Below are 250,123 nucleotides of genomic sequence, written 5' to 3'. Positions count from 1 at the left end.
GCATCTGGGCAGCTGAGCAAGCCAGACCCGTCTTCAGAACCTGCCGGGCGGGGGCCAGCCAGCCAGAACCACAGCCTCGGAGGCCCTAAGTTGCCTGCCAGGGTTTCTAAGGAGTCCAGCCTCCTTTCCCCCTCCAACTTCGGAAATGATTAAAAAACAAAGGAGGCCAAGTAACAAAATGGTAAAGCTGGCTCCAACCAGAGGCCAAATGGGACCAAGCCATCTAATCTCAGGCCCAGCCGCCTGAGTCAGAGAGAGGGACCGCCCCCCGCCACCAGGAGTCAGACAGAGGGACCGGGTGGCCCCTCGGAGCAGGGCAATACTGACACGCTGCGACAGGCCCCCGCGGGTCACAGGGGACGCCCGCTGTAACCCAGCAGGTTCACCCCTGCAGGTGGGCACGGGCTGGATGTCAACTCTATGCTCTTGGGAGGCATGACAAGGGGAGGACTGCTGTCCTCCTCCACTTCTACCCGAGCTACCGTCCAGGGGACATGTGCATTCAATTCCACATCCCCCTTTCTTTCGGGACCCAGACCTCGAGTTTTCCTCCTGAGAGTCAGGGGCTCTGCTGCTCCTCCTGGAGCCTGGAGGCACCAAACTCTGAACATCCAGAAGGTCTTTCCTGGTCCCGGCAAAGGGAGGCCGAGTGAGGCACGTCCCCGCTCTGGTGGCTGCAGGAACCATTCCCCGCATGTCTGAACTTTCTCCCCTGGCTTTTTAACCCTCTTTCCTACCACCCGGGATGGGTCTGTGGGGAAAGTGATGTCCCAGATGCGCTGAGCCACCAGGTCCCAGGGCCCGGCGAGCTCAGCTCCACAGCCCCACCCGCTGACCCCCTGCTCCAGCCCGAGCCGTTGCCACCCAGCACCAGCCCCGCGTGCCAGAGGGACTCTGCCTCCTGTTTGTTCTCGGCCCTCAGGAAACTCTGGCTCAGCACAAGCTTTGCAGCCGTTCTGGGGGGGATCCCGTGGCAGTCTGAATTTAGGGGCAGGGTACGGCCTCCAACGTGGGGTTCACGTGGTCCCGAATTTCTGTCAAATAAAAAACTCGGTCTCCCTAGTTTGCAGAGTTAGATCCACAAGAACTGACACAGAACCGGATGTTCTCATTCCCTAACCAAAATGCCCCCCCCCCCAGGCCCCGCTCCGGCCCGGGAGCCCCCATCCTGGCCTTCACTTACGCTACTCAGACTAGGCGAACGGCATGACCAGCAACGCCCAGTCCTAGAGTGGCTTAATGCAACGGAAGTTTACTTCTCACTCATGTAAAGTCCAATCGACTGGGTGCGGGGCGGGGGGGTGGGGGGGGCCGGTGGCAGGGGGTCCTGTGCTCCACAGCCTCATTCAGAGATACAGGCCCGAGCCGTGGGAGCTCATTCATCTTCAATATCGGCTGCCAAGGTTGCCCTGGCATTGACATCCAGGGGGCCGAGGGGGAAGACAGAGGGCAGGCAATTGATCATGAGAGTAGGGGAGTCTTGTGGGGAGTTTTAAGTGACTTTCCCTCCTGCTCATATGCCGTTGGCCAGAATCCAATAACACGGTCACATCTCTAAGAGCCGGGGAAGATACGAAATGTGGCCTGGCCCAGGAGGAAAGGAAAACAGTTTAGGGAACAGCTGGCCAGTCTCAGTTCCCTGGTCTATGTCTTTCAGCACCGTCCTCTTTTCCCTCCCCCATCACCCACCAATGTTCTTGGGAGTGCCTACGTGAAGCCAGGACTCTGTCTGGGACTGCATCTACCTGTGTGGCCTGAGCCCTCCTTCAGCTCCGGCGGGATGCCTGGCCTCTTCTCTGCTCTGGATGCGCCATCCGCAAAACACGTCTACGCTCCCTTCTCTGTGGCCTTGGAAGAATGGGCTTGCGCTTGTGCCTTGACCCCGACAAGAACCAGAATCCCCGGACATCGTGACCAGCAGGAGTGGTAGGTGCCGTAAGAATCATCCCATTTGACGGACTCATCCTCGAAGAGGGATAAGCCAAAAGAGGGAGGAAGGGATTAAGGAAGAATAAAAAGAAGGAAGGAAATATTTTTTGAGGATGTTCACAGCAATCATGAAAGGGAGATGCCACTACCCCAGGGGCGATTTTGTTCTCCAAGGGCCACTTGCCAAGGTCTAGAGACATTTTTGGTTGTCACACTCGGAAGGGGGTTGCTCTTGGCATCTAGCGGGTGGAGGCTAGGGATGCTGCCGAACATACTCCACCCGCCAAGAACGATCTGGCCCCAAATGTCACCAATGCCGAGGCTGAAAAACCGTGCATTGGCCTGATTTTACGGTGAGGGAGACGAAGGCACAGTGAGGTCACTGGTGCGGGGTCACACCCGGGCTTCTGATACTTGTACCTAGGCTGTGGACACGTTAGGAACACCCAATTGTTTATTTCCAGGATTGCCTGTCCCTGCAACTCTTTCTGATTTTTGCCTTTTTCCTCTTGGCTTTTGAGCCAACAGTTTTGGAAACAGAAATTTTGGAACAGAAATTTGGAAACAGAAATTCCTCACTGCAAGAGGAAACGGGCAAATGGCCACCTGGCCTGGGTGGGGGCAGGGGTGCCTGGGTTTGGGGGCAAAAGGCTGACTGAGTTCAACCAAATGGGTAACCGGAGATCAAGCCCAGAAACCTGGCCCGGCTTGAGGCCGGGACTCCATACCTGGGGCGTCCTCCTCTGCCCACGCCCCTGTCGGCAGCTGCAGGGACACGGCCCGGAGCCAGAAACACCGATTCATGAGCCAGCAGCACTGGGCAAGCCCCCCAACCTCTCGGAGCCCCCGTTCCCTCCTCAGTCAGATGAGGAGGTAGCACTTCCCCAACCCCCAGGGCTGTTGGGAGAATGAATGAAACTTGAACTTGAAGGAAAGGTTCGTAAATACCTGAGCTCAGCAACGAGCATGAAGAGTGAACTTTCGGGAGTGTTCGCTGACCAGCAACACGTAAGGAGTTTCCAGATGGATGGTTCTAGAACAGCCTTGGGAGGTGGCACGCTGAGGGTGTGGTTTGGGAGAAACCTGTCATCCCGCGGATCCAACACGGGGCAGTGCTCCCCAGGGAGGGCTCCTGCCCCAGCTGCTTCTCTGGCTGAAGCCCATTCGTTTCCACCCTCTGGTCTCCAGGACACCGGGTGGCAGTGGTCACGGCTGCCCCTGTGGCTCCTGCCTTCTTAGCAGGTCCTGCAGTCCCACGAACCTTATTCAGGCTGGAAAGGCTGCAAGAGCCCAGTCCTGACCACTTTCAGGTGCCCTGGGAGCTGGGCTGCACGGGAAGGTCTGGGTCTCTAGCGTGGGGCTGGCACAGAGGAGAGGCCTGGGGGGCGGGGAAGGGAGGGAGCTCCCTGCAGGGAGCTCAGAGGCAGCACGTGACTTCAGCTCCCTGCACTGGTTCCTAATATAGCACCCGTGGCCGCCCAGCCCTAGACCTGAGGGGTGGGGCGAGGGACGGAGGGTAGGAGAGGCGCTCAGGGAGCTCAGAATCCGAAAGGGGAGATGATGCAGGTACACCCGACCCAGGTATTTTTAAACTTGCAGCCCCCAACAAAATTGCCAGTGCAACCTCAACCTCGGGAAAAGACGTCTGTGATGACAGAGGGTTACAGGTGCTTTTTTTTTTTTTCCCCCTTGTGCTCACGACTGCAGGAAAGGGTCCCTGGAAGGACCTATTTCCTGACCTTTGTCCCCTGATAAGTTTTCTGAGACACACTAACCCCCGAGGGGGTCTCCAAAATCCACCAATTAAATTGCAAATAGCCAGGTCCTTTTTAAAACAAATACTACTACATTTTCCTCATTCTAAGAGTATTCCATTTTGCCTTTTTTTAAAAAAAAAAAATCTAAAAATACAGAGAAATGAAAGAAGAAAACACGATCAGCCAAAAGTCCTACCGCCCAAGACATAAACCCAGGTATAACATTTCAGGGTACCCCAGTGTAGGTTAATCCCCTGCCTCTGGTCACCACTTTTCATCATGGCAATCTTCCCATGTCTTTACGTATTTCTCAAAGGCACAATCTGTAATGGCTGCATAAAACAGAGATGTGGCCATTTATCTAACCAATGTCCCCTGGCTGCACAGAGCCTGTTCGCTCCCTAGATCTTCAATGGTGTCTGAATGGGGCCAAAGGGCTGGGAATCTCAGGATGCGTTTGGTTAAGATCCAGTGACTTCTCACCGTGAACTTCTGGCTCAGCTCTATCCCAGAGGCCGATGAAAAGAGAAGTTCCTTGTCCACCCTGAAACGCACTCAGGATCTTGTCTACACGCACACCTGGGTGTCTGGGCTGGGGCGATAACAGCTCCCCTCCCCAGGAGCTAGTAAGCAGCTCCGTGCCAAGTTCCTCTTGAAAGGCTGGGGCTGCTTCATCCCACCAGGCTTCACGTCTAGCCGCCCTCCGCCAAGCTAAATGGAATCCCTTCCACTTTCTGAGCGTATCAGCTAGGAGGGCTGTGTAACAAATTACACCAGAACTTAGTGGCATTAAACAACTGTCAGACACGATCGTGGATCCTTACCTCTGCTTGACAGAGACAGGATCGGGATGGCTTATCTCGGCTCCACAGCGTCTGTCCGGGGCCTTGGCTGGAAGACCCGAGGGGTGGGGGCTGGAATCATCTGGAGGCTAATCTGCTCATGTCTGGCAGTTGATGTGGGCTACTGGCAAAGACTGTAGCTGCAGTTTGCAGCCTGAATGTCTACACACGGCTTCTCTGGGTGGCCTGAGGTTCCTCACAGCATGGTGGCTAGGTCCAAGGGCCAGTGTCCCCAGAGCAAGAGGGAAAGGTAGAAGCCTCAGAAGTCACATGGCATTACTTCAGCTGCACTTTGAGGGTGAAGACAGTCGAAACCTGCTTGGGTTCAAGGAGAGAGGAAAGAGATTGCACTTGTTGATGGGGAGTGACAAGGTTCTAGAAGTATATGGGGACACAGAAATGCTTCTGTGGCCACTTTTGGAAGATGCAATCTCCCCTCCCCCACTTCCAGCCCCTCCCCACCCCACCCAGTCTCTCCAATACCTTGTGGGGCTCTCAGCTTCTTCTCCACCCAACCAATCCCCTCTTCCGTCCTCTGTATCCACTGTGCCTTCTGGAACTCCCCGAATCTCCACCTCCTGGGACACGTGAAACCATCCTCTCTCCTAAGGACACACCTTTCCCTGGTCCTCCTGGTGAAAGCTGTCCCTTCTTCCACTGGGGCTCCCTGCCCAGGTTCCCAACAAAACATTCCTGGCTGTTCAGCCCCATGACCCGTCCTGAGAGGTGTGGGGCTGCAGAGAAAAGGGATCCAAGACACCTCAGGGTCCAGAGGAGGGTTGGGGCAGGTACACTGGATACTTTCAGCTTCCAACAAAACTGCCAGTACAACCTCAGGAACAGAAGTCTGTGATCAGAGAAGATTATGAACGCATGTCCTTGGACTTGTCATAGCAAGGCGGGGGGCAGGGGGAGGCGGTGCTGACACCTGCAAACTATTATTCCTCCAGTCTCCTGGGGAGGAGCCTTCTCTGAGGGCCAGGGGTCAACCACCCCAACTCCCTGGCCTCACAGCTCTCCTGCCTTCTTGCCTCCGTTGACCTTTGTCTCCAACCTGGATATTGGCATCACCCTGGTCTGCCCCCCACTGTCATCTTCAGGGACAGCGTCCTCCTCTCTGACCACAGCTGCCAGTGCTCCAGCCCCTTCGCTGCCTTACCACCACTCCACCTGTTCTCAAACCTCATCAAGTCCCCCAGGGCCTTGACCTCTCCAAATTCTCCCAATACATCGACCTTCCCGGTTGTAGGACCCTCGAGAGTCATCATTTAAGCTCATCCTTGCCAATGTCTCCATTGCCTTGGTCCCTCTGCTTTCTAGCTTTTCCCTCCTGGGAGAACCCAACCCTCCTAATCTCACCTTCCATCTTCTCCTGAACCCGAGCTGCAGGATGATGCCAGAGAAAACCAAATTGTAAATCAACGCATATGTAGGCAGATAGTGGCCTCCAAGGATGCCCAAGTCCTAATCCCTGGAGCCTGTGAGTATGTCACTTTACGTGGCAAAAGGGACTTTGCAGCTGTAATTAAAGTAAGGATCTTGAGATGGGGAGCTTTTCCTGCATTATCTGGGTGGGCCCAGAGTCATCACAAGTGTCCATAAAAAGGAAAGAGGGAGGTAGGAGAGTCAGAGAAGGAGACATGATGACAGAAGCAGAGGTCAGAATGGAGCGATCGTAGGCCTTGAAGGCAGCAGAGTTCTGGGTCCCCTGGGCTCGCAGGATGGAATTGGGAGCAGCAAGCCTGATGCAACAAAGGGTCTGAGTTGAATGGCACAGGGAGGCAGATGAAGTGGGTGTAAAGAGGTTGGACCCACTGGGTGGCACCGTGCTTTTTTTTATAGTATCTTAAGATGAAACGCCCAAGGCCATTTCGAGCCTAATTAAGGCTGAGCTCAAAATTAGATCAGCATGTTGCCAAAGAGGACTTATTCGGCCCCTCCCAGGCGTGCCCTGGCCCCAGCTCCGAATGAGGTCCACCTCTGGGGGATGTTTCCCTTCCCCTAGTCATGTCTGGCCCTTCTTGGGAAAACAGCAGTCACTTGGGACAAATGAAAACTGGTTCATCTGGACGAGTAAAAATATAGACAAAACTCCCAATTAGCTGAGTGCAGCATATCTAAGGAGTGTGGAAAATGTTGGCTTCAGGATGCTGCTTCCCTTTGAACTTGACTGCAGAGGTAGTGATGATGCCCTCCTGGGGTGTCCCTCAGCAGCTTGAGGTAAATTAGCCATTGCTCTCAGCTGTCCTGGGTCTGCCCCAGGTGCCATTTCTAATGTCCCTGTGGCCTCGAGCCACGCAGAAAAGTCCTTTGGATCATCTGGTGGGGCAAGTTATTTGAGCTTCTGTCCCTTTCTTCTTTCAGTAAATCTGTCCAGCCAGCCAGCCATCAGTCATTCAACAAACATCTATGAAGATCCCACTCTGGGCTCAGGTCTAGGGGTGTCCTCTGAGGGCACCCAGGACGAGTACATAATAGTCTCACTGTCTCCACCCTCCAGAAGTTTATAGCCCATAAGAGAAAGCTGGTCCATCTGTGCTCTGTAAATAATCATGATAGCACTAGCTGCCCAAATCCATTGCCTACTGTTAGCTCAGGCCACCATAACAAAATCCCATAGACTGACTTAAACAACAGAAATTTATTTTTGCAGGGTGCCTGGGTGCCAATTTGTTGGGCGTCTGACTTCGGCTCAGGTCACGATCTCGCTGTTTGTGGGTTCGAGCCCTGAGTCGGGCATTGTGCCGACAGCTTGGAGCCTGCTTTGGATTCTGTGTCTCCTTCTCTCTCTGCCCCTCCCCTGCTTCTGTGTGCGCCGTCTCTCTTTCTCTCTCAAAAATAAATGAACATGAAAAAAACAAAAACAAAAAAGGAAATTTATTTTCACCTGGTTCTGGAGGCTGAAAGACTTAGAACAGGGGACTGCACGGTTGGCTTCTGGTAACAGCCCTCTTCCCGGGTCTTACCTTCTCACTGGGTCCTCACGTGGCAAAGAAAAAGAACAAGCCTTCTGGTATCCCTTCTTTGGAGGATGCTAATCCCATCAATCCCATCACGGGGGCCCCCTTCTCATGACCTCATCTAACCTAATCACTGCCCAAAGGTCCCACCTCCAAATACCATCACATTGGGTGATGCATCGACATGTGAATTTAGGGGGGACATAATCCTGTCCACAGCACCTAACACGGGCTAAGCTGGTAAAGAGCATTATCTCTGACGCCTGCCAGCTCCCCAGCCAGCCGGCGTTGCCCTCATTGATAGATGCAGCGGGGCGGCTTAGAGAGGCTGATGACTCCCGGGAAGCCGGGCTCAGCAGAGCAGGCTCTGAGCCTGGGCTGGCCGCTCCATCCCTGGCAGGCTGGTGCCCGCTCCCAGGAGACCCTCCTTCCCTACGCCCTGGGGAGGGGAGGGCCCGCGAAGAGGGTGCAGGTGTCTCCCAGCCCTGGCTCCCCAGCAGACACCGGCATCCACGGAGCCCCTTCCCTGGCACCGTGAGGGTTCCCGAGAGCCACACAGGCAGCGTGACTGTGGCCCCAATGAGCAGAAAACGTCTGAAGGAGCTTGGAGGCAAGGCGACGGGACCGGGAGACTCGCCCGCAAACCCCTGGAGTCGCCCACATCGTGGCAGATTTACACAAAGAGGACTTCAAAAGGAAGAGGCCATCCATCTTTCATGCGCTGAGGCCGGTGGAGGAGTCAGGGCCCCCCGCCCCCCGGCTGCCCAACCCCCTCCTGTCTCCCCCGCTTCCGCCGAGGGAAGGTGCAGCCCGGCCTCCGTGATGGGTCTGCTGTGTGGTCCGCGGTTGCCGGTGATGCTGAGCGTACCCCACGGGCCAGGCCCCACTCAGCACCCTTCCCAAGACCTTCGGCGGCTCCCGCACCGGAGAGCTCAGGATGCCCACCCCCACCGCACCCGGAGATTCAAAGTACCTCTCTATTTCTTCAAATGACTTCCTATCTACCTGTAGTGCTGAAATTAAGTAGTAATATAGTGCTTCTTTCTAGATATTCTGTCCTAAACCACCAGAACCTTCTTCTCGCCCCCTGACTGCCGCTTTGCGGGTGTGCCTGGCACACGGTGGGTCTGCCTCGGGCTACCCCACGTCCCTCCGAGGACCCCAGGCACCTGGCACTTGAAGCTGGGCCCACGGGCCGTGCGAGGGGCTGGGGTCCTGGGCCAGGCCTCTGCTCCGGGGAGCTCCCCCTGGAGAGGGCCCGCCTGCCCGGACACAGAAAGGCACTCTCAGGGGGCCAGTCCCCTGCAGGAACACAAGCAGGGGGCGGGGAGAGACAGGGAGCACAGATGAGGGGGGATCTCTCGGGAGGTTATAACCTGAAGGGGAGGCTGGTTTGCAACACAGAGGTGAGCTCTAACTGCCCAGGCGCCCCTGTATGTGTTTCTCTTGTCACGGGAGCCCGAGCCAAGGACTTGGAAGGGTAGAGGAAAAGGAAACTTGTGCTCACCAGTAGTCACAACAGATCTTGGCCATTCCTCCTGGCTCTGACCATGGCTTCAGAGGTTGGGCTCTGGGTTCTGAGAGCTGGCTTCACCGTTTACCAGCTGTGTGACCTTGGGCAAGTTGCTTCTGTATCCGTACCTGTAAAATGGATGTGATAGTTGCACTCACCTTATGGAGTGGTGTGAAACTTAAAGACAGCGATGTGGAAAAGCTCAGCACGGCACAGGATATATAGTAAACACTCGCCGGATGAGCCGTTCCTACGATCCTCATTACCCTTAATGGTCTGTGACGCCTGAGTGTTTCTCGCACACAGGCAGAGAATTTCCGTTAAGCTACGTCAACCTGAGGCCGGGATTTTGAAGCTCAAAAGCCCGCTCGGCTCAGGGGGTCTATTCCTGGCCACACATCAGGCTCTTGGATCGGCCCCAAAAGGGGCAACTGGTAAACCCGGAAAGGAAGAGAGGTGCAGAATGCAGGAGGGGTGTGGGGGCTCGCGGGCAGGCAGGACTCTCCGAAGGCCGGCCCGCTTTCCTCTGTCCCCTGCTGTATCCACGCACCCATCAGCCTCTTCGTAGTCACCTGTGGAACAACCTACTTCTGTCCTTTTTTACTGAAATACATTTATCTCGTCAATGAAAACGTACGTGGCAAATCTTTAACAGAAGTAAAATGAAAACCGTAAGATAAAAGCATTACTACAGTCAGGTCCCGCCGGATTCTTTGCCCTCTCTGGGCTTTTCTTTGGTTTGTAAGCATCAGAAAGGTGTTCGAGACTTACCAACCCCAAACAGAGCTTTTCTTCTGGACCCAGTTGGGGGGATGGGAGGAGAACCGAAAGGGAAATAGTGTTTTCACCCCGGGAACGGTGCTGGGCAATGCCAGGCCCAGGAAACACCTGAAATCTTCCTGCAGTTTGGGGATGGGCTAGGGCTTGAGGCTAATGCCTGGGAGGGCGGATCCCCAAGATGTCCCTGGGCAGGATCCTGGGTCGCCCAGACTCCCAGGACAAGGACCCATTCATCCCTTCCACTGGTGACTGGTCTGCACAGTGTGAGAGCACAAGGGTCCCCTGTGTCCCCAGGGTCCCCTGCCCTTACCCAGCAGTGTCCCCTTATCCTGCAGCCCAGAGCAAGCAGGTGCCCCCTGCGGCCTGCCCCTCACTACCTCCAACTCAGGTATTCTGAGCTGCCAATCGTGGCGATCTCTAGTCACCATCTAGAGCCTTCTTTCCTCGCCTCTCCCAAAGGTATTTCTGGTCCCGAGAGGGAAAGAAAGCCCTGAAACCTGAGGAGAAGTTACCCTTAGTGACACGCCTGAGCAGTGCATTAATAGAAGCCTCCCTCAGGCCCCTGACACGTCTGGGCAGCTGCTCAGTCCCGTCTGGTGTCCCTCAGCCCCAAGGCCAGCCCCCTCTGGCTCAGCCGGACACACTAAACTTAGCTTCCACCCCCAGCTCATAACCGCTGCCGCCTCCCAGCCTGGCTGCCACCTGCCCGGGAGCCACCGCCACCAGACCGCGCCGAAGGCGCCCACTCCTCCGCCACCACCATGTCCCAGACCAAAGCGCCCAAGGTCCGCGCGACCCTCTTCTGCATCCTGGTGGGCGTCGTGCTGGCCATGGTGGCCGTGGTGACCGACCACTGGGCGGTGCTGAGCCCCGAGGTGGAGCACCACAATGCCACCTGCGAGGCGGCCCACTTCGGCCTCTGGCGGATTTGCATCAAGCGCATTGTCACGAGTGACGGCAAGGACAAGACCTGCGGACCCATCTCCCTGCCTGGGGGTAACGTACCCACTCTCTGATCCCGGGCCCGCCTCCTGCCCTCCCTCATCCCCCTGGAAAAGGTGCCTGTGGGAAAGACCAGGAATAGCGCCCAGCCCCCTGTGCCCAGGGAGGAGGATCTGGATTGCATGTGTCATCCCGGAGGCCAGAGCTGCCGGCTTGTAAAATGAGGGCGTCTGTCTCTAGCTATTTCTGTCTTGCTGGGGCCTCAGGGCCGTGCGCCCAGAGCAGAGGGCTGCGCAGGTGGGACCAGAGGCTCACGAAGAAATCCGTGGACCCACCAGACTAGAGGCTCCCAGCCCAGCAGCGGCCACTCTTCTGGGTGTGCCCGGCCCCACTCTCTCCCCCGCACAGACAGGCTAAGCGGCCCTACGTCCTCGGGCCGAAGGGACACGTGCGGCCGGCACGGTCGCTCCCCAGCCTCCAGGTTGGGTGTGCGACGGGATCGGCCGCGACACGTATGGGGCGTAGCGCAGAAGGAGAACGCGGGGCTCCTCGTCATTGTCTTTAAGAATTTCAAGACGGGGACAGCGAGGCGTGGAGCCAAGCGGGGGTCCCTTCTGTGTGCAGGGGCCTTGGCCGACTGCGTCGGCCACACGTCCGTAAAGCGGGACCTGGGTGTAGGTGAACCACCCACTTTGTACATCCCCTCTGAGCTCAGACCCCTTCAGAGCCGGGAAGCGGCACCTCCTGCTGCGACTTAAGCCCACTCCTCAATCTCCCACCATGTGACTGAGCCGCACATCAAAGGCGAGCTCCTTGTGAGGATACCTGGTAGCAGGGTGACCGGTCTATTCTGCAAACGTGGAGCCTTCCACGCCCGTGGCAAACAGCACACGCCGAGGAAAGAGCCCTGTGTGCAGAATCGAAGGTCTGGGCTGCAGTCACGCGTTGCCCACGACGCCCCAGTGACTTTGGGGGCGACAAAGGATATTGTGACCTCTGCTTGGCGCTCGGGCTCAGCAACGTGAGTCCCTCCCGGGGCTCACGAACAGCACTCTGAGGTGGCAGTGGACGGGGCCGAGGGCGGTCTCCCAACTGGTTTTCGGAGGCCTTCCCTCTGCTATCAGACTGGGGGTTCCCTGCACCCTGCCCTTCAGAGAAGTCAGTGCCAAGTCCCTGGAGACCTTGCAGTCTGTGTGTGGGACAGAGGAGCCCAAAGCCCATTGCCCCCACTTCTCTTTTTCCTCCTCCTTCCCCTCCCGCTGGCGCTAGGAAGCCCCTGCCTTGCTCACACCCCCCTTGAAATGCGGAAGACTTGTCGATACCCAGCTGTCCTGGAAACGCCGAGTCCTGGGGCTTTAACAGACGTGGACATGTGCTTGAAGGGTATCACATGCCCACGTTCCTCAGCCACGGCCGAGCACACCCGTAAACAGACGCTTCATGCAGCCAGTTCCCCCCGGCAGGGCAGGGCAGGGCAGGGCAGGGCGAGGCCGATTCTCTACGGACCATGCATGGGAATGCACGTTACGGTCCCGTCCATCTGTCCTCAGAGGCCCTACCTTTTAAAGTCTGGGGAGTTTACAGAGCAGATGAGCGGGGAGGCGAGGCAAGTCCATACAAGGAAGAGACAAACTAGCAGAGGACCAGCAGGCATGGATTGGCCTTGAGCCCGACAAGACAGTCCATCTGTAGGCCTCCTTGCTCTGGCCCAGAGGGAATCCTGCCTCCCACCCTTGCGAGCCGGGCCCTACCCCAACAAGCTTCTAAAGTATGTTCCCGCCTCCTCCCCTCTCCTTTCTCTGCAGATGCATGCACCTTTTGCCTTTCCCACCCACCTTTCCTGTGCTCTGTGGGATTACTCTTTTCTAGAGGGAGGAACAGAGCTCATCTATGTTCTCTCATTTATTATGAATGGCAATAATAACCACCACAAACACAAACATAGTACCATCTGCCAAGTATTGTTTCAAGTCCCTTCCCTATTTTAACTTTGTAAAAAAAAAAAAAAAATGTTATGTTTATTTTTGAGAGAGAGAGAGAGGCAAATGCGAGCGGGGGAGGGGCAGAGAGCGAGAGGGAGACACCGAACCTGAAAACAGGCTCCAGGCTCTGAGCTGTCAGCACAGAGCCTGACGTGGGGCTCGAACCCACAAGATGTGAGACCATGACCTGAGCTGAAGTCGGACGCTTAACCGACTGAGCCACCCAGGCGCCGCACCGCCCCCCACCCCCCCGCCCATAGTTTAATTTTGAATGACATCAGAAGAAATTACAGACCAAGAATCTCCAAAAATCCTCTTCTCCTTAAATACAATGAGAACTCGAGGACGGTGAGCTTTGTGGTACTTAAACTTGCTCTACTCCTCTTCCCCACTCCCCAACCCTGTCATAGCCTTGAAAACCAACAGCCTGCAAATAGTGAAAAATTTAGCAGCCTGGACAGGCTGGGCTGGGTCTCTTTCACAGCCTCATTCCCAGAGAACTGTCATTATTTGATCCGTCTGGTGGTTCCCTGGAAGTCCCCACTTGCAAGGCTGTCTTTACGCGACCCGACGCTGAGCTCATCCGGCGGAAACGGTCTTTTTCCAAGGGGACATGTGCCAAAAACAATTAGAAACAATTGTTTAATAGCGCAACTTCCCGAGGCGGTAGACCACGGCGAGGCAGACAATAGGCAAACCAAAGAGCTGGAGAATGAGATATCCATAGGGGGCTTGGAAAAGCTCCATCATAATCCTGAGAATTTAGAAGGCCACGTGCATGCGTAGCGCCGTAGAGTACAGAGGAAATCCCTGAAGAGGTCCTAAGCTCTCACCTCGGGCTGCTCTTGAGGCTGTGGGCAAGCAGAAAGTGAAGGCTGAGGCAGAAATGTAGGCTGCTTCGTGGAGCACTTAGCTCTCTGCTCAGCCCCTCAGTAAAGGCTGGGAGGTGTAGGAGTTCCCAGCATTTTGCCAAATGTGAGCGGACGGCCGAGCTGCCTGAGCGGAGATTTCAGTGTCCACACGTGACAAAGAGTGCAGCCTTTCCACAGTTAATTAAGAGAAGTCACTAAACCAACAACAACAAGCAGCGACAGGAGCAAACCCTGGGGAAACGGGAGGACTCTGATTTCCAGAGGCGTTCATTGTATGATGCACATTTTCCAGCTTTAAATTTAAATTTAAAAAAAAAATTTAATGTTTATTTCTGAGACAGAGAGGAACAGAGCACGAGTGGGGGAGGGGCAGAGAGAGAGGGAGACACAGAATCCGAAGCAGGCTCCAGGCTCCGAGCTGTCGGCACAGAGCCTGACGCGGGGCTCGAACTCACAGACCCTGACGCGGGGCTCGAACTCACAGACCGCGAGATCATGACCCGAGCCGAAGTCGGACGCTCAACCGACTGAGCCATCCAGGCGCCCCTTATTTTATTTTTTTGATGCTTATTTATTTATTTATTTTGGGAAAGAGAGAGAGAGAGAGGGAGAGGGAGAGCACAAGCAGGAACAGGGGACAGACAGAGGGAGAGGGGGAGAGAGAGAGAGAGAGAGACAGCATCCCAAGCAGACTCCTGCACTGTCAGCGCAGAGCCCAACGTGGGGCTGGCACTCACAAATCAAAGAGTTGTTGAGCTGGGATCAAGAGTTGGTCGCTTAACTGACTGAACCACCCCGGTGCCCCTAAATTTAAATTCTAAATTAAAAAAAAAAAAATCACAAGACATGCAAAGAAATAAAAAAGTATGGTCCATACATAAGGGAGATAAAACCAGTCAAGAGATCCTTAAGAAAGCCAGATATTGGACTTAAAGACTTTAAATCAGCTATTTTAGATACAAAGAACAACAAACAACAAAGCCTAAAGGACTAAAGGTGAAAACGATGTCTCATGAAATAGAGAATATCGATAATGAGATAGAAATTATTTTAAAAGGACCCAGTAGAAATTCTGGAGTTGAGAACTACAATAATTGAAATGGAAAACTCAATAGCAGATCTGAGAAGGGACAAAAAGGAATAAGTGAACTTGAAGATAGATGAATTGAGATTAGCTAATGTGAGGAATAGACAGGGGGAAAAAAAGAATGACAAAAAATGAACAGAGCCTCAGAGACATGTGGGATAGTAGCAAATGAAGCAATATACACATAATGCTGGTGTATATTAAGAAGGAGAGGAGACAGAAAGAGAGAGAAAGGAGCAGAAAGGATGGGTGAAAAATAATGGCTGAAAAGTTTCCAAATTTGATGAAAAACATCAATCTACAAATCCATGAAGCTTCAGGAATTCCAGTAGGATAAATCCACCCCGAGACACATCATAATCAGAACTGCTGAAAGATAAAGACACAGAACCTTGGAAGCAGCAAGAAATGACTCATCACATACAAGAGAGCCTTAATAAGATTGACAGCCGATATTTCTCCAGAAACCATGGAGGCCAGAAGGCAGTGGGACAACAAATACAAATATATATACAGTCATCTAATTCTCACAAAATCCTCTATAAGGTCCATACCATTGTCATCTTGGCTTGCAGATAAAGAAAATGAGGCACAGAGAGGTTAAGTAACTTGACCAAGGTCACACAATTACCATGGGAGAGCAGTCAGAGGTCATACCCCTAAAAGTCACCTTCTTGGTCACTACATTATACTACTTTATACCTGTCATTCTTCAGGTGAATCGCATCCTACACGTGGGAAAACTGAGGCTCAGAGTGGCCTTCCCGACGCTAACCATCTCACAAGGAGAGCTTCAACACCCAAGCCTCAAATCCAGACCCCCCTTCCTCTCCAGTCCACTCCCATAGGATGCCCCCACCGTGCGTACAAACACAGCCCCTAAAAGCTGCTGATTCAGGCAAACACAGAAGAGGCCAACTTTTGACATGGCATGGCTTAGTAGAAGCTGGACCAGGAGCTGGTTCAAGAGAGACTTTTCAAGGTCCCACGCAGCCATATAGATTGCTGATGGCTCTAAAGATCGTAAATTGTCTAACTTGGTTTTTCTACTGACCCAAAGAGTTCTAGAAGGACTGTCATGCACAAGATTGACATCTGAGGTCAATTCCAATGCCTTTAGAATGAGAGTAAGGTCTTCCTCCTTTGTGAGGAGAGGCCGACTGCCTGAAATCCTAAGTGAGTCATCCCGGAGGGGTCATCCCCTGCCCCTGGGCTAGGGAGAATGTAATTTCTCTCGGGCTCTGTCTCTTTAGGCTAAAGTAACAGACTGCCCCAGGACCCCACTGCCCTTATGGCCCATCTTCTCTTCCAGTGCTCGGTGCAGGGACTGGAACCACATGAAAGAATATGACGGTACAGACCCCAGGAATTTCAGGGGCTTTCTTTCTCCTCCACATGAGCCCATGCTGGAGACCCAGGCTACAACTAGCCTTCCCCCCACTCCCCACCATAGAACAGCAATGCTCTGACACTCTGGGGTTGGGTCTTGAGGATTTCTCCAACCCAACTGTCAAAAGTCTTCCATCAGAGGGGCGGGTACTCCATCAGAGCACAGAGAAACCACTGCCAGGAGCATCAAGAACTTCTTTTACAAAAAGGGTCAAGACAACCCTGGCATTGATGCAAGTAACAAGTGAGTGAAATGTTTTTTCCGACCCCTAAATCGCTAGTTCCCTTGGTATTGTATCAATTAACAAGGTATTTTTTAAAATATATTAAAGTCTACATCAACCAGTAATGGGTACACTGAGACATTCTGGGTGACAACCCAGAAGCATCCCCTAATCGTGTAAGTTAGAGAATCAGAGAGCTAAATATCTGCATTAACTCAAGTTCAGGTTGGAGTTAAATGTGCCTTCTGTTCTAGTTCTTTGAAATCGGCACAATTAGATATGGTTCTGTGTAGTCACTCGTTTAACCAGAGCGTTTGGTGAGCCAGAATATTCCAACCCCGGTCAAGTTCAATAGCTGAGTTCACCATATTTTTTAAGGAACAGCCCACTCAACTTTTTAGGCCCACTGAGTCTTATGACTGTTCATGACAGACATTTCTGAAGTACAGAAAAACAGAAATACAATATTTTTCAGTTTATTTTTGAGAGAGAGAGAGACAGAGTAAGAGAGACCATGCGTGGGAGAGGGGCAGAGAGACAGGGAGAGAGAGAATCCCAAGCAGGTTCCGTGCTGTCAGCGCAGAGCCCGGTGTGGGGCTCGAACCCACGAACCGAGAGATCATGACCTGGCCGAAATCAAGAGTCACTCTCTTAACTGAGCCACCCAGGCACCCCCAGAAATACAAATACTAACATCACCACGAGCTATTTGCAGAGACAAAGGAGGCTGGAGGACCTCGGAGTTCTTAATTATCGGTCCCGGCTCATCACCCTGACGCTGGATCCAAAGCACTTGCTTCTTCTGCCCCGTGAAGGGCCGTAGTCCATCAAGACGAAGCTATAAGCCCTGAGCTTTGTGTCGTTGGGATGGGAGCCGGGGAAAAGGCAGGCAGATGCCCGGCTTGGTTTTTCCTGAACAAGCGTCTTGTTGGTGCTGGACGTGTCCAGAGTGACGCTTGGGTCTCATGGCGCCCCCACCCCTGCCGGAGTCATCAGGGACCACAAGGGGGCTCGTTGTCCTCCATAGACAGCCATGGGGTCCCGGAGCGGACGTTACTCCCGGGTTCAGGGCAGAAGACGTTGGCCTTCCTCGTGTGCTACGCTCAAGAGAGGGGACGAGGCCGGCCCATCCGTTCTCAAGCCCTCGGCTCCACGATATGAGAGAGAAGTTGAGACTTCCAGAGGCCCTGAGTGGGAACCCCACTCCCTGGGGAACCTCCATCCCCCACACGTGACATCATTTAATGGAGAAGGAGAGGGAAGAGGGCAGGGTACCTGGGCCACTAAACGGGAAAATCTCCCCCAGAAAATCCACAGGCTGGCTTCCCCAGACAGACAGCATCCCACTATGGGGCTGAGCTAAGACGGGTTTTACGCAGGCAGCGGTCTGTCCGGAACGGAGCCCGTTGTTGACCTGGCGGAGGCTGACACACAAACACTACCTGCGTGTAAGAGCGGCCTCAGCAGCCCAAAACGGCCAAAGAGCTACGCTTTGGCCGGGCTCTGTTCATCTCACGGCCCTCTACTCCGAAGGCTTTTAACTCACAGATTGCGAGCAGTCAGGGAAGCAGCTGAAATACACTTGAATTCAGTCGATTCTTTTCAGGGGGTTTTCAATGACAACCGAAATTGGCCCTTAAGGAATGAAACAGAAATGTTCCTTTGTCCAGAGGGAGACACACGGAGCCTTACGACACAGCCCGAGCCATTCTGAAGCGGTGATTCAAGAGAATCTATAGCTAATAATCTAAGAAATCGAAGAGGGTTGCATTGTGCTTTAAAATAGCACCGGAAGCCGTGAGAGAGAAGAGAGCGGCATTACTTCTGACATCACCTCCAGCAGTCAGACACCCCAGGTAACTCCGCTCGAAAGGAAAGTGATTTAAATATAGAAGCTCAAAGAGGAGGCTGTTTACCTCTCAGAACATTTACTGCTGCTAAACCAGGCGCATCTCCAGGGGTCATTTCCTTTCTCTGCCAGGGAGCAGCAGTAACACTGACAATGGGGGAGGGGAAAAGAGTGCGAGGCCATGGGCTTAAGTGGCAATAAGATGATTTAGGTCAGATAGAAGAAAGCCTGAATCCCAATGAAAGCTATGACTTTGGAAACACCTCAGGTCCACTTCCACAAGAAACCAGACGCCAATAATCATCTTCTCATAATTTACAGGTAGCCCCAAAGTGAAAAATTGAATGCACACCAGTAGACGCCATCTAAGCTAGGAGTGGAGGGGTCATGGACCCACAGGAAAAAGAAATCATTGAAGGGCACCCCACAAATAAAAAGCAACCTAATTTGACTTTTTTTTAAGAAACAAACGATTTTTTAAAAAAAAACCATTCACCTACTTCCTAAAGAAGGAGTAAAGAATATTAAACTGTATTCAATAAGCAATAAGAACTCGTTTGGTTTTAAAGAATGTCAAGTTACAAGAGAAACTGAAGGAGAACAACGGAAGAGGAATTATGCCTGAAATTATATTTAAAACCAGCACGAATTTCTTTGTTCTGAATCCTTCCACTGCCCCGCCATCAAATCCAGATTTTTGGTCCCGCTGTCCACAAATCTTCCGTGGCTTTTCTAATGCTTATGATGTAGAACACACAGCTCACCACGGAGGTTTTTCTGGGCTGCCTCTTTGGTCACAGGTGCCAAGGGTCCGATGAAATGACATGATAGTCACATTTGGCCCTTGAATGGAGGTGCTCTACCCTGCACCCAAGTCCTTCCAGATGACCTTCTCAGAAGAGCTCTTTGTGGGGCATTTTAAGGGAGCAGGGCTTCCCAAAATGGCTGAGCATCAGAGTGTTCTGGAAAGCTTTTGAAAAACATCCTTCTCCATCAGTCCCAGTGCATCAGGATGGACCTAGATATTGATAGAAAACACAGCCCTAGATTTTGGTGTGACCAGGCTTTCTCTACCTCAGCCCTACTGATACATTGGGGCGGGTCAATTCTGTGTTGTGCAAGGCTGTCCATAGCTGTAGGATGTTTAGCGGTATTCCCGGCCTCTCTCTACCCACTAAATGCCAATAACACGCCTGCCAGTTGTAACACCAAAAACGTCTCCAGATTCTGCCCAACGTCTCCTGGGGGGGGGGGGGGGGGCAGAATGAGCCCCAGGTGAGAACGACCATTTGGCCCTTTGTTGATGGTGTTCCCTGCACCCCCGGACAAACCGGGTGCTCAGCCTCAGTTATCCCATCTGCCTAATGGGCTCAGTACCCACGGTACTATGGTGCCCGCTTGACAAGATCAGCCTTTGCTTCCTGAAGAACTCTTGGCTTCTTTAAAAAAAAAAAATGTAAGTTTATTTATTTATTTTAAGAGAGAGAGAGAGAGAGAGAGAGACCACACGAGCAGGGAAGGAGCAGAGAGAAAGGGAGAGAGAGAATCCCAAGCAGGCTCTGTGCTGTCTGCGGGGCTTGAATTCACCAACCGTGACATCATGACCTGAGCAGAAACCCAGAGTTGGACGCTTAACCAACTGTGCCACCCAGGGGCCCCAAGATGGCTTCTTAACCCCCTTATCCCTACATTTTGGTCTAAGGGTCCGAGAAAGACGTTTGTTTCAGCCCCGATTCAGGGTTTAGGGAGATGAGGGCCGGCCAGACCAGCGGGGTCACACCCACCCTCTTTTCCTGGAGCCTCTGGCCCCGCTGCAGGCCCCATCTCTCAACTCACAGGCCGCCTCCCTCCTTTGCAGAGAAAAACTGTTCCTACTTCAGGCATTTTAACCCAGGCGAGACCTCCGAGATCTTCGAAGTCACTACTCAGAAAGGTGAGCCCCTGGTGGAAAGCAGGGAGGGTTGGGGAGAGCGGCCTCTGTCACAGGCTGCTGAGCCAGAAAACCATCTGGCACGAACGACGCCCCTGCTTGTGCTGGAAGGGAGCTCGTCCTGGTCCTGATGCGTCCGAGCCGCGGCCCCCTCACCCTCCGAGAGCGCAGCACCCGGGCGGCCACCGTGAGCTTCCATCATCAGGGCTGGGGAGCGCTTGCAAAGAAGCGGTCCCCAGTAGGCGCCACACCTGCGGAAGGAATGCGTCTTCCCACGAGGCCGAGGGTGACCGAGGGCGGCCGCAGCGACGGGAAACAGAACAAGTCCTCAGAACCCCTGCGCTGGTTTTCAGGGCTGGTGGGTCAGCCGATTCCCTCCGTGGCCCCGCTGTCACCCCCAGGGAATCAGGAGAGCAGGGACGCGGGGGGGGGGGGGGGGGGGGGGGGGGGGGGGGGGGGGGGGGGAAGGGGGCGCAGGAGCACGTGCGCCGCGTGGGGCCTTCCCGGAAGCACATAGGCACGTGTGCGAAGGACCCCAGTACGGGGTGTGAGCTCGCACACTCGCTCTGAGAGATCCTCACGTGCCACACACGCACCCACACGCACACGATCACGCGCGCGGCCCTGCAACAAGCCACACTCCCAGTGCCGCTTGGCGTCCCCGGACAGACCGCCCTCCGCCCTCTGGCTCGTGGCTCGCAGGAAGCTTTCCGTTCCAGAAAGTTCTCCGGCCACACGGCTCTGGCGGGCTTCGCAGGCCTCTGCCCCCCCCCCCCCCACCCCGGGGTTAGGGCCCCACGCGGGGCGTGGGAAGGGCAGGTCTGTTGCCATCCCGGCCCCACCCCTGACTCCGGGAGAGGGGCTTCAGCTCGGACCCTCAGTGTGCTCCGCAGTGAAATGGGCGCAAGGACACGCGCCCCCCGCTCCCCCTCGCCCCGGCCACCGCTGAGCCGCACCTGCCCTCCTGTCCCGCAGAGTACAGCATCTCGGCCGCGGCCATCGCCATCTTCAGCCTCGGCTTCATCATCATGGGGACCATCTGCGCGCTTCTGTCCTTCAGGAAGAAGCGGGATTACCTGCTGAGGCCGGCGTCCATGTTCTATGCGTTCGCAGGTAGCGGGAGGCGGGGGGCGGCTGGGGCTGGGGGCCCGGCCCGCGTGTCTGGCACAGGGGTGGGGGCACCGGCGACCACGCCCTTTACTAACACAGCGAGCGAGGGAAGAGGCGCGGCCGGCGGGGGCGGGCCCGGGAAGGGGGCGGTCTGGGCAGAGGGCCCTGACGGCCCCGCGCTCGGCCCGCAGGTCTGTGCCTCTTCGTGTCGGTGGAGGTCACGCGGCAGTCGGTGAAGCGCATGATCGACAGCGAGCACACCGTCTGGATCGACTACTACTACTCCTGGTCCTTCGCCTGCGCCTGCGCCGCCTTCGTCCTCCTCTTCCTCGGCGGCCTCGCCCTCCTGCTCTTCTCCCTGCCTCGAATGCCCCAGAACCCCTGGGAGTCCTGCATGGACGCCGAGCCCGAGCACTAGCCCTCCGGGGCCCCCGGCCACCCTCAGGAAGCCGAGCCTGGCCCAGAACGTTCTAGAGAGGAGGCGGGAGCTTTACCTCTCCCCGGTGCCACCTACCCCACGACAGCCGCTGCTGCTTCCCTCTCTGAGCCCTTCTTTGGGCTGTGACAGGCTCCCCCTGGGAATCCAGCAAGTGGACCTGATCCAGACTTGCCCAGGTGGGAGGGGGGCAGGCAAGGCGAGCAGGTGCACAGGTGTTTGGTGAGGGAGACCTTCCCCTGGAGGTCAGAGTTGTCCCCGCTGAGCCAGTTGTCTTTGATAAACTGGGTCCAGTTGTCCTCTGTTAGCCCTGCAGGGACGCCCTGTGCTCATATACCAATTCTGGGCGTCTGCCAGAGCCAGTAGCCAACCACTCCCACCTTCTCCTGGACAAGATACACCCTTTCCAGTGAACTGAACGTTCCCTCCTTGGTTTCCAAGATGCCCGAGGAGCATTTTTTTTTAACTGGGTAGAACCTGACTGTGGTTTGAAATAAAAGCTCTTTGAAAACTTCTTTTTTCCTTGCACCTTGCACAGAAATTGCTTGGATTCCTGGCCACGCCCCAGGGGCCCCATGACCCTGAAGAAGAAAGGAAAGAATGTCCTTCCCATCACCCCCCTCCAAGGGGGTGGGGGGAATGTTTAGGACTTTTGTAGAGAGCTGTAGGGAAGAGGGAGTGATGAGGTCCTGTTTACCAATAAAACTTACCAATAAAGGCTGAATTCCAGCTTGGATCTCTGAGCCCTGGGATCTTCTTTGGGAGAAAGCAGAGACCATCTGACTAGGCAAGGTGTTCAAAATAAGGAGTTATTTCCAGAGCCCCAGCTAACACAGCACTCGAGCTCCACAGCCACACGTGTCTGGTTTCAGATGCTGGATTTTTGTTACAAGGAACATCAGGAAGCAGGGCTTAGCAGTTAGACACTTAGGGCCACGCGGAATGTCATAATTTACACTCTTCTGCCTTCCAGAATCCCACCACGTCTACCCAGCCCTCAGAAACGTTAAGTCAGACACAGTCGGCAGAGAGGATCTGCGCGCTCCGTGCCCCAAACACACACCAGAAGGGCCGTGTAGCGTTAATTCTTCTGTAGCAGGGCTTGCAAACTACAGCCTGCGGGCCAGACCCCGCCCACCGCCCGTTGCACAGTCCGCAGGCTAAGAATGGCTTTTTAACAATTTGAAATGGCTTTTAAAAATCAAAAGAAGACGAATATTTTATGACATTTGAAAAGTATCCCAATTTCAGTGTCCATAAATAAAGGCTTACGGGAACCGGCAAAGAAAAGCAAAGTGACTCAAGTGGCCGGGGCAGATTTTAATCAGTAATCTACTTTTACAATAGGGGAGAGTCCAGTAGGAACTGTGACAGACTGGCTCGCACTACCTGGCCCTTTGTGGCAAAAGTTGGCGGAGCCCTGTTCCGGAGGAATTGTACGCTCATCAGGCCGCCTGTTAACCCCACGCTGTTCCCACCTGTAATGTGAGAGAAGAGAGACTCGTTCGTTCTGTTTAGAACAACGTAAAAGGAAGACGTGTGAGTCCGGGGGCATCTGGGTGGTGGCTGTAAGTGGGGCTTGTCAAGATTCTTCTCAGGGGCACCTGGGTGGCTCCGTCGGCGGATCGACCGACTTCAGCTCAGGTCACGGTCTCACAGTTTCTGGGTTCGAGCCCCGGATTAGGCTCTGTGCTGACAGCTCAGAGCCTGCAGGCTGCTTCAGATTCTGCGTCTCCCTCTCTCTCTGCCCCTCCCCCACTTGTACTCTGTCTTTCTCTCTCTCTCAAAAATAAATAAAACAGGGGCGCCTGGGTGGCTCAGTCGGTTAAGCGGCCGACTTCGGCTCAGGTCATGATCTCGCGGTCCGTGAGTTCGAGCCCTGCATCAGGCTCTGGGCTGACGGCTCGGAGCCTGGAGCCTGCTTCCGATTCTGTGTCTCCCTCTCTCTGACCCTCCCCCGTTCATGCTCTGTCTCTCTCTGTCTCAAAAATAAATAAACGTTAAAAAAAAAATTTTTTTTTTAAATAAATAAAACATTTTTTAAAATTAAAAAAAAAAAAGGTTCTTCTCTGGCATCTCAGGGGTTTGGGCTGGACTTGCAGGCGTGGCTGAGGAACCCGGGGGACAGAGAGCACAGCCCAGCCTGCTTTCCAGCCAGGAACAGTGCAAATGTCTGGCATGTGGTTGTGAAAGCACAAGGGTCAAAGAGAGCTGGTGACATAAATGTCATGAAGCCAAAGTCTGGGAGCTGCAGAGAAGGGAGGCTGGCAGGTGACCTCATCCCCCAAACTCCATGTTGGAAGTCAGTGCTATTGTTTATTATTATTATTATTATTATTATTATTACTTTGACCAGAATTAGGCTGGTATGCATTGTATATTCCCACATGGGTGCCTGTGTTTGCTGCACCAAAGACCTCTTCTGAGTGCAGCAGAATCCATTTGGTTTCCCGGAGTTTGAACCCTTTCGAGAGAGGTGGGCCCGAAACTGTTTTGAAGACCAAAGGGTCGGAGGGAAGCTGCCGGAGGACCCGCTCATGATCTGCGCCCGCTTCTGCTGTGGAGAAAAACACATGCCATAAAGCAAAACAGAGCTTAATGCCAAAAGAGAAACACGTCAACCAAACCAGTGAAGGAAAATACCTTTTTTTCCTCAGCCCACTGGCCTCCGCTTGCCAGGAAGGCGGTCCGGAATGGGCACTTAGTCAGTCTTGCTCTGCTTGGGTGGTAGGCATTCGAGGCGTCCACCGGACCTCGGCGCCGGGCTCAGCCAGGCCACCCTCCGAGGGCCCGAAAATGAAACAACCACGCAGGGCTCCTGACTCCTTGCCTGGGTGGGTGTGAACTTAACGGCCATCGGACCAAGATTTCCCAACACCTTCACTGTCGCAGCTTTTTAGAGATCGCTGGATTCCACGAGGAGTCAGGGCTAGCAATTCCGTCATCCAGATAGATATTCGAGTGTGAGATTTTTTTTTTTTTAATTGTGGTGAAATAGACACAGCATGAAATTTACCATCTTAACCATTGTTAAGGTCGATAACGTTGAGTACGTTCATGGTGTTATGCAGCCCATCTCCGGAACTCTCTTCATTGTCCCAAACTGAAACCCTGTCCCCGCTAAGCAACTCCCCTTTCCCCCTCCCCCGAGCCCCTGGCAACTGCCATTCTCCTTTCTGTCTCTATGGATTTGGCTACTCTAGGGACCTCGTGTAAGTGGAATCTTACAGTACCTGTCCTTTTTTTTTTTTAATTTTTTTTTGTAACGTTTATTTATTTTTGAGACAGAGAGAGGCAGAGCATGAACAGGGGAGGGACAGAGAGAGAGGGAGACGCAGAATCTGAAACAGGCTCCAGGCTCCGCGCTGTCAGCACAGAGCCCGACGCGGGGCTCGAACTCACGAACCACGAGATCGTGACCTGAGCCAGAATGAAGAGTCGGATGCTTAACCAACTGAGCCACCCAGGCGCCCCGAGTGTGACATTTTCTAAATCAAAATTATTGCGAAATATCCTCAATGAGCACAGTACCAAAATTTTACATGAAGACAGGATCTGTATTATTGATTTTTCCTATTGTGTCATGCTCCCGTGGCTTGGCATGGTGGTAGGAAGTAACCACGACCATCCCCAGGGTACAAAGAAACCTGAAGGGCAGGGAAGGGCTTGCTTCCTGCGACCTTGTTCCCTGGCACCAGAGCAGGACTGAGAACCAAGACTGTCTAACCAGGGGGGCCTTTACCAGTCAGTCCCCCCACTTGACCTCTGCCCAGTGACTACGGGGGCAGGGGGGCAAAGAGACATCTCACCCTGTCTTTGGCTAACGCACAGTGAGTAGGTCCTAGCCAATGGTTTGGTTCTTACTGGCCCCTCCTTGAGACCAAAACTTTCAAGGATCTCTGTGTAACTCCATTTTTCCCGGCTGCCTCAATAAAGACAGGTTTTCGTCACATGCCTACGGCAATATTTCCCCCACCAGTGTGACTCGTCCCATTTTGATCAAATATTTTATTTACAAATTCATTTCTAATGTATTCCCTGCCCACTTTCAGAAAAGAGCTGGAGCAGAGACAAGGTATTCATAAACCCGTGACGTGGGACATATCTATCACACCAGTGACCGGTGATCGGGATGCAGCTGCCCACGGTCCCCTCTAGCCCACATTTCGTGGTGTCACTCCTTTGCAGCCGCCGAGGCCATAAATTAATCCCCCCAACGAGGCACGATTCCTGCATGGTGAGGAAGGTTGAGATCATTGCCATCACAAGGGCTGATACTCTCTCCTTTGGCCTGAACAGGAAAGACCCGACGACCTCTTGGAGATGTTTGTTGATTTGGGTTTAGGCTCGCCCACCAGTGGTGTCACCAGTGGCCCTGGTAACTCCACGAAGGAATGGAGGGTGGGGGATTTGCAACCATTTGCAGCTGAGAGTTCTGGGCTCTGAGCCTAGGGAGCTCAAAACCAAATTCCCAAGTCACTGCTTAAACAGCGGACACCCTTCCCACCCCACTGCCCCGGGATGCTATGGCTACAAGCAAATGCAGGCTGTATTTCGGAGGGTCTCAAGGCCACCAAGCTCTACGTGTTTCAGAGCCCTAATGAAACTGATGAAGTCAAGGATGCAGTTGACCTGAAGTGTTCGAGAGGCAGGGAGGCGCCGGTGTATATATAATCCCCTTGGTCTAATGGGGAGGAAACTGGAGACCGGCTCCAGGAACACCAGAGAACCACAGCTGTGTGGGTTTCACAGAAGTGAAATTTACCTCTGCGGGCAGACGCGGGAAAGAACACGGTTGAAAGAAGCTTCTCCTTCTCACCTTCTTCAGATAGAGGACACCTCGAGACCAGAAAGACCTGGTTCCATCCCTTCGCCCAAGGAGCCCCCGTGGCCTCGATGGCAAAGGCTCTGTTGACACACGTCACTCTTTGTCATTTCCCCGTTCAAGATCTGCTTCCAACACAGGCTGAAAGCTTGCGAAGAGCAGAGCTGGCCAGTGTATCCATTGCTGCACCGGAGGCCCAGTGCACAGTAGGCTCCTTAAAGGAGGCAGCAAGGAGGGAAGGAGGGACAATAAATTGCTTTGACAGAAGCAATGCAGGTTTGTGAGTGGGGTAAAGAACACGGGGGGTTGCCATTTGAGTCAATTCCATTTGAATCAATGAGGGCGCTGAGCCAGTTTCCCACGCCGAGGTATACCCTCAATTACCTTCATCTTTGAGGCCTTACTGTGTGCCAGACCTGGGGTGTGAGGGTGAGTTCTAGACCAGGGCAGCTGTGAACTTTCTCAGGGCCTCAGTTTCCTCACCAGCAAACAGACTAGCTCATGTTGGACCAGAGTCCCCTCCAGTTCTACTGTTCCCTGGGGCTACACATTATATGGTCCCTCACCTCAGGAAACATGACTTACACATTTAAAAATTCACTGTAGGGGCGCCTGGGTGGCTCAGTCGGTTAAGCCTCCATGTTCGGCTCAGGTCATGATCTCTCAGTTCGTGAGTTCGAGCCCCACATCAGGCCCTGTGCCGACAGCTCAGAGCCCAGAGCCTGCTTCCGATTCTGTGTCTCCCTCTCTCTCTCTGTTCCTCCCGTGCTCGTGCTCTCTCTCTCTAAAAAATAAATACACATTAAAAAAATAAAAAATAAAAATAACAATTCACTTGAAATAGTGATAATAAGGGCATTTATTATCCTGACGTGTGTTTTCTCCCTTAAGGCTCACAACAACCCTGCATGGTAGCCACTGTTATCCCCATTTAACAGATGAGGAAACTGAGAGTGCCGACACTCTCAGGGAGCGTTTTTGAGGAAGGACGGGCTAACGAAGGCAAACCCCTAGGGGCCCCGAGGAGAGACGTCTGAAGGGCAGGGATTGCAGGCGGGGAGAGAGACAGCGTTAGGACAGCAAGCGTCCCTCCTGCCGGAATCTTCCACACCACCTTCCATCTGTCAGCTCACACGTGTCCTGAAACAATTCTTCATGCGTCACTTCTCCAGCCATGGCGTCCGTCTTGCATCCTGGAGGCCACCCGTGACCTCCCCACCGCCAACCACATCCTTCTAGACCCTTTCCGTAGCATTTTGTACTTCGGGTCTCTGTTCCCTCGTAAAATTCCCCATATTTTCCCTTCGTTCTCTTTCTTTTTACAACGTTCCTGTTTTTACCTGCCCCTTAAGCTTGGGTGTCTCCACGTTCCCCCACCTTTGGTTCCTCTGTCTCACATCACAGTTTCTAAGACATATCACTCCGGGGGCGCCTGGGTGGCTCATGCGGTTAAGCGTCCGACTCCTGGGTTGGGCTCAGGTCGTGATCTCACGTTTCATGAGTTCCAGCCCCACGTTGGCTCTGTGCTGACCGTGCGGAGCCTGCTTGGGATTCTCTCTCTCTCTCTCTCTCTCTCTCCCTCTCTCTCTCTGCACCTCCCCTGCCCGCTTTCTCTCTCTCTTTCTCAAATAATAAATAAATAAATAAATAAACATAAACAATAGTTGAAAAAAAGAGAGAGAGAGAGAAGAAAAGAAGTGTCCCTCTTTTCCAGGGCTTCGGCTCCCGGTGACTCCCATCCCAGCCCGTGTCTCCAGCCCGTCTCCCCTTGCAGGTGTCAGTTCCCACAGGCACCTGCACCCGGGGTGTCCCAGGGCACCCCAGACACCTAAGTCCAGACCCGACCGACCTCTGGCTGCTTACCCACACCTGTTCTGCACTTTTAGTTCCCTCCTTTCGATGGCACCTTATCTGTCCATTCGCTCAAGCCGTTAAGTTGCTGTAGGTTGGTTGACGGACCCCTCGCTTGCTCACCGAGCCCAACCTCACGGATTCTGCCTCTGAAATGACTCCCAAACCCGTGCCCTTGTCTTGCTCCCCTGCCGCCCCCCCCCGCGCCACCCGAGGCCAGCCTCTCTGCCACTTGTGTCCTGCTCACCGGCCACCGAGAGAAAAGGTTTTCCAAACACAGCTAGCCGGTTCACATCTTTCCCACGAGGGGTGTCCTTCGCCTCAGCAGATACGTGCTTTTGATTACATTTATTTCCTTTGGACGTAACAAATCACACAGACTTAGTGGCTAAAAATAACACAGATTTATTCCCTTACAGATCTGGAGGTCAGAGGTTTGAAATGATTCTTATAAGGCTAAGATCAAGGCACCAGAAGAGATGGCTCCTCCTGGCGGCTCCAGATGCGAATTTCCCAGCTCCTAGAGACCGCCTACCTTCCCGGTTCGTGCGTCCTCTGACCTCTCCTTCCGTCATCACATCTATTTCTCTGACCCTCCCGCCTGCCTCTTATTAGGACCTTTGTGATGACATTGGGCTCATCCAGATAATCCGAGATAATCTCCTCATCTCAAGACCCTTAACTTAATCACATCTGCAAAGTCCCCCTTTCCACAAAAAGTATCAGGTCCCGGGGATTCGGATGTGGGCATATTTCACAGGCTCTGAGAATGTGGACACCTTTGGGGGACCATTATTCCTTCTGCCTCACTGAGGATCAGCACTGCATCCCGGACACCGTGCTAAACCAGGGCATGACGAGGCCCTGTCCCTCAGGGACTTGCAGTTCTATGGCGGATGATTTACAACTGAAGTGCTGTGTTGGGAGCCTGGGTGGCTCAGTCGGTTAACTGTCCGACTTCGGCTCAGGTCACGCACTCGCCTTTTGTGAGTTCGAGCCCCGCGTCGGGCTCCGGGCAGACAGCTCGGAACGTGGAGCCTGCTTCCGGTTCTGCGTCTCCCTCTCTGTCTGCCCCTCTCCTGCTCGCACTCTGTCTCTCTCTCTCAAAAATAAATAAAGATTAAAAAAACAAAAAACAAAAAACTGAAGTGCTGTGGGGTCTGGGTGATCTTGGCATCACGGAGGGGCATGTGGCCTGCCCCCTTGCCCGAACCTGCTGAAGTCCGACTTATTCCCAGTGGAATAAGTGGGGCCCAGCTCAGACATCACAAGGCGACATGTTCTCCAACCCCTCATGCAAAATTCATGCTTCCCTCCTTCCTGTGCCCTTGACGCTAGGCTCACGTTCCCGCTACTTACCCCACTGGGAGCAATTCATCATGTCTTCGTGCCTTGCTGGATTATAAACTCTTGGAAGGGAAGGGCTGCATTTTCTTCAGAGTTATCCCAGCACCTAGAACCTTCCCCACACCAGCCTCCTTTTTCCAAACTCTCCGCACAGCAGCCCGCACACAGTGCCCTGGGGACCCGCTGGCGCGTTGAGCAGGTGCACGAGCTAGAAGGCGGTGGAGGCAGGAGATGGGCGGGGAACGACCGGGGAGAGCAGTAAGGCCTCTAGAAGTGAGAGAGGGCGAGCCGGCGCCCTGGCCTTGGGTGTCCGCAGCCAGAGGAGCTCGTCCCTGCGCTCGGCCTGATTCGTGAGACCCAGCGAGCTGGGCTCGCTCTAACAGAGCACGTGGTGGCAGGTCTTCCGGGTGGGGTGACTTTCGGGGCTGGAGCACACCAGCTGACGGGCCGTAAGAACAGATTTCCAGGAGTGTTTTGCTGGAAGACTCAAAACCACTCTCAAGTGTGCTAGATCACGATGTTCCCCCCCTCCCCAAATAGTTTTACCTTCCCCCCTGTTACGGAACCAACCCGGGAGGAATCACGTGGTCCTCAGAGGCCCAAGGAGTCGTCGTGAGGAGGGTTGATCCATCAGATCTAGCCTGTTTGCTTACCCACCTTCCAACGATCCCCCCCGTTCTGTCTCGGGGTTACGTAACCAGCTTGAAGTCTGGTCACGCAGCTCAAAGGATTGCATCCTCAAAACTTTCTCTTAGAGCAAGAGCCTCAGCCTAGAGCAGCCGTTTGGCTTCGTGAAAACCCGGACCCGTCTAGCTTCCAAACGGATGAAAGACCTGACTGGCGGGTAGGTGAGAAGAGCAGGCACAGAGACAAAGCACCCACTCGGCGACTTCAGCCCCTTCCCTTGCGGCTCCCTTGCGCTTCTGTGCATCAAGGGGACAAAACGCTAAACGCTAATTAGAACATTTCCGAGCTTCCCTCGCAAGGTCTCCAAACTTCCAGGCAGTCGGCCCACACCCAGAAGGCTGGTCATCAGACGCCTCCGATTACGTTTCTGTTCAATTAGTGAGCAAACAGCACCACACCACTGGTTTCTTCTGCAGGGGAGCCTGGAGCGTGCACCCTGCCCCCCGCCAGCCACACCCACCTTCCAGAGTCCTTTGCTGGCTCCTCTGAGCACCTCATCAGAGCCACTTTCTTCTGGGGGATTAGCAGCGGTTTCCTGAAACAGTGCTTCCAATCAATTTGCAGAGCACCCGTTTTAATGAGCTAAGGAGTGAGATAATACCACGGATTTTGCAGGCTACAGCTTCTGTTCAATTTAATTACCTCCCTCTGTGGATTTCCAATCAACCAGAGCTGGCTTCAGACAAAGGGGCATTTCATCACTTTCCCGAAACGCTGCGTGGTAGGTATGTGCCTACAGACCGGGACGTGCTGAAGTAGGCAGCATCCATCAAAATTGACATAACCATGGTGAAGCTGTCAAACTACGGGCTCTAGCAGTAACACCTGGCGAGACACAAAATACCAGTAAATGCTAATGCTCTGTCACAGCTCAGGGAGCTGTGTGGAGCGGGTGGGGGCGGCACCGCACAGGAGAACTTGCTCCTCCTGCGACGCAAGGCCATCACACCCGCCCAGTTGCCGTCCGGCCACACTGCACTGGCAAAGGACGTCAGTGGGAGGAGAAGGTGAAGTTTGAAGTTCCTCTCTCAATCCAAGCTTGAGAACCGGCCAGTTCAGCAAGCGTCCGGTGGCCTGCTATGCAAAAGGCATAGGGCCAGTAGGTTTAGAGGTCATAGGACATGATGTCTGCCACCCAGAAACTCACAAACTCCTACCTGTAATACACACTATGCTGAGGGCATACTCCAAAAAAGTCAAGGACTCATCCAGGGAAGGAAGGGCGAGCGGCCTGATTTAGTCTGCTGTGTGCAGTACTTGGGGATAAGACTTGCAGGGGGTAAGAGGGGTGCCTCCAAAGTCCAGCTAAGAAATTCAGGATGTGATGGGAAAGCACTGGGGGTGTCTCAGGAAAAAAAAAAAAAAAAAAGTGACATGACTAGATCTGTTTCAGAAAAGGAACTCTGGCTGCAGTTGGTAGGATGGACTGAGAGGCAATGCAATCAAGATGGGGTTCCTCGGGGCGCCTGGGTGGCTCAGTCGGTTAAGCGCCCGACTTCGGCTCAGGTCATGATCTCCCGGTTTGTGAGTTCGAGCCCCGCGTCGAGCTCTGTGCTGCTGACAGCTCAGAGCCTGGAGCCTGTCTCGGATTCCGCGTCTCCCTCTCTCTCCACCCCTCCCCCGCTCGCACGCGCGGGCGCACGCGCTCTCTCCCTCAAAAATAAACATTAAAAAAATTAAAAAATAAAACGATGGGGTTCCTCAAACCTGAAGAAAGGGATTTCCATCCACCAGGGAAGTGCTTTGTTTGGACAACACTGTGTAAGTCAAGCGGCAGAGTCCATCTCAGAAGGAGGGACCTGCAGCTTTGCTTAAAACCAACCACCGGGGTATTTGGATGCTGAAGTGTAACCAGCCCATTCCAGCTCTCCCTCCACCAAGCCAACTTTCCATCTTTGTGCCTGACCTGCACCCCACACACAACGGCCCCACCTTGCAGTTTGGATGAAATCACATTTTCTCGCCAACTTTCGCACTCCTAGCATTCTCAGAAAAACGCTTTGGGGAGCACCGACGTGGCGCAGGGATTCACACCTGAGAGTCGTTTCCATTTCCCCAGTGAAGATGGAGCCTGGGTTACTTCATCTAGAGCAGACAGCAGCTCAGGGAGTCCTCCTAATCCATTTGATTTATATGTAAAGAAGCGTTTCTCTTTCCAAAACCCAGAGATGAGGTATGTCGTATCGTATCCATCCAACTCAAAGAAACACGATCCCTAGCTTAAAAACTGACTCGCTGCTGTGAGGAAGGATTATGCATTGTCCTTAGGAAAGGATGATGGCCCTATCCACTTACATTTACAAACTTCAGGCACAGTATATTCAAGTTAGATTTATGGTGCCACATTAACAGGATGTTAAAAATAAAATAGCCGGGGCACACAAAACATTCTGTGACCTGCTAATGCTTCTCAAAATCACATCATGGCAAATGCCAAGAATTATTTCCCCAACAAAACTAAGACCCTGACTCAGGGCAATTTTCTGCACAGCCAGCATTTTGGGGTTGGGGGTGGGTTGAATTAATGCCTGTCACACCACTGTGCGGTGTGTTATTATACCCACACAGTGGACTGACATAAATTAGGTTTACGAGTTCCGAAATAAATTCTGGGCTGCACAAACCCAGCATTAACAAGTGACTTTGGTGATTTTTTTCCCGATTACTTAGGTCCGTGTTGACCTGCAACTCGAGAAGGGCACGTTTTCTCGCCGATCCCTCGATCCCTCGCAGGTAACACCTTAAGCCTTTAGGCCTTTGCTACTGCTGGGGTTCAGAGATTTACGTGAAGTTGCAAATTTCCAGAAACTAGTTTGAATTTTACAAATTAACACTGAGTTGTTACTCTGGGCTAGTTTCACTGATTAGTATCGTAGATAAAGGCAGAGTGCTGCGCCTAACTGCAGTCAGACCTTTGATCATAAAAGTAAAAGGAGGCAGAGAAGTGCAATTCACACGTAATAAACAAATCTCCAAATTATTAAAAAGGCATTTTATTATAAATACATTTTAGTTGTAGCAGTAAAATACATTTTGTTACCATGAATCTTTTAAGACAAAAGAACTTCACTGAGACAATGATCACAATTTAAGAACTGTAGCCCCGCCCCCCGCCCCGCCCCCAAATGGAAAACTTGTTCTAAGGAACCAAAGTAGCTAAAGTAATTCCAAAACCTGGTTAGAAAAGAAAACGATTGGGAAAAAAAAAAAAAAAAGAAAGAAGAAAGTAAAGACCCTAGAGAGTGGGTTTGGGGTTATTTTATGGTACAAAGTCATTTTTACTTTTAAGGATAAACTCTTTAGGTATTAGAACCTCTCAGATGTGAGGTATCGTTAACTGCGAAGAAAAAAAAATAATTGTTATAATTTTTCCAGAAATTATGATTATTCGACGGTTGCACAACTGGTCCTTGGAAGAGGTGGAAACAGACCATCTCATATCTAGCCTCCCTTCTGGAAGACCTGACAAATTAAGACCCGGTATGAATTTGCTAAGTAATTGATTGTATGAAGTCAGCTGAACAAGGACTGTATTTTTGAAGTATTAAAAGAAAAAAAAAAAAAAACACCTGTCACTAATAACAGGACCCATTTAATAAAATGCAAAACCCATTACCTTTATAATTTAGAGGAGAGGTATTTTAATCACCATCTTTACCTAGGATACAACTACTACATATAACCAGTACCTTCATGGGTTCCAAAGAATCAGGTCAGATGACTGGCACAGAAAGCGAATACAGTACAATGTCATATACATGGATTGACAGGAAGCAGGCATGGTCTGGATATATGGAGATCCAAGACCTTCCTCCATATGGTGGCGGGGGCGGTGGGGGGGGGGGACTGAGAAACATGTTCAGGTGGAGCCCACACGTTGGGACTTCAACCTGGACACAAGAGCCCTCTGACCTACTGAAAGACAGAAAGAGGTCTTTGTAGACAAGGCATCGTGCAAAGCAAAATGTAAATAAACCGAAGCTCCCTGTGAGTTGGAAATGGACAGAGTGACCTGTGCTGAACGTAGAAACAATCCCCACTGAAGGTAATCGAGCCTTTCAAGGAGGAAGTGCTGTGTTTGAAGAATTGCAAAGCTGTGCGCTCTGGGAGGCTTATCATGTGCGCTTCTACGTCTAAGCCATTCTATAATCTATTACCTTAAAATGTCTTTTCTCTTTCTAGTATCTCAGTTAATTCAAAGCCAAACTAAAAACCCGAGGCAGAGCCCGATACCCCTGAAGCTGCAGTCCAGGGGGAACATAAACAACAATGACAGTAATATATGAATTTTAAAAAGACTTGTCAGATTTATTGTATCATAGACAGTTTCTTTCTCAAAAATAACTTGTTCATACATGTGCACCTATGGTTTATGAATAACTCATGCTGTGTAGCTGGTAGATTCCCCTAGACTGTTTTTGCAAACATATATGGATTTTTTTTTTTTTTTTTTAAGTAGCAAAGTAATCAGAAACAATCATCAATTTTCTGCCATATACAACACTTCAGGCTCCCCGAACACCTGCCGGCATGGCAGAGAGTCCAAAATAACTTTGTTAACCTGAGAAACACATGATTTGAAACGCAAACCCTTCACCTTCATCCCCCCACCCCCAACCAAAAAAAGCCATAAAAACTACGGACACATTATTTGGGGATTATCTGTTGCTTCCCATGCTCCACGTCACTGCCATCCTAAGACAGGGCCTCCTGTACTCGGTGCCTCTTGTGACGTTCTGATGGCTTCCTTTTACAGTTCTCATCTCCACATGTACGATCAAGAACAAGTCTAAGCACACCAAACAAATGCACAGCTTCTAGAACAAAGCCCAGGCTGCAGGGTGCACAAGACCAAACTCGCCCCAGAAATGAATGAGGGCCTGCACCCTGACGTGGACAAGTATGCACAGACCTTTAGCGGGGTCGGCAGTGGTTGGGGCAGGGGGGGGGGGGGGGGGGGGTGGCGACAGCCACTCCAGAGGCTCTCCTCTCTCCTTAGAAATCTTTCTCCATGAATGTTCCACTCGCGGCATCAGAATTATTAAAATGTCTCAAGTGATCGGTTGTTTACATCGAGGAAAGAAATGCATGGTTGGAAAGACCTTCGGGCTTTCTCTAGACCGGCGACTCTCAAAGTGTGGTTCTTGGACCAGCAGCATCGCCTGAAGATTTGTTGAAAATGCAAATGATCAGGCTTCAGCCTGGGATCAGAAGCTCTGGGGTGGGGTCCAGCGGTCTGGATTCCACCAAGACCTCCAGGTAATTCTGATGCCGGCTAAAGTTTGAGAATCACTGCTCTCCCCTGCTCAAACTTCTAAAATCTTAAAATAGGATAGATATTTAAACAGATGCTATTGGGTGACTTCTGTGTTGAAACTATGTAACTTGCTACCCCCTTTTACTTCTCAGACATCAAAAAAAGTAGTAATGAAAACATTCATTTCAAAAACCCCATTTTTTTAAAAAGTAATATTGATTTTCCCTCCTAGACATAGTTCTAAGGCAGGCAGTCACATGCTAGTATGCAAAATAAAATACAGAAGAGGCCTCCTATATGAGGTGTAGAAATAGCTAAAAAGACACCCCAAGAACATAATGAAAATTCCATAATATTGTTTAATGAACTCATAGAATTATATAAAACTTACTATGCTTTATGCTTAATATTTGTATCAAAATAAAATCTCTCTGTTGAACAAATTGCAAATAAAGTCTGGTCTAATACTCTGATTACTGAAACTATACGTATATGAATGTCTCTGGGTTTTCTTCACGCTTCAGTTTTAGAAGCTTTAGACTACTGTATAACTGGGTTTGGGATTTAACCACAGCTCACATTACTAAGTCTAGATTCTTCTATCACGTACCTCCCTTCAAAAAAATTTAAGAAACTCCTGTGACTGTTTCCTTAAAGTTTATTCCAAAGTAGATATTTCCCATCATTTCTAAAATTTTAAATGTTACACTAAAAATGTCTCCTTTTTAATGTCTGGTTATTCTAGTTTAAAGTAATAACATTTTCTGAATGTGTCTTAGAAGAGTGTTAAACGTTAGTAAGATTCACTCCTTTTAACAATGGTCTTGAAATTGCTAATTAAGCAGATGTATGAAAGTAGTAAGTGTGAAGTTAGCAGCTTTACAATAAAATCTCAGCAAATAAACATCCAACTTCAAGTAGAAGGGAAATTCGAGACGCCTAATACAATGAGCACTTTGAAGACTAGCATGTCACTTACTCTTTCATGGCGGTCCGTATCTTTATAAAAAGACGACATCACTATGTGATATTCTGAACAAGAAATCGTAGAACATTATCCATTATTTCTAACGATTGTGGCAAAGAAGGGAGAGAAAAATCAGATCTATTAACACATTTACTTTGAGATTTAGGAAGACACATATGGCGGTGGTAGAAATTAAGGGTTTTCGTATGTTAGGGGGATGGCTCACAAGAAATAATTATAAATCACGGTAAACCATAAGGGACAAATTACTACCTTTGTGGGGCTAGAAGAAAACAAGAAGTGGATGGTAGCCTAAACAACACTTTAAGGCAGCAATCTGTATCTATCAATATATTTAAGGTTTCAATCATGTATTCTTAAACTTTTTCTGGGATTACCTTGTTAAGGACAACTCCAATATGAAACGTTATCCAAGTATAACAGGTGTCTTTTTAAACAACTCTTTCAGTAAATCTAATTTTCTTTTTATCTTGAAATTGTTTGTTCACACCCTGGATCTCAGGCATGGGTGGCTCTCTCTAGCCAAAGTAGCTAGAGATACATTCTTAGATGCTTATAGTTTTGTTGCTCTCGAGATGTATATACATGAAAAATATTAAACATGTAAAGTAACTACACTAGAACAGGATACTACTATATGTTACCTATCTCAAAGCGAGGAAATTCAGTTAGCTTTTTTAGCAATTTCAATGCCTCCATAAACAAGGAAACTATTTTTACAAATAGGTCTTGGAGATTGCTATGTTGAATTAGATAATGCTTATTCAGTGGGAATTCTGTGTATTTTACTTATTCGGCAATTCTTTGAACTGAAAAGACCAACTGACGTTTACACTCAACCTGAACTTATTCTAGGATCTCTCATGAAAAAAACCACACAAAGCAGTTTGTTATTTCGCATATACAAAGTGACCTGGATAGAAAGCCTATCTGTCTGAGGAAAGGAACATTAAGGTCATGTTAGTTTAAATGGTCAATAATTAACTACTGATGAATCAGAAACAAAGCTCTGCTATAACAGTTTGGCAAAGCATGTGCCAAAATGGCAACCAAAGCTCCTTTTAAAAGCAACACCAGAAAATATCCACATTACACTGAATCATGAGGTTTTTCAAATCTTAAATAAAATCAGGAAAGGAAAAAAAAAAAAAACTTCAGCACAGACACTCTACAAATTCTATCAGCCAAAAGAATTTCTTTAAGGTAAAAAAAAAAAAAAAAAAGAAAATCTCAAGCAGCACTGAAATTAAAAAGCGAGATGAATTTAAAAAAAAAAAAAAAGTTCTGGCAAGAAAAAGGAAACACCTCAGAGTGATACAAAGAACAAAGAAGTAGAAAGACAGCATGTGAACAATTAACTTCACTTAAAAGAAATCAGTACTAGAAGAAAAGGAAGCCGGTAATACTTGGTATCATCCAAGAGCTAACATCAAGGTTTCTTCAAAAAAAACAAAAAAAGTTCCGTCTGAACACTAAGGATGAAACTAACACACAAGCTGTTTTCTCAGTCTGCTTTGTGTGCATTTGCTAACTACTACCCAAGGAATACCCAGACAGCATGAGCCACGCCTCGTTTCCATAGAAACTTACAATGATTCCCCCGGTAAGACTCAATCAGGATCATTGCAACACGTTACACGCGCGCAAATGACAGATTCAAAGCTCAGCTGGAAAGATGGCAGCACGTAACACTGAGGAAGAGTAAATGTGTCAGAAGACACATTCAAAACTGAATCTACAAGGGCAGGAGATGGAAACAATATCCAAATACTTGACCGGTTGTTAAGAACTATCAGGAAAGGAGGAACACTGGGACACAGCAGAGCAAGGAACTAATAAGTAGCTATTGTTTTTAGTTTTTTGGAAATAACTTCTTAGAACAGGGGTGTCACCACAACTCAGCAGCTTCCTTATCCCAAGCTTCCAACATCAGTATATTTATATAAAGTGGTAGGGTGTGCACCTGACCTCTTTAAATATAAATACAAATAAGTTAAAATTGATATTTTTTAAAGGTTCAAGTATGGAAAACAGAAAATCAGGCAAGGACTCCATGACAAGGGATTAACTCAAAGCCCTGACATGCCAGTTCTGTCTTCGTAATTATCAAAATGCTCTGAAACATTTATCTGACTTGCATTGTGGGGGAGGATCGCGGATGAAAAAATTATTGTTCAGAGACATCCTCCCGTCAGGAAGATCTGATTTTAATTTGGGCTCTATCTTGCGTTTCGTCACTGAGTCGAAATACAAAAACTTCTTGTGACTAAAGTTACGTTGAGCAAAATGTGACACGGTTAAAGGTGGCGGTCTGACATCAGACAGAGAAAATGTGGTGCCGTAAGTTGCTGGCTCTGTTTTCCAACTGTGATTTATACTAACCATTAACACGTCTACAGTCCACAGGTCTCCATCCACTGCCTCACACGGAGACTCACAGCCCATAAACGGAAGCCGCAGGCAAATGATGTGCACCCACTCTGAGCAGAAAGAGCTGAAGAAAGCAGGTGTTCTCCTTTTCCTGCAGGCTCACTAACCCTTAACTAAAGGCGTCCTCTTCTCCTAAATTGTCTAAGGATTACAGGGAGTTGGAGGTGGCCAACAGCAATAAAACTCCAGTCATGGAGGAGATGCGAGGAGTTTTCTTTAACCCTGCCACCACTTTTCAACCCCATTTCAAAAATTGTACTGTGAATACAGGATGGCCTATTCAAAAGTAGTCCTCCAAAAAAACTATTTTTGAATGGATCATCAGGATTCACTGGTTCATCAGCAATGTTTCCGAACCTTACGTGATTTAAAAAACAGAAACAAAACAAAACAAAACAAAAAGAACAACAACAAAAAAGTTATGTTGTAGTTTCAAGATTTCTCTGAAGTAGAAAAAGTAGGACTACCCAATCAGGAAAACAAGAAGGACGTGCATTGTTTCAAGGGTGTTAGAAGACCACAAGTTTTAAGAGGGTAAATGTTTTGCTTTGGATTTTACCAAAGTTCACTGAAAACAATTTTTAGACTGTAGAATATTTAAGATGGCTATTTAAATTTTATATTTTTATACAAGTTCAGTGGGATTATAAGAATCGAAAGACATGAAAAACAAGGGTAGTTTTTTGCCCCAGATTTCGATGAATTTTGATACATGTTGGACAAATATCAGATTTCTTTTTAATGATGTTCCTCAAACAAAACAGTTTGCAAAATATTTGAATTGCCATGAATAATGTCACATTTTAATGTAAACATCAAATAAGGTACCAAAATTTTTACTGGAGGGGGAAAAAAAAAAAAACAAACCTTAAAGCGGCACAATTCTTTATACCACTGGGGGGGAGGGGGGGAGAAAGCCAGATTACAAACATTTACACATGCATAGTGAGAAAAAAAGGATTTTACTAAATTCACGCATTTTTAAAATAGTTATCAAGTCTACTAAGCACCAACAATCCTAAAAATTTTTCAGCTTCATGATTTGTTTAAAAAAAAAAAAAACACACACACACACACACACTATCAAATTAACGTTAAAAACAAGCTTGAAGTACAGCTTGTCCAAAAAATAACTAACTATGCCAATGTTTTTTCATGTTACAAAAAACAGTGGCATACAAGATAACATCTGCAAAGAATGCCTTTAACTCTATCCTACAGTGGATGGAGATTACAACAGCACATCATACAGAGTCTAAAACTATAAAAGTTTTAGAATGCAGCATCTTGTCACAAAAAAAAAAAAAAAAAAACTGATAAAACTTAAAGTATTTAGAAGATGCTGCCCCTTTATTTTAAAAAATTTTAAATGAATTTAAGCAAAAATAACATACATTTGTACATCAACTGGCCATTTCTGGTACAGAAACCCAGCATATGGTAATATTATTGAATAAATGTAAATGCTACTTACAATTTTTTTTCTTTTTAAATACATTTTAGACAAAGTTTTTTTTTCTTTTTTTTTTTTATAGTTGCACAATTAACTCTTAGCTGCTAGCTTGATGCAAACATATGTAACAATACACAAATTTAAAAATATTTTTTATTCTACATAAAAGCTGTCAAAAGACACGTCGAAAATGCAAAATAATGGAATATACTTTTAAAAAATTAGTTGCAAGTCTAGCAGCAAAGCAATTAAGTGAGAACATATTTAATATTAAAACAAAGGGAACTGTGCATCTATAGAGGAAGTCCAACTATCTTAATTCTATTGATATAAACAGAAATCAAAACATTCGCCCCGGAGGGGGAAAAAAAAGTGATTATTTAAAATAGGAGTAAAAGCCATTGCTGCCTGATGAGCTCCCCAGGCTGAGTTCCTGGAACAGAGACAGAGGGTCGCTACTCTTCTTGGCCTGCTCGGGCTGGGGCCTGGGCTTGGGAGGGGCCCGCAAAGCGCTGGCGTAGGACATGGCGGGCTTGCTGCCCCCCGAGTTCTGCTGGCTACTGCTGCTGGCCGACTCCGCGATCTGCTTGTTGGGCATGAGTGGGGGGAACTGGCCGAGATGCTGCAGCACATTATAGTTGAAGGAACTGGACACCTCGAGGCTCTCGGACTTCAGCTGATCCTCAGGGGGTTTGACGGTCTTGGGTGGCGGAACTAGAAGCGGAGAAGAGCGACACGGCTTTAAGGGCACGCCTGGCAATGCTGCCGCATCTCGTTAGCTCGGCGTGTCACAACGGGCTCTCGTCCCCGGGAACTCCGTGACGGTACAGCCCTGGGGACGGTCAACTTCTGCCACAGAACGTTGAAGTCACAACACATCGAATCAAACTTCTGAATCTTATCAATGCTTGCAAAAGAACTGACTACGTAAACTGGAATAGCTAACGTATAAAAACGAAAGGTCAGGGGCGCCTGGGTGGCTCAGTCGGTTGAGCGTCCGACTTCGGCTCAGGTCAGGATCTCACGGTCTGTGAGTTCGAGCTCCGCGTCGGGCTCTGTGCTGACAGCTCAGAGCCTGGAGCCTGTTTCGGATTCTGTGTCTCCCTCTCTCTCCGCCCCTCCCCTGTTCATGCTCTGTCTCTCTCTGTCTCAAAAATAAATAAACGTTACCCAAAAAAAAGAAAAAAAAAAAACGAAAGGTCAAACCTGAAGGTTTGCTTCGCAAAACTAATTTTATAATGGTACACCTTGATATTTAATATGTTAACTGCTCAACTTTGAATATGGGAACTTACACGTTCTTTCTTAAATAAAAAGGAGCTGTATATGCTGACTCCTGGTCAAAATACCTTTTATTTTTAACCTAGGTAATAGTTAACACTCGATTCCATTTCTTAAAAATGCTCTCGGGGCGCCTGGGTGGCTCAGTGGGTTGAGCGTCCGACTTCAGCTCGGGTCACGATCTCACGGTTCGTGAGTTTGAGCCCCGCATCAGGCTCTGGGCTGATGGCTCAGAGCCTGGAGCCTGCTTCTGATTCTGTGTCTCCCTCTCTCTCTGCCCTTCCCCCATTCATGCTGTGTCTCTGTCTCAAAAAATAAAATAAACATTAAAAAAAATGCTCTCTTTTCTTGTAATATATAAATGAACACAGGGTAAGGTAGGGGAGAAACAACTATAAATTTTACTTCACATTTCCTATATGTAATCTAATTTTTAACATCCTTTAATACTTGACCCCACTCAAACAGAACTACCCTGCAACCCAGCAACTAAGACTACTAGGTATTTATCCAAGGGATACAAGAATGCTTTTTCAAAGGGGGGACATGTACTCCAATGTTTATAGCAGCCCTATCGGCAATAGCCAAATTATGGAAAGAGCCCAAATGTCCACTGACTGATGAATGGATAAAGAAGATGTGGTATTTCTACAATGGAGTATTACTTGGCAATCAAAAAGAATGGAATCTTGCCATCTGCAACAACGTGGATGGAACTGGAGTATATTATGCTAAGTGAAATAAGTCAGTCAGAGAAAGAGAAGTATCATATGACTTCACTCATATGTGGAATTTAAGATACAAAACAGATGAACATAAAGGAAGGGAAACAAAAATAATATAAAAACAGGGAGGGAGATAAACCATAAGAGACTCTTAAATACAGAGAACAAACTGAGAGTTGCTAGAGGGGTTGTGGGTGGGGGGATGGGCCAAATGGGCAAGGGGCATTAAGGAGGACACTTGTTGGGATGAGCATTAGGTGTTATATGTGAGTGATGAATCACTAAATTCTATTCCTGAAATCATTATTACACTTTACGTTAACTAACTTGGATGTAAATAAAAAAAAAACAATAATGGCGCCTGGGTGGCTTAGTCGGTTGAGTGTCTGACTTCGGCTCAGGTCAGGATCTCGCGGCCCGTGGGTTCGAGCCCCACGTCGGGCTCTGTGCTGACAGCTCAGAGCCTGGAACCTGCTTCGGATTCTGTGTCTCCCTCTCTCTCTGCCCCTGCCCTGCTTGTGCTCAGTCTCTCAAAAAGTAAATAAACATGAAATAAAATAAAATTTGACCCCACTCTTCCTAATTTTATTGTCCACTAAACCATGACTTACTCTCAAAGACTGCTTTTTCCAATCCTTTAAATGTTTAAATAATTTTCCCTCTACTCTTCTAGGTTCTTGTCTGAGACAGTCCCTACAGTAAGACAGCTGAACAGGAGAAAAACAAACAAATGTTTAATAAACATGTATACCTTCTGTATACATGAGGGAGATCCAGGAAACCCAAATAATTCCCTGAAATGGCCCAAACCAGCAACTAAAATGACATGTCCAGCTAAAGACAAAAGATCTTGGGTGTGTGAGGCAGTTATGTGAGGATACCAGGAAAAGCACAGTGAACAAGGTTGTTATGCAGGGTAAGTTGACCTAAGGGTAACTTGTTTTCTCCATTAATAGTTTCTAGAAATTTAGAACGATCCTCTTCCTGGTGCAGAGAGGGAGACATTCTTACAAACAGAGACCTCCCTTGTAAATGTAAAATGTCTCTTACCAAAGGGTAACTTTCACCCAGTATTCAGAGCTTCTGTGTCTGTAGTTTCTTAATTATAATCATCCTGAAATAATCTTTATGCCAAAGAGCATGCTTGGGGACGGTAAATTCTGTTCTCCCTCACTGACATTGTACTGGATTGTAATCATAATACACATTCACTGAGGATAATTTGAAAGTTACAGAAAAGGCCAAAGAGGAAAAGAAGTCAGTTATACCAGAGATAAGCCTTAAGTTGGTGTTTTTTCCTAACCACATCATGTAACAGATACTTCATAACTTATTTAAGTAACCTCTCATTTTTATTTTTTATTTTTAAATCTGTATTTATTTATTTTGAGAGAGGGAGAGAGTGAGTGAGTGAGAGAGACCAAGCAAGCATGTGTGAGCAGGGGGAGAGACAGAGAGAGAGAGGGAGAGACAGAATCCCAAGCAGGTTTCATGCTGTCAGCACAGAGCCTGACATGGGGCTGGAACCCACAAAACTGTGAGATCGTGACCTGAGCTGAAATCAAGAGTCAGATGCTTAACCAACTAAGCCACCCAAGTGCCCCAAAGTAACCACTGTGGAGCCTGCTTGGGATTCTGTCTCCTCTCTCTCTGCTCCTCCCCTGCTCGTGCTGTCTCTGTCTCTCTCAAAATCAATAACTAAACTGAAAACACAACAAAAAAACAAAACAAAAAAACCTTTAAAAATTCATAAAATTCTTCAAAATTAGTTTAAACTACCTAACATCTTTCTAGAACATTTACCACTTCTCCATCTAAATGTCATTGATTTTTGTGGGGGAAAAAATGCTTCTAAAAGCACTAGTTTAACAAACATACCATGATGAATCATTAAATTCTACTCCTGAAATGTACATTACACTGTATGTTAACTACCTAGAATTTAAATAAAAACTTAAAACATAAAAAAAACCTCACCAAATATTTCAATATAACAGCAGACTGTACTGTCTAACACAACACATAAAATAAACATCTTATTGATTGTTCAAGAACTTACTATTTTTACTTACTTTACTAAGATTTATTATTTAACCATGTTCTCATTTTCATGAGAACGATTAAATATTTTCAACTAAATAATCCATACAAAACAGTTCTTATTTAACCCTGAGTTCAAGATTTTTATTAATATGACTTACCACATATATTCCAGATAAGAGAAACTATTCTTTAAAACTATTACTAATCTGACAAGCAATGATGTTATTCAATGTTGTCTATCTCATCTTAAATTTTCATCTGTACGTTAATAGGGAATGTCTGACAGAGTACTACGTAAGGTCCCTGAGATAAGTGAAAAGAACTCAAACACATCCGTATGTTGGGAGAAGTGAAGCCTATCCGGTGGCCCGGTTGACGTCACCAGGTGTAAAGGCTGAGCCGTGTGACTGGACCACCCACAACCTCATGGGCACAAGACCTATTTGCATTATCTCCTTGGTCAGCAGGCATTCACCGAGAACTTGGAAGTTCGATCAGTGGCAAAATGGGAAAGCCAACGTTCAAGAAGGTCAAAGACATGGTTCTTTGCTCTCGGGATGGAAATTGAGAAAATATGGCCATATCGGACACAATGACCACTTTTAAATTCCTAATCAAAATGACATAAACAGTTTTCTTCAAGAAGTCTCAAGTCTCAAACTTCAGAAAAAAATTTCCCATGTGGTAATTATTCCCCTTCTGGCCCACGACAGGCAATGGCTGCACTCCTCTAAAAATGAATCAATAAATGAATACTGATAGTTGTGCTTCAGAAGACTTGTGGTCTTGAGCTCATTTTTTAATACTTTAACTGTTACTCTCAACAAAAGAATACTACAATTTGTCTACCAGTAATGACAAAATAGTAATTGTATATTTGTGGAAAAGATACCATAAAACGACATGCACTTTGGACAGTTATTTAGGAACTTTCTACCTTATCAGCTCAAGTCAGGTTTTCATTGATTTTGGCCAAAAGTTATCCTAAAATTTAGGTGGAAAAAAAAAAGAGAGAGAGAGAGAGAGAGAGAGAAAGGATGTTGTCTTTAAAGTAAGTTATAATAGGGGCGCCTAGGTGGCTCAGTTGGTTGAGCACCCGACTCAGCTCAGGTCATGATCTCAGGGTTCATGGGTCTGAGCCCCACGTCGGGTTCTGTGCTGACAGCTCGGAGCCTGGAGCCTGCTTCCGATTCTGTGTCTCCCTCTCTCTCAGCCCCTCCTCTGCTCACGCTCTGTCAGTCTCTCTCTCTCAAAAGTAAGTAAACATTCAAAACAACTTTTTGAATAAATAAATACAACGAAGTTATAACAAAACAACCAAAAAGTAACAAGGGCCACCTGGGTGGCTCAGTCAGTTAAATGTCAGACTTCATCTTAGCTCAGGTCAGGATCTTGTGGTTCGTGGGATCCAGCATGGAGCCTACTTGGGACTCTCTTCCTCTCTCTGGCTCTCCTCTCCCCTACTTGTGCACACGCGTACACACTTTCACTCTCAAAATAAATAAATAAAACTTCAAAAAAATTCCTTATTACTGATTTTGTAAATGAGATGTTTCTCAATTAATACACGGCAGGTATTAATGAATGTCTTAACAATTAAAATCACAATGTGTCTTGCCAGGAAACAAAACCAAAATCTTTTTAATGCTTTTGTCCTACCAAGTCTATTGTTCTAAAAATATGTTTGTATGGTACATACTCAAAAATGGGCCAGTTGCAGAAACAATTGATTCACATGCTAAGAATGAACAAAATTAAATCCCAATACAAAGATTAAGGCTACCAGGGCAGAAATTCACCCAACAAAGATCACAGGCTTATTCACAAAGATCAATGTCTACAGCCTACAAAGAGAAGGCTACAGGTTAGAGAACTCAAACGGTATCATTTGTTTCCGTACATTTAATCTCGTTTAAAAAAGAGGGAACAGAGAAAGGATAAAAGTGCATTTATCTGCATTCAAGGCTAAAGACTTTAGACTTCCTACCCAACAACATAAGAGCCTTGTCCATTCCAATGCCTTTCTATGCCTTTTATTTTTTTTTTTCCTCTTGAAGCTTTAGATTTCTCAGTTCATTAGAATATAAGGAATTAACACAGGATTTCTAAATCTCAACATGCTGGACTTTATTGGTTTCTCTCGTGGCCAAACTCTGTTGTATAGCAAACTGTCAATGACTTTACTGACAATAAATCCTTGAAAACTGATGTTGACCCAACCAACTCCCGCCCCTAATCCTGGGGAGCAAACAAGCAAACAAACAAAAAACAAAATCCAGAAAACAAACTTTTCCCAAGCAAAGGTGATTCTATTTAGAAATGCACTTTAAATTCCATTACTTCTTTCATTCATGCGCACAGGTAAAAATGATCCACTCGATGAGCTCCCCAGAGACAGATCTACTTCCCTTTCAGACCATAAATATGGACAACACTGTATGGCCTGAGACACACCTATGAACTTTGAGCATTAAATATGATTCAAAGATAATAATATAAATGGGGGGGGGGGGGCGCGGGAAGAAGAAGAAAAACTCCATAAATCTCCAGGGGCCAAGTAGTCAAAAACTGCAGTTTTAACAACGCACCAATTCTGTCTTACCTATCAACTCTCTGGGTTGAGCTGTCCTGCTGGGTCCATTACACGGAATGTTCTGATAGGGGGTAGATGAGGTGGTGTTTACCCAGGACTCCGGGGATGAAAAGTTGAAAGAAGATTGGCTACTATGGTCCTGAAGCTCTTTATACTGAGCAAGACTGTCTTGAGGAGTGCTTACTTCTTCAGAACAAGGCTGGACTGAGCTAGATGAGATTCTTCTTTGGTACAAGGGCCGACCAGGTCCTCTGGGTTCATACTACACAAAGAAAACGGAGAGTTCATGAATTAGCGGAACTTACACCGCCTCCCCCTTCAGAACACAGCAATCCCACTGTATGAAACAGCAGTTCTCAAAAGTACTCTCTTCCGTGACGATCACCCCCCTCCCCACCACCCTGCCCCAAAAAGCAGCCTGCACTCTGGACACAGTGTTCAGGAGACCTGGGTTTAAAACTCAGTTCGGGCCCTTAGCAGGTAGTCCTATGATAACACACATCTAATTTCTGGTTCTGGGGGCACCTGGGTGACTCAGTCAGGTAAGCATCTGACTTTGGCTCCAGTCATGATCTCACGGTCCGTGGGTTCGAGCCCCACATCAGGCTCGGCGCTAACAGCTCAGAGCCTGGAGCCTGCTTCCGATTCTGTCTCTGTGTCTCTCTGCCTCTCCCCTGCCCCAAATAAATACGTATTTTAAAAAATTAAAATAATAATAATTTCTGGTCTGTAAAATACGGAGCTGAACTACCTGTCCTCAGTTCTAAAACTCTATTACCGTCTTAGGGAACATTAGATTAAGAATGAAGAAACGTATCTGCTCAATATTAAATGGGGGAAATTACAGTCACAGTCAATTAAACCACGGCCACCTTGAATGGCAACCCATTCTAGATTTCTCTCTTGTGCCAAATCTTCACAGCCTCCCGATTTATTATTCCTCAGACTTAATGGCAAGACAGGACTCCTCAAGCCCAACGTGAAGTACTCCTGATCTGGCTCACTGCGTGTGTGTCCTTTCAACACAGTCTTCAATGGACACAGAACATTACTTTCTTCAAAGCAATCCTTTATAGGTTTGAAACCCAATTAACTTACTGCTGGTATTTTCTCCTCCCTGAACCGCACAACCCAGATCCCTTTAACCCTCTCAACAAGACCCACTGCCAGCCATTTCAAGACTGTTGACTGTTCCCCACGCCCTCCGACCGCTGTGACCGATATTCAATCTCCATTCTGGTGGCAAGGCTGTATGAGTGGCAGTTTTAGGTATGCAGCCTCAGCCTAGAGCCAGACTATCTGGGTTAGACCTCAGGCTGCATTTACCAGGCAGGCGTCGCCTGGGCAATTGACCTTAACTCTTGGGAGCTTTGTCTGTAAACATGGCTTCGTTACCCACAGGACCTGCCTCTCAGGATTGTGGTTAAGAATTAAATGAATTAAAAGAATTAAAAGAATTCAGCATGTACAGTATTGAGAACTGTTCCTGGCACACAGGAAGGGCTTGCTGTCATACAAGTGCTTTAATGTAACATATAAACATAAACATATAAACATATAACATAAAAAAATATAATGTAACATATAAAACGTAGATCTTAAATGACAGAATGAGATGGACTTTTTATTGCCCCCTCCCCCTCCTTCTCAATAGTAATAATTTATTATTAAGTTTGTGATCATTATGCTTCTGAGGAATCTTTTTTTTTTTTTAATTTTTTTTTATGTTTGTTTATTTTTGACAGAGAGAGAGACAGAGCATGAACAGGGGAGGGGCAGAAAGAGAGGGAGACACAGAATCCGAAGCAGACTCCAGGCTCCGAGCTGTCAGCACAGAGCCCGATGCAGGGCTCGAACTCACAGACCGTGAGATCCTGACCTGAGCTGAATGAAGTCGGACGCTCAACCGACTGAGCCACCCAGGCGCCCCTGAATCTTTCTTTTACCATTACTGTTAGCAATAACTGGAAATCAGGAACTGAAAATTAGATTACAAAGAAGAGAAAGAGATGAATTAGCACAGTAATAGCAGTTTGTTTGTTGGGAATATAAGCACAGATATTGTCGGGCCAGTTAAACGCAGGAAAGTGTGGGTATAAGCACTGTGAGGAGAAAGTCTTCCTAGATGAACCACTAGAATATAAAGCAAGGGAGGCAAGGGGTCTGGACTGGCTGCCATTATTCAGAAGGGTAGGAAAGGATGGGAGGAGAGCAATTTTCTCACTATTAAACAATGAGCACCCAAGTCATTTCTTCATTTCCAAAGTTTTAGCTACTGAATAGAAAGGAAAGAGATCCATCTAGTTAATTCTTTTCATATATTTTTATTGTTCTTCTGTCTGTAAGTATAATATTGAAATTCACCTTCAATTTTGCTCTGCCTTAAAAGCAATTTTTTCAGGGGCACCTGGGTGGCTTAGTTAAGTGTCCAACTCTTGATTTTGGCTCAGGTCATGGTCTCATGCCCCAGCTGACAGCATGGAGTCGGCCTGGGATTCTCTGTCTCCCTCTCTTTCTGCTCCTCCTGTGTGCTCTTTCTTTCTCTCTCAAAATTAAACAAATATTTATGAATGAATGAATGAATGAATGAATGCAACTTGTGTCAATGATCATTCTGAATTTGATTCTGGTTCTCTAGAATATTAGCCATCCTGTCAACTGTGAGTTTAATCAGCACATTTGAAATTTCTTTGTCTAGGTCATTAAATTACGATGCTGAGTAGAATAACTAACCTTTCTAAACTGCTTTATGTTCTCTAAGGCTAGGCAATGAATGATTGATCATTCATTGATCATGATTGATCACAACAGCGTGTGCAGTATGTCTTTTTTATCAAGGTTTGTTACGAAGATCATCAGCTCCTAGAAGCAAAATGAAGTGTTTCTTTGTATTACCATGCCTTGAGTGGTTAGTAAACACAGCCACAATGTGTGGGAAATCACATTCTAAAGTATTTACGTGTGAATATGAGAGTAAAAAAAACTAACATCTGTTACGGGCTCAGAAAGAACAGGTTATAATAAATTCCCTGGGGATACAGAACATTAAGGATATTCATATGAACTTCAGGCATTAACTCTATAAGCCTTTTTTCATTAAATAATAAACATACGCGCACTGGTAGTATAAACAATACCTTTTTACAATGAATAGACACATAGAGCACAAGGAGTGCCTAGGTGGCTCGGTCGGTTAAGCGTCTGACTCTTGATTTCAGCTCAGGTCTGGAGCTTGCGGTTCTTGAGTTCGAACCCCGTATCGGGCTCCCCGCTGACAGCGTGAAGCCTGCTTGGGATTCTCTCTCTCTGCCCCTCCCCCACTGTGCTGGCTCTCTTTCTCTCAAAATAAATAAACTTGAAAAATCTTAAAATAAAATGAGGAGAACTAAAAATCACAAACCAACAGAAAGGGTGATATGAAAGGAGGCGATATTCAATTAAGGTTTGTAAAAGATGTGTATCATTTGTGTCTTTCGACTGAAATTCAAAAAACAATCACACAGTTGACATGCAGAGCGGGAGTTGTGCCAAGTACTGGGTAACATATTTATAAGGGTTCCTAAGCGGCTATTGACAAAGATGAATGTGCAGATGGAATATGAAATTCAATTTCAGGTCATATCGTGAATATGACTGATCCTTGATGTCAGAAAAAGAACAAAAACTTACAATTATTTTTAAAAAGCCTACTGGTACATCTATTTCATACAACATGGATGAAGGTAATGTATGAAAATATGATTTGCTTCTTTGGATCTGTCCTGAAAGGAATGTGAGTAAAGGCAGAGAAATCTTGACGACAACTGAAAATAAATGGTTTATATACCAAACAAATTACATTTTAGTGGTTCTGCAGTTTTCAGCATACGAATCCTACACAGGTTTTGTTAGCTTTAAACCTATTTCATTTTTCTTTGGGCTATTTGTAAATGGTATTGGCTTGTACATTTTGGTTCCCAATTATACATTGCTAATATACAGAAATGACATCGATTTGTGGGTGTTGGCTGTATATCCTGTAACCTTGCTATATTCATGTTAGTCACAGGATTTTTGTTGGTTTGTTTTCTGGATAGATTCCTTGGGTTTTCCTACATTGACAATCATGTCATCTTTAAATAGGGACAGTTTTATTTCTTCCTTTCTAATCCCTTTGTCTTTTATTTCTTTTTCTTGCCTTACTGCTTTGGTTAAGATTTCCAGTACAATGTTAAATAGGAGTGTTGAGAGCAAACATTTTACCTTGTTCCTAGTTTTTTTTTTTTAATTAATTAATTAATTAATTTATTAATTTATTTATTTTTATTTATTTAGATGTTTATTTATTTTTGAAAGAGAGACACAGCGTGACCAGGGGAGGGGCAAAGAGAGAGGACACAGGGACACAGGATCCGAAGCAGGCTCCAGGCTCTGAGCTGTCAGCACAGAGCCCGACGGGGGGCCCAAACTCACCAACCATGAGATCATGACCTGAGCCGAAGTCAGATGCTTAACCAACTGAGATACCCAGGCGCCCCTCTTGCTCCTAGTTTTAAAGAGAAAGCATTCATCTCTGCCAGTAAATATGATGATAGCTGTGGGATTTTTACAGGTGCTCTTTAACAGGTTGAGGAATTTCCCTTCAATTTCCAGTTTGCTAAGAGCGTTTATGCATCAAATGTATGTGGCTTTCGGTTTTTTTTCCGGGGGGGGGGGGGGGGGGGGGGGGGGGGGGGGGGATCTCTTGATATAATCATGTGATTTTTCGCTTTAGACAGTATGGTGGATTATACTTATTTATTTGCAAATACTGAACCAGTTTTGCATTCTGGGAATAAGCCCTGAAATGGTCATACTGTATTATTCTTTTTTATTTTATTTTTATTATTTTATTAAAAAAATTTTTTTTAATGTTTATTTTTGAGAAAGAGAGAGATACAGAGTGCGAGCAGGGGAGGGTCAGAGAGGGAGACACAGAATCTGAAGCAGGCTCCAGGCTCTGTGCTGTCAGCACAGAGCCCAACGCGGGGCTTAAACTCACAGACCACTATATCATGACCTAAGCCGAAGTCAGATGTTTAACGGACTGGGCCACCCAGGCTCCCCTGTATTATTCTTTTTTATATACTGAATTCAATACACTTAAGTTTCGTTGAGGATATCTGCATCAGTGTTCACAAATATAAGTCTAAAGTGATGCCTGGGTGGCTCAGTCTGTTGAGTGTCTGACTTTGGTGACTTCAGCCCAGGTCAAGATCTTGTGGGTCATGGGTTCAAGCCCCACATCGGGCTCTGTGCTGACAGCTCAGAGTCTGGAGCCTGCTTTGGATTCTGTGTCTCCCTCTCTCTCTGCTCCTCTCCTGCTTGTGCTCGGTCTGTCTGTCTGTCTCAAAAATAAAAAAAATTTAAGTTACATATATATATTTATATTTGTATATTTGTATATATGTATATATCTGTAGTTCTTCCCTATATGTACTGGATTTGTCTAGTTCTGGTATCAAAGTAATGCTGGCCATATATAAGTATTTCCTTCTCTTCCGTTCTCTGGAGAAGACTGTGTAGATTGGTGGTATTTCTTCTTTAACATGTTTGGAGGAATTCAAATAGTAAGCTATTTGGGCCTGAAGAATTCTTCTTTGGTAGGTTTTGAAACTACAAATTCAGGGTCTTTGATAGTCAATAAATATTTAACAAAAGAATTAAAATGTTGAAAGTTGAATACCGTATTTTCTATTTAATTTTCTCAAGATTTGAGGAAGAAATTCTGGACTTCGCACTCTTACTTAGGCACTACTTACTTCAAATTAGCTCCTCATAAGGTTATCATCTTTTGTTTAAAGCAATGTGCTATTAGTTTCATAGAGAGGTACAGAGTAACCCAGAAAGAAAGAAACTAGAAAAGAGGAAGGAGAGGAGTATCCCTGTTTCAGTATTCCTGAAAACAATCAATATTGGGACGCCTGGGTGGCTCAGTCGGTTCAGCATGGGACTCTTGGTTTCGGCTCAGGTCATGATCTCACAGCTCGTGAGTTTGGGCTCTGTGCTGGCGGTGCGGAGCCTGCTTGGGATTCTCTCTCATATTCTCTCTCTCCCCTCCCCCCCTTACTTGGGTACACATGCTCTCTCAAAATAAATAAATAAACATTTAAAGGAAGAAAACAATCAATATTAGCAAGCCAGGAAAAATGTGAGGGATACGCTGTAGTTTGCAACAATGTCTATGGGTTCATGTGATGTAAGCTATAGAAAAGTACTTGATAACTTACAAAACAGTATTTTTTTAAAAGGCATGATGTCCAGTTAGTGGTGGAAACTGGCCCGAGACCCCTCAGAAATAATAATAATAAATGAATATAAAAGATCTACAACAATCAAGACTGATGACTGGTCATCAATAAAGGACACATTTCTGGAATATATGGAGAGACTCAATGGAGGAATGGTGTCTGTGGAAGAAGGACGGAGTTGCAGGACCAACTAAGATGGGAACCAATCAGCCCTGCTGACTGAGCCCTGAGGCTCAAGCCTCAGCAACACCAGCCACAATGGCAAGTGAAGCGATAAAATTGGGGGGTTAAATGAAAGTCTATGCAGGGAACAGCTGGTCTCTCCCTGTATTCCCCCCAACAACCAGAGGAATTCAAGCATTAAAAGGTCCCCAGGGAAAAAGCCTGCCAGGCAGTAAGTCCTGGGATACATACAAAACTCCCCAGTTGCTTTTTAGTGATACACTTAACTGAAGGTTACTAGGCATATATTTTATTTATTTATTTATTTTTTTAATTTTTTTTTTTAACATTTTATTTATTTTTGAGACAGAGAGAGACAGAGCATGAACAGGGGAGGGGCAGAGAGAGGGGGAGACAGAGAATCGGAAGCAGGCTCCAGGCTCTGAGCCATCAGCCCAGAGCCCGACGCGGGGCTCGAACTCACGGACCGCGAGATTGTGACCTGAGCTGAAGTCGGCCGCTTCGACTGAGCCACCCAGGTGTCCCAGGTTACTAGGCATTTAAAAAGAATCTCCACCATAAAAGTTGGTCACAGGTAAACAAACAGGAAGGGGGGGTAACAATGATGTTTTAAAAATATTTTTAAAAATTTAAAACATTGTTTTAGTTCCTACAGAAATACTAAACCTATTAGATAACAACAACAAACCCTCAACTGGTTTCCTTGGGGGGGGGGGGAGAGGGTGTGTTACATTTATAAAAATAAAAATCAGTTATGAAAAAGGAAAAATTTGAGAATAAAAGAACTCTTGGAAATTAAGTATTTGTGGCCTCAAATCTAAAATGCAACAGAAGGGTTTGTAGGCAAAATAAAAAAAAAAATCTTTCAGAAAGTAGGAAAATACACAAAGGTATCAAAATCTGACAGGACCAAAAAAGATTTGGAGAATCCAGGAGGTCTAAGAACTTATCAACAAAAGCTTTAGGAAGAGAGAAACACAGAAGATAGATGGTAGAACAGAATCAAAGAAATAATGTAAGACGATTTCAAAGAGCTAAAGGGTAGGAGTCTTTCTCTAGAGAAATGCTACCTCAAAGATCTTTCTGTGATGATGGAGATGTTCTGTACCTTCGCTGTCCAAATGAAATGTGGCTAGTGGAAATAAGAAACAATATTTTATCTCATTTCAATTATTTTTAAAATAAAATGCACGATCTTGGGCAGAACTTTAAAGATAACTTTAACGTCACATTCGGTTCAAAAGATTCGATCATAATGATAGGTAAATAAGAATTGGCCTTAATTTCCAAAACCGTGGTACATTTATTTCTGGGTTTTGTTATTGTTTTTCTTAAAAGAAGGGTATACTGAAATGAATGTGACTTTGTAGCACAGTGTATTAAAATCAATTTAGTTCTAAATAAAGAAAAATACCATTTGAAGCAGCTCACAGGCAGGGGCGCTTGCAATGTGCAAATAGTGTTTTTCCCACCGAGCAATATTATTTTCCTACAACCAAACACAAGGTAATAGAGGAGATACTAGAATGAATGCAGTATTATATCTAAGAGAGAAATGTCAGATTCACTGCTGTGACATGTTGAGCTACCCTGAATCTATCTGGCTCTCGTTTACTCTTCTTGAATGTGAAACAGTCCAGCTCCATTAGAGACCACAAAGCCTCTTACAATGAGAAAATGTCAGTTTGGGTAGGAAAGAAATATTACACGGGAGTTTGCCCTCAGCTCCTAACTATTTGCATTCTCTCTGAAGAATCATAATTATCATAATTAAATAAATTTCCCAGCTTTAAAACACAGGTAGTGCCAGAGAATCTTTGTTTTATTTTTAAAGAACATTGAGAAATGAAGTACGTTCCTTATAGTTAATTTTCTGGTATCTGAGATCTCTACATTAATCATTTGAACAGTCGAACATTTAGCAGCTGGAACCAGACAGCTTCTAAGAATGAAGAATTCTAAAATGAACCATCAACCCCCCAGCCTCCCCGCCAAAAAGGAAAACTTTATATATCTGAAGACCTCTTTGGTCCCAGGAATATAATTTGGTTTCCCCCAATCTCCACCCCCATATCTACTTCCTGTCAACTGCCATCACTTCTTGGTTTGCAGGAAGAAACCTTACTTGAGGCATAAAGAGCTGAGCAGTGTGAAACAGCATAGGGCTGGGAGTCCGGAGTCTCAGCTCCACTTTGATTAGTAAAACTGTGTTAAGCTGCAAGTCTCTCAACATCTTGGTGCCTCAGGCTCCTTTAAAAAGGAGGAGTGAGAATAAATGATCTTCAAGGCCTCGACTACCTCCAAAGTTCTCAGTTTTTTAAAAGAGGCTTCAATAAATCAAAGTCTTTGTTAATGAGAATATATTTAAACTCTTTTTTATTAAAATATCCAAATATAATCCATTAACAACTTTAACAATCATCAACAATTTGCTGTATCTGCTAAAATAATTCAAATATGATACAAACCTGTTTAAGTTATCTAAATTCAAAACCTATACAGCATGCTAACTGACTACAATAAAACGCGTTTCGGACAATGAGTTTAAAATTTCAGATTTTTCTTCCCACAGAGGGAAATTTCTATGAAATTTACAGTGAAAGACAAGGGCCTGCAACTATAAATTTCAGAAGATAATAAATTTCAGAAGAAGATCCCTCTATGCAAAAGAAAGCTATTTCCAACAGAGAATGCCCTTTGTATTTCTACCTATACTTCAGCACTACGGACCCCTAAGCTGTTTAAAAGTATCAACTATGCTTTTCTTCCCTTGTTTCCTGACCATGTTTTGTTTCCTGTTATTTTACACAGTTCTCACTTTCTTTCATGAAGAGACTATTCCTTCCACATCTGTCTCCTGCCAATCAGATTGTTCCTTTACTTTTAGACAGCAGCCCATCAGTGTTTGACTCTCCAGTTTCATTTTGGAGTCCCCGGGTCTAAAATCATTTCATTATTTATTGCTTAACAGCTCATTTTACTCTGTGAGAGATTCTTACTTCTAGGTTCAGTATCGACTCCACGTATGTTTGTGTGTTTATAAATATTCATTATGTTGCTAAACATACGCTCATTTTCCAAGAAATCAAGGGCTGTCTTTCTAAATATCAAAATAGAATACTAAAACTTCAAAAGCCATTTCAGGAAAAACTAATTGACTAAGTTCATACATAAATTTGTATTTGTTAAAGATGGGTTGTCAGTGTAAGTAAAAAATTCATCATCTGCTTACCATTACCATTGTCTTATAAAGTATACCTCTGATGTATGAGGTTACCAAGCCATTTTACATGTATACGTATAAATAAGTAACTGGGGGAAAGGTCAGAAACTAAGTTAATTAGGGCTCTATTTATAATTATACTATCAAATCTAATCACTAAGGAAGAGCTAAATGCTCTACTAGAAATTCCAAGTCTCATTAACTATGGTGCCAGAAATTTTCATTAAAATAGAACACCTCATTTAAATGATTAGCTTTGACACTTTGAGCACGAACGGAGGTGCAATTTATTAATCTGTTGATCACGATCTCCGTTATTTGCATCAGATGGTTTATTAGATACCATACATCAACCATCCCTCTGCGAAGACCACCTGGCTGTACAACGTAAGTCACAAGCTATCCTCACCCTCTTCTAAAGTAGGACAGGCAGAACATGTCAAGCAGCCAAGAAAATACTCTTCAAGTTACACTCGTACAATACTTTGCATCCAAGAAGGGAACTTGGGGGCGTGGGGTAATTAGACAAGACTAAAATCAAAACTACCAACTAACTTCAAAACTAGAGTTCTCTGAAGGGAAAAATGAAAACTAACAGATGAGTCCAAAGTGTCTTTGTTCAAAAACCAACACGTAAGACCTATTTCAAAGCAGATTTCACCACAGAGGCATCTCTAAGATGCCGTCAGCAAGTGCTGCTTTGCTGAAAGCCCCTCAAGATGAGTGACTCACGGGCACCCACTCCCCCTGGGAGGCCATCGCCACGACACCACCGCTGCGACACAAGAACGTGCGGCTTCAAATTCTGAGGCTTTTCCAGTGGAGCTTTTAAAAAAGAATTTGCCGTGTGTTACTCATAAGCACTTTTAATCAAACTGTTTTACGGTGAAATACATCTTAAATGGCAAAGGCTTTGTTCTGCACTAACCAGTGTCAGAATTGCTGGTTCTATGGTCACGTTTTTAACGTGGTAAAACTATGCCCACTTCAGAAGAATGAGGATTTGTCTCTCAAGATAAAATAACTGGAAAACATAATGGGAAAAGAAGGCCCCATTCATAACAGAAAAAAACAAGGGAAAAATCAACGTAAGAGGAAATTTAACCAGTAATAAAGCTGCTACAGAATTTTACAGAGGAACATTCAGACAATAAAAAAGGAAGGGAGGGAGAGAGGCGGGGGTGGGGGGGAAGAATTAAAATATTTACATCCATAAAAGATCGTACCAGTTCCTAAATGAGAGGTTTAATATATTGGTAAAGACAAAGTTTCTCCCAATTTAAGGTATATGTTTGATGTAACTAAAAAAACACAAACAAGAAAGGCTTTTCTTTGGGAGTGGAGGACAGTGCGGGAGTGGGAAGAGTTCACAAAGGTATTCTCAACTTACAGTAGAAAAACCCAATGACTTTTTCCCTCGACCTCTACAAGGAGAAAAAAAGCAGGAAGGAAGACTTCATACTATCAAATTAGAATACTACAAAGGCCTCAAAAATTAAAACAGTGCAATTCTGGTACAGGAACTATACAGACAGAGGAGGAGAAAAATAGAAAGTCTGGAAACAGATCCAAGTTTACACCAAAGAACAGCATCTCACTCAGAAGTTAAATTATAAAGTTGTCATACAAAGTGGAAAATCTCATACAGAAAAAATTACCCGTGAAAAATTGCGAATCATGCCAAAATGACCAGAAACGGAGCCCTCGGAAGCTCTGAGGCCAAGAATTAACTTCTACTGTTTCTCTTCACGCTTCCTCGCTCCCCACTCCCGCAGCAGTCGTTGGAATGAAAGCATGAGACAGTGCTGCTGTAAAGAATTTAGCATTTTCGGAAGAAAGCTACTATTCTGTATGGTGATAATGCAATCACTTCGTGAGTATGAAGACAACTAGCTAAATATTTAGAGAAAAATTACATCATAATCCCAAGCTTACCCTGAGATTTAAAATCCAATTGGAGCAGCTGGTCGATCTATTTCCAATCAGGAACGGTCCGTAATGTGGCCCAGGGCAAGGATGTCACCTGTGCCATCAGCTCCCCTCCTTGCCCCGTCATCAAAAAGAACTAGAAGTGGAAGGAGGGTGCTGGCACCACGGCCAGACCACAGTGCCCCGGCCTCATCCCAGCAGCTGAGGGCCAGGGCTTCTGCTACATTTAAGGTAGGGTAAGGAAAACCCATGGACTTACGCCTTAAACAGCTAAATGAGAATACTCTGAACATGTTAAGTAGCAAAAATGTTACAGAATAGGATCAAGATCCCATTTAGGCGCCGTGACTGGTGGAAAGAAAGGTTTGATGGGGTGATATAACTGAGCACAGCAATTCGGGGGGGGGGGGGGGCTGGGGGTGGGGACGGGGGGACGGTTTCAAGTTTTCCCAACAAGTAATCAACCAAATGTTCCTATTTAAGAATGCTATAAAACCACATGTTCATCTCTATGAACCCTATGAAGAGCCAAGTGTTGCAGTAGCTATCTTTGTATCGTGAAACTAGAAATAATTTCTCTAACTGCTACATTTTCCATGCTGAGGGTGTACTTCATTTGTCAAAAGGAAACCAAAATTATAAAAAAGAAAATACTAATGCAACAATATGAAAAACCATCTCTGTTCAAGTTAACTGTTAAGCTAACACCTAGATGTTTTCACCTCACATAAGATTAATCTACCCAGGTTTCTCACAATAAAAGAATTCATAGTACGGAAGGAAACAAGACATTTTTCTGTATTGTTACTGTTAAAGAAACTATTTTAAAAGGCTGGAAAGAAACGGCAAACACAAACTATTCATTCTATGAGATGATTCATATAAAAATCATTTTGTACCACACAATGCGCAAACACTATTATCCCAATGCACTGAAAATGTCAAATCTGCAATGCGGTAAAAACAAGATTTTCCTTGTGGAGGTATTTTTTCCATGTCACAAGACAGTCATCATTAGTGAATCTCGTGCATCGAGATAAAGGTGACTAAAAGTTTCTGCAAGAGTAATTTCATTCTAAGGACCCACTGACAATCGAGGGCACTTACAAACAGCTTAACAGTACTGTCAAACACGAAGGGCTTGAAGGTGCAAACAATTTAAATTCCAAGACCTAGGGATATTTAAAGTACCTGAATCGCTATTTGGAACTATTTAGTAAAGTATAACTCTTCACAGAAGCTGGTAAAACCTCCGGCACACTGGTCTCTCCACATGTTATGAACTCATGTGGCAGGTTAAATCAAAAACATCACAAGAGGTATCAGTAAAGACGGTGGAGTCCACCGCTCCATAAACGCAATGAAAATACTGCCAAAAACTGTCACCATCAACTTTCTCGAAATTCGGGGGACTGACGCCTACAGCAACCAGGGGAGCATTTCATCAAGAAAAGGAGGGAAAATTCAGCAAGAATAGTGAGCTCTGCAGTACTTTAACTTACTCTATCTAGTCCCAACAGCCTCCTCTCTCGGGCTGGGTGGCTCAGCGAAGACAGGATCCTGCATTTCCAGCGCCAGCGCCAGCACCAGAGGGAGCAGAACAGGCCCCGTTCTCAAAGAACTGTAAGTATTTGTTGTGACCTGTCTGGTAGTCCCAGGAAGAGTGGCTCAGAAACAAACAAACAAAAACACCTGCCTTATCTTGTCTAATTCAGAACTTAACCAGTAATAATAAGGCCGTATCGAAACCATCCGAAGGCGAATGTCTTTTAGTCACTGCTACCTGAACCAAACAGCAGACTAACCAAAAGCTTTGGAGGCAAGGCTGAGACGTGAGATGCTTTGCGAAATAAGGGCTTTGAGAAGCCACTGCGGGCTGATCCGGAAGCTGTGCGGCAGCAGGAGGTGAGGGCTAAGGCAGAGATGTCAACCGCCTGGCTGAGCACGGAAGGGGTGCCCAAAAGCACAAAAACTGAGCCTCTGAAAAAACTGGGCCGTGGTTTTAGTCCCAGGCGTTTAAGGAAATCTCCATGCAATGATCAGCTGACCATTAAGCTAACAACATAAAGACTTCAGAGGTGACACATCACAACCACAGACTTTAAAAAATTAATTCAGCATTTTACAATTAGTTCAAAATTATTTTTTAGCTGATCAGAAAAGTCACTAAACAAATGACAACAAAATAAAAAAGCAAAAGGACGAGAAAAGAGATTCCATGCAAACCGTAGTGAAGAGAGAGCTGTGGTGGCTGCACAAAGATCAGGGAAAAGAAAAAAAATACTTGAAGACAACAACTGTTATGAGAGGAAAAGAACATTATATAATGGTGAAAAGGTCAATCTGTCAAGAAGATATAACAATTATAAATATACATAAACCTAACAGCAAAGCCCCAAAGTGCATGAAGCATAAACTGAAGAGTCAGAAGATTCAACATTAATAGTTGAGAGATTTCATTCACTACCCTACCTTCACTAAGGGATATAAAACCTAGACAGAGATCTAAAGGAAACCAAAAATGTGAACAACATATAAACCAAATAGACCTAACACTCCACCCAACAAGAACAAAGTATTCATTCTTCTCCAGTGCACTTGAAACATTTCTCCAGAAAAGACCAATGTTAGGTGGCAAAACAAATCTGAGTAAATTTTAACAGGTTAAAATCATACAAAGTATATTCTCTAACCACAATAGAATGGAATTAGAAATCAAAAACAAGGAAATTTTAAAAACTCACCCTAGATACACTTGCTTTTCTCTAATTTGCCAAATATTCACCTTAAACGTCATACTAGGGGTTCTGGCCAGGGCAATTAGGCAAGAAAAAGAAATAAAAGGTATCCAGGGGCACCCGGGTGGCTCTGTCGGTTGAGAGACTCTTGGTTTCAGCTTGGGTCACGATCTCGCAGTTTGTGAGTTCAAGCCCAACACTGGGCTCTGCACTGACAGTGCAGAGCCTGCTTGGGATTTCTACCCACCCCCCCACCCCCTCCCCTGCCGCCTCTCCCCAGCTTCTTCCCTCCTTTTCTCCCCCCACCCCCGCCCTCTCTCTCAAAACACACACACACACACACACACAAAGATTTTAAAAGGCATCCAGATTGGAAAGGAGGAACAAAAATATATTTGTAGATGGCATTTTCTTCTATATAAAAAAACCGCAAGGTATCCACAAAAAATCTATTAGAGCCAATTAAGAGTTCAGTAAACTTGCAGATATATAATCACTATATTACTAACTGTATTTCTACACACTATTAATAAACAATCCAAAAATGAATTAAGAAAACAATTCCATTTACAACAGCAGGAAAAAGAATAAAATACCTTTAGGACAAATTCAACAAAAGAAGTGTGAGATTTATACCTGGAAAACTACAAAATGCTGTTGAAGAAAAATTTCAAAGGACCTACACAAAAAAGAAAGATATCTCATGTTCAGGGCCAGAGGGCTTAATACTGTTAAGGTAACAATACTTAACAATACCCAAATTAATCTGATTTAAAGCAATCCCTTTTAAAATCCCAGCTGACTTTTTTTTTTTTTTTTTTTTGCAGAAATTGACAAACTGATCCTAAATTTCATATGGAAATTCAGAGACCTAGAAGAGCCAAAACAATCTTGAAAAAGAAAAAGTACAAAACTCACTACAAAGATACAGTGTATACAAGACAGTGTGGTAGAGACATAGACCGTAATGAATAGAATTGAAAGCCTACAAGTAATCCCATACATCTATGGTCAATTGATCTTTGACAAGGTTGCCAAGACCATTCAATGGAGAAAGAAGTCTTTTCAACAAATGGTACTGAGAACACTGGATAACCACGTGCAAAATAATGAATTTGACATCGCTGCATGTAATACACAAAAATTAACTCAAAATGGATCAAAGAACTCAATGTAAAAACTAAACCTCTTAAACTAGGATAAGTAGATATAAATCTCCATGACTTTGGATTAGACAACAGTTTCTTAGGTAGGACATCAAAAGCACGGTAACAGGAACAACAACAACAAAGAACAGAAAAATCGGACTTTTTCCAAATTAAATAGAAATTCCAATTTCATGCATCAAAGATACTATTAAAGTAAAAAGACACAGAAGGAGAAAATATGGTAAATCATATATGTGATAGGAATCTAGTATCCAGAATATATGTAAACACTTTTTTAAAGTTTATTTATTTTGAGAGAGAGAGACAGAGAGGGCACAAGTGGGGGAGGGGCAGAGAGAGAGGGAAAGAGAGAATCCCAAGCAGGCCCTACCCTGTCAGAGTAGAGCCTGACCCAGGGCTCAATCCCATGAACTGTGAGATCATGACCTGAGCTGAAATGAAGAGCTGGACGCTAAACTGACTGAGCCACCCAAGGACCCCCAGAATATGTTTAAAAACTCTTACAGCTCCACAACAAAAGGGTAACCAACCATGTTTCAAACTAGGCAAAGGATGTGAATGGACATTTCTCCAAAGAAGATACACAAATGGCCAATAACCACATGAAGCGATGCTCAACATCGTTAGTCATTAGAGAAATGCATGGCAAAACTACAAAGAGATGCCACTACATACCCACTAAATGGCTATATATATATATATATATATATATATATATATATATATATATATATTTATTTATTTATTTTTTAAACAAAGGAGATATTGGAACCCTCATACAACAGTACTGGGAATGTAAAATAGTACAAGGCACTGGGGTAAACAGTTTAGCAGCTCCTCAAAAAAGTCAAACCTAGAGTTACTAGAATGACCCAGGAATGTCAGGTACATAACTAACCAAGAGAACAAAAAATATGCTTTCACGCGAAAACTTGTTTGGCAGAATTATGCATAATAGCAAAATAAAAGGACACAACTCAAATGTCCACCAGCTGAGGAAGAAATCAACAAATTGTGGCATAGCCATACGATGGAATATTACTCAGCCACAAAAAGGAATGAAATACTGACACATGCTACAAAGTGCATGCACTTCGAAAACATTACACTAACAGAAAGAAGCCAGGCCACATTCAGTATGATTCCATTCATATGAAATGTCTCCACGGAGACAGAAAGTAGATTAGTAGCTACTAGAGACTGGAGGCATGAGGGGAGTAGGGAGCAACTACTTAATGGTTGGGGGGGGGGGGGGGGGTCTCTTAGGGTGACAACAATGTGCTGGAACCAGAGAGTGGGGGTGGCTACATGATATTGTACATATGTTAGAATCTACTAAATTGTAGTTTAAAATGATTAAAAGAGAATTTTTTGTTATATGAATTTTATCAGAAATAAATACAGGGGTGCCTGGGTGGCTCAGTCAGTTAAGCATCCGACTTCAGCTCAGGTCGTATCTCAAGGTTCGTTGAGTTTGAGCCCCACATCCAGCTCTGTGCTGACAGCACGGAGCCTGCTTGGGATTCTCTCCCTCCCTCTCTTTCTGACCCTTCTCCACTCTCTCTCTCTTCCAAAATAAACTTAAAAAAAAAAAAAGAAATACATACGTAAGTACATAAAACATCACGTAACTGAAAATGACATTACTGCACAGTTGTTAAGCCTTTCCATTACATTTTGAAATAATGTCAGATATGTGTCAATTCTTTAAAGGTATGGTTCCAAATTTCTAGATCCTCACAATACATATATACAGATACCAATTCGTCTTATGCTTATAATTTATATTAGGAACCTGAGATAGCAATTAAGTTGTTTTCATCACAATAATTATATGAGACAAGCCAATCAATGTATACTGGAACGATCTGAACAAATTACGTCCAAAACTCTACAAATAGGATATAGAACCATGCCTATGAAACTGGACTTTATAATCAGCATATACAGCAGAAAATTTGCAAAACATCTGAATTAATTTCAAAGCCCTTAGAAGTCACCAAGGATGGGGTGCCTGGGTGGCTCAGTCGGTTGAGCGTCTGACTTCGGCTCAGGTCATGATCTCGCGGTTCCTGAGTCTGAGCCCCGCGTCAGGCTCTGTGCTGACAGCTCGGAGCCTGGAGCCTGCTTCCCATTCTGTGTCTCCCTCTCTCTCTGCCCCTCCCCTGCTCCCGCTCTGTCTCTGTCTCTGTCTCTCTCTCAAAAATAAACATTAAAAAAAATTGAAAGAAAATCACTGAGGAACTGCCAAAATGAAGCTATTGTCAAAAAAAATACGTTTTCAGATATTAAAATAGGAAACGTTTATCCTGTTTTAATAAAAAGACATCTGTGATTGATAATGACCACAACCAGCTTTATAAATTCTTACCTTTAATCCCCACAAGCTTAAAGAGAACAGCTAGACAACGTTTTTATAGTCTACACCAATGGTACCATTTTGTAAGTTTCATAACCCGGAATTACTAAGATTTTCGTATCAGTGAAGGTCCGCAGAGATTCTTTTTGGAGACACCCAAGTATCTTAAGATAAAAACCCAGTTTGCCATAAAATGTTCAGCACTGCAGAGTCAATCCTGTACTACACGCACAGCCCAGCGACACCTGGGAACGAGCACTGCCACGGGTCAACCGCCCCCACCCACGAAAGCACCAGGAAGGGTGACAAGAGACAGCACAGCGCTAGGAATTCACCGCTGGCTGCAAAAGCCATCATCTATGGAAAGCTTAATTAACAAATTCATAACTGACACACGTAACGTAAGTGAAAAGATGAATCACTGGAAACCATTGCCCCAGATTAGACAGAACAAAGCTGCTTAAAGGAAGGGCCTCCTCAGGTCAGTCAGCTGTGAAATGTTCCAAAACAGCAGTAACAGACTCTAAGGGCATGTTTCAACAATAACGGACATTCTACAAAGCCTGAAATAGCACATAAGAGGGGAAATTAAAAATACATTCCAGGAAAAGATTATCTTTAATGACTACTAAATTCACTAAGATCTGTCCACCGCTCGCATCAAATCAATCAATATTAGCATTTTCCACAAAACTTGAATCCCAAAAGCAAAAAAAGGAAAAGAAAGACATTTACCTCTTCTAAGCTAGGGAGCGAAGAAGAAGATACTGTTCGAGATGACAGTGGGTGAAATGGCTCTTGACCAATAGCGTGTTGATGATTCTGTATTTGTACAAAAGGGTTTTGCGGTGGTCTGTGAGGCAAGGGAGGTAGGCCGTAGGGAAAACCCGGCCCCATTAGGTGACTCTGTTGTAAGTTAGCAAAAGTCCACGCTCCGTCAGGCGCCAGGTATTTCAAGGGAGGAGGGGCAAGGTGTTCGGATGGCAATGAGAACGGTGAGCTGAAGAGCTGGGGCGGCAGGCGCTGCGGAAATGCTGGGTTGTTGGCTACTTCGATGTCTCTGCTACTGTCATTAAAGTTAGAAAAGTGGCCACTGTGGTCCGTGCTGGACGGGGGAGGCGGGGCTGCTGGCGGGCTCCTGCTCTGAACTTGTCTATATTGCAAAAGTCTTGATTGAGGTGGTGGCATTTCAGCCAGCTCCCGTGTTTCACTTTGATCACGATTAGACAGTTCTCTGATTAAGTCTTGAAACCTACATAAAGACGATGAAATACGAGGACAAGGAAACAAAGGAAAAGCTCCATCACATCGAGGAGAGCTTAGTCAACTACATGGGTTAATTTTTACAGACAAAAATGAGAATACTTCATTAGAACTCACGTTAATTAATCTCAAAGGTGAGCATTAACACTCAACAGATGTGGAATCGAAGACACTAAATATGCCCCAAGTATCTGATTTCTTTCTTTTCCCTTGGCATTAAAACCAACTGTCCTGTCTCTACGTGTCTTCGATAACTGGCAGTTATAAAAGGTCACACCCCTCCCCCCCCGGGCGGGGCCTGGTGGCTCAGTCGGTTAAGCGTCCGACTTCAGCTCAGGTCGTGATCTCACGGTTCGTGGGTTCGAGCCCCACGTCAGGCTCCATGCTGACAGCTCGGAGCCTGGAGCCTGCTTCAGATTCTGTGTCTTCCTCTCTCTCTCTGCCCCTCCCCTGCTCACACTCGGTCAATCTCTCTCTCAAAAAGTAGATAAACGTTTAAAAAAAAAAAAAAAATTTTTTTTTTTTTTTAAAAGGTCACCATAATGGTGGACCTTTTATTCAGAGGGATTAGGAAACACTTCGTTGCATCCACATGACACTGGCCATAAAAACAAGTTTAGAAGGAGGACTGAACCTGCATCGAGGTCCGTAGTTCAAAGCAGATAGAATTCTGTGCGGCTAGGAAAATAAACTGATGATAAATTTATAAACTTTAACCTTCCACCTAATTTACTTCTGTATCCATTCATTTCTTGCATTACTACTGAGTACGAAAAGGTGCTCACCGTGATGGTACATTTCTTTTTCAGGAGAGCCACAGAGCATGGGGCCACATTAATTTTCAATCCCCAACACAGTCCCCACCCAGATGTGCACTTCTAAATGGATTCTCTCTAGCATCTTCTAAAGTTACTTCTAAATGGATCCTCTAGACTGTAGAGTCAATCGTAGCACCGTGTAGCATGTGCCTACAAGGCCAGCATCCAATTTCTTTGGGACAATACCGCAACTTGAGGCTAAAAGGGCGGTATCCGAGAGAGAAGGCTGCGTGGGGGAAGGGGAGCGGTCCCGGTGCAGAGGCTATTTGTATTCGGCAGAAATACCTGGAGTCTGCGGTTTCTGCTTCGTCCTCCGCGCTGCAGGGGAGCTTCCAGTCTGCTCTCACTGGCGGCTGAGGAAGATGCTGGAGGTGAGGATGAGGGTGGTGGTGAGGGTACGGAATAGTGCCCTGACTGAGATAGGCGTGATGCTCATTCCACTGCTGGAGCCGCACCTGCTGCTGCCTCAGTGTTTCCAGAGCTACACTCCCATGCATACGATCTGCAAAATATTTGGGAGAAGATTCAGTTTTCACGCATCTGGGGTTTCAAGTTAACTCTTTCAAGAGTCTCTGCAACCAGATTTTCTTCACAAAAACAAAGAGATGCCTACGCTTTGGGTTTTGGAGAAGGCAAATGTCTTCTAAATTTGCCAGTAACTAAAGTTACGGTAACGGTGGTGACGACTGTTCCTACGTCATCATGTAAAGTGGCACCAACGGGATGCTTAACATTACAGAGCATTTGGAACAAGATTCTGACTGTTCCACTAAGTGACTGATGTCTGCTGCCATCACTTGAAGAAATGAATCGATCCTGACCCAAAAGAACACTGCACAGTACATGTCGATTTAAGGAAATAATCTCTGAATTTGTCACACCCAGCAGTGACAGGAGAACTTACCTAAAGCCTCCCCGATGGGCAATCCCGGGGGAGTCTCATCAGTGAAGTTATTCAGATGGGAAGGAAGGAGGGGGCTGGGCTGTGCGATGGCCCGAAGAGGGCTGTGGCCTTCCTGCAGCATGGGAGGGGGCTGCTGCTCAGGAATCACAGCCTCTGCAGGAGGGGACTGGGGCCGGTGAGAGACCGCACTGTTAAAGAAAGCGCTGTTGGGCCCTGCCTGATAGGCAGGGGAAAGTTGAGGAGGTGGCTGCTGAGTCAGCTGATTCAACGGATTCTGTGGCGGGACTACCTGATTTGGTTGGGGCGGCAACTGATTTGGTTGTTCAGGCAAATTATTCTGCTGCTGATTTAACAAGGCGTGCTGCTGCGGAATTGGAAATGGTGGTCTTGGTAGCTGGGGAAGGGGATGAAAATGACGACTGGGGATTGCATACTGTGCGTGGGGAGCAGGGAGAGGAAGATTTATATGTCTCGGGTTGAGATTATCTTTGCGATGAAATTTGGTATTGGGATAAACAACACCAGGACGCGACTCAGGACTTCTGTTCTGTGGATTTGATTCCAAATCAATCTAGAAAAAAATAAGAAGTCTTTCTTAACTGCGGACGATCTGGGTCCTGTGGCTCTCCACCTTTTCCCACCCCTAGCACATCTGAAGGATATGATACATTCTTATCAGTAATAGCCAATGCTATGTGCCCAATCACTTTCTGACAATCAAATGAGGGAATAAACATTTTTTAGACCAGGAAAGATGAAACAGAAAAACCCGTATTATATTTGAGTCATAAGAAGACATATTGCCATTTTATTAACACATCCACTTTAATTCCTTTAAAAGCATGATTTTTAATTTCACACTTTCTTCCTCAGAAAGATAACCATTTATTTCCTTCCGATATAAATCATTATAATGTGTCCTTTTCTACCACTTTTATTGTTTTTATACATCTCTTTCTTCAAACATATCTATATTAATTTAAAAATACTTGTCTCAATTTAAACAACTTTGAAGTGGACAAATACATACTTTATCACCTTTGTATAACCAGTTTCGTTGTCAATTTTTGCCATTAGGTATTGATATTTCTTCTCTCAACAAACATTTACTGAGAACCTACCAAGGGTAGTGCCGGAGATTAAAGGACAGTAAGAAGACTGAGTCTGTACCCTCAAGAGCTTACAGCAAGGGCTGGCAAACTACGGTTCCCAGGCCATTTCCAGCCCACCAAACTTTGACAAATAGTTTTACTGGAACACAGCCACCCTCATTCGTTTACGTATTGTCTACGGCTGCTTTCTGACCACAGTGGCAGAGTTGAGAGACTCCAACACAAACCATATGGCCCATTAAGCCTGAAGATTTACCATCTGACCTCTGACCTTTTGCATAAAAGGTCTGCTTAGAGGAGGCTTCGAGTCCAGCAGAAGACACAAACAAGGAAACATAAAATTAGAGGTTCTGTAAAAGGATGTGATAGAAGGTCCTAGTGCCTGACAAAATCAAAGGTGGCTTCACAGAGGCTAGGACATTTGAATTGAGTCTGGCACAAAGATCTGGAATTTTCCAGTGAGGGAAGGACATTCTCAGTAAACGTAACAGCCTAACCAAGGAAGGACAGGCGGGGAGAGGAGAAAGAGTAAGGCAGATTTGAGGAGCAGGAGAAGTTCTGTGCACATATAGCTCCAACATCACTTGTTTATATGTTAGTTTTCCCCTTCTTGACATCAGATAACACTGCGAGAGCCCAATTATACGAGACCCAGAATGATTCAATACTGCGTATAAACATTTTTAATCCTGTAAACTGTGGTAAGCTACCGAAGATTTGTAAGCTATGGAGCGCTGTCATCCTTCTGCAACCTATGTTTGATCACAAATGGTGACAATGTGAAAAATGAAATACAAAGTGGAAAGAAGCTATTTTTCTTTCCCCTCTCTGTCAAAACACTCAATAAGCTGCTTCGGTACATCAATCTCCTGTTAAGTTTCAATGTGGAAATAGTCACGGAGTACTGCAAAGTACTCGCCTCACCAAAGGCTCTCAAGCTAAACACAGAACCGACCACTCTTAAGAACCCAGAACAAACAGCCTGTTCCTGAATTGAAGCCGTGGGACTCCGGGCGACCAAGCTGTTGCAACAATGTTTGTTTGCAATGTACCAATTGGGCCTCAAGTGCCTTTTCACCTCTAATCACCAGTTTAAATGGATTGCCACTTGAATTTGGCCAGTAATGTCCCTAAGATTACTGGGCGTTTATAAATCGTCTATAAAATGAATGAGAAGAATGACACCTCCATCCCAGTCTCCCAGCAGCTGCAATGCCTGCTCTTCAAATGTCCCAGAACCTGTTACCCAAAACGGCATTACAAATATGGGCGGTCTTCAAGAAAGAGTTGTCATTAACTGTCTAAATCATTCGACTTTATCTGCAAAATAAAAGTTTCAGAACCTGATAAAGGCTCTGTATAAACAAACGTGGTCCCCCATGAATCTTCATCTTTTTGAGACTGATGTCACATTCAGCTGGGATATACTTTTTTCCATAAGACACTGTTGATATTCACACACAGGTCGCGTGAGGGAGGCCGTGATTAGATGCCAAGGTTGTTTGTGGATAAGCTGCCTCCTTCACTTCTGACTTTGATACGGACAGGAAGCTAGGCCAGTCATAGGAGCCTAATCAATACAGTGCTACTCTCGGACACTACAGTGGGCTAAGCAGGAGAGAGGGAGCCGGAGAATACTATTGTCAGAATGAGATCATCCCACGTCACTCTCCTCTTCATACTGAGGCACTGAATCAAGGACAGCCAGGAAATGGTTTTCCGCGAGGCCCCAGGACAAAGCATCAGAGTGGAAAGAAAGGAAACGTGTCTATTAGGTTGCCTAGTTCCTGGACAGGGAAAGAACAAAAGAGAAATTTAAACACAACTCGACAGATGCTTCACTATCTCAGCTTCGGTTGCTCCCATAGCACCCAAGGCTCTTGCGGACGTTTTGTCCTGCGCTGCCTGTGACTGCACGGGCTGCCGCGGCATCGTCGCGTGCCATTTGTTCCCTCTCGCACCCCTTTCCAAACACACGGAACTCCTATTTGCACCGCAGCTCCCTCCAGACTCAATCACGAAGTTCCACTGGCGGCCTCATTTGCACTCCTCCAGTTGGTAGTAAGTCCTTTCAGTTGTAGAAACCGTGAGTCAGAGCTGCTTATGGAACATAAGTCACTGAGTACAGAGAACAGTTGCTTAAAGCAAGCTGAGGTTGGGAATACAGATTTGGAAGTCATTATCATGCAGCAGAGATTTAAAACGATGGAACTGACCTAGTTTGTACTAAGAAATCATAGAATGCTGAGAGGTGTAGGACAGTGACAGAACCCTGGGAAACCCCAATGTTAGGACAAGGGACAGATGGGAAGGGGGGGGCACGAACTCATAAAAGAGGCAGGTCACGTTAGACAGGGTTGTGAAAAGTAGAAATGTGGGGCAAAGAAACCAGAAGAACAAGATGGTCAAGAAAAATGAAGTAGAAAATAGAGCCAAATACCAGAGAAAAGACAAGTCAGACTACAACTGAAGTGTGTTCGTAAAATCTGCTCACTTGAAGCGCAACGGTTTTCAGTGAATGTCAGAGTCGAATGCGAGGCTGCGTTGGTTCAGGGGCAAATAAGAGATGAGGTGGAAAGGTGAACTTGGGGAAGCTATAAAGGAGATGAGGGTTAAAAAGAAAGTGTCTTTTAAGAAAAACGGTCGATTGGTCAATTTATTTACTGGCTGAGAAGGAAGAACTAGCAGCTGGAAAGAATTTAAAGAATTTAAAGATGACTGAGGAGAACGGACTAGGCCTATGAGGTGACCAGAAGAGGAGAAAGTAGTCTCAAAGGAAACTCCTTCTCTTCTACCAGACTCTTACGTGGTGATAAGAAAACAGGGTTGTTAAAGGAGAAAGGGGTAAGTCTAAGGTCTTAAGTTAACAGGGTGAAATCCTGATGTGGCAACTCTAAAGCAAGGTCATCTCCTGATCATAAGGATAACTGCAGGTGGAAGGTATCAGGCACGAGAAGAGCTGCTGAGAAATCGGGCAAAGGGAGATAGGTACATGTAACGAAAGGCAGAGGAGCCCCCTGGGTTCCCTGAGATTAGAAAATATTAATTTCCACTGGCACTAATTCAACCAATGATTTGATTTTCCCTAACTGGTCCACAACCACAGAAGCAAATAAAGGAGATGAACGGGTGAGTTAAGAGTTCAGCATTAGTTACGAAATGAATAAATCATGGGGATAAAAGGCACAGCACAGAGAATACAGTCAATGGTATTGTAATAGCCTTGTATGGTGGAAGATAGTAACCGCACTGTGATAAGCATAGAACAGACAGACTCATTGAATCACTATGTTGTATACCTGAAATTAATGTAACATTGTGTGTCAACTACACTTCGGTCTTAAAAAAAAGTTAAGGACTTATACAGTAGATGTGATGAGAGAACAAGGTGAGCGACATAAGGAAGTTAAGTCTTCCTTATTCACGAGAACAGTTCTTTCCATTCTGAGATGATTTTCAATGACACGTCTATAAATGTGTCTCACTTACTACTTTATCATACAATGATTCTAAATTCAAGTCTATCACTGACCAACAATTTGAGAAAAGTATATGGATAAAGCAAACAATAGCCAAAGAAAAGGTGAAGGGAGAGAGGATAACACGACCCAACAGGTCCCCATGAAACAATAAGCATAAAAGATATACATAAAAAGAGAAAATTTTCTTTAAAACATCAACATTCCAAGGTGATCAATCAGACTAAAATCCATTAGGACAATGCATTCACTACATGTAAGCAGCATACCTGTTTGGATTCCATAGGCTTTTTCTCTGGTGTTCGAATCTTACTAATTTCAGGTCCAGGATTATTTGTATCACTTTTACCTAAGAAAATATTTTTAAATTCTTATAAATTGTCTCCAATGGTTGTTACATTTCCAATGACTAACCATTATTAGACAGAGCAGAATAATTTGAACATTTTTCATCTATTGTATCAATTTATATTACTGCCGGGGTTTTGTTTTTACTAAAGCTTGAGGGTTGTAGTTTCCCTGCAAGAAAGAAAATTTATAATTAAAGCAAACCTCATTATCAATAAAAAAGATTAATAAAGGAATAACCTTAAAACATGAAATAATTTCAAAGATAATTGCCCATCCTCCAGGAATTTGTAGCCTCGTTTTTCCTAAACCGGTCACAGAAAAGGTACTGAAATTCTTACTACTTATAAAGGCTCAATGTTTTGGCCATTTACAAATATAATTAAGCAAAAATGCAAATAATATCTCAATCCAAATTAATAAAGAAATCTAAACTGAATAAAGATATTCTGAAAGGGGTGTACTTATACTCCTTAAAAGTAATAGATAGCAAACTAAATGTAAGTGAATGAGGAATAGCAAAGGAAACTAAAGTGTTTTTAAAAATCACAATTATAATAGAATTAAAAGATGCTATTTCACACATGTGAAAGGATTTTAATCTATAAGAATTAACTGCTGGATATTTTAAATTCCTTGAAAAAAATCCTTGATTTGGGTTCTTGTTTGAAAACACTCTTTTAGGAAAGCCACTGGAACTCTCTCTGCAAAATGAATTATCATGCCAAAATAGCCTTACTACTAAACTTCAAGAAATGAAAACTACAATGTCTGAAGATGAAAAATACACTAGGTAGAACTAACAGATTAGACACTGCAGTATGAAAACTTAATGAATTGGAGGCATAGCAATAGAAATTACACAAAATGAAATGCAAAAAGAACAAAAGAATTTAAAAAAGGAAGTGCATCCATCAACTGTGGGGAAAATTAAATCAGCCTAATATTTGGGTTGTTGGAATTCCTGAAGAGAGGAGAGGCAAGACATAAAAATATCTTAAGAAATAAAGGTCAAAAGTTTCCAAACTTGATGAAAACTATAAAACCACACAGATCCAAGAAGCTCAACAAACTTCAAACACCAGAGGCATGAAGACAACTACACCAAGGAACAGCATAATCAATCTACTAACACCAGCATAAAAGAAACTCATAAAAGCAGTCAGACGGGGGGGAAAAGGCACATTACATATAGAAAAAACAAAGACAGGATGACATCAGATTTCTCACTAGAAATAATGCAAGCAAGAAAACAGGAGAGTAACATCATTAAAATGCTTAAAGATAAAAATTGTCAACCTTGAATGCTATACCTTGCAAAAATATCTTCTTTCAAAAATGAAAGTGAAACAAAAATATATTCAGGCATACAGATGCTGAAATAATTCATCACCAGTAGATCTACACTATGAGGAATGTTAGAACTTCTTCAGGCAGAAGGAAAATTGTGTCAGATGGAAACATGAATATACAGAAAGAAATAAAGACTACCAGAAATGCTACCTACATGGATAGATCAAAAAATTATTTTTCTTATTATTTAAAACTCTTTTTTATTTATTTATTTTGAAAGAGACAGAGTGCGAGCAGGGGAGGGGCAGAAAAAGAGGGAGAATCACAAGCAGGTTCCATGAAGTCAGTGAAGAGCCCATACAGGGCTCAAACTCACAAAACCATGAGATCATGACCTGAACTGAAATCGAGTGTCAGACGCTTAACTGACAGAGCCATCCAGATGCCCCTAAACCTCTTTAAAAAATTATTTGGTTGTGTAAATAATAACAATGTTTGGCCTTATATGTAAAAGTAATATGTATGGCAATAATATCATAAAGGCCAGAAGAGGATAAATTGAAATACTGTAAGCTTCTTTGACTGTACATGAAATGGTAAAATATAAATTGGAAAGGAGTCTGTGATAAAGATATATACTATAAACTCTAAAGCAAACACTAAAATAATAAAGAGTTATAGCTAATAATCAAAAAAGGAGATAAACTGGAATCATAAAAAATATTCAACGAATCCAAAAGAAGACAGGAAAAAAAGGCAAGGGGAAACAAAAGAAGATTGGACAAATTCAAAATAGATAGCAAGATGATAAAATCAAGCCTAATTTATATAATTAATTATAAATGCTCTAAACACCTCAATGAAAAGGCAGAGATTGTCACACTGGATTAAAAAAAACATCAAGGGGTGCCTGGGTGGCTCATTTGACTCTTGATTTCCATCCAACTCTTGATTTTGGCTCAGGTCATGATCTCACAGTTTGTGGGACCGAGCCCCATGTCAAGCTCCGTGCTGGCAGCACAGAGCCTGCTTAGGATATATTCTTTCTTTCCCTCTCTCCCTCTCTCTCTCTCTCTCTCTCTCTCTGCCTCCCACGCCCCCCGCTGGCTCTCTCAAAATAAATAAACTTTAAAAAAAATCAAGAGCCAACCATATGCCATCTAAAGGAAATGTGCTTTAGGGTCGCCTGGGTGGCTCAGTCGGTTGAGCGTCTGACTTCAGTTCAGGTCATGATCTCACGGTTCATGGGTTCGAGCCCTGAGTGAGGCTCTGTGCTGACAGCTCAGGCCCTGGAGCCCGCTTTGGATGCTGTGTCTACATCTCTCTCCCTGCCCCTCCCCCTTCCTCCCTCCCTCCTTCTCTCTCTCTTTCTCTCAAATAAACAAAAATTTAGAAAGAAATGCACTTTAAATATAAAGACACAAATCAAGGAACCTGGGTGGCTTAGTTGGTTAAGCATCCAACTTCATCTTGGGTCATGATCTCACAGTTCAGAAGTTCATGCCCCGCATCGGGCTCTGTGCTGACAGCTTGGAGCCTGGAGCCTGCTTTGGATTCTGTGTCTCCCTCTCTATCTACCCCTCTCCCTACCCCCACCTCAAAAATAAACAAACATTTAAAAAAATTTTTTTAAATAAATAAATATAAAGACACAAAATGATCAAAAGTAATAGATCAAAAAGGAAAGAAAAAGGTCAAAACGGGTATACCATGCTACCACTAGTCAAAATACAGTTAAAGTGGTTATATTAGATATTAACAAAGTAGACCTCTGAGCAAAGACTATATTACCAGGGATAAAGAATGTCATTCAAAAAAAGACAGCAGAGTTAATTAATCAAAAGCACATAATCCTAAATGTTTATACTCCTAATAAGAGAACTTCAAAATTAACCAAGCAAAATTTAAAGGAAAAATAGACAAATACCAATTGTACTTGGAGATTTCAATATTCTCCTCCCAATACATATTTCTTTAAAAGAAGACAGAAAATCGGCAAGAATATAGTACACGTGAACAATTCTATCAATCAGCTTGACCTAAGTAACATTGATAGAGTGCTCCATTCTTCTCAAGTGCACATGGAACATTCACAAAGATACACCATATCCTGGACTGTAAAACAAATCTCAGGAAGTTCAAAAGAAAAGAGTTTGAGTCATACAAAATACGTTTTCTTGGCACAATGGAATCAAAGTAGAAATCCACAACATAAAAATTCCTAGAAAATCCTCAATAACTGGAAACTAAAACTCACCTTTCTAAATATTCCATGGATCCAATCTCAAGTGAAATTAGCAAGTGTACTTAAGGGGTGCCTAGGTGGCCCAGTCGGTTAAGTGTTTGACTCTTGGCTTCAGCTCAGGTCATGAGCACAGTTTGTGGGTTCGAGGCCTGCACTGGGCTCTGCACTGACAGCATGAAGCCGGCTCAGGATTCTCTCTCCCTCTCTTTGCCCCTCCCCGGCTCTCTTTCTCTCTCTCTCACAGAAACATAAGTAAATAAACTTAAAAAAAAAAAAAAAGTGTACTCAACTGAATGAAACAAAAATACATCAGAATGTATGGCATGCACTACTAAGGAGGAAAATCATAAAACTAAATAAGAGAAACTGAGAAATAGGGTGTCTGGGTGGCTCAGTCGGTTGAGCCTGCAACTCTTGGTTTCAGCTCAGGTCACGATCTCAGAGTTCATGGGTTCAAGCCCTGCACAGGGCTCTGTGCTGACAGCATGGAGCCTGCTTGGGATTTCTTTCTTTCTTTCCCTCTCAAAAACTAAACAAACATTAAAAACAATTTTTTTGAAGTGTGTCCTTAAAACAAAAAGAAACTGAGAGAGATATCCTGTTCATATAACAGAAGACTCAATATTGTTGTCAATCCTCCCCACATTGGCCTGTAGATTCAACACAATCCCAATCAAAATCCCAGCAGGATTTTTTGTAGAAACGGACAAGCTGATTGTAAAATGCATGTGGAAAATGCAAAGGACCTGGAATAGACAGTTTTGAAAAAGAAAAACACCTTGTACTCATAGTACCTGACCTCTAGACTTTCATGAAGCTACAGGAATCAAGACAGCACATTTGGCACACACATGAACGTGTGCATCAACAGAACAGAACACAGACTTCACGTATGTGGTCAACTGATTTTCAACAAAGGTACCGAGTTAGCTTAATGCAGTAAGGACAGTGTTTTCAAGAAATAGTGCTAAAAGAAATGAACATACATAAGCAAAAAGAAAACAACATTCTTACCTCATACCACATATAAAACTTAACTCAAAAAGGACCTAATGTGAGAGCTAAAAATACGACACTCCTGGGGAAAAAAAACACAGGTCTTTGTGATCTTGGATCAGACAAAAATTTCGCCAACACCAAAAACATGGCTCAAAAAAGAAAGAAAAAAAAAAAAAAAGGATAAACTGAATTTTATCAAAAGTAGAAACTTCTAGGGGCACCGTAAGCACCTGACTTCAACTCAGGTCATGATCTCACAGTTCAAGTGCCAGGTTGGGCTCCGTGCTGACAGCTCAAAATCTGGAGTCTGCTTCAGATTCTGTGATCCCTCTCTCTCTCTCAAAAACAAACATTACAAAAGAGAGACAGAGAGAGGGCAAATGACCCAATGAAAAGATATTCAACATTATTAATCATTAGGAACATGCAAACTAACACCACAATCAGATTCTATCAGATACTTCCTAGCAAAGGTAAAAGTAAAAAGACTAACAATACTAAGTGTTGATGACAATGTGCAACAGCTAGAGATCTCATACATTACTAGCTGACGAGAAAAACGCATCAGCCACTTTGGAAAACAGCATGGCAATTTATTATAAAGTTACCTATGTATTTACAACATACTCAGTGATCTTACTCCTGGGTATACACCCAAGAGAAATGAAAACATATGTTCATGGCTGCTTTACTCATAAGAGCCAAAAAACAGAAATAACTAAGGTGCCCATCAACTGATGGATAGATAAAAACACTGCAGTGCAACCATATAATAGAATACTAATCAACAGTAAAAAGGCATAAACTACTGACATAGACCACATAAATGAATCTCAAAAGCATTAAGTGAATGAAGCTGGACACAAGGAAGCCATATACTCTGATTCCATTTATATGACATAATAAGTACAAAGACAAGAGTACAGAGGCAAAACGCAGATCGGTGGTTGCCCAGGGCTGGGGGATGGAGGAGAAGACAGACTACAAAGGACTATGAGAGAATATTCTGAGTTACGTAAACACCCTGTGGCTTGATTCTGGTGGTGGTTAATTCTGTTCATTTGTCAAAACATGTCAGCTGTACATTTTAAAAGTAAATTTTACATTATATAAATTATACCTCAGTAAACCTGACTTTAAAAAAACAGACTGAGTGCTGGGGCGCCTCATGGCCCAGTCGGTTGAGCATTGGGCTTTAGCTCAGGTCATGACCCCACAGTTCGTGGGTTCGAGCCCCGCGATGGGCTTCATGCTGACAGCTCAGAGCCTGGAGCCTGCTTCTGATTCTGTGTCTCCCTCTCTCTCTGCCCCTCCCCTGCTCACACTCTGTCTCTGTCTCTCAAAAATAAAAAAATGTAAAAAAAAAAAAAAAAGTTTTTTTTTCTTTTGAAAAAAAACAGACTGAGTGGGGCGCCTGGGTGGCTCAGTCAGTTAAGGGTCCAACTCTTGATTTTGGTTCAGGTCATGATCTCATGGTTTGTGGGTTTGAGCCCCAAATCGAGCTCCGTGCTAGTAGCACGGAGCCTACTTGGAATTTTCTCTCTCTTTCTCTTTCTCTTTCTCTCTCTCTCTCTCTCTCTCTCTCTCCCCCCCCCCAACCCCTCCCACTTGCGCACACGTGCTCGCTTACTCTCTCACTCTCTCTCAAAAACAAATAAATAAGGACACGTGGCTCAGTCAGTTAAGTGTCCAACTTTGGTCACGATTTCATGGTTCATGAGTTGAAGCCCCGCATCCGGCTCTGTGCTGTTAGCAATTCTCCCTCTCCCTCCCTCTCTGTTCCTGTCCCGCTTGCGCACACGCATGCTCTCTCTCTCTCACTCAAAACAAATAAAACCCAAAAATCTTTAAAATATATAATAAAAAATAAAATAAACAAACAAACTTAAAGACTGTGTAATTTTTCCTTCAATTACACAGGAGATTATGATTTACAGAAGATGTAACTACTTTAGGTCAACTATTGCCACAGTAGCATCTACATTTAGTGTACCACAAAAATAATTTTGGTCAATAAATATATTTACCAGGAGAGGATTTTCTGTCTCAGTTTTAAATAACTATCATTTAAAAACACTCTAAATATTAAAATTTGGTATTTTTTCAGAAAATTGGTAATATTGATTACATCATGCATTTTCATTGGTGTACATACTTGTATCTTCTGGAGAGAAGATCCATAGTTTTTTGCATCAGATTCTTTCGCAAAGGGGTCTATAATCCACGAACAATTTAACAATCATATTGTTAAAAGATACAAGCAGGTGTATCAACATTTTAGGATCTTGATAACAGCAAAGCAGCTCACCATTTCGACTTGGCTCATGTTGATCCTTCTCCTGGTGCTGGCTTTGTGGCTGCCCTATGCTGACGGGTGGGTGGTGCCCAAGGCCATACGGTAGGGGAGACCCCCGTCCATGTGTCTGTAAGAGGTTCATATTGTAGGCCATCGCTGCTTGGTGTGTAAGGATCCGAGGATCAACTGCGAACCTGCCCTGGTACCCTGTCCATGGTACCTACGTTATCACAAGAAATGGAGTAACTGCATTAAATACATTTTAAAATGCAAACTGCTATCGTGCTACTAATTAGGAAAAAGCAAACACACACATGTTAATTGTATCAAAATAAGTAACCACAAAGTCAGTGCTAGTTATAACAACTGGTAGAATTATTGCTAGAACTTAACTAGTCAAGAATTGGCTTCCAAAAGAAAAATTGGCTTCCTGAATCTTTAGTGTGTAGGGAAAATTGGTCATTTTTCAGGTTAGGAAGAAACTGGGGACATAAAATTGGTAATTATTCCTTGATGCATCAACTTATTTTATAATCCTAAATCACTTCCCTTTAATATGAATGTATACATGTCATAGATTATCAAGAAAGTTACCCTTTAAAGTTATAACTGCACAGTTACATAGTTTAATAGACTAAATGAGAGAACAAGTGAAAAAGTTAAAGAATTTAGTCTAAGGAGTCTCAACATAAAATATACACACTCCAGGGTGCCTGGGTGTCTCAGCTGGTTAAGCATCTGACTTAGACTCAGGTCATGACCTCACAGTTGGTAGGTTCGAGCCCCACATCGGGCTCTGTGCTGACAGTTCAGAGCCTGGAGCCTGCTTTCGATTCTGTGTCTCCCTCTGTCTCTGCCCCTCCCCTGCTCATGCGCTCTCTCTCTCTCTTTCAAAAATAAACATTAAAGTCCCTCTCTCTCTGACCCTCCCCCGCTCATGCTCTGTCTCTGTCTCTCTCTCAAGAATAAATAAACATTAAAAAAATTTTTTTTAAACAGTGGGCGGCAGAGGGGCCTGGGTGGCTCAGTCAGTTAAGCGTCCGACTTCGGCTTGGGTCATGATCTCACGGTTCATGATTTTGAGCCCCACATCAGGCTCTGTGCTGACAGCTCAGAGCCTGGAGCCTGCTTCAGATTGTGTGTGTGTGTGTGTGTGTGTGTGTGTGTGTGTCTGACCCTCCCCCACTAACTGTCTGTCTCTGTCTCAAGAATAAACATTTAAAAAATTAAAAAAAAAAAAAAAAGAAAGAAATACACACACTCCAAATTTACATGAATAACCAAATCAATGTTCATTGATTGTAGGCAAAATTCAGATAGGTCATTAGTTTAAATTAACTCTTTTGATTAATTCAACTCTTCCCTTAAACCACAGAAACAAAATATTTCTTTAGGTATATCTAAATACATAATCTCTGCATACTGACATAAAAGGATAAATACTATGACATCTGGGCTACTGCCCCTATTATCTTATTATAGTATAACTGTTAAATGCAGACTCTTAAAAATCTTATATAATAAAAGCCTCTCTGACCTAGTAAAATGAAATATAAATCCTAAGGGACTTACTATTTAAAGAAAATGATGTATGGTGTTGCCAGGCTGTCTGGGAAGAAATAAGGCAGCTAAAATTGAAAGTCTTTTGGGGAGTGGGCATGAATCACGTATTTCTTACCAACAGCTATTGGCTGTTGTAATTGTAAACTCTCATGAGCAATATGGCTGAGCAAGGCGTACAGCTGGGCATTTTTCCATTTTGGGGTGTGGAGGTGCCAAAACCCCTGGCAATAATCACCTCTGCCTGAAATTATAATATTTGCCTTAAATGCAAGAAATATTTTCTGGGATAAAATTTCCGAATTTGGAAATATTAGTAAAAAAAAAAAAAAAAATTTTTTTTTTTTTTACCAAAATAGTAAAAAATCTTAAAGGAACAAAAGTGGGTTTTACACAAGATGGAAACCCTCTAAATATCTATAGTCTCAGAAAACATTTAATTATGTTTTTAAGTGCCAGTAAGATTATGAAAGGATTGAAATTTCTCAGATAAATTCATATCCAGAGAGCTAGACTAATCCAAGCTTCTTTGCCTCCTCCAAAAAACTGTATTTCCTAGGAAGGGTTAGTGAATTGTGTAAGAATAAAAAAGTAACAGATAAAATAAAAGTATCACTTTACAAAACAAGAGACCAATTTACTAGCTCTGTTTAATGTTCAGGCCAGTTTTCCCCAGCAAAAATGTTTTTAAGGGAATACAAAGTCTTCTCAATCAAAACATCCAATATACAAATTTCTTCATAACAACTGACAATAAACAACAATTCATATTTCTCTGGTCATTTCACATTTTGAAGGTTAAAGAAAGAGCTGCTTTAAAAGAAGCGTACAGGCATTGAAAAGTAAAACAACAACAACAACAACAACAACACTATTTGGGATAGTTACTAATTTAGTGAAGCCTATTTTATTTTATTCAATAAACGGTATTTCAAATGTCCACTTACAGGTAAAGGCACCGACATAACTACATTCCCTCCATAGACAGCAGGTACATAAAGAATACTTGTCCCCGTGTGAGGATCTATTCTTTGAACAGGGCTTGGAGATTTCCCCAAATTCGGGTGAGGTCCAAGGGGGGGTGGAGGTGTATATGCTCTAATAGGATTGCCAATAAGTACAGAAGGATTGGGCTGAACTGAAAAATAAACAGAGAAAGGACTCAACTTAGTAACTGTACACATTCCCCTGGACAAAAAAGATTTAAATCACCACAGCAAAACACATTTCCCAGGTTTGCCATAAGATAAGAATTATCAGTGTGGAAGAGTAAAGCATATTAAAAAACCACAACCATCTTACAACGTTCCCTAAAATTATTTTGAGTTATACAAAGTATTCTCTCTGTAAACTAGTATAATTTTAAATGTCTTTCAAGGAGGTAAAGGTGTGTCTTTCGAGAGAGAAATTCATACACACTCAATAAACATTCTTCTGAGACTAGGAAAATATACACAATATTTTTTCACAATAAAGTTTTGGCTTGCAATATAGTCACAGACAAAATGAAGGTTAAACAATTAATATTTTAAAAGCATAATTCTGCATTTTAAATCATTGAAGTAAACTTTATGTTGACATTTCAATGATCCAATATTTGTAGGACATAAATATGTTCCCAAAACTTCTGTGGCATATGCTTAAATGGTTTTCTTCATAACTTATAAATACATAAACCTTGGTACCTACAAAACCATCTGTTTTCAGAAATGTCGTAACAAAGCATTCACAAGACCAGATGTGCTGAATAAAAGAGGTTAAGTGAGTTCCAAAGTGTGTGTGTATCCCTCTCCCCATCTTCTAGTGATGAAATTTAGAGTAAACCTCTTATACCATAAAAGCAAGTTACCACAGGGCTGATTTTCCACTTACCAATTCCATCATTCTGGAAATGATCATTCTGGGTATGATGGAGGCTTTTCCCCTTTATAGAAAAAAACAAACGTATAATACTATAAATACATTTAATATTAGGAAAACATTACTTCCCTAATCCTATGCAAATTAAATATATTCAGCAACAATTACAATTTAAAGACTGCAAGTGTGTAATTAATAACCATTAGACTGCTTTGAGCCAACTTTCTTTTTAAATATTAAGTCACGGTGCTAGGCCTCCATTTTTCTCAGCCTCAAATTAAGAGTATGTAAAATTCTTTGTTTAAGTGATTTTTTAGGGGAGCCTAGGTGGCTCAGTCGGTTAAGCATCTGACTGGATTTTGGCTCAGGTCATGGTCTCACAGTTCATGGGATCGAGCCCCACACTGGGCTCTACACTAACAGTGTGGAGCCTGCTTGGGATTCTCATTCTCTCTCTCTCTCTCTCTCTCTCTCTCTCTCTCTCTCTCTCTCTCTCTCCCTCCCTCCCTCCCTCCCTCCCTCCCTCTGCCTCTCCCTCTCCCTCTCCCTCTCCCTCTCTCCCTCTCCCTCCCCTCTTCCCCCCTCTGCTCCTCCCCTGCTCGTGCTGTCACACTCTCACGTGTACACTCTCTCTCTCTCAAAATAAACAAACATTTTAAAATATAAATAAATGATCAAAAAAACCACATAATCAATGTGACTGGACCCTAAATTCTATTCCTTTGCAGCTTCTCTACACATTTTCTATTAATTAAATGACAAAATGAAAAGTTGTTTTTCAAGGGAAAAACATCAGTCTTGATGGAATTGCAATTCCTGAGGACGAGGACTTTAAAACAATAATATGGATGTAAATATGGTTTGAGATTTATGTTATTTTGGGCATCTTAACATGTAAAATTTACTGGAGGAACAAGAAAAGACACTGACTGTCATAATCTGCTTCAGAAAACGTACAAATTGGGAAGCCTGGGTGACTCCGTCGGTTAAGCATCCAACTCTTGGCTTTGGCTCAGGTCACGATCTTGCAGTCTGTGCAATAGAGCCCTGAGTCTGCTCTGTGCCGACAGTGCGGGGCCTGCTTGGGATTCTCTCTGTATCTCTCTCAGCTCCTTCCCTACTAGTGCCCTTTCTCTCAAAATAAATAAATAAACATTTGTTTAAAAAAGCCTGTCTCTAAAAAAAGAAAAACGTACGCACTTTCTAGAAAGCAATTTGGCAATACTATCGAAAGCATCAAAAATGTACGTACACTTTAACCCAATAATTACACTTCCAGGAATTAATCGAAATGAACTAAGGATGGACTTGGGCACAGATGTTCATCACAGCATTGTTTATACATGTGTTAAATGTTAACAACCTCAATGTTCATCAAATGAAGTTATTAAATAAACAATGCCAGATTCATATACCATTAAATGGGATGACTTTAGCACTGAAACAATATTTTAAGAGACAATGGTTCTGAATTTCTGGACTTCAAAAAATGTCTCTCTCTTTCTATTGGCTAAATGTTAACACAAAGCCATGATACAATACAAGTAGCACATTACACAACTTACCCTTAGACACACACAAATCTGTTGTTTGTACATAATATCTGAAAATTAAAGGGGGGGGAGGGAATGATATCTACAGCAGAAAGAAAGATTTATTCTTGACCAAACCGAAAGTACGGTGATGCTTCATTTACGTCCCTGTCAGCAAGGTCACACACTCAGGTCGGCGCTAAACATCAAAGGCATGTGGTCAGTTAGGTTAGCCGTGAGCAGGCAAGGGCAACGAAGCTCCAACTCTTAAAAAGTCAGAAAAAATAGCCAAAAATGAATCGCAGTTGGTCCATTAACCAGAAGAGACTGTTCCCAGTGATTGGCACTAGCTATAAAAAACAAACTTCTGAGGAACAGAGAAGTGGTAAGGAAAGCAGGGCACAAGAAGAAAGAGTGAAACGGTGACAATGGTAGAGGGCAGAGACGCCAGAAGTGGGTGAGAAGATGAGAAGCAGAAGTAATCAGAAGTGACCAGAGCGGCCGGGACACATACACTGACGGAAGAAAGGAGAGCCAGTGACACGGACAGAAGATAAGAGCGTTCCAAGAGGGCAGCAAACTCTTTAGATTTCTTAGCCTCTAACGAGCCGTCAACCAGAGGCAATCGTGCAGAATGAGGAGAAAACAGTGATGTGGTCAGACTATGGTACGAAGAACAGCCCCTGAAAGATGTCCACACCCTGATCCCTGGAATCTGTGACTATGTCATGTTATGTGGCAAAAGGGACTCTGCAAGATATAATCAAAGTTGTGTTTAAAATAAAGAGATTATCCTGGATTATCTGGGTGACCCACTCTAATCACATGAGCCCTAAAAGCAGAAAAGTTACCCCAGCTGGAGTCAAACAGATGTGGCAAAAGAGGAAGTCAGACACTCCATGGGAGAGAAGGATTCACCGTACTGTTGGTGGTTCTGAGACATAAAGGTCAAATGCAAGAAGGGAAGAGAAGCCTCCAGAAGCTAAGAACGCTACCCGCTGACAGCAGTCAAGGAAACAAGGACGTCGATCCTGCGACCACAGGAAACTGGATTCTGCACGAACTCAAAAGCAGATTCCTCCCAAGCCTCCAGAGAGGAGGCCAGTCAGCCAACACCCTGATTCAGGCCTTGTGAAACCCAAAGCTGACAAACCAACCAAGGCAACCTGGACGTCTGGCCCAAAGAAACATGAGATAATAAATTTGTGTTGTTTAAGTCACTATGTTTGTCCCAACTTATTGCAGCAACAATAGGAAACCAATCCAAAGAGTAATCACAGTCTAGGGTAATCCAATACTGTAAAGCTGGAAGCATGCCAGACAATGACATCAACCCTCTGGGTTGTGGGATATGCTAAACCGAAAAGCAACTTGGGACCTATCATGCGAAAATATGGCACTTCTACAAGCGTAATTCAGCACGCTGTACAGTTCAATATAGGAAACACTTTTCCAGGATGCTTGCACTTAGCATGCAGCTGTGGAGCAGTAAGTGTACTTGGTCCATACAAAATCATACAGCGTTTGGTAGCTTATAAACAAAATAATAACGTAGCCGTAAGCTAGCGCTATGCATAAAAGTCATTCCATAGTGACAAATCCCAAAGTTTGCTAATGAATCTCAGAAAGGATGTACACCTTTGGTAGAATACCAAAGGTATTTTTATAAGCAAATATAGTTCATAACACCTTTCTTTTTTAATTTGAGAGACAGAGTGAAAGGGTGAAGGCGGGGGGGGAGAGAGAGCGAGTGAGTGAAAGCACACGCAAGCGGGGGAAAGGGGCAGAGGGAGACAGAGAGAATCTTAGGTGGGTTTCATTCATGCTCAGTGCGGAGTCTCATGTGGGGCGCAATCCTACGACCCTGGGATCATGACCTGAGCCAAAACCAAGAGTGAGACATTGAACCAACTGAGCCAAACAGGTGCCCCATATCACATATTTTGTAAGGACTATTTTTTTTACTCCACTATTTGTTTCTTCAAATATTTATTTTTTCACTCATTCTTTGTTTTCCATTTACTCATTCAACAAATGTTAACGAGGCCCAACACCTGTCCACCCCTAGCTGGGCACTGAGGCTACCAAAGGACAAAGACGGACACGTTTTCGGATGTCTGGACAGTAAGACACAACACAAGCAGCAGGAGACAGATGATGAAGACAACTCACAAAATAAATGCTACAAGATAATACTACAGTCTTTCCAGAGAATCCACTTCTGAATATTATCTATCCTCTGACCAGTCTCTATAGTCTGTAATGTGTGTAAATGAGTTTGTTCCATGTTAGCAAAGCTTCCAAATGTTGCTCCCAGCAAATGCCCTGGGAGGAAGCAGAATGAAGACAGGCAAACGGCTTTTCTACATGCTAATCCTGCAGGTGCCCACAAAACAGGCCCTTTGCTATAAATGATGCTTGCAGAAAATGAGGCAATGGCGGGCCAACCAGGACCACCAGCTCCTGGACCCCCTAACGTTCTGTACCTTCGCTAACACCATCACAGAAGTGACCTGTTCAGAGAATAAAGTTATATGACTGCTAAACGGCACAGGGTGTTTTGTTGCCAAACACAGCCCTGAGCAAGCAGGTCATAAAGTACTTTTAACTGTCGTCCAGTCTTCTGATGCTTTTATCCACAAGAAATCTCACTGGGGTTTAAATTGTAGTCTAACATTAACAATACTAATTTTTAATATTTCTTATGCACAGAATTGTGTTACAAGTTAAACAGTAAGGAAAACTCTAGGAGAAATTGTATGGTTCAGTATCACATTTTCAGAAATAGTATTCTTTTCTGGCAATAAACCCCACTTCATCCAAAGGCTCTAGCACATGATATAAAATATCTGGGATTTGTTTCAAAATTTTTCAGTGTGCATATCTGGCGGGGGGCAGGGGTGGTCTGTAGATGAGACATGATTAAGATTAAGTTGCTAACTGGGGCACCTGCGTGGCTCAGTCGGTTGAGCATCCGACTCTTGGTTTCAGCTAAGGTCATGATCTCTCGGTTCATGGGATGGAGCCCTGCGTTGAGCCCTGCCCCGATTCTCTCTCCCTCTCTCTCTGTATCTCCCCCGCTCAAGATCTCCCCCTCTCTCAAAATAAGTAAATAAACATTTAAAAGAAAGAAAGAAAGAAAGAAAGAAAGAAAGAAAGAAAGAAAGAAAGAAAGAAAAAGAAACACCAGGAAGATGGCTGCTTTGGCCTTTAATTACACAATCCTCTCAATTATAAGAAAAAAGCCATGTTACACTCTACTGGATGCATCATAACCATGATTGATTTCTCAGATACTTACTGAGCACCCACTATATGCAAAGAGTGGGGTAGGCACTAGGGGCCATAAAAAGTATATAGAACAGGATTTTTGTCTTCAGGGAGTTTATGGTTTTAGAAGAGCAAGTGGAATAAACATATTTTCTTCACCTTTCAAACGAAAACAAAAAGCAAACTGCAGGGTCTTGCTTAGGGTCCATACACATGCGGTTCCATGGCTTCAATTTAGCTGCACCTGCCGTACATAAGTTGATTCCTACATTCCCAAGTCAGTAAGAAGAGTTTACTCTACTGTAGTTAGGAATGTGCAAAGGGTATAATGATTTTGCAATGTTTTAATTAAAAAGAAAAAGATAAAAAAAAAACAAACAGTAAAATGTAAAAGTTTCGACCTGGGTTCCCTACTCCCCACACACCCTATACTCCTTGCTGGTCCCTATAGAACCTGTTCTCTCATACCTCTGGTCTTTTCTATCAGCTCTTTCTTAAGCTTTATTAATTCATCCAAAAAATACTTATAAGCCACCTATGAGGAGCCAGATGTTGTTGCAGGCACAGAGGCTAGAGCAGTAAATAATACAGGCAAAAATCTCTGCCGTAATGGAGCTTATATTCTAGTTCTTGAAAGGTCTCCCCAGTGGAGCACTACCCCCATCCACTCGGTGGATTCCTGAAAACAAGATCTCTGTGGTGGAAAATGCCTTGAATCCACCTCTCTCCTCTGACCACTACCCTCCAACATCTTCTCCAAGAGGACTCGGGGGCTTATGTGCTTATCTAAGCTTCTCCAGTACTGAACATACCAGCTGGCACGCAGAAGAAACTTAACTATTTGATAAATAAGTTGATTATTAATTTATTATAGTTTAAGCTTTAGAAACCTAGAAGATTCATTTATGCGAAATGCTTAATCCCCTGGAAATCCCAAATCGCTAAAGCATTATTGCACCATAGGTCCGTTTTCAAAGTATAGTAACACAGAAGTTCTCTTCTCAGCTTAATACCTACTTAACCAAGAGAGTTTCAAGATATTAAAACATTAACTATTGTTTACTTAATTACTGTTTACGTTAGGATTTACTTTTTAATTTTTTTTAAGTTTATTTATTTGAGAGAGAGCACACATGTGAGTGGGAGCAGGAGGAGGGGCAGAGAGAGGAGAGAGAGAATCCCAAGCAATTTCTGTGCTAAAACTCACAAGCCGTGAAATCATGACCTGAGCCGAAATCAAGAGTCAGACGCTTAAATGACTGAGCCACCCAGGCGCCCCAAGGTTTTACGCTTTTAAAATGAAGCCCCAAACTGACATGTTCTTTTAATTCATGTCAATAAATTTAATACCATGCCGATGACTGTAAATATAGCAAAACAACAGAACAAATACTAAACGTGCCATAACTTTCTTTTCTATGGTAAGTGCAAGCATTTTTTTTCAGGCACTGTAGCAAATAAACCAGCTGTCTCTGCCCAAAATAGCTATGGTTCAAAAGTAGAAATGGCCCTGGCTGACCCACCTCCATTCCCTCTGATGGACTACTTCTTACACAACAATACGGGTCAGCAGATCAGTTAAAGTAATCTTCAAGAAGCCAACCAAATCTTCTCACTGTGTCAAATACCACTTGAACTGGTCACCAACAGAGGATTAGAACTATTTGCTTTCTACAAACAATGTTATATAATATTATTCCTCATAAATAATATGCCCTAAGGGCATGCTTTTAATGAGCGAGATAGTCCTTTAAACTGCTTTGTTTTATTCACATCTTACTAAAATCAGCCTATCAGCAGGGAGGACCGGGAGGCTGTATTATGCACAGGACTCCAGAAGCAATGAAGTTCTTGAAAACTTTTTGAGAAGCACTGTGACATTAAGCACGGCTAACTGCCACATGTTCACTTACGTGTCCAAACTAGACAAGTTCCTTGCAGAAACTACTTGCTACCGAATATAACCTTCGTTTCCAATACTTGAAGTAACTTGCAGCCCAACAAACCTTTACCCTTCTGTGCTGTTCTCTCCCTTTAACCTCTTCAAGTCCATTAACAGGCTTTACCTTGGGGGGTGACTGCTGCAGTTTGTTGGTATTTCCTGAATGCTGCAGTCTTAGAGCCCGGGGGATAAATTCAGGTGCCAGTGGATTCAACACATATGTCTTCTTTAGTTCTAAAGCCTCTAGCTGAGCTTTGATCTGTTCAAAAGTGATTCCGTGTAGGCTATTATTTTCATGACACAGGGCAATAAACCGCTCCCAAAATTTCCTACAGAAAAGATTTACAAGATCATTTTACAATTTCAGTGGATGAGATCACAGAAATGAACATAAGCAACTAAAGAGAGCTTCAAATTCCCTCTTCCCACCCCAAATCCTCAGATCCAACGTTCATCTGGCTATGATTCAGGTATAATCTTTCCACCAGATCACAAGACTCCAGAAGTTTGATTGCAAAACTACAGTCATGTCTAATATCGTGGAAAATACAAATTATGCTCCCAATTAATTTTGGCCGATCAATGCAAGTAATGTGGTCAATGCCCAATTATCCACACTAATCCAAAATGACAGTCTTGTTATCCACATAATAACTAGGGATTTCAAAACTGATGCCAGCTCATTTTACAGATGAGCAGATTTTACTTCTAGACATAGTCATACATTATATACATACACAAATTCAGACACATACATAAATTAGACTAATTTGAATTATGTGGACAAAGTAGCCTGGTGTTCGATGACTAAGAAAAGCCAACTCAGGACATAAACCTGAGCCACAAAGTAGATATTCCTCATGAAGATTCTTAAGAAATAACTAGCTATTCCTATATTTTTCTCTTACTCAACGGATGCTTGTCACAAGTACAACTTACAACATTGACTACGAGAGTTAAATCAAGTATGAAAAATACAGGAAGTTGGAATGCTAATTTTAATATTGATTATTCATTTCCGAATCACATTAATAAATACTAAAGGAGAAAAATACATTCAAAACTTGTTGCAACTGTATAACTATTTTCCTACAGGTTTGCAATCTGATCTCTGAATATTAAAAATAATAAATACATATTACAAAAGACAACATAATTTTTAAATTTTAAATGACTATAAATATGCATACCTATCTTTAATATGAGGTTCAAATAATGTGTTATTATGCTATGAAAGATATATGATATGGTTTCTTCCCAAGTTGGTATCCTTGTGGACAGAAGTAATCACGATGGCTTCAAGCAGCACAGATGAAAAGGCTTATATGATAAAAGTCAGTATGTGAACAGGAATTGGGTTATTAATATATTCACAAAACTTTGCAGAGTTTAATTCTGGACTATGTTTCTCTTACATATGTCCTTTCTACTTTTTTAAAGGTAAGTTTAAGAAATGGGTCCAGAAAAATTTCAGGACTACATGCCAACAACAAAAAAACTACAAGTACCACAAAATATGAAGTATGTATTTTTGACTGTAAGACATAAAGGTTAAAAGACAGTCATTCATTGGCAGGAAGTATGTGTTGCTAAGAAATGCAAACCAAAAGCTACCCTTTATTTTTATTCCTAAGAACACTTGAGAAGGAATCATAAGGCTTTTTTCTCACAGTCTAATAACTAAGGAAGGATCTTTAATATAGCACTCAGGACCTAAAATCCCAGGAGCTAAAATCCATAAACTTTCCCACCCTTTCGATTTAAAAAGCCACAATATTCAACTCTATGAATACTTTCAACATGATTCTACATGCTACATTCAAAAGAAGTTTCTCTGATCTAATTGATAAAGTATCCGTTTCATAAAATGGCATTTCGTTTTGGGTTGCAATTCAAGACAGAGCAAAACAAGGAGTGAATGGATTGGCTTTTGCTCTCAGTTTTTAATACCAATTTTTTATAACAATCGCCATTTCCAGCTTATGTACCCAAGATGCTAGAACTCGCTCTGTGTTTCAGCTCCTTTTTAAACTCCATACCCTGTTCCTTGACCACTGTCACTGACCTCAACTGCACTGAACAGGAGCTGAATTAACACTGAGTTGAGCAGAACCTTCAAATAACCCCACAGTTCACAAGAAACTAGTAGCTCAGTGAGTCTTTGCCTACAAGATCCCAGAGATCTCAAAGAAACAGTCTGAGAGCTAAAGGATACCATTTCAGAATCCTAAACACTTACAATAAGCTAATCAAGTCAAAGCAGCTCCAAAAGCAGCCTGAAATCTCCATTTTAAATCTCACTCATCCTTTGACTGACATGGCAAAGTGGTCAAGCGCATGGATTCCAGAGCTAGACAGCTGGGGTTTCAGTCACGGCTCTGTCATTCAGTAGCTGTGTAAAGTCAGGCAATCAAATAACTTAATCTCTTTGTAGCTCAGATTCCTCATGTGTAAAACAGGGCACCAATAGAATTTATACTTCCTTCAGTTTCTCACTTTTAAACTTTGAGAGTATTTCTTCCTTCAAAAACTCTTAAAGTTAAAAAGTTTCCTTTCCCGTCTTCATGAAGGCTCTTTCAAAGACTATTGACACAGCCCTTGAACTCCCAATACTTTAGTAAAATACGAAGTATGGATGTATGAACACCTAAGTGAAAGATCACCTGAGAACTTCCAACTACTCTCAGAATGAAGATAGAGGCTCTTGTTATTTACAGATCCCACTGATTCTTAGGCGCCTCCCTAAAATTTTCACATATTATTAACAATTCGGGTTAGAAAACCCAAGTATGTCTCTACATTGTAATATAATTACAAGTATTTCAAAGAACATAACCTTACTTTAATCACTGCATGAACAAAGTATGGTTTTGTTTTTATGCTAACTTTGCTTCTAGGATCACTGATAAAAAAAAAACACTGAAAAACCACTTGATATCCTCAGGTTATACAGTATGTGTACATGCACGTGTACATACATATGAAATATGTTTCCATCTCACTGAGTAAATGGAATTTGTTAACGAAGTAATTTGGTTCAAAGGAAGACCTTCTCTGAACACCACAGTTTGGAGAAATGCACAAATCTTCTCTGGCTCTTCCCACTCAGTGTAGATTTATACAAGCATATTCGTCACTTTCTGGGAAAGGCAGGGTAACCCACCAAGAAGAGCTTGGGTTTTGAAGTCAATGCGACATCTGTTTGAGTGAACCATTTAACAGCTATACGACCTTGGGCAGTAATTTAAACTCTGAATCAGGCAGCCCATTTAAAATGCAAATAAAATTCCCACATCGCAGGGTTGCTGGGATGACTGAACAAGGCTAAGTGTGCAAAGCACTTAACCTAGCACCTGGCAAGAGAAAGCTGTCAATAAACGGCAGCTACTATATTAATGCTCATTGGTTTGGCGAGTTGGGGAAAGGGTAGTTCACCACCTTCATCTCAGGTTAATAGAGAAACTCTATTTAAAAATACAACAAAAAGGGCACTGGGGTGGCTCAGTCGGTTGAGCCTCAGATTTCAACTCAGGTCATGATCTCATGGTTCGTGGGTTCAAGCCCCAAATCGGGCTTTGTGCTGACAGTGCGGAGCCTGCTTTGAATTCTCTCTCCCTGTCTCTCCCCTGCTCGTGCTCTCTCTCTCTCTCAAAAATAAACATTAAAAAAATGTGTTAATAATTAAACAAAAATAAAAATGCAACAAAAAAGATTATATAATGGTTGCCTTCTAAACTCGTATACTACACGCAATAATCATTCCTTGGAAGCTTAATCAATATTTGGAAATATCATTAGTTTTTCACAAATACTGAGTGGGACGGGGTGGGGGAAGGAAGTCCTGATTAACATAAACTACAAAGAATTCACTCCTCTGTGGTCATAGAACCTAAGAATCATCTATGTCCTCCAAGTTTACTTGTATTGTGAGATTAAATTAATTTCTAATGAAATTAGAAAGATTAAAGCTCAAATACCCATACACTTCAACTATTAGCTCTTGGACTAGAACCGTGATTAAACTGTCCAAATAACACAGATAATCAGCAGTCCAAATTAAGTCACATGATTTTTGTCTCCCTAAACAATATACTTAACCTCTCTGAAAATATTTTGCCTAGCTTACAAAGAATTTACAGTCCTTAATACGCTCCAGTTGAGTAGTAAGAAATAAGCAACCAGAAGGCCTGGCTTCAAGTTAAAAACCATCTAGCCCTAGATTATTCTGACAGCTTGGCCTCAGAAAGAATTATTTACCTATCTGCTCTGAGAAAATAACAATTTATGTCAGAGAAGGGGTGAAAAATGCTGATGTCATGCAATTCACAGCATAATACAACTCTACAGAAATGGATAATGGCTTTAAAAAAAGAACACTCACACTGGTAAAGGTTTGGAGGTATTTATAAAGACAGCCCAAAACAAGTTTGGCTCAAGACTATTTTTATACCTATTTATTCCCCCAACACAGTGTTTTCTTAAATACATGTTACCTTATTTATGTGTTTTAATCTATTAAATTCCAATCAAACTGTATGTGATTTTTTCACATTTTTCAAATGATAAATATAAACAAAAATGGTAAAATATCACAGCAATATTCTAGCCAAATACGCTTTCAACAAATTATAAAGTAACTAAAATTCTCAGGAAAGAAGTCAAATTATTATACCCAGTTTATTCACTTGTAACTTGGAATTCATATATTCCCTTCTCCAGCTTTTTAGTGGTTAAAAATGGATGTCAATCAAATTTTTAAATATGAAATTAAAGATACTTTACAACAGGACTGTTTAGCTATGCATAAGTAAGTCATGGACCATTCAAGTTTTGTGCCTTTTTGTAAAATAAAAGGTTATTCTTTATAACCTAACCATAAATTAAAACTACTCGATTCCTTTGTTAATAGCTTTCCCCTATAAAGTATATTAACTTCTTTGGAAGTCTTAAACTTGAATACATGCACATGATGATTATGATTATGATTATGATCATGATTAAAGGTCCCAATGGTCTCCCTTACTATAGAGGATCCTTTTTGTTCTTTCCTGTTTGCTGAAACAGGAAAACAGACAATAAAATGCTGCCATGTCTATATCGCAATAGAAAAGTTGGTTTAAAAAGGCCACTGCCTAACAGCTCTGTCTACTTTAATTCTAACGTATCAAAGAGAAATAATGACCCAGGGCATAATCAGCACTGTCTATATCTCTATTGTCTGAACTCACTGTGACAGATCCTAGAGTACTTACACAACTTTAAATAATCCCTAGTGTATTTCTTTTTCATAAAGTATATATTAATTTCTGTTCAACTGTTTGTTAATAGTAACATAATTTTCAATACTACAATGACAAAAGTCTTCTATTACCAGCTTCAAACAGTTAAAATTCCTATTAACTGGTATATAACTTTTAGTTTTAGTAGAAATAGTTCCTTATGACTATAAGCTAAGGACTACTAGCAACACTATCTAGAAACAAGTTATAACCACTCCTAACCCCTCTAATTTTAAGATCCCCTGGATTAACCAGACACAAAGAACACTTAGAAGGCCCGAGAGAAAATAAGTAGAGAAGGAAAATCATCAAAAAAAGCTAACACAATAACGAAGGGAAAAAAAACGAAGTAGCAATGGTATAAAATTCAGTTTCCATCAAAGATACATACATACACAAAACCATCTCAGGACCCTTGCACAAGCTGCTCCCTCTTCCTGGGGCATTTTCACCCCAGATATCCCACAGAGCTCACTCCTTCACTTCAAAGTCAGCTTCTCAGTGAGGGGTGCTCTGACCATGCTGTGTACAATCACAACCCAGCCCACCGCACCCTTCTGATTTCTCTTAACGTTCTATTTTTCTTCCACTGAACTTACCATGTAAAAAACGACATGGTATTCTTACATTATTCTCAGTCTTCCTCTCCTCCCTAATGAAATGTAAGCCCCATAAAAGCAAAGATTTTTATTCATTTCGTTCACTGAATCCTCAGTGGCTAGAAGAGTGCTTAGAACATACTAGGCGCTCAGGAAATATCTGCCGAATGACGACTAAATGAACGAATACGTAATTATGAGTACAATGAATAGACCCAGAACAAGAGATGTTTGTATTCCCACTGGGTATGAGGTAAGACTGAACTTGATTTTAATTAGCCAAGAGGTCAGATAAATAAATGTACACATAGGTATGCAAATCACTCTACATTTCCCCCTTTAATGTCTTAATCAGGAACACATAATTACCTGCATCTTCCAATAGAGCACAGGGCGATGGGATCACCCACCACAGCAACCAGAGATTGTGCTCTTGTGATGGCAGTATTGAGAAGCTTGTAGTTAGATAAAAAACCATAATCTAAATCCTCTGTGGAATCTTCCAGCAGTTGCTCTTTCTTTTTAATTGGTGTCTGTTTGTGTTTACAAGTATGCCTTGTACGTACTGTGCTAAGAAACAAAACTCTGAACTGCTTTCCTATAAAAAATAAATAAATAAGACGCTTAAGATTGTTATTTTGAGCCACTGATATAATAAAAGCATTTTAGTTTTTAAACGTTATTGCTAAATAACAGGTGTCGGTGAGGATGTGGAAAAATTGGAACTCTCGTGTCCTGCAGGTGAGAATGTAAAATGGGATGTAAAACACTACGGAAACCAGTACGGCAGCTCCTAAAAAAAATTAAACATAAAATTAAAACACAGAATTAAAATTAAACATAGAATTGACATATGATCCAACAACTCCTCTTCTGGGTATATACCCAAAAGAACTGAAAGCAGGATCTCGAAGAGATATCTCCTAACAGCATTAGTCACAGGGGCAAAAGGTAGCAGCAACTCAGGCGTCCGGCGACAGACGAATGGATAAACAAAACGTAGTATATACGGACCATGAAACATTATATTCAGCCTTAAAAAGGGCGGGAATTCTGACACATGCTCCAACATGGATGAACCCTGAAGACACGACGCTAAATGAAACAGGCCGGTCACAAAAAGCCAAATACCATATGGCCACACTTATAGAAGGTACCTGGTGTAGTCAAATTCATAGACAAAGTGGAATGATGGTTGCCAGGGGCTCGAGGGAGGAGGGAGGTAGAATAGGGAGAAGGAAATGGGCCAGAATTTCAGTTTTACAAGATGAGAAGAGTTCTGGAGACGACGGCACGGATGCCATTCACAACAATGTGAATGTACTTAATAGCAATGAACTGTGGCATTTTATGTATTTTTAAACTGGAGAGACACTTTCAGAATGAACACATAAAACATGGTTAAAATGGTAAATTTTATTGAAATTTAATAAAATATTATTGCTGGAGACAGGCTTAGTGATGATCTCATCGAAGGTGCCATTCAATACAAGGACCGTTCTTTGAAGCGGGGTCATCTAGCCTCTCACAGACCAAGGCAGACACAGCTGATGCCATAAGGAAGCCCTGTCGAGTCTAGTTTGCACAGCATTTTTTATTATGCTCTTTCTTATAGCGACGCATCTATTCCCTCATTGCGACAAATCTCCAAATCTCCGAATACAGATTTAATACCAATCTGTACTCTTCTCTTCTCTGGGCCAAACAACCCTAGTTCTTTCAACCATTTCTGACTCCTAGGTGGCAGTTTTTAGACCATGACCTATCCTAAGTCTCCTCTGGGTGCATCCTAGCTTACTGGTAATATTCCTTCTAAATGCACACCCAAATTCTGTGGGATTTGGACCATACATGGTATAGTGGAGCTATTTTGTCCCTATACTCTAAAAACTGTTATTCCCATGAAACCTAAAACTGTGATTGTACTGACCTTTTCCAGCACTCATCTGATACTACTGCTTCGTATATTTCAAAGCAGAAACCCTACAGCAACTGATTACATGAAGACACTTTAAATGAGCTGCTGGTAACTATTCACTTAGGAAAGTCTACGGATAAAAACAAACTGTGCCTTGGGGCGCCCAGGTGGCTCAGACAGTAAAGCATCCGACTTGCTCAGGTCATGATCTCACCACTCGTGAGTTCAAGCCCCACGGTGGTCTGTTCTGACAGTTCAGAGCCTGGGGCCGGCTTCCGATTCTGTGTTTCCCTCTCTCGGTCCCTCTCCTGCTCATCCTCTGTCTCTTTCTCTCAAAAATAAATAAATGTTCACAAAAAAACAAAAAGCCTGTGCCTTTAAAAATGGATTTACACAGAATGTGCTTGATGGGTACACGTTTTCAAAAATCTTTACGAACAAATCAGTCCTCCGCTACAGTATAAAGACAGTAGGTGCCATACACTCCTGTGACTGTGACTATCACATACAGATATAGTGGGTGGCATTCACACAAGTATGGCCACTGGAAATTCCATTTGTTCCTACTTCTTTTATTTGGATATGAAAATGTAATAAACATGTAAATGAGCTGGACCTTTAACTGTCAAATTTGGCATTAAAGAACTCGGTATGAAATAAAGACAGTTGCTTGTCCAGAAAAGAGATCTTGGGGATTAAAAATCAAATGTGTACACACTTTGGGATTTAAGCATCTGAATAACTTAATTCATTTCGATTAATCCTTACCTTGAACATTTAGCACCCTTTCCACATTAACATCAGATAATCTCTTTTTCCGAAGTTCAGCACGTATCCTAAACACTTGATCAGCATACGGAGTCACCACGCCAATACTGCCATCATCCAACTTCCCCCATGCTACCGGCCACTTCCGTCTCAACTCTTCCACACGTTCCACCACTTCGAAGACCTTTAAAGAAACACACAGATGCATCTAAAGCTATGAAGTGTTTGGAGGAAAGAATACAGTAACTGAAACACGTGTATAAAGGATGCCATTTTAGCGAATGTCATTTAAAAACTACCTCTAAACAGGAGTAATGCTTTCCTGATACGAACACGGAAAGAAAATTTTTATGTACATTCCAAGCAGTAAAATTCTACAATAATGCACCCAGTGAACACATGAATATCAGAGACAATGTAATGGATACGTGGCCCTCACCCTTCAGCCTCCATTCTTTTTTTTTTTTTTTTTTTTTTTTTTTTTAGGTTTATTTTTTATTTATTTGGCGAGAGAGAAAGAGTGAGGGCACAGAGACAAGGAGAGGGAGAATCCCAAGCAGGCTCCGCACTGTCAGTGCAGAGCCCAACGCGGGGCTCAATCCTATGAACTGTGAGATCATGACCTGAGCCGAAATCAAGAGCTGGACGCTTAACCAACTGAGCCACCCAGGTGCTCTTAGCCTCCATTCTTAAATGGGGACAGGTTCTATTTCCTATGTAAACAGGAGGACAGGGATAGGGCCATGAAACTAGCAACCCATCTAGGGAATCAGAGAACCAAGTCCCGGTATTTCTCAGTCCATTCACTCCAGGTCAGGTCAGTGAAATTAACAGCCAACCAGAAGATTCCTAGAGTCAGCACCACCATTAATTCTCAGCAGTACAAGACCTAGCACTGTCCCTTTCCCCCACTGATACGACTAAGCAAAGCAGCCAACAGCTAACATCAAACCACAGTTGGGACTAAGACAAATCTGGATTGAAGAGACACTTTGACAACTCATTGCCTTCCAGTAGTACAAGTTTGCCCAAGCCATTTCCTTAACCTTGCAATAAAGTAACACCACATTTTACTCAACTGAATTTTCTGGACTCTACTTATTGGATTATTAGTATGATTTTTAGTGTAATTCAATGTATTTTATTTTATTTTTTTTTTAATCTTTTTTTTAACATTTTATTTATTTTTGAGACAGAGAGAGACAGAGCATGAACGGGGGAGGGGCAGAGAGAGAGGGAGACACAGAATCGGAAGCAGGCTCCAGGCTCTGAGCCATCAGCCTAGAGCCTGATGCGGGGCTCGAACTCACGGACCGCGAGATCGTGTCCTGAGCTGAAGTCAGCCGCTTAACCGACTGAGCCACCCAGGCGCCCCGTAATTCAATGTATTTTAATACAACAAATTGATCAAACACATTCAATGCTTGGCAAAGGGGGAGATACCATGATTAATAAAACATGTTCCCTGCCTGCTAAGAGATTATTGTATATTTAGAAAACAGACTCTTAAAAAAATATCATATATATATATGGATATATATATATATATATCCATATATATATCCATATATATATGCGTGTGCACGCATGTACATGCGTACGTAAATGGTAAGCTCAACAGAGGGTCAGGCAAGACTCTAGGGGCATAGAGAAGAAAGTTTTTTAATTGCCTTTTAAATACACTATTTATTTACTATTTGGTAATAATATCTATTTAAATTTACAATGTTAAATATGCCAAATAAAATTTGACAGTTTTTACTCAAGAACTTGAGGGTTATCGGCCAGGAGGCAGTCCACACTGCCACATACAAAGTCAATGGATGCCAGAGATTGAGACTAGAGTCTCCCATTGTGACAACGATTTAATGGCAAGTGCTTCAGATGTGCAGATGGTCCAAGGTTTCTGAAAAGTAAACCAGACTGAAGACCTAGACTAGACTCACTGCAAGGAATAAGAAAGGCGGGCCGGAGTCTACCGCAACAAGGAATAAGAAAAACCTAGGTTTACCCATTTGGTTAAATACGGGGGTAGATGAAAGCTGCGGAGACACGTCTACCACCCACCGCCAACCCCAAACACATACACAGAGTTCCTACCACTGAGCGATACAGAACCATTTCCCCACTTCATCCCTCCGTGAAGCGATGCATAAAACTGCAGTCAAAAAACACAGACTTGGAACGGTGATATGAGGAGCTGCGGAAACTTCTATCCCAGACAGACAGCTGTTAAGCTGGTCAAAATTAGCAGACAATCATTCATAGTCTCTGGAGACTGATTAACGAGTTTATAAGAAATTAGTTGCGAAGCATTTATTCAGCAAAGTCTACAGACACTAAGAGGGAGGCCAGGGCATTCAAGCTATAGGGACTGCACCCAGCCCCCCACAGATCCGTGTCACAGAAAAGGCTGTCTTAGCAGCTGAGGGGCAGTTCCCATCTCCTCTATCGAGCTCCCTGGTGTGAAAAAGCTATTCTAGGTGGTTTCGGAGCTGGTGACCATCAGATCCCATTTGCCACAGCTCCATGCTGCAGAAGGCCTGTACTGAACAGTTAACAGCAGTTGACTTTCTTGTACTGACTTCTAACTATAGACCTGTGATCAATTTTTAAAAGGAAAGATGAATTGCTATTATTACATAGTAAGACCCATTTCTGTGTAAATAAAATGAGTAAAGCATGGGACTCAACAGAAGAAAGGGAAATGGAGATCACAGACCAGAAACCATTCTTCTAATGACCAATAAGCATCTGCCCTCCTCTGGGTTTCCTGAAGTCCAAGACCCTACTCCCTCGTGACAACCAGAACCTAACCCAAGGGTCCCTGGCCTGCTGGCCCTAAAAGTCTTCACCAGGTTTTAGTCTGCTGCCTGATCTGACCATATTACCCACATTCTCTCTGCACCTAAAAAGTCAGAAACTGTAAGAGAACCATACAAGTTACATAGCACCTAATAGCTTAGCAACACTGTCATCGGGGCCTGTGTGATCTCCCTGGAGATCCTGGAGCACATGACTCTGCAATTCAAGTCTGACTTGTTATTATTATTTTTTTTAAGTTTATTCATTTATCTTGAAAGAGAGATTGCGTGCAGGCACACGAGTCAGGGAGGGGCAGAGAGAGGAGGAAAGAGAATCCTAAGCAAGCACCAAGCTCAAGGCAGAGCCTGAGGCAGGGCTCAGTCTCACAACCTCGAGATCACAACCTGAGCCATTATCAAGAGTCAGATGCTTTTGGGGTGCCTGGGTGACTCAATCCGTTGGGTGTCCAACTTTGGCTCAGGTCATGATCTCACGGCTCGTGAGTTCGAGTCCCGTGTTAGGCTCTGCGCTAATAGCTCAGAGCCTGGAGCCTGCTTCAGATTCTGTGTCTCCCTCTCTCTCTGCCCTTCCCCGGCTTGTGCTCTGTATCTCTCTCTCTCTCTCTCTGTCTCTCTCTATCTCTCTCTCTCTCTCTCAAAAATAAATAAACATTAAAAAAAAAAATTTTTTTTTAAGTCAGACGCTTAACTGATTGAGCCACCGAGCCACCCCCAAAATGATAACTCATTTGAGGAGCAAATGGATAGCTCAGTCAGTTGAGCATCTGACTCTTGACTTCAGCTCAAGTCATGATCCCAGAATCGTGGGATCGAGCCCCAAGTCAGGCTTTGCGCTGACAGCACAGAGCCTGCTTTGTTTGGATTCTGTCTCCCTTTCTCTCTGCTCCTCCCCTGCTCGAGCTCTCTCTCTCTCAAAAATAAAATCAATCTCTCTCTCTCTGCCCTTCTGCCCTGCTTGCACTTACCCTCTTTCTAAAATTAAAAAATAAATAAAAAATAACGATGACTCATCTGAGTATGTACTATGAAATATAATCATAGTCTATTTGAGATGGCTAACTAATAATTATATGAAAATAATATTGGCTTTTCTTTTAAACAAAGTCATATATTTTGTCATAAGAAATGTAAATCAAAGGGCGCCTGGCTGGCTCAGTCAGTGGGGTACGTGAGTCTCAATCTTGATCTCTGGGTTGTGAGTTTAAGCCCCACATTGGGTATAGAGATTACTTAAAAATAAAATCTTAAAAGAAATGTAAATCAAATGTAATCAAAATGTAAATCAGTTTTTGTTTCCCACAGGGGGTTCATCATTAACAAATCAATGTTATACAGAAAGAATAAACATCCCATACTACTTTCATGCAAATAACACACAATAAGATGTCAACCCCAAATCTTAAACACTCAACAAGAACAAACTATGTAATTGAGAAAATGTTAACAGTCTGCAGAAGAACTTAGGTACCTCTGCATTATTATAAAAAGCTGTGCTATTTTTTTCTTGTACATCTTCCCCTCGTGCTGTAAAGAAAGTTAGTGGGTAGAAATCCTTGTGTGCTGGTTGCTTTCCACTGGCCATCAGTTTGCCCTCATAGAAGAGCTCAGAGGTGTAACTGCAAAAAAAAAAAAAAAAAAAAAAAGACCAAAATAAATACATACATACATACATTCATAGTAATTTATCATCAAAATTAATTCCACCCATAAAAAAAATTATCAGTCAGTTCTAATAATTTTGCTTTATGTCCCTAATTAATTTAACACTTATGAGGGCAAGATTTTCTCCAAAAGTAACCACAGCAGTAACAACAGGGTAGGCTCCTGGTATACCATTGCTAAATGAATTGATCTGGCAAGGTATGAAGCCAGAATACAGAAAGAAAAGGAAGAAATGACAATAGTTCAATACTAGATGAAAAGCTTGCTCTATGAGGAAATTGCAAGCTAGTTTATTTTCTTGGTTAATACATATTTTTATTTATATGGTTCATTTACTTACACATGCAAACACAAAGACACATAGACCCCGAAACACAGAATTGAAGGACACTCAAGTCTTCAAATGTAAAATGAATACTTTTTCCTGCTGAAGATAGCAAGTATTTGATTTATTACTGACTGAAGAAAAGGACTGGCAATAATAAAAAGAGAATCACATTTTAGGACATTGATAAAAGATATACTCAAGTCTAAATTTACTTTTATATCTTATTGTTTTCAGAGAATCCTAAAAATTGTTTTCACTGACTAAAATGATTTTATTAAACTTTAAAACACGAGGTTTTGGGTGGGGTTAATGACTGAAAAGGAACACAAAGGAGCCTTCCAGATATTCTGTTTCTTGATCTGGATGCCGGTTACATGGGTGTGTTCAGTCTGTGACTGTTCACTGAGCTGTCACTTATGATATTTTTAGTTTTATAGATGCATACTACATTTAATAGAAAACCTTTAAAAACTTTATGACTAAGTTTCATGGTTTTTCCTTCCTTCCTTCCTTTTTATAACAGATTCCTTGTATAACATAACCAGACATAAAAGCAAATCAGTATGTCAATATATCTGTTTACTACATGACATAGTTTTACATACATATTACATATGTAGTCACAGAAAAACATCATAACTGGTAGAATTTAAAGTTGTAGTTTCCAATAAGAGACTCTTAAAAACTGAGAACAAACTGAGGGTTGATGGGGGGTGGGAAGGAGGGGAGGGTGGGTGATGGGTATTGAGGAGGGCACCTGTTGGAATGAACACTGGGTGTTGTATGGAAACCAATTTGACAATAAATTTCATATTTAAAAAAAAAAGAAAGAAAGAAAAGAAAAGAAAAGAAAAATAAGTAAATAAAGTTGTAGTTTCCAGGACTCCCCTACTTTGTGAAAAATTGCAGCTGACTTTTGAGGTATTCTGTTACAGAAATAAAATTTAACATAATTTCCAACACTGGGGACACCATATAACTGTGCTGGGAACAGACTGTCCCTAGTAACGGTGCCATTTTGAGTTCTCCTCTACCACACCAGAAGAAGGGTGACACAGAAGGGGCAGATCACACCTACTTGATGATAGCTTCATGGGAGCGGTAATTCTCACACAGGAGGATCCTACAGGGAAACTCGGCAGGGTAATGCTCATAGAGTCGATCAAGTAATGACACATGAAGGTTTCTCTCCCTGGCAAACTCGCTGTAAACAAAAGGACTGAGCTGTAACAGACAAACATACAGAGAAAATTTAACTAAATACACAAGTAGTATTTGTATAACCTACTTATAAAAAGTCCATTATGCTGAAACTTCTGATGTACTAAATCTCAATGCTGGAATAAGCAGAATCAAAAATATTTTCTCTAAACAATTTTACTACTGCACAGAACTTGGCTAAAATTTCTAACTTTTCACTTCATTCTGTCAACAGTAGCCTATAGTCAACAAAGGGCTCCTCCAACATAATAATAAACAGCTACTACTTCTGGAACTTCAGGGATACAAACCATTGCATCACTGGAGGGAGTCAATGAGTTATTTCACTAAAATTGATCAGCTATTTAAAATGGTGAGCTGAGGGGCGCCTGGGTGGCTCAGTCGGTTAAGCGTCCGACTTCGGCTCAGGTCATGATCTCACGGTCCGTGAGTTCGAGCCCCGCATCGGGCTCTGTGCTGACAGCTCGGAGCCTGGAGCCTGTTTCAGATTCTGTGTCTCCCTCTCTCTCTGACCCTCCCCAGTTCATGCACTGTCTCTCTCTGTCTCAAAAATAAATAAACGTTAAAAAAAAAAAAAATTTAAAATGGTGAGCTGGAAGGATACACAGCCTCTGACTAAAAGATTTTTAATAATTAGTGAAATAACATTTTTTTATCTCATAAAGTATAAGGTTAGTCATTCTTGATCATCCCTTTGATCGCTAAAGAACAAAATTAAACTACTTTTGCTAAAGAAACAAAACAATTTCTTCCTCCACATTCAACTCTTTCCTGGATGTCTTCATGGCTACACCACTATATTGGTTCAATTTCAACTGCGGCAGAAGAGAAAGAACTTCAAACTGCAACTTTGTAAAACAGGTATTAATAGAAAAAGTGTACTTCTCTTTCATATATAGGTATTGAAAATTAGTCACATTCTTTGAGATTGGGACTATTATTTTGAATTAGGTGTACTTTGTTCCCTATGATGGCGGGAAAAAAAAAAATCAACCCTTCATGAAAACAAATGTTAGGGACAAAAATTGGGGAACTGTAGGAAGAATCATTAAAATTTATTTTATAAAGAAAAGAATTCTATTCTATTCTATTCTACTCTATTCTACTCCATTCACCCTATAGAAATCTGAAGTTTAAATTCAAAACATGAAAATTATAAACACTGATAGACTCCTCCATTCCACCCTAGATCCAAAACAGTGGGATGAAGTACTTAAACTGTAATGGATGGCACAATTTCAAGGGATGTTTTAGAAAACAGAATATTAAACAGGAAATTGTACTTAGAAGTCCCTTCACGACGATGACGCAGAGGGCACGCACCTGCATGTGGTCACCAGCCAAGACAATCCGCGTATTTTTAGCTGCTAACGCTAGAGGCATAATGGTTTCACACTCCATGGCCTGGGCAGCTTCATCTAACAGAATGTGTGTAAAAAACCCTACAAAGTACAGTATAAACACAGTAAGGCAGATTTAAAACAGCAATAAAGGTAGCAGGAGTTCTGTTCTTTTCTGCTAAGGAAAGACTTCAGTGTGCTGATTTCAGAGTTAGGGGTACTTTTAAGCCAATCCTGGATTTAGAAAATCGTCGATTTAAATCATTATTTAAAGAACAGAGAGGACAGGAAATAACCATTTTAACCAATAATAGATATGAAATGGTATTTGATGCTAAGGGCCCCAAGATTAACAGTTGATGGAGTATATATAAAAAAGATGTTTGAAGTACAAGATAGCAGCTTTTCACCAAAAAGAAGGACCAGCAACTAAACACTGATAGTCTTCTCACTATTTATGTGGTGAAACATCGAAACTAAAATAATGGTAGTTTATAAGTAATTCTAGCTTTACCATGCATATTAAACATTAAAATAAAGAAATCATACCTAAAATCTAATATAAGGGAGAAAGTTATAATCTAACCTTTACTGAAACAAAGGGGAGGGGGTAACTGATTAGCAGATTCACTAATTTGATTATTTAGGGTTTGTTTCATGTGTTTATATATGTGGCTAGACAGACTGATAAAATTGTTTAGTCTTAAGAGCCTACCCTGGCTGGGGAGGGGGAATCACTAGTGTGCAAAAAGTGAAAGGTGAATGTCAAAAACATATGTCATCTAATGTCCCCCAGATGCAAACCCCACAGTAGGAGACATCCCACATCTTGACTGCCACCGCCACTCACACTGGGGCACAGGATTCCGGTACAGAAAGGAAGAGAAAGTCCTGTTGCCCCTAAGGATGGAAAGAGGCAAAAATCTCCTCACGGTCTCAACGTGGAGAAGGAAAATGTTCTGCCCTACTGTCAACACACCGAGGCAGGAAGAAGGGGGTCTTCTTTTTATTAGCATAGCAAAGAAACAAAATGGTTTCTCAACAAAATGACAAGCTATAAACCTTGCTGGGTTAATTAGCTAGCTGCCTGTGAGGAGGGTCCAAGAACCTACCCTCTATTTCTATGTACACCAGCAAGTTCCAAACTATCTTTTTATGCAACTTTCTAACGCAACTTGCCTTGAGGTTGGGAACTTTCTAAATCGTACCGACCGGAAGTAATAGCCCCCCATATCATCCACTCATACAAATGGCTATGGTTGATAGTGTATGTATCAATCACTGTTGTCTATTTCCTGACAGTGGCCTAAACATGATATAGACCCCTGTTAAGGAGACTCTGTGCTTTTTGTCCTACAAAACTAATTACTTGAAAACTACTGTTTTCATTAGATAACGTTTTAATTAAACAGAGGTAGGCTTGAATCAGCAACGGGATAAATCATGAAACTGTTATAGCTATTGCTAAAAGCTAGTAAAGGTAACTTGAATTAATCAAATTAATGGAGCCAGAGCCTTATCTATAGAAGAACCCTCCCTCCACAGGGCTGAATGAAATGAAATCAGGTATAAACACCCAGAACAAAGCACACAGGCGACTTGTAAGTGTTCTTCTACATTCTTGCTCTTCAAAGCCATTCTTAACTTTCTCACAAAACTCTACTGCCTCGGAGGTTTGGGCATTTCATCTAAGGGCACACAGGCAGAGTAGAACCATAAAGTAATGAGACTGATTGTTAAATAAACATACCAAAATTTACATTTCAAATAAGTGTTGTTCCATTCAAAGAAGTCAGTTGGGAGGAAATAGAACTCATTCCAATGATGCAGTCACTTTTCAAAACATTTTTGAAACTCTGCTTTTGTAACTGCCCTCACCAGCCAGCTATGAGCTGCGTGCACAAGAAAATAAGTCTCATTACATGAGAGGCACGTCTCTCTCTCTCTTTTTTTTTTTTTACCCCTAATGGTGTTGCTCAGTTTGATCACCTACCTCATTTACCAAACATGTCTCAGAAAGATTTTGAAGCTCTTCTGAAATTAAATCTACCCTCAAAAAAAAAAAAAAAAAAGTCTGGCCACCATTCATTCACTTTAGATAAACAGAGGTTTATCAAGGGCCTCCAGGTGTCTATACCCTGGGCCAGATGCCAGGAATTCAAGGTGAAGAGAACAGTATCTACTTTCCAGGGACTTGAAGGTTCATAAGAATCTGTCACTGGCTCTGAAAGCAATTCCAAAAGGAGAGAGCAAAAGTGTTGAGCAATGTCGACCATGATAATATGGCAGTAATAAATGAATATCCTTCCAAAGCAAATACCTTAAAGTGGTACCACTTTTTGATGGTTAAGTTCTGCCATTATGTATCAGAATTACTTGTCACCTTGTATCTGTACTTCATATAATATTAGCTTGACTTTACAGATTCCTGTACTTCAATATAATCTTAATAGTATGTCTAAAAAAAAATCTATCATGTTTGCTGTCTCTACACTATGAAAGTATTTTACAACAAAAACTTGAGAAAATTGTAAAAAGCACTACTATCCAAATTTGAATTTTTCACATGACTGGTAGTAAGTAAATGCCATCTGATCAGAGAACAAATAAAACAGTAGTCACTCAAAAGTCTAAACTAGGGGTTGACTTTTCTTTTTTCCTTTGTAAAAGGGCCAAACAGTATATATTTTAGGTTTTGTTGGCCATACAATCTGTTTCATCTACTCAATTCAGCTGCTGTGGCACAAAGGCACCCATAGGTAATACACAGTTAAACAGGCGTGGCTGTGTTCCATCCAATAAAACTTTATTTACAAAAACAGACAACAGGCCAGGTTTGGCCCACAGGCTATCGTCTGCCAACCCCTGGTCTAAACTGAATGCAGAGGCCCCAAGCATTCAGGGACACCCTATCTGTGTCTTGAGTCAGCATACCAGGTTCAAGGTCCAACTGACAGAGGTACTGGGAAGTATTCAATGTAACAACCACCACTCGGTGTTTAAGAATATCTTCTTTCTGTGGCATCTGAAAGGTGGAATGTGCGCTTGAGATCAAACAGTACTGATGCACAACTGGGTGGACAGTCTTTACCCAGCGATTTCTGAAATATACCCTATAAAAGAAGACAATATTTCCTATTTATATTTATTAACATCTTACCAGCATTATAAAAAAAAAATGACATTATTATGTGAAGACTATGGTATCTGGAAATTCACAAATAAATCCGATAACCATTAACACTCTACTGAATTAAAATTTAACATACAGCTGTGACTTTGCCCTACCAAAAAAGGATTCAAGAAGAAAGCATATGCACGGTCACAAAATAAGTATTTATTTTTAAGTGTTCAGATTAACCTTACAGCACAATGATACACAGTTTCATAAGCACTATAGTTTTTAAAATTCGAAACATTCCCCCTGGGGAGTTACTTTTTTTCTAGAATATTCTTATAAAAATATACTTAACTCATATTGCAATTATCTATGCTAACAAAAAACAGTGAGCTGTGCACCTACAGTTATCTGCGTTTCCCAGCAGAATATATTCTTACACCTATATGTAAACAGACCTCTATCTAAAGTTCTAAAGGACATTTAAAAATAAATTTAAATTATGGAAAACCAGAAAATCTTAAGAAAGATTATCTCGGGGCACCTGGGTAGCTCAGCTCAGGTCATGTCTCAGTTTGTGAGTTTGAGCCCTACGTCGGGCTCTGTGCTGACAGCATGAAGCCTGCTTGGGATCCTCTCTCCCTCTCTCTCTGCCCCTCCCCCTGCTCCCTCTCTCAAAATAATAAAACATTAAAAAAAAAAAAAAAAAGGGGCGCCTGGGTGGCGCAGTCGGTTAAGCGTCCGACTTCAGCCAGGTCACGATCTCGCGGTCAGTGAGTTCGAGCCCCGCGTCGGGCTCTGGGCTGATGGCTCAGAGCCTGGAGCCTGTTTCCGATTCTGTGTCTCCCTCTCTCTCTGCCCCTCCCCCGTTCATGCTCTGTCTCTCTCTGTCCCAAAAATAAATAAAAAACGTTGAAAAAAAAAAATTAAAAAAAAAAAAAAAAAAAAAGAGTATCTCTTCCATTAATTGCAAAAGAAAAATAACAGGCCTCATGCAACAGACTACTTAAATGGTACAGAAACGACTCATCCATCCATCCATCCATCCATCCACCCACCTCCCACCACCCATCTCTAACTGACTCACATACAACAAAGATCTATTGGTGTCCACCATGCTGGAAGCACAGAGGCAAATCACATGATTTGCAAGCTTTCATAAAAGCTTTGATTTACTGTGATTTTAATGGAAAGCTATCAGAGAGTTCTGACAGGGCAGTCACATATTCTGACTTATGTTGTTAAAGGACCACTCTATTGCTCTATACGGAATACACTGTTTGGGGAGGTACTTTGTAGGCCAGACAGTGGGGTGCTCATAAACGCTGAACAGCCAGCTTGGAGGGTGGGGGTGGAGCTGACGTGTAGGGTTTGCTGACTTTTGTGGTATAAAATCTACTACCATGGCCAATTTCAAGCTAGCAACATGATGTCACTGAACATGAACTTGGGAAGGCACGTACATGACTGGCTCTCACAAGCCACTACAAGCGGGCTGCAATACACCACTGACCGGGGCAGAGGCACGGGCAGGGGAGAGAATCAGGGAGACCAGTTAGGAGGTTGTTGCAAGGGTCCGGAAGAGAAAAGAGGGCAGCCTGGCCCACGGTGATAACAGTGAAGATGTGAAAATGGCTGGATTCACTATACACTTTGAAGGTAATGCTGACAGGACTTGACTGGTGAACCAGATGTGCAGTTTAAAAGACAGTATGATTCTGTGCCTTTGAAACTGGATGAACGACAGTGGTGTTTACAAAGATGGTGAAAGTTGAGGAACAGATTTGAAGTGGGAACTGAGAATTTGGTTTTGGACAAATTCAGTAGCAGACATCCACGGGGGATGTCCAATAAGCAGGGGGATACAGAAGCCTGAAGTTCGGAAGAATATCCGGGACAAGACCTATACAATTGGGATACTATTTCAACCAGCGGACTACATGAGATCAGTTGGAGAGGAAATGTAGCTAAAAAAGAAACTAGTTGGGAGAATTACTGATGGCAAAAGGAGAGGGATACGGCAAAGGAAACCGGCAAGAAGCAGTCAAAGAAGCAGGAAAGAACTCAGGAGAGTGTGCGGTCTGATCACGGGACATAAACGTCCGTGTCACTAAATCTTCCGGACACTCTCCAGGCCCATCAAGGTACTTGATGTGGTAGCAGCAGCCAGCTCTGTGCTCGTTCCCTCCCCGCAACACTCTCTTCCCTCAGCTTCCACGACTCAACCTTTCCTTGCCTTCCTTCTTCCTCCCCGGGTTAGGGCTCCTCCAAGCTTAGTCTTCACATACTCCTCTTCTTGGCCTCTGTTCTCCCCCTGACGATCTCAGGCCGATGGTTTGGATCACCGCCAATAAATACTCTAATAACTCACGTTTTTCTCTCTCCAGCCACGACCTCATCTCTGAGCTCCAGGATGCTATCCAACTTTTTATTTAACACTTGTCTCCTTTAGGATATTTCAAAGGCAGCTCAAATGTAATATGCACAAATCCTAATCTCAGGATCTTCTAAAAGGTGTTCTTCATGAAACACTTAGAACTGGTTATTGCTTTTAAGCAAAGCAAAGCCCCCCTCCCACAAAAAAAAAAAGGTATTTAATAAATATCCAAAGTATAAATTATAAGAGAAAAGTAAAGAAATATATTTTGGGACGCCTGAGTAGTTCAGTCGGTTGTGCATCTGACTTGATTCTGGATCAGGTCATGATCCCAGGGTCATGGGCTCGAGCCCCACACTGAGCTCCACGCTGAGCATGGAGCCTGCTTGAGATCCTCTCTCTCCCACTGCCCCCCTCCCCTGCTCATGTGCTATAAATGATATATATATATATATATATATTCATTATATATATATAAATGAAATATATGACTATTTCTATAAATAAAAAAAAAGAAATGTATTTTAAAAACATTACTCTGGGGGCACCTGGGTAGTTCAGTCAGTTAAGCATCCAACTCTTGGTTTTATTTAGCTCAGGTCATCATCTCACAGTTCATGGGTTCATGCCTCACATCAGGCTCTGCACTGACAGTGCAGAACTTGCTAGAGATTTTCTCTCTCTCTCTCTCTCTCTCTCTCTCTCTCTCTCTGCCCCTCCCCAACGCACGTGCGTTCTCCCTCTCAAAATAAATAAATAAACTTAAAACAACAACAACACATTACTTGGATAGGAAGGACTATAAACTTGGTAAGAGTAACCAATATCACTTCTAAAATATGCAAAAATGTTCAACAACATATTTTAGGTTTTAACAAAAAATGTTTAATCAGATCAACAAAGCAGAATTTACTTTTAAATATATGAAAAATCTCATTTTACAAATATATAAAAAATCATTTACAAATTCTGATTCCATTAACTAAAATACGTGTTTAAACACATAAATTACTAGAAACTAAACTCCAAAATGTTATTAGTATTTATCTCTGTGTGGTGAGATTATAGATAATTTTTATTTTCTTCCTTATTTTCTAGATTTTCCATACTTTCCATGGTAAAATTGGAAAAATGGTTTTTCAAATTATTCATCAAAACTCATGTCAAGTACCACTTCTCCCTCAAAGAAAAAATAAAAATTGAAGTTCTAAGTCTCACTACTGACTTTTTTTGCAGTTACCTTGGAAAGCCACCTCATGTTGAAGCTAACAAAAAGACAAAGTTTGATCATTAGGCCTGTATTTCCTTAAAAATACAATATTCTAGTGCTGACTTCAAACCAATTTAAACATTTTCTTGGTACTTTCATTTTGCACAACAGTTAAGGTGGACACTGTCTATAGGATTATCTAAAACACACCTAACAGGGGCACCCAGGTGGCTCAGCTGGTTAAGCATATGACTCTTGGTTTCAGCTTAGGTCATGATCTCACAGTTTGTGAGTTCGAGGCCCGAGTCGGGCTCCACACTGACAGTGCAACACCTGCTTGGAACTCTCTCTCTCTCTCTTTCTCTCTCAACTCTCTCTCTGCCCCTTGCATCCTCTGTCTCTCTCTCTCAAAATGACTAAACAAACTTTAAAAAAAATACACCCAACATTTTCAAAACTGGAGAATAGTGACAAGTGACATATTCAAGCTCACAGTATGCAATATGACACCAATTAAGTAATTTACAGACTTCTAGAAACAAACCATCCAGAGATCCCACATGAATTATGTGGAGCAGGAGACTGTCTGGTAATACATAATCTTAATTCACTGAAATTTTATTCATGTATTGAATTCATATGCAATAAACAACCCAGCAAAATGTTATTACTCAAGACACTACAGAATCAGAAAGACTTGATCCCAGAATAAAATCTATTACTTTGAAAATCTATATAGAACAATAAATACCTTCCACTTGCCCAGAAAGCAATAAACATACACTTTCCATAGAGGACCTCGATCTACTAAGGAATCTGCCGGAACCAGATACTGATCAGCAGAACCACACACAGAAACTGTGTTTTCCTCTCTCTTCCATCTTAAAGTCTACTAATTCTAATGAAGTAAGAAATAAAAACCAAAACAAAATGTAATCTAAAATGGTTTCTAAAACCTCCATCCCCAAATATCTTAAGCTCAACTCCTGGCACGTAATACTGAATTTTATACATTTCAACCATAAAAGTGTGTTGTTATATTTAAACATACTGACTGAATTAAACGATTTAATGCTTATGACTATTTCCACACTTTATGGCATTTACCAGGGCCCACTCGGGACTACACGGTGCAGGAGACAAACTCTTACATCATAGAGACAGCACATCTTCCAAGTCACAGACAGACACTTGGTGCCCTCTTGTGTTCTTTCCCCTGCATCCTGGGACAATTCAGATAAAGCTAATCTCCCCAGAGTGCTCAGCCGTTCTAATGCCCTCTATCCCATCTCCCAAACCTCTCGTGTTCGAGGTCTAGCAGGGCAATTGTAAACTAATCTGAGTTAATGTAGTAACAGATGGCACTAATAAATTGTAATTATTCAATGCATTATCCTCCTAGGAACTACATTTACAAGTTGACACCTTTCCCAAAGAGAAAAACTATGGTAAAAATGTAGGGCCACAAAAAGAAACTATTAGGAAAGTCAAGACTTTTCTTATTTTATCCCATTTACTAAATAAAATAATTTGAAGTTTATATGTAGATATTTTTCCAGCTTTTTGACTGAACCACTCTTGAGATGTGTGAAGAGGTGAGATTTTCTGCTAGAGGCGAGTTTCTGTTTGTGGACCACTACAACTATACAGACCCTATTGAAACAGAACTTCTTATTCTACAGATTTCAATGCACTATGTGGATTATAACCTCCAAAACACTACTTTACATGAGAAAAGCTAAACACAATGCTAGTCCCATGGTGGGGCTCTTCTGCCCCAAATATCAAATGACCTATCCTAGGTCGATCAAGATTCCAGGGGGCTTTCCTCCACTGTTTCTAAGTCAAGTACACCTCGATAATTGAGCCTGTCACCATCCCCATATAACACATACATACACAAACATAAACAGACACACACACCAACAATAAAAGCAAACAAAACAAACACCTCCATTAAAGTAAGGACACTCAGAGCAAAACTGCTACTCACTACTGAGTTTTCACTTATGACTAAAAAAGATTCGAATCTGACACAAAATAGGTACTGATGAACTTATCCACTGATAAATACCACATTTTCATTTTCATTTACAGTGGTTATATATAGGTGATGTTTTATTAAATACAACCGGGTTCTACTGGATTATTTCTGCTCTAATTTATCTTCCAGAGTTAAAACAAAGTATGGCATAAAACCCTGTGTTAGCAGGTCACACCACATTTTTCTCTTTTGTTCTTCTTTATGCAATTGTAAAATCATTCAAATGGCTTTGGTTGTGCTTATTAAGAATTAAATAGCATAATCTCATTTTTCCATGCCTGGACTCAACTAGAAATAAAAAGTTAGTGGATTATGATTCAAAAGTGTGGTTAGAAATTAACTGATAAACAATAATTGTATTCAAACAACACAGGGCATGACATATTAGTTTGTAAAATGGCAAAACTAAACATTAATTCATATAACAATGAAAGCAAATGGTGTAATAAACAACCATTTAATGATTCTTTATTGTTTTCTGAAGAAAAGGATTTTATTCCCCCACAATCTGTGTTTAAGTACATTTTATATCCATATACACTCAAAAGGACCTTTCTATATCAACGTAAACGTTTCTTCTACACTTTGTCTCTTACATGATAGCAAAAAGTTGTAAATACCAGTCAGTTACATTTTGTTACAGAGATCACTTCAGTATTTCATGCGTCTCTAATGGGTAGTTCCTATGCAATTACCTGCATGATCACAGTCAAAATCTTATGACCACTGCATGACTACTCTGCCATGCAAACTATGCTAGAATTTTAATTAAATTTGATTTAAACAAATCATATTTATATTAGTTCATCATAGTAGCTTTTAGAGGTACACATCAAAATCTGCTCAACATTTTTACATACAAAACTTAAAAAAGGATGTCTTTCTCTTTGCTTAATGTTTACGAAATGAATGGTCGAAGATTTTTAAATTTTTCCTTAATTTTAAATGGCTTCTTCAAAAGGCATAACCTCCAAATGCCAATACACAGTTCAAGATTTTGTATTCTCGAAGTTACTAAAATCTTTACAGACACCTTTTCTTAAGAATAACAAAGTATGATACAGATACATAATAAGCCTTAAAAAAATACCTGAGAGGTCTTGCCTGGGGATTGCCTGCTTCTACATATGGATGTAAATAATCCTTTATGTAGAGATCAGCAGCACTATTAGAATGGGTGCAAATGAGAATCCTGCTGAAATAAACGGTGCAAATAAAAAGAATGATAAAACACAAAGCTATTCAAGCAGTAGAATACCAAACAAAAGCAGCGGCCATCTTAACATTACACATTCCCCTCAGCCTACTCAGTCTTGTCTACATATCATTCAGTGATGTTTTTAGGAGACTGTACTACTCTTTAAGCTGTCGAGGAAACTGGTTCCCCCAAATCATTTTTTACATCTATCACACAAAATGTTTTTTATATGCCCAACTCCTCTGGCTCGAACATATATCACAATTCCTTAGCAGTCTTGGAGCTTTGATGGCTATGTAAAAGCTATCATTCTCTACATTGCCAATTTTTAAAAACAGTATATTTTGAAAGAATTCAAATTTTAGTCCTTTGGGGTTTTGGTGTGGGTCTTTTTTTTTTTTTTTTTTTTTTTTAATTTTCCAAGCTGAATTAAAAATTGTCTTAGCTTTGCATTCACAACAAGAACAGAGGTCGTGCCCTCCTAATGAAATCGGAGCACACATAGCACCATCTCACCTCGTCTCCTGCTGCTGGAGTATGTGCTTGACGGCCTGAGCTAGAGTGAACGTTTTGCCTGTCCCATAGGGTCCGATGATGAGGACGGGAGGCAGCTGGATTGAAAGAGGAGTTGTGATGGCCAGAACAGCCTCTTTCTGTTTTGCATTCAGCCGAGGATCCAATTGCTCGTCCCACTGTCTATAGGAAATAAAAATTTATTTTAAACACATGCATCTTTTAATAAACAAAACACAAGAGGATGCTTAATTTTATGGAACCACTAAAAATACTAAAGAAACAGGGGCGCCTGGGTGGCTCAGTCGGTGAAGTGTCCAACTCCAACTCAGGTCATGATCTCACGGTCCGTGAGTTGGGAGCCCCGCATCGGGCTCTGGGGTGACGGATCAGAGCCTGGAGACTGCTTTGGGGGTGTGTGTGTGTGTGTGTGTGTGTGTCCCTCTCTCTGCCCCTCCCCCACACATGCTCTGTCTCTCAAAAATAAACATTAAAAAAACAACTTTTTTTTAATATTCAAGAAACAGTGTCTGTAACAACAAATGCTTATTCTATAACTTCTTTTTAGAAAACTACCCAACAGAGTTGGCACAGGCTGTTGATCAAAACTCACTTTAATTACTTTGTCCTATTCCAAGTGCAGAAAGATTCTGATAACTTTAGAAAGCACACAAGTCTAGCTGCTGCCATGTCTATAAATAGTAATGGCAATGGCTCAAAAATGTAATTTCCCTGTTACATAAAGGTATCCGAAAACTTTTCTGGTAATAAAGAAGTATTAGTTTCTTCACATTAGCAAGTAAAATGCAAAAGGGAGACGAACTGAATTTCAAATTCTAGTTCACAGAAAGATTTCTTTAGTGAAGTTTAAAACAAGAGGCAAAGAAAAAACTTCTACGTCCTTGGTTGAGAGATACTCAAATATCACAAAGTTCCGAATTCAGAAAATAGCAGTTTTTTAAAAAAAGATATCAAACGCCAAACAATACGAATTGTTTTCTAATATTTTCCCACATAATATACATATGTCCTACTTTGCAGGGTAGAGAACACCTGTCATGGTAGCACAAATGGCTGCTGTAATGAGATCTATCTTATGAGCGTCCCTTCTACGACTTGGCTAAGTTTCGAAGATTTAAATGGACAGCAGATGCTGAAAGGGATCAAACCAAGTAGAGATTCAACAGCATTCTTTCTCACAACTACCATTAAAATACTAAATATTGCAACAACTATGGTAAAAATGTTAGGGATGTGAACCAAAATAGGATGGGCATGTAAAGAGACTCTTAGAAAATTTACAATCAAAGTGCCTACAAAATAATCCTGCAACAGGAGACCGTGGTTTAGAGGAAAATTCCTTCTCTCAGAGGCTATACTCTACTTATATCAGAACCTAGTTATTCATGGAAACTCTTAACACTTTCAGTTTTAAAAAATTGTAACTGATGCTGTATTCAGACAGATAATTTCAAACAAATGAAGGTCTCCTAGGAAATGTAAAACCTTAGGAAATAAACGTTGACTATACAAACACATCACTACTTATTTTTCTGGAATTTAAAAGTTTTAAGTAAGAAACAAAAGAACTCTGACCAGTGGCACTGGTTTTCCTGGCAACCGTCCACTAAAGCTCAAGCTTTTTACTCCAAAGAATCTCTCATCGTTAAACAGCTTAGTGACTCGTAATTCTGCCAGAACATAGCAGTGTTCCATTTTCCGTAAAGAGGAAATTACGTTTGGTGATCACTAAGCCCAGATCCAATCTAGAGAGAGAACTGTGCAACGGTTACCCCAAACCATCCATGGCATCCCCTCTGCCTTCCTCTACTGCTGAGCCTAGACAGCTAGGACACTCCATTCCTCAGCCTCCTCTGCTAAATATCCAATTCTGCCCAATGAGATACAGGAAGAGGTACCTCAGAAGGGCTTCTGTACTCAATAAAACACAAACAAAGCCTCACAGAAGAAAGCCCTTCTTGCTCCTCTGCCTTCCTCCTTCACCTGGCTGGAATGAGCTCGTGGTAAGTAAAACTGCAGCTGCCATAAGAGGTAATGGACATCAAGAAGGAAACCAACATGCTCTATGGTGCAGAGGAGATGAGACCTGGGTCCCTGACGGTACTGCAGAGTCCTTGCAAGTCCTAGACCACCTACCTCTGGGCCTCTATCTCTACTTGTTTAAGCCACGGTTAGTTCAGTAAGCTGTTACTTGCTTTCATACCTGACCCCAATGGCTCCATTATCTATACAGGGAAATAATGACATGTGCATCAGATGGTCATTCTAGGATCAAATGAGAATACATGCAAGCTGTTTAGGGAAATAACTGAGCAATAAGTGCTCAACTAACGTTAGCTTCTATTACTACGTTGACTGAGAGAGGTTACTTGGCTAATACACACTTTCAAAAACAAACAAAAATTTTAAAAACACCCTCCAGTTCTTCATATTTGATGACTTCAATGACCTTATAAATAAGACAAACAGTAGGTTAAATAAAAAAGTATAAATCTAAGGGATTAATGACAGATTTATGGGTACAGTTCTCAAATACAATTCCTCTGTATTTTATTTATATAGCCCATTCTACTCATCAACTGCTTTAGTGTAAACAAATGCTTCATGTCAGATGAGAAACCATCAGTGTCAGTCCCTTCTACAGTTTCTGGTCATGAATGAAGAAGGCCAATGAGTCCAACAAGTTGTCTTTATTACACCACCTGCTCAATAAAGGGAAGAGGACTTACAGTACACATGCCAATTATCTCTGATTTTCACGGTTTAAAGGAAGACAGTCTGTCCAAGTTTATTCTGAATAAAAAATATTTAATCCCTGAACCAAATTAATCCAATGTCCTTTTCCCCCTGGTCTAATGCATTGTTACATTTACTTCAGAGACCACATGCTCAAGAATAATTTCTCAACTTCATTTATCTATATTCCACCTTATCCCAGAAAAGATTTTAAATGGCTAATGGCTTCTGAGTATGTTCCTACCCTCAGTTACCGTTTAGTTACTATTTAAATTACAGTGGTATGGGGGGCGGGGGGGTCGCCTGGGTGGCTCAATCGGTTAAACGTCTAACTCTTGATCTCAACTCAGGTCATGATCTCAGGGTTGTGGGATCCAGCCCTGCATCAGGCTCCATGCTAAGCATGGAGCCTGCTGAAGATTCATATTCATATTCATATTCTCTCTCTCCCTCTCTCTCTCTCTCTCTCTCTCTCTCTCTCTCTCTCTCCCCCACCCCGCCCCGACCCCACTTGTGCGATGTATCTCTATCCCCATCTCTCCCCCTAAAATAAAAGTTAAAAAAAAAAAAAAAAGTCTAGAGAGCAAGTTTTGTGTTATGTAACTTTTACAATTTTTTTTTAATTTGTAAGAAATTAAGCATAGGGCCAATTAAACAAACTTCAAGGCGATTCAATCCAGCTAGAACATGGGGGTTTAGAGGGAGAAAGGAAGTGTCAAGTAGAAAAAATAAAAGAAATCTGAAGCTACTGTTGGAAAACCCTGCCAATGGAACCACATAAAGGGTTGGTGTTCAGCTGCTCAAACTATCAACGTATCAAGGAGATGCCTTCAGAGATTTGTAAGCAGTGAAACGAAATGATTACTTTAGCAAACTAACTGGAAGAAACGTGTGGGCTGGACCAGAGAGAACGGAAACGCAGCCAGCAGGACAGAAGACCGACTAGAAGGCTACTGACATAGTCCAGCTCTAAATTATACACTGACTGTAGGAATGGATGGAGGGGGAAGGGTAGAGAAAAGATGAATCAAATGGGAATTGAGAAGACTGGATTGTTACAATTAGTGGATCACTGATTACTTTCAGGAGAGTGAGGAAGGGAAAACCAGAGATCACAGGATAAGTATATAAGAATAGCAGAAACATGTAAACTACTCCTGCTTGAGAATTCTGGCAGTAAAAAAAAAGAACGGGAAAGGGATAGTGAAGGTAAGCAAAACAAGGGAGAAATAATTTTGTGTGTGTGTTGTGAGGCATGGTGTGCTTTGTTCTGTTTTTAGAATCAAAAGAAATGGAACGTGAGGGGAAGAGAGATATGCCACTTCTAGGCCTGGCCCATAAAAATGTCCCACATGATCCTGTGCTCATTCTTTCCCTGCCTGTCAGCTGGATGTCAACATGCAGGGTGAAACCTTGGAAACCATGTACTGAAGATACCAGATCCTCCATCAGTGATGGAACCGGGCTGCCCAACCATGACTGGATTGACATGAGTAGTAAATAAATACACTTCTATTGTGGAGAGCCACTGAGATTAAAAAAGAAAGAGAAGGGAAAGAAAGGTAGAATGAATAGGGCATCAGCAGGGGCCAGGAGGATAAAAATCCAAGGAAAAGGACGAAGAGAAAGATGCAGTCATACGTCTGTCACTGTTCGTATGGAAACAAATTAGAACTATTGCTATAAAGATATTTATGAAGGGGCACCCAGGTGGCTCAGTTGGTTAAGCATTCAACTCTTGCTTTTGGCGCAGGTCATGATCTCACGGTTCATGAGTTTGAGTCCTGCATCGGGCTCCACGCTAATGGTGCAGAGCCTGCTTGAGATTCTCTCTCTGCCTCTCTCTTGCTCCTTTAGTTCTTTCTCTCTCTCTCTCTCTCTCTCAAAATAAGTAAATAAAAAGATACTCGTGAAGATGCACCAAAGTGAATTTAAGCAGGAAAATATTTATACAACCATTAACCTGAGAGCAGTTTCAGAAATACTATCTTCTGTGATACTTTCTCCATTTTCTTACATTATAAAAATGCCTCCTATATGAAAAAATCATTTTAAATTAACGCTTGAACCACTTTTTAAAAAGTCCTAATTTTCCCATTCAACTTCTACTCAAAAATATTCCTGAATTGCTTGGCATTCTGTCAAATTAAGGTTGTTGAGAAAAACGATAGAACTCATTTAGACACTGAGAAAAAGTGAAGAAAATACATGACCAATCCCAAATGTTTCCTTCTAAGGGCTCTTTTACTCTCCTTTCTCAACTAAAACACGGCGCCTGGAGATTATAGCAAATTCTCTTATAAAACTATACTGACATTATTTGATACAGATGTTCAACATAAGATTAACATAACTTCCTTTAAGGAGGCATCTCCTTTTTTATACCTGTTGGGACTCCAAGGTATGGTTGGAGTCATAGTGATGTCTGGAAACAAAACCCCATTGTCCTTGATCCTGTCTAGCGCATAATGCATTTCACAGAGGGGTAACCGATTTAATTGAAACTGAAGTTCAACCTGAAACACAAAATAAAATTTAAAAAAAACCAAAAACACATTAACACAAACAAACAACCATTAACACAAACATCAATACTTGCACCTTGCTTGCTAGAAAACTTTGTGGAGATAACCTTTAAAGGGAAGCCAAGTTTAGAGATTTTTTTAAATGTAATGAGACTTTAATAAATTATTATGGCTAATATTTGCTTTACTATGCACTTTACATAAATGATCTCATTTAGTAGTACCAATGATGTATATATCATTATTAACCTCATTTTAACCTCTAAAGTGAAGTGCTTGTGAATTACTTCATATCTAAATAAAGGTTATCTGATTCCACCATATTCCTATTAATAACATATTTGATAAAATCAGTAGAACATAGGGGCGCCTGGGTGGCTCAGTCGGTTAAGCGTCCGACTTTGGCTCAGGTCACGATCTCTTTGGGAGTTTGAGCCCCGCATCAGGCTCCGTACTGACAGCTCAGAGCCTAGAGCCTGGAGCCTGCTCTGGATTCTGTGTCTCCCTCTGCCTCTCCCCTGCTCTCACTCTCTCTGTCTCTCTCAAAAATAAATAAAACATTAAAAAAAAGTTTAAAAAACAAAAATCAGTAGAACATATGTGAAATATCAGCTTTCAAGTGATAAAAACCAAGCATAGGACACTATCAATTTACTACAAATAAACAACATGCACCAAATTTTATGTTTTAAAAGAAAAAGGGGGTGCTTGAGTGGCTCAGTCAGTTGAGCATCCGACCTCGGCTCAGGTCGTGATCTCATGGTTCATGCCGCGTTCGGCTCCATGCTGACAACTCAGAGCCTGGAGCCTACTTCGGATTCTGGGTCTCCTCCTCTCTCTGCCCCTCCCCTGCTTGCGCTCTCTCTCTGTCTCTCATAAATAAGTAAATGTAAATGTAAAAAAAAAAAAAAAAAAATTTAAATAAATAAAAAGGAAAAGGAAACAAAGAAAGAAAATTTTAAATTTTTTTTTCAACGTTTTTTATTTATTTTTGGGACAGAGAGAGACAGAGCATGAACGGGGGAGGGGCAGAGAGAGAGGGAGACACAGAATGGGAAACAGGCTCCAGGTTCCGAGCCATCAGCCCAGAGCCTGACGCGGGGCTCGAACTCACGGACCGCGAGATCGTGACCTGGCTGAAGTCGGACGCTTAACCGACTGCATCACCCAGGCGCCCCAAGAAAGAAAATTTTAAAAAAGAGGGGCGCCCGGGTGGCTCAGGCGGTTAAGCATCGGACTCTTCACCTCAGCTCAGGTCCTGATATCAAACTCTTGAGTTCAAGCCCCGTGTTGGGTTCCACACTAGGCATGGAGCCTACTTACATAAAAAAAAAATGAACAAATGAATGAGTGAATGATTAGCTTTCTGGTTAACTAGGGCAGAGTGAACACACGTTCACCAAAAAAACCATACAGAGAAGAGAATATGAACCACCTCAGGTGAGAACTGTCCCTGGATGTAGCTTAGCTTCCTTTAATTTGTTCTTCTGCTGATTTAAAATTCCAGGGTTGCCTGGCTGGCTTAGTTGGTAGAGCGTGTAACTCTTGATCTTGGGGGTTGTGAGTTCGAGCCCCAAACTGGGTGTAGAGATTACTTAAAAATAAAATATCCATTAAAAAAAAAAAAAGAAATACATAAAATACAATTCAAGGTGCCTGGATGGCTCAGTCGATTAAGCGTCCAACACTTGATTTCCACACAGGCCACGATCTCACGGTTCATAAGCTGAAGCCCACGTTGGGCTACACGATGACAGTGTGAAGCTTGCTTGGGATTCTCTCTCTCTCTCTCTCTCTCTCTCTCTCTTTCTCTTTCTCTCCCTCTCTCTCTCAAAATAAATAAACTTAAAAAAACATATAAAATAAAACAAAACTCCAATAAGAAAGTTTGGCCTTGTATAAGACTGGAACATGTAGATGTTACTTAGATAAAGACGATTGGTTTTAAGGTCCAATTCTCCACCCGCCACTATAACGCTTCAAAGTCAACTGCACTTCTCATTACGGCAGAGGAATGAAAACAAGGACACTAAGAAAACCACAATTAAGTTGCCCCACATCGAAACACACCTGTGTGTCATAATCAGGCCGAAGATTAAGTTCTTCACAGCATTCCCTGGATATCCTTAAAAATATATATTCTTTTGTTTTCTCTTCAATAGTAGCTTCATAAACCTTCTCTTTGGTTCCCTGGGTCTGTACTAACTTCTCTTTAGGGACTGGTAATAAATAAACAGCATTGACTTTGGTCATCACCAGCCGTCCAGCCAAAGTATCTTCAGAAAGTGTTTCAGTAAGCTTAAAGCGACCAAAAAGTTGTCCATTCTGAGCATACTTTGCACCTCCAGAAACTCCCGTGAGCATGAAGCTTGCTAGAATCTGCAATTGCACTTTAAGGTTGAACCTAAAGCATAAGTAGAAAAGGAGTTTGAATATTTCAAATTTCAACTTGATTGAATATTTAATTCAATAATTAATTAATAATTAATTATTATATTAATTATATGTGTATATATAAATATATATTTTATATATATTATAAATATATAATACATTATATTATAATTATAAATAATTAATTAATTCAATAATTCAAATAATAATTTGAATATTGAAATTCAAATTTCAATATTTTTGATACTGAATATATCAAAAACATAAAAACTAAAAGAGTAGAATAAATCAAATTTAAACATACAAAAACGTAAAACTTCATCATTATCAATTCCACTCCATCAAGCTACAAATTATATACATATACTACTTACCTGCCTTTAATCCGTGCTGGAAACAAAACTTTCTTTAAGCGAATGAACTCTCACCCAAGTTACATAAAGACACGTACTTAGTTGAAGAATACGAACATTCTTAACACCTGAACATTTAAGATAACGCTAACTATATTTTAATAAAATGAAGTATTTTATATTAATATGAAAATCTGCTTAAACATACCATAGGGACCACTGAAACTAAAATGACCTAAAGCCAGTAAGAAATGTGCTATGTGGAAACTACAATGGACTTTTTTTCTTTCAGTGCTATTAACAAATACAATCCAGAAGAAACTTTCTGTTCATGACCACATTGAGACAGTTGTCAGGCAGGAATTATGGGAGGAGAGGGTAAAGCCTAGCTTATTACACAACGGCGAGCGCACTCGCTTGCACTCCCACGTGTGCACGTGAGCGTGAGAGAGAATATGTGTGTCAAATAAGGGCAGGGAATCAAGATCTACATGGTCAAGAAATAACTGAAAGAAAGATCTGAACTGACAGCTTCCTCCCTTGCCATTTTGAAACAGCGCTGTGAGAGAGAAGACAAAGCAGCAAAAGAGGGAAGGACATTTTCTACTTATTCTTAGGAAAGTTTAAAATATGTGAATAAAAAAATTGTTCTAAAATCTATACATCCATTTTTGGAAAAGGCTACTTTTTAATGGTACTGCTGAACTGTTTTCTTTTCAAATCTTCTTTTGAATACACGATGCCGAGAATGTCTTATAAATTCTTAAGGAAAAAAGGAAACAGAAACTTTTTAAAAATATTGAACATCTCCTTAATGGAAACATCTGCTTACAATATTAGGAAAACAAATCTAATTAAAACACCGTATTAAAAATTTAAATAGTGGGCCGCCTGGCTGGCTCAGTCACTTAACGTCTGACTTTGGCTCAGATCGTGATCTCCCGGTTCGTGGGTTCGGGCCCCGCATCAGGCTCTGTGCTGACAGCTCAGAGCCCGGAGCCTGCTTTGGATTCTTTCTCTCCCTCTCTCTCTCTGCCCCTCCCCCACTCATGTTCTGTCTCTCAAAAATGAATAAATGTTAAAAAATTATTTTAAAAATTTGAATATCCATTTACATAAAGTTCCAAAGTAAAAGGGAAGAGAAATATTGTTAGAGAAATCTTTAAGAAAAATAACACATATGAATAGCTATTTGTGCATGTAATAAATAATAGGAGTTTACAAGTTCCAATAGTAATTTAAAAATAAAAAACATAAGGGGAGGCTGGCTGGCTCAGTCGGTTAAGCATACGACTTCAGCTCAGGTCATGATCTCACAGTCCGTGAGTTCCAGCCCCGGGTCGGGCTCTGTGCTGACAGCTCAGAGCCTGGAGCCTGTTTCAGATTCTGTGTCTCCCTCTCTCTCTGCTCCTCCCCTGCTCATGCTCTCTCTCTCCTTCAAAAGTAAATAAAAACATTAAAAAAAATTTTTTTTTAAATAGAACACATAAGACTACACAAACATACGTAACTACATACTAAAGTTAGTATTCAAAAATGTGGCTTTATATGAATAACAAATGAATTCTAGCAGAATTTGCCATGTGCATGTGTGGAATTATTAAAAATTACATTATATTTTTCTCATTCTCTACACATATTTCACTAGATGCAAACTAGAAAAGTAGGGTGATAACTTAAAGAAATAAAATTTGTATGTTAACCAGTTACATTTGGCTCCTTCAAGACTAGAGCGTGCACTAAGATTCACATAAAAATCAGTCCTAAAATAAAAATAAAAGTATACTACACTCTCTAGTTTACATAAAATCTATGTTCACCTGTCCTTTTTTTCTTTTTATTAACAAAACATATGCTTTAAAATAGAACAGCGAGGCGCCTGGGTGGCTAGTGGGTTGAGCATCTGGCTTCGCCCAGGTCATGATCTCACGGTTCGAGAGTCCCACGTTGGACCCAGAGTTCGAGTCCCACGTTGGGCTCTGTGCTGACAGCTCAGAGCTTGGAGCCTGCTTCAGATTCTGTCTCCCTCTCTCTGCCCCTCCACCGCTCATGCTCTGTCTGTCTCTCTCTCACACGAAAATAAATAGACATTAAAGGCAGGGGGCCACCTGGGTGGCTCAGTCGGTTAAGTGTCCGACTTCAGCTCAGGTCATGATCTCACGGTTCATGGGTTCGAACCTCGAGTCAGGCTCTGCGCTGACAGCTCAGATCCTGGAACCTGCTTCGGATTCTGTGTCTCCCTCTCTCTCTGCCCATCCCTGCTCGCGCGCTGTGTGTGTGTGTGTGTGTGTGTGTCCCTCTCTCTCTCAAAAATAAACATTAAAAGAAAAAAGAACAGGAAACCATGGTTGATTCATGCTTTTTCAAGTGAAGTTAAAATTTTCCTTTCCTTTTTACTCCACACACGTGAGATTCAGAGTCATTAAAAGTTTTCTGAGAAAAGAAATTTCTTACAGTGCATTCTTCACTCACAAATGGACTTCCTGACGCCAAAGTTGATACACAGTTTTCTGACTGGTTGGTTTACACGTGGCAACCACTTTCACCTTCTTGAAACTCCCTCTTTCACGGACTTCCACAAAGTCATACTGTCCTAGTTTTCTGCTTACCTTTCTAGCAGCTCCTCTATTTTCCCCCCAAGCACTGGCCACCATGTGCAAGTTCACCCTGCCCTCTTCTTACTGTGTAGGTGCTCGTCAGGGGAGGTCACCCCCTCCTAGATCTCAGAGGTATCAACTGAGATCTCTCAGAGATCTCAGAGGCTCAGAGGTATCAACTCAGCTGCCAAATAGATACCTTCGCTAATATGCTCCTCAAACTCGGTACAAGCAAAAGAGAATCACCATCTGACCTCCTCCCCTGTCACTCCAAACCAGTCTTTCCATGGGTCAGGCATCTTAGGCAATGGCACTATCAGCCACCTAGGTGTCCCAGCCAGAAACCAGGTTATCCTCGACTTGGATCTGTCCTCATCCTTCATTCCCCCCATCATATATTCACCAAGCTCTGTTGGTTCCTCTTCCTCCTAATCCACCTGTATCATAACATTTTGAACTTCGGTAACTATAACAAACTCAAGTGACTTCTTGTTGCAAATCTATACTCCAAACCACCACCAGAACAACTTTGCAAAATTTTAAGTCTGATGATAAGCAGCTTCCTCTGGCTCTAAAGTAAGGTTTCTTTGCTGTTTTGTTTTGTTTTTTTAATGTTTATTTTTGAGGCAGAGACAGAGCGTGAGCGGGGGAAGGGCAGAGGGAGAGGGAGACACAGAATCCGAAGCAGGCTCCAGGCTCTGAGTTGTCAGCACAGAGTCTGATGTGGGGCTCGAAGTCGTGAACAGGGAGATCCTGACCTGAGCCGAAGTTGGCTGCTTAACCGACTGAGCCACACAGGCGCCCAACTGAGGATAAGGTTTAAACACCTTTCTCTCTCACAGCCCCCCCACCAACCCCACACGTGCTGTCCACAGCTATGATGACCAGCTTGCAACTTCCCCCAAGATGCTCTGCTCTTATTCTCATACCCTATTCTTTCTAAAAAATACCTTTGTTCTATTTCTTCATCTGACAATATTACCGTTTTTTTCCCCCCAATTCAGCTTAAATACCACCTGGTTCCCAAAAGCAGACTTGATTCCCTCCCTGACTTGACTATCCTCCTCCTCCTCACTAATGTAGGATAGATGCTCTCCTGTGGGGCCCTTGAACATTCCTGTATCACAGTGCTTATTACACTGTATTATAACCCTATATTTATAGATCTGTCTCCACTACTGGATTACAAATTTTTTTTTATTTTAATTAATTTTTTTTTTTTTTTTTGACAGGGAGAGATAGAGACAGTGTGAGCTGGGGACGGGCAGAGAGAGAGAGGGAGACACAGAATGCGAAGCAGGCTCCAGGCTCTGAGCTGTCAGCACAGAGCCCAACGCGGGGCTCGAACTCAAGAACCGTGAGATCATGACCTGAGCCAAAGTCAGATGCTTAACTGACTGAGCCACCCAGGCGCCCATATTACAAACTTTTTTTAGAGTTTTTATTTTAATTCCAGTTAGTTAACATACAGTGTTATATTAGTTTCATGGATAACAAACTTCTGAGGGAAAAGGAAACATAAGGTGTTTGCCTTAAAATCAGCAGTGGCAAGTTTGGAACCTAACACTTAGAATACCCAATAAATTTTGTTCGTTAATTTTACATTTTTGTCATAATCTGATTTTTTTCCAGGCAACATATTCTCATTTCAACTACTTTATATTACTCCCTAACAAATTCTAGAAATTATTAAAATTTTCCTGTTGTATCTATTATAGAATCTGCCATCCCAAAACACCTGATCACGATTCAGCAAGCATGAAAAATTCATCTCAGTTTTAAAGCAGTAAGAGAATCCTCTTCTGACATGTAGTTGTGCCTTGCAACAAAACTCCTGAGGTAGAGGCCCTGGAAAATAAAAGTACTAAGAAATATAGCTCTTCCCACAGAAGGTACATCATATGTTCAAGATACCGACATAGACTTTCTAGTAGAAGTTACAGCTAGTAAGATTTAATTTTCTAAAAGATTAACAGGCTAGGGGCACCTGGGTGGCTCAATCGGTTAAGCTTCCGACTTTGCCTCAGGTCATGATCTCAGGGTTCATGAGTTCGAGCCCCGCATCATAGTCTCTGCTGTCAGCATGGAGCCCGATTCGGATCCTCTGTCCCCCTCTCTCTGCCCTTCCCCCACTTGTGCTCACTCTCAAAAAAAAACAAAAACAAAAAACATTTAAAAATAAAATTAAATAAAATATCAAAAATGGGTTTATTATTTTAATAAAATGTATTTTGATGAACTTACGATAGTAAGCTTTCTTAGGTATTTAAAATAACGTATTTTTAAGATTGAATAATTCAGAAACACCTTAAAAACAAAATATGTCCTACAATTTAAAAAGATATTTCTTAATAAAAAGAAAACCCATCTTGCCATTAATGCTTGCCACATTTTGAAATCCGCCTTAAAGCTCACATACTTCCTCGCCTTTTGCGAAATGGCAGAATAGCAGGCATGCAAATTTTGACCAATTTCACATCATACCTAGCTACAAGAAATACGGCTCGATCAATCTTAGCAACCGTTCTCTCTCTTGAAAAGAAACGGCTGAAAAGAACAGTTCTCTGTCTTTAAAAGAATTTCAATGCTCTACAGAGAATTTCACTTTACACGATTTCTGACTAAATGAATGATAACAAGAATCAACCAAGGTAATAAGCCAATACCTGGGTTTGCTGAGGCGAACCCAACAGGCGCCTCGCCTCATCCATCTGAACGATGAAATGTGCGTCCACACACCAGGCCTGTCGCGTCAGCTGCCAGCACCGAGAAGCCACAACAACCTGATCAGGCTGGGCCCGCACACACTTTAATGGGCACAATTACGTTAGCCGAAGCCAATTTCTTTTGAAAATGTTTATCTAAGAATCAAGTGGATTCCACTTCAAGGCAGAATCATAACTCAATGAACGCATATCAACACGGAGCTGAAATACATTGTTTTTAATCTTGCAAGAACTCAGAAGCATTTTCCAAAACTTAACTGAAATGAAGTATTATCCTTACCACCTCCACACAACTCACACTAAAACTTAACATTAAAAGAAATCTTAATTTCTGGACTGCTTTGAAAAACCATCCCTTTCTTTAAAGTAAAGAAAATAGAAAGATAAACCTGATTACTACATCCAAACGCAAGCCAAAATATACCCTGTCTAATTTTGAGAGGCTTCATTCAATCCTTTTTCCAGGAAGGAATGTTAAGGTGACCATGTAAAAGTATAGTCCAATCTTTACGATTAAAACGTACACTATCGGTGTGAAGTCCCTCGACACTGCTTTCACGATTAGCACTATTCTGCTTAAACTGTCAAAGTTCGCAAACGACCAATATATTCTCGGTGACCTTAGGAAATATTCTATCCATCGTGTGCTAGGTCTGACTACATCTAAAGAGGCACGTTCCTGTGCATACCGAATACAAATTATTACCATCAATACACATCCAGGGTATTTAGAGGGAGTCTATTTACCCAAACCATTGTGTTCTGGCTTTAAGGGGAGTCTCAATTCACAATAAAACATTCTTCACCATTCTAACGGTGACTTGGGTTTGCTTTGATGACTGGTACTGATTGAACAGACAAGTAAAATGACCCAATCAGACACACTAGAGCATGGCCCAAGGATCAAATCCAACCTTCAACCTGTTTTCTGGAGAGCCCTTGACTAAGAACGATTTACAAAAAACAAAACAGAGAAGCTACGCAACAAAGACTGTATGAAGTCCACAAAGCCTTTAATATTGACTTGCTGGTCCTTTACAGAAAAGGTGTGCTGATAACCTATGCTACAACAGAGTTTAGTAGCCGCATAGAGACCTCCCCCAAATCCATTTTTTAAATATATCTGTCATGTTATTTGTGCTGAAAGAATTATCAAAATGTGAATTAAATTCAAGGCAACGTGAAAACATAAATAAATGTTACGTTTAAAGGGGAAAGAAGGAAAAAACAGAAAATAAGCTTTTGGAAGCACCATACACAAAACTTTCTCAAAGATTCTTGAAAATCCTTCAGTTTATGTCTGTTATGTGGCCCTTGTCCATCTGCTTACAGATACCCGCTGAGAACTCCGTCTACTAGTAGGATTTGCTTCTTTGTATGTGTACCACTGCTATGCTGTACTTCACAAAATGTTACAAGCCTGTCAAATTCAGAAGTGTAATTTACCAGCCCTCACATCCAGGGTTACCTGTGGGTGAGAGAATCACTGAAAATTTTCCAGAATTCTCTGACTCAGTAACTACCTACTTGTCACATTAGACATGTAGCAATAAATTCTCATCTCTGTCTTTAAGATCCTTCAAACTCTTGTGCAGTTAGCGTACGTAACACATAAAAAGTGACCCTACAGACTTACATTCAGGTTGTAAACATCGCTATCTGAGTCAATAACTGTTTTAAAGATCTAATTTTGGGGGGGGGGCGGCTGGGTGGCTCAGTCGGCTGAGCGTCCGGCTTCGGCTCAGGTCACGATCTCGCGGTCTGTGAGTTTGAGCCCCGCGTCGGGCTCTGTGCTGACAGCTCAGAGCCTGGAGCCTGCTTCAGATTCTGTGTCCCCCTCTCTCTCTCTATCCCTCCCCCACTCATGCTCTGTCTCTGTCTCAGAAATAAATAAACATTAAAAAATTAAAAAAAAAAAAAAAGATCTAATTTTTAAGACTAAAAAAAGAGAAAGCTCAGATGTTCCTACAAAAAGACTACTGTATACAGTCTTACCGCGGTCTTACCACGTTGTCTACATTCTGTCTTAACTACAATCTTTCTTGTCAGACCTGAGGGCGATTTTACACCTTGATCATCAAGAGCTGCAACTGACATCATTCTAGCTTCCTTCCCATTTCTTTGCTTTTTTCTTAGTATAGTAGTAATAGGAGGTCATGGCACAACATTTCAAAAATAGAGAGAACCACATCAGAACATAAAACTCACTTGTAATTTCACCAGCCAGAACACTTTGCTTTAACTCTTCAGTATTTTTATATACAAATATATTCATATATGTGTGTGTACACACAAAATCAGAACTGCAGTGGCTGCTTTCATAACTAACATATCTTCCCCTTTATATTGTATCATGAGCATATTTACTGATTCAAAAATTCTTCGAGAACATACTTTCAATACAGTAGTCCCCCCCTTATCTCCAGCACATATGTCCCAAGCCCCCTAGCAACTGCTCGAAGCCATGAATAGCGCCAAACCCTACACACACCCTGTTTTTCCCCACACATACACACCTATGATAAAATTTTATATGTTCACGTAGTAAAAGATTAACAATAGCTAATAATGTAACAGTTATAACAATATACTGTAATAAAAGCTACGTGCATGGGGTATCTCCCTCAAAATATCTGATTGTACTGCACTCATGCTTCTTGTGATGATGTGAGATGATCAGAGGCCTAGGTGATGACATGAAGTGAGTGAGGCGAAGTGAAATGAAGTGAGGTGACACAAGCATAGTGTCGTAGCATTAGGCTATCGCTGACCTGATGATGTATCTCAAGCAGGATCATCAACGGGAGCACAGCTGACCACGGTAAGTGAAACGTCAGAAAGTGAACCGCGGACAAGGGAGAGCTACTGCAGTTTCAGATCACATGGCTGTCAATTTACTTAACATGCTCTTCACTACTCTTGAAAGACATTTGTTTACAAGCATCTTTAATTTAAGAATCTCCTATTCTTTCTTCAGGATGATTCCTCATAATTACTACACCAAAAGGACCAAACCTTTTAAAGACCTTTAAAACAAACTGCCAAAAACCAGATCTACCCTATGACCCAGCAACAGCACTGCTAGGAATTGACCCAAGGGATACAGGAGTGCTGATGCATAGGGGCACCTGTACCCCACTGTTGATAGCGGCACTCTCAACAATAGCCAAATTATGGAAAGAGCCTAAATGTCCATCAACTGATGAATGGACAAAGAAATTGTGGTTTACATACACAAAGGAGTACTACGTGGCAATGAGAAAGAACGAAATAGGGCCTTTTATAGCAACGTGGATGGAACTGGAGAGTGTGATGCTAAGTGAAATAAGTCATAGAGAGAAAGACAGATACCATATGTTTTCACTCTTATGTGGATCCTGAGATACTTAACAGAAACCCATGGGGGAGAGGAAGGAAAAAAAAAAAAAAAAAGGTTAGAGAGGGAGGGAGCCAAAACATAAGAGACTCTTAAAAACTGAGAACAAACTGAGGGTTGATGGGGGGTGGGAGGGAGGAGAGGGTGGGTGACGGGCATTGAGGAGGGCACCTTTTGAGATGAGCACTGGGTTTTGTATGAAAATCAATCTGACAATAAACTTCATATTAAAATTAAAAAATAAGAATAATACAATAAAATAAAAACAAACTGCCAGATAAGTAACTTTCCTCCAGAAATATACCAACTTAGTTTGCCACCAGTGTTCACTTCATGTTGCAGATATTTTCAAGCCTCTCTTCTATGGGTTTTAGAAGCCTTTGCAAGGTGCTCTCAGAGTGAACTTTCATCCACTTAGTTTCTTGATCAGAATCTGACCTCCACAATTTTGTAGGGTTTATTCTTTTATCTAATCAAATTTCCATTTAAAAAAAATTATTTTTAGTGTAATAATCCACAAGTTTATTGGTCTTTAGTTATAAGTTCTGAGATAATGTATATGGAATGATTTTTAAACCTGAATATTAAACAAATAATTTTTTCTGAATTTCTATTATGGTACTCCAAAATAGTCTCTTAAGATTCTGGTAAGCTTCTAAACTCTACTTCATCCCGGGGCACCTGGGTGGCTCAGTCGGTTGAGCAACTGACTCTTGATTTCCACTCGGGTGGTGATCCCAGGGTCATGGGATCAAGCCCCACATCAGGCTCCAACGCTGAGTGTGGAACCTGCTTGAGATTCTCTCTCTTTCTCCCTGTGCCCCTCTCCCTCATTCGCGCATTCTCTCTCTCTCTCTAAAATAAAATTAACAGGGGCCTGGGCTCAGTCAGCTCAGATCATGATCTCGTAATTTGTGGGTTCAAGCCCCATACTGGGCAGGGCTCTGTGCTGACAGCTCAGAGCCTGGCACCTGCTTCGGATTCAGTATCTTCCCCTCCTTCTCTGCCCCTCCCCTGCTCATGCTCTATCTCTCAAAAATGAATAAATGTTAAAAAAATTCTTTTAATAAAAAATAAGCTATTCCATCCCAAACTTTATGATTTTATCAAAGTGTTCTTTACTAAGGAAAAGGAATCTATGACCATGTAAATAACATATATGCATAGTAATAATGTGAATATACATGTTACAAGCCACTGTCCTTGTTATTTAATAAGTGACTATTTCATTAGAACTGTATACAGACAGTCAGTGAAAGTCTTGTAAGAGGGACACCTGGGTGGCCCAGTTGATTAAACAACCTACTCTTGATTTCAGCTCAGGTCATGATTTCATGTTTCATCAGTTCAACCCCCGCATCGAGGTCTGTGCTGACAGTGCAGAGCCTGCTTGGGATCCTCTGTCTCCCTACCTCTCTGCCATCCCCCACTCAGACCTGCTCTCTCAAAAATAAATAAAGATTAAAAAAAAGAAGAAAAAAAGTCTTGTAAGAGCCCATCAATGGCCATGATTTAAAGTCTTTTTTTCTTTTATGTTTATTTATTTATTGGGGGAGGGGAAGACAGAGAGAGAGGTAGAGAGGGAATCCCAAGCAGGTTCCATGCTCCATATGAAGCCCAATCGTGCAAGGCTTGATCCCAGGAACCGTGAGATCACACCCTGAGCCAATATCAAGAGTTGGATGCTTAATCAACTGAGCCACCCAGGCACCCCAGCCATGATTTAAAGTCTTAAGAGTAACAAAAAATACACTCTGACTTTGTAAATTTTACATGCATGTAATTTGAAATTAGATCTGTTCCAAAAGTCAGATCATATTTAATCTATAAATAGAGTAACACAAGGTATCTTTAAGTTATTACTTTTCCTTTTCTAAATATATACCTTAGTAAGGGTTCAGTATCTATTAATAATTAATGTTAAGGTACCAATAAGGCAGCCCGGAAAAAAAAATAGATTGGTTAGGCTATATTCAAAGGGAAAACTGCTTACAAAAATATACTCATGTATCATAACTGTGGTTCACTGTTTAAAGCTTGTTCCCATTTCATCTAAAAAGTGGAATGCTACTACCAAACATACCAACCATTTCATTAATATCTGCCTTCATTCAAACTTTAATTTCTAGGATTACTTTTCCTATAATGATTCAAATAAGCTTTGGGATTTATGCTTGGACTTAACTTGTGGCATATGGATAAAATGCAAAATATGTTAAAGCTTTTATAAGAGGCTATAGAGGTATTTCATTATTATCAAATAGTTTCCCTGAAGATTTAAATCATTTCATTCTTAAAATTGCATTCCAAGATATGTAGTAGTCTCTTTCAGTTTCTGTACATTTATTCAACCAATATTTACTGAATGCTCGCTCTGACTACCATTAACAGAAACCTCCGGTACAGCAGGGACCACATGTTTACACACCTAGTACGCGGCAGAGTCTTATGCAAATGAAATATATACTAAACACTAGGGATGCCGAGATGAACAGGACACGGCACAGAAAGACAGCTACTGAATAACAATCTTTACTACCTGTCTTCACTTTGGCAAACCTCCATTTTCATTTAAAAATGAAAAATACCATTAAAAAAAAAAAAGTATTCCTAAAGTAACTTACTTGCTGACTTCTTTATACTGGGCTATCTCCTCAATATAAAGAAGGTCATGCAGCCGTGACTGATAGTTGGTCTTGGTCAATGATTTGTCTAAAACCGACTGGGTAAACAGCTGGTCAGCAGAGAGAGGAATTTGGTATCTGATAAGAAGGCTCTTCTCCAAATCAGTAGTTTCATTAGGTTCAAAATCTATAATAGTCTTAGAAGAAGAATCCCAACGCTTAGCTGTGGTTACTAGCTGTTGTTTTGCATGCATCAGGTATTCAAGATCTAAATGGAAACAAAAAACACATTTATAAAGAACACATTAAAATTCTCAAATACATTACACATTTTGGTAGGAGCATTTTATATGCTTGAGCTATCAATTCTTAAAAACAATCCAAAAACCCATCTAACAAAGAATTTTTCCCATATCAGAAATGTGTTGTCTAGGTTAACAAAAGAACATAAATAGGAACCCCTGTAAAAGAAAAAAAAAAAAAAAAATGCCTCCTTTTTAACACCAGGCTAAGACATACCAGAAATAGCTATTAACATTTTAAAATGCAGATTAACATTTAGAACTTAACTCTTTAGTCCAAAGAAATCTGAACTGCAAGAAGAAAATACAATAAATTCCTCATAAGATAAAACCTATTGGATGATAAACACTTTTCTCCTCCTACTAACAACACCTGCCCATTATAGAAAAAAGACGATCAGAACACTATGAAAGGTTAATCTTTTCGTATGTGGTAAAGCACAGTGAAACTCTCTGAAAGCCAATTTATGACAAACAAAAATCTTTTAGAAAATACTCATGTAAAAACACTGCTAATTCCTCGTTGAAATGTGATACAATGTGCCATTCAAATGCCCTATCAGAAAAATACAGTTCAGTCTCAGTTAAATTATACTGTAAGTAGGGCACAATGTCAAAATGAATGACTGTTCAAGTTCTGACATCTCTGAAAAAAAAAAAAGGTAGGACAGTACCAGCACAGGGTGAAATATATCGGAACATGAATTCTTTTTTTATTTTTTTAATTTTTTTTTTAATGTTTATTTATTTCTGAGACAGAGACAGAGCATGAGTGGGGGAGGAGCAGAGAGAGACAGAGACACAGGGTCAGAAGCAGGCTCCAGGCTCCGAGTTGTCAACACAGAGTCCGACGTGGGGCTCGAACTCACGAACCGCGAGATCATGACCTGAGCCAAAGTCGGTCACTCAACCAACTGAGCCACCCAGGCGCCCCCAGAACATGAATTCTGAGTGCTGGGTAGGCTTGCTCTATTTGCAGGACATACTACTTTTCTATTGGGTGGAGCATACATAGACCTATAAATATGAAACTTAACCAAGGCGGGGGGGGGGGGGGGGGGGGGGGGGGAGTTGCTTGACTGACTCATTAGGCTGATATCCAGTTTTCATGTAATGTAATTGAAAAGATGGCTTCACAACTCAGGTTACAATTTGGGGAAGAAATAATAAAAAGTTTAAACAGAGATGAGTTAAGTGTCCAAAGTACAAAAATAAGTTACCCTGTACTATCTTTACAATGAGAGAACAATGCATAATTGCCATGTAATGCTTAGTGAGAGATTTGCCTACATTTAAATGTTACATATAAATTATAAACACCTAAGTATAGTCACCCAAAAGACATTCTCAATACTAGAAAATAGTTTATCCTAATGTCTTATTAAAGATTCAAATGCAAAGGCCCTAATGTAAACGTTTCAAAAAATTAAAAAAGGAAAGGCCCTAATTTCTAGCCTTTGCTCCTTGAAAAGGTATTTTTACATGCCAGTTCTACTATTTCTCCAATGGAGAAACAAATACGCCTATAATCATCAAGGTATAAGGCTGGTCTGCATTCTTATAATACTCTCGATTAGGCAAGGATGGACTGGCTTTGCAATAGCTTCGAAAGGATAAGTTTCATAAAGTAAAGTAACAAGATTTTCTGCCTCAATCATCCTAAATTTTCATTCATTAAATCATAGCTACAAAAAATATTTAAATTACACACACTCCAACATTTCTAAAGCAGATTATACCATCACTAAAAGTCAGATGACAAACATTATCAAAATAACAAGGATGTACATAATTTTTTCTCTTAATTCAAAAGTCAAGAGAAACAGCAATAGTATAGTGACAAACCAAATAACCAACTCTTTAAAAATACAAAAAAACTAGGGGCGCCTGGGTGGCTGAGTCGGTTAAGCGTCCAACTTTGGCTCAGGTCATGATCTCACACCTCGTGAGTTCGAACCCTGCATTGGGCTCTGTGCTGACAGCTCAGAGCCTGGAGCCTGCTTCGGATTCTGTGTCTCCCTCACTCTCTGCCCCACCCCCACTCACACTCGGTCTCTCTCTCTTTCAAAAATAAACATGAAAAGAAATGAAAATGAAAAAAAATGTCTACATAATATCAAAGAATCTCTGTAATATATAATAAAAGGATGTCTCTTCTTTGGAAGTAGGAGAGTTATATTTCATAGTTTTATTTAAATAAGAAATTCAATCAGACTATGCCTAGATCAATATTATGTTCACATTCTTTAAAAAGTCACTAATTGGGGCATCTGGATGCTCAGTCAGTTGAACGCCTGACTCTTGAACCTGGCTCAGGTCATGGTCCCAGGGTTGTGGGATCGAGCCCCATGACGGGCTCGGTGCTGAGCATGGAGTCTGCTTGTGCATTCCCTTCCTCTCTCTCTCTACCCTTCTCCCCTGCTCGTGCACTCTCACTCTCCCTTTAAAATAAAAATAAACAAGGGGCACCTGGGTGGCTCAGTCGGTTAAGCGGCCGACTTCGGCTCAGGTCATGATCTCGCGGTCCGTGAGTTCGAGCCCCACGTCGGGCTCTGTGCTGACAGCTCAGAGCCTGGAGCCTGTTTCAGATTCTGTGTCTCCCTCTCTCTGACCCTCCCCCGTTCATGCTCTCTCTCTGTCTCAAAAATAAATAAACGTTAAAAAAAAAAAATTAAAAAAATAAATAAAATAAAATAAAAATAAACAAACAGTCACTAATTCTTCCCAACCAATATTTATGTAACTGGGATAGTAAAAACCTGAAACAATAGAGCTTTCCATTTAAAAAGATTTTTGTTCACCTATTTAATGTGCAAAGCAAATTATACAGAAAGTCATTCTGGGAAAAGTGGCATGAGAAACAGTATTTGTTTTTCTCGTCTATATAGTGCCATGACTGCCACCCTGGTTTTATGAAATTGTTAAAATTAGTGTCTTCAGCAGGTAGCACAATTTCCAAACAATTTCCAAACAATGTTAAATTTTATTCCACTGTGGTTTCTTTAAATGACTATAAACACAGTACAGGAGGGGCATCTGGGTGGCTTAGTCGGTTCAGTGTCCAACTCTTGATTTCAGCGTAGGTCATGATCTCATGGTTTGTGGGTTCAAGTCTCATGTCAGGCTCCACCCTGACAGAGGGGAGCCTACTTGGGATTCTCTGTCTCCCTCTTTCTGCCCCTTCTCCACTCTCTCTCATAATAAATAAACTTAAACGGGGGGGGGGGGGGGGGGGGGCTACGTTGTGGGGATGGGCTAAATGGAGGACGGACATTAAGGAAGGCACTTGTTGGGAGGCGCACGGGCTGTTACATGTAAGTGATGCATCACTAAATTCTATTCTTGAAATCATTATTACACTATACGCTAACTAACTTGGATTTAAATTAAAAAGCTAGGGGCGCCCGGATGGCTCAGTCGGTTAAGTGTCTGACTTCAGCACATGATCTCACGGCTCGTGAGTTTGAGCCCTGAGTTGGGCTCTGTGCTAACAGCTTAGAACCAGGAGCCTGCCTCGGATGCTGTGTCTCCCTCTCTCTCTCTCTCTCTCTCTCCTCTCAAAAATAAATAAACATTGGGGCGCCCGGGTGGCTCAGTCAGTTAAGCGACCGACTTCGGCTCAGGTCATGATCTCACGGTCCGTGAGTTCGAGCCCCGCGTCGGGCTCTGTGCTGACAGCTCAGAGCCTGGAGCCTGTTTCAGATTCTGTGTCTCCCTCTCTCTGACCCTCCCCTGTTCATGCTCTGTCTCTCCCTGTCTCAAAAATAAATAAAACGTTAAAAAAAAAAAAAAAAAAAAAGGTTTAAAAAAAAATAAATAAACATTAAAAAAAATTAACTAAAACAGAAAAACTCAGACTCAAACACAAAGAATAAACGAATGGTTTCCGGAGGGGAGCAGGGGTAGGGGTGGGGATGGGGGTGGGCAGGCGGATGAGTTATATAGGTGAAAGGGATTATGAGTACATGTATCATGATGAACACTGAGCAAAGTATAGAATTGTTAAGGGGCGCCTAAGTGACTCAGTTGGTTAAACGTCTGACTCTTGATTTTGGCTCAGGTCATGACCTCACAGCACATGTGAGTTCAAGCCCCGCATCAGGCTCTGCACTGACAGTGCGGAGCCTGCTTGGGATTCTCTCTCTCTCCCTCTATTTCTGCCCTTCCCCTGCTCGCTCGCTCTCTCTCTCAAAATAAATAAATATTAAAAAAAATAAAACAGGGGTGCCTGGGTGGCTCAGTAGGTTGGGCGTCTGGCTTTGGCTCAGGTTTTGTGAGTTCCAACCCCCGCGTCAGGCTCGGTGCTGGTGGATCAGAGCCTGGAGCCTGCTTCAGATTCTGTGTGTGTGTCTCTCTCTCTCCCTTTCCCCTTCTCACACTGTCTGTCTCTCTCTCTCAAAAATAAACATTAAAAAAAATTTTTTTTTAATAAGATAAAACAAAGAAACAAGAAACCACAGTACAGAAGGGAGAGCTGGGGGAACAGCAAAAAGAAAACTTAAAAAAAAAAAAATCCATGTGTGCCAACACCAGAAAGTCTGCAAATTACTGATCTCAGTCGTTAACTCAGACATCAAAAATGAACCGTGGCCAGTGGCTACCGAGGACATATTTTGCCAAAACCACTTCTCTTTCCCTGCTTCATCTGAACTTGAGACAAGCGTCTGCTTCCAATCCTCTCTTACAATGAGCAGCTGATTAAGCCTATTCAAATTCCCACCTAATTTACAGTTGGCAGGTCTGCAGAGTCGCTGTTCAATGGAGGAGGGCGGGGAGGTCCCCGTGGGGACCTGACTACCACTGGGCCTCATCCCCCGCCTTCCCCCAGCACATGTTAGCACCTGCTAACATCTAAACCACACACGTATGCTACTCAGGGCAGCTGAGCCACTTCGTCCCCGGTACGCACTTCTCTTCAACCTCGAATAGGCTGGAATGAAATACACTCCGGAAAGACTGGAAGTGAATAGGTTAGGATCAATACTCACAAAACCATACAGGGAGAGTTTATTAACCAACTCTTAGAATAACGAATCTCCAATCTGTCAAATCTGACAGAAATTGTAAACCTATAAATGTTACCCGGAGATGTGGTAGGCAGAAGCTATAAACATATTTTAAGGGAAATTCACAAGAAACAAATTAAAGGTCATCAGAATGCACCTAATTTCTTTAAGATAACGTAAGGGAAGAGCTGCTACTTCCTTCCACAGAGTTCAAGGTCGGAATAACTAGTCGGACACAAGATATGCTTCCCAACCTCCCTGGCCCTGTGACTGAGGACAGCGGTGGCCTCGGCGTTCGGCCACACGGTTGCCAGTCTAACGAAGCGTCCAAAGGGTTGGTTTGTTTGATGAAGAATATAATATGGCAGACTGGGAAAGTATCCTTAACAGAACCCAGAGAGCAGATTTAAAAAAAGGTAAGGAGGAACAAACATCCAGTGTTGTGCGTGCCTGGCAGAAGGGTGGACACAGCACCAGCACACGATACACGCATGCTACGTGTGGAACATATTTACAACAGCTCCATCTATCTAGGAGTTGAAGAGAAGGAGATGAAACGAGCCTCAGTTCCGAAATCGGACACACCACGCTCTTCCTGACGAAGCATTTTGGTCAGCGCCTTTACAAGTCTGGACTGCCCAAATTAACAATAAAATTACAAATCTGAAAGTAATCCTAAACCACCATTTCGGCTACTCATTTCAGTATCATTCCCGTCCCCAAAACTGCCAACATGGAAGCAAGATGAACATCTCTTAGTTTACCCATACTGTCGATCCCAATTTTCCACCTCTTAAAGAGGATACTAAAAAGTTAAAACAGCGAAATAACAGCATAGGAATGCCTCACTATTTACATGCTTCCATTCAATTGTATTTTTTAGTGACAAAGGCATTATTTTTTAAATCTATTTTTCTAGTACTTTTCTGATCACATAATATCAAATATTTTATATACCCTTAATTTACCAACAACCCTGGAATTTGGAGATAATTAAGTCACACTAAATTTTGATGTTAATGTTAACATACACTGCTAAACTCAAAGTAATGGATACTATCAAGCTTTCAAATTAAACACATAAGAAATAATTTTCAACATGTAACTTCCAGATACTCAGACTTGAGCTCAGGTCATGATCTCATGACCTCATGGTCTCATGGTCTCATGGTTCATGTCCCATATCTGGCCCGCTGCTGTCACAAAGAGCCCACTTCAGATCCTCTGTCCCTCTGCCACTCCTTCGCTCATGCTCACTCGCTCTCTCTCAAAAAGAAACATTAAAAAATTTTTTTTTTCATTAATCAAAGCTGTGGGGTAAAATGTATAATGAATACAGTTTGTTTCCTAAGCAAAGGGCAACTCACTAATTTTGTTCTTTTGTAGATATCTTTTGCCACACATTTTTTTTTTTTTTTTTTTTTTTATTTTTTTTTTTTATTTTATTTTTGGGACAGAGAGAGACAGAGCATGAACGGGGGAGGGTCAGAGAGAGAGGGAGACACAGAATCGGAAACAGGCTCCAGGCTCCGAGCCATCAGCCCAGAGCCTGACGCGGGGCTCGAACTCACAGACCGCGAGATCGTGACCTGGCTGAAGTCGGACGCTTAACCGACTGCGCCACCCAGGCGCCCCTGCCACACATTTTTAAAAGGCACAACTCTTAGGGTGTCTGGGTGGTTCAGTCAGTTAAGCGTCCGACTTTGGCTCAGGTCATGACGTCAAAAATTTGTGGGTTCAAGCCCCATGTCTGACTCTGTGCTGACAGCTGGGAGCCTGGAGCCTGCTTTGGATTCTGTCTCCCTCTCGCTCTACCCCTCCCCCACTCATTCTCATTCTCATTCTCTCTCTCTCTCTCAAAAATAAACATTATAAAAAAAGAGAAAGCAAGACGAGGCACATCTTTAACCCAAAATTTCTTAGTGCATACCGTGTCTCTTGTTGAACCTGAACCTCACCAACAAGGGAAAAGAATTGAAAACAGCAAAATTATTAAAGTTATACCTATTTCCTAACAGTTTGCAGAATTGCCATATGACTACTAGAGGGAAAAAAATTCATTCATGGTCTGCAAATAGAAAAGGTTTGAATGCTTTACATATCATAAAAATATTTTTTAAAAATGTGGGAATTTTCCCCCAGTTCAAACTGAATTAATTAAAGTAGAATTTTTAATTTGATCCTGAACGATGAAGTAGAAAAGCAAATGTCTGCTGTGTAACTTGATTTTAAGTTCCAAGGAGTAAAGCACTAATATAATTAAGTTCCAGGATCAAATCAGTTTGACAGACACTGAGCCTTTAATTACTGAGGTGCACTGTGAATCTCTAAGGGAAAAAAAAGCATGCACCGTTTCCAAACATATTTTCAGATGGGATTCTTTACCTATTATTAACATAACACCTATTCATTTCAGTAGAACACAGTCCAGCATGGTCCAAATATGTAACTTTATGGAAAAGAAATGTATGTTGCCAGCATTAATTTCAGGACAAAAACTTGCTTAAACAATGAACAGCCAATCACATGGAAGAAGTGTTGAAGATATTTTCTATTCAAATTCTAGTTTCATACCATCACTACATTTCTTTGTGTGTGCAGAAACCAAATTATATTATGGTATCATTTATACTGTTATCAAAAGTATACGGAAATATGATAAGGCTCAGATCTAATTCAACCGCCCAATTCCCAACCACATTTGGCCAACTTAAATCTGAAAGGTTTTCTCCTAATTCTAGAATAAGGAAGATCAAATAGTGAATTGGCTGAGGCTGGGGGTAAAATCAGCCAGGATGTAACACTGTCTGTCCCCAATTTAACAAAGAAGTTCTCTTGCTCTCAGTGTCTCTGAATGTTATCCACACAATATGCCAGAACAGATACAAGTAAGAAACTGACATTTTTACATTTTTATTATTTGAGAATCTTTTATAAAACTGTGATTTCACATAAATAAATCTTTTCCCCTCAATTTTTTTTTGCTGACAAACATCTGCTGTAATAATCAAAAACACTAACTAGCACTAAGACAGAAGCAGGAAACAAACACACTATTTACATCCTGCTTTCATTTCTCCAAAATTCTTTTGAGGTCCTGTACACAGTCACAATGAAACAAGCACAGTCATGCAATAAAAACTTAAGAACTTAACAAAAGCGTCAAGATATTGAATGACCTCAATTTTACGAGTAGGGAAAATACCAAAGAACTAGAAATCAGAACAACAGGTCAGCTCATTTCAGTAATGGACCCAAAAAAAAAAAAAAAAAAAAAAAGTCAGCCAAACGTCACCTGGCTTGCCTAAACCTAGCTTTTAAGTTTTTCTGTTTATAGTATTTCAAAATCTCTTATCAGAAAATACATTTTATAATGGTCTCTTTTATATTTATTTTTCTTGTCCTTGAAAATTTTCACTATGTGAAATTGCCTTAATGTTTCCAAGTTAGTTCAAGAAAATGCTTAACTTTTATTATTTTCTACAACGTAACAGCTTAGAGGTAAAACTTTATAAAGCAAAATAAGCAAAGATAACAAACTGCAAAGTGGTCAGCAAAAAGAAAAAGATATAAAGAACAAAGGGGGAAGGCATTTTATTAGTTCCAAATCAGAGGATATCCTTGACTGTATTAATTCCATCTACTATACCTCAATGAATACAAAATTCGTTATATTTTCAAACTAGTATCTTAGAAACTTAAGAAATGAAACACTGGGGTGCCTGCCTGGATGGCTGAGTTGGTGGAACATGTGACTCGTCATCTTGGGGTTGTGAGTTCAATCCCCCCACACTGGGGGTAGAGTTTGCTAGGTAAGTAGGTAAGTAAGTAGGTAGGTAGGTAGGTAGGTAGGTAGGAAGGAAGGGAGGGAGGGAGGGAAGGAGGGAGGGAGGGAGGGAATTCTATTTCTTCCAGTGACCACACTTAAAATATCAGTCATCTTGGACAACTTGTCTTCCACCAACTTCTCTTGCCTTCTCTTGTCAAGATTCTCAGGTGCTGTGGCTTTAAGGGCTCAGGTCTTTATCTCGGCTTCTTAGCCCCTCTTCCTGCATGCACCCTAGAGCCCCTGGTCCACACTTTTTAAAATAAATTCTTTCTCTCTTCCTACTTTCTTCATTCTATTTGTAAGTCAGAAGTTATTCTAACCATGGCTCATGGTAAAAACAATAGCTACCATTTACTAAGTGCTTACCATGTGCCAGAAACCATACAATGCTTATTTTCGTTCCCACAATAATCCTCTGAAATAGATATTACTAGCCCCATTTTACACATGAAGTTCAGAAATGTCACACAAGTAATGAGAAAATTGAGACTCAAATCCAATTCTATTTGACTGTGAAGTGTGTTCACTGCTCTTTTTCTCCCACTAGAAAAGTAACACATGCCTGAGGCAAAAGTAGTCAAAGTACCCTCAATCTCTCAAGCCCATGTGAGAGGGTGCCCTAAAATCTACATCATCACCTCCTTCCCGCATCAGTCTTAATTAGCATCATTTTCTCTTCCTAATGCAGACATGTAACATTTTATATAATGAATTAAATAGGCTTTCATTAACTAGTACAGATTTTTGACAACCCTTAAAAACTTACTTTTTTGTTTGTTTTTAAAAAATTATTTCTATGGGGAAATGAGTTGTGAGTTACAAACCATCCATCTAAAAGCAAACTTTTAAAATATAACCCAGGGGCGCCTGGGTGGCTCAGTTGGTTGAGCGTCCGACTTCGGCTCAGGTCATGATCTCACGGTCCGTGAGTTTGAGCCCCGCATCGGGCTCTGTGCTGACAGCTGAGCCTGGAGCCTGCTTCAGATTCTGTGTCTCCCTCTCTCTCTGACTCTCCCCCACTCATGCTCTGTCTCTCTCTGTCTCAAAAATAAATAAACATTAAAAAAACAAAATAAAATAAAATAAAATAAAATAAAATAAAATAAAATAAAATAAAATAAAATTATAACCCACATGTGGGGCACCTGGATGGCTCAGTCAGTTAAGCATCCAACTTGATTTCGGCTCAGATGGAGCCCTGCTTCGGGCTCGGCACTGGGTATGGAGCCTGCCTGGGATTCTCTCTCTCTCTCTCTCTCTCTCTCTCTCTCCCTCTCCCTCTTCCCCTCCCCCATGCACACATCCCCTCCCTCCCTCCCTCCCTCTCTCTCTCTCTCAAAAAAAAAAAAAAAACCAAAAAAAATATATTTCTATATGTATGTACACGTACGTACACACACACGCGCGCGCGCGCGCACACACACACACACACACACACACACCACACTTAAGCCCAGAACATTCTATGAAAATTATACTTCCAAGTGGGAAATACGTGGTGGTCTCTCTTCATGATTTACAAAAGGTACCTCCTAATAGTTCTCAAGTTCTAGTCTCTAAAAGCAACTCACTAGTACAGGGGCAGGCAAACCACAGCATGCAGGCTACTTCCAGCCCGCAGTTTTTGAAAATAAAGTGTGACTGGAACACAGTCATGCCCTTTCGCTTCCATATGGTCTCTAGCTCCTTTATCATCACAGCGCAGAGCAGCGCTGTCCCAGCAAACACCATCTGCCCGGCAGCACCTGAAGGATTCACTCTCTGGCTCTTAGCAGGAAAAAGACTGCCAAAGAACTCCTACAGCGGCAAATATAAATTAAGTATTCTTACTCTGTCAACTGTATCTACTTGGCTATCGGATTTAACATATTCTATCTTTTTTTTTTTTTTAATGTTTATTTATTTTTAAGACAGAGAGAGACAGAGCATGAGCAGGGGAAGGGCAGAGAGAGAGGGAGACACAGAATCGGAAGCAGGCTCCAGGCTCTGAGCTGTCAGCACAGAGGCCGGCGTGGGGCTCGAACTCACAGACCGCGAGATCATGACCTGAGCCGAAGTCAGACGCCCAAACCACTGAACCACCCAGGCGCCCCAGGATTTAACATATTCTAATTCCAAAGAGTACGGAGAAGATGAAAATCCAAAATACAAAAGAATAAAAACAGGTAACAGAGATCAAAGTAAGTGAGAAATAAGCCTCAACTGAGGTCTAAGGAAGTCTGGGTGACACTGGCACACACACAAGAAGGTAATGCCTAATTGTTCAATCTGGGCCCAAATGTTGCTTTAACCTTCCCAGCAGATAAAGTAGGAGACAGAACGATTCCACCTGTCACTGCATCCAAAAAATCAAACCCTAGCATTTGCTCATGAACCAGACTTTAGGTCTCACAAATGGGACACTGTGGTTACAGAGCAAAAAACATCCTCCACAATAGGGTCAGTTATAGTCAATACAATAGGAAGTTTCACATGAAGTCCCTCTTAAATAAATATTTAGTGCTCACTAAATAAAACAAAGCACCTATAAATCCAACCAAGAGCCAAGAAAATACAGGGTAATGTGCCCCTTCCTTGTCCTGTTGGATCTCGGCATAAAATTTAGCAATAGGCAGTAATGTAACAACGTGCAAAGTAATTATCATCTTCTGCAGGTGCTCACACGTTGAAACCAGGGACCTCTTTCCCAGGAACACAGAGCAGATCCTATTAAAGGCACCCTAGGGGCGCCTGGGTGGCTCGGTCGGTTCAGCGTCCGACTTAGGCTCAGGTCATGATCTCGCGGTCTGTGAGTTCGAGCCCCGCGTGGGGCTCTGTGCTGACGGCTCAGAGCCTGGAGCCTGCTTCAGGGGCGTCTCGCTCTCTCTCTGCCCCTCCCCTGCTCATGCTCTGTCGCTGTCTCAAAAATGAATAAAACATTAAAAAAAACAAAAAACAAAAAACAAAAAACAGAAACCAAGCTAAGAGACCCAAACAGACCTGATCATCTACTCAGACAAGTTTGGGGAAGCTCAAAGCAAGTTTGCCTAATGACTCCATAAAGAGAACAGAGCATAATAGGAACCATTCTCATCTCATTACCCAATAAATGAGTCAATTGCTTTGGGATTTTTTTTTTTTTTTTTTGCCTTATCGTTCATTCCCTCTCCAGGAAATATTTAGAGGCTAATACGTATCTTTTAATACTGCCATTATAGTGCCTTTTAATACACTGTATCGGGGGGGGGGGGGGAAGTCTAAATATTACCTTCTGTAGAAGCCGCATCAATCATTACTCTTTGCATGAGCACTGGTTCCAATCCAAAGTCGAAAACTATGGTTTGGCGAAAAGTTCCAAAGATTTCTGTGTTAAATGCTATTCCGACTTTATACACGTAATGATCTAATCCATTTTGGGCCATCTTCCCTCCTATCCATTCTTGACAGTTCTCTGGGACTTCCTGTGATACCTGGGTAGTGCTATCTCCGGCAGATATTGCAATGATACTAAAATGAGGACGATGTGCATCATAGAGCAACGCTACCCGACACAGCATTCTTGCAGGCTGCAAGGAAGGCAAAGGAATTCATTGAGTACAAGGGGGTGCAAAGTCCAACTGTCATCGGGTTCTTCAATAAAAATATTCCCATCAGGGACTTTTACTTTCCCACGCTTCTAAGAGACTACGTTAAAAATACAAACTGTACTCACAAGCCATTTGAGAAAAAATCAGAACGGTTTAAAACAAAAATCAGTTGTTAAGATCATATATTTATGATGTCACTGATACCTCAGCAAAGCTGAAATTTTTAAAAATGACAGATTTATCCGACATCTCTAACCACCCTGCTCTTCCCATGACGCACTCATCTTTCTTTGCGGTGAAAGCTATCACCCTGTATGACCACCGAACTCCAACTTTCCGTACCTTTGGCCTAAAAAAGTTTTATCCAGCTTTAAGTAGGAAGTCTTCACAGGGGAGCAGTTACCTCTGAAGGCAACGGATTGGGTTCAAGGCCGAAGCTAAATGTTCCCAGATTTTTCATCCCAAGATGCGGATGGAATAGTAAAAGAAATGCCACCAAAAAGCACACAAAACTTTTCCACTGCACATATTCAGAGAAAAGTTTGACTTTGCTTTATTCTAAAACTTTGAGTACTATATTCAAGATGGAAAGCACTGCAGAAAACGTCTCGTATTAAAAACCCATTATTACAGAATCTATGATTTCATCAAATCAATTATGCAAACAAGTTGCTACTGTTTAAATATCTTAGAACTGCCAGATTAAACAATTCGATTTTTAAATAGTTAATTCTGAGCCACGAACCCCATCCTAACCCCATCCTATGTTCCGACTTTGGAAGACAATGTATCAAAGAACTCTTGATCAAATTAATAAATTAGCAAACATCTAAATATCTACAAAGACCTTTAACTCAAAATCTAAAAAAAGTATACCTTTAAGGGAATACAGAAATACACTTTAGCACAATACATAACCTACTTAAGAATATTTAGATGAAAACATTTTCAATGGTCTCACACAGGGATTTAAAGGTCAGGGAAGCTTTAAGCACATCGAAAAAAAATTACATTCTTCGATTAACACAAAATTCATACCTTACAAGTAAGAGCAAAGGTCCATGTCTGGTGAGACTTTTTGGTGTTGACAGTAACCGACAGATCAGGATGATGCTCTACTTTTACTCCCTCTATACATTCGCTAAGCTGAAAATAGACAACAACTGGTGTTACGTTTTTATTCCTAAAAGCACAAACAAAACTTTTGGCATGGTAAATAAATAAATATCCACGGTGAAGATGTGGATGGAACTGTTGACAAAGCAAGACATTTTACACATTAATTTTATAAGAACAAAATATAATAAAGCTTAGACGAGACATAAAAAAATTAAGGACAACAAAATGGCAGTAAACACTCCCTGAACGAAGAAGGTTCATACAATACCTGCAAATCTCCAAACAAATGCCTTGGCTCTGCTCTTTATTTTAGCAAAAGAGTCTGATTTTGCTACAAAAACACTTCATCAAGAATCGAGTTCTTCATATAGAGGATAAGGAAATAAACCAAAATATAGCACAAAATAAAGTCAAGACTCAAACAAAGTCATTGTTTCAAACAAAACAAAACAATGCAGTTTATTTTCCTCACCACTTTCTCAGGAGATAATGAATTCATCCACTTTTCTATCAAGGTCTCCATGTAACTGCCTGAGAGCTGTTTATTCTCGTTTTGCTGTTTCAATTTTATCAGCCGCGAGGCGTATCGTTTCTGCCATTCTGCTAGTTCTTCCTGGGAGTGCGCTGAAGTACACTGGGCACCGTACCTACAGATGCCTTGTTCTAAAAATCTAAGTAAAATAGGAAAGACTGTTTCATCATACACTTTGTTGGACCATTTAGAATACAAACTTCCATCCTTTGCCCTTCGACTCTTCAATAACAAAAACAAAACTTTATCTCCTGAAAGGCCGTATTTATCACACTGACTTGCACGGAGGAGGGAGAAGAGGTTTCACGAACATTTATAACAGTTAATCGCTACGGCAACTTCCCAGACTCAGTGATCCCTGTTTTGGAATAAGGGGGTGCCAAAGCGAAACATAACCAGTCATAACCACCCCGCACCCACAAAACCAACATCGAAACGGCAGTCTCCTTCATGATGTAACAACTCCGTTTGGACAACTCTTCTTAGAGCAGAATTTTCCTAAAGCAACACTGACAGCAAGTGGATCGGTGCATCAAACACAGGAATGCCCTACTTCCCAAAATGATATTCTCCTCAAGAAAAATGCTCCACATACTAAGAATTTCATTCGGAAAAAAATGTTACTGTATCATTAAAGTATAACCTTAAGGGTTCTATTCCTCACCTTCGAACGTAAAGCCTTTACCCTTTTCTCTAGGACCATTAACCTATATTTCATTGAAAATACTGGACTCTATTCATTTGCTTGAAGCTTTGAATAAATTAAGAATAAAAGTTTTATATTAGAATCACAATTAATTCAATAGGTTAAATTCTTCAATGGTAAATTCATAAACGTTCACTTTAAAGGACAAGAGTTAATGGTTTCACAGTGTTTATGACTCAGAAAATTCAACTGACAATAATTCGGTGGTCAAAACACATAAAAAGGCAAAACTCTGAATATTAGTATTTTTTTAAAGTTTTAAATACCGTGCAAAATTCGGGGCCTAGCCAATTTTTAAACCATTGAAACGTCAAAAAATTAAAAAAAGATCTTCTGAGAGAAAAAATGAAAATTAAACTATAAAGAGCAAAATAGAGATGAGAGGTGTTATATTATGGATAATTCTTCAACTGAAAAAAATACAGGCCATAAGAAATACAAAACGAACCACAACACGATGTAAATTATCAAACGGTTCACCCTATTTGAAAAGATGACTGTATTTAAAGCTTTTCTTGATGATACATCAAGTTCTTGAATTTAATTATACTATTAAGTTCTTACGTTTTTTAAGATACATTTAAAATCATGCATTTGTTTCTCTTAAGTAGATCTTAATAAGCCAAATATTTGTCTTTCTATTGCTTTGTTTTAAATTATTTCTTTAAATATATTAGAGGCTGATAGTCTCTCCTGGCCTTAAATTTTCTCCCATTTCCTCTGCATACGACTGTGTTTTTCCTCTCCTATGACAGGATGCCACCAGGATTTCTGCAGTTTACTACTTCGTTTCTTTATTTCTACATAAAATCATATCTGATATCTTAACTATTCAATCATCAAAACTACATATCCAGTTTTCTTCATTACCAAAAACAATCTATAGTAATGAGACTTTATTTCTAAAATAGCACTAGTTACTAGTTCTTACAAAAAGAACCTTTCAAAACGTGACTGCAATAATTCTGTCCAGCTTAATAACTATTTTGAAAGGTTAGCCCTTCAAATAGAAATTACTCGTAAATTATATAGAAGGATAACATGAAGATAATAGATATTTTTTTAGAAAAGTTATTAAAATAATTTAAAATTTCTTCATCTACTTTATGCTCTACTTCAGTTTGTATCATTTCAATTTCAATCACCAAAAGTTAGGTAAATTTCACATAAATAAGAGACCAGAATTAAATTCAGTCCTAATAATTCAACTGGTTTTATAAAAGACTTCTACACCAAGTCTTAACAATCCCCATTTAGATCACTGTTGTTTGTAATTAATAGAAGGCTCAGTGGTCTGGCTTTGACTTTTCTTATTTAATGATAATGACCATTATGGCTTCTGTTTCCAGTTGAAAATAAACCACTTAACTCAATCATTATACTTCTTCCTTCACATATTATCTTCTTTAGATTGGAATTACTGCTTTTCAGAAAGTGAAGGAAAATTATCTATCCTTTGAATAAAGACATGTCATTGGTTTAAAAAAAAAATTCACGTTACCTTTTACACAAAGTATATTCCTCGCTGCTTGTGATTCCCCTAGGTGGTGGGCGGAAATGCCAACCATTACAAGATCCTAGAGAGTAATCAGGATATAGTCGTATCATTTGAGGCTTGCTAATAATTCTGATATTTTCATGTGTAAGAAATACTATAAACCCTCCACACACATCATCCCAGATGATGTAAAAAGGACATGACATACTTGCCTCTACCAATCAAATGAGTGAAATTCAATTAACCACATGAAACTTCAAATCACTGAAGTAGTTACCCAACAGCGAAATCAAGTCGATGACCCTGACTCTGTCCTAGCAACTGGTGGACAGGTTTCCAATGCAGTCTCTTCCCTAACAACTGACAGGGGAAAGGTTGGCATGCTTGTCATTTCTTAAGTCATTTCTTAAGATGCGTCTCTATCAGGAATTATTTCAGGAATGAGAAAATTACTGCATCCTGGAAGGAAATTTTTAGAGCAAATTCAATACTGCATACTGGGTAAAAAGTTACCCATTATCACCCATGCTCCTTAGGGTTTGTCTGACACATGTAATCATATAAAGTAAGCCTTTTTTACAAGCGAAATCAAGTTCAAAAAGTTGACTTCTGAGGTAGGAGCTAAAAAACAACATTTGTTTACTTCTGAAGACAATGACGTTTGATTCGTTTGGGTAAAAGATTCCAAATAAACCAAGGAAATAAGGCTTAAGAGAGAAAAGGCTAGAGCAGTAGAGGTTGAGCAGCAGCAAAAATTTAAGGACCTTACAGCCATTTTCTATTCCCTCACAAATCACTGTGCCCACACCCCAACAACGGCAACAACAAAGATATTCAGCCAGGCTGAGTTTAAAGCTGCGTTTCATCCCCTTCCAGCTGTGTGACTGGGAAAATCACTGAACTTTAATAAACACCAGTCTCATCACCTCTCAAAATGATGGGAGAAGCCAATACATGTTTTTGTGAAAGCCACCGAGTACATAGTACCCAGCAAGCGCTCGATGAATGTCGGTCCCCTTCCCCTTTTGTGGGGCAAGAGAAGAGCAGGTCATGGATTTTAACCGTGGCTGGAACAACTCAGCTTACCGAGATCGGGACTTCCAAAAAGTAAGAACTGGACTGGCCTGGGACAGAGAGAGAAAGAAGGCTTCCCTCTAGCGCAGAATGTAGCAACTCGACATTGCTAACGATGAGGTTTACGTTTGGAGCTACGTGGAGGCAAGAAAAGGATACCTCCTACCTCCATTACTCCACGCCGCTACAGAAAGGGGCCAGTAAAACAACTGCTTCGTCCGCACCTACTTCTTAGAATTAAATTTTTATATCCTCTCCTGACACCTCCACTTACATGTACCACAACTCCGTAAATGTCCTCCCAGTAATCAACAAAAAAGCAATGCCTGGAATTACAGCTAGGAAGTAACACAGAATTTGGTACTTACCCCCTTCCAAGCCTTCCACGTGATATCCAGACAGGACGTTACTAGTTGCTGTCTGAAATTTTTCAAATGAAAATGTTCTTATAATAAGAAATACCCAACTGAGTTGTATTAAACTTGGACATTTTCAACATTTCTCAAAAAGGCTGAGTTTGAATACTTAGAAATTTTAATGTTAATAAACAATATCTTTTGCTTCCATCTCTGCTCTACATTAAACTACGTTTAAATATGGAAAAGAAGTACTTATGTGGCCCTCATCAAGGAAACTGATAAGAGATTCCCTATACAAAAATTACCTGGTAGCAAAACAAAAAAGTGTACATCCCCAGTTCTGAACCCAAAGGAGGAGCACCTCCATCCCACTTACTCATTTCACTCTCCTCTTGCTAACACCCAGAGAAAGACCAGCTAGCGAGGGGCCTTTTCTCCTGCATGGGGTACAGTGCCACCACTCTGGGGCCTGGGGCACATCCTGCCAAGTCCCCCTCACTCCAGGATGAGCCTTCGTCCCATGATGGAGCTGAGGACCCATCACGCTGATTTCCTGGATTTCCTGACTCCCTTGGTGCACGTAACTCCCCAGTCTGCTCCTCTGGCTCTAATTTGCCTCTAAATTCTACACCCCCCAGTTCAAGTTAAGTGCCAGCCATAGCACGTTTTCTTATTTTTCTTAACTATTCGACAGCATTTTATGTGCTGGATCATTCTGTCAGCCACATACAGATCCACTGCCAACAGCCTACAAGTGCCTTTCTGCATTCCCACACCTCACAGAGGACTGGGAACATAATGGGTGCCCAGTAAGCACGGGATGGAGGAGATGGGGGGATGCACTGATGATCATCCAAGCACTTTAAACAAATATATCCAAACCAAATGCATCATCTTTATCCCAAATCTCATCCTCCTTCAGTTGCTCCTCCAGTTAATGGATCCACATCCACAAAGAAAGCAAGGCTCAAATTCCAAAAGCCGTCTTGAACTGCCTTCTGTCCCACTGAGCAGTCTCCAAATCTTGACCAACTAGGTCTAGAACGACTCTCCCGTGTGTCTCCTACTCTACTCCCACTGCCACTGTCCTGGTTAAGGCCCTCATCTGCCCCTGAACCAAATGACCACCAATCTTACCCTGTACCAAGTCACCTCTGGGTCTTTACCCAACACCCCATCCTTTAATCTCAGCCCCCATATTCCTGCCTTCCTGGTCTCCCCGCAGACTGCTCATCTCGTTTTCCTGATTGCGCTTCCGCTCCAGCACTTCCTGACCACAGGCAGCCCGCCCTGCAGGTACATTAGCTACGTGCATCTCGGACTGGCCCCAACAGATTGCTTTCCATAGCTATCTCAGCTTTCCAAAACCCAGAACACCTTCAACAGCACAGGTGCTCAGTAAATGTTGAGCTGAATCAGAGGACATGGTACCCCAAGATGAAATCTGGAATGTTTTGTACCATACAAAGAATGTCGTCTAAATGCTAATTAGATATAACCAAAACACTATCACTATAGCCTATATGTCGTTAATTAAATTGGACCTTTTAGGTTGGACTGGAACTAAGTCACTATGATACTGTTTCTACAGGAAGGTAGAAACTTGATTCTCAAACAACTTACTAAAAAGTTTTTAAAGACAACCCATTCTTTTTGCAAAATGAGGTCTGAATATCAGAATATATAAGCTAAATTGGAAGTAATTGTTCACATTGTAAAGCTTCTATGCTCACAAAGAAGATACATTAAAAGATCTCTTTACATTCTACAAGCCGGATCTAAGTGCCATAATCCCACACTAGCTTTTAATATGATTTCATCTACATCAAATATACAAATATAAAACCTAAAAATTCACTTCAATCATAAATTTAAAATACCTCCTCTAAAATATTTATTAAAATAAAATTTACCAGATATGCAAGGAAAAAAACGGGAATAAAATGTTTTAGTCCTATAATAAAGCTGAAAGCATTTCTAAATGTTAGAAGGGAAAAATACATGGTGTGTTTCACGAGTCAGCACCTGCCATGATGTGCAAATGAGCGGGCGCGTCTGTGCTGACACCCCAGCTCTCAGGCTGGCAGGGTCTAGCGAAAGACACATCTGCTGGCGCAGAAGCTCGGCCTGGGCTGCGTATCTGGCCACCAAAGCTCTCAGGTTCCAATGTGTTGTGTTTGGGTTGGGTTTTTTTACTTGTTTTTCCTTTTATTATTTTAGACAGAAAGAGCATGAGAGCAAGGGAGAGGGGCAAATGGGGAGAGAGGGAGAGAGGGAGAGAGGGAGAGAGGGAGAGAGAATCCCACACAGGCTCCACTCTCTGCACAGAGCCCAAAGCGGGGCTCAATCTCACAACCCCCTGAGCCAAAATCACGAGTTGGATGCCCAACAGCCTGAGCCACTCAGGTGCCCCGGGTTGTTTGGTTTTTTTTTTTGAACACCTTTTTATTTGCTCAGACCCGAAGCAGAAGGCCAATGTCAATTAGCTTATGATCTGCACGCAGTTTGTACTGACACCTTCAGGGAAAGCAGACAAATTTCATATTGCTACAACTTCTATAAATTTACAATCAAATCTATTGATTTTTGACATTTGAAATCTTACTAGAAACATACTCTTTTTGTTCCCGTTAGTCAGCCTTGAGCTCCATGCCTTTATCTCCATCCACTAGCACTTCAAGTTCAATACCAGCTAAGCCCAATCTTTAAATAACAAATTGTTTCTATTTTTACATATGTCATGCACAATCATAAATAAGGGTCCTTTGTTTGTTAGCTTTTCTTAGATGGATTTTTTTTTTTAATAATATCAGTTCATTAGTCAAAAAGAATACTACTTTGGTTAACTAGGAAAGTTGATTAGAAACAACATTTAGGTCACTTCTTTCAAAAGTACAGTCGCAAAACAAGACCCAAAGTGATGTTTGTGGCCTTACATGTGACAGGATTATAAATATTAAAAATAAAAATTCATATATATACAAATACGTAACATATATATCTCTGTGCTTATCAGGTATAAAGCTAGTAATTCAATTAAGGCAATAAAAAACAAGAAAGCCAAAACTTAATAAAATGATTAAAGTCATCTTATTTTACATTCTCATGTTAAAAGTCTAAAACATTTTAACTGTCTTCCTTTAATCCTTAGAAATTCACAAAGCTACATATACACAAGAAAGGAAATGGCTTTTAAGTTAATTAGAGGTTACTGATTCTCAGTTAATTCACAATAAGACAAAGAAAATGACATTTTCTTTAAAGCCTATCTAACCGTAGCAAAACAAACAGTATCTTTATTCAGCTTATGCGAATCATGACGGTCTTCTCTGCTTATTTGTTGGTATGTGTGACGTGTTACTAGATTTGGAACAGGAAAGTAATCTACAGGAGGTCAAGGTTTACACCTGCGCTTCTGCTCATCTTCCGACAGTCTGCAGCGCCCTCCGTCTCAATCTCCATGACACTGGCACCTTCTTAATCCTCAATTCCTTGCTCAGCTGTCTCAGCCTCGGACCACCCAATCCAGTTATTTTTCCATCACAGAAGGCTTATTTCTTTCCCTCATACCACTTTCCTCAATGTGAATTATACCTATAGCTGTTTAATTAATTTATTTGATCTCTGTCTCCTACCCTAGACTTTAACCTCCCAGACCACAGGTGTCTGTATTCCTAGCACCAAGCACAGGACCTCACACATAGTACATGCCAATTTTTTTAAATAAATAAGCCAATCAATCACTTTACATGGCTTCCATTTAAGATAAAAGCTGACAAAAATGGCTGGTTTTAAAATGAGACATCTAAGGGGAGCCAGGGTGGCTCAGTCAATTGAGCATCCGACTTCAGCTCAGGTCATGATCTCACGGTTCGTGAGTTCGAGCCTAGCATTGAGCTCACTGCTGTCAGCACAGAGCCTGACTGGAATCTTCTGTCTCCCTCTCTCTCTGACCATCCCCTGTTTGTTTTTAAATAAACATTTTTAAAATAATGATAAATAAAATGGGACATAAAAACACTTTTATGTGTCTATATGAGGAAGAGAAATTTGAGACTTACAAAGCTATGGGCCTAATACATACCCCTGCTGTCCCCTGGCCTTCCACATGCCCTTCAAGTGCTTCATCAGAGCACATTTTTGTTCACCATTTACCCTGATACACATTATTTCCATCTCCTAACCTCTATTCCCTAAAAACAGTCCTTAAATCACACACTTCTTTGGTTGGTTAAAAAAAAAAAGGGGGGGGGGTGCTTGAGGGGTGCCTGGGTACCTCAGTTGGTAAAGTGTCCAATGCTTGGCTTCGCCTCAGGTCATGATCTTGAGGTTCACAAGTTTGACCCCTGCATCAATCTCTGCACTGGCAGCATGGAGCCTGCTTGGGATATTCTCTCTCTCTCTCTCTCTCTCTCTCTCTCTGCCCCTCCCCTACTCCCTCTCTCTCCCTCAAAATAAATGAACTTAAAAAAAAAAAAAAAAGGAAACATAAAAAAAAAAGGAAAAAAAAAGGCTTGACATTTTTAATGACAGTGTTTTCTTAACAGCCAGACATATTTAAGCACTAAAATTTCCCAACCATCCTTCCATTTGTTGGCCACAGACTACTAACAAGAATTAGGAATGGAAGACCCGAGGTTCAGAGGAAACATGAGAAGCAGCAGGGTTCCTGGGATGTGACCAAGCTGGGCTACAGAAGAAGGCCAAGGGGATCCACTACCCCACCTGTAGCCTTGTTCTTGGCCGATGCCCAAAGATTTTCTAATGTTAATACAGAACACTTACTAGCCAGATTGAGTTAAACTCTTTTCAAAGAAATCCACTGAAATAGTCTTACCTCTGTTTCTGTGAGAAGTGTTTTCAGTCTTGTCAAATCTTTTGTTACCATCCCATTCTGAAAAAGGTGAATGAAAAAAGGCAAAACCTAGTTAGTATATTAGTTCTTTGCTCTGAGGGCGTAAGTCAATTCCTCCGCTGTTTCTAAGGTTTATCTGTAAAAAGACAATATTATCCTCATCTGCCAACCCACTACCATTAGTTATAATAAAGCTAACCAGCTACAAGGGAGGTTAAAAAAAGTTAACAGGACAAAATATACAGTGTGGCTAATAAAACACTGTATTCACCTTGTATGAGTTTAAAATCAATTCAATAAAGTATTCACAATGGGCATCACCAGAAAGCAAGATTCCATGAGCAAAGAGAAAAATAAACCTAAACTTTTTTTGAGCTTTTTACCCCCTAAAACTAATGGACTTGTATTTAAAAAATGGTGAACTCGATCAGTTACCCGTGACTCAGATTCACATAAAATGATCACAGCACTTTAAAAATAGTTCATTAATAAAGCAGTTGAAGAAAAACAGGCAAAATGTTCACTCTTCTGAAGTTCAAATTTCACTTAGATATAAAAGCAAATACTTCTACCCACAGGTTAAACTGTGTAATATGCTAAACTTATACAGAAAACTTCCTTAAGGATAGAATTACCTTAGATGAACATAAGGGAAAGGAAGCAAAAAGAATATAAAAACAAGAAGGGGGACAAAACATAAGAGACTCTTAAATATAGAAAACAAGCAGAGGGTTGCCGGAGGGGTTGTGGGAGGGGGGATGGGCTAAATGGGTCAGGGGCATTAAGGAAACTACTCCTGAAATCACTGTTGCACTACATGCTAACAAACTTGGATGTAAATTAAAAAGTAAATAAATAAAAACTAAACAAAAAATGTTTTTAAAAGGATAGAATTACCTTAATAATAGATATATTCTTTATCATCTATTTAGAACTAAATACCTACACAACTTTGCTGGATTAGTAATACAGTTTAGCTTTATATCCACTTGTAAATTTGGTGAAATCAAAAACCAATGTTAAACCAATTAAACAATTCACTGCACAGTAATTCCTCAGAAAAAAACTCTATTACCTCCTGAGATGGGTCATTACATTATACTCAGCAGTATACCAAGTACTTTCCTAATTTCTTTTTTTTCCCAGCCAAATATATTTATTTGCAGTGAAAACACAACTTTGCTCCAGGTTTTCACAATCTATATCGATTCGGATGACTAAATGAGGTAGAGAGAATTCATGCTGGCTTTCACTGGTTTGCACTGATTTCTCAGAAATATCCACAAATTTTATAACAGTAACCAACTGATGAAAAAAAGTTTTAAAATATTTCTTCCAATTTCTATACACTGGCAACTCTAAAGTTCCAAAATGCTGTCTTTCAATTATCTCAACCAAAACCAAACAAAAACTCTAGAAAATGCTACATAAAAAATTTATCCTGAGTGGCTGGGTGGCTCCGTTTGTTAAGCGTCAGACTCTTGATTTTGGCTCAGGTCATGATCTCACCATCTGTGAGATCAAGCCCCGTGTCAGGCTTTGTGCTGATAGCACGGAGCCTGCTTGGGATTACATGTGTCTCCCTCTCTCTCTGCCCCTCCCCTGCTCATGTGTGAGCTCTTTCTTTCAAAATAAACAAACTTAAAAATAAAATTTATCCCAAAGTCTGAATAGAATTAGATCATTCCATCAGAATGGTCAGAGTGGAATATTAACTTACACACATGAACATCTTCAGAAATAGAATTCTTACTTTAGATAAATTTAAACATTTTATAAAACAAATGATTGGATTTAAGAACCCTGTATAATCACAAGTTGACAGAAGCATTTTAAAACCCCAAAATAAGGGGTGAGCCTGGCTGACTCAATCCATACAGCACATGACTCTTGATCTCACAGTTCAAGCCCCACATTGAGCCTAGGGCTTACTTAAAAAATGAAATGAGGGGCGCCTGGGTGGCTCAGTCGGTTAAGCGGCCGACTTTGGGTCAGGTCATGATCTCACAGTCCGTGAGTTCGAGCCCCGTGTCGGGCTCTGTGCTGACAGCTCAGAGCCTGGAGCCCGCTTCAGATTCTGTGTCTCCCTCTCTCTCTGCCCCTCCCCTGTTCATGCTCTGTCTCTCTCTGTCTCAAAAATAAATAAAACGTTAAAAAAAAAAAATTAAAAAAAAAAAAATGAAATGGAATGGAATGGAATGGAATGAAATGAAATGAAATGAAATGAAATGAAATGAAATGAAATGAATCATCCCCCAAATATTCCCAGGTTTTATTAAATTATATCTTTAAAGAAAATCATCTGGGGGTGCCTAGCTGGCTTGCTCAGTGCAGCAGGTGACTTTTGATCTTGGGGTTATGAGCTGGAGCCCAACACTGGATACAGAAATTACTTAAAAATAAAAAAAATCTGGGGCGCCTGGGTGGCTCAGTTGGTTAAGCATCTGACTTCAGCTCAAGTCATGATCTCATGGTTCATGAGTTCAAGCCCTACATTGGGCTCTGTGCTCTGTGCTAGGAGCCTGGAGCCTACTTAGGATTCTATGTCTCCCCTTCTCACTGCCTTCCCCTGCTCAAGCTCTCTCTCTCTCAAAAATAAACATTAAAAAAAAAAAAAAAAAAAAACTATCTTAAAAAAAATAAATCTTTAAAGAAAATCATTATCTTATAGTTTCACAGTTTTTAAAAAGTACCTGCAATTCTTATATATAGTTTCACAAACTACTACAAGAATACAATGATTAAGCATCAGTTTGTTGAACAGAAACTTTGATTTCCAATAGGAGGAAGTAAGAGGAAAGCACAGACTGAACTGCTTCTTCCCACCACATGCCTTAGGAGTTAAATGAATGGATCTGTTTCGGACATTCAGAATCGGAGCTCATCAACGTACCAGGGACTCTCCTGTCAGCGACTTGGCAAGAATGTTGGATACAGGCTGGAGCTTTCCTTTCAGCTGCATGCAGCAAAGCACTGCCTGGAAGGCACCATCTCCCGTGGCCAGGCCTTCCCCCAGCACTGTCAGGAAGAAATAGCCAGCATTAACCACGTAACATTCGATACATCCATTTTCCTGATTAAAATGTTAGCACACTATCACAAGGATGACTACTTATAGGCTAAAAGAACAACTTCAAGGGGCGCCTGGGTGGCTCAGTCGGTTAAGCGTCCAACTCTTGATTTCAGCTCAGGTCATGATCTTGTGCTCGTGGGTTTGAGCCCCACGTTGGGCTTCGTGCTGAGAGCTCAGGGTCTGCTTGGGATTCTCTCTCTCCTTTTCTCTCTGCCCCTTGCCTGCTCTCTTTCAAAATAAATAAAAACTTTAAAAAAAAAAAATTCAAGTACTAGAGGAAAGCAGTGATGTTTCCGTTCTGTCCAAGACATGCATAAAGACAAGAACAGAGGGACCTGGGTGGCTCAGTCGGTTAGGCATCCAACTCTTGATTTTGGCTCAAGTCATGATCTCACAGTTCATGGGATCAAGGCCCATGTCAGGCTCAGAGCTGACAGCATGGAGCCTGCTTGGGATTCTCTCTCCCTCTCTCTCTCTCTGCCCCTCCTCTGCTCGTGTGCCCTATCTCTCTAAAAATAAATAAATAATTTTTTAAAAAAAAATAAATTAATGAAAGAACATAAGACAGTCCACATATCTAACTCACTCCAGCCTACGATCAGTAGGATCACACCAAGAATCACAGGCAGAATTAACCTCAAAGCTCTCTCTCGAGTGAAAAATACCGTCCAACCTATGACAGCTGGGTAAATGAGGGATATTAAATGGCAGAAACATTCTCTGAATAAAATTTCCACATTTTCCACAGTGACACTTAAAATGCATAAGAACAGAAACTACAAAACTCAACAGGTGGTATTCCTAAGCAGGTAAGAAATCGCTTTCATCAAAACCAGCAAGATTAACTAAGAACCCAAATGTCACATGGCCATAGCAAATGCTAATCAAATTGCTTGCAAGTGTTTCCAGATTTAATACAATCACAAGAGCACATATTTAGAACAATACAGAATATACTCATTTTTATGCCACGTCATTGGAGATGATTTCTCACAGCAACTGTAACGGCTCAACTAGTAAAACAATCTGTATCTTTCTCTTCACTGCTAAGTCCAAGACTCTATTTTTAGTTTGTACACACTTTAGCTTCCTTTGCAAGAAAATAATTTGCTGGAATAAAATATTTTGGAAACTGCATTTTTTTCTAATTATTTCCAAGGAAATGTTTAAGGATCAGTATAATATACTACAAATTTTATTTTATTTATTTATTTTTTTTATTTATTTTTGGGACAGAGAGAGACAGAGCATGAACGGGGGAGGGGCAGAGAGAGAGGGAGACACAGAATGGGAAACAGGCTCCAGGCTCCGAGCCATCAGCCCAGAGCCTGACGCGGGGCTTGAACTCACGGACCGCGAGATCGTGACCTGGCTGAAGTCGGACGCTTAACCGACTGCGCCACCCAGGCGCCCCTATATACTACATATTTAAAGTCTACCAGGTCTGCTCATGATGTATTTATTTTGGTTGTACTGAACATATCTTCTCGTTATATTGTTCAATTTTTCCATTACAACAAATAACATTATAACAACACTAATAAAACTCTACATAAAAATTCCCCATAGGTCCATCACTCAACTAAACAGACTGTGTTCACTTACTTACACTCTCTTCTAATTTTTATCAATATTTACATAATTTTTACATGATTATAACTGATATAAACATAACAGTCTGTATTCTGCTTTATCTCCCCTTCACATATTCAAGATCTTCCGTGTTCTGAGGGTTTGTGTTTATCATGTTATGGTCCATCCAGTGTTCCATCAAGTAGATTTATCAATTTATTTCACTACTCCCTGGCTCCAGAACAATTCCAATTTTTAACTATTGAAACTAACACTGCAATAAACATCCTTATGCCTATAGTTTTATTAAAGCAGATTACTAAATTGAAAGTTGCAGTCTCTCTGTAGTTAAGCTTTCATTCAATGACTTCTAGTGCGGGCCAACCTGTTGTCTTGCTGCCTCCACATTACAAATCTACTCAACTGTCCCTGGGTAATTCCTATAAGTGGTTAACTCCAACAGAGTATCGTGAAGAGTATCTTGAACATCTTGTAAGATTCCCCAGCAAGTCTATGTCTCCCTCAGCTCTTACTATTCCTAAAACTATTCAATTAGGACCATTGGGAGTGAGGGAGGCAAACCACAAGACGCCCTTAAATACAGAAAACAAACTGAGGGTGGACGGTGGCGGGGGGCGGGGGAAGGGAGGAATGGGCACTAAGGAGGGCACTTGTTGGGCTGAGCACTGGGTGCTGTATGGCAATTGGACAATAAATTATATTTGAAAACGAATAGGACCGTTGGCAAAGGCACTTTAGCTCTCTGGCCCTCAGTGTGGTCACCTGTAAAACAGAAACGGGTAAGGATCAAATAATCCACTGCAAATATAATGCTCTGAAGAAAAGTCAGTCCTACTAAGGGCTGAACTATTTACCTTCGCTAAGCCTGCTTCCTCCCCTGTAAAATGGAGGTGACGGGAGCTACCTAATAAGGCTACAGTAAAGATTAACTGTGTTAATTATGTCAAGTAGGAGACTAGCAGTCTCCTCATAAGAGTCCCCTAGATGTTACCCTCCCCTTGTAAAAATTATAAAGCAGTACTGAGTGCTGCTAAGGAAATATCCTAGTTCCTTTCCAGTAATTGGGTCCTAAGAAACTAGTTGTCAAAAGCTGAAGAATGTTTCAGGAAAACGAAAAATATGTAAGAATATTTCAACTTCAGGTGATTATGTCATGTTTAAAGAATATTAAATCACATGATATTTTACAAAGCCTTTTATAGATATTTAGTTTCATACAAGGTATTTGCTGAATTTTACTGTGCAAAAGCTCTTGCATTGCACTCATGTTTGAAGGCCTCAATACTTATCAAAATTACGTTTCCTTTTTTTCTTTCTCTTCCTTTTTTAGACAAGAATCAGTACTGATGTACTTTTTTCTAACTGTTGCCCTAAAATGCAACGCAGTTTGTCTTGCAGGATCCCACATAAAGAACTGTCACAAAAAAAAAAACAGTCAACAATTATACATAAAAAACTCTCCTGCTTTTGTATAACGAGATTAAACTGCAATATGCCAACCTGGTCCCTTATTATCTGTAATATCTTGAAAAGGCTTGAAAGAACACAAAATACAGCCTCATGTATTATTAAACTTGCCTTAGCTATAATAATTGAACTTGCCAAAAGAGAGAACATTAAGAATGTAATCTAGGGGCACCTGGGTGGCTCAGTCAGTTGTGTGTCCACATTCAGCTCAGGTCATGATCTCACAGTTCGTGAATTTGAGCCCCATATCAGGCTCATTGCTGTCACCCGCTTCGGATCCTCTGTCCCCCTCTCTTTCTGCCCCTCCCCCGTTTGTGCTTTCTCTCTCAAAAATACATAAAAATTTCTTAAGTGAAATTCATTTTTAAAAAGTGTAATCGGGACGCCTGGGTGGTTCAGTCAGTTGAGTGTCCGACTCTTGATCTCAGCTCAGGTCATGATCTTGTGGTCCATGGGTTCGAGCCCCGCATTAGGCTCTGTGCTGACAGTGCAGATCCTGCTTGAGATTCTGTCTCTCCTTCTCTCTGCCCCTCCCCTGCCTGTGCTCGCTCTCTCTCAAAATAAATAAATAAACTAAGGAAAGATTTAAAAAAAAAAGTGTAATCTAATCTTGAGCAATTGTAAATATGTTACAACGCCTTGCAGAAAAATTCTCTTCCCACCAACTATCTGTAAGATTTTACCGTAAGCACACAACTGTTCCCAAGCTGAACCACTCCTTCCTGTCCACTGAGTTACCAAGGAGGAGACCTGAAAGTCTTACCTCTGCTGCTATACTCAGGTCTCTACTCCTTCTCTATCTTTAGTTTCTGTAATATGTATTACTTGAAATATTTTAGACCAGAAACTAATATTAAAGGAACAGTCATTCAACTGTTTCCACAAAATAGCCTCTGGCTATCAAAAGGAGACAATCAAAAATTAAAATGTAATTCCCCTTCTTTAAATTACATACAGTGAGAAAGGTGATTTAAAACAAGCCTTAAGTACAGTAAGTGGTAGGATTCTGTATGTTTTCAGTCACAACACCATATCAGGGTGTTTCATCAAGTCCTTAGTTATTTTTAAAATCTTTGGGTGGCTGGGTCAGTTGTCAGTTGAGTGTCCGTCCGACTTTGGCTCAGGTCATGATCTCAGGGTTCGTGAGTTCAAGCCCCGCAGTGACCTCGCGACTGTCAGCACAGAGCCCACTTTGGATCCTCTGTCTCCCTCTCTGCCCCTCCCTGCTCACACTCTCTCTTTCAAAAATAAACATTAACTAATTAAATCTCTTATTGAAATGCTAGGCCTAATCAAGGTATTTTTCCAAAATGTTCAATGTATACCAAAGGAGGCAAGAATATACAATGGGGAAAACAGAGTCTCTTCTGTAAATGGTGTTGGGAAAACTGGACAGCTACATGCAAAAGAATGAAACTGGACCATTGTCTTACACCATACACAAAAACAAACTCAAAATGGATTAAATACCTAAAAGAAGTGAAACCATAAAACTGTTGGAAGAAAACACAGGCAGTAATCTCTTTGACATCAGCCTCAGCAACATTTTTCTAGGTCTCTTCAGGCAAGAGAAACAAAAGCAAAAGTAAACTATTGGGACTACACCAAAATAAAAAGCTTTTGCACCGCCAAAGGAAATCATCAATAAAAAGAAAAGGCAGGGCGCCTGGGTGGCTCAGTCAGTTAAGCACCCCACTCTTGATTTCGGATTAGGTCATGATTTCACGGTTCGTGAGATCAAGCCTTACATCAGGCTCTGCGCTGACAGCACAAAGCCTGCTTGGGATTCTCTCTCCCACTCCGTCCTTCCCTCCCCAGGTAGGATGTGCTCACACTCTCCCTCAAAATAAGTAAACTTTAAAAAAAAATTATGATTCTAATTTAGTTCTTGGCTTGGAAATAAATCAGCCATAAAAAATATTTTCGGGACAACCAAGTAAATTTGATTAGAGAGCGGGTTTTAGGTAATATTAGGGAATTACTGTCGATTTTTTAAAATTTATTTATTTTGTGAGAGGCAAAGACAGCATGAGGGGAAGGGCAGAGAGACAGAGGGAGAGAGAGAATCCCAAACAGGCTCTGCACTGCCAGCACAGAGCCCAAAGCGAGGCTCAGCCTCACAAAACCACAGGGAATTACTGCCCATTTTATTTGTTAATAATAATAACATTGTGGTTATGCATTTATAGCCTTATTTTTTAGAGATGAATACTAACGTGGCTAGGGGTAAATATCACGATGCCTCGCATTATTTTTAAATGTGTCAGAAAAAAGTGAATATGGTCAAATGTTACAATCTGAGAATATGAATGCTTATTAAACTATCTGTTCTATTTTCCTATGTATTTTAATTTCTTCATAATACAAAACAACTTTTCATGTTTTTTAATTCTATAACCAAGACTGCCTGCCTGCTTTCCTAACCCTGTCTGAGAAAGTGAAATCAGAAGGTCAGAAGCAGCAAATGGAAAGGGGGAGGAGGTAGCTACAACAGGGCACGTTGAGAGTTGCAAGGAATGCAAACTGACAGCCTCACGGTAAGGGAACAGATGTCACAACAATATGGCTCAGTCAGTTAGGTGTCCGACTCTCATTTCAGCTCAGGTCAGGATCTCCCAGTTCATGGCACAGAGTCTCGCACGAGGCTCCACGCTGTCTGCTTGGGATCCTCTGTCTCCCTCTCTCTCTCTGCCCTTCCTCTGCTCGTGCTCTCTCAAAATAGATAAATAAACTTAAAAAAAAAAAAAAAGATATACTGTATTACGTAATACTTACGACGGCAAACCTAAGGTTGGGGCCGCTAGGATACGAACAGTTCTCCGGCATTACAAAGTAGTATAATAATTAACAGACTGGGGTTCTTGACTTGCTTTTTATTACTCACTCACTGCCTGACCATGGTATTTTATTTTACATAATGTTACCAAAAGTTGAAAAAGGAAAAAAAAAAAATTCATCTAATAGCAGAACTCTACAACTAGCAATACATACATATAAACTTGGCTAATCTTCCCGAATGTCTGTTTCAAGTGAACAACTACATACACTGCTCTGGCATCTTAGTAAGCATTTTCCATGTGCCTCCGTACCACATAGATGGTAACAAGGAATGCGTAGAATTTCATTAAAAGAACTAACTCCTCCATTACTGGAAGCTAACTGATTTTTCACTTTTACACACAGCACTGCAATGAACACCATTCCACATACAATTTCTTCTTTCTTTTGGATTATTTACTTGGGATAGCATTCCAGAAATGAGATTAGTGGGTCGAAGGGTATAAGCATATTACCAAGCTGCATTCTGCTTCACACTCCACCAACACAAGAGTATATTTATTTCATTACAACTTTATCCTAGACATTGGTTAAACTTTTTTCCCCCAACATCATAGAGGTGTGATTGGTATACAAAAACTGCATATAATTAATGTATACAATCTGGTGAGTTTGTATATATGTATTCACGCATGTTACTATCATCACAATGCAGGTAGTAAACATATAAACATATCCATCGCCTCCAAAAGATTGCTAGATAAACACTTATTTTAGTAATTCAGTAGTTGTAAAGTAGTATCTAACTTTAAAACTGCTAAATGAGGGGTGCCTGGGTGGCTCAGTCGGTTAAGCGTCCGACTTGGGCTCAGGTCGTGATCTCGCAGTCCGTGAGTTCGAGCCCCGCGTCGGGCTCTGTGCTGACAGCTCAAAGCCTGGAGCCTGTTTCAGATTCTGTGTCTCCCTCTCTCTCTGACCCTCCCCCGTTCATGCTCTCTCTCTGTCTCAAAAATAAATAAACGTTAAAAAAAATTTTTTTTTAAAAACCTGCTAAATGAAACAACAGAAAAATGCAACCTTTTCCGTATGCTCCTTCACCAATAGCATTTACTGTCCTGTGACTTCTCACAAACCATTTAACCTTCTGGGACTTTGTACGTCTCCAAAATGAGAAGACCGTATTCCACCTCACTAATCCTCAAGGGAGTGAAAATTAAAGAAAGAGTGTCCATTTCTCACACGTGCGGTTGGCAAAACATCAAGACTGGCAGGTTCCACTGTCAGTGTAATTATACGGCAGGGCCATATGCATGTGCTGCTGGTGGGTGTGTGCATCTGAACTAATCTAACAGCGTCTGTTAAAACTGTAAGTATACAATTTTAACCCAGACATCCAACTTTTAAGACTATCCTACAGAAACTAGCAACACTAAAGAAGAATATGTTTTTATTACAGGATGGATTATAATGACAAACGAGGACACAAGAACCACCTGAATGCCTACCGATAGGAGAAGTTTTGAGGAAATAGGAAAACATTTATAGTATGGAATATTAAGCAGTAATTGGAACTGGAGAAACTTAGAAAGATATCCATGACAGGTACCCAGGTGGCTCAGTCGGTCCAGCGTCCGACTCTTGATCTTGGCTCACATCATAATCTCACGGTTCGTGAGTTCAAGCCCCACATCAGGCTCTGCACTGACGGTACGGAGGCTGCTTGGGATCCTGTCTCCCTCTCTCTCTCTCTCTCTGCCCCTTCCCCGCTCGCTATGTCTCTCTCTCTCTCAAAATAAATAAATAAACTTTAAAAAAATAAATAAAAACAGAAATTTAAAAAAAGAAAGACACCTATCTATGATCTGTTGGTATGTAAGAAAGCAATCTGCTTTGTACTGATCACATGAATCTTTTTTAATTTTTAAAGGAAAACCCCTATCTACATATTTTAGGCATTTGTGTTTATCACTATAGAGAAAGATACCAAAGATACAGCAAGGTAATAACCATGATTTCTTCAGATGGGATAAAAAGGGGAAATGATTCCCTTCTTCATATTCCTCTACATTATCTGACTTATTGTTATCTGGCTCCTTGGTAATTTTATTTTTTGTTGTTGTTGTGGGTAATTTTAAATGTCCAGAGATAGTAAAGATTTTGTTAAAGGGCGTTCACATTCTTCAGTGAATGGTTAAATTATGTCCAATATGCCACAGGAGTATGTCAGATAGTTTTTAAGGTTTACAACAAGAACAGTTAATACTTTTAAAAGTTTTGATACAAAGGAGTAATAAAAAAATCAACCTCTGTTTAACACCTCAGCACCCCTCCCCCAAATTCTGGATAAATGAAACATTCTATTATTCAAATCACAGCTGTGATTGAAGCAAAACTTCCCACCACACACTGTACCCCTTCTCCCACTCACTCTGAGATTCATTCCAGTGAACTGGCAGGAATCACGAAGAAAAGCATTCCTATTCTACGAGTACCCAAAGAGCAAAAATCTTTCTAGTTAATTTCTCGCCTAAAGAAAACAGAAATAAAGCACTAACGAGCATGCCAGTCAGTCTCTCTTCTCTAAGGGACATCTACTGAAGGGAAAAAAACATTCTAGGATGGACAGACAAGCCTCTCAATTTATCCCAGCTTAACATCTTAATCAACGTGTGTTACAGGTCTTAAAATTTGGCTCTTATTGACTAAAAATACTCACACAAACTTTAAAAGGACACTATCAGTGTTCCCACTCATGACGATGAACAACGTTCAGATGTACATCCATCAGAGCAGGAAAGTCGTCATCCACGTTAGTTACCAGTAACCACAGTGAGGGGGGTTTCAAATGTTTTAATCTCTCTTGAAATTAGCATATAAAAAAATCAAATCTGAAACACTGCTCAATTTAAATAACTCGAAATTTTCAAAGCAGAAAACAGTCCCATTCTTAAACATACCATGCCTACAATCTTCATCAGCTTGCCCATAGTTTTTCTGCAAAATAAAAGACACAAGATAAAATTAAGTCGTTCAAGGGCAGCTTAAAACAGATTTTATCAAAAACAAAAACGAAAACTCAACTTTGTTTCAAAGTGTGATTATTAATGTTTGGAATCTAATATTCACAGAGCAAAACCAACTCATGTGCTCTACAAACAATATAATGTCCTTCCCTGTCCACTACTCACACTCCTTCTCACCTTCTCTACTTCCAAACCACCAGAACCTCCTCCCTCACGATCACGCTCAGCTAACGACTCCCCTGAGAAAACAGAGCCCTGAGAAGAGAGTTCCCGAGGACTGTCACCCCATGTCTGCCGGCTTCCCAGCGCACTCTCTGCCTTCCGCCTGTTGCCAGGCCAGCCTCCAGGGCCCTTTCTAGCGTACCGCTGGGGCAGACCTGCTCTATAACCCGCTCAAGAACATCGCTCCGGCAAGCCGCCTCTACTCCTACATCACTGACTTTTTTGCTTTCCGTTGATTCAGTCCTTTCAACAAACATGGGGCTACTTCACCCATCTTAAAAAAACCCTTCTTGTGACCTCACTTCTCCCACCAGTTACCACTCTCACTTTTCTGTGCCTCTTTGGGACAAAACTCCCCGAGAACTGTCTCTACTCATGTACTTCAATTCCTTCCCGGTGACTCTCGAACTGTCTTTAGTCAGATGGGCACCGCCACTCCACGGAGGCTGCTCTCGTGCTGGTCTCCAGTGACCTCCACTGCATCCAGCTGGACACGCGGTCTACACTGACTCGTTCCCATTCAGATGCACTGTCACGTCTCAGTCGCCTCTCAATTCTCACTACTACATTCACAGCAACAGACACTGCTGACCACTCTCTCACTTGGATCCACTTGCTTTACTTGGCTACGGGTTCACGGCCCTCCCTTAGTTTTCCTTTCCGTCAAGGGTTGCTCTTCAGGCTGCTTTGCTGGTTCCTCTTCTTCTCCTGCACCTCTTCACACTGCAGTGCCATAAGACTAAGTCCTCGGTCCTCTCCTCTTCTCTATGTACACTCATTCATTCCCTTGGTGATCTCACCCAGGCTCAAGACTTTAGATGTCATCTACAGGCCCCCCACTCTTAAGTCAGTATCTCTGACCCAGACCTCTCTCCCAAACTCCACCCCTGCCTATCTGACTGCTTCCTCACCATCTCCAGCCGGCTATCTAAATGACATCTCAAACTCAGGATGTCCAAAACTGAACTCCCAACTTGCCCCACAAAACCTGTGCACCACCGACAGCCTTGTCATCTCAGTTGAGGAAACTCCACTTTCCAATTGCTCAGACAAAGCAACATCGAAGTAAGTAATCTGTGACCACTCTCTCTCTCTCTCTCACTCACTCCCTGCATTCAATGTATTAGGAAATCATACTAGTCCGACCTTCAACTTAGAACCAGAATCAAACCACTCCTCAGTCTCTCTGCGGCCGCCATTTTGCCTGAGTCACTATCATGTCTGGCCTGGATTATTCCAACAGCTTCCCAACTAGTCCCCCTGCCTCACTTACCCCTCCAGAGTCTACCCTCAATACAAAAGCCAAAGAATCCCTGCCAAATCAGATCATGCCATTCCTCTGCTCAAAACCTAACAAGAGCTCCCCAACTTAAGTAGAAGAAAACCAGGTCCTTATAGGGACCTGGAGGGCCCCACAGGATTCACCCCATTGCCCACTCCCCCTCACATACTTTTCTCCAGCACACTGGTCTTCTAGCTATTTCTCAAATATGCCAGGCAGGCTTCTGCCTCAGAATCTTCGCACTGACTGTTGCCTCTGCCTATAATGTTCTTCCTCCAGATTTTGACATGGCTCGCTCCCTTGCCTCCTTCGTATCACCTTATCAGCAAAGCCGGCCCTGACCACTCAATTTCAAATTGCAACCCCAACCCTAACCCTATATCCCCAAATCTCCCTTGCCGTGACTTTTTTTTTCAGCAGACTGCTACCTTCTAACACTCTCAAGAGTCTACTTATGTGTAATATGTACCGTTTAGGGTCTGTCCCCCAGCTAGAAAAAATATCGTGAAGATCATTTTTTTCCACCAATGTCTATCAAGTACCTAGACCAATGTCCAGTACATAGTATACACTCAAGAAATATTTGCTGAATGAGTGGACAACCCAAAATGCTATACAACAAGTCGTATTAAACAATTTTAAAGGTGTAAAAACAGTTGTTGCTGTCAAACATGTTCAGCAATCACTAGCCACATCAGCCCAGACTTAGGTGATTGTGGCCAACAATTTTCCCCACTCAATGAAAAAGTCCATTTTTCACGGCTCAGCATTGGCTTATTGACAGTGTTTACCCACCAGTTGCAAAAACGAGGCGATTCTGTAAAGAAGACTCTCAATTTTGATGCTTTCTATCTCCAGTGGACATGGCCCTGTGAAGTCGGCCATGGAGTACTGGCCAAGAGAAAGGAGGGCCTCTGTGCAGTGCTTGAGGGTCATTTCATAGTCCTGCCTCTTAAGTGACTCGCACGCTTGTTCACATGACTTCTCAGCTCTTCTGTCTTCCATGACTCAGGGACAAAAATCCTAAAGACAGAGAGAAAGGACAGGTCAGAGAAGGTTTTAAAATCTCACTCATTTTCAATTCTAGTCTCATTCCTACCTCCGTTGGTTTAATTATCTCTCGGAATAGTTACTCTCAACCAGCCTTCTGATCAAGGTCACAGCTGAGCTTGTGATGCTACAAAATCTATACTTCTCTTTTACGTTTTATGAAGTCTTTACTAAGATCCGAGCGCAACGTCAACCGTAAGTCGAGATCACACAACCAACCACCAAATGTAGAAATGAGTCAAACTGATAAAGGAAACATGACTTTGAGTACTGCAAGGTGCAACAAACCATGAAGGCTGTTTCGTGTGTTTTTTTTTTTTAAATCAGAAGGTACAGAAATGCTTCATATCCAAACCTCCCAATTTCGGTATTGTAATTCCGTGACTGGGATCGCAGAGCATCAAGACCTATACCGTGCAGGATTTTTCCCACCAACATAAAACCCTGGCTAAAATGCCAGTTTGAACCGCCTATGCATTCAATTCGGCAAACATTCCCCGAGGCCGGGCCCTGTGCTAGCAGCCCCGAAGTCCACGATGGAGCACAGCACGGCTGCTCTCAGGCAACTCCGATTCTGGCAAGAGCAGCAATTCCGAGAAAGACTTATTCCATCTGCCACAAGGCATGAGCTGGCCTCGAAAGGTGAACGGGAGTTCCCTACACAGAGACGACAGGGAGAGCGTACATGGGATTTTCAGAGAGAAGAGTTCAAGTGAAACCACCAAGAGGAACAACCGCGTGACCTAAACTCCAGGTGTGTCAGGGAAAGCGGAGGAGCCGCGAATGACCAAGGGCCGCAAGAAGGGAGGGCTTTATTCCACAGGCGCTGGGGCGTGATGGGCTGTCACAGGAAGAAGGAGGCTCTCCCACAGAAGTGCCGTAAGAACAGGCGAGACGCGGGCACGGCCATCAGGAAGACACCACCACGACGGTCCGAGGAGGAGAGTCTGCGAATGCGAGCCCGGCCTCGCCCCAGCTGGATGGCTCACGGCGAGAGCACGACGCCTGGGCAGAGGACCTCAACCCCGTGGACTGCCGATCACGACACTGCGTCGCGGGAGCACTCTCGCGGACCGCCCGTCACCAGCTCGGTCAGGCACGGAGTGTGTTTCCTGCCCGCCCCCCCCTCGCTTGCCGGCCCTCCTCCTCTTCCCCACCTTCCACCTGACCCACCGGCCCCAGGTGCTCATCGGTCCCTCTCGCCTCTCGCCTCCTCTCCTGCCCGCAGCCCCGGCGAGCCTCCTGCCGCCTCTCCAGCTCTGACGGCAACCTGGCCCCAGGCTCCCCTGCTCTTCTTCTGCCATGCGCCGCACACAGCGAGAGCTGAGGGGAGAAAGCCGTGGACGGGCACCCGGAACACAGTGGCAGTGAGTTGGGCGTGATGACAGACGTCTGCAGAGGTCCGTCCGGGCCCCTTCAACTTGGAGATACTCGAAGGTCAAAAAGTGCAGGGGCACCTGAGTGGCTCAGTCGGGTAAGCACGGGACCCCTGATTTCAGCTCAGGGCATGGTCTCGCAGCTTCTGAGATCGAGCCCCACACTGGGCTCATGCTGACAGTAGGGAGCCCGCTGAGGATTCTGTCTGTCTGTCTGTCTCTCTCTCTCAAAATGAGTAAGTAAAACTTGCAAAGTGAATGACTTGCTTTAAAGAAAGGAAGACAAAATAGCGACATTACAAGATAATAACCGATTATAGAGACCTCAGGTGATGCTACTGACACTTTGGTCCGAGTAGGTCTTTGCCGAGGGAGAGCTGTCCTGGGTGCTGTAAGATATTTAGCAGCATCTCTGGCCAGTGGCACCTCCCAACTTGTGACAACCGAAAGTATCTCCAGACCGGAGCACATGTCCGGGGGGCGGGGGAGACACTCATTCCTGATCGACAACTACCCATACAAACGAGCTTATCGCGTTGGCTTGCCAGACAATAGCAAAAGTAGATGCATAAACCCATGGACGCCAAAGGCCTCAGAATTGGCAAATCTTTCCTGTAAAACTCTCAGCCTCATCTAGAAAATATTACAAAAGAAGTGAAAAGAAAAGAAAAACTAAGAATGCACAAGCTAAAATCTTTCTTAGGGAGAGAACAGAGCACAGGGAGCCAGAGCACAGATGCAGAGCCAGAGGCCTTGCATTCAAAACTCCCCGGCCCCCTTACCCACTGGCCCCCTCACTCAGATACTCACGGGCTGCACAGCCTGGGGCGAGTGACTTAACCTCCCACCCAACTTGCTCACCTCAAAACTGGCAAACAACTACTGCCTACCTCCTATGGTTAATGTAGGATCAGGTGAAGTATCGTGTGTAGAACACTTACGAGAATGCCTAGCACACAGTAAGTGCTCAGGAAGCGTCAGCTATGGCTATTTCCCTAAAATTCCAAATTTTCAGTTTATATAAAGTAGAATCACTTCACTGGTCTCAACATACAATACTATATTTACAGTAAACAAAATAACACTCTGTGTAACTACCTAGTTAACAGAGGAATTATTTTCATCCATTTTACCCATCTCAATAAACTGATAATGATTACGCAAGAATGGCCACTGGAGAAATAAGTACATTTGTGTGTCACTGATATACACAAGATAAGCCCTAAAACTGGCTACAAAGGGAGATCACAAAGACTCCTGTCAACATCAGCCACCAAGCATACTCCCCAGGGATATCTCAAAACATTAATACATCAGCAGATTGGGGGCAGAACTATTAACTTCGGCAGCTCCAGGGGGAATTAACTTGAAGAGTTAATGTCTGATTCATTAGGTTCAAGTGCCTATCTCGGAAGAGGATGTGAAGGTTTCTACCACACTTACCTTTGTTAATCAGGTCTTAATAATTAGTTTCTCCCCCAAGTCCTACCTGAACCTCACCAGGGGTACTTAGCTGTAGTGTGGACCTCAGTACAAAGCAGGTCTTATTCAACGATTTTCTCTGGTTTTTCAGAAAACAGAAGGATCTAGCTACACATCCTCCTTCTGAAGAAGTTAAAAAAGCTTTCTCATGGGTAAAATAAAAACTGCCAGTCAAAGTGAGACAATGTCTCAGCCATGCTAAAATGGACTACAGAAAATACACAGTAAGAGATCTGGAACTACTACTCCTGGAAGAGGCCAGCACCCAGAGACACCTCCCTGTGTGGCTGACACTCTTGTTGAGGATACAGACACAGCTGTATCAACACCATACAATCCTACCGCCTGCCCAGAACAGCCTGATCCAAGGGCAAACAGTGACCAAGCTCTAAGAGTCTCTCCCATGGGGACAGGGAGGCCCAGGGAATGGAGATGAGTCCCGTGAACCACATCGATACAGGAAGAAGCAGCACATCCGCCCATTGTGAGATCTACCCCCTATCAGCCTTGATTCTTTCTCTTCCTGTTAAAAACAACCAACTTGCATAAAAAGAATATAAAACACTGTATGTTAACTTTCTACAAACTCCTCCACCTGTGGGGAACATGGGCTTGGGAGTGTGCGACTTCACAGGCAAGGGAAACCAAGATTCCGACCCAAATCCATTAACTCCTACAATCTGCTGCTGACCTATAAAAGAGACTAATATCATTAGTTGTTTGGCCACCCAGTATCCATTCCTTTTCCTGCTAACAAAAGCCCACATTTTCCCTTTGAGAATTCACCTCACCCCTACTCTCAGTCCATATGGTTCCCGAAGAGCAGACCGCATCAAGGAATCCAAGGGTGTCATGTGACCACAACTGGCTCATAGCCCCAAACACAAAGACTGGCTCAGGTAAGACATGTGACCCCATAAGAACCAATGAGACACGAGACTTCTGCTGAGGCTTCTGGGAAAAAGACAGGTGTTCTTTCCCACTAAACCTAAAGTGTGAGAGGCTCCCGGGGTTGAATAGGCTGCGGCCACTTTTCTAACATATGGCCCCTACAACTGAAGTCTGTACAGGAAAAGGCAGAGTTGATCCATAGGGAGAAACAGTCCTGATGACATCACTTGAGCCCCAACTCCAGCTAACTATGCCTGGACTTTGCAGTTAAGTGAGCCAAGAAATTTCTTTCTAGTTTAACCCAGGCAGTTGGGGCTAATTGATATACATGTATGTCTGATCAGCACCTCACAGGATGTGAAAAACTGAATGAGCTGATAATTGTCTTATATATACACACGATTATCAGTAACACTGGCCACAGTTATTGATTGCTAATAACGGTAAATATAAAGAAGAAAAAAGTGGGCTTGGGAGAGAAATGGCTTAATGTGATACTTGGTTATTCTGCCTGTTAAAAATACAATTCTAGGAGCGCCTGGCTGGCTTAGTCAGTGAAGCACACAACTCTTGATCTCAGGGTTGTGAGTTAGAGCCCCACGCTGGGTGTAGAGATTACTTAAAAATAAAATCTTAAAGGGGCGCATGGGTGTCTCAGTCCATTAAGCTCAGGTCATGATCTCATCGTTCGGTTCATGAGTTTGAGCCCAGCATCCAGCTCTGCGCTGACAGAGCAGAGCCTAGTTTCCATCTCTCTGCCCATCCCTTGCACTCGCTGTCTCTCAAGAAATAAATAAACATTTAATAATAATAAAAATAAAAGAAAGTGTGAAAGTCTTCACAAACCTAAGCCAATCATCTCCTTTGGTGAAGCAAAAGTCCCGTGTGTCCCTAAGACTAAGGATAAGGAGTATTTTAATTAGCACCACCTTTCCAAGAAATGATAACATTTGCAATTTCCACAAGTCAACTTTATAAGAACATCGCTATCGCTAAGTTAGTTTTCACTACTTTTATAGAAAAGAAATTTGTTTTAAAATCTATCCATCTTAGTACAATAAAAAAAAAAGGAAAAACACTGATAAATTGGACTTCATCAAAATTACACTTTGGCTCTTTGAAAGACTCTGTTAAGAAAATGAAAACTAAAGACTAAGAAAAAATTATCTGCACATCACATGTCTGAAAGAGGATTTGTGTCTGAACACAGAAAGAAGTCTCAAAACTCAACAATAAGCAAACAACCAAATTAAAAGCTGGATAAAAGATTTCCACACACACTCCAAAGAGGGCATAATGATGGCAAATTAGCACATGAAAAGATGAGGCTTTAGTCATCAGAGAAATGCAAATTAAAACCATGATTAGACACTACTACATACTATTAGAGTGGCTACATTACAAACATTGATAATATCGGCGATGCAGAAGAACTGGAACACTCAAGACATTGCTGGTGGGAATATAAAATGGTACAGCTACTCCAGAAAAAGGGCTGACAATTTCTTAAAAAAGTTAAACACATACTCACTACATGACCCAGCAATCCCCTCTCCCCAGACAGCTACCCTGGAGAAATGAAAAGCCACGTTCACACAAAAATCTATACCCAAATGTTTACAGCAGCTCTATTCATAACTGCTAAAAACTGAGATATATCCAAATGTCCCTTAATCAGTGACCATGGAAAACTACTCAGCAATAAAAAAAGAATACATTTGCTATATATGCAATACCTTACATGACTGAAAAAGTAAAAGAGCCCAGTCTTAAAAGCTTACATATTGTATGATCCCATTTGTATTATATTTTCGAAAAGCCAAGACTAAAGGGATGGAAAAAGGTCAGTGGCGGGAGGGGTTATGGGGGGGGTGACTATGAAAGAAGAGGGTGAGGACACTGCTCTGTATCCTGACTGCGGTGCTAGGTGCACAAACTATACGTGTAGGAAATTAATAGAAGTATACACCAAAAGACAAAAGCCAACTTTTACCGTGTGATAGTTTTAAGAGTAAACTTTTAAATTGCTTTTAAAATAGGAATCGGTGTCATAATTAATATGGTTTTTGTTTTTTAAAGTTTATTTATGTTGAGAGAGAGAGAGAGAGAAAGAGAGAGAGAGAGAGGGAGCACGCGCGCATGCACATCCAAGCAGGGGAGGGGCAGAGAAAGGAGGACAGAGAAATGCCCAAGCAGGCTCCATGCTGACAGCACAGAACCCAACACAGGGCTCGAGCCCACGAATCATGAGATCATCACCTGAGACGAAATCAAGAGGCGGATGCTCAACCGACCAAGCCACCCAGGGGCCCCTAACATAGTTTTTAAAAATTGAAAAGAAACAGATACAGAAGGATAAGCGTGTTGTTAACAAATGGAAAACCTATACATTTCCTCTTCCGTGCACGTAGGTTTTAGAGGCAAGAATGGAGCCTTCAGAAAGAATGTCTCCAAATAGAGCAATCATTGAGTTCACTTGGCACAAAATATAGAATATTTTTCAAGAATTCCATCATCACTAGGTAATTTGTCTAGAACCAAAAGTAAATATTGAAAGAAAAATGAAATCAATAGTGCACCACAGAGGTGGTAGGTAGACGGGTCTGGACTAAGATATTTTCAGTAACAGATGAAAAAAAGGAAGGTGATTTTTAAAAGCATCATTCTTTGCCCACTGGGGACTTCTTTCTAAAACAGTATGAGAATAACCATCAGACCACCATGAAATCAAGGCATGAAATGTATTTTATTGTTTAAAAAAAATCAGTTATGGGGCGCCTGGGTGGCTCAGTTGGTTAGGCGTCCGACTTCGGCTCAGGTCATGATCTCACAGTTTGTGAGTTCAAGCCCCGCTGACAGCTCAGAGCCTGGAGCCTGCTTGGGATTCTGTGTCTCCCTCTCTCTCTCCCCCTCCCCTGCTCGTGCTCTCTCTCTCTCTCTCTCAAAAATAAATAAACATTAAAAAAATTTTTTTTAATCAGTTATCTTCCTTAACTTTTCTTATTAATGTAGGCATGGCCCCCCTTTATTTCAAAAGAGCTAAAAATCTTATTTGATTAAAGACAGACTTCAAAGCACAAAAATAAACTGTGATCCAACAGCAGGAGCCCATAGTAGCAAATAAAATTTCTTCAATCTAAACCGAAGATGATTTCTGTATCTCTGTCTTAGACGTTTGTCTCCATCAGAAACAAACAAAAAAAAAATTATCTCCCTCATGATTAACTTGGGTGGAATGAATCAGACTGCATTTGTAAAGATCTCGTAAGACTGAAGAGCTGTGCTAAACATTACCACTATCCACTCTGACAGCAATTACTAAGAGCCATAATCAGGACTTGATTGGACTCCAAGTTATCCTCAATTATTAAGCTATATAACAATAAAACCATAGGAAAACTTAAAAGACAAACATAAGAAAATACACAAGTTTCTTTAAACAACTAACAAAACAAAAATGTAAACAAAGGAAGAACTGCCAGAAAAAGTTGTGATTCACTTTTTTTTTTTTTATTTGCCTTTAATCTGCCTCATGCATTATTATTTTCCCTATGGAAATTCTATTATTCTGAAAACAAGACTCTACTGGAAAGTAAATGTCGTGACAAAAGAAAAGCCAGATTGATACATTAAAATAAGCCCCATGACCTAGCCCCATGGGGGAAGGACACACCCCCTTCTCCGTCCTGAGCTAGGGAGTCAGGCTTCCTCAAGGGGCAGAGCATGAAGGGCCATGCCTCTGGAGGTGGCAAGGAGCTTCGGTACTAAATATCCAGGCCACCCACAGTCTGGCTACCACCTAACTAACTTTCCCACCACAACCCACGGGCAGTCAGGCTTCCCAGTCTCTGACACCATGCCCGTCCCTCTGCCTGCAGTCCCTGCCCTCCTCTCTCTCTGAACCTAACTCCTACTCACCTTTAAATGAAGGCTTCCATACCTACTTCCCTAAGATGCTCTCCCCAAACCAGTACTTCCTACAGAATCATCTATTATTTTGAATTAATCATCTATTATTTTGGATTAAATATATCATATAAGATGCCCTATCTGCCTGACACAACCATCTTATAAATCGGGGTCATATTTTATATCATTTATATCCCGAGACAACCATTCAATTCACTAAAGCCATTCAATAAAGACTTTAATTGAATTTCCCAAAGAGATGGCCTAAAATAACCTGAATGCCAAGCATTCCAAGAACTGTCCTGTACCAAATTAAATACTCATTAGAATTCCAAGTCATAAGGAGGAATGTTGTGTTATCTTTAAACTTATCTGTTTTTATCCAAAACTGGAATCTGCGATGGTTCTATGAGATACACAGGCAAAATATTCTGCAAAGCAAAAGTTTTATTCATTCTACTGTGTTTAATATTCACCCAGTCTTGCTCGCACTTTTCTCTAAAACTCTTATAAAATCTCTGAGCATGCAAGAAGCATTAGAAGAGAGACTAAGCCTATTGAGAAGAAAACTAGAAACTAAGATCATCAATCATATTCCATTTTGAATAATTTCTTTCATAAAGAGGTAAATTCTCCTAAATTCCAGAATGAATGGAATCACATAGCAAAGTAAAATGTTTTAAACACATAAAAGAAATACCCTAATGGACCTTCCACCATCTGTTTTAGTAATTAAAATGATAAAAACAAGAAAAACTTTTAATTTTTTTAAGTTTATTTATTTATTTGGGGGGGGGGGGGGGCGGGGCAGAGAGAAAGGGAGAGAGAGAGAATCCTGAGCAGGCTTCACATTGTCAGCGGAGAGCCCAATACAGGGCTCCAACTCACGAACCGTGAGATAACGACCTGAGCTGAAACCAAGAGTCGGACGTTCAACCGACTGAGCCACCCAGGTGCCCCAAGAAAAACTAAATTTTAAAAGCTGTATCAGCAGCTAAAACTGAGGGGGTTTTTTTCCATCTACTAGCTTGGCTTTTCCTGACCCATATTTTAGAATTGCTAGCAATTCTGGCAATAGCCTTCTTTCAATAATTCCAAATTATTTCTTGAAAAGTTTGAGCCTCCTCCCAAATCATTTAACATGCTTACTAATCATTAAAAGTATACATATTTAAAAACCCACATTTATGAAGCAATCAAATTACATTAAAAGACTGACTTTCTAGAAAAGGTTGCTGCTTGCCAAGAAAACTTTATGACTACAAAAATTTTCTATTTGCATTTCTTCATTTTCCCTTTTAGATTATCTGTGTAGACTTGTAAACACATAATCCCAAACAGTTGAGCTTTTTACATAAAACATAAATCGATTTTTAAAAAGCCAACTGCATAATTAAAACAGTACCACCAACCACCATCATCCCTCTTAAAAGCTGTCTTTAATTTACCAACAATCTATGTTCTAAAAATATATTTTCAAATCAGCGTTTGAAACTCAGTACAGAGTTTCCTGCTCCCATTTGGTTAAGTAAAAACAAGTTGATTATAAAACAATACAGTATAGGGGCGTCTGGGTGGCTCAGTTGGTTGAGTATCCGACTTCAACTCAGGTCATGATCTCCCAGTTTGTGGGTTCGAGCCCCGCATTGGGCTCAATGCTGTCAGCCTATCAGCACAGTGTCAACTTTGGATCCTACGTCCCCCTCTCTCTGCCCCTTCCCTGCTTTCGCTCTTCTCAACAATAAACAAACACTGGGGTGCCCGAGTGGCTCAGTTGGTTAAGCGTCCGACTTCGACTCAAGTCATGATCTTCCCCGTTCATGGGTTTGGGGCCTGTCGGGCTCTGTGCTGACGGCTTGGAGGCTGGCGCCTGCTTCAGATTCTGTGTCTCCCTCTCCTTCTGCCCCTCCCCCACTCACACTCTATTGCTCTCTCTCAAAAATAAACAAAACACTTTAAAAATTTTTAATAAATATTTTTTAAAATCTTAATTAAAAAAAAAACAACTGTATTTCATGTACCCTAGCACACACATAGCTCATCTTGAGCCTAAGATCCAGTATAGACACGTTTGCCCAAAACGCCACTCTCTGGTTGAGAAAGAAATGTAAATGCTAAGGCATAGGAGAACATCCTTTGCTGTCAACTGCTAATTGGGTTAGAAATCCTTAATATCATTTCTAGTGCTGAAATTCTATTATTCTATATAAAACAACCTTAAAATAGATATACATTTGTGGCGCCTGGCTGGCTCAGTGAGTGGAGCGTGTGACTCAATCTCGGGGTTGTAGGTTCGAGCCCCATGTTGAGTACAGAGACTGCTTAAAAATCTTAAAAAATAAATAAGTTTAGGGGCGCCTGGGTGGCTCAGTCGGTTAAGCGTCCGACTTCAGCTCAGGTCATGATCTCACAGTTAGTGAGTTCAACCCCGCATCGGACTCTGTGCTGACAGCTTAGAGCCTGGAGCCTGCTTCGAATTCTGTGTCTCCCTCTCTCTCTGTTCCTCCCCCCGCTCATGCTCTGTGTGTCTCTCTCCCTTTCTCTCTCCTTCAAAAATCAATGAAAACATTAAAAAAAATTTTTTTTTAATAAATAAGTTTACGTTATCATTTCACACCCATTAGGATGGCTACTATAAAAAAAAAAAAAAAAAAGCCCAGAAAATAACAAGTGTTGGTGAGGCTGTGAACAAACTGGACTCCTTGTACACCGCTGGTGGGACATACGATGGTGTTACTACTTTGGAAAACATTAAGTACAGAATTACAACAAGATCCAACAATTCTACTTCTGGGTTAATATCCAAAAGAACTAAAAGCAGGGACTGGAACAAATATCTGTACACCCATGTTCACAGCAGCATTATGTCTAACAGCCAAAAGGTGGAAACAACCCAAGTGTCCATCCGCAGATGAATGGATTAAAAATGTGGCATTTACATACAATGGCGTATTATTTAGCCTTAAGAAGGAAGGAAATGCTGACACGTGCCACAACATAGGTGAGCCCTGAAGACACCACGGTAGGTGAAAAAAGCCAGGCACAAAGGACAATGTATGATTATACTTACATGAGGGACCTAGAATGGCAAATTCATAGAGACAGAAAACAGAATGCTGGTTGCCAGAGGCTTGCAGGAGGGGGAAATGGAGAGTTGTTTAACAGGTACACAGTTTCGGTTCGGGGCAATGAGAGAGTTTTAGAGACAGATGGTGGAGGCAGTTCAACAACACGATTGTACTTACTGCCACTGAAATGAATATAAAAATGGCTAAAATGGTAAATTTCTTGTCATGCATATTTAACCAAAATTCTAAAAACTACAAGTACACAAGCCTTAATAACCTCCTTATAAGCAGTGAGGCCCACGGCTTAATCCAGAAGCAAACTTAAGGATTCCTCATGGTCCATTTCCCAGTATGCCCTACCCATGAAGAAGGACCAAGAGCAGGGGCGCCTGGGTGGCTCAGTTGGTTAAGCATCTGACTTAGGCTCAGGTCATGATCTTGCAGTTCGTGAGTTCGAGCCCCACGTCGGGCTCTGTGCTGACAGCTCGGAGCCTGGAGCCTGCTTTGGATTCTGTGTCTCCCTCTCTCTCTGCCTCTTCCCTGCTTGTGCTCTGTCTCTCAAAAATAAATGAACATTTTAAAAAAAATTTTTTTAAATAAAAAAAGAAGGACCAAGAGCCAGAGTCAAAGGTGAGAAATTAGTCCCACTAAATAAACTCAGAAAAGCCAAAACACAGGACCAAGTCCAAGGTGGTTGGCGAGCGGCAAGCTAGGAAAGAGAAGGCGGGGGGCGCCTGGGTGGCTCAGTGGGTTAAGCGGCTGACTTCGGCTCAGGTCATGATCTCGCGGTCCGTGAGTTCGAGCCCCGCGTCGGGCTCTGTGCTGACGGCTCAGAGCCTGGAGCCTGTTTCAGGTTCTGTGTCTCCCTCTCTCTAACCCTCCCCCGTTCATGCTCTGTCTCTCTCTGTCTCAAAAATAAATAAACATTTAAAAAAAAAAAAAAAGGAAAGAGAAGGTGGGAGGCAGGGACTCTCTCAGGACATGGCCAGCTGATGAGACTGGTGAGGACAGAAGAGTGGTGAGAACAAGGAAGAACAGAGAGCAGGAGAGATCGGAGAAGGGAATTGCCCCTAAGGTAACAAAAGGGAGGGGAGTGGAGGCAAAGGTAAAATAGGTAAAAAAGCAAGAAGGGGATTCATTCAAGAAGAGATTCTGTCCAAGGGTCAGCAGAAAAATTACTTCCTAACATTGACACGGCCATTTGTATCTAAAGAAACCAAAAAAGTTGATGAAGCCTATGAAAAGTTAGGGAGAAAAATTTTGTTCTATGAAAGACTACTACTGTGTCACCATCCGCAGAGAACTAACATCACTTTTCATGGGTTTTTGTTTTGTTTTGTTTTTTATACAAGAAAAACTTATTTGCTTAGAATTAATTTCAATGTGGGCCTACCTTTTTTGTTATTAAACATTAGTATACCATGAATGAATTTAAAATGTTCTACAGAACAGGAGTTAAGAGTATGCAAGCTTGAGGGGGTGCCTGGGTGGCTCAGTCGGTTAAGCACCCAACTTCAGCTTAGGTCATGATCTCGTGGTTTGTGGGTTCAAGCCCCACATCGGGTTCTCTGCTGTCGGCATCGAGCCCGCTTTGGATCCTCCGTCCCCCCTTCTCTCTGCCCTTCCCCAGCTCATGCTCTCTCCTCCCTCTCTCTCAAAAATAAACATTAAAAATTTAAGAAAAAAAAAAGAGTTTACAAGCTTGAAACCAGATCTGCCTGAATTTCAATCTTGGCATGGCAACCTGAGACAACCTACATAACTCTGCCTCAATCTCCCAATCTGCAAAATAGGGATAATAACAGTATCTACCTTGCAAGCCTCTTGCAAGAATTAAATAGGTTAAATTATAAAAGTACTTAGAACAGTGTCTCGCCACTGTTATAAAAGCATCAGCTCACTATTACCCCCCAGGTCTAGAATACGAGCTCCATGGGAGCTGGGATTTTGTCTGCTTTGTTCACTATTGAAGCCCCAGGTTCCTGACCTAAGTATGTGCTGAAAAATAAAAATTTGTTGAATCAGATACACTTTATGCCAGCAACACAGAACCCTGAAGTTGAAGAGCACGACTTTTTTGTTACTACTGACAACTAAAACCCGCATAATAATTTAGCCCGAAAGTTTAGAGTTCATAGAGGGTTTTGACATACCTCGTCTCAAGGGATTTTACAAAGCTGATATTATTTATCTCCATCTCACAAACTAAGAAGACTTCAGGGGTTTGCCCAAAACACAAAGTCTGAGGCAGAACAGGAATTCTGAGCATGGAGTCTGCTGGGGATTCTCTCTCTCTTTCTCTCTCTCTTTCCCTCTCCCCTGCTCACTCACTCTCTAAAATAAAATAAATAAAAAATAATAAAATAATTTTTTAAAGTTAAAAATAAAAAAAGCAAGTCCTCATTTCCCAACGTAAACTCCGCCACTCCCAACTTTCTACTGAGTACACCTGAATGTGAGGACAACAGCCAGATGACAACCTTCAGCTCTTGGCAGTGAGGGAGGGAAGGGGACACTGGACTGGGAGTCAGGAAGGTTCATCTGTGCTTGGTTTTAGTAAGTACGAGACCTCTCTGGCTCCTCTAATGCCTCTGGGCCCTGAACTTCCTCATCTGTTCCTTCTAGGACTAAAATTCTGACTTCGGCTTTCTCCTAGCTTCTGGAACTCAACAAACAAAACCAAATTCATCTTTTCTCTATTCCAAACCCCTAAGACGTGTTCTTCCTTCTGACGTCCCTATTCCTGATGCCCATTCTGCCAGCCACCCAAGCATAAACACTTCAACATCACCTCTGACTTAGAACTGACTGTTTCCTTCCCCTCCTGCCTAATCGGTCACCACAACCCTGTTCAACCTCCAAAATATCTTCTGAATCTGTCACCTCCTTTCCATCCCCAAGGCCATCGACTCAATTCAGGCCCTCGCCTGAACTATGGCCATGAGCACAACTAAGTCCCTCCCTGTGTCTCCTCACGGCCAATCCATCATACTCATCCTCGGTTTGGCACTCAACACCCTCCAAGACCCAGTCCTGACCTCTCTGCGGCCTCATCTTCCATCGCGTTCCGTTATGTCTCCCAGGGTCCAACGAGTTTAGACGCACGGTTTCCTGGCACCCACCTCATTCTGGCACCAACCCCAGCCTCTGCCCAAGCTATCCTTCCCTCCAGAATGCCTCCTTCCATCGCTTCTCCTCTTCGGGGGGGTCAATTTAAATGCCGCTTCTTCAAGTGAAGTGTTCCCTGATCTCCCCAAGGAGACAGTATCACTCCCTCTACTTAACCTCTAAGCACCTTGGTGGAACCTCTTTTAGAGCACCTATCAAACTCCTAGTAGTCCTTTCATTTTCTGGTGCCCCTGTTCTCCCTACGAGAGGGTTCGTTCCTTGTGAGTAGGAAATAGGTTTTATTCACCTTCGTATTCCTCACAAGACAGCTTCTCAAAGACTGTGAAGACATGATGGTATGCCATGAATGAGCTACAGATATTCCACACGGTGATCCCCTCGGCCCTCCAAGCAGCCACAAAGCGACTTCGGCAGCCAGAGTCCCCACTGGTCAAGTCTCAAGCATTCCCAAGTAGCCTCCGCCTCCAACCAGGCAGAGGCCGAGACGACGACTTGAGAAGCACTCAGAGGACGCACGTGGCACACTGTATAAAGTGGATGCCCAAGAAACATTTGCTGAATTGAATCTTGGAATAATCCATCTGTTCCCCCTCAACCGCTGTCCCCAAGATCCCTGACCGTCTAGACCTCTTTGAACGTTTTCACTGGATGTGTTCTGGTTATCTTTTTATTAACTACCTATCATCACCTGGTTATACTCGCCTTACTATCCAAAGCTTACATCAATACTGTATTGCGCAAAACAGCAGAGAATACGCACAATTTACCATGAAGAGATTCAAAGAATGAAATTCAACACTATAGAACAAAGAAAAGCAAATGCCACTTTACACTACCAAATGAGCAAAAACTTTTTTTAAAAATTTTTTTTAGGGGCGCCTGGGTGGCTCAGTCGGTTAGGCGTCCGACTTCGGCTCAGGTCACGATCTCACGGTCCGTGAGTTTGAGCCCTGTGTCGGGCTCTGTGCTGACAGCTCAGAGCCTGGAGCCTGTTTCGGATTCTGTGTCTCCCTCTCTCTCTGACCCGCCCCCGTTCATGTTCTGTCTCTCTCTGTCTCAAAAATAAACATTAAAAAAAAAAAAATTTTTAATATTTTTTAATGTTTATTTATTTTTGAGAGAAGGAGAGAGACGGAGCGTGAGCAGGGGGCAGAGGTGCAGAGGGAGAGGGAGACACAGAATCCGAAGCAGGCTCCAGGCTCTGAGCTGTCAGCACAGAGCCCGACGCAGGGCTCGAACCCATGAACCGTGAGATCATGACCAGAGCTGAAGTCAGATGCCCAACTGACTGAGCCACCCAGGCGCCCCAGTGAGCAAACACTTTTAAGGAAAAAATGTATTTCTGTCCAGTTATGGTAAAACTGGTACGTCCGTGTTTCTGCTAATAGTACAAACTGGTACAACATTCTTGAAAAACAGCGTGGCAACACATATCAAAAGTCGTAATAACATTCATTCCATTTAACACAATACACTCAGGGGGAGCCTGGGTGGCTCAGTCAGTTAAGCAACCTACTTCAGCTCAGGTCATGATCTCATGGTTTGTGGGTTCGGGCCCCACATCAGGCTCCGGGTGGACAGCTCAAAGCCCGGAGCCGGCTTCGGATTCTGTCTCCCTCTCTCTGCCCCTTCCCTGCTCACACCCTGTCTCTCTCTCTCAAAAAATAAACATTAAAAAAAAAAAATTATAACACAACACTCAGAAATGTATCCTAGAACTCTAATTAGTCAAAAAATAATAAACATCTACAATAATGTAGATTAAAGTATTAAGTGAAAACCAGGGAGCAACATGTTTAACCTAACATTAAAAAATTTAAGTAAATTATGGGAGCATGACTTGATGAAATATTTTGCACCCTTTCAAAATGTAAGCATATAAATTAAAATTGTGACACCTATAACATGAAAATGTTCCATGATCTAACAAGCAGAAAAAATTCCAATTACATGCACTATAATTAGACATGAATAAAAAATATATATATATGTACACATATATATACATGTAAATGCTTGTATGTGTACACGTGTATACATACATATATAGTTTTTAATGGAACTCCAAAAAGAAAATCAACGATTTTAGGGTAATAATCTAAATATTTAACAATTTAATATCCATTCCTGTTAACTTAAAAAAGAAAGTCCCCCCATACTCAAGAAAGAGGGGTTCCGGGATACAAGCTTGACAGAACCTCAAGAAAAGGTCCAACCTATCACTGAGCATTTTGGCCTTACCTGAGAACTCACACGTTCCTTATCACAATGACCTCTATATGACAACCCCAGACCATAGCTTTCCAAGGACTAAGGAACCATCTCGAATGGTCTTCAGATCACACCCATGAATCATGCAAAACAAGCATAGCCTCAAAAACAAAGACAATCAGCAAAGAGCCAAGCCCACATTCAATTATAAAACCTGAAAGGATACAGTGGCGTCACATTCAAGTGTCGGGTATTCTCAAAGCCAACTTGCTGCCTCAGTGACGGACTGTATCACATTTAAAAAGCAGTCTGAAATCATGGACAAATCAAAGAACTAAGGGCCAAGAGACCAAGGTACCGTGAAAGGGAAAAAGAAAAGTTATTCCAACTACAAAGAACAGAAAACTGAAAACTCCAGCTTAAAGCAGATGGGTAAAAAGTAGCTGGCGATGTCTTGTAAACCAGAGGCCAGAGGCCATAAGGCAGGATGGCAAGATATTTTATCAACAGATGAAGCTTCCTTGAGCTGGTGAGGTCTAAAAAAGACTAGCATTGAAAATGTATCAAAACATAATTTTAGCACTGATGCCCCACAAGGACAGTATCAAAACAGTCTTCTAATTGCTTTTGCTGTAGTATCACCATTGTCCAAATTTAAAATGAAAGACCAAGATGCTATAATGGACCAAGAAAATTAGTTCTTGTGAATTACAAATAATAAAGATCAAATGGCCTTTCTTAGCAGGGCATTTCAGCAAAAGACAACAAATATGAAGGACTAATTAAAACAACCATTAGGAAAGAAAGTCTAACCTTTTGTTTCTATCGCTGTGTTCTCACTACCTAGATGCACAAAAATGCAGATATATACAGTCATTCGTGACAACACACACACAGCAGATAACAGGAAAAACAAAACTATTCAATACTTCCCCAAGTTCATGGGAGCACAGGGGGATTACCACTCCAGAATGCTGACTCAGAAACTGAAGGGCCTCTCAAGTTCTAATCATATGCAGATAGGAGTCGTCTCTGTGCAGTTACTCAATCAGAACGTAAGTAGAAGATTAACCTACCCTGGCTTCTTTTCAAACAAACTCTGGCAGAGCGGCCCCCGGGCTCCCCAGAGTATGTTCATCCTCATCCAGTCTGTTCCAGAAGCAGCCAATTCAGTCAGGACCCGCATCTTCAGGTTTCCACAGCTTCCCTACCATGCAGCATCACTGCATCCTTGTCCCAGCTTATGCTTCCTGGCCAGACACTCTACATTTAAAGTCTCTCCTCTCTTCCTCAGGCATCACCAAGTTCTTGTTTTCTAAATAAAGCTCTCCTAAACCTTACTCACCTGCAGTTCACTGCACTGGGTATCACCCAAATAGCCCATCAGAGCTCTTTATAATTTCTGAAAGAGAGAAAAGGAAGCTTTTCAATACATAGTAGAAAACACCTTTGCTGATGTATCAGTTCTGAAGCGTTTGTATCCAATATTCACAGCGTATGGTCTTCTGGTCCATAGTATTTCAGTAAAACGTAGCCTAATCAGCCAGGACCAAAAGTCCTGAGATAAGAGACCAGAGATAAAAGTTCGGTTTATTGTTGCTATTACTTAGCCGTGTGACCTTGGGCAAGTCACTTGACTTCTGCAGGCCTAAATCTCCTCATCTGGAAAATCAGACAGACCAGGGATGAGCAGCAGAGCACATTGCAGGGGGAAGAGCACAGGCCTTCCAAGACAGGCCAGCACCACAAGCTACTAGTCATCATGACATCTGTCGGCTAGTTGTTCACATTTGGCCTAAACCTCCTCCTGGGCAAAACAGAAATAACAACAAGTATCTTCGCGTTGTTCCGAGAATTAAAGGAGAGATGATGAGTTATAAAGAGACTATAGTAAACACACTGTGTGGTTTATCATAAAATTCTACAGGTGGTAATTACCACCATTACCCCCGGCCCTAAGGTTATATAAATTCAATTCACAAATATTTTTTTTTTCCTTACGGGATCAACAAATCAAAAGCGTACCATCCCGACAATGGAATTAACCGGGTGTCTCACTAACAATTCAATTACGGTTATCTTCAACTGATGGTAGTTTACGATTATCAGTATTACTTAACATCAGCAGGAAAGAGATGTTAGCCCCTGCACAACATCTAAACTGGTTCAGTGGCCATGCCTTCCGCGACTTCTCCCTCTGCTTTCCCTACTACTATATAAATACCCAGTAACAGGTCTTCCAAAAGCTAAATGACACCAACTGTTTTCCATGGTCAGCTCAAGGGAATACAACGAAAGACGGAGGAAAGGGAACGAAGGCTTTTTTTTTTTTTCCATCTTTTTTACTTTACACACTTAAGTACTGTTCAAATTTGTTTACCACAGCATGCGTCAGTTTTGCATAAAGACAACTGTTTAAAACTATGTTAGTTATACATTTTGCCTAGTGACAGGAAGCTCCCCTTACAGGAATGTTGTCACCGCAAGGAGAATTTCCACAGAAGAAAGCAAAAAGGCAAATTCAGATGTGCTGAGAACACCTAAAATATGGCACCAAAATAACAAAAATCACAAACATTCACACCTCAGAATGGTTCAGTCAAAAAATATGCCATGCGTTCTCTGAAGATCTAATGATGAATCGGGGGTTTTTTTTGGTTCAAAGCAGGATGAATATATAAACGTTGGTTTTACCAGACAACTTCCTGCTCTTAGAGAAATGACCCAGTACAATTTATACAAGTAAACAAGTTGGTATGACTCTGAAAAACTGTCAACTAGTCTTAGACAACTGACAGCTTTTAAAAATTATATTACATATAGAAATTAAAAGTCTTCACACAACATCTACAATTTGTTAAAAAAGGAATAATAACTCTATTAAAATTCAGGATTACTCAAAAGTATTACCCCAGCCACTCCTGGAGTGACAAACCACTATGTTTTATGTTGCTTCTAGCCAGTGCTACATAAATCCTGACTACACCCATCAATTTACATGAACTGTAAGCTGGTGTGTCCACATTCTCCACACATAACATAGTTCTTTCCCAGAAAACGTTTCAAAATATTACTTAGAAATCAAACTGTATTTGCAGGCACACTTATCTACGTTTATGAGACTAAACATCCATAACAATTTGCTCGTAATTTTTAAGTAGCCCCTCCCCCTACCTTGTTTATCAACAAGTTGATAAACTTGGCCCAAAATCTTCTATGCATTTGAAACGAGAGGCCAAGGATGTTATTTCTTGTGCTGAGCCTGTATTTGGATCTTAAATATAGTCAGACAATTATAGACTAACTTGCATTTAATATTAATACCAAGCCTACCTCTTAAACAGGGAATAAAAATGCATGTACGAGATCTGGTCTACTTATTTGTAGGTCCCTCTGCAATATTCTTAGCCTTTCATGAATATGCTGTGTATTTTTAAACTACACAAGGCCCTCTGCCTGATGATCTGTCCTGTTGTTTTGGCATCCCTCCCCTCTCCAGTAAAACACTGGCCAGTCCATAAATGTATACAGACTTTATAATGATGCAGACTGAATATTTTTGATATTAGAAGATGAAAAATCTTGCTAACAGTGGCAAAAAACAAGTTTGCCACCTGACAGAGAGGTACTTAATGACTCCCCAAAACTACAGCCTTACCTAAAAATAGTGTCCTAGCTTCTCAGCCAAAAGGATAGACGAAAAAAGCTGCCTTTATTCAGCTAAAAGACAGACTTCTACTTTGCCTCAACCTTTAAGACGAAGGTACTTCTTATTTTAGAATACTTTGTGTAACAACTTGTTTGATGGCCAACCACTAACTTCACTTTGAAGTGACTACTGACAATTTACATGGTCTACACGTATGAAAACTGTGGAAAAGGTCTTGACACAATGCAGGCCAAACAACACTAGCCACAAGAGACTACCTATTTCTAAATACTCAATTTTTTTAAGTTTGTCCTTATTTATTTTTTTAGCATTCTCTACACCCAACATAAGGCTCAAACTCCTGACCCCAGAGATCAAGAGTCTCATGTTCTTCCAACTGAACCAGGCAGGTGTCCTAAATATTCAGTTTTTCAGACCACAAACAAACATCTCCATCGGCCAAGACATAGATCACTGGTTCCTTTCCACAAAGTAATCTGCAAAATTAAATAGATAAATAAATAAAAATAAAAGGTCTTGATTGGGAGGTCTAAGGCATGAATATGCCTCTATCTGTAAGCTGAAAATAAATTTTAAAATCCACATTTGCTCAGCAAAGAATAAAAATAAAAATCTATGGGGGCTCCTGGGTGGCTCAGTCGGTTAAACGTCCGGCTTCAGCTCAGGTCATGATCTCTCGGTTTGTGAGTTCGAGCCAGGCATCGGGCTGTGTGCTGACAGCTCAGAGCCTGGAGCCTGCTTCGGATTCTGTGTCTCCCTCTCTCTCTACCCCCTGCCCTCTCACACTGTCTGTCTCTCAAAAATAAACGTTAAAAAAAAAGTTTTTTAATAAAAAATAAAAAATAAATAAAAATCTATGTAATACACACAAGTTTCAAACGCAAGCAAATGTGGCCTGTGCACTTACAGAAGGATGATTGATTTATGTCCACCTTCCCCTCCCAGGTTTTTGTGTGTACGGTTTTGTTTTGTTTTTGTTGTTTTGGGGGTTTCCTTTTTTTTTTTTTTTTTTTGGTAAAGCAAAATGTCAATAGTATGCCTCAATCTGGAAAAAAAATACAGCACAGCTTATTCTCCTTAAATAGATATTGTGATAAATAGGAAGTTTGTGACAGGATCTCAAAATCCAAAGGCTACCCAGATGTGTTGGGGAAAAAACACACACACAGACACAAACAATGACCAATTTCCCATAATAACTTTACATTTTCTCAATAAACCATAACAAAATATTTTTAAAGTTGAGAAAAGTGCTTGTGAAAAATGTAAAATTAGCAAACTTCTCTCCTCCTCCTTACTGAATTATAACTGCTCACAAACACTCTATCAATGTCCTTTAAATCCAAAGCATTCTAAATTAGATTAAAGCAACACTTCCAATTCACATATCACATAGGACCAAAAATTAGCCCTAATAAGCTAAAATCTCAACACCCTTGTTTTTTATTTCAAAATAACCACGTGACAAGTATTATTCCAGTTTTTATAAAACAAAAGGAGAGACTGATGCCTAAAATAAATCTTTCCAAAGGAAAGGTTATATTTGACAAGAGTCCCAGGAACTGTGGACACACAAAATCCACATAAACAATCACTAACGCTCAATGTGGAGTATGTGATGGCTCCCAATACACACAAGAAATTAAGACATCCAACTGAAATTACACAAGGAAATTTAAATATAATGACCCCTGGTGAAGATACTGATCAAGGAGAGTTGCAAATAACATTTGGCTGTGGATACGCTCCACTATAGCTGAGCATGTTCAACAACTGAAAAGTTTGGTCCATAGGACACATTTCTCCTTTCTAAATGGAGCCCTGCCTATACACCCATGTGATTGATTGAGATGTTTGGAAAATAAAGATGGTCCCGTCAATTTAGTTTCAGCCTCACCCTTGTGCATTAGTTAAAATAAAGAAGGGGGAAAAAAGGTAAATCATTCTTAACTCCAGTCTCACCTTACACATCTCATCAGCACTGTAGTTCTTTAGTGATCAATTACTTCATCCAATTCCTGAGGCAAACAGAAAAGTAAAATGTGTCTGTACAACATCAGTAACAGGCATCACCAGTAGCAAATAACTTTATCAGCCCCAAGTAAAAGGGCTTCTAAAATTTAAATGGAAAAAGTTACCAAAATGGTACAGTAAGCAGTTTTGTAAATGATTGTTTTAGTTTAAAATAAAAGCACTTCTCCTTTCTGTGTGATGGCAGAATAGACTATAAAATTCTCTTAAGATCCAAAATGTAAAAAAAAAAAAAAAAAAAAAAAAGTCAGCTCTTTCAACACTGACTGATTTTACTTTCAAAGAAGGAAAAAAAAGAAATAAAGGACAAGAAACCTCATTAATGTAAGTTTAAGACAGGGCAAAATTAAGAACAAACTAGCCAGAACAACTCCTCCCTCCCCACCCCACCTCCCACCCACACCCGGCATCCACTGTCTCTGGAATTATACATATTAACGATTTGCCCGAAAAGTCTAAGTTGAGAAGGAATAACAATTTTGAGTTTCAAACAAAACCGGAGGATCCCAATCCAAGAATCCTAAGACCCTTGGCTTCCAGCCCTGTCTGAAGGATCCCCAGCTAAGGGTAGGGTGCAGAAAGCTCAAATAATTTGAGGAGAGAGGAATCAAAGTTCCCTAAATAAAACTGCAGTCCCTTACCCCGAGGAAAGGGGAGTCTTAAAAGAATCTCCAGGAAAAGATAGTCTTTTTTTTTTTTTTTGATAGTTTTTATTTTTGTTGATGCGCTTGTGGGCCAATGAGAATTTCCGAGGAGGGGGCGGAGAAAGGGGGGGGGGGAGAAAAGTGAAGCTCGGGCAACAGCCCCGGGCGGGGGAGGAAGGGGGCGCACCCCTGACCCACTTTTGCCGACGCCCACCCTCGGCCCCCGCCCCACCGCTGCAAGTCCGAGCCCAGAGGGGGCGATCGAGCGGGGCGTGGGAGGCCCGCACGCTCCCCACCCCCAGCCGCGACCCGGAGGAGGGCAGCGTGCAAGGCGGCTCGACCCCCCCCCCCACCCGAGTGCCCGCGGCTGGAGAAACCTCCCACAGGCTCGCGGCCCAGGTCTGCAAAGCCCCCTCCACCGCCTGGGCCCCGGGCGCCGCGGCCCCCAGCGGAGGGGAAGGGGACCGAGGAGGGGAAGAAGCTGTAAACAGCCCCAGCGTCCGGGCCTCGCCTCGAAGAGCCCCGCTTCCCAGGCCCCGCCGCGGCCGCCTGAGTCCCCAGCCCGTCCGAGGGACGCCCCTCCCGGGGCCTCGGGGACCGGAGGGGAGTCAGGTCTCCTCCCCAGAGGGCTCCGGCAGCTCGCGGAGCGGTCCCAGCAGCAGAGAAGGGGGAAGTCAGGACTTACCTGTCATTACTTTCTACGCCATCTTGGATCCACTTGTCAACGTCCCCACAAAGCATTATGGGTAAGAAAGAGCCTTTAAAGTGACTCCCCCCCTCGGCCCCCGACTCCCGCCTCCCGCCGCCGGCGCCGCCCCTCCGGCCGCACCTCCCGCCCGGAAAGTTGCCCCGGCAGGCGGGCCGGCCCGGGCGCCTGCAGACCGGCCCCCTCCCCTCCTCCGGGCTGTTTGCATTTAAAATTCACCCCCATTTTAAAAATGTGGCTTTGGGTTTTCCTCTTTGCTCCTGCCTCTGGGCTCCCTTCCCCCCACCCCTCGTCTCCACGCCTGTTCCCTTTGCCCCGCCGCCCTCCTGCCCTGGCAGACACCCCACGTCTGCATTTAATCAGCCCGAGGTTTCCCTGCTGCTGGCAGCAGAGAGCTGCTCATTGATTTATTTATGCGCATTTATGCGTCTGTTACTGCTCTAGATCCTCGGTGCCCGGCGGCGGGCTCGTGGCCGGCTCCCTGCCCCGGGGCATCCGGGGGTCGCCTGCAGGGCCCTGGAGCCCCGCAGCCCCGTAGGCGCTCTGACTCCGGCATCCGCGGGTGGAAAGGTGCCTCTGTCCTAGCAAAGCGCTCCGAGGCCCTCGGGCTCCAGGACCTGGGCGGACACTATCCCCGGCGTCAAAGCGTGTTTGGGGGTTGGGGGGAAGTAAGAAGCTGAATGCAACTTTTACCCGTCTGCTCTCCCTTCAGCTGTCTCCTCCCCTCGGCCGGTAACGTGATCCGTGACCCTCTAGGTGGGGACCCCTCCCCTAGGAATGTGGCTTTGGGCACTGCCGTATCCACCCATTTGCAGTCCCGGCTGAGAGTGGACTGTGACTTCCTGGGGCAGGTAACTCGGGGGCGCAGGCTGCGGGCTCTGGCCCGGACGGGGAGGCGCGCCAGGGCCCCGGGAGAGTCCGCGAGCGGAGAGAGTCCAGGGCTGGGAGGAGGGTGCGCCCACCCGGGTCCACCTGCCGGGTCCCAGCGGGGCGGCGAGCCCCGGAGGCAGAGCTAGGGGAGGACCGCGGGCGCCACTCCCGCCGGGGGGTTGTGGGGGGACGTCCGGAGTTGCCCGGGTTCGCTTTAAGGAGGGGGCTACGAGACGCGGGGCGAGCAACCCTGCAGCCCACGCACGCCGGAGGGGCCTCTGCTCCCGCCCGCGGACTCTTTGTAGGGCGCAGAGCTCTGCCCGATACCCGCCGCCGGCTTTCGATTGAGCGCGGCGACCACACCACGCGTCCTCACTCAAGCGCAGTGGTCCCATACCCCCTGAAGCCTCGTAGTCAGTCCCCCAGCTCTTTCCCTTTACGGCGACTCTGGTTGCTTCCCACCCCCCCGCCCCATCCCCCACCAAGCAAGCGTTTACAAAGAAGTGTCCAAGGGAGAATCCTCTAGGACATCAGTGCTTGTGAAACTGTGTTCCCTACCAAATGCTGTTCAAGGGCTCTGAAATTAGAAGAATGCATGGGCATTAAAGCCCTCTTCGGGGCACGGGGAGTGCCTAGGGCCTGGGTCTACCCTAGGGTTTTGCTCTGTTCCAGACCCACAGCCCTCTCTCTCGAGGAACCTAGATGGATGCGGACACGAGCCCTGCCCCAGGGAGCAAAAAAAAAAAAAAAAAAATCCACCAGGCAATTGTCCCGGCCAAATGAGTAGAATGAGGTGTAGACTCATTAAGGGATTGGCCCGGGGTCAGCCGTGAGGGAGGGAACAAGGTAATGAGTCACTCCAGGCAAAGAACAAGGCGTGCTGGGGAGGGACCTCCCCTGAGTCACCCACTTCTCTGAGCTTGGGAAACTGAAGCCTGGAGCCAGGTTCTTAGCTGTTGGGCTCAGGCATCCACATGGGGCCTGTGGACAAGGGGGCGGGGCCCAGAGGGCCCTCTGTTGCTGCCATCCGAATAATGGCCTTCCCCTCCCATCTAAAGGAGGCCCCCAAGGTTTTTGGGCTGATGGGGGGCTCGTGGGGTCCAGAGCCAAGAAAGAATTCTTGAAGACGTCTTTGGTGCAAACCGTGATTTTATTAAAGCTGGGGGACAGGATCCATGGGCAGGAACAGCTGCACTGCAAGTTGGGGAGGGGGGGGTGACCATTTTATGGAGTCGGGGGAGATAAAGTCCACAGGGAGTTTCCAAAGAGACTTTCACATGCTAAAGACTTACTTAAGGCCTAGCTATTGTCAAGCTAAGGTTGTTTTTCCCTCTAGCAAAGCATTAACATTAAGACTGTAGGGAGTTCCTGGACTTTAGGCCAGTGATAAGATTGTCTTTTTCTTGTAAACTATGCAGACTCTTATTTGTTTTTTGTCCTTTCCTGTTTTGGGGTAGCTGGGAGTGTCCAAGAAATGTCCTACATGCCCCCCCCCCACCGGGGGTGGGGGAGGTATTGCTGTTAGCCTGTACTGTGCCCTCAGCTTGCCCCACTCTCCCTCATCACCCTCGTCCCAATACCCCCCCCTTGCTCCTTTTCCATTTCTCCTACACTTGCTTAGATACTCCTGTGTACTTACTTAATGGGTGCTTTGTGTCTACATAGCAGCACTTCAGGTGTGTGGTCTGAGTTTCCTAAAATTAAACGCTGAATAAAACGCCAGCAAGGACTGTGCCTTTCCCACGTTTCCTTGGTGGGTACCTTTCTTTGCCTTGCATAGGCCTTGACCCAGAGAGGCACACAATTTATTCTGTGACTGCCTGACCCATTCGTCCACTCCAGGGTGCATCCTGCTTTATCCCTGTCCGAGACACCACCTGTTGCCTGACTTAGATGGCAACTCTTCTCCCGGCCTCCACTCGGCCCCCTGTGGTCCATTCTCCACCCGACCAATCCTGTGGCATGCCTGAAATGTTAATGGAAATACCTGACTCTTCTGCTTCACCCCATCAAAGGCAGCCCCTTAACAGTCGAAATAAAATCCAAATTCCCAACTGTGGCCCGTAGGCTCTTGGCATGGGGTAGATCTTGCCTCCCTCCCTCCTTCACTGTGATCCCGCACACTGGCCTTGTCTCCCCCTGCAGCACCTCAAGCTTCCTTCCACTTAGGACCCAGTTGCCCCAGATCTGATGACCATCATCTTTCCAACACTCAGCTCTCGAATGTCACCTCCTCCAAGAGGACTTTCCTGATCCTCTTAACCGAAGCACGTCACTCTCTATTCTCTTACCCTGCATTAGAAATGACGGTGCTTGGGGCGCCTGGGTGGCGCAGTCGGTTAAGCGTCCGACTTCAGCCAGGTCACGATCTCGCGGTCCGTGAGTTCGAGCCCCGCGTCAGGCTCTGGGCTGATGGCTCGGAGCCTGGAGCCTGTTTCCGATTCTGTGTCTCCCTCTCTCTCTGCCCCTCCCCCGTTCATGCTCTGTCTCTCTCTGTCCCAAAAATAAATAAAAAACGTTGAAAAAAAATTTAAAAAAAAAAAAAAGAAATGACGGTGCTTGTCGGTTATCTGCCCCAAACCCCATTAGAGTGTAAGCTCCACAACGACACATGCCTCGTCTGGTTTGTTCACTCAGGGCCCAGACCTGGGCCTGGCACATAAATAGACGCTTAGCAAAATATTTGTTGAATGAATGGCCATACATTGATTTTTCTTTTTTAAGTAATCTCTACCCCCAGCGTGGGGCTCGAACTCATAACCCGGAGATCAAGAGTCGCTTGCTCTACTGACTGAGCCAGCCAGGGACCCCTGAACCACACGTTTATCAGAGTAGGGTGGCGGTGGTGAAATAGTGCTGAAGTATGGAAGGAAAGGCTGAGGGCCCGCCATCCCATCTCTTCAGGCCACACTGACCACCCACAACTAGACATGCACAAATAGGAATGAAGTTGGGGGGGAAACAGACCCCCTGGCCAACATTAGTGGCACTTCATTGTGATTCTGATCTGATAAAAACACTGCTCCAGCCCTTCCTCCCCATCCCCCTCACTGACTACACTTTCTTTTCAATCCCAAGCCTCTGTCCTTGGGTCTCTCTTGTTTGCTGCACTCCCCTGACCCCCCCCCCCCCAATCTCCATCTTAAGGCTTTAAATACCATCTTTAGCCTAAAGTATTGCTTCCAATCTACAGCTCGAGTCCAGGGCTTTCTCCTGAGCTTCAGACTCTTGCCCTTCCCACTTCGATCTCTCATAAACATCCCAAACTCCTTGTGTCCAGTGTTGCATCCACACGACTCCTGAAACAGAATGCTTCGGGCACCAGTGACAGTCACAACAAAATTTATTGCAATGAGAGGCAAAGCCAACCGATTGGGACCGGCACTCTTGACCAGAGTGCGGTCTCAAACAGCCGGGGTACAGGGGTACAGAGCTTTTATAGCTGGCCACATCGTCTTATCATCACTTGGGGACAGAACAAAGAAATAGTTCCCAGATGGGGGTGGAAACAGTTCAGACATTTCCTTGCCCCAATCCAATCAAACACTAAACCAGTTGATTTCCCTTAAACTTTTGTTCCCTTGATTGATAGGACAAGGCTGTTATCTCTTAATCTACAGTGTTAAAACAAAGCTGTTATTTCTTAAGGCTACAGATTAGCCCTACACTACAATTTAACCCTTACATCCAGAACCAGATTCTTGATCTCCACCCACAAATACACTCCACCACGGTCTTCCCCAGATCCATTCTTGGCAACTCCATCCTTGAAATTGATCAGGCCACAGTCTCCTAACCCTGCCAAACTCCACCTTCAGTCCATCTGCAAATCCTGCTTTGCCTTCAAAACGTACCCCGAACCCTGCCGTTTCTCGTCACAACCGTCATTGCCACTTTGGTCCAGTCCACGGACATCTTCTCCCCTTTGACGCCTTCCAGGGCATTCTGAGGGTAGCTGCGATGGCTGGTCTGGCTAATAAAATGCATATCAAATCCTTTCTGTCCTCTGCATGTGACCCTCTGGTTTCCTTCCTCTCTTGCCATTCGGAAAAGAAACCAGAGTCCCGCACGATCAGCCTCTTCTCTTTGACCCCATCGCCCACCTCTCTCAGCCATGATGGCCTCCTTTTTTGAGTGTTCCCTCCTCCAGTAATATGTCCACATGATTCGCTCCCTCCCCTGCTTCAAGCCTTTGCTCACCCAAGTGAGTCTCCTCACTATTCTGTGAATTTCAATATTCCTCAGACACATGCTGTATTTTTTTTTTAACTTTATTCATTTTTGAGAGAGAGAGCATGAGTGGGGGTAGGGCAGAGAGAGGGGGACGGAGGATCCGAAGCAGGCTCTGTGCGGACAGCAGCAAACCCAAAGAGGGACTCTAACTCAGGAACCCTGAGATCGTGACCTGAGCTGAAGTCGGGTATGTAACCAACTGAGCCACCCAGGGACCCCACGTGCTCTGTATTTCTTTCCATGCTTTTCTTCCAAGGCATTTATCACCTTCTAACATAAAAAGTAATTTGCTTAGTAATTCAGTTTCTTGTCTGTCTCTCTCCATGTGAGGAGTCAACTTGCTGATCACCAAAGATGTCTGTTTGCTGCTGAGAACAACATTTCCCAGCTATGCCCTTGCAGCTGGCTGGGGCCTTGTGGCTAGTTCTTACAGATGGACTTAGAGCAAAAGTATGACTATGGAAATCTGCCTTATCAAAAATACATGCATCAGACTCTAAGCTGAGCAGACAATAGACCTTTATTACGGTTGATCCATTGAGAACTTGTCCATTTGCTGTAGCATCCAGCACCTAATGACTACACCATGATTCCTACAGCCCGCTAGCATGAGAGTTCAATGAAGGCAAGGATTTGCTTATGCTTTCTTCATTTACTGTGTCTATCCTTACTGCCCACAACAGAGTTTATCATACAGTACTTAATAACTACTTGTTGAGTAAGGGACTGAATACCCTTCTCCACAACCAGTCATGAAAATCAGTAAATGGTTGACAAAGAAAGGACAATGGTGGGGAAGGAGGGGGGGTTGTGCTGGGTAGCTCAGTTGCTTAAGCTTCTGACTCGATCTCGGCTCAGGTCACGATTTCACAGTTCATGGAATCAGGCCCCACATCAGGCCCTCCATTGACAGCATGGAGCCTGCTTGGGATTCTCTCTCCTCTCTCTCTCTCTGCCCCTTCCCCACTTGCTCGCTCTCTCACACTCTTTCTCACTCTCAAAATAAATAAATAAATGAAAAAAAAAATGAAATGAAAATGGGAAGCAATTTAGTTTTTATAGAAAAGCAGAAACTGTGGGCTGCTAGAGAATCATTGGCTACAAGGCTTTGATAAAAACTAAAGAGAATTCCATAGAATTTTATTCTTCCCTGTTTTCAACTTTTTCTTCTTTTCTTCCTCCCACATTTCCACCTCCTCCATCTCTGTTCTGCCCAAATCCTTCTTCATTCTCCCCTTCTCACTCCTTTTTCTTTCCTAGATTTTGTTCTTTTTCTTCTCACCTAATCTAACAAGAATTTACTGCCTAGTCTGAAACCATACAAATCCTATAAGAGAGTATAGGCATGAATGTCTCTGACATCAGCCATGGCAACATTTTTCTAGATCTCTCTCCTGAGGTGAGGGAAATAAAAACAAAAATAAACTATTGGGACTACATCAAAATAAAAACCTGCACAGTGAAGGAAACAACAGAACTAAAAAAAACAACCTACTGAATGGGAGAAAATATTTGCAAATGACACATCCAATAAAGGGTTAGTATCTAAAATATATAAAGAACTGATACAACACAACACCAAAAAAACACAAATAATCCAATTTAAAAGTGGGCAGAAGAGGGCCATCTGGGTAGCTCAGTTAATTGGGCATCTGACTCTTGATATCACCTCAGGTCATGATCCCAGGATCATGGGATCAGGCCCCACATCAGGCTCCACACTGAACATGAAGCCTGCTGAAGATTCTCTCTTCTCTTCTCCCTTCCTCTCTCCTTCTGCCCCTACCCCACTCATGTGCTCTCTTCGTTCTTACTGGCAACAGCAAAAAAAAAAAATGGGCAGAAGATTTAAACAGACCCTTCTTCTACATATAGCCAACCAACATGTGAAAAGCTCAAAATCACTCATCATCAGGGAAACACAAATCCAAACTACAATGAGATAACATCTCACACCAGTCAGAATGGCTAAAATAAAAAAAAAAAAAAAAAAAAAACAAGAAATGTGTTGGGGAGGATGTGGAGAAAAAGGAACCCTTGTGCACTGTTGGTGGTGCTGCAGTGGAAAATAGTATAGAGTTTCCTCAAGAAATTAAAAATAGAACTGCCTTACAATCCAGTAATGGCACTACTGGCCATTTACCAAAAAAATACAAATTTTTTTCAAATGTTTATTGCAGCATTATTTATAATAGCCAAATTATGGAAGCAACCCAAGGGTCCATTGATAGATGAATGGATAGAAAAAAAGGTTATATATATATATATATATATATATATATATATATATATATATATGCAGTGGCATACTATACAGCCATAAAGAAAATGAAATCTTGCCATTTGCAATGACCTGGATAGAGCTAGAGAGAATAATGCTAAGCAAAATAAGTCAGTTACAGAAAGATATATGTGATTTCACTCGTGGAATTTAAGAAACAAAACAAGCAAAGAAAAAGAGACAAACCAAGAAACAGACTCTTAACTATAGAGAACACACAGTTTACCAGAGAGGAGGTGGGGGGGGGGGGATGGGGGAAATCGGTGATGGGAATTAATGAGTATACTTATCGTGATGAGCACTGAGTAATGTATAAAATTGTAGAGTCCCTATATTGTATACCTGAAACTAATACAATGCTGCATGTTGGGGCCCCCTGGGTGGCTCAGTCGGTTGAGCATCCGACTTCGGCTCAAGTCATGATCTTGCAGTTGGGGAGTTCGAACCTTAACGTTGGGCTTGCTGCTGTCAGTGCAGAGCTCACTTTGGATCCTCTGTCACCCTCTCTCTGCCCCTCCCCTGCTTGCGCTCTCTCAAGAATAAGTAGACATTAAAAAAAAAAAAAAGCTATGGCAGTTCCTCAAGAGATTAAAAAGAATGAGCATATGACCTTGCAACTCCACTACTGAGTATATACCCAAAAGCAAGGACTGAAACATGTTATTTAGTTGTAGACCCTTGTTCGTATGAGCGTTCTTCACAATAGCAAAAAGGTAGAAGCGACCCAAGTGTCCATCAACAGATGAATGGATTAAAGAAATGTGATCTGCACATACAATGGAATATTATCCAGTCTTGAAAAGGAAGCAAATGCTGACACCTGCTACAATGTGGATGGACCTTGAGCACATTGTGTTACTTGAGATAAGCCAGGACCACAAACACAAATTACGTATGATTCTACTTATATGAGATACCTAAGTTAATCAAAATCATACAAAGTAGAGGGTAATTGCCAGGGCCTGGTGGGAGGGCAGATGGGGGGATTGTTGTTAAATGGGTACAGTTTTCAGTTTGGCAAGAAAGTTATAGAGAGAAATCACAAAACATTGTGAACATACTTAACACTCCTTAACTGTACACTGTGAAAATGATTAAAATGGTAAAGTTTATGTGTTTCTTACCACCATAAAAAAAAAAATGTTTTAGGGGCGCCTGGGTGGCTTAGTTGAGCATCTGACTTTGGCTCGGATCATGATCTCGCGGTTCATAAGCTCAAGCCCCGTGTCAGGGCTCTGTGCTGACAGCTCAGAGCCTGGAGCCTGTTTCTGATTCTGTGTCTCCCTCTCTCTGACCCTCCCCTGTTCATGCTCTGTCTCTCCCTGTCTCAAAAATGAATAAAACGTTAAAAAAAAAATGTTTTAGGGGCACCTGGGTGGCTTAGTCAGTTGAGCATCTGACTTTGGCTCAGATCATGATCTCGCGGTTCATGAGCTCAAGCCCTGTGTCAGGGCTCTGTGCTGACAGCTCAGCCTGGAGCTGGCTTCAGATTCTGTGTCTCCCTCTCTCTCTGCGCCGCCCCCATTCCTGCTCTCTCTCTCTCTCTCTCTCTCTCTCTCTCAAAAATAAATAAAACAGCAAACATTTTTTTTTTCAATTTTTTAATGGTTAAGATGGTAAACTGTGTGTTAGGTGTATTTTACCACTATTTTTTTTTAATCTTTATATATTTTGAGAGGGAGCACACAAGTGGGAGAAGAGCAGAAAAAGAGGCTCCGCCTTGTCAGCCAGAGCCCCACGAAGGACTCAGTCTCCCCAACCATAAGATCATGACCTGGGCTGAAATGAAGAGTCAGACGCTTAACCGCCGGAGCCATCCAGACACCCCCATGATTTTTCAAACAAAAACAAATTTAAAAAGACACACACTATGCAAAAACTAACCAAAACAAAGTGGGTTTACTGCAAAAAGCATTACTAGAAATTTTTATGAGGGACACATCATAATGAAAATATACTTAATTCACCAAGAAGATATAACAACTCTAAATTTGTCCAAGCCTAACACACATATCCTCAAAATCTGCAAAGCAAAACCATGGGCAGAATTGCAAGACGATAAAGACAAATCTACACTTCTAGCAGACGATATGTGGATCAGCAACTGTTAGAACACACAGATGTAAAACTAGTAAGAAGTAGATTTGGATAACAGGATAAGCAAAGCTTTACCTAATAGATATAGAGAGAGAGAATACTGGGCTCACAACTACAGATCACAGAGTCTTTTCACGTGAACGTGGAATGTTTATGAAAAGGCCAGGCAATATAGCAAGTCTCAACAAATTTCAAATGCTCTGAATTATACAGAGTACATTCTCAGACAATGATGCAATGACGCTAGAGAACGAGAAGAAAAAAGGTAAGTAAAAAAATACCTACATATTTGAAAACTGTGTATACTCCTGAATAACGCATGGATGTTTTTTTTTTCTTTTGAAATCACAATAGGGGGCGCCTGAGTGGCTCAGTAAGTTAAGTGTCTGACTTCTGGGTTCGCACCCCCGCAGGCCTGGAGCCTGCTTCAGATTCTGTGTCTCCCTCTCTCTCCGCCCCTCCCCCACTCTCGCTCTGCCTCTCGCTCTGTCTCTCAAAAATAAATAAATCTTAAAAGAAAATTTTTTAATCACAATAGGAATTAGAAAATATTTTAAACTGAAAAAACTTTCGAATACTACATTCTCAAATTAAGGTGCAACTAAAGCCATACTAACATTGAAAGTTAGGTTTCTTAATAGAAAATAAGACAAAAATAAGCCAAGTATTCTTCATGAGAAATTAGAAAGAGAGCAGCTAATTAAGCACAATGAAAGTGCGAATAAATGGAAACATAGTCAAAAGTTCTTTCTTAGATGAGACTAATAACATTATTAAGCCCCTGGTGAGACTAATTTTAAAAAGCACAAATAATGCCAAAAAATTTGAAAGGAAACATTTCTACAGATTTTCAGTCCTTACAAATGAGATCATACTGAGCTTTATGACAATAAGTCTAAAAATTTGATTAAAAAAGACAAGTTCTTTGAAAATACAGTTTACCAATAAGAAATATAAAGATACATAAAAATAAGAAACATAAAACCTAAATAGTCCTGTATCTACTGTTTAAAATTAAGTCTATAATTTAAAATCTTCAGGAACGCCTGACTGGCTCAGTCAATGGAGCACATGAGTCTTGACATTGGGTTTGTGAGTTCAGGCCCCACATTGGGTGTAGAGATCACTTAAAAATAAAATCTTTTCAAAATAATAATTAAATAAAATCTTCAAAGAAAACTCCAGGCCTAGATAGTTTTGTCAGGGTGTTCTATTTAATGAAGAAATAGCACCAACCTTAGATAAACTTCAGAGAATAGGAAAAGGAAATAATCCCTAACTCATTCTGAGGCCAACATAATATTGATACCAAAACCTAAAAAAGACATTACAGAAAAAGGAAAATAGACTGACCTCACTTATAAATGTAGACACCAAACTCCTAAACAAACAATCAGCAAAATGAATCCAGCAATATATAAACATAATACATCATTGCCAGTCTGGACTTTTAATTTTTTTATTTTGGGAAAGAGAAGGAGCACAAGTGGGTGAGGGGCAGAGAGACAGGGAGAGAGGATTCCAAGCAGGCTCCGCGATATCTGTGCAGAGCCTGCCAGCATGGATTTATTGTAGGGATGTTAGCTTGCCTTCACATTTGAGAAATTGATCTGTGTAATTCACTATCTTAATGGACTAAAAGGGAAGAATCATATGATCATCTTAAGAGTTGTAAAAAAAAAAAAAAGTGTTGAATACATTCAACACCATTTATGATTTTTTTTAAATATATGTGCTAGCCAAATAGGAATGGAAAAGAGTTTTCTTTTTTTTTAATTTTTTTAATGTTTATTTTTGAGAGAGAGAGAGAGAAGGAGACACAGAATCTGAAACAGGCTCCAGGCTATGAGCTGTCAGCACAGAGCACGACGCAGGGCTCGAACCCATGAACTGGTGAGATCATGACCTGAGCTGAAGTCTGGCACTTAACCAACTGAGCCACCCGGGCGCCCCAAGAAAGGAGTTTTCTTAACTTCATTTAAGGTTGTACAAAACCTTTGACAAACAAAGTGTAGGTATACAAAAACCTACAAGCATTACACCAAATAGTCAAATATTAAAAATTCTCCCTTTAAATTGGCAACAAGGATGCCTGCTTTGACCACTTCTGTTTCTTTTTAAGTAAGCTCTTTGCCCAGCATGGGGCTCAAACTCACAACCCCAAGATCAAGAGTCACATGCTCCATCAACTGAGCCAGCCATGTGCCCCTTCTTTGACCATTTCTGTCCAGCATCGTTGTGAAGGACCAAGCCAGTGCAGTAAGTAGAAAAAAAAATAATAAAGTAAAAGATGTAAGTCTGAAAAGAAAGAACTCTCATTGTTTACAAGATAACCTGATTATGTATGTAGAAAAATCCAAAAATGCATAATTTGGATTAGCAAGTGAGTTCAGTAAGGCTGCTAATATCAGTAATAAAATGTATTTCTAGGGGCTCTTGATTTCGGCTCAAATCATGATCTCATGGTTCATGGGGCTGAGTCCCAAGTCAGGCTCCACACTGATAGCGTGGAGATTGCTGGGGATTCTCTCTCCCTCTTTCTCTGCCCCTCTCCCCTACTCATGTTCACGTATACATCCTGTCTCTCAAAATAAATAAACTTAAAAAAAAAAAAAAAAATAGGGACACCCGGGTAGCTCAATCGGCTAAGGCTCCGACTTTGGCTCAGGTCATGATCTCATGGTTTGTGGATTTGAGCCCCGCATTGGGCCCTATGCTGACCCAATGCTCAGAGACTGGAGCCTGCTTCAGCTTCTGTGTCTCCCTATCTCCTTCCCTTTTCTGCTCGCAGTCTCTCTCTCTCTCTCTGAAAAATAAACATTAAAAAATAAATTTTTAAAAATAATAAATTAAAATTAAAAAATAAAGCAATGATCACGTAAATTCTAAAAAGCTTAAAAAGATGCTACAATGTCAAAATACTGAGTACACAGGAATAAATCTAATGAAACATGCCAGACCTCGATGTAGAACTAAACACAGGAAGGAAGGAACTTTGTGCCCAGCTCCTTCAGGATCTGTCTCAGCTGCAGCGCTGCGTTGGTTGAAGGCACATGGGACCCAGAGCAGCACGCGTGCAGTGACCGAATGAGACAGGAACTTGAAAGTGCCGTTTCGACCTCATGCAGGACCCTCCAAAGCCCTGGAGACTGAAGGCAACTTCCTGCCACATCACTGACCGAAGCTTTGTTGGGCCAGCGTCGCCGTTTTCACTCTTTCCTTTGCGTGACCTCGCTGCCCCCAGTACCGATACCTATAAACATCTTGCACCCCACACTGTGTCTCCGCCTCTGGAGAGCATAACCCACCACAGCTGACACCGGCAGTTCCAGGGAGCGGGTGACAAGATGGGTTTGGAATAGGCCGGCAAGGAGGTCCTCTTCACTGGCGGTAAGTTGGTGGGTCTCAAAACAGCCCTTGACATAAGGTGCTGGTTCAGTTGCTCAGAGCCTTACTGTTGGTGCATGAGAATGTGTGTCCGGGTCCAAGGGAAAGCACCAACTGAAGCAGCATATCAGGCACTTGAGACTTTTGGAGGAAATGGTTACTAGAGAGATCAAAGATTTCGGTGCTGATCGATAATTACCACGCGTGTTCTACAAGAAGATGATGAACAGCGGGAGGTAATAAGCAATGGAAAGCCAGGTATCAAAAACAGACCCCTTGGTTGCATCTAATGAAGTGTTCATCTCCTGCAGTGGCAAGGCAGAGAAAGCTAAGGACCACGCCAAAGAAGATTAAACACCCAACAAAGTCAGGTCTGTTATGTCAGGACCCTAGATGGGATAAAGACCTATGGACAATAGCTCTGAAGATTACTCCCTCGGGTCCTATGAACCTTCTGACCCTGCAGAAGTGGTCCATCACCCCCTAACCTCCCAAGTGGGAGCCTCTCCCTGAGAAGAGTATAGGCCCCTCTGAGAATTCCCCCTCCCCCACCACCGTGCCTATAGCGTAAGTCATGGCATATGCCAGCCAAGGACATGCCAAGGGATTATACCCCGTAAAAGGGCTTCAAGACGTCTCCAGTAGGCACTGGCTGCAGCCAGGGACTGGATTCTAAGCATGCTTCATCAAAGGGGCCAGAAGATTAAACTGGGTAACTCTGTTGACTTGGGAGTGCTCTGTTGAGATATGGGATTTAGTAGTTCTGTTAAGGATCCAGAATTGCCACGGTAGAAGGTGAAGAAGTGAATTAAAAGGTTTAGGGTAGTAGGAACACTGAACAGCAGGACCCACCGGATATTTGTTAGGTTTCACAGAACGGCTCAAAAGACATACTGTTTATCAGGCCATAAGGAATGTGCTGGTTCGAAGGGTACCAGCTCCACCAAGAAGTTCAATAATGGTGACTCTCCTAGGTAATGCCAAGGCTGACAATAGGGCAGGCTGTTAGAGACCCAGGGACTGAATTTTTTTCTTCATTTTATTTCATTTTAATTAATCTCACTTAAACAGCCACAAGTAGCTACCATATTGGACAATTCAGAAGTAGAAGATAATACCAAAAACTATCTCCACAACCTGAGGATAAGAAGAACTTTTTTTTTTAATTTTTTTTTAAACGTTTATTTATTTTTGAGACAGAGACAGAGCATGAATGGGGGGAGGGTCAGAGAGAGAGGGAGACACAGAATCAGAAGCAGGCTCCAGGCTCCGAGCTGTCAGCACAGAGCCCGGCGCGGGGCGCGAACCCATGAACCACAAGATCATGACCCGAGCCGAAGTCGGACACTTAACCAACTGAGCCACCCAGGCTCCCCAAGAAGAACTTCTTAAACAGAACAACAACAACAACAAAAAACCACACACTAACCAAACAGAAAACAATGAACTTCACTACATAAAACTGTTCTCATAAAAAAAATAAGTAAACTGCCATACTCACGTAATGGCATACCACATAGCAATGAGAAAGAATGAACTACTGTTTCATTGAACAACATGAATGAATCTCACAAACTGTGCTGAGCCAAACACAGCAATTACAATACAGTCTATACTGTGTAAGTCCATTTATACAAAGTTCAAAATGCAAACAAAACCCTAGTGTTGACGAATACCTCTGTTTACCAAGGAGATGATTGTCTTCCAAAGGAGGTAGAAGGCAGGAGTGAGAGGTCTAAGTTGCTTGACCGAATGTTTTGTGATGTGGCTCTTTCCATAAAACAATGAGCTGAACATCTCCGTCTCCTATGCGTTTCCGGAAGGGTGTCCTATTTCACAAATGAAAAAGTTTAAAACAAAAACTTGGGGGCGCCTGGGTGGCTCAGGTGGTTAAGTGCAGGACTCTTGATCTTGGCTTAGGGAATGATCTTGAGAACACGGAGATCGAGCCCTTGGAGAGCCTGCATGGGTTTCTCTCTCTCCCTCTCTCACTGCCCCTCCCCCCCTCAAAATAAATAAACATTTGGGCCACCTGGGTGACTCAATCAGTTAAGGGTCCGACTTCAGCTCAGGTCATGATCTTACGGCTCATGAGTTCGAGCCCGGCCTAGGGCTCTGTGCTGACAGTTCAGAGCCAGGAACCAGCTTTAGATTCTGTGTCTCCCTCTCTCTCTGACCCTCCCACCCCCCTGCCCCTCACACTCCATCTCTCTCTCTCCTTCAAAAATAAATACACATTTTTTTAAAAGTTCAAAGTAAATAAACATTTATAAATAAAAGTTATGAAATATTGGGCTGAATATTTGGTCTTATAAATATGTATATAAATATGTATATAAAACCAATATTTGGTTTTATATATATGTATTTGGTATTTTGGCACCTTTTTTTTTTTTTTTTTAACCATGTTCTTTTCATTTATTTAAGCTTCAGTGATACTGGGGGTCCTAACGCCTATCTATTCATGCCCGGCCGGAGTGTTTGGATGGTGTTGAAATTCTGGAGTTCCAAGAGGCCCAGACTGCAGCAAGAGACCGTGTGTGTGAGTGGGCACGGAACTTCAGTCTGGCCCGGAGAAAGGACAACATCGGTGCAACAAAACCAGCACTGGCCATGGGTGTTTTCCCTTTCAGCCTCAGTGAAGGCAGGACAGGAGAAGCAGTCCCTTACTCCAGTGTTATGGTCCTGTCACCCACTCTTCCCAGCTGTCTGTGGGGGATAGAGGAAGACGGTACTTTCTGCCAGCTCACTAGGCATTTTAAAAGTTTCTACAGTTGCCAAGGGCTGGGGGCAGGAAAGAACGAAGAGCAGTTGTTTAACGGATTCGGCGTTTGCTTTTGGAGTGAACATGTTTTGGAACTACGGGTGGTAGTGTAATAAGCCGTGTACTAAATGCCACTGAATTGTACACTTTAAAATGGTTCCTCTTAGGGGCGCCTGGGTGGCTCAGTCGGTTCAGCGTCCAACTTCGGCTCAGGTCATGATCTCACACTCCATGAGTTCGAGCCCCACGTCAGGCTCCGTGCTGACAGCTCAGAGCCTGGAGCCCGCTTCAGATTCTGTGTCTCCCTCTCTCTCTGCCCCTCCCCAACTTGGGCTCTGTCTCTCTCTGTCTTTCAAAAATAAATAAATGTTAAAAAAAATTAATAAAAAATAAATAAAATAAAACAAAATAAAATGGTTCATCTTAAGGATACCTAGCTCACTCAGTCAGTGGAGCATGCGACTTTTTTTTTTTAAATGTGTATTTATTTATTTTTGAGAGAAAGAGAGAGAGGTAGAGAGCAAGCAGGGGAGGGACAGAGAGAGGAAGACGGAATCCCAAGCAGGCTCCGTGCCATTGGCACAGAGCCGGATGCGGGGCTTGAACCCACAAACCATGAGATCATGACCTGAACCTAAACCAGGAGTTGGACGCTTAACAAACTGAGCCACCCAGGCACCCCCATGTGACTCTTGATCTTGAGGTTGTAAGTTTGAGTCCCACATTGGGTGTAGAGATTACTTAAAAATAATATCTTTTTTAAAGATGGTTAAACTTATGTTTAACAGTTCTCCCTGTCTCTGTGCTCCCCCCTCACTCGTTCTCTCTCTCTCTCAAAATAAATGAATAAATATCTCTTAATATATTTTTTAAAGTTTGTTTATTTTTGAGAGAGAAAGAGAGATAGAGCGTGAATGGTGGCAAGTCAGAGAGAGAGGGAGACACAGAATCCGAAGCAGACTCCAGGCTCTAAGCTGTCAGCACAAAGCTCGACGCGAGGCTTGAACTCAGTGGACCGCAAGATCATGACCTGAGCCAGTCATATGCTTAACCAACTGAGCCACCCAGGTGCCCGTAAACATTTTTTTTTATATTAAAAAAAATAAAAATGATGCAAAACTCAGTGGACATCTTTAACAAACAAGCAAAAGACTATGTACTTTTCTTTTGACATAAAGGCAGAACATATCTTTCTAAAAAGAAATAGACTTTTAAAGTTTCTGGCAACCCTTCTGGCTCAGTCAGAAGAGCATGCAACTCTTAATCTCTGGTTCGGGAGTTTGAGCCCCACATTGGGTGTAGAGATTACTTAAACACAAAATCTTAAAATAGTAAAAAATAATAAAAAATTTAACAATGAAAAATAAAGTGTCTGGCATCCCTAAACCTATCAAGTTGCTTCTTTTTTTTTTAAGGTTGCGCAAGGTGATTTTTTAAGGTGTACAATGTGATGATTTAATACGTGTATACCTGGTGAAATGATTATCATAATCAAGTTAATTAACGCATCCATCTGCTTGCATAGTTTACTTTTCTGAGGGGTGACTCAAGAACTACTCTGCTCGCACATTTCAAGTATACAATATAGTATTATTAACTATAGCCACCACACCATTCGTCAGATCCCCAGAGCCTTGTCATCTTAGGAAACATGAAAATTTGTAGCCTTTGACAAACATCTCCCCATTTCCCTGATCCCACAGTCTCTGGCAATTACCATTCTACTCTGGTTCAAGGAATTTGACTTTTTTATTTTTATTTAAAACAATTTTTTTAATGTTTATTTTTCAGAGTGTGTGCATGTGTGCATGTGTGTGTGTGTGTGTGTGTGTGTGTGTGTGTGCACACGCGCACGTCACTGGGTGGAAAGAAAGCTTTAACAGAGGATCTGAAGCCGGCTCTGTGCTCACAGCAGACAGCCTGCTGAAGGACTCAAATTCACAAACTGTGAGATCATGGTCTGAGCCGAAGTCGGACGATTCAACTACCCAGGCGCCCTGATTTTTACTTTTAAAGTTTTTTTTGTTTTGTTTTGTTTTTTTAAGAGAAAGAGAGAGCACAAGCAGGAGAGGGGCCGGGAGATCGGAACAGAGAGAATCGCAAGTAGGCTTCTCACCGTCAAGTGCCAGGAGCCCCGTGTGGGGCTCGAACTCATGAACCGTGAGATCACGACCTGAGCCGAAACCGAGAATCAGACGCTCAACCTGCTGAGGCACCCAGGCTTCCCAGAGGAGTTTGACTTTTTCAGATTCCACATAGAAGAGCGAGATCATGCAGTGGTTCTCTTTCTGTGTCTGGCTTACGTCACGCGGCATAACGTCCTCCAGCTTGAGCCATGCTGTTTTTGCTTTTCAGTCTTGTACCCGCCACCTTTCCTTCTCTCTGCCAGTTGGATATTTTCAGTGTGTCTGTGTTTGTGAGCATGCACAGGCACCTCTGTGGTTTGCCTTTGCCTCAGTTCTCTGACCTTTCGCAGGCACTCCTGTGGGGAGCATGCTTTGCTGAGTCTGCATGTTTACAGGCGGTCCTCAAACTGATCGCCAGAGGAAGCCAGGCTTCCTGGGGTCCTGAATCAGCAGAGCAGGAAGGAAATAAAAAGGCCACAGAACTGTCGAAGAGGAAGAAGACAACTTGAGGACAGAATCTGTACCTCTAGGGACAGGTCTGAGAAAAAGAAACCGTGTGATGCCTTGGAGTCCCATCATCCGCGAATAGAGGCAGAGGCTCCAGAGCAAGGCTCCAGCGATGCTGTTTCTTCCAATCAAACGACCTTGGGTAAGTCCTTGGCCTCTCTCCCTCCTGTGGTTTCCCCATCTGTAAAATGGGAACGATAAAATAGCCTTTCCCGTTGGTTGTCGCGAGGATCCTAGGCATCTGAAACCAGAGCTTGGTGAGAGTTAAGTGCTACCTCCTCCTACTTTCAAACGTTTCAGTTTCAAAGTCGAGAATTGGAAAAGACCCATTTATTTTCTTCCTGCCTTTCATCTCTTGTGTTCCAGTTAATAACGAACATCAAATGAGCAAACCAGTGAACAAACCAGAAACACCCTGCTAGCCTATTTTTGGCATTTGCCACGGAACCAAGATTTCTTCCACAGGCAAAGGGCACCCAAACAGGGTGAAGTCAGAGGAAACTGTCATCCTGGGTCCTATTGCCATTGGAACTGAGGGCCACAAGTCCAAATCCCATATTCTAGCAGTGGAAGGTTCAGAGTGGATACTTTCCTTCAACAAGCACAGCAAGAAATACACAATTCAGGGAGGAAGCCTTACATGGCAAACCTCATCTTTACAAGTATCAGGATTGGGTGCTTGGGTGGCTCAGTCAGTTAAGCGTCCGACTCTTGATATAGGCTCAGATAATGATCTCATGGTTCCTGAGATGGAGCCCCTCTTCAGGCTCTGCTCTGATAGGGCGGAGCCTGCTTGGGATTCTGTCTCTATCTCTCTCTCTTTCTGTCCTGCCCCAGCGCTCTCTCTCTCTTTCTCTCTCTCCTCTCAAAATAAATAAACTTTAGAAATGTTAGGATGTACCAGGAAAAGTGTTTAGGTCTTGAGGGGCCATGAGACCTGGGCCTTACTGCCCATCGGATTGGGGTTGTTGGAGGGGTGCCTGGCTGGCTCAGTCAGTGGAGCACGTGACTTGATCTCAGGGTAGTGAGTTCGAGCCCCACGTGTAGTGTGGAGTTTACTAAAAAGAAAAAAAAAAAATAGTCATGAGGGTTTTGGCTAAGAACCAGCTTGAGGGGGTGGGAGAACAGTGTTTTAATTACAAGTCAAACTTCACTTTCAGGGAAAAAACAACCCTTAGGCTTTTTCTGTTCTATTTAGCTTAATTTTAATCTTTCTCTCCAGCAGGTAACTCTTCGGTGGAAAGGGTCAAGGTTCCTCACAGTTTCTATCTACAGGCCAGTTATATACCAAAGACACCCCCCCTCCCAGAAGCTGATTTCCCATTTTTACATAAAGTCCTGCAAAGAAACTCTCCCTGTTCAAGTGCATTGAGTCAATTTCTTCTGCCATTTCTGATGCTACAGGGTTAATCCGGTATGAAGAGAGTGACAAAGTGCAGGGGTTTTTGTTTTGTTTTGTTTTGTTTTTTTAGATTCCACATTCATAACCAAGTACTTGGCAACCGGCCCTCTCATATGTTGCGAAACAAAAATGTGTTGCCTTCAGTGTGTTTTTAATAGGCCAAGCAGTTTATTTGATCACAGTGCTTGGGTCTAGACTCAGAGACACCAGAACTTTCCCACTGTGTTGTCACTGCTTTGGTTAGTATCTTGGTTTCCCTTTGTCTTTCTAAAGAACCATTTGGGGACTGGGAGAGTGATTTCCTGGGAGTAGCTACAGGCCCTTGACCACGACCTAAACTCTTCAAAGGAATTCACATCCAGGCTTGCAAAATATTTTGCAAAACTTGCAAAAATTCACCAGTTCTAGATTTTGAAATTACTGGCACAGGCAAGCGTCTACAATCGTGAAATTCTCATGAGTGGGGTAGAGCAAATTTCTATAAACAAAGTAAACTCCAATCTCTGCAGCCCTTTGTGGAAATATTTATGCCCCGCGAAAAGGGTCCCTTTCAGCTCTAGGATGCTATAATATAAACATTTACTGTAAATGAAGTGCTTTGTGAAAACACCCATTCCCTCGGAAAGCTTCTAGTACCTAATTTTACCTAAACACCTCCTTTTGCTCCATAGGTTTGGCAGAAAGGTAAATATCCCTTGTGATTCTCCGGACAAGAAAGGAGCCAAATGTATAGTGGATGTAAGTCCGTTTTATTAAGGGGCCTGAAAGTATAAACAACAACCAAAAAAACCTTGCAGACCCACGAGCCTTGTGACCAGCTTTCATGGAACTCAGCGGTCCTCCTCAGAGCCACAACCAGAGGCCCTCCCATAACAGTGAACCCCGGTGTCCCAGAAGACAGCAGCAGGGCCAAGGGTTGATTTATCAGCCGTTATTCAAATCCCCACTTGTAGACAGCTGGATTTCTTTTCAGCGCAGCCTAATTATTTTTTGCTGGCCCTTGTATTCACGTCCGCTCGCCTGATTTACTTGAATAAAGGCTTGTGTGAAGTGAAGAGTCTCCAACCAAATGACCATTGGAAGTAGATAGTGGTTCAGTGCACCGGACAAAGCGGTGCTTCCTGGAACTCTCCTTCCAGACGGGTCAAAAGCCATAGCCCCGGAGACCAAGGAGCCAGCCTCAGGCCGACGGGAACAGCTGAACTTTCTCCCCTGCTATTCCCGACCTCTCTCCCTTGCTTGGCGCATCTCGTGCTTTCTTGCCTGCCTCTTTCCTTTTCCTGTTTTCCTTCTCTCCCCTTCCTCCCTTAGCAGCCGCAGTCTTACTCATACCACACCTCTTAACCAGACGTCTTACTGTCCTTCATCCTACTTTCCGGGGCACCTTTGGACTTGTTCCTGTTTTCTTCTCCTCTTTCCAAACATCTCCTGTCTCCACGTACGGGGCCCAGGCCACCCCCACCCAAATCTAGTGTCTTGTACGCCACCAGTCCCGATACTGTCCCCGGAGTCAGAGTTGTTAAATTGTCCTTGGTGATTACTTCCTTCTGGCTTTGGAATGCAGGCTTGTCACACACCCCAATAGCCATTTTTCTTCTCCTCCACTTTTGGACGGAACATGGCTGCCCAGACTGCAATTCACAGCCTCTTTTGCAGCCAGAAGTTGCCCTGAACAAAGAGGTGACCCCAGAACTGCCATGTGGAGTGCCTAGCAAACGTCCTTAAAGGGTAGCGTGAAGCACCCTTCTTTGCTCCTTCCTAGTTCCTACCGACTAGAATATGAGTGTTGTCTGGAGGTTCAGTAGCCAGCTTAGATCATGAGGCTGCTCTCCGAGCCACAGAGCAGTAAGACCGGGGCGGGGTCTCTGGTCTCTTGATTAGAGGGCCTCCGTACCAGCCCTGGACTGACTGCCAAGTTCTGTTACTGGAGGAAGAAGCTAACCTTCCATCACATTTAAGGCACAATTGTCTTTGAAAGATAGATGTAGCCAAATGTACATTCTAACATGGAATGTATAAAATCATATGGCACATAAATCAAATTTGCTGAGACCCATGCCCAAGGTTGGGCCTTGCAAAGAGAACAGACATAAAGGAAAGAAATTCTAATTACTCAAAACCCTGGTGACCATCTTTTCATAGGTTTACCAGATTCCCTCAGTGCCACAAATGATGAGCAATAATATAGCCTTTCGGTCCAGAGGCAGAAGATATTTTAATGTTCTGGAGCTTTGGGGGGATGGAGAGGCGACTGCAGTCTTAGCCACAAATTGCAAGAAGACCACAAGGAAGGGGGCTGCCTGGGTAGCTCAGCCCGTTGGGCATCCGACTTCGGCTCAGGTCATGATCTCGCGGTTCATGAGTTCGAGCCCCGCGTCGGACTCTGTGCTAACAGCTCTGTTTAGCCTGTTTCGGATTCTGCCTCTCCCTCTCTCTCTGTCCCTTCCCCGCTCATGCTCTGTCTCTCTCTTCCTCAAAAAATAAATAAACATTTAAAAATTAAAAAAAAAAAAAAGAATACTCTAAGGAGGGGCTTAGTCAGCAGAGCCTGTGACTCTTGAACTCAGGGTCTTGAGTTTAAGCTCCGCGTTGGGTGTGCAGTCTACTTGATAAATAAATAAATTAATTAATTAATTAATTAATTAATAAATATTAAAATAAAAAAAGAATAGTACAAGCAGTTCCCATACAATCTTTACCCACATTCCTCAAATACTAACATTAAAAAAAAAGTTACCCTTTTACTTCATTCACTTTATCACTCTCTGTTACACAATTTTTTTTTTCCTGAAACATTTGAGAGTAAGTTACGGACACACTGGCCCTTCACCAAGAAATACCTTAAGCATGTTTCCTAAAAATAAGGGCTTATGTGACACCATAACCACAGTAACATTATCCAAATCAGAAAATCAGCCCTCATGTAATGCTATTACCTAACCAATAGACTTCTCTTAGTTTTTACCGGTTGCCCAGATCGAGTCTTTTTCTACAAAAGATAATCCCAAATCACATGTTGCAGTCTCTCGTGTGTCTCTCTATCCCTCTTCAATCTGGAAAAATGTGTCTTACCCCGTCTTTCATAGTCTTGACATTTTTTGGAGAGTTGATTATTATGTAAAATGTCCCTCAGTTTGGGTACATCCAATGCTTTTCTTATGATTAGATTCAGTTTGTGAATTGGGGGCCAGAATACTCCAGAACTAATGCTCTGTTGATTCTCAGTGCATCCACCCTATCAGGAGGCATATGGCACCGATTTCTTCTGTTACTGGTGATGTTAACCTTGACCATTGGTTAGCTTTGTGTCTGCCAGGTTTGGCCACTGCAAGGTTATTGTTTTCTCTTTGAAAAATTAATAGGTATCTTGTGGAGAGATACTCGGAGACTGTGGAAATATCCTGCTAATCCTCTAGCTTTTACCCACTAATTTTAGCATCCATTGATGATTCTTGTGTGAATCAATTATTACTCTACTGGTTACCCAATAATGATTTTACTTACTATCATTATTATTTTTTAATGCTGATTTATTTTTGAGAGAGGGAGCGGGGTAGGGACAGAGAGAAAAGGAGACACAGAATCTGAAGCAGGCTTCAGGCTCTGAGCTGTCAGCCCAGAGCCCAACACGGGGCTCAGACTCGTTAACCGTGAAATCATGACCTAAGCTGAAGTCAGACGCTTAACCGACTGAGCCACCCAGGCATGCTCCCCACCCCCAAATGATTTTATAACAGTTTTTCATTTCTAAGGAGGATCAAAATTCTTCATTTTTTAAATTTTTATTTATTTGCTTCTGAACCCACTTGATTGACATATGATTGAAATTTAGAACATGAAAGCAAAAACCCAGGCAGGTGGTGATTCTCTCCATGAACACTATAAATAAAAATGATTTACCCGAGGGCACCTGGCTGGCTCAGTAGGCAGAGCATGCAACTCTTGATCATGAGGTTGTAAATCTGAGTCTCACGTTGGGTGTAAGCATTACTTAGAAGTATTTTTAAGGTCGCCTGGGTGGTTCAGTCAGTTAAGCATCCCGCTCTCGATTTTGGCTCAGGTCATGGCCTGACGTTCACGAGTTCGAGCCCCGCATCGGGCTCTGTGCTGACAGTATGGAGCCTGCTTGAAATTCTCTCTCTCTTTCCCTGTCTCTCTGTTCCTCCCTGCATCTCTCTCTCTGTCTCTCTCTCAAAATAAATAAATAAACTAAACAAAAAAAATTTTTTTAATTTAAAAAAAATAAATAAATAATGTACCCATTAAGAAATCTCTTTATGAGGGGCGCCTGAGTGACTCAGTCAGTTGAGCATCCGACTTTGGCTCAGGTCGTGATTTCACAATTCATGGGTTCGAGCCCCACATCGGGCTCTGTGCTGACAGTTCAGAGCCTGGAGCCTGCTTCTGATTCTGTGTCTCCCTCTCTCTCTGCCCCTCCCCCACTTGCTCTCTCTCTCTCTCTCTCTCTCTCTTAAAAACAAATAAATAAATAAAATTTTTTAAAAATTTAATTAAAAGAAAGAAAGAATTGGCTAGGTGTCAGCCTTCCCATCCCAGTATCTTCATGGTCCTAGCACCTACCTGGGGAGATCTCACCCGGCATTGTACCAAACATGAAATACACCCACATCCTGTAATCACATCAATTAATAGGTATCTGTGTTACATTATATGTGTCGGTTTTCACTGGTTAGTTGGCCTATTTTGTCAGCATTTGATTAGTTGTAGTAAGTTTTGAGTGTAAAGGCAATGCGTTTTCTTGAGGTCTCAAATCTTTTTGTAGGCTTCTGCACAGCTCATAGGACTAAGGGACCGCATCTGCAGTACCTAATGAATTTTAAGTTGCAAGAAGTTTTATTTAGTTTATCTTAGAGACAAATGTCCCTGAATTAATCAAACTTACTTCTTTTTTTTTTTTTTTTTTTTTAGTGTTTATTTATTTTTGAGACAGAGAGAGACAGAGCACGAATGGGGGAGGGGCAGAGAGAGAGGGAGACACAGAATTGGAAGCAGGCTCCAGGCTCTGAGCCATCAGCCCAGAGCCCGACGCGGGGGTCGAACTCACGAACCGCGAGATCGTGACCTGAGCTGAAGTCGGACGCCCAACCGACTGAGCCACCCAGGCGCCCCTCAAACTTACCTCTTAAAAAAACAGACAACAACAACAACAACAAAAAAACGGCTTTATTGAGATTTAATTTCCATACCATTAAAGTGTACAATTCAGGGCATCTGGGTGGCTCAGCCATTTAAACATCGGACTCTTGGTTTTGACTCAGGGCGTGATCTCACGGTTTGTGACTTCCAGCCCCGAATCGGGCTCTGTGCTGACAGCAAGGAGCCTGCTTGGGATTCTCTCTCTCTCTCTCTCTCTCTCTCTCTCTCTCTCTCTCTCTCTCCCCACCCTTTCTCTCTGCCCCTCCCCTGCTCACACACACACACACACACACACACACACACACACTCTCTCTCTCTCTCTCTCAAAATAAATTAGCTTAAAAAAATAAAAATAAAGTGTACAATTCAATGGTCTTTAGTGCATTTACAGACTTATGCAATCATCAGCACCATCTAATTTTAGAACATTTCATCACTCCAGATAGAAACCTTGTGCCCACTTAACGTCACTCCCCCATCCTTCCCCTAATCCCTGGCCACCACACAACTACTTTCTTGTCTCTATAGATTTGTCTTTTCTAGACTTTTCGTATAAATGGAATCGTATAATATGTGGTCTCTGTGATTGACTTCTTTCAACGTAGTCTAATGTTTTTGAGGTTTATCCATGCAGTAGCATGTATGTATCAGTATTTCATTCATTTTTATTACTGATTAAGTACTACTTAGTATGGATGGAACACATTTCATTATCCATTCACCAGCGGCTGAGCACTTGGGTTGTTTACACTTTGGGGCTATTGTAAGCCATGCAGCTGTGAACATTTTGTGCAAGTCTTTGTGTGGATATATATTTTTGTTTACCCAGGAATGGAACTGCTGGGTCATGTGAGAACATTTAGGGAAATTGCCAAACCGTTTTCCACAGTGATTGCACCATTTTACGTTCCTGCCAGCAGTGAATGAGGGTTCCACTTTCTCTACGTTCTCACCAACACTTGTGGTTCTCTTTTTTTATTCCAGCCATTCTAGTGGGTATAGAGTAGTAGATCATTTTGGGTGGTTCTTTTTTTTTTTTTTTTAAGTTTATTTATTTTGAGAGAGAGAGAGAGAGATTGTGCACACGTGCAGACTCTCACACGGGGAAGGAGGGAGGGGGAGGGGGAAGGGCGCAGAGAATCCAAAGAAAGCTCTGTACTCCTGGGGCTCAAGCTCAGGAACCCTGAGATCCAGACCTGAGCTGAAACCAAGAGTCAGATGCTTACCCGACTGACTGAACCGCCCTGGTGTCCATCATTTTGGTTTTGCTCTGCATTTCCCTAATGATTAGTGATGTCAAACATCTTTTCATGTGTTTATTGGCCATTCGTGTATCTTCTTTGAGAAATATTTATTCAAATCCTTTGCCCATTTATTGTATTTCATTTCATTTCATTTCATTTTTTTTTTTTATTAAATTTTTTTTTTAACGTCTATTTATTTTTGAGACAGAGAGAGACAGAGCATGAACGGGGGAGGGTCAGAGAGAGGGAGACACAGAATCTGAAACAGGCTCCAGGCTCTGAGCTGTCAGCACAGAGCCCAACGCGGGGCTCGAACTCACGGACCGTGAGATCATGACCTGAGCCGAAGTCAGCCGCTTAACCGACTGAGCCACCCAGGCGCCCCATTTCATTTCATTTTTAATTTGAGAGAGAGTGTGAGCAGGGGAGAGGGGCAGAGAGAAAGGGAGAGAATCTTAAGCAGGCTCCACACTCAGCATGGAGCCCAATTCGGGGTTCAATCCTACAACCCTGGGATCATGGCTTGAGCCAAAATCAAGAGTTGGACACTCAACCGATTGAGCCACCCAGGTTCCCCTGCCCATTTTTATTTTTTAAGATTTTAGTTTTAAGTAATTTCTACACCCAACATGGGGCTCGAGCCCACCACCCCAAGATCAAGAGTCCCATGCTCCACCAACTGAGCCAGCCATGTGCCCCCGAATTCTTCCTTTTATTGTTTGTGCTTTTGGTGTCGTATCTAAGAAATCATTCCCCAAGCCAGGATCATGAAGATTTATTCCTATGTTTTATTCTAAGAGTATTATAATTTGGGGGTTGCCTGGCTGCCTCAGTCAGTGGAACAGTCAACACCTGATCTCGGGCTTGTGAGCTTAAGCCCTGCGTTGGGTGTAGAGATTACTTGAAAATACGATCTTTAAAAAAGAGAGAAAGAATTTTAGCATTTTACCCTTCTATGATCCAGTGTGAGTGAGTGTTTGTGCATGGTGCCAGATAGGAGTTCAATTTAATTCTTTTACAGGTAGGTATTGAGTTGTTGGAGCAGCATTTGTTGAAAAGACTACCCTTCCTGGGGCGCCTGGGTGGCTCAGTCAGTTAAGCATCTGACTTCGGCTCAGGTCATGACCTCGCCATCCGTGAGTTCGAGCCCCGTGTCGGGCTGTGCTGATGGTTCAGTGCCTGGAGCCTGTTTCGGATTCTGTGTCTCCCTCTCTCTCTGACCCTCCCCCATTTATGCTCTGTCTCTCTCTCTCTCAAAAATAAATAAATGTTGGGCGCCTGGGTGGCTCAGTCAGTTAAGCGGCTGACTTCAGCTCAGGTCATGATCTCACAGCTCAAAGGCTCGTGAGTTCGAGCCCCGCGTCGGGCTCTGTGCTGACAGCTCAGAGCCTGGAGCTTGTTTCAGATTCTGTGTCTCCCTCTCTCTGACCCTCCCTCGTTCATGCTCTGTCTCTCTCTGTCTCAAAAATAGACGTTAACAAAAAATTTTTTAAAAAAATAAAATAAATAAATAAATAAATAAATGTTAAAAAAAATTAAAAAAAAAAAAAAGAAAAGAAAAGACTATCCTTCCCCCACATTGGCTTATCTTGTCCTCTGAATTTTACAACGCTCCTAAAAGTCTTAAATCTAGTGGCAGGATCTGAAAATTAGGGAAAAGTGGTTATTTCCAGGTCTGATGTGACTGCTGGTACTTGAACCTGTCCTGCAGACCTCTCAGATGGTAAGCTTGTTCTTGCAAGAAAAGTAATGGCCTTCTGCTTCCCAAGGTGCCAACAGAGATTTCTGGTTATTTATTTATTAAAGTTTATGTATTTATTTATATATTTATTTTGGTATTTTTTTATTTTTTATTTTTTTAAATTACATCCAAGTTAGTTAGCATATAGTGCGACAGTATCAGTAGATCCCTTAATGCAGCGGACCCATTTAGCCCATCGCCCCTCCCACCACCCCTCCAAAGTTTATTTATTTGTTGAGAGGGAGAGAGACACAGACAGAGAGAACAAGTGGGGGAGGGGCAGAGAGAGAGGGAGACAGAGGATCTGAAGCAGGCTTTGTGCTGACAGCAGACAGCCTGATGCGGGGCTCAGCCTCAGGAGCCGTGAGACCATGACCTGAGCCAAAATCAGACACTTAACCGACTGAGCCACCCAGTCGCCCCAGATTGCTGGTTTTTTAGAGCACCGGTGGTGTTCCAGTTTTACTGGCTTTGTGCATGGGGGTTTCCCGTCCCGTCAGCACCTAGGTGGTGATCATAGCAATGGAAGCTAAGTATTACCCACAGAGCAGCGCCGTGTATAACTGTCAGGACCTGGCTCCATTAGGTCCAAACTCGGGTAGCCAACGTGGCCACCGTGACTGCTGGTGACTATGCCTAAGGACCCTGGTATTTCCGGAAGTGATTTTGCAAACGTAGGCGAGGCTACTATAAAGGATTGAAAAAGTGAGAGCTCATGGGAACTGAGATTTGGACATTTATTTAAATGGGGTCCTACGTATAGTCACAGGCCCTGCCTGTGCACTGTGTGTGTGTGTGTAACAGTGTGCAGTGGGGGCCCAATGCATTCTTCCCGGTGACGAAACTTGTCCAGACCTAGGATCGGAACAGAGCAAGAAACCAGCCCGGCACACCGAGATCAAGAATTTGGAGCTGGAATCCGAGGCCAAAGAGCATAGATGGGCCAAAGCTAAAACCAGGAGTGAAACAAAGATCTTTATCAGGAGCCAGACGTCAGGATCCAGGAAGGCAGGATACAACAGAGACATTGAGTGTGGACAAGAGTGTGGTAAGAATGAGACACTCGAGACAGAAACCAAGGATCACGTTGTGCCTGGGAGTCTAGGTAATCTTGTAGTTGGATTTAGAGGAAAACTGGGTGATTTTCCCACTGACCAGCCTTTTAGGAACTGCAGAGATGTTCATTTCTACATTCCAGACAGGTGGGTTCCTGGCACGGCTGGTCTCACTGTAGGTGCTTGTGACAGCTCCTGACACAAGACACGTGCATGGCAAGTGCCTAGGATGTGTCTCATGTGGCAGCAGGTACATTTGGAGGTAGAAGCTACTGTCAGAGTATAAGACAAATCCTGCCCTCAGGAAGCTGAGAAGTCGGCTGGCTTAGACTACTTCCAGGGTGGGGGTGCCTGGCTAGCTCAGCCGCTAGACCATGCAACTCTTGATCTCAGGGTTGTGAGTTCAAGCCCCACAATGGGTAGAGAGTTTACTTTAAAAAAAAATTGAGGGGGGGGGGTGCGCCTGGGTGGCTCACTTGGTTAAGCAGCTGAGTCTTGATTTCAGCTCAGATCATGATCTCATGGTTCATGAGTTCGAGCCCCACACTGGGCTCTGTGCTGACAGTGTGGAGTCTGCTTAGGATTCTCTCTCTCTCTCTCTCTCTCTCTGTTCCTCCCCCACTTGTGCTCTCTCTTTCTCTCTCAAAATAAATACACTTAAAAGAAATTTTTTTAGGGGTGCCCGGGTGGCTCAGTCAGTTAAGTGTCCAACTCTGGGTTTCGGCTCAGGTCACGATCTAGAGTTCAAGTCCTGCATCACACTGTCTCTGTCTCTCTCAAAATAAATAAATAAACTTTAAAACAAAAAAATATTTTAATAAAATAAAGAATATTTCTGGACTGGACACAGGTCCTGGGACTGTGAAGTCTCCATTCAGCTTAACCATCATGGCAAACAATGATCAGCCCTAATTCATGTCCAGGTCAGCACAGCTAATAAACGGAAGAGCCAAGATTAAAATTTAACTTTCTTTATTCTCCATTGGGGCTCTTTCCTTCTTCTGCACCAAGACTCAGAGGCACAGTAGAAGGAGAGAATGAAAAGGGCTGAGATTTGATTATTTCCGGAGGGAAGAATGATAAGAGAAGAAAGTTAAGAAGGAAGAGACAGTGTAGGGGAGAGGGTTAACAGGAGGGCAAGCAGTGAAAGAGAAGGGGAAATGTTAGGGAACTTATTAGTTACGGTTCTGCAGAGAGATGGAACCAGATTATATAATGTATGTAACGTACTTAGTACACACACACACACATACACACACACACACACATATATACGTGTTCATAAAGAGATTGATTATAAGAAATTGACTCACAGAATTACAGAAGTTAAGGGGCGCCTGGGTGGCTCAGTCAGTTGGGCGTCCGACTTTGGCTCAGGTCATGATCTCGCGGTCCGTGAGTTCGAGCCCCGCATCGGGCTCTGGGCTGACAGCTCGGAGCCTGGAGCCTGTTTCGGATTCTGTGTCTCCCTCTCTCTCTGACCCTCCCCTGCTCATGCTCTGTCTCTCTCTGTCTCAAAAATAAATAAATGTTAAAAAAACTTTTTTAAAGAATTACAGAAGTTAAGAAATCTCAAGATCTGGGGCACCTGGGTGGCTCAGTCACTTGAGTATCCAACTTTTGATTTTGGCTCAGGTCATGCTCTCGTGGTTCCTGGGATGGGGCTGCATGCTGACAGCACACTGTGCTTGGGATTCTCTCTCCTTCTCTGTCTGCCCCTCCCCTACTCTCCCTCTCTTTCCCTCTCCCTTTTTTAAGTTAAATAAACTTAAAAAAAAAAAAAGAACACCTCAAGATCTGCAATCAGCAAGCTGGAGACCCCAGTCCAATGCCGTAGTGCCATCCAAGTTGGAAGGCCTGAGAACCAGGAGAGCCAATGGTGCAAGTTTTAGTCTGCGAGCAGGAAAAGGCAGATGTTCCAGCTCAAGCAGGCAGGCAGTTCTCTCTTCCTCAGCCTTTTTGTTCTATTCAGGTCTTCAACAGATGGGGTGAGGCCCACCCACATTAGGGAGGGCAATCTGCTTTACTCAGTCTACCAATTAAATTGGTAACCTCATCCAGAAACATTCTCACAGATATACCCAGAGAAATGTTTGACCAAATGTCTAGGTACCCCGTGACCCAGTCCAGCTGACACATAAAATCAACCATCACAGGGAACAAGGAAGTACCAATGCATCGATTTCCAATGGATCCCCAAGACCCAAGCTACTGGCTTCATCCCGTGGTGGGGAACTTTGTAGGTAGAGAAGAGATTCTCTGAGAGGCTGGTACTGCTCCCTATGAGACTTTTGAAATCTGTACGGACAGTTTTTCTTTTCAAAATCAATGGGGAATTTGCAAAATCAAGTTGGAAACCAGGCGTGCCAGACATCCTGCAATACACATGGTAGGCAGCACAGGACTTTCAAACATCCCACTGGATGTTCAGAGGCAAAAATTATCATTTAGGTGTGAATTATCATATAGGTTTTATCTCAGCCTAGAAGCTGTTTTACATTATAATCTTAGAGTCTTACCATATTTTCATTAAACATAAAAATTTGGGGGATCCAGCTATCATATAAATTCAGGGACAATTGTGCTTGGTCTTGTACACGTGTGTCTTAGTCCATTTGGGCTGCTCTTACAAAATACCCTAAGGGCACCTGGCAAGCTCAGATCTCAGGGTCGTGTGTTTGAGCCCCACACTGGGTGCAGAGTTTACTTAAGAAACAAACCAACCGTAAACTGTGTGGTTTATAAACAACAGAAATTTATTTCTCACGGTTCCGCAGGCTGGAAGTCCAAGATCAAGATGGCTGCTTAGTTGGGTTCTGGTGAAGGTGGTCTTTCAGGTTGGGGACTGCCAGATTCTCCTTGCATCTTCACACATCCTCCTTGCAGAAGGGGCAAGCTAGCTCTGGGGGGTCTCTTATTTAAAAAATAAGCACCAATTCCATTCCTGAAGGCTCCACCCTAATGACCTCATTACTTCTCAAAGGCCCCACCTCCTAATACCATCACCTTGGGCATTAGGTCTTCAACATATGAATGGGGGGGTAGGACACAAACATTCAGCCCAAGCAATAGGCCACTCCCAAAGGTTTACTTTTTTGGAAAGGATGTCTTTAATGGCCACATTCCTCGTGATATTTAAGTCCATAACCATCCACCTATACCAATCTGCCTTCATAGTGTCTCCCTCAAGGGGATTCTATACAGAGGTACAAACATCTGCTTAGTTCCTTATGTCTTCTAGTGTAGTCGAGCCCAAGCACTTACATATGAAAATATTTTATTTATAAAATTTATTTACTTTTTTATTTATTTTTAAGTAGGCACTCCACACCCAACACGGAGCTTGAACTCAAGACCTTGAGATCAAGAGACACATCCTCTACCAACGGAGCCAGGCAGGCACCCCTATTTATATTATTTTATTATAAATTACTTTCCATTTATTTCTCCTTTATATTGAGGCTTCATATGTGGGGTTTTGTTTTGGGAATGATGTATGTAGGTTTGTTATTTTATGTATGAATTTCGTTTCAGAACTGAGAGGGTATTGGGGTGCCTGGGTGGCTCAGTCAGTTGAGCGTCCAACTTCAGCTCAGGTCATGATCTCACAGCTTATGAGTTCAAGCCTCACGTCAGGCTCTGTGCTGACAGCTCGGAGCCTGGAGCCTGCTTCAGATTCTGTGCCTCCCTCTCTCTCTGCCCCAACCCACTTGCATTCTGTCTCTCTCTCTCAAAAATAAATAAACATTAAAAAGAATTTTTTTTTTAAGAACTGAGAGGGTATTACAAAAATTTGGTTAGAAAGAAGGCACTGGTTCTCATCCTGGCAGACAAGGATATGGCTCCCAACTACCCTCCCTTTCCCACTGTGACTTTGGGTATGTTCTTTTTTTTAATGTTTGTTGTTGAAAGAGAGAGAGAGAGAGAGAGAGAGAGAGAGTTTGAGCGGGGGAGGGGCAGAGAAAGAGGGAGACAGAATCTGAAGCAGGCTCCAGGCTCCCAGCTCCCAGCTGTCAGCACAGAGCCCGAGCTGGGGCTCGAACTCACAAACTGTGAGATCATGACCTGAGCCGTTGTCGGATGCTTAACCAACTGAGCCACTCAGGCGCCCCAACTTTGGGTATGTTCTTAAACCCTTCACAGAAGAGGTGCTTATACAGTAATTAGCGTTGAGTATGTAATTGGCTTAGAGAAAGACGGGCAAAGACTTACCCAGAGCAAGCAAAGGGTATCTCCTTTGTCCAAGATCTCCTCCAGACATCAGCAACCCCCTCTTCAGGGATCATTAACAGCAAAGAGCACCCCCCAACGGTGAGCACACGGCCCAGGAGAGGACTGCCCAATTACCTGTTCCACAAAGAACAGCTAGAAACACCATTTTGGAATGGAAGAGGACAAAGCATGGTTGGGGAGGGGGGTGCTGCTCCATGACTGCAAACAGACTTTGCCCTCCCCCTTCTCCCTGGGAAGTACTACAGAAGATTCCTTCATTCTCTTTTGGAGCCATTGTGGTTTTCCAAGGGCCACAGAAGGTCTTAGTGTCCACAGTGCTCATGCCGATTCTTACACTTCTGTCCATTCCTCTCCATAAAAGTTCTTGCCTATATAGATTTTCCTCTGACATCTTCCTAAACTCATTCTCCCACCCCTTCACATCCTGGTTTTGGGGGTGATGTTTTAAGTCCAAACTTGCTTCCTACTTTGCCCTTTCCCAAGACCCAACACCAGTTCCCCTTTTGCATCATGACCCAGCACATGGACCTAACCCGCCCCTGCCCAGGACCCAATTTCACTCTGGTTCCATCGCCTTCTAACTGCTGACCAACCACACCCTCCCCCAAGCGCAGCCCCGACTCCCGAGCTCCTGGCTGGTACTAGAAACGAAGGCCCGATTTGTCAGGGAGAGAAAGATGGCCGCTATCCTGGCCTCTGCCTTTGCAGAAACCAGAGCCCCCCTCCCCATCATCTGCCTCACGGTTGCTATAGGGGCTCTCCCAACACCAACGTCTTTATTTCATTTTTGCAAAAGAAATTCAGAGCAACCAGTGTCTAGTGTCTAGACTCATGAGCAGCCCTGACTGGAAAAGCCTAAATCAGCTACTACTCGTCCTGCAAAGTTCTTCTCACCGTTTCTTTGAGAGGATTTCTGGGCTTTATACTGAACCTAGTATTTCTGAAGGTTGCTAGACAACCCCAGATATATTCAGATTATCACTCCTTCCTATGCCTTCTCGGCCTTTTGGCTAAGATCAAGTGTAGTGCAGATTATCACTCCTTCCTCACGCCTCCAACCCCTGATCATGAACATCTAGCCTTTTGCCATATGTAAAATTCACGAAATCTGTTCGAATCCTGAATGTAATTGTCTTTTTTTTTTTTCCTTTTGATAAATTAGAAACAGCATCTAGAGTATTCGGAGATGCCGTAGAGAATTCTTTTCTTGCGATTCTTTGCCTTCTCTCAGGCAGCCCTTGCCCTCAAACCCCCTCCCATTCCAACACCCTGCCCCCACTCTCCTCCCCCATCCATCACCCTTCCTTTCAAAAATGGTCAAGCCTCAACTCTGCGGTTCCTTCTCTCAGTGTCTTGCAAATTTCACAGGCCTCTGATGTCATAAGATATTGACGGCCCTTCTCCTCCACCTAGTAACTGCTGCTTCTGCAGAGCTGCGGGGTGGGGAGGAGGGGAGGGGGGAGGGGAGGCTCCAGGAACTCAGTACTTCCCGGCTTTCCCAGGGAGCCGGCAAGAGGGAGCTCTGGTTTCAAAGATGGGGGCAGATTCCACTTGGAACCACAGCCCGTTTCTCCTAGTGCATTTAAATCAAACCTCTCTTTGCCTTGATGAGGATTAATTTTCTCCCCAAACCTTCCCCTGTCTGGACTACATAAGAAATTTGTATTCCTTCTATTAACACAGCTTTGACTGTTTCCAGTAAACTAATCCGTTAAGCCCCTTGCTTCGTGAGCGTGCACATTTTCCTTGCCCACAGTTGCATGACAAAGCGTCCTACCTCGGCCGACGAAGATTGCTAGCAGGCCCGAATTGCTAGGAAGTTTCTCCCTAGACCACAGGTCTGGCGCCTTGGGGGTGCGGGCAAGATAAAAGTTCAGTTCACCCAGTCTCATCACAATTGCCATTATTATTCATGCCTCTGCGCCCTCCCCACCAGGGCTGGGAGAGCCAGAGGAAGCACTGTTTGCAAATGCTTTAAAAATTGAGTCAGCAAATGTCTGACCTAAATAGTAAATCTGTAACAAATAGAACTCCAATGACAAAACAACCTCAATAAAACAACAACAATATTTCCAGGCTAGAAAATGTTATTACCCAGGTGAGGCCAGATAATCAAATTTATTGTACAAACTTTACTGTGTTGCTTTTGGGATACATGCACACCATAAACACTCTCTCAGTCCGGTTCCTGGTCGATTTCCTCCTCCTCCTCCTCTTCCTCCTCCTTCTTCTCCTCCCCCTCCTTCTTCTTATCTCTTCTTCTTCTTCTTCTGTAAACTCCTTCCTTGCCCATCATGGGGCTTGAAATCATGACCTTGAGGGTCATGCTCCTCCAACTGAGCCACCCAGGTGCCCCAGTCAGTCAATTACACTTTTTGTCGGATATCAATTTCCTAGGGTCCAGCCCTATCCCTGGATTTAGAAAATCATCAATAAAGACTGGATCGATCATTAAAAAAAAAAAAAAAAAAAATCATTGGAGGGAAATGGTAATCCAGCGGGCAAGCAGAATTGTGATCCATCTGGCCTGGGTTTATTTGCATTTTTGCATTTTGTTTCGGTTTGTTTCCGAGTCCAATCACAATCACAATGGGCCAACAGCACCCAGAGAGACTGTCTTGAGGGGTCACCTGCACCTCTGCCTTTTGCCTACAGAAAGCACAACCAGAGTCCAAGATGCAAGGAACAGCCTGGCAAGGCAGGCTCTCCAGATAAAAAGCTGGGTACCCTTGTCTTAATTAATTACAGAATGCCTCACCCACACTTCCACACTTCCATAGTCCTACATGGCTCCCCTGCCATCGATCAGATAACCTTTTTTTTTTTTTTTTTTCCGTGCAAAAAAAGGTGGTTTTATTACAAGAACAGGACCTTTGGGCAGAAAGAGCTGCCCCTAGATCAGATAACCTTTTAATTAAAAGGCTGGCAAAGAAGTTCAAACATCACAAGAAATCTGTTAAGCAACAAAAATTTCAACTGAGGAAATTTAAAGATTTGACTTTATTCAACAATTCGTGAAGGACGCAGCATCCCAACTAGAAACAGAAAGGAGATGTCCACTGAGCTGTAGAAAAGGAAAGGTTCCTAAAGGTAGGAAGGAAGGGGTTAGATTGGGGGGGGGGGGAAATTATTAGCAAAGAATGTCTTGTTTCAGGCAAGGTTGCCTTCCTGAGGGGAATGGAAAGGCTATCAGGTATATTACCTCACTGGTGTTTGATGTGGAAATATTCAGGTTCAGAACCAATGGCTAAGAATTCTTGAGGCATCTTCCAGTGCAAAAAGGTGGTTTTATTAAAGCACAGGGACAGGACCCCTGGGCAGAAAGAGCTGCACTGGGGTTGTGACAGGTAAATGATTATACACTTTCAAGTTGGGAGGGGGTTGGGGATAGCCTAAGTCTCTAAGGAATTTTGGAAGCAAGGTTTCCAGGACCTTCGGAGGGGGCTACTATTGTTAGGAAAAGGTCGCCTATTACTGTTTGGTAAAACATCAGTCATGAGGCCCTTCAGATGCATATCAGGGGGCCACGTGCTTGGAAGATGATTGCTAACATATATTTGGAGGGTAGAGAAAAAGGAAGTTTTCAAAGAAAGGTTTTTTTTTTTAGTGTTTATTTATTTTTGAGAGAGAGCTAGCAAGCAGGGGAGGGGCAGAGAGAGGATCCAAAGCAGGCTCTGCACTGTCAGTGGAGAGCCCATTGCTGGGCTCAAACTCACGGACCTCGAGATCATGACCCGAGCTGAGGTCGGACACATAACTGACTGAGCCACCCAGGCACCCCTGCAAAGAAATTTTTATATGTTAAAGTGGACTTACTGGGTCCTGCAGATTGGGCTAATATTCACCTAAAGTTGTCTTTTGCCCTTAGCAAAATATCATCACGGAAGCAGCTGAACCCCTAGAGCAATGTCACTCTGCCTGTCTCAGGGACTTGTCAATGGGCTGTAAGTTTGAAGAAAATTTGATTTTTTCTTTTGCCTTTGTTTCTCACATCAGTGCTGACCAGGTAATTCCATGTTGACTGGTTGTAGGTTACATTCGTTGGGGGTGGACACTGAGATTAGGTATTAAGTCTTGGTTTGCTGATATGGGGTTTAGCACAAGTGACTCCATATTGGTCCTGCTATGTCGTTTTAACAAATCCCCCCCCTTTTGGGGCACGTGGGTGGCTCAGTCGGTTTAGTGCCCAACTTTGGCTCAGGTCATAACTTAATGGTTTGTGAGTTCGAGCCCCACATTGGGCTCGCTGCTGTGGGCATGGAGTCAGCTTCAGATTCTCAGTCTCCCTCTCTCTCTGCTCCTCACCTGTTTCTGCACTCTCTCTCACAAAAACAAACATTAAAAAAATAAAAAACAAAAACCAATTCCTTCAACTTAACTTGAGAAATGTGATCAAATTTTAAGGCATTAAAAAAAAAGGGGGTTGGTGGTGCCTGGGTGGCTCAGATGGTTAAGTGACCGGCTTCAGCTCAGGTCATGATCTCACAGTTTGGGAGTTTGAGACCCATATCGGGCTCTGTGCTGACAGCTCAGAGCCTGGAATCTGCTTCGGATTCTGTGTCTTCCTCTTCTCTCGAGCTCTGTCTGTCTGTCTCTCTCTCAAAAATAAATAAGCATTGGGCGCCTGGGTGGCGCAGTCAGTTAAGCGTCCGACTTCAGCCAGGTCACGATCTCGCGGTCCGTGAGTTCGAGCCCCGCGTCGGGCTCTGGGCTGATGGCTTGGAGCCTGGAGCCTGTTTCCGATTCTGTGTCTCCCTCTCTCTCTGCCCCTCCCCCGTTCATGCTCTGTCTCCCTCTGTCCCAAAAATAAATAAAAAACGTTGAAAAAAAAAATAAAAAAAAAAATAAGCATTTAAAAAATAATAATAAATAAGTAAACATTTTAAAAATTAAAAATAAAGAATGTAATATCTATAAAAGCATAAACATAATTTTTCTTTCTACAGTTATTCCCATTTTCTTTTAAAGATAATCACAGTAAAACTAATTTGTTTGTATCAGACTTGGCCTGATTATTGAGCCTGACGTGGGGCTCAAACCCATGAACCATGAGATCACGACCTGAGCCAAAACCAAGAGCTGGATGCTTACCCAAGAGTCACCCTATCCCTCCTGTAAGTTCTATTTAAGATTTTTTTTGCTGGAACCTTGTAAGCAAAGTTCCAGGCTGGTTTATTGGTTCTGTAAAATCAACCTTAGTTCCTTAAAACGGTTGGGTCATACCCGAGTCTACACACATCTCTCTCGAATGTGACTTTCTAGTCCAAGCTTTGATGATATAACCAGTATCTTCAATTGTATCTTGTTATAAGGAGAACAGATTCTTATTAAATCATGTGAATAACTATACCGCCAGGAAAATAATATTAAAAAAAAAGAATTTTCAATAGTTTATGAGTTTGGGAGAGAGGCAAACCAATAAACAGACTCTTAACTATGGAGAACAAAGTGGTGGTTATCAGAGGGGCGGTGGGGGGTGCGGAATGGGTGGAATCAGTGATGGGGATTAAGGAGTGCACTTGAGATGAGCACCAGGGGATGTATGGAATTGAATCGCTGTATTGCACACCAGAAAGTAATAACACACTGTATTTTAACCAACTGGAATTTTTAAAAATATTTTTTTAGTGTTTATTTTTGAGAAAGAGAGACAGAGCGTGAGCAGGGGAGAGGCAGAGAGAGGAGTCACAGAAGCTGAAGGAGGCCCCAGGCTCTGAGCTGTTAGCACAGAGCCCAGCGCTGGGCTGGGCTCGAACCCACAGACTGTGAGATCATGACCTAAGGCCAAGTTGGACGTTTAGCCCACTGAGCCACCCAGGAGCCCCTTATCTAACTCGAATTTTATAAAAACTTTACAAAACGGGCACCTGGGTGGCTCAGTCATTTGAGCGACTGACTTTGGCTCAGGTCCTGATCTCAGCAGTTCCTGAGTTGAGTCCCAAGTCAGGCTTTGTGCTAATAGCTCAGAGCCTAGAGCCTGCTTCAGATTCTGTTTCTAACTCTCTCTGCTCCTCCCCCACTCCTCCACTGCCTCTCTCTTTTTCAAATATAAATAAAACTTTTTTTTTTTAATTTTTAAAAAAACTTAAAAGAGTTTATGAATTTTGGAGAGATCTTGGAGGGAGAAAAAGCAGATAGTTCATCTTTGTTTACAAAGGTATACTTTACCACTCTGTCGTAGGCCATAGTAAAAGAAAAAGTTTCTTTAAATCTGGAAAAATAAAACATTAAAGAATCAGCAAGGTTTTAAACAAAAGCCATAAATAGTTATAACCCTCCTCCTTAGTTCATTCAGTTCTATGCAACATTTGCTCTGCTTGAGTCTAATTTTTTCATTAGCTCTGGAAATTTTCACTTAGTTTGGGTTTAGGGTTTTGTTTTTTTTTCCTTTGTTTTTTATCTCAAAGTTATCAGAAACCTGTCTTTTAGAGTACTTTCCATGAGTCCTTTTGAGATGACACATAACATTTTAAGATAATAACAACATTTGTGAGTGATAACATTAAGCTAGGACATCAGATTTTCAGGAATGTTACACAATTTCTGGAACACTTATAATACCTATACGTATACAACATAATGATGGCTTAGTCTTGTTTCTTATTCGACAATGCTTTCCCTATAAATTTAACATATCAACTAAGCCTATTTAGTTTAACATCTTTTTACAAGTAGCATGCACAAATCTTTTGAGATGTTCCACGGACACTCTGGAAAATCCCAAAGTTAGTTCGAGGTCAAAAAGACTTCATTTAGGGGTGCCTGGGTGACTGAGTTGGTTAAGTGTCCGAGTCTTTGTTTTTGTTTTTTTTTAATTTACATCCAAGTTAGTTAGCATATAGTGCAATAACGATTTCAGGAGCAGAATCTAGTGATTTATCCCCTACATATGACACCCAGTGCTCCCCCCAACAGATGTCTTCCTTAATGCCCCTTGTCCATTTAGCCCATCCCCCAAGCTTCCGACTTTTGACCTCGGCTCAGGTGGTGATCTCACAGTTCAAGGATTCCAGTCTGTGCTGGCAGTGCGGAGCCAGCTTGGGATTCTCTCTGTCTCCCTCTCTCTCTCTCTCCCTCTACCCCACCCCCCCACCCCCCACCCCCGCTCATGTACTCTGTTTCTCTCTCAAAATAAATAAATAAGTAAATAAATAAATAAAACCTCTAGAGGTTTTAGAAATTAAAAAAAAAAAAAGACATCATTTAGAATCTGATTTCAAGGGACGTTTGTAAAAATTATCAAAACAGTTTTAAAACACTTGGTCAAATAAGGTCATAGGTCACTGTGAAAGAATATTTAATTATCTAACCAAAGTGACAATTAAAGCCTTCACAGGCAAATATTGAAATTTACATAATTTTGAGCAAAACTTAGTTCTTTTAAAAAACTCAAGAGTATTCAGTTTAAATTATCAAAGACCTGAGAGAAACAATACAGGGAATTATTTCGCAAAACTCCGAATGCTTGTTTTCTAGGCAAATTACTTTCAAAGATCTAATAATAGGGGCACCTGGGTGGCTTAGACAGCAAAGTGTCTGACTTTGGCTCTGGTCATGATCTCGCGGCTTGTGGGTTCGAGCCCCACATCGGGCTCTGTGCTGACAGCTCAGAGCCCAGAGGCTGCTTCGGATTCTGTGTCTCCCTGTCTCTCTGTGCCTCCCCCCCACCCCCCACCCTGCTTGCTGTCTGTCTCTCTTTCTCAAAAAAAAAAAAAGAAAGAAAGAAAGAAAAGAAATGTCTATTGTTCACTAAGCCCCCCAAATTAAATTAGCTTTAATATTGGATATTTTCCCAGATCATGTAAATCTGAAAAGCATTTGGATTAGTTTTTCTTACATTTTTGAGAATTGTTTTGAGTACTCAGTTTATATGGGCTTGTTTGTTTAAGCCAGTTAAACAGAGCTTTTTTACAAATTAATGTTGGTAATACCATCCAGAGGTAGAAAATACCACATACCTACAATATATGTATTATATAAACCCACATAAACCTAGGGACAGACGCAAACAGATTATAGCTTCTGTACACTTAAGATTTCCCATTAGCCCAAGTTCTAACTGACCTACTGCAATCCCTGCCTTTCCCCCCCCCCAAAAAAAAAAATTACCTCCCTGAAGTGTTAATTTAACATTTACATCTCAAAGGCACAGGGAAGAATGCAAGTTAGAAGACTTGTAAGATAAATAGGGGAAGTTTGGGGATTGGTAAAAAAAAAAAAAAAAAAAAAAAAAAAAAAAAAAAAAAGGAATACATGAACTTTGAACTGCCTTTCTAGCTGCATTTTTAGTTGTGTAAAGAACTATAAAGACAAGGACTGCTCTCAATTCCTCAAAGAGCCACGCTGCAATTTAACCGGCATCATAGGTTGATTCACCCGTAAATCCTTTTACAACCGTTTGGGAAGACTTTTTCTTCCCTCTGGGTTCATAACTTTATTGCAAGTGAAGGGAGAGGGCCTAAAACGAATTCTCTCTTGCTCTGCAATTCGGCCAATTCCTGACCGCAGCACTACGTTTGTAGTTTTTAGTCGGGACAAACAGTAAATATTTCTGACGGTATCAGATAACTCCTTGGACTCCAGAGGCATCCCCAAAGAAGGTGCAGAAGGTATTTTATTTTCCCTTTTCTATCAGGCAGTGAAGACAAAGATCTGGAAGTGCCACCCTCACAAGAATTCTCACCCTCAGCCAGCTTCTGCCAGCGTTTCCAGGAGCCCATCTGTAGCTCTGGTATTTACCAGAATTTGGCAAGGTTTTTCACTATTTTTCATTTTAGTTTTCCCTTGGCTGGTTAAGAGAGTAACGTAGCAGTTTATCAGAAAATCCCTCGGAGTCCCGTCAACTTTGGGAGGGGTCCATATGCCCCCCCTCCCCCTGCCCCCCCCCCCTCCTTCTTCAAGGTAAGGTCATTAACGTGGCAGGCTTTTGTTTACAGTCATAGAAAGACAATTCAGACAGAGGATTACTGGAATGAGTACTCAGATAATGGGTGATAGAGAAAAGCAGTGAGGGTTGCATCAATCTTACTGTCTCTTTTATTTCTTTATTTATGTATTTCTTTATTTATTTTTAAGTAAGCTCTAAGCTCTGTGTGGGGCTTGAACTCATGACCCTGAGATCAAGAGTACGCTTGATCTCATATAAGAGGCACCTAAAAATAAGAAACAAGGGGCCCCTGGCATGCTCCTCGGACTGAGCCAGCCAGGCGCTCCTTGTTTCTTATTTTTAGGTGCCTCTTATCTCTTTAATTTTTCATTAGTTTTTTTCCACGAATCTTTTTTTCAAATTTTTTTTGTTTATTAAAATTTTTTTTTAATGTTTATTTATTTGAGAGAGAGAGCGACAGAGCATGAGCAGGGGAGGGGCAGAGAGAGAGGGAGACACAGAATCCTAAGCAGGTTCCAGGCTCTGAGGTGTCAGCACAGAGCCCGACAGGGGGTCTCGAACTCATGAGCCTCAAGATCAAGACCTGAGCAGAAGTGGGAGGCTTAACCAACTGAGCCACCCAGGCGCCCCTATTCGTTTAAGTCACCTCTACACCAAATGTGTGGCTCGAACTCACGATCGCCAGATCAAGAGTGGCGCCAGGCACCCCTACAACCCATCATTTAATGAAGCTATTTTGGAAGTTTGGAGGCTTTGATATGCCAATGAAAATAGGTATTCCATCCTGTTTGATTTGGGAGCCCTTGCTTTTAAATGCACTTCTTAAAGGATCTTATCTAATTGGAACATTCTTTTTAAAGGCCTTTGTAATTCTAGGTTGTAATTCCCCTGAGAGCTGGCAGCAGTTGGGTAGGACCCTAGCCTCAAAAGGAATTTAACTCACATTTTCTGTCCAGCTATATCTGGTCACAAACAGGGTGTGACCTACATTTTTGTCAGGCCATATTTTGAGTCCCCCGATCCGGCGGTTACCAAGCCAGATTCTCAGGACACGAAACAAGCATAGTAAGGTTTTGCCATTTTTGTAGATATTTATAGCTTCCGGGACCAAAGTTCTTGGACAGAAAATCAGAAGGGGTGCCAGAAGGTGGCATGTTTAACTGTATAGATTTCAAGAATTTCATTTCTATTATTATTATTATTATTTTTCCAGCTGAGCCTTGGGATCTCTTGCAGCCAAAATAACACCCAACTGGGATGGATGTGCTTTTGGGTTGGGGATTGTGAGTGTTTTTTTGGTGCACGTCAGGGAATGGAAGTTTTCTTGAAGTTGGCGGGTGACTTAGTGGCAATCTAACCCATTACTCCACCAACTTATTCTAACACGGGAGTCTTCGTGTGATGTGGCAAGCACTGTAATAGATTTTAAGGGCTTGACCCATGACCACTGATTTTTGCAGCGTTTGGGCCTCTGAGATCCCCGTGAACAATAGCATTTATACACAAAAAACAAGACAAACATGTGCACCTAACATAGGGGCAGCAACCAAAAGGAGTTACTGTGGACAGCCAGGAGAAGGCTATGCGCATGACCAGAAATTCTCAGCATGGATTAAATCTGCAGACTCCAGTACACGGGGATAGTAGACTGGGATGGGGCTCAGGACTAAACCAGCCAACCCCAGTACGTGGGGCCTGGGGACTGGAATTGGGAAAAGCGATTGCAAACAACAAGAGAATTTCACACTGAACCAAGAGTTCTCAATGGAACCATCCGCCAGCTCGAGCTGACCCGCTAAGCCCTGGACCAGAAAGCCAATTTGATCGGGAGCTCGGTGCAGAGAAAGCAGCGCTCAGAACCAAGAGGAACTCACCCACAGCCCTCAGAAAGGATGAGAAGGACAGTGGACTCAAAAGTGCTGGCAGGGGACCACGTCTGTGTTTCTTGTGGTTCCTTGGAAGAATCCCTGGAAGTCTCCTTTGCTCCCAATCACTGACACCAAATCCATGAAACAACAAAAAATCAACTTCGTAAATTTGAAGATCAAATGGGCTTTATTCAACAATTTGTGAATCAGGCAGCGGTCCCATCTAGCAGTAGAAAGAAGCTCCCCTAAGCTATAGAAAAGGAAAGTGTTTTAAAGGCGGAAAGGAATTGGAAAAAGAACATTATTAGCAAAGAATGCATTGTTTCCCCGCAAGGTCACCTTCCTAAAGTGGCAATCTAGGGAAGGGGCTATCAGGTGGATTATCTTACTAGTGCTGACCAGGTAGTTCCAGGATGAGTTTAAAGGTTACGTTCCTTGGGGGTGGGAACTACAATTAGATTAGGTATTAAGTCCTGGTTTGGTGATGTAAGGTTTAGCACAAGTGACTCCATTTTGGGCCTGCTGTCTCCTTTTTAACAAGTCAGTCGTTTAATTTGCTGACCGTATATGGCTTATGTTTTAAGGAAACTTATATAATGGATTCCAAATTTGTATCAGGTTTTCACCCAGCAAAACACCTGGGCCTCATTCTTGCAGTTGACAGAACTTTGTCAGAAGGCACCTAGGACCCGGGTCAACCCAGGACCCAGATATAACCACAGTTCGGAGCTAAAGCAGGTGGATCCCAGCCTTCTTCCCACTTTTCTGCCCACGGGTAGCCAACATCACTCCCGTGCTCCTGTGCTGGCCTGCTTGCTGCTTCTCCAACAGGCCGGACTATTCCAGTGCTCCAGCCCAACGGCAGCCTCCCCCACTGCCCTTCCTGTCGCAGGACCCTGTTCTATAGAAGATGAAAAGGTCAAGGCTTGTTTCTCACCTTCCTTGGGACTGAGGGTAGGCATGTGGCGGGATCCTGGCCAACAGGACCTGTAGGAAAGCTTTTAGGAAAGGTTTCCCCTAATGCAGAGACTCATGGGAGCAAATGCCTTTCTTGGTTTGATGTGTGCGGGCCTGCGATGCCTGGAACAGCTCAGCCATCTGTCTTTGACCATGAAGATGGGATGCTGCTGGCCAGCTGAGCGTGGCCAAATGGAAAGTTGGAAAGCAACCTGGGTCCTCAGTGTCATGTTCTCCCCCACGCATGCTCATTCTCTCTCTCTCTAAAATAAAAAAATGAGGGGCACCTGGGTGGCTCGGTCGGTTGAGCATCCGACTTCGGCTCAGGTCATGATCTCACGGTCCGTGGGTTCGAGCCCCGCATCGGGCTCTGTGCTGACAGCTCAGAGCCTGAAGCCTGCTTCAGATTCTGTGTCTCCCTCTCTCTCTGGCCCTCCCCCGTTCATGCTCTAGCTCTCTCTGTCTCAAAAATAAAAAATAAACGTTAAAAAAAAAAATAAAAAAAAAAAAGAAAGAAAAATAAAATTAAAAAATGAAAAAACAATTAAAAATTTTTTAAATTTAAAAATAACAGGGGCACCTGGGTGGCTCAGTCAGTTGTGTCTGGCTTCCACCCAGGTTGTGATCTCGTGGTTTGTGAGTTCGAGCCCCGCGTCGGGTTCTCTGCTGTCAGCGTGGAGCCTGCTTGGGACCCTCTGTTCCCCTCTCTCTGCGCCCCTTCCCTACTGATGTGCTTTCTCTCTCTCAAAAATAGTAAATAAAAAAATTTAAATTTAAAAATAATAAAATCGTAAACCCATTCCATGTTAATATAAACAACACAGTTTTGTGAAAAAATAATTACATTTTCCAAAAGCGAAAGAATTAGTAAGAAGAATTGTCCCACCCTTTAGCAAATCTCTTTAACGTCTGAATTAACGGGAGACGGCTGGATTCTAATACCTGCTTCTCCACTTCATGTGTTGTGCCATCACACATCACATAGCCCCTGGAGCCCCCACAGTTTTGTACTCATTGAACAATGAGGGTGGTCTCGGTGCTATTATGAAAATACTTTCATCTCATGGATGCCTTGAAAGGGTCTTGGGAATTCCCAGGGGGTCCCCAGATCTCACTTTGAGAAAGCGTTGTCTAAGCCTTTCTTTTTTTTTTTTTTTTAATTAAAAAAAAAATTTTTTTTAACGTTTATTTATTTTTGGGACAGAAAGAGACAGAGCATGAACGGGGGAGGGTCAGAGAGAGGGAGACACAGAATCCAAAACAGGCTCCAGGCTCTGAGCCGTCAGCACGGAGCCCGACGCGGGGCTCGAACTCACGGACCGCGAGATCATGACCTGAGCCGAAGTCGGCCGCTTAACCGACTGAGCCACCCAGGCGCCCCTAAGCCTTTCTTAATTGTATGTCCTACTACGTGGAGCAAAGATCCAACAATTGCTTCCCCTCCTCAGCACTGGTGTACCCATTCCTTCGGGCCCCGCCCCCCCCCCGCCCATGCTCTTCTCTCAGATTTTTGCATGACTCCCTCACTTCATTAAAGTCTCCATCAGAAATTTCACCTCCTTAGAGAAACCATCTTGGACCATCTGGTAATTATTTTCTTACAAAGCATTTATTACTATCCCCCCCCCACCCCACATTAGTAATCTCTACACCTGATGTGGGGCTCGAATGCACAACCTTGAGGTCAACAGTTACATTCTCCACTGACGGAGTCACCCAGGTGCCCCTGTGTGTGTGTGTGTGTGTGTGTGTGTGTGTAGTATATATATGTACATACACATTTTTTTAAATTTTTAAATGTTTATTTTTGAGAGAGAGAGAGAGTGAGAGCGCTTGGGTGGGGGGAGGGGCAGAAAGAGATGGAGACACAGAATCCGAAGCAGGCTCCAGGCTCTGAACTGTCAGCACAGAGCCCGGCGCGGGACTCGAACTCAGGAGCCATGAGATCATAACCTGAGCCGAAGTCGGATGCTTAACCGACTGAGCCACCCACGCGCCCCTGTATTTTTTTTAACTGGTTTATCGCCTAAGCACATAAGCTTCACATGGGCATGTGTTTTGTTCAATTGCTGGTATGGGCACTCAGTAAATATTTGTTAAATGGATAGATAAATAGATAAATGTGAGGGATGGCATAAGGATAATCCAGGGTATACTCTAAAGTCGTTTTCCAGAAAGAATAATGGTTGCCAGAGGCTGGGGGAAAGGGGATGGGGATTTACTGTTTACTGGGTGTGGAGTTTCCGTTTGGGAGGATGAAAAGTTCTGAAGGCGGATGGTGGTACTGGTCGTTCAACAATGTGAATGCATTTAACCCAGAGAAGTATACACCTCGCCATGGTAAACATGACGAGGTTTATGTCACGCATGTTCTATCGCAGTGAAATCAGTTGCAAACCCTGGTACGTTGGCGATTATTACGAGGAACAAATTACCTACGACCCAGCTCACACCCGAGGAACCTGCCCGTTTATGGAAACATCGGTTATTTTCATCAACAAAGCTCTGGTCCAGTTGTTGGTTTAATTCATTTGTAAACGTGTTCATTCGGTCACTTCTTCTTCTTCACGACGGAGGCAGCTGGGGCGGGACAGCTCATCCACTTGGCGTGAAAGCAGCAGGGAAACAGTGCTGTACTGTGCGCCGAGCTGTTTCGTACGATCGCAGAAATAAACTCACAGGTTGAGACTCCCTTCACACACACACACACACACACACACACACACACACACAGAGTATCAGGAAACAGCCTGTCCATTTTGGCTTCAGAGGCAGGGATTTTGATTTCCTTGGCTTCTGAGCTGTTCTTGGAGCAGGGCCATCCAGGGAAACTGAGCAAGTACATGGGTCCATTGAACTTGGGCCGGATCCATCGAGGACACAAAAAACAGACTATCCAGCCCTCTCCCCCAAGAGGAGCAGACAAAAGTGTCGTTGATATTGAAGCCGTGGAAAGCTTCAGAAGGCCCCGTGGGAGGAAGCTTGGCATGAGCGGGCAAACATCTCCGACTGACCCTGGAAGGGAGCACCGGGCTGGGGTCCCATCCAGCGCCTCTGCTCGGCCCTGAGTGCTGACATCCTGTGCTTTCTCAGGGAGCGAGAGAGGGAGGCAGCCGGCCCAGCAGGCTCTGCCCGGTAGCTTTCCCTGATGTCTGAGGAATTCTTGCAAAAGGACGCCACCCATGGAAAAATGCTTACGATAAAATGTTAAATGGAAAAGTCAAGATAAAGTATATATATATATATAAAACATCTGTGTGAATATAATATAATGGAAATATAAATCACATCTATGTGGTTTTTTTTTTTAATGTTTTTATTTATTTTTGAGACAGAGAGAGACAGAGCATGAGCAGGGGAGGAGCAGAGAGAGAGGGAGACACAGAATCTGAAGTAGGCTCCAGGCTCTGAGCTGTCAGCACACAGCCCGACGTGGGGCTCGAACTCACAAGTTGTAAGATCATGACCTGAGCCAAAGTCGGACACTCAACCAACTGAGCCACCCAGGCACCCCATGTGTGTTTTTTTTTTAATCGCATCTACGTTTAAAAAAAAAATTTTAAAGCATGTATTGAAAAACAAAATCAGGGGTGGCGATTGGCTGCCTAGACTCTTGATCTAGGGATCTTGATCTTGATCTTGATCTTGATCTTGATCTAGGGGAGTTCAATGGGGCGCCTGGGTGGCTCAGTCGGTTGGGCGTCTGACTTCGGCTTGGGTCACGGTCTCACTGTTCAAGAGTTCAAGCCTCGCGACGGGCTCTGTGCTGACAGCTCAGAGCCTGGAGCCTGCTTCGGATTCTGGGTCTCCCTCTCTTTCTACACCTCCCTCTCTCTCTCTCTGTCTCTCTATCTCTCTCTAAAAAATAAATATTAAAAAAATGTTTCAGGGTCGTGAGTTGAACCCGTACATCGGACAAAAACAATTGTTTTTAAAAACGGGTGGGGAATGCCCTGGGAAAGATTTGCCAGTTGCAAAAAGCTTGCTGCCCAGGCGAAGAGCGGAAACGTCTGTCTGGAAGGCCGGAGGTGGGGGTACCCCCCCCTTGATTTTTGCTTGGTAGTGTTTCTCGAAGTTATTCCATATTTCCCAAGCGTGGGCCTCCTGATCAAGAAACACGGTAGCAGATATTTTCCCCCGTAGAACACGGTCCAGACGCCCAGCGCTGAATTAGCTTCTTGCCTCGGTTGCCAGCCCTACGTCCCTCACCTGACATCACCCTCTCCCCGAGGGGCTCCCCTCTGCCTGGTCCTCGGATATCCACGTCCTGAGGCTCCAGAGAGTGTGGCCTACGTTCCGGGGCTGCTGGTTGTGTTCGGGCCCCACTCTGCCCCTGCTTCTATCCGAACCATCCCTCGGGCCTGCTCAGCCACGTCGGGACCACGTCGCTAACACCAGCCCGCAGCTGTGGAAAATGACATAGACAGTTTGTCCTTAGAAACACTTGGCTTCTTCCCTGGGAGGAAAAACTGAGCTCATCCCAAGGAACAGCAGAGAGCTGGGGACGGTGCAGTAATCTCTGGGTTGCGCAGAAATCTATTTCTCGGCCTCCTCCCTCCCCCGTCATTATTAGATTTTTGCACAGCCCCTGATTTCCCACAGAACGGATTTTCCTCACGTGGACGCTGTAGGGAAGCTGTATTACGGCCACCTCAGAAGAGCAAAACCATTCCAGATGCTTCGTCAGAATTCCCACCGTGCGTTCGGGTGGGCCGCATGGAGCCTCAGAAGGTAACGTCGAGAATGTTCCAGTTGCTTCGGAAGGTGGTCTAATCGTCAAGAATACTGTGAGGAGACGTGGGTACGTCGGAAGCTGGGTGAGTGCGAGAGACGGGCCCTGGCTTGAGAGAAGTGTGTGGTAAGGAGGTGAGGAGAGCTAGAAAGTTCTTCCACTCACTGCCTCCAGGTGTAACACACACACACACACGCCACAGCACTTGGGAACAGGGGTTGCCCTCCTGCTAGGCTCTCTTGAAGTGTAGCTCCAGAGACAGAACGAAGGAGAGCAAGGCGGGGCAGAACGTTCCAACGTTAAAGCGGTTCCTGGGGTGCTTGGGTGGCTCGGTCGGTTGAGCATCTGACTTTTTTTTTTTTTTTTTAGTTCTACCTTCTCTTTTTATTAAGTTTATTTATTTATTTTGAGAGAGAGAGAGAATGCAAGCAGGGGAAGGTCAGAGGGAGAGCGAGCGCGAATTCTAAGTAAGCTCTGCACTGTCCTCACGGAGCCTGACACGGGGCTTGAACCCATGAAGTGTGAGATCGTGAAGCATCCAACTCTTTGATATCAGCTCAGGTCGTGACCTCACGGTATGTGAGCCTGGGCCCTGCTTCCGGCTCTGCATTGACAGTACAGAGTTTGCTTGGCATTCTTTCTCCCTCTCTGCCCCTCTCCCACTTGTGCTCTCTCAAAACAAATATATAAACTTAAAACACACACACACACACACACACACACAAAACGGGTCCTGGTTCCGCTGGCCTCCTATCAAGAAGTCTGGGCCTTTTCACCATCTCTCTTGGCGGTGCAAATGCCCCTTGGACTGAACCGGACCCCGCATATGTTTCCCACTGTCTGTGTCCCTTCCCTACCGCACAAAGGGCTTCATCCTAGGAGGGTGAAGAAAGGGATCATAGTCCCCACTCAAAGGACCAGACAGCAGCTTCAGGTGGTGCCGCTGGCCCTGGTGCAAGGGTGTGGGGGTCGGGGACAGCCCCACTCTATGCACCCACAGCGCTGCTCATACTACCTTCCTCACACAATTCTCCCTGGCCTTCCCACCAGCCACCAAAAGGCCACTCCTATCCTCATGGAGCTCCCTGTCCCCACCTCCCCTCCTTGCCTCTATCATCTGGGGGGGGGGGGGGGTGGGGAGAGGGGCGGGGGGTGGCAGAACGTGAAATCTCTGGTGGTCTTTTTAGTTGTCCTTGACATTGAAGAGAACTGAGCCCAATGAGTCACAGTCTATCTTGGGCTAAACTGTGACCCCAGAACTCCTATAACAAAGGCCTAACTTGCGGTGCCTTGGCAAGTAACCATATTTGGAGATGAGGGCTTTATTTTTATTATTTTTTTAATTTAAAAAAATTTTTTTAATTTTTTTTTTTTTTAAGAGAGAGAGAGTATGAGTGGGGCAGGGGGCAGAGAGAGAGAGGGGGACAGGGGATCTGAAGCAGGCTCCACGCCAGAGCCGGATGTGGGGCTTGAACTCACCAACGGTGAGATCATGACCTGGGTGGAAGTCAGACACTCAACCCACTGAGCCACCCACGTGCCCCTTAACATAATCACTTCTTTAAAGACCTCGTCCCCAGGGGCGCCTGGGTAGGGAGAGGACACCTGGCCTACTGCCTCTTTTCCTCCCTTTCTCTCCCATTCAACTTCCAGTCCCGTCCCTCCATATCACAAGGGAAAGTCCCCAAGGCCTCAGCCTCTGCGTCTCCTGTAGCCCCGTCATTCTTGGGACCGCGGGTCACGGATGGACCCAAGGCCACTGATCACCTGGGCCACTGGCCACCACAAACAGGAGACAGCATCTCTCTCCTGCTGCCGTTTGACAGACTAGAGACGCGTCCGGTGCCCTGCACTTCCCTGCGGGAGAACAGGAGCGGGAAGAGAGTGGGAAGGGATTTCAGACCTTCTCACTTGCGGCCTATTTATAGCCCACCGCTGGGAGAGGGGCCGGGACCCACGAGCAGAGCTGCCCCCTAGTGGCGCCTAAGGGCCAGGCAGGCTTCTCCAGAAAGTCGTGTATTGGAATTAGAGTTCCCTAAAAGGGGTGGGTGGGGGGGGGGACTTAAAAAAAAAAAGTAAATGTTGGAGGAAGTGTTTATCTCTCTCTTTTCTCCTATATCTCTAAGAGAGGAAGGAGACAGAAAAGGAGAGAAAGAAGCTAGGTGGGAGGTGTGCATGAGGGACTGAGGGAATTTTTAACCTGTTTAGTAAATGTGAGGCAGGGTTAAATATTCTCCTAAAAGAAGCATGAGGCCATTTGCTTTTTGCCGCCTCAAGCCTGGCCCCTTTTTAGCAAACTGGCTCGGGATCCAGCCCGGTAACTGTGCCAATATTTACTGGCGTAGATAAATTTATCTAAGCCTTATGCAAACCCTGGGAAGAAGTAACATCATCATCATCCCCACACAAATGGGGAGACTGGAGTACAGAGAGGGGACGTGACGTACCCAGGGGTTACAGAGTTATTGAACAAGGGGAGTCTCAAGTCCGGATCAGTGTCCGGGCTCCAGTGATGCGACCACATGTTCGTGCCTGTGCCGAGCCAGGCAGCGGCACTGAGGTCAAGGTTCTCAGGACACTCCTCCCGACACGTTGGGTCCTCTGTGTCTCAGGTCCCTCCCCCAAGCTCTGACACTCTCCAAGCCCATGACCTATGGGGAGAGGCACAGGATGATTTTTGCTTCTCACAGTGAGCTCTTTGGTGACCCCGACACCCTGAGCAAATTTGTAAAGGTAATGAAGAAAGGCCGGGGAACTTGATCTCTTCATGGGCAATAAAAGCCAGCTATGTCCAAAGATTGCAAACCACCTTCTGACCTCCTTTATTCTGTCTTTTATTATTATTATTTTTATTTTTAAGTTTATTTATTGAGCAGGAGAGGGGCAGAGAGGGAGAATCCCAAGCAGGCTCTGCACTGCCAGCACAGAGTCTGATGCAGGGCTGGAACTCACGAACCGTGATGAGCTGAAATCAAGAGTTGGACGCTTAACCGGCTAGGCCGCCCAGGCGCCCTGATTGTTTTTTTTTTTTTTAATTTTTTTTTTTAACGTTTATTTATTTTTGAGACAGAGAGAGACAGAGCATGAATGGGGGAGGGTCAGAGAGAGGGAGACACAGAATCCGAAACAGGCTCCAGGCTCTGAGCTGTCAGCACAGAGCCCGACGCGGGGCTCGAACTCAGGAACCGTGAGATCACGACCTGAGCCGAAGTCGGACGCTTAACCAACTGAGCCACCCAGGTGCCCCGAGTTCCTAGGGGCTTGGTTCTAGGCTTGATTCTATTCTACACTTCCGGGATATAGTAGGGAACAGGACAAAGGTCTACCCCTCCTGGGCCACTCAGTCTAGGAGATGGAGACCGTCGCTACTTGCACAAGGGAATAAGGAAGGAGGAAAATAAACGATGAGATAATTTCAGACGGTGACAAATGACATGGCGAAATAAAGCTGGATAGTGGGATAGAGAGGATCAGGTCAGGTCATCCTTAATAAGGGACATCAGGGATGTCCTCTTGAAATGACCCTGGAGCTGAGCCCCAAGTGATAAGAAAGAGCCCAAGAAGACCCACCCATGTCAAGATCTGGAGAAGAGTGTTTGGGGAAGAGAGGCCTTAGTGTGGGAAGGTGCCGACCCAAGAAAAGCTCAACATGTTCCAGTGGCAGACAAGAAGAGGGAGAGGAAGGATCTAGGTGGCTCAATCAGGTGAGTGTCCAACTCTTGATTTCAGCTCAGGTTGTGATCCCAGGGTTGTGGGATTGAGCCCTGCATTGGGCTTGAGATTCTCTCCCTCTCTCTCCCTCTGCTCCTAGGCTCTGTCTCTCTAAAAGCAAGCAAGCAAGCAAGCAAGCAAGCGAGAAAGAAAGAAAGAAGAGGGAGAGGAGGATCCAGATAAGAGATCAGAGAGATCAGCCAAGGACAGATCAGGTAGGGGCTTGTGGATTTCATCCTCCTTGCAAGGGACGCTGTTAGAAGATTTTTTAGCAGGAGGGAGAGAGATAATCAGAGTTAAGTTTTACAAAAATCACTCTGGTTGCATTTGGCCGGTACAAAAGGTTCTTATGGTCCAGGCTGGATACAACAGTGGCATGGGTCCGGGTGTAGCAGTGGAGGTGATGAGAAGTGGCTGGATTGGGGATGAATTGTAGAGATTCAGGACTTGCTGATGGATAGGATGAGGGGAGAGGGGAAAACATGACATCATCTGAGTTTTGGTCCTGAGCTACCACGTGGTATCATTTCCTGAAATGTGGGAAGAACAGGAAGAAGCAGGTTGATGGGGAAATCAGGAGGTGCTTTGAGTAGGTTAAATTTGAGTTGCCTTTTTTTTTTTTTAATATTTAAAAAAACTGTTTAATGTTTATTTCTGAGACAGAGAGAGACAGAGCATGAGTGGGGAGGTGGGGGGAGGCAGAGAGAGAGAGGGAGACACAGAATCCGAAGCAGGCTCCAGGCTCTGAGCCATCAGCACAGAGCCTGATGCGGGGCTCGAACTCACGAAACGTGA

General features: G+C 42.9%; 3 protein-coding genes, 2 long non-coding RNA genes and 1 other non-coding gene across 14 annotated transcripts; 4 read left to right on the top strand and 2 right to left on the bottom strand.

The window, feature by feature from the left end:
* Window positions 1-7,323: 7,323 nt before the first annotated feature.
* Window positions 7,324-21,139, bottom strand: LOC122206740. Its single transcript, XR_006196567.1, has 3 exons — window positions 21,013-21,139; window positions 8,996-9,129; window positions 7,324-7,359 (listed from the first exon to the last, which is right to left on the bottom strand). It is a non-coding gene; the product is annotated as an uncharacterized LOC122206740 (long non-coding RNA).
* On the top strand, window positions 10,543-21,983 carry CACNG1 (calcium voltage-gated channel auxiliary subunit gamma 1). The gene is made up of 4 exons (XM_042916192.1): window positions 10,543-10,777; window positions 19,985-20,059; window positions 21,032-21,169; window positions 21,358-21,983. The coding sequence occupies exons 1-4, from the start codon at window positions 10,543-10,545 to the stop codon at window positions 21,582-21,584; spliced, it is 675 nt and encodes a 224-aa protein (XP_042772126.1). The 3' UTR covers window positions 21,585-21,983.
* Window positions 21,984-39,930: 17,947 nt separating this feature from the next.
* On the bottom strand, window positions 39,931-196,132 carry HELZ (helicase with zinc finger). 9 transcript variants are annotated; one of them, XM_042914546.1, is made up of 33 exons: window positions 196,056-196,132; window positions 194,658-194,713; window positions 190,371-190,427; window positions 172,705-172,932; window positions 170,340-170,376; window positions 161,365-161,489; window positions 158,454-158,510; window positions 153,626-153,677; window positions 152,187-152,262; window positions 149,920-150,118; window positions 149,367-149,474; window positions 148,010-148,307; window positions 135,626-135,893; window positions 123,626-123,959; window positions 121,416-121,546; window positions 116,277-116,456; window positions 115,653-115,757; window positions 108,748-108,926; window positions 105,797-105,915; window positions 104,331-104,476; window positions 102,731-102,878; window positions 98,438-98,621; window positions 96,121-96,349; window positions 89,998-90,202; window positions 83,142-83,193; window positions 82,217-82,407; window positions 79,722-79,929; window positions 72,798-72,877; window positions 67,938-68,508; window positions 67,319-67,535; window positions 65,688-66,204; window positions 47,092-47,344; window positions 39,931-41,154 (listed from the first exon to the last, which is right to left on the bottom strand). In XM_042914546.1, exons 4-33 carry the CDS (start codon window positions 172,912-172,914, stop codon window positions 40,817-40,819), a joined length of 5,817 nt encoding a protein of 1,938 aa, XP_042770480.1. In that variant the 5' UTR covers window positions 172,915-172,932; window positions 190,371-190,427; window positions 194,658-194,713; window positions 196,056-196,132; the 3' UTR covers window positions 39,931-40,816. The 9 variants fall into 9 exon arrangements, with proteins under 9 accessions (XP_042770480.1, XP_042770486.1, XP_042770481.1 ...); XM_042914552.1 differs by having other exon boundaries at window positions 115,653-115,754; XM_042914547.1 differs by lacking the exon at window positions 190,371-190,427.
* On the top strand, window positions 195,449-210,061 carry LOC122205891 (collagen alpha-1(II) chain-like). The gene is made up of 3 exons (XM_042914502.1): window positions 195,449-196,116; window positions 196,789-196,927; window positions 208,686-210,061. The coding sequence occupies exons 1-3, from the start codon at window positions 195,449-195,451 to the stop codon at window positions 208,872-208,874; spliced, it is 996 nt and encodes a 331-aa protein (XP_042770436.1). The 3' UTR covers window positions 208,875-210,061.
* A 3,703-nt stretch (window positions 210,062-213,764) lies between these two features.
* Window positions 213,765-218,105, top strand: LOC122205920. The gene is made up of 3 exons (XR_006196299.1): window positions 213,765-214,483; window positions 215,814-215,982; window positions 216,415-218,105. It is a non-coding gene; the product is annotated as an uncharacterized LOC122205920 (long non-coding RNA).
* Window positions 218,106-230,163: 12,058 nt separating this feature from the next.
* LOC122207512 lies at window positions 230,164-230,346 on the top strand. Its single transcript, XR_006196918.1, has one exon. It is a non-coding gene; the product is annotated as a U2 spliceosomal RNA (small nuclear RNA).
* The last annotated feature ends 19,777 nt before the right edge of the window (window positions 230,347-250,123 follow it).

Source organism: Panthera leo, chromosome E1, assembly GCF_018350215.1.
Source record: "Panthera leo isolate Ple1 chromosome E1, P.leo_Ple1_pat1.1, whole genome shotgun sequence".
Lineage (NCBI taxonomy): Eukaryota > Metazoa > Chordata > Mammalia > Carnivora > Felidae > Panthera > Panthera leo.
The sequence above is the reverse complement of the archived record's forward strand: the minus strand, read 5'-3'. Positions and strand labels throughout refer to the sequence as shown.

Bases quoted from the DNA above. Each gene is read 5' to 3' on its own strand.
- LOC122205891 (XM_042914502.1), top strand. From the start codon at position 195,449: ATGCGCTTGTGGGCCAATGAGAATTTCCGAGGAGGGGGCGGAGAAAGG. The intron at 196,117-196,788 runs GTAAGAAAGAGC...CTCTCCCTTCAG, and splicing joins GTCCCCACAAAGCATTATGG to CTGTCTCCTCCCCTCGGCCG. The intron at 196,928-208,685 runs GTAACTCGGGGG...GACCTCATGCAG, and splicing joins ACTGTGACTTCCTGGGGCAG to GACCCTCCAAAGCCCTGGAG.
- CACNG1 (XM_042916192.1), top strand. From the start codon at position 10,543: ATGTCCCAGACCAAAGCGCCCAAGGTCCGCGCGACCCTCTTCTGCATC. The intron at 20,060-21,031 runs GTGAGCCCCTGG...CCTGTCCCGCAG, and splicing joins CGAAGTCACTACTCAGAAAG to AGTACAGCATCTCGGCCGCG. The intron at 21,170-21,357 runs GTAGCGGGAGGC...CTCGGCCCGCAG, and splicing joins CATGTTCTATGCGTTCGCAG to GTCTGTGCCTCTTCGTGTCG.
- HELZ (XM_042914546.1), bottom strand. From the start codon at position 172,914: ATGGAAGACAGAAGAGCTGAGAAGTCATGTGAACAAGCGTGCGAGTCA. The intron at 153,678-158,453 runs GTAAGACTATTT...GAAAAATTTCAG, and splicing joins CACTTCTCACAGAAACAGAG to ACAGCAACTAGTAACGTCCT. The intron at 150,119-152,186 runs GTAACGTGAATT...TATTTTACTTAG, and splicing joins GAATATACTTTGTGTAAAAG to ATTTTTAGAACAAGGCATCT.